This window comes from Colius striatus, chromosome 4 (assembly GCF_028858725.1).
Source record: "Colius striatus isolate bColStr4 chromosome 4, bColStr4.1.hap1, whole genome shotgun sequence".
NCBI classification, from domain to species: domain Eukaryota; kingdom Metazoa; phylum Chordata; class Aves; order Coliiformes; family Coliidae; genus Colius; species Colius striatus.
Genome location: NC_084762.1, coordinates 69,013,555 through 69,297,840, shown reverse-complemented (window position 1 = coordinate 69,297,840; position 284,286 = coordinate 69,013,555). Strand labels below are relative to the sequence as shown.

General features: G+C 37.3%; 1 protein-coding gene across 1 annotated transcript; it reads right to left on the bottom strand.

Moving 5' to 3' along the window:
* Nucleotides 1-45,093: 45,093 nt before the first annotated feature.
* Nucleotides 45,094-243,247, bottom strand: RALYL (RALY RNA binding protein like). Its single transcript, XM_061995236.1, has 9 exons — nt 242,992-243,247; nt 121,265-121,340; nt 102,722-102,754; nt 83,571-83,618; nt 78,810-78,973; nt 78,110-78,190; nt 70,457-70,570; nt 63,673-63,851; nt 45,094-45,121 (listed from the first exon to the last, which is right to left on the bottom strand). Exons 1-9 carry the CDS (start codon nt 243,245-243,247, stop codon nt 45,104-45,106), a joined length of 969 nt encoding a protein of 322 aa, XP_061851220.1. The 3' UTR covers nt 45,094-45,103.
* Nucleotides 243,248-284,286: the final 41,039 nt, after the last annotated feature.

The window sequence follows — 284,286 nt, the reverse complement described above, 5'->3', positions numbered from 1 at the left end:
GAAGGAAGGGTGGGAGGAAGTGTTTTAAGGTTTGGGTTTTTTTTCTTATTCTTCCTGTCCTGATGATTCATTAGTATATCAAACATTCTCTCTCCAAGTTGAGTCTGTTTTGCCTGTGATACTAATTGCTGAGCATCTCCCTGTCATTATCTGGACTTGCAAACCTCTTGTTATATTTCTCTCTCCCCTGTGCAGTTTAGAAGGGGGAGTGATATTACAACTTAATGGGCACTTGACACACAACCAGGGCTAAACTACCACAGCAGTGGATGACTAAAATTAGATGAACTACTGCCAATATTTCCCAGGTCACATGTACCTTCTATATGCAACTGTCTACAGGTGGTATTCATTTCACCTACCTTTTATATGGTAAATATCACTGGGCCAGTATGAGATATTTTCGTAGGCTCTTTCTGTAGCAGTGGAGAAAGCAGGGGACTAAGATCTGAGGGATAAATGAAATTCTGTCTCAGAGATGGACAAGGTATTGGACTTAGACCAGACACCTACCTTGCAGATAGCTGTTTATATCTGACTGTAAGTATCTGATGTGGAGAAGGAGGCATATGGTGATGAACACTTAGGGAGAACCCTAAGAGAGAACCGATCAAGGCTATGTCTTGGTTATATGACTGTAAACAGTAAGTTTACAGTAAGTTGTACCCATATCAAGGTCACATAAGCCTCAAATTTCTTTTCAATCTCTATATTCACACCCTGCCAGAGAAAGTTTTATCTCTGGAGTCATGACTAAAAGGACCCTGGAATGGTTTGCATCAACACAGTAGTAGTGCAGTAGTGGCTGGGGGCAAAATGCACTAAATAATAACTGGATTTTCTGTAATAGAAGTAACTCATAGATAGAAAAATCCATTTAAGCCATGCTCTACACTAAAAGGCAAATCCAGGCATGTATCCAGGCATATAGTTTACTTCTACAAATAGATATCACAGTTGTCAGTTATAATTTTGCACTGAAAAAGTGATCTTCAAGATGTGTAGTATATTCTTAGTGATCGAGTTTTTGCTGCCTTGGTATTCTGAACACAGAAACAAGGAAGGATCTGAAATGAGGAGTAATACCTTTAATCAAGCCAATAAAATAACAAGCTTTTGGATATAGAAACCATCTTCTAGGTATCTTTTTTGCCTTTGTGTTTTAGAAGGAGGATGGCTTACTTGTAAAAGTACAAAATCCTATTTTTCTGCTAAAAGTACAAAATGAGACACTTTCACTGAGAGATGGATCTAAAATTTGGTTTTGAGAGATAATTGTTTATTTGTCATTAGTATTTTGAGATTTCTCAGTGAAGGAGAAAACAGGAAACAGTTGACTGAAAAGCATATTGTTAACAGCTTTAATAAGCCTGGGTTTTGAATTTTTTTAAAAGTGTTGCTCTTTTAAATTACTTTTATTTTATCACTATATACTAGAGTTATTCACTCATATCCAGTCTCCTGAAGTCTTCCTTATAGATTCTACACACTACACTTGATCTTAGACAAAAGGCTGAGAAGCGATGCATCAAGAAGAGTGTGGCCAGCAGGTCAAGGGAGGTTCTTCTCGCTCTCTAATCTGCCCTGATCAGGCCTCATCTGGAGTACTGTGTCCAGTTGTGGACTCCTCAGCTCAAGAGGGACAGGGACTTGCTGGTGAGAGTCCAGCGCAGGGCCACCAAGATGATGAAGGGACTGGAACATCTTTCTTATGAGGAAAGGCTGCAGGAACTGGGGCTGTTTAGTCTGGAGAAGAGGCAGATCTTATTAACATTTATAAATATCTAAAGGGTGGGTGTCAGGAGGTTGGAACATCACTTTTTTCTATAGTAGCTAGCAACAGGACAAGGGGTAATGGGATGAATCTGGAACACAAAAAGTTCCACTTAAACATAAGAAAAAACTATTTCACTGTGAGGGTGAGGGGGCAGTGGCACAGGCTGCCCAGGGAGGGGTTGTGGAGTCTCCTTCCCTGGAGGTCTTCAAGACCCACCTGGACATGTTCCTATGTGACCTTATCTAGGTGAACCTGCTTCTGCAGAGCAGCTGGACTAGATGATCTCTAAAGGTCCCTTCCAACCCCTATGATTCTATGATTCTATATTTCACGATGTCCTCTTGCTCTATTGCTCAAAACTATGAAAAATGTCTGCCAAAAAACTTACCAGTTAAATAATTACCTCATGTAGAACACACAGAATAACTGTGTAGAGTAATTTCTCCCGATTCATGGAGTGTTCACTGAAGTGTATCCATGATATGGGTTAATGAACATGCAAAGAATGTATGCCTTCGTATTTTGTTTGTCAGTTTTCTTCTCCTCGTACCATAAGTGCTCTGCAATCTTGAATCCCATTCACCATGCTATTAATGAACACAGAGGAAAATTTCTGTTTCTTATCTCTGGCTAATTCTATTTAATAGCTTTCAAAGATCCTCTACATCATATCATTTTGCTGCATGGAAAGTCTGCATTACCAAGCTTGGATTCCATCTAGCCAGGCATTCACGGCTGAAAAGTATGCCCCATCACTTGATAAAAAAAGAGATAATGAAGTATAATCAGCTTTTGTAATGAACAGCAAATCTCCCAGTGACTGACAGGGTTTGTATTTAGTGCTGTTATATTTTTTCATAAGCTCAGTTTGCAAAAATGTCATGCAGGTTTCATTTCTAATCCTGCTCTGTATGCAGTGTTCACACAAGCTGAGCTCAACCTTCTGGGCACCACTGCTATCAGCCTTAGCTGTCCTTTTCAGGATTTTAACTTGTTATTCACTGGCAAAAGAACCTCATATCCACTCTACTTCTGTATATCTCCTTTTTTCCTGAAACTTCACTTGATATTTGATGTTTGAGGGCTCTTTCTTTCAAGAGTATTGATAAAGATGGAATAACATTTGGCTTTTTAAAGGAAAGAAAACTCTTTATAAGAAAGAACATGGAATTTTTCAGACTGTCCAGAAGAAATTGCAAATTTTCTTATCCCATGTTTGATCTCTAATGATCTCCATTTTATTGATTTAGGTAAGATATCTTTGTCTGCAGTCAGTGCTTTCAGCAAGTGGTGATAGCCCAGGAAGTGGTGTGTCAGGCACAAAGCCTGATCCTGGACAGCTCCTGGACAGATGTGTGGAAAGTGCCTTATCACAAGTACACCAGGTCCTTGGAATCTCCTTAGCTTACCTACAGAAGCTCTGGCTTCTGGTTGCTGGCATCTCCACTGACTGGCAATGGTTTCCACTGGTTACCCAGGCTCTTTGGTACTCTCAAGTCCACCATTGATGCCCTCACTTGTGTTGCCTGTGGAGTGACCAGGAATCAAGTGCTGTGTTGGAGCCCTTAGGCCTACTGCCAACATCAGAGTGGCCAATGCAAAGAGACCTAGCACCCTCCAAATGCAAATAGGTATATCTTTTCTCTCTGTTCATTATTGGTCTTTAGCCCTTGTGTACTATGTTATTTGCATCCAAGGGATATTCCTCCCACTCCCAGTCTTCACTAGGAGAGCTGCAACTGCCATCAGTCTTCTTTTTGAATGAATGGAAACCCTCTTCTAGAAATGGCATCCCTGTCCTTTCTGTCTTCTTGGTAGGCATGCTCATAAGGTCACACAGCCCACATCTTCCCCTGCCAATGACATGACTTGCAGCTATACAGATCATTCATCATTAGTTCTGTCCCTCAAAACCATCCAAGTGGACACCATGGGGAAAGTCTAGAAGAATGGAATCTGAAGTTGTGAGACAAACATACTCACTATGACCTTCACTTTTTGGAGCAGCAAAGGGTTACAGTCTAAAAACTTCTAGATGTTTTAATTTGGTAAAATTTGGGCAATTGTATTCACAGTAGGCTAGGTGAGTTAAAGTAGCTATGTAAAGAAGAAGTTAATAACAATCGAAATGTATTCACTGTTCCAAAATATTTGTACCACAGAACAGCTATAAATGAAAAATAAAAAAGCTGTACTACAAGTTCTCTTTTAATAAAATTAGAAAAAAAGTATGCTAAAATGTTCTTTTCAAAATTCTAAGACACTTATGGCACAGGTGTTACAGAAGATAAAAAAATTCATGTGATTGTATCGAATTTTTTTTTAGTAAAATTTATAAGTAAGTTAACATAACAAAGCAAAACTAGACCTCCATGGTGAATCTGCTCCCAAAGAGAGGAACACCCATGAGAAATCAGACATAACAGGAATAAGAGTGATAATGACAAGGATTGTTTAGATCCACGCACCTGCAAGCCATTAAGCATCTAAGAACAATGTTGGGAGTGATTGCTTCAGAGGAAGAAAAGAGTTTGTTATATTAACCATTGGGCTGTTCACTGTCCTGAACCCCCATAACATCCTGATAACATCCTGAGTGCCAGATAATTAGTACCATTCCAGTCCAGAACATCAAATAATCAATAGCTTAAATCCATTGGCCAAGTTGTTTTGGAATGTATATGAATGTGTATAACTTGCGTAATAAGGAACCAACCAGTAAGAGTGACATAATGTGTAAAAGTAACAACCAATCAAGGTAATTGCCTTTAATGAACAATTATAATCAGGCTTTATGTGCATAGTAAAAAAAGAATAAAAGTACATTGGGTATAAATATCTGTTAATTTTGATGTTTTCTTGGACATTCTTTGGGAACGATCCCATGTCCCTGGTGCATCGTGAAATAAAGGAGATCTCTGATTATCTAACTGTCTAGATAAGTTTTCTTCTCAGCTAATTTGCAACACATGTAGCTTTTGTCTTACTCAGAAATCAAGCCTATGCTTGGTTGCTTAATCAACTGGTTTTAGTTAAAGTTACCAAGGATTGTGATTCTCTGTTGACTTTTCATGGAATCATAGATGTATCGAATCACAGAATGTTAGGGGTTGGAAGGGACCTTTAGAGATCATCTAGTCCAACCTCCCTGCAGAAGCAGGTCCACCTAGATCAAGTCACATAGGAACGTGTCCACGCAGGTCCTTCCTGCCCTTTTTGAAGACTGGAGTAACACTGGCCTTTCTCCAGTCCTCAGGCACTTCGCCTGTCCTCCATGAATGTTCAAAAATGATGGAGAGTGGCTTCGCAATCACATCAGCCAGCTCCCTCAGCACTCTAGGATGCATCCCTTCCAGACTCATTGACTTATGAGTGTTAAGCTTGGCCAACAAGTCTTTAACCTCGACTTCTTCCACCCAGGGCAAGTCCTCTGCTGTCCAGGACATCCTACTATCCTTGCTGGACGGGGCTTCCTGAGGGCTGGCCTTGGCCATAAAGACTGAAGTGAGGAAGGCATTCAGTAGTTTATCCTTCTCTGTGTCCTTGGTCACCAGGGCACCCTCTGTGTTCAGCAGAGGGCCCACATTCCCCCTCGTCTTCCTTCTGCTGCTGATGTACTTCAAAAATGCCTTATTGCTGTCCTTGAGATTCCGGGCTAGATTTAATTCTAGAAGGGCTCTAGCCTTCCTAGTTGCACCTCTGCATGGTCTGACAGTGTTCCTATACTCTTCCCAAGATGTCAGCCCCTGTTTCCATCTCTTGACACTCAGTTTGAGGGATTGCCTCTCCCCCATCTCCAAAGGCTGGTTGAATACTTGCGTGGAATTCCAGAGACCATTCTCCTTAGTTCCCCACTCTGCAAGCAGGCAGAAACATCATGCTCTGCCTACTTATCTCTGCTTTTCTCTCAGAGGAAGGAATGCAGACCTTCTGCCTAACTCATCCTCTTCCACAAGACTACCCTCTCATGAAAATATTTTTGAAAACATATTGATTTTGACCAATGTCAAATGCTAACATCTTTATCTCACAGTAGCATCTTCCTCCATGGTTATCATAGAATCACAGAATGGTAGGGGTTGGAAGGGAACTTTAGAGATCATCTAGTCCAACCCTCCTGCAGAAGCAGGTCCACCTAGATCAGGTCGCATAGGAACATGTCCAGGTGGGTCTTGAAGACCTCCAGGGAAGGAGACTCCACATTCTCTCTGGGCAGCCTATGCCAGGGCTTCGTCACCCTCACAGTGAAAAAGTTTATTCTTCCGTTTAAACAGAACTTTTTGTGTTCCAGCTTCATCCCATTACCCCTTGTCCTGTTTCTAAATACAATAGAAAAAAGGGATGTCCCAACCTTCTGACACCTCCCATTTAGATATTTGTAAATATGAATGAGATTCCCCCTCAGTCTCTGCTTCTCTAGACTAAACAGCCCCAGTTCCCAGAGCCTTTCCTCATAAGGAAGATGTTCCAGTATTCTGATCATCTCGGTGACCCTGTGCTGGACTCTCACCAGCAGTTCTCTGTCTCTCTTGAGCTGAGGAGCCCAGAACTGGACACAGTACTCCAGATAAGGCCTGACCAGGGCAGAGTAGAGGGGGAGGAGAATCTCCCTTGACCTGCTGGCCACACTCTTCTTGATGCATCCCAGGATGCCATTGGCCTTCTCAGCCAGGAGGGCACATTGCTAGCTTATGTTCAGTTTATTATCAACCAGGACACCTAGGTCTCTCTCTGCAGAGCTGCTCTCCAGCTGGTCATTCCCCAGCCTGTACTTGTGCATGGGATTGTTCCTCCCCACATCAGCAGATTATCTTTTGTCTTCAGTAGTATCTTTTATGGAATAAGGTGCCACTCAGTTAAAAAAAGCCGTATTACACGTTAATCATGTTAATTCCAAACGTGTCACATTTTTGGAAACCTTTGGAGTGCTAGACACTGATTTTCTAATCATTGTAAGAATGATGGTGGCTGGAAGGTTCTGTCCCTTTTTTTTTTTCAGTCAAACAGGGCATTTGGTTAGCCATTTCCTTCTTGGCATTCTTTGTCTATGTCCCATAGGGCAGATTACAAAGGCATATGGAGGGTCTGTGTTGAAGTGCATATACTGTCCCAATCCTGACCCAGTTTCAAGGCCAGACCTTGGGTATGCATTAGGCCCTGCGCTGTCTCATGCCAGAGACTAGAAGCCTCAGTCTCAAGGATACACAGAATATGCACAGTAGCTGGTGCAGTATGGTTTTCACAAACTGTCTAGGCATCTGGATGAATGTAGTGGCCTATTTTAGGATACATGATAAGAGCCCTCACAGGTAGCAGATAAGACTTGTAAAATTACCTAATTACAATAACTGTTTTCGCATTCAGATTTTGATAAGGGCATTTATCTGTATCCAGCTCTAACGTTAGATACATTCACTACTTTATTGCCTTGGATACAGGAGGATTCTTCATTTGGATAATTGTCTTTCATCAATGAAGAATGTATACAATACAAAATTTGCTATGGCAGAAGTAGTTTTATCAACTTTTGGTTTCCTTTAGAAGCCTACAGGCTATTGAGTATTTTCTCTTAGCAGTAAACAAAGAATATGACTTCAAAGCAAAAGGATCAGCTTCCTTTCTCTTAACTTCCTAGGTATTCTTATTCTTACTGGGATTTATTGTTTATTTTTTAAGATCATTGAAAGCATCTGCTATTATTAGCTAGACATATGATAAACTATGTGATAATAAATGCTGTCTATTTTATTATAAATCAGTGTAGACACTCAATATTTTAAAAAAGTTGCACACTTCAAACAAAACATTGTAGGTTTGTAAATGCAGTAAATAATGAGGCAACACTGACTCAGTGTGTCCAGGATTTTACCCCACATATGCCTCATGTCTGTTCTATTTTATTGCTCAAACAAACTTGGATTAGATATGTTTTGTAGATAAAGCAGACTAGAATCTATGCCTGAGGCCTTATGTTACTAACTTTCAGCAAAATAAGACTTCTCCAGAAAGCTTTAGCTACTGCTGTGTGAAACAGGAATACAAAAACATCAGTATTTATTTTTAAAGAGGACATTTTAGGGTAAAATATTTGTATTCCTAGCTTGTCTTTCATAAGTTGGTTTTATTGTACTCTGTTTTTCATAACACAAGTGTTTCTTTGAACAATGGTTTCAAAAGTTTTCATTAAAATGCTTAGGAAAAAAAGCCCTACTTTATCCATAACTACATTATACATAGGAGAATAGCAATTAAACAAAATCACTTAGCAGCTGATAAGAACTTTTGAAACTAGTTACTAAAATAAAGTTCTATTAAAAAGAAAGGTTTGTAAGCACTATGAAACAATTTTTTTATGAAGAAAACCAGTTCATCCTTTTAGAGATTATTCTTGTAGGTTCTCTATTCCAAAAGACGGTTTAATCATTATGTCTACAACTGAATATTTCAATATCTGAAATATAAAATACTGAAATAAGACTGTTGTCAGTTTAATGCAGCTATTTTTATATTATTGCTTTCCCTCAGAAAGTGTCATGAAGGTTTTATTGAAACTATTACTTAATATTTTATGGAAAAGTTTCCAGAAAAAAGGAATCTTCCCTCTCCCCCTCTTCTCATCTCTCTTCTCTGTCCCCTCTTTTTTGACTTTGCTCACTTTTCCTCTCCTTTTTTAAGATCTGCCTTTGTCTGTCAAGATTATAGAGCAGTATCACTTGAAACTTGTGATCAGAGAGTACACATCAGAAATCTCTGAATAAGCCTGAACAGAAAACAAATGAAGTGTTCATGTGCATGTCCATATGTATTTATTTTTCATCAGTATAAAACAGGAGCTCTGCTTTTGAATATGTAAGGTTGATCTCTTCTTACATCCTATGCCACCTTCCTTCTCTTCGCATGTTGCAGTGGTTTTGCCTGGGCCAGGTTTTTGGTAGCGGGGGGAGCTACAGAGTGGGCTTCTTTAAACAAAGATCTTCCAGAAGCTTCCCCTGCAGCTGATAGGGCTAGGGACAGTCAGTTCTAAGATGGACCCTGCACCTGACTCAGGCCTGGCCAATTAGTGATGAAGGTAATGCCTCTGTGAATAACATACTTGAGAAGGAGAAAAAGTTGCTGTGCAGTTGCTAAACTGCAGCAGCAACAGGGAGGGAGGATGTGAAAACATCTCTGCAGACTCCAAGTTCAGTGGAGAAGGAGGAGGAAGAGGTGCTTAGGTCCTGAAAGAAAGACTCCCCTGTGACCTGTGGTGAAGACCATGGTGAGGCAGCTGTCCCCCTTGCAGTCCATGAAAGCCACCGGGGAGCAGAGATCCACTCGCAGCCCATGGAGGACCCCATACCAGAGTGCGTGGATGCCTGAAGGAGGCTCTGACTCTGTGGGAAGCTCACCTTGGAGCAAGTTCCTGGCAGGCCCTGGGAGTCTGTAGGGAGAGAAGAGCCCACACCAGAGCAGGTTTGCTGTCAGGACTTGTGATCCTGTGAGGCTGGAGCAGTTGGTACCTGAAGGACTGTTCTCCCTGTGGATGACCCACATTGGGGCAGGGTGTGAGGAACTGTAGCCCATGGGAAGGACCCATATGGAGAAGTTCATGAAGGACTATCTCCTGTGGGAGGGACCCCACACTGCAGCAATGGGAAGTGTGAGGAGGCCTTTCCCAAGAAGAAGCAGCGGCAAAGTCCATCTGCAATGAACTGGCTGCAACCCCCATCCCCTGCATCATGGGAGGGGAAAGAAGGAGAGTCCTGGGAAGAGGGAGGGGTAGGGGGAGGTGTTTTTCAAGATTCAATTTTATTTCTCATTCTCCCTGCTCATATTGTTCCTTTAATAAATCAAACCTTTTTCTCCCTAAGTTGAGTCTGTTTTGCCTGTGACACTAATTGCTGAGTGATCTCTCCATCCTTATCTCGAGTCACAAGCTGTTTGTTATATTTCTCTCTTTCTCCTGTCCAGTTTAGGAGGGGGAGTGATTTTATGACTTGGTGGACATCTGGCTAAATCGCCACACATTTCCATTCAAATGCAGACTATTTTATTTTTAACTGCTTGAAACAATATCTTCATCACCTTTCTGCTCTTGTGTCTTACTGCATCTTGTGACATCTCATATCACATGCACAGATAACTGAGACTTTTCTTTCTTGGTGCCTACCCAAAGTCTGTGAATTAAGTCTCATCAAAGGTGTCCCATCTCGTACTCTATGCTGCACATTTTACCCTGCATTGATTTTGTGTGCAGCCATTTCTGGAAAAAGGGGAGTGGCTGCAATGGTATCCCCTGTAAGAAATCGCTTGAAACATTCCGTGTCTCTAAGTCAGATTCACCTCTGGGGCTGAGCCAATTGAGTGCCTCTGCAGTAACTTTTTGGAGAGAAGAAGCCAGAAGAGGAGGGATTGGAGGTGGTGGAAGGAGTGGGACAAAAGTGAAGTGACTATGCAGACCCCAAGGTCAGTGAGGGAAGAGAGGAGGAGGTGTGCTGCAGCAGAGACTCCCCCCAGCATTCCATGGTGAGACAGCAGCTGGCCCCCTGCAACCTGTGGAAAGGAGTGGTGGAGCTGAGATGTCCCAGCAGCTCATGGAGGATCCCATGTCAGAGGGGCTGGCTGTGCCCAGAGAAGGCCATGAATTTGTGGCAAGGTGGTGTTGGAGCAGAATATGGCTGGAGTTCTGCTGCCACAGAGGAGTCTCACGCTGGAGTAGTTTGTGAGGAGCTTCAGCCCTTTAGAAGGACTCACATTCAGAGAGGTTTGTTAAGGACCATATTCCATGGGAGAGACCCTGCATTGAAGCAAAGGAAAAATTGTGAGTAGTCCTCTTCCTCTGAGAAGAAAGGAGCAGCAGAGACTATCTGTAAGGGACTGACTACATCCCCCATTCCCTGCCCCTCTGTACTGCTGAGCAGAGAGGAGGTAGAGGCATTAGTAGGGAGCTTAGTCCAGCAAGAGAGGAGGGGCGGGCAAAAGAGATCTTGAAGGACTGGTTGTATTTTTCTCATCATCCTGCTCTGGTGCCTTGTTGCAGGCTGGACTTAAACTGCAACACACACTAGGAGAAGACTGCTAAACAGAGAGCTGCTCACGTCATGGAGACTAGTGTGGTTAGGAGAAGTTTTATAAAGGGCAGAAGTTAGTTTTAGGATTTTCATACTGAGACCTCTGTACAGTTCCTTACACTGGGGTCCATAGTGGGCATGAGATTGAGCACTGATGATGCACAGACCCTGAAGAGAGCAGAGCTTACCCAACGCTTGACTGTGCTAGTTCCTCCAGCAATGTACCATCCTTGGCTGGGAATGTCTCTCTCTGGCCCTTTCATCCTTTCCCATAGGCAACAATTGACAACAGTTTCTGTAATATACAGTGTGGTGTCAACATAACTGAATAATTCACTATCTGCTAGTCACTGTGCCCATCTTCATCTTAGAGAAGTGTGTTCAGAACTGCAAAATCCATGAGAATATGTCTCAGAAATAGGCAACTATGACAACATTTGAGCAAACTGCAGAGACATTTTTCAAAGTCAAAATTAGGATACAGGGCATTTGAGTCAATAATAGAAATCTTTTGTCTTTAAAGGTCGATGACATTTTTTCTTCTATTTGGGCTTTTCTGTTATAGGGCAGACATTTTGATGGCTTTCAAGAATTTTATCTGGGGATAATTTTTTTTTTTACTGGTACGGAGAAAATCATGCTTTGTCGTTGCTAGATGAGATTATTGATGTGCATTTTTGTTGTCTGAGTAGTCTAATTCTTTACCACTTTATGAATCATTAAGACGTGATGTTCAAATTGAAAATAGAACTGATCTTTTAAAATGGATTCCAGTAGACTCAGATTTCTCACCAAGCCTCTGTGCTAACTAATTTTTAAAGAGTACCTGTAGAACTGAGAACCTAGAAAAACAAAGCAATAAGCTAAGAACCACGACAGTTTAACTATATTTAATCTCAGTGATGTAGCACACTCATCTTAAGGGAAAAATGAATCTGTCAAATTGCAAGTGCTTCATCTGTGTTCAGAACTTGAAAACATTTTACAACTTGTTTTTAAACTGTATTTCAAAATAATGCTTCCACTATCCTTAAAGAGGAAACAGCCTTGGCAAAAGTGTAAAGGAAACCTGTAGCACTGAGATATAGAAATGACAGATTAAATTATTTCAGTGAAGACTGGGAACATTGCAGTGTTGGGCCAGTTTTATAGGATTACAAGTGAAACTATGTTGCATTGTTGCCACCTGCCAGTCAGTTAGTTGGCCTGAACTAATTGTGTAATTTCTTTAAATTGGACATGGGAGACCTTCAAAATATTGTACCGAAATCTTTCCAAACTACCACAAGTTTTTTGGTGGTGTTGTTTTAACATTTCTATAAGACAAATGACATTTGATGACATAGTGATATGTAAAGCTAGTGCTTTTTGCTCAGTGTGCCTTGAAACATCCAAAGAAGAAGTGTTCCTTGCAGTTACAGGGCAAATGGAGATTTGTAACTGGTAATTGTTTTAAGAAAGAGCTCTCTGTATAGTTTTAGGCTATCTTTTGAAATTAAACCATTACACTTAGCAATTTTGCCATGCAGAAGTTTGCTATTAGAAAGTCAGAAGAGAAATTAATAAATTATGTCATATTTACTACCTTGTTGGACTTAGCTTATTGTTATTTAAAATGTTAATGTCAAGATTCTGCACTGAGTAGGGCAGTACGAGAAATGCTATGAGAAATGTGCACAGCAAAAAAAATTTGGTAGAATTTTGTTTTTTAATGCACAATACATACTTGAAAACATATTACATACTCAAGAGCAAGAAATAACACTTTTTTTTTTCATCAGTTAGAACATTTTTCAAAGTAGGAAGTACAAATAATATACTCTGGCTTAGGTGATCAATCACAGACATGCAGGACAAATAGATACCAACAGGTCAGTTTATCATTTATCCAAGGTATTTGGCAAATATTTTGGAATATCGGATATGTAGAAAGAAGCAAGATCTGCTTATTATTGGCATGTGAACAGAAAAGAGGATTTGCCAATATATTCATAATTAGACCTTTTGTATTCTGTAGTTACTTGTTCTATCATTTCCTGTAAACTGCAATCATGTGTAACATACAATTTGCTGAAAATACTGCTGACCACTGGATCTTGGAAGAATGTGTCACCCAGCCTAATGAAGCACAAAATAACTTTTTCTTCTATTGTTGTGTAGAGAAAAATGTTATCTAGAAAGATTAGGAAAAAAAAGAAACATGAAAATACAAACCCCAAGGAACAATTTTTTGTTCTATTATTGTGTAGGGAAAAGCATTGATAAACACAAGAACCCAAACTCTAACAGTCTTATGAACACAGTTATTATAAACTGTTGCAAAAACTGAAGGCAAGTTTCAGAGAAAGTAAAAAAAACTTTTGACAATATATTAAGTACAACAGAACAAAACACATCAGTAAGTGCATCTTTCCATTAACCCTGTGTTTACATATAGTTCTAAGTGCAAAGTACATTATTGAAATGTATTTTATGGGGAATCATGGCATGACTGTATTCCTTCAATAAATTCCAATCTCCTCCAACTTTTTCTAGTAAGCACAGAAAATATTCAGGACATTATAGATGCAGATCCTCAAACACAGTTTAGATTACAACTACATTATTGAACAAAGGAAGAACCCCTGTGGCATTTTCCCAGAGGAAGTGCAGCATGTCTATGAACACTTGCTGATTTAACAGCCACATTCCCTAATTCACAGTTATGCAACACACCATTAGTTTCCTTTTATCAATTACGTCAAAGACATCAAAGTAGTCTTATCCAGTGAAGAACACAATTTTTTAATACAGTGCAAGATGGTGTTGTGCAAAACTGCAGACAGCCATACAGCTTCAGTAAACTTGGCAAATAGGCTTCAACAGCATTCAAATAAAAATTCAGTTTGCCACCCTCTATCAGTTAATCTCATCTTCCTTGTCCTAATGATCTCTGTTGCACTGTGCAGTATTGACAATGTTCTACAGAAATTAAAGTGTCTACTGCGAGTCCATAAATGCAAGAAGAAATGTTTTCTCTAGTTCTTCTATTTGTATAAATGTGTGCCTTGTGGACATAATTAAGGCAATAAAACATGTCTTAATAAATATTCTGTAGTGGTTGTAAATGGTGTGATAAAATGCGTTTGTCATCAAAAGAAAGGAACTGACAGTCTTATTTGAAGAAGCAATATTATCTCTATAAATATGAATGTGTTTGTTTCCTGCTACATATGAAAAACTTAGTCTCTAAGTAGTTTAACTTTCCCGTTTTTGTGCTAAGAAATATAGCATCAGGAAGAATGCTAACCTACTATGAAGTGAAATTCGTGTTAATTTTATCATGGTTTAAAACAATCGTTTATCATCAGCTTTCTGGTATTACAGCTTGGAAGGATTTAGACACCCATGCATGTGGTTTTTTGTTTACTCTTTTCATGTCTAATCACTTTTTGCTCTAGCTGCTAACTTGGGAAAAACTGAATGCCTTTTTCAAATGAGAGAATCACAGAATCAAGATGGAAAAGACCTATGAGATCACCAAGCGCAACCATTAACCGATCATTGCCACGTTTATCACTTAACTATGACCTTAAGTGCCACATCTATATGTCTTTTGAATACCTCAGTCACCTCTCTGGGCAGTCTGTTGCAATGCTTGATAACCCTTTTGGCAAAAATATGTTTTCCTAACATGTAATTTAAACCTCCCTTTGTGTAATTTGAGGCCATTTTCTCTTGTTCTGTCAACAACCACCTCACCACAACCTCCTTTCAGATAGTTGTAGAGAGTGATCATCTCTCCTGTCAGCCTCCTTTTCTCCAGGCTGAACAATTCAAGTTCCCTCAACTACTCATGTAAGATTTGTTCACTAGACCCTTCATCAGCTTAGTTGCCTTCTCTGGACACACTCCATCACCTCAATGTCCTTCAGAGCCCAACACTGAACACAATATTTGAGTTGTGGTCTCATCAGTGCTGAGTACAGGGGAACAATCACTTCTCTGCTCCTGCTGGCCATACTACTTCTGATACAAGCCAGGATTGCCTTTGGCTTTCTTGCCCACCTGTGCATGCTGCTGGCTCATATTCAGACAGTCGTTGACTAACACTCGCAGATCTTTTTCCCTGGGGCAGCTTTCCAGCCACTCTGCCTCAAGCCTGTAGCATTGCATGGGGTTGTAACTCAAGTGCAGGACCTGGCACTTGGGCTTATTGAATTTCATACCATTGGCCTTGGCCTAACGATACAGCTTGTCCAGATCACTCTATAGAGCCTTCCTACCCTCATGCATATCAACACTCCTGCTCAACTTGGTGGCATCTGCAAGCTTACTGAAGGTGCACTTGATCTCCTCATCCAACTCATCGATAAATACATTCAGCAGAACAGGCCCCAGCACTGAGCCCTGGGGAACACCACTGGTGACTGACTGCCAACTGGATTTAATTCCATTCACTCACTCTCTCTGGGCCTGGCCATCCAGCCAGTTTTCCACCCATCACAGAGTAGGTCCGTTCAAGGCATGGACAGTTTCTCCAGGAGAGTGCTGTGGTAGACTGCGTCAAAGGCTTTGCTAAAGCCCAGGTAGACCGAATCTACAGCCTTGCCCTTATCCACTGAGTGGGTCAGCTTGTCATAGAAGGATATCAGGTTAGTCAAGCAGAATGTGCCTTTCCTAAACTCATGCTAACTGGGCCTGATCCCCTGGTTGTATGGACTAACACTGAAGATGATCTGCTCCATAACCTTCCCCAGCACTGAGGTCAGGCTGACAGGCCCTTTGTTCCCTTGATTCTCCTTTTGGCCTTTCTTGGACACTTGCTACTTTCCAGTCCACTGGGATCTCTCTGGTGAGCCAGGGCACCTGGTTGATAAGGGAGAGTGGCCTTGTGCCAGCTCACTCAGGTAGATCCTATCCGACTATGCAGGCTTGTGTATGTCTAAGTGCTTTAGCAGGCTACTAATGATTTCTCCTGTGATTATGGGAACTTCATTCTGCTCTGTCTTTGTTAATGTGTTCTAGGTAACAGGAGAACAATTGGTCTTACTGTTGAAGACTGAGGTGAAGGTGGCATTGAGTACCTCAGCCTTTTCCTCATCTGTTATCATGATGTTTTTCCTTCACATTCACTAGATGCACACAGCTTATAACAATCGGCAGACACAGGTATTGTAGCAGTAGCCCATGCTTCTTGGAAATAGGGCAACCAATGGCTTCATGGCTTTGGAAGGGGGCAAAAGGTGTCTACAGGTAAAATGATCTCTGAAAGCTCTGAAAAATGAGAAAACGTAAAGACATTCCCTGAATTATGAAGGTTGCTTCCAGAGACTGATGGGGAGAAGAATGCTTACAAAGAATGTATGATGTGGGGTGCTTGGCAGTCACATTGAGATAGTTCAGGTAAGTACTAGGTTTTCTATGTATAATACCCTTGTGCTAACTTTAAAAACATTATCCATAATGTAAATGGAAGACCTTAAAGTATAAATCAGAGGCTTATAGATGGACAGAGTTTCCATGATACTGAAATGGCAAGTGGTGAGGAGGATTCAAGTGAAAAGGAAAGCTATTGCTAATAAAAAGCAATAAAGACAGTTGGGACTGGAGACTAAATGCATTAGTAAGCACAGTTTCTTAAATGCAAACATTTGATAGTAAGTTGAGTCAGTTATTTTTCTTACTTTTGATGATTGATGATTGTCAGAAAATATCTATTTGGTGGGCTGAAGTTTTTCAAAGGAAGAAATCTGAAAAAATGAAACACAGCAAAAATTACACAGTCCCTGTATACTTAGTGGTCTGGTGGCTATGACACTCAGTGTGAGTGTGGCAGGCCCAGATTCAACTTACTGCTTTATCTAGTGCTTTCTTAAAATAGAGAAGAGCTCTAACACGTGAGGCTGAGAAAAGTACATCACCATTATTGTGCTGAGCAGAGAACTCCTCTGCTCACTTTTCCAAAGGGAATATATAAACCAAGGATAGCTGTTATCTCACCTACTTTCAGCCAACTAAAAGTCGAGAATGAAATATAAAATCTTAAATTAGACAACTACTTTACTAAACAGAGAAAGATGTTTCTTGATAACTTTCTTAGATGAATCATCTCCTGGATGTACCTGTTTATTTGCTATAGGAGAAGTCTGAACATGTGCTTTGCAGCGGGTTATATGTTTTGACATAGGAGCTAGTGCTGAAGCTCAGATCCCTTTTCTCTATCAAGACAGAGAAACAGACCTTAATGTCTAGTCAGACTAGATAATTTCTATTCTCAATGCAGTAATGCTTTGTTTATTCTCAGGGAAAAGAGATGAAGGAGCCTGCCACTCTCATGGTCTTCTTTAAAAAGCATTTCTTGATTTCATTTGAATGTGGAATGAAATCGCTTTTAACCCCTACAATACTTTTTTGTTTATACCACAAAATATTCAAGAAATTTGAAATGCAGCAAAAAGGGAACAACATGGAACAAAATCGAATGACTGCTCAGTTTACACAATACAAAATGCTGTAGACAGAAGGCTATCAACTGCCATTATAGATTTTGGCCCAAAAGTGATATTAACTTATAATATTATTCACTTAATCATTGTGAATTTTTGAAAGCATTTTCCTAAAAGATGTATTTAATAGTCTGATGAAATTTATGGGATTTTCTCTGTGCATGTGACATATATGACACAATGCAGAATTCAGTCACAGTAGCATGCCTAAATGAGGGCAAAGTTTAAGCGAAGGTGTGTAACTGCACTCAAAAGTTTCCCAAATAATTGAGTACATTCCTCAGAAATAAATATTCTGTGGTCTACAGCTGATTGAATAATGAAAAAAGTTATTCATGGGTAATTATTGTATGAGAAATGGCCAAATTTGCAAGAGGTTTTATTCACAATAGATTATTTGACCAGTTTCACTGGGGACTGCTGTGAATCAAATTTTCTATGCAGTCAGGCTGTCTCCTATATGAAATGCACATCTCAATGCTAATAAATGAAAATTAAGCATTTCTGCAATATTATTCATGATTCACTGTAGCCAAAGAAATAACTTATGCTCTGCTGCAGGTTTATGGTGATATAAAATACTTTGACTACCTTTAAAACTATCAGAGTGTTGTCTTGGGATTTGTCTGCAGTTAAATACATTCTTTCCTGCATCACAATTTCAGTACCATTTGAATATATGTATTTTATAATGCCTGTGTGATGGCAGTCAATACACTGGCTTCATGAATAAATCATTTATTTGCAGACCATTGTCTGGTTAAATACCTGTGAGATAAGAGGAGTTCATTATGCTTCACTTGTATATAGTATATGATATGATTATTTACTCAAATCTTCAAACATCTTTTAAAAGAAGAATACTGTGGTGATTAGTAACAGATTTCAGCTCATAAAATATGGTGTCATGGCTTGGCTGAACTGCAAAAAGCCACACTATGCCCTGGATAAGCTCATGAAGAAATCTGAGGAAAGGTGTGATAGCTGTAAACAGAGCTAGGAGCTGCATAGTTTTGTGGAAAATTGATTTGATTCATTTTAGCAATGTGGAGTTCCTTGAACTGCAGACAGATGAAAAAAAAAGTCTGTCTGATAGTCTTATCAAGTATGATACTCTACTGAAGTTTTCTTTGAATAGCGTGATTAAAATGCATGTATTTAAGAAGAGTGACATCAAAGGTTCAAGGCCATCATAGTCTGCATAAAAAAAAATATTTCCTTATGTTCAAAGGGGAAAGATCACACCTTAAATTTATTATTATAATATTGAAGGAAATGGAAGCCTTTGCATAATGTTTCCCAAACTACAGGAAAATAAACCATTTTTTACTATGCTACTATGACTACTATGACTTTACAGGTTTTTACCTGTTATCTATAGGGAAAAAGACATTAGAAAGGATTAATTAAAAAGTTTCCGTATATCAGCTAAGAGGAAAGTTAGTTACTCTAAGTGGGAAAGATTCTGTCATATAAAAGGAAACTCCCCAAACCCTGCTGTCTGTTCTTTCTTTTTAATTGCCTTTAATTTCCGGTTTCATAAACATAGTCTTTATCTAAATGAGAACATTGGCTTCATTTCTATAATTGAATGTATTTTGATTTTTGGCTTGGACTTTGCCACAGAACAGTTTTTACTGAAGTCTTTCTCAGTGCCATGTTTTAGTTCAAAGTTACATTTCTAATTTACTTTAAAAAAAAATTAAAATTCCTTATTTCCCTCTATCTTTGAAAAGGCCAAAGTAGTAAAATTTCTCAGACCACTAGTGCTTCCTAATTTGCCATTTACCTTCCATAACCAGCATAATTTCCTGCAGCATCAGAACTTTGAAAGTATAAAAGATAAATGTATATATACACACCTTTTCTTCTCATAGACCAAAGAAATACCTGATCTATTTATAATGAATGTGAGATAGATGATTTCTTAATGTAGCATCTTAAAATAGAGGCTTGGACATAATTTATTTCTTTTATTTTTACCAGAAATGTCTTTTCTGGCTCACTGCACTTACCAGGACTGTGATTCAGCAGAAACTCTTTGGAGCATTACAGCAAAGCCCTCTTATCTTATAGGCCAATAATTTATGCCCTTTTTGTGAGCTTTGGGAAAAATAGGCCAAATCCCTCCATCTGATACGTTAAAAATTTGTTCTCTGCATTCAGGGCAAGCTGAGCATGAACCCCATCTCCTAAAATCGTAGAGCTCAGGAACTAGGGCTATTTCTTGAGTATTGAGAACTTTGGCCTGTGTCTTCAAGAAGAAGAGCAGATCTCCTCCTGTTGAAAAGTAAAGTAAAAAAATCACCCCACTGTGTTTAGAGCACAAAGTTGCTTTGCTTTTATGACTTCTTTCTGGGAACTACTTGCCCGTGAATTCTCTCTTTATTTCTGCATCTTTGTTGTTTCTGTCAAACATTTCTGAAAACCTGAAATGAGAACTGCCGTGATCATGTCACATTTACTAACATGTGAGTTCAGAATGACTTTGACTAATAAACAGTATTCATCTTTCTCTTAATGTTGCTCCATATTTACCATAATAAATTTGTGATAATTTTGAAATGTTTTCTTGGATTTGCTGCAAAGTAAAAGAAAGAAATCACCTCACCATTTCTCAGATTTACCAATGCTTGAATGGTCTAATTTTACCTCAAAGCAAAACTAAACAGGTTAAAATCCAGTATCTAATTCCTCTCAACTTGTGAAGACTTACAGCTAAATGCAGCAGTGGTTTTATGGATACCCACTAATGAGAAAAATCAATGTGAAAACGTGGCTTAATCCAATTCCATTTTCGAATGTTCTCAAAGAAGACTGTCAGTCCAATTTCAGGGAAGAAGAAGAACATTTTTATTGTAGGAAATGAAAATTCTATGATATATGGACTGTTACTTTTTTGATTTAGATATTTATGAATATTTAGTTTGTTTGACTATACTACGCCAGTACTGATTAAAAATGTTTGAAAAAGCAGTTAGGTAGAGCTTTATAGGAAATTAAATGATTGCTGCTATTTGCCAAATCTAACTAGAGAGGCAAGGGTATAATAAGAAGGAACTGAATCAAATGCAGCTTGAAGTGCGTTCTTGCTGGCTCCACAAGATGTCTTGTAATATTTAACAAGTGGGCAGCAAAGGACAGTTGGATGTCACTGTTTCACCAGTGATCTGTGAAGCTCAGTTTGTCATGAACACTGACTTATTTCTCCTGCACCTCATTCCGAACATGATCTATAATCACTCTAGGGAAAACAGAGATATAAAAGATTCAGAAGAACTTGAGAGTTCAGCTTGTGGGTGTGCTTCTTACGGAACTCTGCTATTTTAAACTTTATTTACAAGACTATTCAGTGACAGTAAAAAGTAAGAATGTGAGTGGTGTCATGCATAGAAAGCTACTACAGTTCTCTGCTGTAAAGCTGGTTCTTGCACTTACCTTTACAATTTATGAATAAAAGGAGAGGCTGAAAAACCTTAGAGGATCACTTTAGGCCATGGAAATATGACTTTTAAAGAATGAGCAACCAATAGCATATAACAACTCGTCCACAGAGCATCACATAGGCTTACGTTTGATATTTTAATCCATTGACTGAAGAATGGCATATCAAACCCCCAGAATGAATCAGTAACCTATTTATAGCAGTTTTACTGAAGAGTTTAAGTTGTAGCTTGACTTTCTTGGTGTAATTTGCTGCCTCCCTGGAGTATTGGTGAAATAAGATGCTAGGGGTTTTGCTTTGTCATATGATGTATCTGGATGCAACTGACATGGTAATCATGCTTTCAAATAAACTTCTATTTAACCTGCGGTTTGAGAAGCTAAGGGGGAAAGTCTCAGAAAAATATCTTTTTCTCTGATTCATGACAAACGGGAGTGAGAGCAATCAAAGGATGGCAGAGGCATGAAGACTTTAAGCAATTGCCATGATTTGCAAAAGAGTAAATAAGAGTAAGGAACTATTCTCCTCTGCACCAGATTTCATTTTTGTAAGTAGTGTTTTGGCCTACAGTGTTTGGCACTTCACTGTCTCTCTTTCCTGTGTGTGCTGGCAGAAGAGAGAGAGGTCTTGGCTTTGCTGTATATTTGTCCATTTCCCACAGAGTGGGAAACTTAGGTAAACTGAAAAGTGTACATTGCAATTGATGTTAATTTGCTTCCTTCTGAGGGCATTTCCTAGAGAAATTACAGTAACTCAAACTACTTGTAGAGGAGTCAAAATGGTTGTAAACTTGCTTCAGTAGTGCTACACCGACGCTTGCCTGGAAGGTATCTGCAGAGTGGTCTTTTTGTGAAAATCTAGTAAAACACTTCGATGAAACTGGTAACACACTAAGGGTTCACATAAAAAACACGTTTTAAAATCAAACTCTTGAATCTTTTATGTGGAAATAAATATAGTACTGATAAATCATGGGACACTATCTGGGAATAAATTTTGAGTTATTCATCATGCATACTCTGTGTTGAAAGTGTCATAATGCCTATAATTTAAACAAAATTATAGATAATCATAATGAAGTTCTGGGGGTTTTAAGGCTTTCTTTCTCTGGTAATTGGAATTATTGTCAGGGGTTTCAGTTTTCAGCATAGTGTCTGGAGTGTTTAATATTGTATTAATTGTATTTCATATTGTATCTAGCAACAGGACAAGGGGTAATGGGATGAAGCTGGAACACAAAAAGTTCCATTTAAATAGAAGAAAAAACTTCTTCACTGTGAGGGTGAGGGAGCCCTGGCACAGGCTGCTCAGGGGGGTTATGAAGTCTCCTTCCTTGGAGGTCTTCAAGACCTGCCTGGACACATTCCTATGCGACCTGATCTAGGTGGACCTGCTTCTGCAGGAGGGTTGGACTAGATGATCTCTAAAGGTCCCTTCCAAGCCCTACCATTCTATGATTCTATGATTCTATTAGATTATTCATTTTGAGGTCCATGAGTTGAAAGCGAAATTCCTGGTAATTACACTTACTGGTAATTACACTTACTGAGATTAAAAAAGAGGTAGCAGTATTGGCACAGAAGGGATCGGTTTGGGTCTTAAAATAGTACTACAGGGAAAGAGAGAAATATTTAAATAAAATTGACTTCTTTTGAAGGTCAGGCTGAAAAAAAAAAGGAAAGAGTTACATTAAATTGATGTTCTAAAGACAAAAATTGCAAAATTTGGGAATATTAAATCACAGCATTTGAAAACTATTCTTTAAAGTAGATGCCCCAGTCTGCTGTGCCCATGGAGGTTTGTGAATAGACATGAACCTCATTAGAAAATATCTCACTGAGTTTCTTATTAATTGCTGGACATTCCACAAAGTAGTGAGAGACTACATGTGAATACTGTCAGCCTTGAAGGAGCACGAAGCAAGGCCTTAGTTTTGTAAAACTCTTGTGTATGTAGTCAGCCTGACATCCTTGGTGTCAAAGTGAGTAATCAGGATAATAGTTCTGAGCTAAGAAGTGAGCCCAGAAGAAGCATATATTGACGTCATAGGCCATTGTTCTGGGGTACAGCAGCCCAGGGGCATTTCGTAGAGAATACATAAAATTTAAGAATGTTAAGCAGTATAACATATAATTATGAATCTTTATTTGTTTAATAAATGTTCCTAATCTATTTTAAATTAATTGAGCTAGTGTAATATTTTCTATCAAAGCTGGTGTTGTGATTTCTAGCTTCATATTATGCTGAAGAAAATGAGATTATTGCATGATGATTGACACATAGACATTTGCAGAGCATATGTAATTATCATTTTCCCTGAAAGGTTGTAGCAGCTGTCAGAGACCCTCAAGTAAATCCCAAAAGAAGAAAATCCAGACAGATAATGTGATAATTATTTGTTATCTCTCTTGTAACGTTCCTTCTCTTCAAACACTGCTACAAATTTAACACTGGTAAAAGAGAAAATTACAAAAAAGTAGATTTCAGAATTATAGAGGCAGTGACATGTAGTATAAACTCAGAACATAAAAATCTGAGAAAAATAGGTGCATTCATTTCCTGTCTAAAGTAACCGCAACTACTTTCCTATCAGCTTTACTGGCCTAATGATCCATAAATTTTGCTGCTTCTCCTTGTAGAGTAAAAATATGAATATTGCCTTAAAAACTAATTGGAAGCCTTGCTGGATAAACCTGGTATAATCCTATTTTAAATCTCTCAGCCACAGTTAAGATTGGGGACAATTTGCAGAAAGAAGAATTATCATAGAGAGATTTTTCCTTTAAAGTACACTATCCAATAAACCTGTGTTCCTCTGTCTCTTTTTAGTTAGATGTTTAAGTCAGTGAGACTTGAAAAGACTGCTTTATGAATCGGGACCTTGGTTTCTTGATAAAGTAGACTATTTTACGTCAGGATAGGCAAAAATCCAAGCCACAGGCCATTTGCTTGCATACAACAGAATTATTATGGACTGCAACTTCAGCTAATGTAAAGCAACATACATCTTGATTCTAGTGATTCCAGGTCAACCTACATTTATTGGGGAAGGTCTGATTCTGTTCCTCACTCATGGGTCTACATACATATGTTAAAGAACAAAGGTAAACTTCACCTTTTTACCAAATTTGAAAGATTTACAGTTTGAATCACTCCGGAGGCTCCATAAAATTCAAGAATCTTTATCAGCATCATGTTTTCAATGTTACATGTACTTCGCATTTATAACAAACAGGAATAAGTCATCTCAGCGCGTAAGGCATATGCTGTGAATCTTTACTTTGTTCCAGAAAAGACTGATAATGCTTGAAGTATTCAGTCTATATAAGAGAAACAAATTAAAGAATTCAGTAACTTCATTTATTAACTTAATGTTATTCTGTAATAATTATTAACTCCAAGAATTCACATAATTGGGAAGTTAAGCAAAATCTCTCAAAAGAGGGACAGAGAACTTCTGGAGAGAGTCCAGCACAGGGCCACCAAGGTGATCAGGGGACTGGAACATCTTTCATACGAGGAAAGGCTGCGGGAATTGGGGCTGTTTAGTTTAGAGGAGAGGAGACTGAGGGGAGATCTTATTAACGTTTAAAAATATCTAAATGGGGGGTGTCAGGAGGTTGGGACATCCCTTTTTTCTATAGTAGCTAGCAACAGGACAAGCCGAAACACAGAAAGTTCCACTTAAACATAAGAAAAAACTATTTCACTGTGAGGGTGAGGGAGCAGTGGCACAGGCTGCCCAGGGAGGTTGTGGAGTCTCCTTCCTTGGAGGTCTTCAAGATCCACCTGGACATGTTCCTATGTGACCTCACCTAAGTGAACCTGCTTCTGCAGGGAAGTTGGACTAGATGATCTCTAAAGGTCCCTTTCAACCCTTCTATGATACCAGAGAAATTAGAAATATATTTCAAAACACAAACCAGCCATTGGCAGATGAGGCTCCTGACAGGTGTTCTTCATCAGGATTTTATTCTGGAACAATTTACCCTGAAACATCTTGTGGCTGCCTCAAAACACTGAATTGTGCCCAGTGGCAGACAGAGGTTCACTGAGACCGAGTGAGTTACTGGAATGTGCCTCTGCTCCTAAAAATACATGTCTGTTCTGGTGCCTTTGAGGAAGTTGTGTGTCAGTTTGTTAGAAGATTTATTTCTATTAGAGCAGAGAAACTATTTCACTGCACCAAATACACACAGCTTAGTTTCTCCACTGGAACACATTAAAAATTAGAAACATGCACTGTGAGGTATGGTTCATCCCAAAATAGAGAGAAAAAGTCTCTTCTCCTGTGCTAGACTTCAGAGATCCCCAGCACACACTACTGCAGTAGGACACCAGCTCATTAGCTTTTCCCCTCTCTGCAGGCACAGCTGGATAGCCTTTCAGCTCCAAAAAGCAGGCTCTACACATTTGGTGCTTTCTCTTTCTCTGCAAGGTTAGACTTACACTGGAGAATTTCAACTGCATTTCTTCCTACACATGTCCTTCTTCTGTGTTATTCACAGCTTGAAGAGGATTCTGCTTCACAAATAATGAAAGAGAATGAGAAACTATTGTAGACAATAGATTTTAAAGTACATAGGTAACTGTGAAGTCAGCTAGTCTGACTTTCCATCTGCACAAGCCAGGCAATTTTACCCACATTGCATATAGATCTTCCCGGGATCTGGATTTCAGACTGAAAAATGGAACAAGGGAACCTAAAGTCAGAGATCTGTTACACTGAAAATTCTTCAGTTCATTAAAACAAGAAAAACAACCCTAGCCCAGAAATGAGCAGCCCAGTTTGTATAAAGGATGACAGAAAAGACACCAATAGGATCTTTAAGAGATTGCTGAGGCAAGATCCACCTTGAACTAGTGAAGACAATACAGAAGCAGCAAGAGGACACTCATCCAGCAGGTGGAAGGAAGGCTCCAATTTGACCTGCAGCTATTTAGCCTAAAATATAGTTCCAATGCCCTGTCAACAGAGGGGAAACAAGTCCTGTTGTGGAAAGATCCTGGGACAGATGCCTCAGCTTTTACAATTAGGATGAGCACCATGAAGAGGTGAGTGCAACTGAATGAACAAATGGAGCACAGGAATGGATGAAATGGTCTGTTCAGCATGGTCAGGAGGGCAGGAAAAGATAATTGCACCCTCTGCTAAGGAGACTCTTTAATGTTGAAAAACTCCAGTAAGAAATTAGACATCAAGGTAAAATGGGACTAATTTTGGTAGGTTTTTGTGAAGGTCTGTAACAGATTACCTGGGACAGAGGATGTGGGCATTCTGCAAATCAGGAACCTGAAGTACTCAAAATGTTCTGTTCAGTCCTTACAGGCAACACTCTCTCCTGGGACCCCTGCTGCTATCGGTATGGTTGGGAAGGAGAGATGACTGTTGAGGAGCAAAAGGTTGTTGTGCAGCTGAATGTCATAAGATTCATGGAACTGAATGGGATACAGCTGGGAGTACTGAAGGAGTTGGCTGAACTGGTGGTGAGACTTATGTAAGAAAACTCATGTCTACCAGAAGAGGTTCCTGCTGACTGTAACAAAGCCAATACTGCATCCTCTTTTGAGACAGGCAAGGAGGAGAATGTGGAGAATCAGAGCATTCTCACTGTAAAGCTGATGAAGTCTGGGCTGGAGTAATTAGAAATTTTCAACCTAAATAGCAGTACAATGTGTTCTGTTGAAACAGGATATTGAGAAATGGGAGGGAGATGAAAGGAGGCCCTAGCACTGGCCAGACACATAGAGCACATCCACAAAGAGATAATGAAACATTGAGGTATATTTAGTCCGTCAAAGAGGAGCTAAGGGGCAGCAGGATAGCAGCCTACAACTACTTGAATGGAGATCAGAAAGAGATCCAGTACTGACAAGAAATATAGACTTAGTGACCAGATACTGCTTTTTTGCAAGTTTGGACTGGACATTAGGAAAAACCTTTTAAACAGAATAGTGCAGCACTGAACTTTACTGGAGAGGCTATTCAATCTCCTTTCCTGATTGTTTTCAAGACTCAAATATGGCTACAGCTAAACCGATGTATTTGTGAGAATAATGTTGACCAGAGGAGGATGATGAACTAGGTCCCATCTGCCAATATTTCTAAAGGCTTGTGACCACCACAACAGAAAGACAAAAATTGGTAGTGTAATCATGCATTTATTGGCAGAACAGCTTACACTTGTGGTTTACAAAGCTCATGTTTTCTAAAACCTACTACCATGTAGATTTGGTGCCTGACTATATATGGATCTGGATGTACTTTTTAATTAGAGAGACAGTATTCCCACCAAGGACATTAACTTCCAATAGCATTTAGAACTATCTCACTGTGAATGTTTTGGAATCAGTGGGATGAAACAAATAATATGGTGTTCTGTAATACAGTGGAAATTACCAGGTCCTAAGAAATGTTCATTTACATAACCAACTACACTGGAAAGCATTAGCTAGTATTATAATAAAATAAGTTATCCATCTATGATCATTCTGCTTGGTTTATGCAGTTTTTTGCACCTGGAAGACTGGAATTAAAGTTATCTTCAGACTGAAAAAAACATCTTACCTTTTGAGTGTTCATGTGGAACAGAACAACTTTAAAAAAGACCTTATTCAGTTCTATAACAATAGCTTTTTATTCTTGCAGATCTGAGTTACGGATGTACCTGTAGTCTATAAGAGTAAATTCAGTCAGCCTTTCAGATAATGGTGTTGACCACAGAGAGAAACATATAAATAACCCAAATAACCCCTCTATAAAAGGAAACCCTGCAGTAACAGCAACACAATTATTCTTACTAGAAAAGAAGGAGCAATAGGCTTTAAAAATAATTTGTTGTAAAAGTTCCTAGATTAGTTAAAGGAATAGACTTCATAGGAACAGAAGCATTCCTCTGACATGGAGAACTTTTATAATTTTTATATATATCTCCACACTTTAAAATGTCATTTTGGGAAATTGATCATGGAACAAATGACTGCTTCTACAAGACCAATCATTACAGTTGAATTGTGTTCCTAATTTTCTTCCATTTCTTTTATACTATATTTATTTTAGAAAAAAAAAATGTAAGGTTACCCAGCATCTAATGACATCACTGTAGCAATAGAACATTGGAACAGCATCAATATTTTCCTTCAAAGGTACCTTTCTGGGAATGAGCACTTTGTCCTGCAGCAGTGAAACAACTACTACGTGTGCTATATTATCTGCTTTCTCAGGTGGGTAATAAGAAATGGAATATAGGTTCTACAAAAGTGTGCATAGATAGCAATTTGCTATTGGTGGATAGAAAACACATATAATTAACCTTGCCAAGGGCAGAACAATTCCTTCCTCTCACTATCTCTGAGCCTCATAGTCTATCTCCAAAAGATCACAAGTCAAAGAAGAACAAGCCTTTCATTTCAAATGTATTTAAACATTTTTCTTTTTTTTTTCTTTCTTTTTTCAAAGTATATCTTTAGTGTGATGTGACACCCCACTCAAATCTCTCAAAGACAAAGTAAAACATTAGTGTTATAGTGGAGGTTTCTCTTCAATCACTGTCGTCTTCTTCCTGTGGGATCTGTAGGTATGGTGTAAAGCAATAGAAGAACCAATATATCTAAGGGCCTGGCTCAAAGCCAAGACTAAAAATGAGCTCAAAAAAAAATCTCGCTATGTAGCAGCTGAAGCAATGCCATGGATAAAAATGCATTCCTAGAGAAAATGTCTCTCTAGTTGTTTCAAATATGAGTCGGTCCAACCAGCATACCAAGCAAGATTTGGAGGTATTTTTCTTCACTGCACAGTGCACATCCAGCACTGACTGGAAGTGATTTTCTAATTGGCACAAGATCTGCATACACAAGTTTCATACGAAAGACTGCATTGTAGGACACAGTAGAGTGTAAATCACCCAAGGTAGCACTAACTATTGCATTTCTGCAGCTGTGTCAATTCTGCAACATTTCTGCCAACCCAGCACTTGGCCATTCTGTCACAGGAATGATAAACTCTCTAGAATGCCCTGGGTATATACTAAGACAAAAAAAAAAATCAATCAGATTTAATTTCCAAAATTTATTAAAGACCAGTAATTTACTCTTATCCACACTCACTCCCATTATCTTCTTACCTTTTTCCTTGTTTGAGTCATAAATTACTGTAAGGCTAAATGAGTTTCATTCTATGCTGTATCACTCAGAGAAATTTGGGGTTGATAGGTCTTAAGAAAAGATTGTTTTGGTGATGTTAACCTGTCGCAGAAAAAGCAAAGTATTATGACTAAATGATTAAAAATAATTAAATTAATATCTGTACTTCAATGTGTACTATAAATATCTCTACCATGTGAGAATGCATTTCTGTTGACTCAAGCTTCGTTGGTTTTTAAAGAAGCAAATTGCAGTGCAAATAAAGAGTGGATTTAGGTGAAAGTGAGTGTCTTCAGAAGGTCGAGAGTTGGGGTATTAATAATTAGAATTGTTCAACAAGATAGATAATTTTAAAATATGACTAAATGTTTATCATTTTTGGTAATAACATTTTCATTTTTGTCTTCCTGGAAAAATTTTTCAAAATTTTAATTATTATGGAGACTATTAAGTAATTTGAAAGGATGTGATTACTTTACACTTTGACGTGGTGTAATTTTGCTACAGAAAGATATCATCTGCATGTTGTTCAGAGTTTAAAATGCAGCTTCTTAAAGCAACATGAAAATATTCCTAGACCTATTTTACAGTTCTACGTGACACTGTCAGAAATTGGTAATGGTGCTGGTCATAGCTCGACGAGTGTGTATCAGTAGTAAATGTGTATATGTCTACCTATGACTGAAAAAATATCTTTTTACTGCTTCACTGCAGGGATTTAGGCAATGCTTTTTCCATGTGGGCCTAGGTGCACAATCAAGGGTCTCAATATTTTTTTCCTTCAGTGCACCAAGGGAAAAAAAAAAAAACAGTATTCTGCCTCTGCTTTTTGCTATAAATGACTTCAAAGACTCCTTCAGATTTTAAGTTGTAAACTGGACACCAAGTGGAAAGGATACTGCAGATACAAGACTGACTGAGACTGAAAGGAGAAATCCAAGTACTTTTGAAAATTACCACGCATAACTGCTCTCCCTATATAGTACTTCCTTTCAAATAGTTTTACTTTGGTCTAAACAGATTGTAATTCTCAAAGGCATGATATTGAACTTCCACTTGCTATAAGACTTTGCTTAGATTAAAAAAAATCTTTTTATGTTGGAAAGAAAGAATTTTTCTGCTTTCCCAGTTATAAACTCAACAGATCTTTCAATGACTTCTTTCCACATAAAGTGATGCTTATAAATGCCATTTAATAGTGTGTTTATATTTGGTGTATTCATAGACTGTCAATTTTACAGTAATGGAAAATATATAAACTTCAAGTAGAATTAAAAAGTGAGAGATATTGAAAAATCAAGCTGTTCATAAACAGCATTCCGTCCCCAGAAATCCAGAAATGCCTCACAGCTGCCAGAGTCAATATTAAGGCAATCATGGTGATTGCATCAGGTAATTTTTTTGTTTATTAAATGGAGAATGAGATTGAACTCCTTTTAGCAAGTAAATAGATGTCTGAGAGGAAAGTTTGGTGTTTTTTTTTTTTTTAAACAAAAAGAAAGAATAGCCCAAAGCTGCCTCAGGCCTGAGATTTTTCTAAAGGGAGCTACAAGAATTACATGCTCAGCCGCTCCCATATATCAGGAGGGATCAAGCTTCCCTGGGTTTCTCTGAAAATCCCATTCTGGAGCATTGCAGTAAGTGGTGGAAGATGCGTCTGATTTCCTTCATTTGAAGTGAATTTTTCTCTATGAAAACATCAGATTTTTCCTTATTAAATTATAAATTACAAGAAAGAAAAAAACTTGAGAGGATTCAGGATTAAAAACCAGGAGTATCTCCCTAACTGAAGGTCTCTCAGAGTCTTGTAATCAGAAGTCATCCAAAGTTCTTAAATACATGTTTATCTATGTTGTTTGGAACATTATGATTTTTTTAAAGTCAATACAGTGGGACAGCTGCTTTCATGTTCAAGTAGGAGAATACAGACCTATCTACACTTTTGGTATTACACTAAACAGAAGGGGCACATATGTAAAGCAAATAATTGAAATTGTAAATAAGGAATATGTATACAGCTTTTTTAAAAATTTGCCTGTCTGTTGGAGTACTAGTTCCCTGGTGGCATCACCTTAGTAGTAAGCAAAGGAGAATCTGGCACTTTGAACTCTGCTTCATGCGATGCTGCACCTATAACTGCTGAGGAGTACTTTGCATAGGATTAAGCTAATCTAATTGAATTAACCTTGGAAGGAGACAAAAAGCTCTGACAGATCATCTTCACCTGATGCAAGATCAGAAAACTTCCATAGGGATTTTCCTGCTCCTTTTCCCTTTCCTGGCCTCACATTCCCACTGCCTTCTTTGTGTCATCCGTTGTGACTGTGCAGTTGAGCTGGGAGCAGGCTGGAAGTCTGACCTTGCAAAAATACCCAAAACCCTCCCTCCTTCCCTCTTGCCTTTCCCCAATGAATTAGGAGTATATTTCCATGAGCTCAGACAGATTATTGAACTGCCTCCGGAAGATCACAGTGGTAGATGCAAGGTAGTGGGCAGCACTGACACTGCCTGTGGTGATCCTCATCTTGGGAGCTTTCCCTCACCTACAGATATCAGATTGATCTTGTTAAATTCGTTTTATTTTCCCCTAAAAAAAAGAAGAAAAAAAGAAAAGGAGGAAAGCTTTCAACTAACAGTCCTGTCTTCAAGTCAGTTCCAACTCTGCTGCCTTCCTACTAGCATGTCATAGAATCATAGAATGGTAGGGTTGGAAGGGACCTCCAGACATCATCTAGTCCAAATCCACCTGCAGAAGCAGGTTCACGTGTATCTGACACTGTCCTGACTTGGACAGCCCCAAAACCAGGAATCTCACAAAGCTGCTGCAAAGTTTCCCAGAAGGTGTCTGGCCTGCCTTGATAGCTTGTTTTTATGACACAATGTGAAGAGTGAAACATAAATGTCAAAGCAGCTGTCTACATTGTGTGTCTCGCCTTATATAATTACCTTTGGGTCTACTCTCAACAGCTTGCAGTTTCCGTCCTTGACTAAATTTGCAAATAATTAATTAAATATATCTCAAGTCATTTTTGCTCACAAATAAACTGGATTTTATGTAGTTTCTGATGTAATCTTGGTTTCTATCTGTCATAAAAAGCATCTTGCCAACACCTGAGTTTATAGCCCTTGACTCTAACCTTACAGTGGCAGATAAAACCTTTATACATAGCAATCACCCCCAATTGACATCTGTCATGATATATGAATTTCTTCTCTGACTTACCTCTGTAATGCAGCATAAGTTGGGTACTTCTTATACAGCGTAGGAAATATAGTAAAACATAATCTATAAGAAAATAAAAAAGAGCTACCATATAAATGGTAACTTCTATGGTCTAATGAATTACATGAAGGAAACATAATTTTAAATTGAACTGATCTGGAACAAGGTATTTTAGTTCAATAACTGGAAATTAATCCTGCTGATGTAGGAATGCCACTATTTTTTTCTTAAAATACTCAATGTTTTCTAATTTTCCCATTGTTTCATCTCATGAGAAGAACAAATACTCTCATTCTTGCTTTTATGATATAGAAGTATTAAAACTACCAATGAAAACCTCTGAAACATTAGCATAGAATAAAAAAAATAATATTTTTGTTAAACTGTCAGTAATAGCCAAGTTGAATAAGTAACCCCGGTGCTATCACTCATTAACATGCTCACTTCAGCAGCTCCTTTGCAGTAAACCTGTAAACTCGCAGTATGGATCCAGTTTCTGCACATCAAGGAGCCTGGCTGGACCATTGAAGATGATGACCTGAGAGCTGAGAGTGGGCACGGCATGGGCACAGCAGTGATGAAGTCTCAGCCCCACTGCATCAGAGCAGAGTGGTGGTGAGATGGACAGGGTCCACCAACAGTCCCAGGCAAGATGAGGTATTGAGCCAAGGCTGGGGTGAGCCCAGGGATCTCCTCAGGAGAAGCAAGAGCAATGGCTGGAGACAAGGCTACCTACAGCCTCAGGTGTAAGGTCTGTCCAAGGAATCTACAAACCAGATCAGCCTGTTTCTTCTTGTGCTCCTTGCTAGGTGATGGTCACCAGGTTAAGGCAACTGCCTTAAACAAGGACATCATATAGCCTTAGTTTTATGGTCCAAGAGATTGTTGCAAGCTTCTCTTCAAAATATAATTTTAAAGACTTCTGTTAAGAAAAACTTACAGTTATATTGAATAGATGGTATATACAGTCCTCAAATCCAACAATAAACAACAAAGAAATCTATGCAGACTTGCCAATACAAAGATCATTGTGGACAAAGAAAATGTCTGAGACTGATTACTAAATTAAAGGTCTCATCATTAAATAAATTTAACTCTTAAGGAAATGAACAGCTGCCCTTGAAAATTCTCAGAAAATTAGCTTTTTACTCAGTAATAACTGCAGTAATTTGAGTATGACTTAGTGCATTAATTTATACATAATAAATAGGATATATCACTGCAAAACTGAGTGTAAAAATATGCAGTTTCAACCAGAAAACTAGTTTTTATGATGACAATAAAAGCTGTATCACAGTATGCCTAATCACAGCAGGCCAGAAGACTCCTCTGTGCACAGCTTAATAGCAATACATAGAATAACTAGGAATTATCACTAGATTAATTGTATGTACAAGAAACCAGACAGTGGAGTGCAGCAGTATGGGCAACATGATCTTTCAGCTAAGCACATGAGCTACTCGTGTGTTCTTTGCTTTCTAAAGAAGCAGGAAATGCTGGATAGACAACCTTGCTTGTGACATAGCTTCACCTCCTGAGTTACCAGCAATGTATTTGTACTTCTCTGATGCATGAGAAGTGCAAAGTAAGATGAAACACGGTATATTCACTTCCTCATGTTGTGAAGGAGTCATTGCAGTACAATTTTGCTCATTAAATACTGGCAATATACAGTTATAATGTTTCAATCTTCGCTTTATATCTTTTAAAACTCACATTGCCTCCATCAAGTCCTGTTATATAGTCTCTGATCATGTTGCACTTCAAGGTTGCAGACACAGGTGCTAGAAATCTTCAGGTAAATAGTCATGGAATATCCTGTTTCATTGTTCCCTTTGTGCTGTCACTTACTATTTAATTTATGCATTGGAGGGGACCCTTCTTAAGAGAAGAAAAACTATTTCTGTTTAAATACTGTTGTGGAAGTTTTCATTATCCACAGAATAGCTAATTCCTTTTTGAATGCTATTGAAACTCTTGGCCTTTATTACCTCACAAAGAAACAAATGACTTTGTAATCGTAATTTAGGGAAGCTTGCTCAGGTACTGCAGTTCTATCAAGATCTTTAGTTCTTGTCAAGAAGGACACTGTGAAGACAGAGAGCTGACAAATGGTTTTTAAAGACATGCAAAGCCTCTACATTTTGAATTAATATTTTTGGTTTTTACTTAAATTGTAAAGCTGGACATGTTTCAAATTCTGTTGAATCCTTTTCAAGGCTGGTATTTCTAATGCTGTTTTAGCTGATGAGAGTCTTGACAGAAACTTTTGTAGTGGATATATGGGTATGTAAGCATGAATATACAGTGCAACAAAAGCTTAGAGCAATATACAAAGCAAGAACAGTAGTGGTAGTAGCAATATAAGAATATATCATTTTCTTCTTTGAAGAAACACCCAAAAAAGGCCAGTGTCTTGTAAAAAATCTTGCACTCTTTCCCATGGTTGTCCATGTGACAGAGAAATGTTCAGTTTTACTTTATAGCAGCAAGAGTGTGCAAGGTCTCTATAGTGAATTGAACTGCTGTTAAAAAAGAAAATAAACACATTTCATGCATAACAAGTTTATATGATGTTGTAGCTACCCCCTTTGCATTATTCTTCTCCTACTAAGACAGAAGGATAATGAAAAATGTCTCTAAGGTTCATAAAGCTCTGGGGGTTCGATCCCACAACTGTCATTGCAGGAATTGCTCCTGGGGCTCAGCTTTTCCTTCTCTGAAAATGGGTCTGTTGATCAGTGCAGATTGGTTTCCAGACATGTTTGCAGCTGTATTACAGGGTAGCTTTACTGAACAGAGTGTCTCTAAACCAGAGCTGAATCTGTAATTCAAAGGGAAAAAAGACGTTTACACCACTTTTACGTTCATTTCACAGTTCATGGTGAGAAGTCATTCTCATTTTTTGAACTCCTAGAGTGCCAAGCTGAGAAAATGGGACATCAGTAGTTTCCTTTTAATTGGGAGCCCAGCAGTACAAAGATGGCACAGGCTGGGGTATATTTTGAAATAGCCTGCTGCAGCTATCACTGTGGCAATAATTGAGTCTAAGTGTGACTAAAGTATAGTCTATCTAATGGCAATAATAGGTGCCAAAGTCTGATAGTTTTTTTCATAGGTGATAAAAAGATAATTTAACACATGCTATATCTAATTCCTTTTTCAGTGGGTAATGCCAGGTTAGGGTTTCAGTTCCTACTTTATTTAACTCACCAATAACTTTGAGTTTTATTGCTGCCAATTTACTTTTTCATAAGCTTTGTCACAAGAGATTAGGCTGAGATCTATTTGTTAAATTTCTGGACCCTTGTGATTTGGAGGTTTTTATTTGACTAAATGACAAGAGAAAATATACAGAAATTAATAGTTCATCAAGTTTTATATTTGTTTGAATAAAAAACATCTGCAAAGAATATGAAAGTAGAGATACTTTTTCAGAAGAGCAACATGCCAGAGTAGCATGATCCTTAATTATAGTATTTCATAGTAACTAAGCCCTATTCTATTCCAAGTAAAATGTTGTCTCAATTTTCTCAGCATTCCTAAAAAGCAAGCCATTGTGGGATGCATTTTTAATATTATGCATTTCTGTATTTGCTTCACAGCTTTCTAAATTTTCACCTGCATTGCTATGGAGACCAGTAAAATCCAATTATCATTGCTGAAGGAAATATACACCACCTTAGCTTGAGATTAAATCATTTTACTTTTGCACATGATTTGCTCCAAAACTTGCTTAACACAGTAAACATAGAACCATCCCTACTGGGGAATTTTGCTGGAAAGTCAAATGTGATTTGTGGTTTAAACTCCATTAATGTGCTGATTATTCATAGCAATAATAATCTATACCCAGCATGCTGTGAAATGTTTAGGTTTACAACTCTGCGCATAAGGAAACACAAAGACACAAGCTATTTCAACATCAAAGAGTCTTTCAATCTGTAGTGATTTTACCAGGACATGATCCTATGTAATCCTCTGAGATTCTTGCTGTTACCAAAAGGAAAAGTCTGAAAGCCAGCTAAATGGTCTCTCCATGCCTTGCCTTCACTGTCTATAACCAAGAAATGATTCAACCTTTGTCGTCTGTGACTGTTTGAGATCTGCAGATGAAAAGCAACCTCTAAATTTTTAAGAGGAGCTAATCAGCTCTGTGAGAGTTTTAGTCATTTAAACTCAGTCTTTTGCAACTTCTATGAAGAAAGTGAAGGTTCACACTCCTCGAGGTTTCCCTGAACAGTGGAGATGGAAAGCGATCACCTCCATTTGCAAGTCTGTGAGCCTGATGAGTGTGTGTGCATTTAGTCACTCACTCATGCTCTTAATTTTTAGGAGGAGACCACTTTGCTACATTTATCTTCTCTTTAACATTTTTCTTTAACAGATAAGCTGCACACAAAAGGATTATGAAGGTATGCTTGAGCTTGTCCCCTATAAAAGGACATCTTTGAAAAGCACTATCTGAGGAAGCTGCTGGAAATCTGCTCAGGTTCTTTGTTCCTTGAGCTTGCAGCAGCAGCAGATATGCTCTCTTTGTAGCTCTGCACTGCATGGGGTTTCACAGAACTTCTCTTGTACTTAAAGGCTACATCTAAAAGAGCAGCAACTTGTCTCCTTGGCTACCCATATGCAATTCCATGGGGAATGATTTTTGTCATTTTTCTTATTGCCATTACTGGTTGTCTGCTGCTATCATGCAGTCTTGTGGCATGTCTTGAATCCTCTAAAATAGGTAAGGAACAAATTGTTCAGAATGAGACATGTTTAAGGTGGTAACACTCCAGGATGTTCTTCCATCTTCTTGGTTTACCACAAAAACCACTCAGGACTTGCAATTCACTTACAAATGATTCTCACTTAAATGGAGGAGTATCCACATCTGAAAGGTCACTCATCCTTAAAATCAGCACAATTGATTTTAAAAAGCTTACTGTCAAAAAACAATTTTCTATTCCTTAGATGTGACCTGAGACACTTACTCTCTGAAGCTTGCTACCTTAAATAATAGTGCTCAGTGAACAGATGTGTAAAACAGCTTTTTATACATTGATTACAAGTAATGAAATCTCTCATCATAAACACAGTAAACCTCCTGACACATATCACTGAAAGTTATCCTGTATATAACTAAGAAAAGAAATATCTAGGCGTTTATTTGTTTGGTATCGCATATCGCATAAAACTTTGTCCTCCTGTGTTGAGTACTGATGGAGAACAGGTTATAAAAGACTGTCCGTTCGCAAAAAACAGAAAAGAAAAAAACAGAAAGGAAAAACAACTCAAATTCATCATTCAGACACTGAGTTATATGATTTATGCACAATGATTTGTATAACAATGAGATAAATCTGAATTTTGACTGACTATAAACATGAGTTGTGGCATAGCTCTATTGCTGATATGAACATATCTGATATCTGTTGCATTTCAATTTGCTATTTTTAACAGCAGTGTTTTTGTAGATAAGGCGATCAAGCTGTATAAGATTGTTCTAAGGGTAACAGAAAAAAAAATGCAGGTAGACTTGTACACCTGAAAGCTTTATCATTTTTATCAGTTCTTGTTGGTCTAAAAAGATCCCTTTCTACTAAACTTGGTTTCTATTTGTAAATCAAAATTTATCTTTTATTGCAATTTCTTTCTGAATATTTACTCAATGTTTAAACAATTCTGTCCATGTTAACGAGAGACAAACATGAGATTTTTAAAAGATTTTTAAAAGGGATGAAATTAAGAAAATGTGATTTAAAATCTCAAGAATATTCAGACAATAAATATTTGTGTATTTGACCTACTAGTCAGAGACAGTGAACCTACTTATCCTGCATGGGAATGATTTAAATAGCTTTATAGAACATTAAGCCAAATTCTTTGCTGGTTTAAGACAGTGCCAACTCATTTTACCTATTTTCATAATAAAAAATACCATAACATATAAAAACACTTACTTACAGTGGAAGACTATTACAAGGTAAAGTGTCCAGTTGCTACTTGAAACAATCAGCTGCTCAGTAGAAGTAGTTTGAGCATGGACTGATGTCTAAGTCAGTTTTTCTAGCCCAGCTGCCATTTTGTTATGAGTACACAGCCCTTTCCCTCACAGGACCAGTACACATTTTCTCAGTTTGCATTAGATCATATCAGAGGTGTATCTGTTTCATCTACAGTTTATTCATCAATGGAAGAATAGGTTTACAGTTAATGTAGCCACTTGAGTAAACACACATTTATTAAAACCCTCTCCCACATGGTGGATTAAACAACTAGGACAAAATTCTGACCAATAGTTAATTTTGCATGTGACTGGTCATACACTGGTAAGTGTTGAATTCTCAGGAAGTTCAATCAAAATCACCTGGAAATTTGGAGGCTTAGCTCTTAGAAGAACTCAGAATTATAGCAATGGGGATGTGAAAATAAATAAGCATTTGTAGAGGTTTGTTCAAAAGTGAAATAAATACAAGGGCATAACATTCTCTTTCAGTAATTTTCTCAATTACCCCCATTTGAGATCTTTTCAATGCTCATTCAAGTTTCAGTGCCCTGTTCCAAGTTTGCAGCCCTACCACATTCATAAAACTCACAAAATCACAGAATGGTAGGGGTTTAGAAGGAACCTCTAGAGATTATCCTGTCCAACCCCTGCTAAAGCTGGTTCATCTTGATCAGGTTGCACAGAAACGTGTCCAGGCAGGTTCTGAAAACCTCCAGAGAAGGAAACACCACACCTTCCCTCACTATCAGAGTAAAATATTTCCTTAAGTGGAACTTTTTGTGTTCTAGCTTATGTCCATTGCACCTAGTGCTGTCGCTGGACACTACAGAAAAAAAGTGTGTACATCCTCTGGTCCTCCACCACGTTTCACTGTGTTTCTGATGAATTAGCAATGCTAGCAACAGAATTATTTTTTAATTTAAACAACATGCTAAATGCTACTGTAACTGCTAATAGGTTGAGCACCGACCACAGCTCTTGCTTAAGAATCCAGCTGGAGTACAAAGATAATCATTTAATGACTGGTATAAGCAGAGAGTTACGCTAGGGATGAATTTGATTCTTATTTTCTGCAACATTAGTGGTCTCTAGTTGAGGAGGAAGACTTCTAATTATCTAAAGCACAATGCAATGGAAGAATATTGTTTTCCATATCTGCATAGCTACGTACCTTAGATATATTCACACATAGTAACTCAGAGTGGCTGTGCAAAGTTTCTTCTCTATTACCATAGACTGTTAAATTAGTGTAGCCAGGAGAGTATCAGAAAGTTTCAATCCCAGATTCACAGAATCTTAAGGGTTGGAAGGGACCTCAAAAGGTTATCTAGTTCAATGCCAAAGAAATATTTTTGCTTGATTAGTTGGATTTATATGGTAACTCTGTTAAAATGCAATGTGATAGTTGCAGGTTAGTTCTGTTCACACAAGTGAGGAACAGCAATCTTTCTCTTAGAGGTTAATTAAAGAAATACTATAGGAACACCAAATATGTAACATAGAAAACCTTCAAGCTCTTTTTGTCTTGAATGAGTTAATAACCCTACCATTGAAAGCACAACTGTTTATCACCAATAGCATTCATTGCTCTTCCTAAACAGTTTCTCAGAGAGTTTTCTTATCAGTTTTCTAGAACTGGTTGTTATAGTGACATGCACTGCCAGAGCAGGGCTGCAAATGAGTAGCCACAGTGCCTGTCACAGAAGCTGGACAAGTTGGACTCCTTGCAAATGAACTTTTAGTTTTTTCTCCCTGTCATCCTCATGGACACAACATTTCATCAGTGGTAAATGCTCAGAGCTATAGTACTAACTTGTCAAGATGTGCTGGTTTTACTTAGTGCACAGGACTTTTCGTGTATCTTTAGACATATCCTTGCTAGACCCTCCTTTGGGTCTGTCTTTAGCTGACCATTAAGATTGGCATCTGCTGGCCAAAACGAAAATGTTTCCTAGTTTAGAGTGCCCAACTGTCCTTAGCTTCACCAAACACAAGCTAACTTTTTTTGTGGGAGTCTAATCACATACAGAGGTGTTTTTTCTGATGTGACTGCTGAATCTGAATGGGTGACTTTGGTGAGTTCTTAACAACGGAGAAGTCCTACAAGTTTATTTCAGGAAGCCTGAAGTTATACAGACAAGGAATAAGGGTACTGTCTCAGAGTAAAGAACTTGTAAGAGAAGAATATGTTTTCTAGCCAGGTAAAATAACTATACACTGCCAATATCTGATGACTCGAGTGAACCTACCGATTACCGTTTTTTGTTCATTTTCTAAAGCAAAATGCTTTGCTCTAAAGCCATCCTTTAGGTCTCTTAAGGAAAAGAGACAGGATTCCATTACTTATGTGGAACACTCCTCCACTCTGAACAATTTTGCATTATTTTTATACATTTATTTTCCCAAGAGATACAAATTAAAAAAAAATTGCCTTTGTCCCTAATTGCAATAAATGAGGCTCAGAATGTATCTTCATATGAACAAATAAAAAAACCACTGGAATACAATTCTGACTGCAACTTAATTGCATAAATTATATTTTCTATAGTTTCTTGCTAACCATGCAAAGCACTAAATACATCTTTGTTCCAAAATGTTTGTAATGTATTGTTCTTTTGCCCATAAAGTGTTTAAAAGAGTAGGATGCTCTCCCTGCTTATTTTTGGCTGATTGATGCTTTAATTTCAGCAAGAACTGCCTTCATATCTAGTATGATCAAACATACAATTTAAGATTATCAAAGTGATTTTTTTAGATGATGTTTTATTACATAAGATCTTGACAGACAGGTATAGAAAGTGCAATTATATTGCTTTCTTATTATTTTTCCTCTCAAATCAGATATATTCCCTATTTAAATTTTCAAGACTATTGAATATTCTTCTGAACAAGGAAAATGAAGCTTTTGAAGTTTTCAAATTATCTTCTCTACTGAAAAGGAATTAGAGATTAATTAAGTCATCTACTGTTTAACCAGAGTGCTTTCCAAGTGAGGAATTGGGCCTGTATCATTAATAATAACAATAATTTGTTTATAAATGTCATAAGCTTGTGCAAAAAAAAAAGAATAAAGACAACACATTTAAAAGTGCCCAGATGTCAAAATAGTCTTCCTCTCCCAATAATGCCAACATAATTTAAAAGCATTCTTGTAGATTTTGTGAACCTATTTCCCTTGGTTTGTCTGTCTAGAAATACCTTGTCAATGGAAAATTAAACTATGAATAAAAAATGTATTTGAATACAGAAATTAACTATTTTGAACATGGTTTTGACAGCTCATTTTCATATTGCTTCAGTGATATGTGAAATTTATAATCTTCCAAGATTAAGAAAATGCGTACCTCAAATGAAATATCACCACGGGATTTCTGTCTTTCTCTCTTTCTCTCCCCACTGAAGAATTTCCTTGTTTCAGGAAGTTGGTCACATTTCTTCTTAGTCATATTTTTTAACATGGAACTGGTCCTTAAATGTCTCAAACTTTTAAAAGGATGTCAGGATTTACCACAATTTACTCGATCTTACTTACTTGAGGTAAGTACTTTATACTGCAGATGTCTGTTTCTGTTTTTTCTGCTTGGGAAGTTTGTGAAGCACAGTTGTGTTACAGTTCTTTAAATGGTATTTTTTCATGACATAAATATATTTTTCTTGGAAAATTTCCCAGAGTCATATTTTAAGACAATAAATTACAAAACCAAGTTAGTGCATAAATCAGAGAAAATATTTATTTACAGACATGTAAAAATTATGTTACAACATTTTAAAGAAAACTGTAATGAATCATCAATCTGCTCTACGTGATCAAAACCTGAATGCTGTAATTCTAACTTGCAGTGGCACCTATTAAAAATATGACTGCTTTCAAGATTGCAGCTATCTACATAGTTTAAGTACAACGATTTTTCAGAACTAAAAATGGATCTACAGAGAAAACTAATTAGAACAACAACAATGTGTAATATTAGAGTTTACAAAAGTAAAAACTTTTTTTTCTTAATCCAATCTTTAAAGCTTTTTAGTAAATATTTTCCATTCATGCAGCTGCGCAGATTTGAAACCAATATCTGAAATACACAGAGACTATTAGATCTGTGTAGAAAATAAATCTATTTAATTCAGGACTGTCCATAAAGGATTTCATAAGACTGTTGACTGTCCAAACCAACTGACAAGATCCTTTACGATTCCTCGTCTTCCATAATGCAAGGGAAGAGTGATGTTAAAAAAACTCAAAACCTGACAAAACCTTTGTAAAATAAGTAATGATGGAAAATAACACCAAGCATACCGCATACATGAAAAGTAGACAGATATCAAGCTCTGTTGAAGCTACCAGCGTCTTCTATAGTGATTCAAAGCAAACATGCCATTAAGAAACTTTGCTAGTAATCGATTGCATGGCACAACAAGCTTCTGACTTGCAAATGAAGTAGTGCCCCAATCAGAGGTGTCTTTTTGTGATCAAAATATATTCAGGACTTAAACTGTGGTGTGAAACAGTGTCGACATTACCATGGTGGAATAATTTCTGTGAATATATAATCTAAGGGTAATGACTGGAAAGAATATGTAAAAACCTAATAGAGTGCTTTCTGTGATTATTAGCTCATTTGGAATGGAGGTGGTGAAGAGATGATATACCTAGCTGTTTCTAATATGTGGTTTATTAAATACCAACATCAGAATTGATCTCCTTGGATGACATTCTGCATCTTCTAAGTCAGCCAAGAGTTTACATAAGTAAAATGGGCAAAATGCCCATTGAGCTGTTAAGATTTGGAACTCTTTTTTTACATATCAGATAAGTAGGTTTTCCAAAGATGGAAATCCCAAAATGACAATATACAGTAAAAAATTATGATAACCTATACTAATAGAAAGTGGAGAAATATGTCACCCTTTCATTTCACTTACTTACACAGAAATAATATTTTTTTGCTGCACTTTTCTGGGAGCATCATCCTTGGTGGATTCTGAAGCTGTGATTCTTTATGCTCAGGCATATATATAATTTCCTTAATTAAGTAGCTAGGTACTACTCAGAACTTAGGTAAACCATGTAACTCCACAGACAATAGACAAGCTAAATATAAGATACACAAACATAACCGAGAGTGCTATGTTACATCACCTCCCAGTGAAGAAAACTGCCACTCAGTAATAGATAATTAAATCCAAATGTATGCTTTCTTCCAAATGTTCAAAGAATATCAGTCCTTCTGATGACGGTCTCTATGTTGGAAACCTGACCAGAGATTTTGAGCTCCCTTCTTCTTAAAACCCCACAGTTTGAGGTGAACCTATCAGCTCAGAAACGGCTGTTTGTTTATAGAGGTTGAAAATTTCACCTGTTAAAGTATTTATCTCTTATTTTTTTCTCTTGCTTTCAGCCTACAGAGAATAATTGAAAGGGCAAGGCATGGTGCTGGGTGATACTAAAGATCCCTGACCACAGGTATTAGTGGACGTCAGGGCACCATACTACAGACTGATTCATGGTTGAGTCTGAGCTCCATTTCACAGAATCACAGAATCTGAAGAGTTGGAAGAGATCTCGAAAAATCATCTAGTCCAACCCCCCTGCCAGAGCAGGGCCTTCTAGAGTAGGTCACACAGGAACTCATCCAGATACGTTTTGAACGTCTCCAGAGAAGGAGACTCAACAATCCATCTGGGCAGCCCATTCCAGTGCTCCATCAACCTCACAGTGAAGAATTTTCTCCTTGTGTTTCTACTTCTTAAATTAACAACTCTCCTTCTTTGAAGCCTGTACCTATTAAAAAATTCTCTCCCCTCCCCACCTCTGCCCTGCAATCATCTTGAAGACATCTCTTTCCATAGGAGTTTATCTCACATAAGGATGCAGGTAAGTATGTTTTACTAAGTAATAAGTACTAAGGAGGTCTAGCTTTGGGATGGTGATCAAATTGGTACTTTTGTTAGAGAAGATGACCTTGTGCCCATGTGATATATGCTTTGATATACTTAGTATCTCAGTTACATGGAGAAATAATGCATCTCTTCTATTTGAAAGGAAATAGGAAATATTAAGAAATTCTGTACTGAGATTCTCCCTAAAAACTTTTCAATAATTAAATATTCCAACTATAATCTTTTAAAAGGGTATTAGGGGTTCAGGAGTGAAAAGACTACTGCCAGAAAATAAAAAATTGGTAGGCTCACTCAGGTTGTCAGATATTGGCAGTGTATAATTATTTTACCTGGCTAGACAGGAGACTGACTGTCATGTAAATTTTCCATATGGTGACAACAAACTGTCTTTAGAGATTTGTAGGAACAGTTGTAATGACTATGTACTGAATGGCATCACAGAGAGTGCTTATCTGAAAAAAGGGATTTACAGGAGGATCTAAATTACAGTTTACCAAGGACTGTTCTGTTATTTTGATATTTTCACTTTTTAGCAGCTATCCCTATTAATAAACATAATTATTTCCAATGATGAACATAATAAATAAAATAACTGAAAATATCATATAACGTTATTTAATTGTGATCTTGTTTGAATTAAGCTGTAAATGAAGAAGTGCAGTATCACTTGACTCTAAATATGGTAAAACAGTAAAACATGCTAATCATAAAAATAGCTTTTAGAAATATACATTTGTATACAGTGTTTCCCACATCTGTTAACTATGTCTTTCATTTTATTATGATACAGTACATTGGCCTTTAAGACATTAAAATTAAAAAAATAATACCAATAATTAGCCAGAGAAAAACACATTTACAATCTAAACCATAAAAATCTGACAACTGTTCAGCTTGGAACATGTAAGAAATGGAATTTCTAATATTTGAACAATAGTGTCCATTTTAATAAGTAAATTGAGTTTTCATACAAATTGAATCAAAGGTGTTGCTAGCCAGTAAGAAACTGCAGTTCACAATTTTCTGTGGGGAAGTCAGAGTTCCTCGTCTCAGCCTTCAGGAGGTTCACACACAACATTCCATCACTTGATCTGTAGAAACTGAGAAATTAAATGTTCACTTTAGTATGAAGGCACAGAATTCCCTCCAGAAGAAACTCAAAGCAAGCCAAGATAACTGGGGAAGGGGATTACATCTTGATTGTTTTATGAATCAATCAAATATTAGTATCTAGCAGACTTTCCCATCTTAAACCTTGGAGGGCTAGAAGAAAACTCATGAAGTTGCAGCAGTGGACAATCAGGGCTGTGCAACAGTCTTAAGTTAGACTACAACGCCCAAAATAACCACAGTTAGTCAAACAAAAGCTGTTATGGATGAATTATACACCCCTTAAAAAATTCAACAAAAACAAGTGCTGAATAATTGCTGTGAAAAAGGTCTAATCAGAAACATCAGAGTCCCTGCAAGACTGGTCCCCCTGCCCTTTGATGCAGTCATCTGTCAGATCTCCCCCTTGTTGCAAAGAGAGCACCGGATTTCTGGTTGTACTCTTCCCAGGTAACTGGAATTAGGGAGAAAAGCTCATGTGAGAGATCCTTTCAGTTAGAATATCCTGAAACTGTTATTCTCTACTTGCATAGAGAAAAATCTTCACCTCCCTTATTTTTAACTCGTGATCCTTGAACAGATTTAACTATTTAAAAAAGACTTTTAAATTTTCCCTTTAAGTCCAAGATAGGCCTAATGGTTGTTAAGTAGCTATTCATCTCACAAGAATTGAAGGAAAATCCCACTGTACATCCTATTAGCTCTGGAGAGAGTTCCTCTTTTCTATCCTTTTCTTCACCTACGCTTTGTTGTTCCATTATGCCATTATAAAAAGCAATAATTATGCAAGTAAGAAGGGAGGCAGATTTTCAAGTTATTTATTGAAGCTTTTTCCCTACCATAAACCTTTCAAGCATTTACCTGTCACCAGCACTAAAAAGCTTCATTAGGTTACTATTATGAAACATTACTGCTAACCATCTGGATCAAAATCATCAATGCTGCTTTGATGTCATTTAGAAACAATGATAAAAAATTACCAACACCACCAATTCAATATCTTGTGTTCTTCCTTCAGTACATGGGCTTTTTATTTGCCTCTAAAGGCAAATAATCTTAAAGGCTGAGAAGAAATCTGAAATAATCAAGCTTTTATTTTCCATAGAATGACAGTAACCCAGGGCTATGACGAATCTAGTGTAATGCAATACTAATTTTATTCTATTTCTTTCTTTTGAATAGTGTGCAATTTATCAGCTGGCTTTATCGTGGTGCTGATGATATTAAAAAAAACCTCATGATGACTAATTTTTTTTTTAATCTTCCTATTTCCTTCTTGTTATATATATTAAAAACATCCTGACACAACAAGAATGAACTGAATCACATTTAAGCCAGCAATATGGCTTTCACTTGATATAGTTCTAACAGAAAACTGCTTTAGAACATGTGATTTGAACAGAATACATTTTAAGAATTGAATAACCCAACTGAGAGTAAAGCCTTGGCAGCCATAGACAATATCAAAGAAACAATATATACTGTCCTAATTGCCATTATACTCTCTGAAAAAAAGAAGATGGAGATAGGTTATGGAATATTTATTGGTTCATTTTCCATCTGAAATTATTTCTGCTGCTTTTTTCCGTATCTGGGTGGCTTTTTGAGCATGAACTATTGGAAACCATCTTTTTAGACATAACACTGTATTTCAGCTTTCCAGAAATGCTTTCACTACTGTTATTAGAGTTCCAGTATGATCCTTCTAGCAGTTTTACCGGACTCAAATTATACTAGATTCAATTAATTTTAACTTTACACTATTACAATGTATATAACATGTGAAAGTCAATATTAAATATTAAACATCTCACTAAATGAAAATGCAGTTCTACTTAATGGACCCCACACTATAATCAATAAAAATGATGACGTAAATCAGATAAAATTCAGTAAAAATCTAGAGAGCTTTCCATCTTTTCTTTTAGAAATTTAACGGTTTTATTACTTACCTCCCCTCAAAGCCAAGATAATTCCTGTCTTTACATCTGCATATCTTTAAGAATGGCCAGCATGTAAAGGACCTTTTTTTGTGGGGAGCCTGGCCATCAGATCATCTGACAGGTGACCAGTACCTGAAGCTGTGTGCTTCCTGAGTCACCAAGCACAATGCAGTAGGAATAGTCTGCACTCTGTCTTTCTCCTAAAAGCCATTTTTGAGATGAGCTCAATATACAGTAAAAACCTGAAGGCACTACTCTTTTAGAATGAGATGGACAATTCCTTTTCTTCAGTCTCCCCAAGCAACTGAAAACTGTAATAGTGAGCATCACTTCTGTGTCGGGGTGGATGCTGCTGGCTTTTTTAGACTTGTTCAAGCAGACTTTATTTGTCTGTGGGAGCCATGAATTTTGATCTCTGCTAGATGGTTCCAAACAGAGCCAAGCCTCTTTCCTGCTCTGGTTTATTTCTTCTTCCTTACAGTTCTGCAAAAAGTTAAACAATGGGAATTGTTCTTTGTTCCTCATAAATACCTAGCTTCTTTCTCAGAGGATTTCTGGGAAAAAGTGTGTTGGACTTTCTTTACCATGCTCATCTCCCAGACCTAGATGTATAAGAATAAATCTTGCTATTTGAAAACCTAAATTCAGCATATGTCCTTGAGCGAGAGTCTAAGGAATGCACCATGACTAAATGACACAAAAGATGTACATGCTTAACATCTCCCCTTATAGTTTAGAGAAATGTCCCACAGAATATGGATGTTATAGAATTTACTGTATGGTTTACCCCACAGTGATTACATTCAACCAGAACATCCAGAAAATATATGCAAGATGGTAATCTGACAAAATGCATCTGTTTTTAAGCAATCAACTGTTCTGAATGGCTTTCATGACAACAATAATCTCAGAAATTCCCAGAAAATGCAGCTAGATTGTGGATGGACATACACACATGATGGATGTATACACATAAGCTTGAAACTCAAAGCCTCAAACACCTTTCTTCCTGCTTTCATGCCTTTTTTTTTCTTGCTAGACAAACTCATTCTCTAGACTGGACATCTTCATTTAATAGTGTGGTAGTTTGAGCCTGGTTGGATGCCAGGTGCCCACCACACCGCTTTATCCCCCACCTCCTCAGCAAGCCAGGGAAGGGGAGAAAATAAGATGGGAGTCTCATGGGTTGAGATAAAAGCAGTTTAATAAAGAAGCTGCAAAGCCGCGCGCGTGGGAAGCAAAGCAAAAGCAGATAAAGCTGTTACTCTCTACTTCCCATCAGCAGCGATGTCCGGCCACCTCCCGAGAAGCAGGGCTTCAGTACGCGTAGCGGTTGCTTTGGGAAGGCCAGAAATGAATCTCGCCTCCCCTTCCTGCTCCTCTCCCCCAGTTTATATTACTGAGCTTACGTCATATGGTATGGAATATCTCAGCCTGGGTCAGCCTGGGTCAGCTGTCCTGGCCATAGTCCCTCCCAAGATCATGCCCACCTACAGCTATTGGTGAAGGTGGGGGAAGGAATGCTGGAGGGACAGCCCTGATGCTGTGCGAGCAGTAGTCATAATATTGATATCAACAGTAAGCACAGCACTGCAGGAGCTGCTGTGGAAAATTACTACCATCCCAGACCCACTACAAATAGCTGCAAGGGAGACATCCAAAGCTAATTCACACTAATGCTTGGTTTCAGGTAAAATCACATTTTTGTCTCTGTCAGCCTTCTGTTGAGTAGGAGACTCGACGCCTGACGCCTTCCCAGGTTGCTACTGGTGTCTGGCTAGGCTTTGGCAGTAGGTTATGTGACTGCCATACATCACTTTTTACAAAACAACTGCGAGCCCCATTAAAATACAGCTGTTTCACTGTCCTTTCACTTTCAACACTTGCCCTCATAGTTTCATTACCTCAAATTGCAGTCATCACATGATTACTTTGATTGCATCTGATGCTCACTCTTATATTGTTATCTACAAAACTGAGAATACTGAATACAGGTTCACAGATGCCACTAATATGTCCTTTAGGATGGCATGCTCTGGTTTTATTTCTAATATTTGGTTCTGATTATGAAATATACCTTCTTGATAGCCAAGGAGGTTAAAAACTGAATTTATTTGCTGAACAGACTTTAAAGAAAACCACAAAACTAAACCCAGATTTTGGTTAGCCATTATGGATCAAATTATTTCCCTAAAATGAGAAAAATCAGGATGCGCTAAAGAAAGTAGTAGTGTAAATTGCCATTCTGTTTATCCGCTGCATCTTAACAAGACAATATCCTTCCTTTCTGTTAAACAGGCAGCTCACACAGAGTGTAAAACCCAGTAATTTATGTCTGTAAGGTACCATGGAGGTACACGCTTCTGTTGGCTTCTACACAGCATTCATCATCATGAATAGAAATCTGTAAGCGACAATCAGAGCTTACCAAAGAACTCTGCAGTTGTATTAGCTATCACATTGACTCCCGAACTGTGCTCATTTAAGACACATCTTGCACTTTGGGCCTTGATTTGAAGCATGAAACATCTGATTAAGAAATGCAGTTATATGGGTGATTTAGTACAGTGCCTCCATATGAAATGGAAACACTGTTCAGTAGGTGTTAGCTAGGGGAATGTGACTGTGTATTCCGGATTTGTCATTTGTAACACTGTGTAAAACATGACAAACAAAATTTATGGCACTAAATAAAAACTTTTTATAATGAGCTAGTGATAGAATATTCACTGCATACAACAAATAGGAGGAACTATATCGTTTGGTAAATATGAATAAAGAATAATTAGAGGAAGCTGTTGCTCCTTTTTAAAACCTTTTTTCAAATGATGAAACCTAATCATTATCTTTTGTACTTTGTCAATCATGCTTTAATTGCTGAAAACACTACAGAATCGTTTTTCTGTTCAGTGAACAGTTTAATTGCTTTGAAGTGTTACTACTTATGTGAGTATATCTGAAAATGGCTGTTTTACTCATCAGTGAAAACAAACTTCCATCTGCTTTGTATTCAAATGCTCTGTTTCATTTTCTTGCCCAGTAAAAATCAGCAGGAAGAGTGAGATAACCCTATCAAATACTGATTTTTGCTGTACACATTTTGCTGGGCACATTTGTGATGATTACTGTTGGGTCAAGTGGTAGAGACAGATTTGGAGAGTGACAGTGAGGCACATGAGGACATACTATGGTTAAGATGATGGTCAGCTGTGAGGCTGAAGGAACAACTTTGGGATTAGAATCATCATGGAAATTTGAGAGCTTTGTCAAGAGAGACTTATGAGAGCTGCAAGAAGATAGAAGGAAAAAAGTGGATCTGTACACCTCAGTTTACTCTGTGGGTTCTCCTCTTTGCTGCTTTTTATAGCAACATCTTGTTCTACAAGGACCTTTTTAACTGTAGGAGAACACACAAGGACTAGTACTGTAATTTCTGGTAATGACGGATGGGATCTGAAGCTGGAGGCACTGGACCTTCTGCATGTGTGGTGTATGCTGCAGGATGTCCGAGCAGATGAATGTGGAATAGGTGGGAAGGTAGTGCTTTTATCCAGAATACACTTGTAAAATTACTCCACGGTGAACTATGCTTCCACTACTAACACACCATTTCATCTTCTCTCATATAAGACAAATTTGGGAATAGCACAAAAACAAAATCAAACACAGTAAGACTTTACTGATGTTGTCTACAGAGTTGCTTCAGCTCACATCAGTGTGCCTTGAGAGCAACTCAGCAATTTCTTGGGATCTAGTGCCAAATAAAACAAAATGGAAAATGTTCCACTTTCCTTTAACCTTGAATATGAATAGATATTCATAGTGAATTCCCAGAGGTATGACTCTCACTGGAGATCATTAGGTGTTTTGTACTTCTTGGGATGGGGTCTGTTCTATGACAAGCACATCTGAGTCCTGGCAGGATCCATGCTAAGAAAAATCCTCAGTCACTCTGAATGTTATGAAGGAGATGGGTTTAGGATGCAACGTGATGTCAAAAAGTTATGGAATAAAATTCCTACTGATTTAACCTCTGCTCAATGTGGGGAGAAGGAATTATCCAGTGTGAGGTTGTGGTCCAATCAGTACGAATGTCAAAGGCAATAGTTTTGTCCTACTGATGACAAGGTTTCAGATTTGAACACACAGCTTAATGCATAAAAGAAACTTGTGTCCTGAGGCCACTGGCTATGTCTACACTTTAAGCAGTATCTTTTTAAAATATGTGAAAGGAGAAGCTTATGCATACTAACATAAGCTAGAACCACCTTAAACTAATTAGACACAAAACACCTGCCAAACTTTCCCACTATTGCCAAATTAGAGTTCAGGTAGGAATCTAAAAATAAAATGCAGCCATGCAAGGAAAAGTAATTGCATGCAATGATGGTAATGAGATCAAGAACATCCTATCCAAGCAACAGGAGATTTTTCAGTGAGTTGGAGGCAAAAGCTTTACTTAACATAAAGACCAGGTATAGCAAGGTGAAAAGCAAATTGAGAAGGAATGGGGAGGAGGGCTTGCTGTAAGAAGCAGTGGAAGCAGTAGTATGAGATGAGAGAGATACCAGGAAAGCTCAGAGTGTAATGTTGGAAGGAGGAAAGGGATGAGACGAGTAATGGTGCACAATGGATATGTAAATTGTAACAACAGTGCACTGAATTAAGACAGTCATTTAAACATACAGGATGTAGAGTTACCTGCAAAAGACTCTTATCTGTGAAAGACTTGGTTTGGACATGTGATCTAGATGCATATGACAATAAACGCTGATCATATTTTGAGCAGGTTTTGCTTGGTATTTGAGTAATGCTTATTTCAATGTAAAGTGCATAACATTTTTGGTTTATGAGGATTTAAAGAGACGTTCCTTTAAAAATAAAAACTACAAAGCAAAATTATGGACTTGGAGTTTTGTTATGGTCTGCAAATGGTGCAGAATCATCTAGTAGCTGAGAAGGTATTAATATAAACCTGCAAAGAGGAAGCAGAGAAGAATACAGCCTTTTGAGTCTCTGCTCATTTGGACTGGAATACAGTTTACTCTTTTTGAAAGACATTATAAAACTGTAATGTACTTACAGAAATCAATAACAACAACAATTTGGAAACTCCAGATACACATATCAGCATAACAGGTTGGCTAAGATGGCATGTGATTAACTTCCACATCTTCATTTTGGCAGACTGAGCTTGTTTTATTCCTCACTGATTGCTTTTTTGTTGAAATGGCAATTACAGTTCTATCACCTTCAAAATAACTTCCCTTTTCCAAGGTCTGTAAATGCCTGTGTACAGATAAATTCAATCTGCCTTTCATGTTTTGGCATTAATCATGCAGAAAATCTTCTTAGTAACACATTTATATTTTCTCAAAAAACTGAGACCTTTCAGAATAATTGGGTCACCAACTGCAGTGGCTCTGCCATTTGTGTTGAAAAAAACCCCATATATTTTAAATTTGTGTCTTTTTATATGGAAAAATAACAACCTTTTGGCTTTTCAGTGTTTACTCCTCTTTACTTGTGTGAAGACTTGTGACAGTGTACTTAAGCATACTGATAAAGCCTCTTAAATGAGCAGGCCCTGCTTATCTAAGCTTATCTCCTTCTATGACAAGGTGACCCACTCAATGGATGAGGGAAAGGCTGAAGATACTGTCTACCTGGACTTCAGTAAAGCCTTTGACACTGCTTCCCACAGCATCCTCCTGGACAAACTGACTGCCCATGGCTTGATGAGTGTACTCTTTGCTGGATAAAAATCTGGATGACTAGGCCCAGAGAGTGGTGGTGAATGAGTTTTATCCAGGTAATGGCTGGTCACTAGTGGTGTTCCCCAGGGCTTGATGCTGGGGCCTGTTCTGTTTAATATCTCTAGCAATGATCTGGATGAAGGGACTGAGTACATCCTCAGTAAGTTTGTAGATGATACGAAGCTGGGTGGGTGCATAGATCTACTTGAGGGCAGGAAGGCTCTTCAGAGGGATCTGGACAGGCTGGATAGATGGGAAAAGGTCATTTGTGTGAGGTTCAACAGTGCCAAGTACCAGGTCCTGCACTTAGGCCACAACAACCCCATGCAATGCTGCAGGCTTGGGGCAGAGTGGCTGGAAAGCTGCCCCAGGGCAAAGGACCCGGGGGTGTTGATCAACAACTGCCTAAACATGAGCCAGCAGCATGCACAGGTGGCCAAGAAGGCCAATAACATTCTGGCTTGTATCAGAAATAGTGTGACCATCAGGAACAAGGAAGAGATTATCTCCTTGTACCTGGTGCTGGTGATACCACACCTGGAATGCTATGATCAATTTTGGATTTCTCACTACAAGAAGGACACTGAGTTTCTGGAGGATGTCCAGAGATGGGCAGCAAAGCTGGTGAAGGGTCTGGAGAACAATTCTTATAATTGAGGGAACTGGTGGTATTTAGTCTGAAGAAAAGGAGACTCAGAGAACACCTTATCCCTCTCTACAACTACCAGAAAGGAGGTCGTATTGAGGTGGATGTTGGTCTCTTCTCCCAAGTTTAGCAAGTGATAGGACAGGAAGAAATTACCTCAATTTGTACCAGGAGAGGCCTGGGTTGTAGGGGATTTCAGTGTTCCAGTGAGAGTCTAGGAAAATACCAGTGTCTCATTTTCATTTTCTCACTGCTTTCATGTTGTACTCTGTATTTTGATATCTAAGATAGATTACTACTCTGATGACTGTTCTCCCTACACAGTACTAGGAAATGTTGGATACAAATAATGAATGAAGAAAATCCGATCCAGCACCTTTCACAAGACATCCAAAGTCTGCTCAAGTAAACCAAAATACAAGCATAGATTCCAGCAGAATTGGTGAAAGTTACATTGGCAAAAATATTCAGGACTGGAAACCAAAATTAATCTTTGCATTTAAAATTTTGCTTAAATTAAATCTAATAATTTATGGCAAAAAGCTTTTGATCTCTTTTATAAGCCATCATCGCCCCTCCCCCGAAAAGGGATCCAAGTTTGCTTCTGAGTATTAAGTGTTTGTCTGTCTTCCTCTGTACTACACTCAGAGGTTGAGTCTATATTCACAAATTTTAAGCTAGAAAAACCTGTGGAGCTTATTCTGATTTACTTATATACAATAAGCATAATGCCACTAATACTGAATATTAGGATCAATCACATTATATCAAAAAGGAATTAATCTCATTTAGGCAAGGTTTTTTTGACATGACTGAGAAAATTTTTGTCCTGATCTGACAGCTTTATTTGCCCCTGAATGAACTCACATGTTCGTTAGTATGGTGTTTTGTTTGTTTGGTTGTTTGTCTGTTCAGGTTCTTTTAAAAGTGTAGGAACCATAAGTTTTTTTGACAGATGTAGCTGTCAAAAATATTCATTGAAATGAATATTTTACTGTCTAAAACATTAAGTACCATGACTATCTTACTCTTAGTCTAGAAGCTTAAGATAAACACATAGTCCTGCCTAAATGGTAAGGCTATGGATACGGTCTTCCTGGACTTCAGTAAGGATTTTGACACAGTCTCCCACAGCATCCTCCTGGAAAAACTGTCTGTCTCATGTCTTGGATGAGCCCAGAGAGTCATGGCGAATGGAGCTAAATCCAGTTGGTGTCCAGTCACCAGTGGTGTTCTCCAGGGCTCAGTACTGTGGCCTGTTTTATTTCACATCTTTATCGATGCTCTGGATGGGGGGATCAAATGTATCTTCAGTAAATTTGCAGATGACATGAAGGGGGATGGGTGAGGATTGCTTGAGGGCAGTAAGGCACTTCAGAGAGATCTGGACAGGCTGGAGTGATGGACTGGGGCCAATCACATGAGGTTCAACAAGGCCAAGTGCTGGGTCATGCATTTGGGCCACAACAACCCCAGGCAATGCTACAGGCTTGAGGCAGAGTGCTTTGAGAGTTTTCTTTTGGAAAGGACGTTAATCGACAGCCAGCTGAACATGAGACAGCAGTATGTCCAGGTGGCCAAAGTGGTCAATGGCATCCTGGTCTGTATTAAAAATATCATGACCAGTAGGACCGAGGAAGTGATTGTCTCCTTGTACTTGGTGCTGGTGAGGCTGTACCTCGAATATTGTGTCCACTTCTGGGCCCCTCACTACAAGGACACTGAGGTGTTGGAGCATGTCCAGAGACGGGCAACAAAGTTGATGAAGGGTCTAGAGAACAGGTCTTGTGAAGAGTGGCTGAGGGACCTGGGGATGTTTAGCCTAGAGAAGAGGAGGCTGAGAGGAGATATGATCACTCTCTACAATGACCTGAAGGGGAATTGTAGTGAGTTGGGGGTCAATAGTGGGAGTCAATCTCTTCTCATCAGTAACAAATAATTGAACACAAATAAATGGATTTAAGTTGTACCCGGGGAGGTTTAGAACGAATATTAGGAAGAACTTCTTCCCTGAGAGAATTGTTAAGGATTGGAACAGGCTGCCCAGAGAGGTAGTGGAGTCATCGTCCCTAGAGATATTCAAAAGATGCATAGATGAAGTACTGAGGGGTATGATTTAGTGATGCACTTAGCAGAGTGAGGCAACTGGTTGAACTCAATGATCTTAAAGGTCTTTTCCAATCATAAAGATTTGACGATTCTAAAAAGAAAAAAAAAGGTAAAAAACCCAACCCCACACAAACCCAAAATGAAATTAGCACAGAAATGAATAATGAATACTAAATAATGAAAAATCTACTGACAATAGGTCAACAAACAGCAGTCCCCACTTTCCCTGAAACAGAGAAAGCACACAAGCTACCCTTTCAAAACACCAATCCGCAGAAAGGCAGTGCATGAGCTTGACACAAAGCACTTCAGCAATTTCTAAAAACCATTGAAACATACTAAGCAGTGGTCAGAAATTCTTCCATGTTATGAAATGTGCTGCTAAGATGCCACACATGCTAATATTTCCAAACAGACATTTTGCCAAACTTCCATGAGGCTATAAATCTCACTCGCAAGCCAGTATTGCTGAGAATTTACGTAATAGGTGTACTCAGATCTGGCCTTATGCAGTATTGGGCTATGACCAGCCATTGTTTCAGGTTATCTGGGATAGTGTAAATACCAGTTTTGTGACCGGTTCTTACAGTGCTTCTCAGGGAACAAAGCAATCAAAAAATCATTCCTCCATTTAATTTTTATACCCCTTTATTGTCTCTCTCATTTCAACCATATAAGTGGTTCTTCTATGCATGGTGAGATGGATGATGTGTAAGAGAAGACGCACAACCTTTCCTGTTCTTCCTGTATGTGCCTGGGCATTTTGCTAGAAGGTGCTGGAAGGTTTGTTAATGCTTGCCTTTCTGGGTCTGAAAGGGAGCTGTCCAGAATTGCCTTGCATACAGACAGATTGCAAAAAGAGAGACTATGCTAATAATTCTTAGCAGAAAATGTAGGACGACAAACCATGACTAAAACTTCAGGCAGGTCAAGACTGATGTCAGGGTGCAACAGAAAAGTAAATCAGATTCATTGAAGGGTATATTTGACATTGTTCAATGTGCAAAAATAAGATTTGTAATTTCACAGAATCTCAAGAGCTGGAAGGGATCTCGAAAGATTATCCAGTCCAATCCCCTTGCCAGAGTAGGACCACCCAGAGTAGGTCACACAGGACCAGGTGGGTTCTGAAAGTCTCCAGAGAAGGAGACTCCACAACTCATCCAGGCAGCCTGTTCCAATGCTCCATTACCCTCACAGCAAAGAAATTCCTCCTTGTATTTCTTTGGAAGCTCTTATGTTCCAGCTGATACCCACCACCCCATGTCCTATCATTGGACATGACTGAGAAAAGCCCAACTCCATCCAGGCTCCTGACACCCGCCCTTTATGTATTTGTCTGGGAAGCATATGATTTAAACCAAACTCCTTTCTGACATGTTGACTGTAGGGCCAAAGGCACCTGTTGGTCTGACCTCAGAAAGAGATACTATGTCTACATGCACATCCAATCTGAAAGACATTGTCTAACCACATTGGCTCAGTGGCAGAGCAGACAATGTAACCCAAACTTCCAGATTCTCCATGCTTTACTTAAAAAAGATATAATAAAATAACTTTTTTTCCAAGCTACTGTGCACCACCTCTGTAAGATTCTAATGACTGGAAATTGATTATAGTATTTACATTATAAATTTTTAAAAAGCTTTATGCTTTTCATGTTTTTTTTAATTTGTTTTGTTTCAACAGGAGACTAAATAATATAGTGCAAATTCAGAGGAACAGAAAGGTAAGAAAACTACTTTGCTCGTTCGCTTTAAAAATACCCGATTACAGACGGGAACCTAGTACAAAGAAACAAAGTGCATGACAACAGTGCTTTTATTTGCTGCAGATTCCTCTGTGATATGTAGAGGATGATATGACAGGATGTAAATAATAATTAGAAAAATGTTATCTAGTCATCAGGAGTAACCTGATTAATACCCTGAACACCACTTTGGAAGTCTTCCTCTGAGAAATCAGCTGTCAGGATGAATGGGAAAGAGCAGCTGGTAGCAAGGCCTTTCCAACAACTGATATAACAGTATTTGAACATCAAAGATGTCTAATGTACTATTGCACATATTAAATGTAATGAAAAGGTGTGTCAGGAAGTTTCTTACAAATTTTGATTTCATGATTTTATTACTTTCCCCATTTTTTCAGTCACGGGTTACTGGATTTACTTCAGCTTTGGAAGGTAAAACAAATTAGTATCTGTCAGGTACGCTGCCCCTAATGACTTTCTTTGCTTGCTCAAGTACAAACATCTTGCACTGATATTTATCAAGTGAACACAATTTTTTACCTATCCATTTGTCTTAGAAATGAAGAGCTTCCTGTTTCCCCTGATACTGAAAGCAAGATTTCAATGAAATTCAGAATGTTCACTGCATCAAAAAGACTAAATTTGTGTGGGATCAATGATATTTAAAGTAATCTAAATAAGATTTCTGGTAGAATTTTGCTTCAGCCACTACCATTAATAAGAAGTTTTATCTTTTTTTTTTCCTAAAATAGCACTCTATATTAAAGTGGATTCAGCAAGCTGCAAATTGTCACAGTAGCTATTGATCTTTTTGACTTGTCTAATTAGCATAAATCTGGTGATAACCGAAGAGCCTGTCTTCCCTGAGGCTATTGACAGAAAAAAAAAATCTAAAAGCACAATGAAAAATCTGGTTTGATTAAAATAATAAATTAAGCTCTATCACATTGTCACATATTTATCTAAAAATATAGCAAAGTTGGGCTCAAACTACATGAAATTCATCAGATAAAATTTTATTTCTTTTCTTTAGATCTTATTCTACTCTCTGCTAAGTATTGTCATTGTTGATTTCTCATGCAAAATAATGAAAGAAAAGAAAGTTTCACTGTTTCATACAGATTTGCTATTAAATTACATTAATTTCCCTGTACTAATAGGAGAGAGAACTGTTTTTTATGAGCTTTACCCAAAGTACTAGTTTGTGCTATTGATTTAAATTATATTTGTCTTAGTTCCCACAAGAAATATAGCTATTATTGTATCATAATGTTTCTACTTTTGCATAATGAATCTTGCTGCAGCAAGAGGATTATCCCTTTTTTGTCTGTGGCAGCTTGTGGTATTTATGTTTGAAACGTGATTCTTTATCAGACAGCAGAAATAGGTTTGATAGGCTGAAAACATGCAGTGCAGAGATGGGGAAAAGGACAGGAGTAACAAATGAAATACTCTTGAGAGGTAAATATAACTGAAAAACACAATAGAAAGGGAACTGTAATTGCTATTGAAATAACTGCAGTTAATCTACATTGCAACCAGAACTGGGCCTTGCACAGTTTCTATACCTTTTGTTTCTGATATAATTTAATAAAAATTCCTCTCAAGACATCTCAGTAAAGGTGGTTTATTATTGTGGAACTCCCACCTAATGTTTGTGTGTCTCCATTATATTTAGCATATCTATACCAGCATAAAATCAAAATGCTGTGACTGTGAATATATCCTTCCAATTTCAGCCAAGCACTAACCAGAGTCTGATCTGAGTTATGACACCATGAATCTATCATATTTGGAATCACTGGTATCACATGTCCTACCAACCAGAAAACACTGTTTGCTCTAGTGAACGCTTAACTACTGAATTGCCACTGTGTTATTATTATAGTCATTTATTATGAAAGACTGAGTTTGACAGAAACTATTCTTCTCAGACAATGTAATATAGACAAGACTGCTTGTGTATAACTCATTCCATTCAATTAGTTTGTTGGTAGTTTATTAAGCACTAACTGAAAGTGTTTTTTTTTTTCCCCCATATCTACAATACTTCAGGCTTTTGATTGATTAATTGGATGCCACTCTTGTTATTTACAAGGGGATTGTGATGATAAGTTACAGTTCATTTTGAGCCAGGGCTTCCATGATGATCAATTAGCACCATTTGAAACAGGTCCAGAGAAGTTACATGAAGTGCTCTGGGCTTACAGTGAGTTGTCCAGCTGCTAAATCAGCAGAGTAAAAAAAACACTGTGCACTAATTCCAAAATTCTTTTCTTACATGTTCTCAGTCATGACACACACTGTTAGTGCTATTTCTAGGAAGGAGAAGCTGCTGGTTTTAGAGATGATGAGGCCAAGCTGCTTCTCAAATATCAAAACATGTGTTGGACTGTGCTGCAAAGGTGACTTTTCTGCTCTCCATCATGCAGCCACAGGAATAGAAAGAGGCTATTGGATTTCATTCCCACTCCTTAAAATTTAAAGCCTTGGAAGGCACCTGAAAACTGTTTGATATCACTGGTGACGTGTTCTGATATTTTGTAGTCTATTTGTAGTTTGTATGTGACATGAATTTAGTAAATATGAAGATCTTTCTTCATAGGAGCTTGTTTTCTGTAAGGCAAGATGGGAAGCAGCATAAGTGTATTGCTGAGGAACAGTTTAGATTAAAATAAGAGTGGATGTGTTTGTACTAGGAAGGAACACAAAGTTTTTTAATTCACTTCAACTGGAAACTGTTCAATGCATGGAGTGAATAGAAAGCCTGACTCACAGGTCCAGTAAAATCCGGGATAATCGACTACTTGTTTTTTGTTTGGTTTTTTTTGTTTGTTTGTTTTATTTATTTTCTTTTTTAAATGTAAAAGGAGCAAAGGAAACAGTTCTGAAGTTTTCATCCACTCCAGCTACCTCTAATGACCAGCTAAGTTACAAGAATTTTACAGGAAGCTCAGGAGCTACATTCAAAGTTAGTGACTATTTCATATATGTATAGCCACAATATATTATTGCATGCCCTTGTACAAGTGTGAGTAGAAGGCCAATGTGTAAGAGCAGGTGGGTGAGAAGTATATGATGCTGAGCAAATTTAAGTCAACTGTTTGTCATATCCACACATAGCTAGATCATATATCTGAAATCATCATTTATGTCAATGCAGCAAAAGTCTTTAGAGAACTGTGTTGCTCTGGCAGCAGGTCTCTCCTTGAATACTCGCTTTACTGAATACTCGCTTTACTGACAGCCTCAGGGCAGGTAACAGGAGAAACAAAAGAGACAGTATTGTGTTCATTAGAAGAGCCCTGCAGCAGGTTATTGGCAAATGGCTTGGCAGGAAATTTACAGCTAAATATGAAGCACTGGCAAAAACCCCGTTAAGATCTAAATTTAAGTCATGCTCCTCTCTCCCTCTAATAATATTTTTCAGACTTGTGGACTCAATCAATTTTTGGTGCTGACACCAGAACATTAGCTATGCCCATTTAAACTATTTTTCTATTTACTCTGCTGCTCTTAGTGATGAAACAAAAGGGTTTTTTTTGGTCATAATTCTAAATCCCTCTAGCTTTATCTTTGGAAAATGTTATAAATTTCATTTTAAAAATACCTTGTAGAGGGATATTTCTTCTTTTGAGTCCAAGGTTAAGTTTTTACACATGGAAACTGTAGTAAGTATTTCACAACACTTCATGTCTAAAAAACTGTGTATTTTTCTTCAAATGGATTGTGTCCATTCCACAGTCACACATTTGCTATTAGCCAGCTCTTTTCTTAAAAAACTTATTTTTCATAAAACAGGAGAACAACATCTGCTGGGACTTTTTGCTTTATAACAAACTTATCTATCCATTTTACTTTTCACAAAACAGAGGGCAATGCCAGATAGCAGGGCACAAAATGGGTAGAAGCAGACTGAAATCCCAAGTATTTTTACTGGGGTATTCACTATATATTTGATAGTATTCTTATTGATTTTCCTGTTGTACATCAGTGATGAAAAGTATAACTTTTAGGAATTGGCTATTATATCTACATAAATATATATAAGTGAAAAACAGACTAAATTACAATGTGCATCATAAACTATCAACTTCATCTTACAACAGTACTGGCCAATACTGTCAAATGAAAATATGGAGTGAAAAATATGAGCAGTTCAATGTATATTTGCCTTTACATGGGAAACATCCATTGCCTGATATTTCTTTGAAATAATCCTTTGAAAAGCAATCCTTTATCCCATCCATAGCAATTTTCATTCACTGATTTCCTCAGGCTTTGCAAAAGAAAGGAAGAAATTGTTATTATCTCATTGTAGCAGAGAGGAAAACTAAGATGAAGTAGCCTCTTCCAAAGCTCAAGGAAATTCCAGGGAGGATAAAAACCACAAGGGCATCATTGGCAATTTTGATTCTGAGCTTTGTAGTCTACAATACTGCCAGTTTCTTGGCTAGAGGTTCCCAGTGTTTGGGAAGGTGAAAGGCACGAGGCTGACTGACTCCACTAGCCTGGCATTGGAATTGACTACAGCTGACAATGCACATAAGTGCCCTTCCTTGACCTTTCCTTGTCAGATCATGACATGGGATATGACTCATGAGCAGTAGGGCACAAGGCAGAGAACACTGTTCTGCATATGCTGTGAGCAACCTCCCCCTCTCACTGAAGGGGCTCAGTAATGGCACACAGAGAAATTGCAACTGGTTCCCCTCCACGCCTTAGATGCCTGATTCATCTGTGCTGTCTTTGGAACTGTGTCTGCAACACTCTGCACTCCATAACATAAATCCTGGAAAGGCTTTTTAACTTTGAAGCAGCAGTCTGCAAATGTGACTGTGTCAATTCCGGACTTTCACTGCTAATGAAGTCTTCCTATACTGCTGCCTTTTAGAAACTTTCCTGCTTAGGCCTCTGCTAGATGAAAAATTTCTTCTACATCGTGCTTCATTATGTTATGTAGATATATGCGAAATATGTCATACCCACAGAGTGAAATGGCAGCACTGAACAAGCAGAGGCTAATATACTGCATGTTAACTTTCCCGCTTACTTGTCTGCAGCAGGGAGTCTGACACCTAATTAGTGCAAAACCCACCAGTCTTGTTAAACTGTGGCCACCTCTATTGCTAATATCACTTCAGCTGATCAGGTGTTAGCTATGCTGAAATATTAACAATTGTTTATTCATTACAAAATTTCAGCTTCCGACAAATTCAGAGTGGCAACTTCATACCGAATTCTGTCATATCTACACAGAAGAAACTGTTCCTTTGAGAAGAAATGATAATATCATCTATTCTATCATATAAATCACACGATAAAAGGTGATGAGATTCAGGTTGTAGTAGCTTCTCTTGGGCATAATGCTATTTAGGAATTATAAACTCAAGAGGGCCTTGTGCTAGCTAAAAGAGACACAAACACTGACATTAGCAGTAGGTTGAAATTGCATTTGTAGTAAGCAGTACTGATTATTCACATGTCCTGTTACCCCAGACTTTTTGTTGGTTCAGTCGTGCCCATTGCTGACTGATTTCTGTTGGTTTAACTGAATGATTTTTACAGTGCACATGTGATTTTTAAATGTGTGTTGAAAAGTAAGCAGGGACAGTGACACTGAGCAAGAGAAGCGCTGCTCAGAGCAGGAACATATGAAAGCCAGGAAGAGAGGAAGAGTGTTATAGAATCTAAAACAATGTAACTGATTCAATCTTATTAGGAATAAAGTATAAAACTGACTTTCAAAATATTTAAAAATATTTCTCTAGAAGAATTTAAAAGTTTAACAACATGATGGGCATTTCATGAACGGTGCAGGCTCAGGCTAAAGACCCAAACATTTCTTAGCCAAACATTTCTTATGGAAAAATCCTTCCATAACAAATATCTGTACCTGCCAATGCAGCCTGCAGAAGATACACATGGAAAACAGGGACAGGTGATTATGAGGGAGCACGTGTTTACTAATGAGAAAACTCTCCATTCTAGGATCCTATTTTATTGTGAAATGATCCAGTTAAAAAAAAAAAAAAAAGCACACTACATTTTCCTTTCTCATCCACATTTCAGTAAATGTAAAATAATTTAAACCAATTTAAAGTACGTATTGTTTCCTTTCTAAAATCACCAGGCGTAGTAAAATATATTTTTCTTGTTTACTCTCAGAGCGCCCTATGCTTAATTGATACTGCAGTGTATGAGGAATGTAGGTCTAGGCACGAGTCACAGAACATCACTGTGCTGCTGTGAGCTGATTTTGTTAACTCAGATTGTTGTTTTTTCTGTGGTTACTCATGGCAAATGTATAGACAGACATGGCATGATTATTCCTTACCATCTCATTGCTGCCATCCTCATCAAAATCCTCCTCTATCCCATCAGTCATATCTTCTCCATCCCCATCTGCATCTGGCCCTCCTTCAATTGGCTCTTCTGTAGAGTTATCTGCATTCTCTGATATGCATTCCTCTTGAATCAAATCAGCATTATCTTCCATTTGTTTCTTTTGAGCTTCTGTAAGGAAAACATACTCTATAGAAATTCAGTAACCTTCCCTATTGGTGGCAAAGAAAAGCTCTCTGAGGAAGAGACCTAAGCCTCCCATCTAGTGCTAGCTTTGTAAAAAGCAGTGTGTTAATATCTACCATGTAAATATGATCCAACTCCTTGTTTCCAAAAAATAGTGCATAAATAAACTAACATGCTCAGCTATCCCATGCAGTAGATGAAGGCTTGATTTCCCAGCAGATCTGAATTTTTTATTTTCTGGACTTTGCTTTGCTCTGGGTATCCAAATGGCATGGTCACTGAATATTGACTTATCTGCAGCCAGTAAGTATATAAATTTCTGTACTCTGAGAAATGGAAGACTGTTGAATGTCAATAAGTGAACAAGTATTTGTATAAATTTGCTATGAATGTATCTCAACAACTATACAGATAATAAAAAAATCCTTCTAGACAATGCACCTTTTATGGAGTAAAGTAACAGTTTCTTTTCAATGGTATAAAATGCTGAGGTAACTGGAAAAAGCCCCCCTCTAATTACTCAAATATAGGCCTCCTACAATTTCTGCAAAGCAGTGAAAAGTAAGACCATATCCATGGAAGCTTAGAGGATCTGTTCTGGTTGGCTTAGTGTCTGTGGTCACATAGTGCGAGACTCTTGGATATGCTGAGCAATTTCATCCAGCCAGCAGAAATTCAGAGGAGTATTGAGAAAAGAATGACAGACTGGCCAGAAGAGTGGTTAGGGGGATCAAAATCTTATTCCTATGCACATAAGGAGTTCAGATGAGAAGCTTTATGGACTCAAAGTGAATATGGCCAGAGAATTGATTACATGTAGCTAGAATATCAATGTCTTTTTCAGTCTGAGGGTGACAATATCCATAAATGATCAAATTTCTAGGATAAAATTATTTATTTGTTAGATTGACTGTTCTGTAACACTAGTAGTGCATCACCTAGCTTGCTGGACAGGTTGCAACTCTGGAGGTTGCTTTTGAAGCTCTGTATTTTGCAGATCTATGAATATATATTTATTTTAATATAAATTATTACCAGCTGCCTGTAATATTCAAACCTGCTCATACTTTTTTGTCTTAAACCAAGACATTGGATTTTCTTTCTACCTCTGCACATTTGTTTTGCAACTTACTTTAATCTCTTCAGTCTTTATTAGTCTCTAGTCCTTCATTTTCAAATTTATTTACAAAGACATGGAACAATTATGGTTTTCTTCCTTAGTCACATAATTTCTTGGTAAAGATTCTTTGACTTAAAGAATAAAAACCCATCTTAGATAACTGTGTCAACAGTACTGTAGTGCTGCATATTAGTAGAAGATTCAGTCCCTGGAGCCTCATTATCTATTGATAAGGCACTCTATACCATACTAGTTATAACTTATAATATTACTTGCCTTATTGCACAAGGAAATGTGTCCTGACCCACTACCTTCCACCTCAAGCAACTTCTGAGATTAACCCAACTGAATCAATTTTAGTAAGGCTTTCAAACAGGATTCCTGAAATTATGGGCTTAATAAATTTAAATAAGAAAACTTTTACGGCACAGCTGCTAAAACGTTAGGTCACTTAATTGTCTGAATGAGAACAAAGACTCAGTTCTTCAGAGGAGTCTAAAATACCAACTGAACATCTAAATTCTTTGAGCTCTTCTGAGAAGCTAAACCTAAGATCCTGCTTTTCAGCACCCATCTCTGGTATTACAGGGAGAATACTCTAACATATTTTTCACATCAGAACAACTTCTTATCCCTGGCCTCCTGATTCAGATTTTCACAAACAAAGTTGTTATTCCTGCAGTTTTCTTCTGTACAGGAAATCCTCTTATCTACATTCTCCCTGTTGGTATGGCCGGGGGTTGATAATAGGACATCAACTGTTACTGCTACTATAAGTTTTCACACAGCTGTAATCAAAAAGCAGTAATCAATGTGTCCACTGAGCTTGTCTGGCTTTTCTGTTTTACAAATCACATTCCTCCAGATATATAACTTTTAAGATTAATACTTAAATGTTCTTCATTAGAGTGATGCAGTTTTAGAAAAAGGAAAGGATAAGATGATGGCTTGGTTTTTGTTTTCTGTAAATAGGACATAGATCCTCTCTCTGATTCCAGTCTTAGTGAGACCACATCTTCTGGCAAAGTACAACAATAATATTACCAAACTACAGAGAAGGAGCAAAATACCTGACATTGTAAATGAGATAGTTCAGCTACTGATGTAACTTTATTTTACACAAATCTTTTAGCTAAGGAGGCAATCATCTGCAGACTAACCACCCAGGCAATATAACCCTCTTCATCGGTTCAGGAGTCTTAAAAGGGAGTCCAGGCTTACTGGTATCTCTGAGGTGTTTTTTTCTCCTCATGCCCTCTCATGAAAAGCAAGGAATATGTGGGATGGGTTCTGCATCTAATGTTTTCAAACATCAACAATTTGAAATCAGTTTTTAATCTCTGAGGATATTATTCATTGCTTGTCTTCAAAAGGCATAACAGTATGATTCAATACAAATGAATACTTTCCTCTTTGAGCTGATTTCTATTTAAATGAGTTCACTAAACTCCTTTAGCAAAAGTAAAAATTGGATATGAAAGTACAATGACATGCAGGTTATTTTGCATAGTAATGGGTCTTATATAAAAGCTCCCTGAAGTAGAGATGCGCCATCTCTGAGCTCTTCAGTACAGAAGTGATTCAACGGAGTGCCTTGCAATTACATCTTCATTGATATAGCAACTTTTATCTAACTTGCATAAAGTATAAAATAGAATAGAATGAATACATACTACGTATGGTTTTTCTGAAGGAGATAATCGCATTCCATACTGATGGTTTACCTTAGACTTGAAAAAAAGCACTCAACTTATTTGTGGGGTAAACTGTAACAGCTAAAGGATAAATCCTTGTCTGTCATTGCAAATAAAAGGTAGGGTTTTTTAAGAGTTTTGTTTTGGTTTTTTTTTTACTTGTTAAGTACAAAATATTTTTTCTGTAGTATTCTGACCTCAGAAAAAATTTGTTGGAGTTATTTCTGGACAGGAAACTTCTGGGTTCAGGGAGATACCACCACAATAGATCAGGAAATAGGGCAGGCACTTGGCAAAAGGAGGGATCCAGATTTAAGTATCTGTTTTGCCCATGTCAGATTCATGAAACTCAACTGCATATTCCCACCAATGTTTTAGATAGTCTGGAACTCTCTTTATGTATCCTTTTGGGTCTTTTTAGCTTCATGTAACTGATTTGAGATGGGCAGATTCTTAGGTATAACTTCTTTCGCACATTTCACACAAAATACTTAAAAAGTTTTCATCAGAGAATGGATAGGGAAAAAAAGAAAAGGAACACTGATATTTTTCATGAAATTAAGCTTCCACTTCCCTGCTGGCTCTCATAAAAATCAGCTTACTAGCATACAACTCCTGCACAGAGATACACCAAGTGATTGATAAGAGCCAAAGAAATACCACAGAGAGTGCTAAGAATTGAGATTATTTTCTACATTTACCATGGTGAAAATATAACCTTATAAATCCCTCATAGCTGCTCAGCATGGCTTTAAAGTGCTGCCAGGTGAGATAATTCAGCTAATAAAATGATCACTGCAATGACAGAAATAACAAACTTGATTAAGTTGAAAAGTAGCATTCAAGCCAGAGAAAAGCTGAACTAGAGGTGCAGCCAGTTTTAGAGATTCCACAGCACAACAGCTTAGGTTGGAAGAGTCATCAGGGACGAGGGCTATTATCCCCTATTCCTCTTCCACATGGGGATGGATGATGTAATGACACATGATACTTCCAGAATCAAAAAGGATTTTAAAACCCTGGGGAAGGCAAGTGAAGGACAGGGGGCACAAATTGTTTCCTTTTCCATCCTGTCCACCAGAGGAAAAGGGAAATTCACTAATGCAAAAATAGCAGAAGTTAACTCCTGGCTAAGAGTCCAGTGTTGGCAAGAAAGTTTCAGTTTTTATGACAACAGAACCTTCTTTGGGGACTGTAATTTGATAGGGCAGGATGGAATACACATCTCTGACAAGGGCACTGGAATATTTGGGAATAGACTGGCCAACTTGATCAAGAGGGCTTTAAACTAAAGGACTTGGTGGATGGGGGGAGAAATGGCAAAGAACAAGCTATCCTGTCTAACAGAGAAACAGGGCAGGGCGGGGAATGCAAAGTTGAATGCTCCTCAGTCTCACACCATGTTGAGATACAGAAGGCTGACCACCCTGAGGAAGAGCCAAACTGGGGAGGATCCTCTTGCATGCATTCAGGGAAACCTCTGCATTTGAGTAAGCTCCTGCATTGCCTCTATACCAATGCACGCAGCCTGGGGAATAACCAGGAGGAACTGGAGATGTGGGCGTGGATGCGGGGCTACGATCTCATTGCGGTCACAGAGACGTGGTGGGACAGCTGCCATGATTGGGGCACAGCCATAGAGGGCTATGTATTGTTCAGGAATGATAGGCCAATAAGGTGAGGAGATGGAGTTACTCTCTATGTGAGGAAGTAATTAGAGTGCATTGAGCTCTGCCTGGGTGGGGATGAGGGGCAGGCTGAATGCTTGTGGGTGAAAATTAAGGGGCAGGGTAAGGTAGGTGATGCTGTTGTAGGAATTTGGACACCTATCAGGAGGAGGAAGTGGATGAGGCCTTCTATGAACAGCTGAGAGCTGGCTCACAGTCACAATCCCTGGTCCTCCCGGGGGACTTCAACTTCCCTGATATTTGTTGGCAAAGCCACTCAGCCAAGTGCATACAGTCCAGGAGGTTCCTACATATTATTGACGACAACTTCCTTGATCACAACAGGTGATTGAGGAACCAACGAGGAAGGGTGTGCTGCTGGACCTGGTGCTTATAAATAAGCGAGGGTCTGGTTGGGGATGTGAAGGTTGGAGGCAACCTTGGCTACAGAGACTATGAGATGGTAGAGTTCAAGATCCTGATTGGAAGAAGCAGGGAAACAAGCAGTATTACAACCCTGGATTTGAGGCAAGCTGACTTTGGCCTCTTCAGAGACTTTCTTGGAGAGATCTCATGGGATATGATCCTAGAAGGTGGAAATGCCCAAGAGAGCTAGTCAATCTTCAAGCACCACTTCCTCCAAGCCCAGGGTCAGCCCTACAAATAGAAAAGTAGGAAAAGGAGGCAGGAGGCCTCTATGGATGAACAAAGGTCTGCTGGGACAACTCAGGCAGAGAGCAGTCATCTATGAGAGGTGGAAAAAGGATCTGATTTCTTGGGAAGAGTATAGGAATATTGCCAGAGCAGGCAGGGGCTAAAGCCTCTTTAGAATTAAACCTGGCTAAGAAAGTAAAGGAAAACAAAAAGGGTTTTTCAGTTACATGAGCGGCAAAAGGAAGATTAGGAGGAATGTAGGCCTGCTGCTAAACACAGAGGGTATCCTGTGACAGAGGATGCAGAGAAGGCTGAACTACTGAATGCCTTCTTTGCTTTGGTCTTTATAGCCAAGGCCAGCCCTTGGGAAGCCCACTCCAGAAAGGGTAGTAGAGTAGTCTGGACAACTGAACATTTGCCGTTGGTGGATGAGAATGAAGTTAAAGGGACTGGAACATCTTTCATATGAGGAAAGGCTGCAGGAACTGGGGCTGTTTAGTCTAGAAAAGAGAAGGCTGAGGGGGGATTTTATTAATATTTACAAATATCTAAATGGTGGGTGTCAGGAGGTTGGAACATCACTTTTTTTTCTGTTAACAGGACAAGGGGTAATGGGATGAAGCTGGAACACAAAAAGTTCCATTTAGATATAAGAAAAAAACTATTTTACTCTGAGGGTGATGGAGCCATGGCACAGCCTGCCCAGAGAGGTTGTGAAGTCTCTTTCCTTGGAGGTCTTCAAGATCCGCCTGGACATGTTCCTATGCAACCTGATCTAGGTGGACCTGCTTCTGCAGGAGGGTTGGACTAGATGACCTCTAAAGGTCCCTTCTAACCTCTAACATTCTATGATTCTATTGTCCAGACCCTCCAAGTCCAAGTCCTCCTTAAAGCAGAGCCAGACAGAAAGACTGATCCAGGCCAATGAGACCTTGTTCCAATGAGTTTGGAACATCTCCAGGGATGGAGTTACTACGATCTCTCTGTGCAGCTATACTGCTTAGTTGCATTTATTTTCCTTAAATCAAATAAGAATTTCACTTGCTGCAACTTGTGACAATTGCCTGTTGCTCAGGCAACAGTTCCTGACACAGACCATCAAATAATTCTTAATATGTGTAGCACAGGTGTACCCAGTGTCATTAACATCTGACTTAATTCTGTCCAGACAATTTTTAAGTGACATTTTGTTTCCATAACATTTAATGAAAATTTTTTATTGTCTTTTTTTTTTCTACTACATCACAGAAAACAATTTTTGAAATGGTGTTGCATGCTCTATGAAGAATATTAATTTACCATCCCAATAGTTCTACCTAAGAGTTAATTTACCTTGCATCAGTCCTCCATTATATAGCAAAATTTCTGGAAGGCTTCCATTCTCTCTGCTCTGCCTGCTTGACTGATAAGTAGGCTCTAGCTTAATTCATTTGACTACAAATTGCTTTCACCTACCTGCTTCAGCTTTTTGCTGCTTTTCAATCTTTTCCAGTCTCCCTAGCAAGGAGTCAATTTTTGTTTTGATTTGGGTTAATTCCTTCTTGATTGTTTGCAACTCATCTGATTTCACTGTGGAAAAAAAGCAAAGATGCAAAGCATGAAATAAGCTGTATTTGCAGCCCCCCATGAGCAAAACATGTTATTTTTATTTTCCTCTGTAATATTAAGACTATTCTTTCATTTCTGACAGTATTTTTAGAGATTTAAAATTTAAAATGAACCTTGTTAGTTAAAAATGCTGATGTCACAGGATTCTAATGGCAAGAGGTTATGTGAGAGGTGTATTGTTCTGTAACAGGTATTTCAGGCAAAACATCTCAAGGGCACTCTTAGCAAATCCAAGTAAATTTTACTAACTACAGCCTACAGCGAAAGAATGATTCAAATATGACAAACAGTTCGCAGTCTTGCAATGCTATTTTTCTGGACTATTTTTTAATAACAGTGACAATAAGAAAAAGATCCCTCAAGGTAACAGTTGGTATTTTTCAACAGGAGTGAATAATAAATCCTAGAGTAACCAGGAATGACGTATTATTTTCCAGTTAACAACTTCATTGCAATAGGTGTTAAGTATTATTGCTTCAAAAGCTTTCACTTCTGGTAATTTCTTGTACTATTTCCAGCTACAGATAACATATGAAAATATTTCTTTTTATGATCACATTCAAGGACACGGAGGCCACATTTACAATTTAAGAGCTGAAGTTTCCTTATCGTTGTTGCATTGCATTACTCTTCATTTATGTTTGTTATTGCATTCTCATTGTCAAATGTAAGCAAGAGCAACTGATTTAGATGTGTTTTGTCTTCAGAAGAAACAGCACTACAGCACTCACGAATGGCCTCGTTATGATGGTATTATCCATACATGACCAGAAGTCCAAACAAACCCACTTCTTCTAAGAAGAAATGTACCATCACCTTAAACTGTGAGAGACTGGCAATGGAAGAGCATTAAGCAGTATTACTCCTCTGTCCTTACAGTTATTGAAGGAGGATGTGCATTGACTTTGGTGTGTGTATCCAGAGCAATGAGAGTATCCCTACTGAGACTGGCAAAACAAATCTTCTGCCATGGAGAAAGACACTCCCGTTCTGTCTGAAGGCTCTTCTGTCTGCATCTTGCCATATCATTCTCATTCACTGACTCTTGGGGATGTATCTTAGCATGATGTCTCATGGCTATGTTTTATTGGACAGTCAAAATTTGGTGATGAAATGTGCAGGCAAGGTACTGTCTGCTTCAGTGGTTCAAAAATCATCCTTATTGCAAGCTTGGAGCACATTCACTGAGGTTGAAATCAAGGTTTTTCATCTTAGAGCCTGGGTAATGTGTGGTATAGTTCTGACAAGTCAGCTGAAGGCAACAGGTTGCTATATGCAGTAATGGACTCTTTAATCACGTGCTTGTATGGAGAAATTGCGTATCTCACACTATCATAGACTGAAACCTGTGATCTCATGTTGAATGCATTGTATGACTTAGAGAACAAATCTTAAAAGTAACATTTGCGCTAGACTCTTATATGCTAGATGGAATTACTCTGTAGGTATTTATAGAGCAAGGCCTTAATATGATAGGAGAGAAATAACAGGTCACTGTCCAATCCCACAGATCTGTGACAAAATGTTAAGATTCTGACAACTGTATATTTACAGTATTACTGCTTCCCCAAGGACAGTGGCCGGTCCATGCTGGAGTAGCAAGGAGGTGCGTACTCCAGGGTGAAGTGATGCGGATCTCTCCAATGGGAAATGCTAAGTGTTTATACCAATCTGCAATGAAACTGGCTGGCAACACATCCTGTGTGGCCAAGCTGTTTTATCAGAGGCGCTCCCTTGACTAGCAAACATTAGGCTTGCCAAGGCTAGAAAGCCAAAATTCAGAAGTGATACCTCAAGGGCTTTATGGTATTTGTTCCCAGTCTAAAAAGCAAAGCAGAAAACATTTGCACTTCTGAGCTTGGAAACAGGTACAACTGTAGAGTTACCATTTAACTCAGGTCAAATCTTCTGCTTCACAGGGGTTTCCCTGTGGTATCTCAGTGAGAAACCAGTTTGGGAAGATGACTGTACCAGGGGGAACAGAAACACAACAGTGAAGATTCAATAACAAACAAAGATGCTATGAACAGCTAAGGAGCTTTATCGTTACCTTGCAAAGTTGCCCTGTGCCAAAACTGTTTCGTCAAGCTTTGGTCGCTGAATCTGCAAGTTATCATTCACATTTACCATCATACAGTCAATCACTTCAGGTTAAAACTAAAAAGGACTGAAAAAAAGGGGGGAAAAGACTTTCAACAAATCTGCACAAGTTCCAAATTTCCACTCTGTTTCCAAAATTATGATGGTGTAATTATTTGAGTTGCTTGTTGTCTTAATTTACAGGGAATTATAAGAATCTTCAAAATCACTGTCTTAGAGAAATTCCACTCTCAATTATATTGTAGTGGGTACTTCTGTAGTAAGCAGCAATTACTAAAGACCTGGTGGACTAATGTCCTAATGGACAACAAATCGGCTATGAGCCAGCAATGCACTCTCGTGACAAAGAAGACCATCAGTATCCTGGGTTGCAATAGGACGAATGTTGCCACTAGTTTGAGGGAGATGATGCTTCTCCTCTACTCAGCACTCGTGAAGCAACATCTGGAGTACTGTGTCCAGTTCTGGATTTCTCAGTACAAAAGGGAATGAAGACGACAAAGCCAAACTTGTCTTCTCAGTGGTGTCCACTAACACATCAAAGAACATTGCCACTGCAAAATTCCATCTACACATAAGAAAAAGCTTTTTTTTTTTTCCCTGTGACTATGGTTAAACACTTGCACAAGTGGACTAGGCAGATTATGGAATCTTTACCCTTGGAGATATTAAAAAGCCACCTGGAACAAATGAGCTGTAGAGATTCTTTCCAGTATCAGCCTTCCTGTGATTCTTGTATAGAGCTTGGGAAGAACTTGAGAATTTTTAAGCAATGTTATGACGACAAAAATTTAAAAACTGTAAATACTGTGCTTCAGGTGTCCTGCTTTGAGCATGAAAATTCTCCTTTAAAACTTTTTTTTTTTTTTAATTGGTCTTAGGTAAGAAATGAAACAGTTGATAAACATGAAACCAGGCCTGCTTATGTCCAAAATATCTGCACATCTGCTTATGAGTAATAGAATAGGAAAATAAAGTATCTGACTGCCATTTTAAAATCTTTTTTCTATTAGCAGATAAGCAAAGGTCAGGAGGTAACAGAAATGAAAGGGAAATAAATTATTAATGAAATTCCTCAAGCATTGGCACGAAAATGGCTGTCTCAAATGACTTTGATACAAAAAAGTAAACAGGTGAAATTTGTGGAAGACATGAAATTAGATAAGCTGGAACATAAGAGAACCGAAAGAAATACAAGGAAGAATTTCTTCACTGTGAAGATGACTGAGCACTGGAACAGGCTGCCCAGATGGGTTGTGGAGTCTTCTTCTCTGGGGACATTCAAAACCCACTTGGACAAGTTCCTGTGTGACCTCTCTAAGTGGCCTGCTCTGGCAGGGGGGTTGACCTAGATAATCTTTCGAGGTCCCTTCCAGTCCTTAAGATTCTGTGATCCTCTATTCTGAGTGCACTGGAATGGAAGGAGGAATCAGGTGATTTTAAGGAATACTATATTAGAAAAAAGATGAAATGTAATTGCACTGAGAAAAGTCCTATACTTGATTGTCTAGCAGCAGAACTCTTAACACTGAAGCTCATCAGCAAAAAAGGGTACTTGGGTATAACTATAACTTGGGTATAGTTATAATCTGTGGTTGACGATAGGCTGTCACTATAGCACAGCAATGAGAAAGCTGATGTAGTACCAGGATGTGTCAAATAATGTATAGAATGCCATTGTACAAGGACCTGGTGAGAAGTCATCTGGAATAATGTGTACAGGTTGAATCACTAAACTCTAGCAAGTGCATGCATAAAGATGACTGTAAGAATGAAAACCTGTGGTGTGACAGAAGACTTTTATTTGTTTTCCCAAGACAAAAGAAGGTAAAAGCAAAAAAATCTTTTAAGCTAAGACAGTATCCAACAAGTAGATATGAACAAATGAGAAACAAATTTAAGCTGAAAATTTAAAGAAACAGAAGAAGACATAATCCAAACTCTAACCACCTTTAAGATGGAGCTTAGATGATTAGATGATGTGGCTACTTGCAACCGTAAAGAATTAGATGCACTGACCCTTCCCAGCCCTCTGCCAGGAATACAAGAGCTTTCTAGAGTGCATCTTTCATCGAAGCATCTGTCACCAAAGAAGACAAACTGCATCTAGCTCAAAAAAGGAGATGTAAAGTTGATGTAAAGTCAATCAGTGTTTTAGAAATTAAAGTGCTACTATTGAATTACAGCTATATTTATGAAACAGTTTTTCCCATAACTACAAATTGAGTAATCCACAAGACATGAATCAGATCTCTCTGGAAAGAAATGCCATATATTTTTACCTAAACCCTTCATAGTCAATAGAAAATGCTTAATCATATTTTTTACTTTAGATTTTAGTGAAAAATGGGTTAGCTGATGAAGTTAAATATAAACTATACAAGTCAGAATGAATTAATTTAAGGGCATAATTCAGCACATATTGTAACATCTGAAGTGTCTACTCCTGAATCTTAAGAGCACAGGGTATAAAACATTTGATCAGTGTTTTTCTCTTGTTTTCAGACATGTAAAATGTAAGTGCATACCCCAAGAGCTTCAGTTTCTATACTGTAAGAGAATGTGACTTTTTTTTTTTTTCTCAGTTCTAAATAGCGACCTGCATCTGTTGCTTCATAGTGTTGACATTGAGAACTACTATCTGTAATTTCCACACCCAACATGTTTCATTTTGTAAGTTGCTTCAGATAATGCAGAAAGGCAGATTTTTTTCCTAGTCTTTAGAGTTAAAAAGAAAACAACATATTGTCAACCAATCCTTGAAAAGATATAGATTCAGGAAAGAAATCAAATCCTCCTAAGTTATTTTGTGTTTTGTGAGCAAATTTAGAACACATGCTTTTACTTTTTGGCATAACTAAAAATGAAAAGTACTGTACTGACAGACATTATTTTTGCAGATGAGTGAGGCATTTTTTTGTATTATGTTTTTATGACATCTTTGCTGTGTGGCACAACAAACTTCTGTCTTTGGACTGCTGGTTTTCAGAAACAGGTTCCTCTAATACAGCTAACTTCACTGAGGTGTTCACTTTGGGTTCATTTTCTGGATCAAGTGCGAGTGTGGAAAACAGCTATGAGAACAGTTATGCCAATGAGATTTCTACTTAAATTTGAAAAGTCAATTAGGAGATGTGATCTCACGAGAATTTCAATATTTGATAGTGAAAACTTTCAAGCATAGGCAATACCATTTTGACACAGTTAATTCTGAACCTGCAATTAAACTGTTTTATGGTCTTGAATTCCATTAAACGTCAAAATAACTTCCTTCCCAAAAACTATGTTTCTCCTTATTGAAGAGATCTTTTATTTAACTGGCAGTAAATTAAAGTTAGAATCAACAGGGTTCAGATTAGCAGTTTAGAGTAAGAGGTAACAAAATATTAAGTTGCTTCTTCCCACAATTCAGTAAAGGCATTTTTTCCCAGAAAATGTCAAAAGAAGCTGCAACACACACATTCTCTACTTTCCAACCTGAAGCCCTTAAGGGAATGGCTTGGTTATTTCTCTGATAAACGTCTTACAATAAGCTGATTACATTCCTGTCCAAGTCAACAAAATTATGTTTCTACCTTTATGATGTGTTGGTTGGACTTGACAAAAAAGGAAGTAATCCTATGGGGAACTCAAGCATGAAAGTCTGTATGCTGTGTATCTGACTCATGTTGAAGGTGTGCTGCATGCAGAAAGAGTATTTTCTGCTATTTGTTCCAGCACAATAAATAGTCCCTGTGGCTGTATTCCAGCTGCCATTGTAAAAAACTGGGGATGGAAATCCAACAGGAGTCAAAACATCAGCCCACATTTCTAGTGATGCATCTTGCAGCTCTCCTGTCAGTGTTAAAAGCGCTGAATCCAAGCATGAACATGTCACCTGGAACTTCAACCTGGAAGATTGACAGTTTTAGAATTCACGTCATACCTGAACATATTGAGGGATACTTTCATGGGGGCATACTGCTGCCTGTGTCTACACTCCTGGTTGTATTTCCATTAAGTATTTTACAGGTTCTGCAACATTCGTCATGTTATACGGTGTTTGGAGATCTTATAGCAAGTGTCTATGTGTACTCAGACTAGGGTTCAATCCTATAATCTACATTATGCATTACTCAAGTCCTGACATAGTACTACAAAACATTTTCTGAAATGCAGAATAAATATTAAAACAAAGTTGGTGATTACTCAGAGAAAAAGATATCTCTATCTTAATGTAATGTACTCTGATACATTCACTACAATGCAAATCCAGATTTCTGGATGAAAGTTTTCTTTGACATCTATTGGGATATACTAAAGTTCTCAGCCTCCTAGAAGAATTTTGGAACTATTCTTGTTCTGGACAATGAGATATATATATCACAAAAAAAAAAAAAAATCTGAAAATCATTTGTCTTCAAGGCAAAGTGAGTCCAAAACGACAACTCTTACTACATCATGCTTTAGGGTAGTTGGTGAATGCACTGATACTACTAACTTCCCATATGGATAAGACAATAGTAAATCTAATAGTGAATAGTAGATCTAACAATGAATCTGTAAAAGTATATACTTATTAAAGCTTTCATTCACTGTTTAAAAACCCAAAGACTGGAAAAGATTAACAAAATAATTTAAAATCTAAGTCTACCAAGTAAAGCTATTGAGCTGTATGTTTTGTTTTAAATTAATATACAAAATCATAATTGTTTACTTAAGCTATTGAGGAAAGACAAAAAAGCAGCTATGGACGAATGGATTAGTTTAAGATGTGTATGAAAATGTCTAGACTAATGTGCATCCTCCAGAGAAAGAAGGAAGTATAGCTACTCCTAGGCATCCTCCTGGAGTGTGAGTGAAGTCCATAATATATGACAACTAAACTTATATGTCTTCCTGTGTGCTAGGTATCAAAGCTCCCATTATTGATAATGCACATCTAGCCAATTCATTTCACTGGCAACTTGTGTGTGATTCAGCTGTATAGCCAATAATGCCTCTCTCTCACAACACTATCCTTTCCAAGTAATGGCTTGAACTCCTTGTCCTCAGTGTACGATATTGCCTTTAGCTCTGTTTATCACATTTCCATTCTTTCAGCCACATGCAAGTTTACGACACGTTTTCTTTCAAGGCCTCTGATACCATCAGTTCATACAGTATAATCAAGAATAGATCCTAGTATGCTCACTAGAGGTCCATCTTTGTTAGATGTTAGCATGTGAGATTTGGATAAAGGAGAGTGTATAATTGGCTCATGTTGGTACCAGAATTAATCACTCTTGCAGTAAGATGTATTGATAATGGATTCTCTTATTTCATGGATGTGCCTAAGACAGCATGATGCTTTGTTGGCCGTTCAGATACTACAATTGTCTTATTGAAGTCTCTTCATTCTTTCTAATACCTGATCCCTACCTGATCTTTCTCTTCCTCTTCCAGTGACGCTTCCAAGGACAGTATCACTCCACATAAGGGGCAGGGGAAGACAGGTGGGTGCTGAAAGATGCACGAAGAGGAAGATGAAGTTCCCAGGATATACTTTGGGGTGGAGAGCTTTGTGAGCATGGAGGAAGGGAATGCCTATAGTTCATCAGCTCTTCTAACCTCAAGTTGCCAGTCCTGTTTTGGACTCCCTTTAAAACAGGCAAAGACACTTTGCCTCTTTCTACTCTCAAAAGAATCTGGCAAAACCAGCACATGTAACCCAACATTCCCCAGCCCCACCAGCCCACCACCCATCAGCTCACATATAACTCTTGAGTCTCAACAGAAATCATCATGCCTCTAACAGGATTATTAGCTTTGCATTATTGTCAACTGTTCACAAGACCTCATGGTGCATGAACAATCAGAATGATAGGAGATTTTACATGGGCTTCTTCTGAGGCCAAGAGAGACAGGTCAACGCTGAAGGGATTTCCTTCAAAAGTTACATCAGTGTGCTCTTTGAATTGCAGGAAATGCATGGCAGCTTTGGTAAAGAAATTAAGTTTTCAAACTAGAGGCTAAGGGTAGGAAATGACTGCAAAAGATTCCTACATAGTGGAATCTGTCAGCTTGCAGAAATTACTAGGACCACAGCTTCAATAATATTCAACTAGTATGAGCAACTCACATTTGGATCCTGAGGAAGAAGCTCCACTTGAGGTGGATCGTGATGCTCCTTTCACAGAGAAAACCCCTTTGCCTCTGCGAGTTGTTGTCACAGCCACGCGAGGACGCTTCAGTGGAATCACTGCACGGGGTGGTGGGGGGACACGGCCGTGGTAATCAAACAACCTAGAAAAGAGTAAGTTGGTTGGACTTTGTAAAACCTTCTGCGATTTCATGTCATGGGAGCCCTGTCAATTAGATTTTCATGTTGCCTTTGAGAAAATTACCCTTTGAAACTGTAATCGCTTTATATCACAGTCAAATTAGATTTCAAGGACCTATGCACATTAAGTGCCATATTCAGTTTTGGTCGTAGATCAGTGCATAGCTTAGATTTTCTGTGTAATTTCTGTGAGAGATGTGTTATGGAAGTCTGTTATTTGCAGTATGGAAAAGCTATAACCCACTTTCCACAGGTCCACAAAATTTGGGGACATTTTGGCTCCTTTATCACAAGCATGACTCAAATTCCATTTCTCTATCTGTTATCCTTAAAGATAGAAATAGAAAGGAATTTTTCTAAGGCTGATCATCACTATAAAAAAACATCCTGCAGTTTGTAAACTAGCAAGAAGTGTCTATAGAGTGAGGGACTTGTATGTACTTCTGAATGCACAGAAAAGAGGTCCCAGCATTTGTTCTCATTATTGAAGAATGAGTTGATTTAAAATCACTAAAATATCCAAGTATGCTAAATTTTTAAAAAGTCTTGTTCAAACCAAAAGCTAACGAAGCAAGTAGATAAGCAGACAGTTACCATTACAGTCCATAAAATATACTCTGCAACCAGAATGAACTGGTGTTCCCAAACAGAATACTCCAATCCTAAAAACACAGATATCAACAGGAGCTAACTTGTCTAGAAGAAAATAAAGGCAATAGAAAAGGTAGCCAAAGCTACAGATGTATTTAGAACATAAAAGCTATGGACTCTGAGTACGATAGGGCAGAAGAAGAAAGTTCAGAAAATGAAGATTCTCAGTTGAGAGACTGAAGCAGAGGGATAAGCAACATTCTCACTAAATATTCTCAAGTTACTTTCAAATGATACTTGCAACTAGCAGTAATGGAAATTTAGAACTGCATATTATAACTGCATGTTTAATTGTAACAAATTTTACTACTAACATCCAGCTGGACAGTTCACTGTCACGTTTAAAAGCTGACATGAGAAACAGCTCACCACAATGTTTAACAGCATGCTAAAGAGGAATCAGAATCCACCTTAAGTCTTCTAACCCATTTTCTGGCAAGTAAACTTATAGTGCTTAAATCCCAAGATATTGCTGTCTGTACTGTACTCCTACGTACAATATAATCTGCTCCTTCCTTTTCCATAGCTGCCTACAAAATGTATCACAGAGATCCTGTCACCCCACTGAACTTTAACTCTATGGCCTTGAATATTCTTACTGAATAAACAGTTTCTAGCCATTGTGAGCATAACTAAACAATTGTGTATGAAGATGAGCACTGAAACATTTTGTGGACTTTAACAGGAATATTATTGTTTGTTGTCATCATTTACAATCTCTCGTTTGACATCATTGGAAAAAGATATTTCAGAAGAACTGTAAGCTATCATGCAAAAGATCATTATGCAATTATTCCTTCAAAGGTGATTTCTTTCTAGTTTCCAATAACTCATTATTTTATCATGTAGTTAAATGCCAAACTATGCTTGCTTTGTTTCTTTTTTTTTTTAAAAAAAAGCTAATATTACTATTCTTACTTTTATTTCTGAAATTATGCAAAGTTTTAGGGTTTGGTATTTTGGCATCAAGTTCTATGTACATTCACAGAATCACAGAATGGTCAGGGTTGAAAGGGACCTTTAGAATCCTCCAGTTCAATCCCTTTGCTAAAGCAGGTTCACCTTGATCAGTTTGCACAGGAATGCGTCCAGGTGGGTTTTGAAAATCTTCAGAGAAGAAGACTCCACAACCTCTCTGGGCAACCTCTTCCAGTGCTTCATCATCCTCAGTAAAGAAATTTCTCCTTATCTTCAAGTGGAACTTCTTGTGTTCCAGGTTGTGCCTGTTACCACTTGTCCTGTCACCAGGCACCAAAAAAAAAAAAGACTCTCCTCCTCCTCTCCAAATTCACCCTTTAGATATTTATGAGTGTTTCTACCATCCCCCCCTCAGTCTTCTCCAGGCTACCAGACCCAAGTCTCACAGCATTTCCTTGTGAGACAGATGCTCCAGTCCCCTGATCATCTTTATAGCCCTCTGCTGGACTCTTTCCAGAAGTTCTCTATCACTCTTAAGCTGAGGAGCCCAGAAATGGACACAAGACTCCAGATGAGGCCTCACCAGGGCAGAGTAGATGGGGAAGAGAATCTCCCTCAACCCGCTGGCCACACTCAATGCACACCAGGATGCTTTCTTGGCTACAAGGACACACTACTGGGTTGTGTTTAGTTTACTGTCACCAGGACTGCCAGGTCTGTCTCCACAGAGCTGCTCTCCAGCAGGTCAACTCGCAACCTGTACTGGTGCATGGGGTTGTTCTTTCCCAGATGCAGGACTCTGCACTTGTCCTTTTTGAATCTCATTAGGTTCCTCTCTGCCCAACTCTCAAGTTGGTTGAGAATGCTGCTGAATGGCAGCACAGCCTTCTGGGGAATCAGCCAGTCCTCCCAGTTTGGTGTCATCAGGGAACTTGTAATCACCAAGTCGTCGCAGTAATCAGCTAGTCCTCCAAGTCTTGTGACACACTTCAAGAATATATTTCCTCTTATCAATTTTGAAGTATCCTACATGTTCTCCTTGTACTTGTGATATGAAAAATGATAAAAACACTGAGTTCTAAAGCAATAATTTGTCTCTATAATCACTAACAGTATCTTTTCTTTCATTCACTCTTCTAAATTGTGCAATCCTGATCTTGTCATGCTGTGTTCATATAAATTTTATGTTATAGCACTAACCATGATTACCATCCTTTTCTGACTCCACCAGTGCTTTATTCAAGGTGCTATAGGTGTATTCTCCCATCAGGGAGGTTAGAAAATTAACGAATATTCAAGACCAGGCCTATAGTTTGAGATAAAACATAGAAAGTTTACAAATTCACAGAACTATAACTATATTCCTTAATTTATATTTCCTATTTTATATCTCCTATGGGCATGTTGATAGCACATCAAACTCTCCATGGGATTTTATTTTCCACATCTACCATATAGAGCTTTTCATCTTCTGCTTCCATTAACTTGGATCTAACAAAGACTCTTATCTGCTAAGGTATTTGCTGTCAACAGATCAGCATGTCCAGCCTTGTGAGGCCAATGTCATATTTGGATTTTCTACCACAAAAGTTCTGCTGTCTTACTCCTGAAAGATTTTTAAATCAGAAAAAATATACTATTGAAGAGATTTATGGATATATTTCATTGTCAGCAGTTTTCTATAAGACAAGATAGACACCAGACTCCAGAGAAATAACCTTTAATATCTCAAAAGTGTTTGCTTTGTTGTGGAAAACTAACCATTATAGTTGTTCATTTGTGCTACCCATACTATACAGAATTATGGGGAAAAAAATAAAGAGACAAAACTTTAATATTCATTCAGGCATAGACCAGAAACAGTACTCTGTTTAAAAATGTACAAATCCACTGTTGAAATTCAGAGCAGTAACCTTGGGAAAAGTAAACACAATTCCGTGGAATTTAACTTACAGAACATGACATGCTCGTGCTATCAAGGTGTGACTGATAAGGATTAAACTGCACGGATGGCTTTTACTGCATAGGTTCACGAAGGTTTTCATAGGTTTTACTGCATAGGCTCACTATTTCTAGTTCTGTCCAAAATTAGCATGGTCATCTGTATACAAACCCAAAACTAGTGACTCAAATTGGGTCAACCCCAGGAAAAAACAAAACCGAAATACATAGTTTCTACATTTTTCCTACAGTATTCCTATGCAGGAAGATATATATCACATGATAACTTCAGGGTGTAAACTACTCCCTTGCTATTGCCCATTGCTTTACATAAAAGATTAGAAGAAGTTGATGGAACAATACTTTGTTCTCCTCTGACTTATTTGGCCTACCCTAAACCAGGCCCTAATGCAGAGACAAAACACTGATGGATCAGTTGGTTATCTCTGATCATCCATGTTAACTTTGTGTTGTGGTGATTCTGCTACATCTGAGCGAATAAACTCCCATTGTGCTGAGCTAGGCTCTGTTCACGTACTCAAGGCATAAGTCTCAAATTGTTCAGATATCCACACTTCCTTTTGTCCTAGAGAAACACACATGCTGTTCAATTTGTGGTTTTGCTTCCTACAAGGTCCTTTTAGACTTCTACATGTTCTTGGAAGATGCATTTTCCAGGAAACATTCTACATCTTTTCGTACACAGGGATGAAAATTGTCATATTGAAGAATTTTACAGTTGCTTTATGTTCAAGTAAAAGTAAGCTTGAAAGAACTCTGTAGGAGAAAATACTAAGCAATTAAACTAGCATTAAACTATTCAGCACAGAAAAAGTTACAAAAGCTCTTATAGAAGGATAAGACCAAAAAGAGCTGTTTAATGAACATACATTTCTTTGTGTTATATTCAAATAATCTTCTTTCGGTAGACAATAGAAATAATGAAATGAATAATAAGTAAAATAAGAACAGATTTGTCAAACCAACTGATTACATTGTAAATAAACAGTAAAAATCATGTAGGATGCACAAAAATATAACCACACATACCGATTGTAGAAATCATCTCTGTAGTAATCATAATCAAAGACATAACCACTGTGGAAAAACAGAAAAAAAAAGACAATTAACTGGTTTATAGAAAAATACACATTGATTAAAACTTTCGTGGTAATACTGGCTTACTCTCACACTCCAAGCCCATCTTCAAAGTCCTTCCATTTCTTTTCTACAACTGTACACTGTATGTTTGTCAATACACATTATGTTTGTCAATGCTTTTGTCAGCCATTACTGTAGTATATTGGAAATATGAAGTCTGGGACACATAGAACAGTATAGACAGTTGAGAGCACATACAAAAAAAATTTAACACAGCACAACAGCTCTGTAATTAGAGGATCATTATAGCATAACTCTCTGAGTGATCAAATGAAATGAGCACTCTAATATGGAAGCTCTCTTTGGTGTGACAATATAGCATAATCAGTGAACTTGGAAGATTTAAATACACGAAAGATTGGTAAATGACTGAATAGATGAGAAGAGGTAAGACAATAAAATTTATGAGAAAAGGGTTGGACTGTTGGTCCTTGAGTTCAATATATCTTTCACCACAAAGAGAATAGGAAAAAGTGAAAGCAATAGTGTTACAGAGATGCCTTTCCTCTCAGATTTAGAAGGAAATATACATAGCAACAGGCACTTTCAAGGGAAACAAATACAGGCAGGAAAGTGCCAAGGTCCAGGGGAAAGCTATTTTTGAGCTGTCAATTGCAAAGTAAATCTTAGATTGATCTTCCCAGTTTTCCATTCCATTAGCAACTTTCTACCTTTACTGTGAAAAAACAGTCATGAAATGACTATTCTCACCCAAAATCAAATCCCCCTGAGGTACACATTGAACTTCCCCATCCTTCCACATCACCCACCAAGTGCATACAGCTCCTTGGGCAAAAACAATCCCTTGGATGGGTTCGCCTTTGCCCGAGTCGGGATTTACTCAAACTGTCTTTCCTAACATATTCTTCATACTACAGGGACTTTAAGCCCTTCCACAGTATTTAGAACGTCTGATTCAGCAGGGCCAGCTTAATTGACAGGTCCCCTTGTATTGATTATCCAGATGTTCTTTGCTACATGTGTCCCAATTTTTGAAGGTCCCAATCCCCCTTCACTGTCTACATAGTCTTTAACAGTCCATTATATCACTCAATTTTCCTGGAGGCTCATGCATGATAGGGGATGTAACAGACCCACTCAATACCATTCTCTTTTGCCCAGGTATCTATAAGGTTGTTTTTGAAATGCGCCCCATTGTCTGATTTAATTCTTTCTGGGGTGCCATGTCGCCATAGGACTTGCCTTTCAAGGCCCAGAATCGTGTTCCGGGTAATGGTTTGAGACATAGGGTCTGTTTGTAGTCATTCAATGGTTGCCTCCACCATGGTGAGGATGTAGCGCTTGCTTTGGCAAGTCAGTGGCAGTGTAACATAATCAATCTGCCAGGCCTCTCCGTATTTATATTTGAGCCATTGTCCTTCATACCACAGAGGCTTCAACTGCTTGGCCTGTTTGATGGCAGCACGTATCTCACATTCATGGAAAACTTGCGCAATAACATTCAAGGTCAAGTCAATCCCTTGATCACAAGCCATTCTATAGGTGGCATCTCTTCCTTGATGTCCTGAGACATCATGAGCCCACTGATGTGAAACATACTCAGGGAACATAAAAGTAAAAGTAGGATGACTGGAATGTCCCAAGAGTATCCAAAATTCTCAAACATTTTTGTCCTTAACCAGAAGGAGAAAGATGAGGTAAAAGGGTGAGAGAAAGTGTCCCTCCCTGCCCTACCCACAGGTTAAATGAGATTACGAATGAATTCTTAAAGGAAAAGCCTGAGCAATGTGAGTGATAACAATGCCATATACAAATACCAGCTGAGCACCATACCCAATGATATAATCATATCATAAGTTGAAAGAAACCAATACAACAAAATCATGGTCCTCATTAGTCTCCCAGAGATGATAAACACCACCACAGGGAACACACAGAGCAGGTAAGAGTTTGCATAACACCACCAAGTAAACAGCTGAATGAGCAATGTGATCAGCTGCCTCATTTAACTAATATAAGAAATCTGCATTAAAAATTCCAGCACACTCTTGTCAGATCTGTTCACATCTCAACCCTTCATGCTCCACAATGAGTGCCAAAAAGACCGTCATTGTTTAAACCAACGGATGATAACTCAACCACACAGTTATTCACTCCTCCCCACCTCAGCAAGATGGGGAGGAGAATCAAGAGAAAACTGTGTAGAGGTTTGTGGGGTGGGATAAGGACAACACAGAATAAGCAGTTATAATGACAGCCAAGGAATACAGAAAACAAGTGCTGCCCAGTGTCACTGCTCAGCACCTGCAGCCTGACAGAACAGCTGCAATGCCCCATACCTCACAGCTGCCCTGATCTACTGAACATGATGTCAGCATAGGATTGAGTGGCCTGGCCACAAGCCCTTGCTGCGTGTGGGGAGAGTCAACCCCATCCCCGTCAAACCCAGGACAGACAGGAAGAAAGTATCACAGAAAAGAAGAAACTTTAAATAAGTAATCAGAAAGGTTAGAGAGTTAGAAAGGACAAAGCATGGAAGAAAACATTCACTGAAAATAAAGGGAGAAGAACGATGGCAGCTACATGTTAATGAAGGTTATCTTCATAAGAAATGAACTTATGGGCAATTTATTCTCTGGAATGTTGAGTAAAATGTCTTCATTTTTAAGTGCATAATTTGAAGAATGGGTCAAGAATGCCAGAGTTATTTGGATTTGTTTTTCCTCATCTAATAATGCCTCTTTCCATTTTTCTTCCCTGTGCTATGTTTCAGAGGTTGACTACTTAAAAAGAGGGAAAAAATAGAGTTGGCAGGCTTAAATTATCTCAGTAATTATTTCATCCTAATGTTTTTATTTTGAAGGCTCACAATTTCCCCTGTCTGCCACTGGCAAAAGCCTCCATCAAAGGAGCAGGAGGTCAGGGGACAATTTCCACTTCTACCACATCTGCTTCAGACGCAAATGCACAAATACAAGTGATAGGATAAGTTGTATCATCTGCCCACATAATACTGGACTAGCAGTGAAGATCAGGAGACTCACAAGGTGAGAAAACTGACTGTAGTCGTGTTGGTAATTTATTTGAAAAAACAAAGACCTATATGCAATTTGTGTGAAATACTTATTAAATAAAACAACCCTGAGAGACTAGAATCCAGGAAGAGATAAGCTGTGTGTGGCAGAGGTTGCCAAACAACATTAATAGTTAGACCTTGTATAGTGATCATGTTTCTGTATCTTACCTTAACACAAAAGTAGCAAAATTTTCCCTAAACTATGTGAGTTATTATTTTGTCTTTCACTATTTATCCAGTCTACGTGGAACTCAGAGGTAGCAGTTAGTAAAGTTATTTTATTTACAGCTGTTCACAGTTTGGTAGCGGTTTTATTTAGCTGAAGGATTAATAGTTGCAGTAACCCCATACTCAATTTTGTGTTTTTAAGTAGAAGACAATTAGGTAGACAATTTAAAGAAAAAAGATTTAAAAGGCCTGAACCTGAAATCTTTCACCTGGAGTGACATTAATTTCATTTGCCTAAAGAACAGATAAATTCAGTTTTTCAAGGTTGAAGACCATGAAACCGATGATGAATAATTCACTTTGCACCAGCTAGGTGCAATAACATCATGTGAGCTAGGGCAAGGCTGAAGGGCAGCTCTGTTTTTCTTTGGCAACTCAACTCTAACCCATAGGACACAAGAAAGACTGCTGACCCTTCAATGGACTTTCAGAGTATGGAACTTACTTTTCATGTACCAAAGCCATGACAGAGATGGCTCAAACTCATCCACAAGAATGGTGGCACTGATCAGGCACAGGATGGGAGAGAGGCAGAGGTCTGAGTGCGCTAGTGAAAAAAGTCAGTAGGCTTGAGAGAAAGTTGAATGGTTGGGAAAGATTTACAGATTCCTCAGATAAGAGTAGTTGCAGCCAGTGAAGGTTTTAGGTAGGGAAAATGCAACACAGAGGCTTCTGGTGTGGCAACCTATTGTTTCTCTCCTTCTCTACCTTCTGCTCTTGCTCTGTCATTGTACAACTGAGATCCTGTAACATGACATACTTTATGCAGAATATATTTTTTGTTGTTGAAAAATGTGGCATCTTTTTTTCTTTTGTTTGTTTTTTTAGGAAAAAATAGGAACATATTTTGGAATCCAAATATCACATGACAGTGAAAGCTATGACTTCTTGTAAATTTTTATGGGTTGCTTATATTACCTTTCAAAAATATTTAATTGGTTCAGAAGCATCTGAAACTGTTATGCATTTAATTTTCAGAGAAACCTCAGCAATTTTCAGCTGCAGTGTTTTACAGCTGAAGCTATATAAACAGCTCTGTTACAGATGTTGCCTCTAACCTGAGAATTAAGGTGCTTTGCATTTTTGCATGGTTTAGTTGAGCAGCATCCATTGCTACCAAGGTAAGAGCTAACTGCAGGTATTCTGTATGTTGCATGTCAGTCAGCATTTTAACAGGGCATACACATGGCTTTAACTGCAGCAAACACTATCCATTTTGTCTTTCTTATCCATCTCTATACCAAAAGGTTACTGACCCTACGGCTGGGATGTGAGATGCAAACATATTTTGTTTTCTAGCAGTGCAACCCATTAGCAGAACTGACAAGTTAACACAAGTTGATTTGCTTATATTCCTAGTCTGAGTTTACAGCAAATGAAATTGTGACAATTCAAGGGCATCTCTGTTAATTAAATCCCTTGTCCCATGATATGGGTGGTGAAGATTCCATCAGGAGTTGATGAGGGAACATCTGCTTTCCCACAGACTATTTGGGATTTCCCTACATTGGCAAGTCATTTCTGTGTTGAAGTACCATTCATATAGAACAGGAAAAACTCAGTTCTGTGCATACAAGAACTCCTTAACTAGGATCAGTAGCAAAGATGTTATAACAGCTACTTGACTGGAATAGCACACAGAGGTACTAGAGGTGGATGGGCTGCCATGAGCTCTCAACAGAGCGAGAAGGTAAATTCCTTTTTTCCTTTCCTATTAGTCTCCTTGAAGAAAGCTGATGGAATTCAAATGTTGATCATGGAGGAAAAATGTTTATCCTTCCATGCTATCTACTAAAATAACAGAAGAGAAATAATAAGTGAGACCTGATCTGTCGGTGTTGATCCTTATGGAATAAGACAGGTAAAGGAGGGTGTGTTTAAAACTGAGAAACCTTCATGTGGGTGGATCTTTTTTTGTATCCATGATATGGATCTCTTTTTCCCTCTCTAAAATTCTACCTGCAGGTGTGTCAGCGTGATGTAGCTCTTGTGGTTAAGTGTCCTTCACTGTGACTGCTGAGTTAATAGTCTACAGACACAATGACATCATGTGAGACTCTTAGAGGTCTGGGGTCTTATAAATGCAGTTTCTAGTCCTCTTGTCTGTTGTTCTGCCTATATACTGAAAAGGTTATGAACCAATGACAGTGAAAAGGAAAAAAAAATCCTCTCGTCCATTTCTCCAGCTGATCCCACTTGGCTTTTTAATTTTAATTTTTTTTTTTTTTAAGATGACTGACTGTTTCATTTGCAATGATTCCTTGAAGAGATTATACTGTGAAAGCGATCAGTACTTCTCTCCATCTACAGCCATAATTGTTCACACTTTTGCTTGCTAAGGGACAGCATAAGCTTTGGTGAGTGCTGTGGTATAAAATGTGAGGTAGAAAATTAACATGAATAATCACTGGCACTGAGATCAAGGTGACTGCAGGACTTGTAACCTCTTGAGAGTTATCCCTTAGCAACCCAACGACCTGTGTTACAGAGGATGCAGGGAATCACTAGCAAGGTGTTGAATTCCAAATACTCAGCAAGTCGGAAGCAGAGAAAGGTTTAAATGAGCCTGTGAACTGGTGAAGTCAGCGGTTTCCTAATGTCACTGTAAACAGGTAGATTACTTACCCACAAACATATGTCATCTCTGCAGTAGTAACTACAGAATTGTGTGCAAAATGCTGCTATTAAAAAAGAATGACAGACATTATAATGCTCATACTGAGGCAAAGAAAATTCCTCAATAAAGTGGACTTCTGTTAAGCAAAATTCATGGTTCCTTTTACTGACAAAGTATCACGGAGACAATGTTGTGAACTCTCTCTTTTAGCTTCACTTAACACTATGCATGCATTCAATCATGTATGCTTGAAGAACAAAGGATTCCCTGAAGACTGTGCTTTCAGCATTAGGATGCTATCCAAATTTCCTATGCACATTGTGTGTCAATCAGCCAAACACAAAATTCTGCTTCTGGGTCTTGTTGTATGTTACTATGTCTTTATTTTATCTGATGATTTTATCTATAGAAAAATATAGTATTCCAGTGCAATCTTTGTTGTGTTGTGTGTTCTATGTTGACAAAAGATTTTCATAAACTATCAATCACATCTTGTTTTAATTTATTTAGCTTCAATCACCAGTGAGTGTAAGTGTTCTGACTTTTGAATAGTAATGTAGAGCAAAGTAGAAAAAGCTTTTTTATTTTCATGGTAAAAAGTATTTCTGTCTTGCATGTGAGTCACTCTTAGCTTATGCTTCTTTTTGTTTTCACAGGTACAAAGATGTATTTGTAAATCATAAATGTCAACAAACCAGACATAATGAAACTTAATTCAATTGACAGGGCTGTCACCGTTTATACTGTCAATTGCTTCTCTGTTGTCAGGGCTGGATAAAAAAATTAAATACAAAAGCAATATTCCTTCTATCAAACTCCTTTTAGGAGACACATATCAACATAACAGTTGGAACTAGCATTCCAGTCACTTGTAAAATTGTCCTCTTGTCATGTAAAAAGAGTGCTAGAAATTGTTCCTGTTGAGCACAAAAGAGAATCAGTCTAAGCTGCTACGGTGCTAAAAAAAGGAGTGGGTGAAGGTAACTACATGATTAAGAGAATTAGTATTAGGAGACACAAACTATCCCTGCTAGAAAGACAATCAGATGGCAATAACTTTCATGAGTTATTGAAGAAAAAAGGTGATTTCAGACCACTTTCGGACCTACATTCCCCAAAGACATGAATTAAACTGGTGGACTGAATCCCACCTTTACTTTAGAGATTATTCAATTTTATTTAAGGCTGAGAATATTGATAAAAGTGGAAGGACATGTCTGTTTTGCACTTCAGGCTGTATATTCAGCAGAGAACGAGTATATTCTCCAGAGTCTGCTTTTTGCTGACATAGTTACTGTCAAAAGACAAATTTTACCAGCGATTCCTTCAACTAATATATTCTTGCAGGTTTACAGCAATAAAAAGATGGAGCCATAAGAGAACAAGCAATTGCAGGAAAGTATTTTACGTCCATTCTGTAATGTGGTGATAAGGGCAAATAGGTATAATTAAAAATGAAATATAACCACCAAAAATCCATATCAACTTGTTCCAAAATGCCAAACAATTGAACATAATCTACTGTTTGTATATTTCAATTACAGATCAATTTTCACAATAATTTTTTAAACTTGATACAAGTTGTATTCTAATTCTACATGTTCATTCAGTTCACAAGTAGGAGACAGATTTTTTTCTTTCCTGAGATGGGGAGAAGTATGGAGTCAAGTTTTAAAAAGTACAAGGAATACAGTACCATAGGTGGAGAATTTTTTCTGCAAAACTAATAAGATTTTTTTTGCAAATCTAATCTGAAGACATATATTTGGTCAAAGCAAGACATGTAAACATAAAATAGCTGACATACAGTACTCCATTTTCCATTAAAGTATCTTCCTGCAGGCACTAGGCAGAATTTACTTGCAATATGATTAGACTGTATGTTTTTCTATCTTCAGATACATTCCTTCTTTGCCCTCATCCTCTCTTCCAAGAACTATTTTTTCCATTAAATGTATTTTGGGAAAACTGTTGAACTTACTCACCAAGCTGAATTTTAGATAAAATTTGACCAAATACTTAAAGCTGCATACACACAGTAAGGTAATTAAGTCACTTAGACACTTTTTTTTTGTGAAGCAGAGACATCAAGATTAATATTCAGACTCTGGGGATCACCTGGTCTGGGTTTATGGCAGCCAGATGGGCACAAGTGATACAGGGATTTCAGGGCAAAATCCCTACTTTTGTGGCTGCAAGGACAGTCTATGCTTAACACTGTTAGCCTTATGCTTTTCAGTATCAAAATAGTAGCTTTTGTATATAAAGAAACTTGAAAAAATCTACTTAATGTCTCCCAGACCTTTCTCCTCCTGTTAAACTTTTTTTCTGTCATCAAAAGCAATCTCCAATTACTTGTTTCCCATGGGGATAATTTATGTAAGGTAATGAAAAAGCTTTCCAGTGGCCTAGCCATTTCCTAAGGTATCCTTTAATTGTATAGAGTGACTGGACTTGATGTCCATACAGGTTTTTTTTTTTCATAGTACAAGAGCACTGTGTCCTGCCTCTTAAAAGTGTGGTTTAAATTCAATATATTCAGGGTACTACTGTCAACCCATACAGATGAGATTGATTACCCAGTTTTTAGTAATATTGTATACATTGCAGGAGTGTCATTTAACCTGGATTTGACAAGTACAGAAGACCATCACTGGCAGATACAGGAATAAATGATGGGTTTACGATTTCAAGTGTTTCTAGAGCATTTCACTGAACACCAGATTGATAAATTAAAATTACAGTGGTAGCGCTGGAGCTACCAAACACCTAAGATTAAAAAAACAGGTCTCTGAAAACTTTATGTCCCCTTCAGAGAAGCAGTCTTAGAAGCACTGAACGAAATAGAAAAGCACAGTTCACAGAAGAGTAACCATTTACAATGTGACAATGTCAGAGTTTATGTAAAGGAAAATAATATTTCTAGAAAACTCAACACATGCTTTCCTCTCCTTTCTTCAAAGTGTCAGAAAGCTTAACTTAAATCTATTTCTGTTCTCATTTACATCATTTACTGATGTAACACAATGCTTTTGTTTAAAGAAACTCAGGGTTTAGACTAGCAAAATGTACACATGGAAGAGATCATAACTGTCAGTGCCTTGAGTACAGCTTGTGAAGATGAGACCTATGACTCGCTTTTCCCACTAGTGCGCTAAGTGAAGTTACAATATAAATGGACATACTGTGAATGTAAGACAGCACTCATGCAGTAGTGACCCACTGTGTAATAGTTTGCATACAAAATGGATATGGGAAGTGCATCTGATACAAAGGAAATTATTCTATATCTGAGCACAGGACTAGATGCAGTTCCAATCTGGTCAGAGATGAGTGAAAATGGCAGTTGTGCATCACAGCCACTTGTGTACTCTCTAGACCAGTCCTAACTATGTTGACTACACTTTCCTTAGTTTCTGACGAGTCTGTGTCTCCAAATACTTTAGTACTCTGGAAAGAGCGGTCTCCGTTTGCTTTCTGTGCACACAGAGAAGAAAATATTTCTTTTCTGCAACACAATAAAACCACACAAGACAATGGAATTCTGAAATACCAATGGAAAGATGTTTTGATTTCCAGAAAGTTTTTCAAATGTTACCACCCTGATCTACCTCACTGTCAATCCAGAATAAAGCTGTTGAAATCAAGGGATCAGATATAACTATCTTAAATGCATGCCTGGATTTTTCTGTTACATTAATTCTCACAATGGAAAGAGGATTTTTGTCCCAGATGATTCACTTTAGTATGCAGCAGAACAGCCTGGTGGCTTGTCACGGTAGTGGTATCACAGTTTCCCTATGTGGTTTTTGGCCATATGGTAGAGCTACTGATTTATTGTCACGTTGGTCTGATGCAATTGTGAATCTTCTATCTGAAAACTTTCTGTATATCTGTTCTTATTTTAAAAGAAGTATTGTTTGACACATACCAAAAGACCTTCTTCCCCTTACGGAACACCCATAAGCATTTCTTTTGCTAACTAGTGTCTCAGCTGACTTACAAGGCTAGACCCTTGGCATCTGCAACTTGCCTTAGACACTGCATACCTTGGAGGGATCTTAGACACATTTTCCTATCTGCAACTGGCAAGAACTGAGGTTCTGTGTTGATCTTTTTTGTGAAAAGTCTTAAGGAGAAATATTTCCCAAGTTTCCTCATAGGTTTGTGCTCCTGCCTTCCTGGATATGCAGGGAAGATAGTGCAGTCTGAGTACTCTCGTTTAGTCTGCCTAGAGCATTCCTTTATGGTTACTTCTACAGTCTAAGGGCTTAGTCCACTCACTGGTTCATTGCCAGAGCACCCAACAATATGGAGTATTAATATTTCCATTCTTGCTCATTCAAATTTTTTTGATGAGGCTATCTAGTGACAAGTTTGATCAGTTTACAATTTTGGCTTCAGGTTTAATTTGTTTTTTCCAACTCTATGCTACAGTATTTTAACTATAGTCACCTTTTGTAAATCACATGTTGTAACCTCTTTCAAACATAACTGATGTTAGCTTAATGATTCACAGTCTCATAGTAATATTTTAAAAACACAAATAAACAAAACACAATAAATATGGGAAGTTCAGTATGAATTTTATGTCATCTTTTATTTTCTTCTGTTACACTCCCTGGACGTTACAGAACCTCTTCTGCAGACTCCCTCATGTCACTGTACTAAGCTCCAAGGAAACAATTGCATAGATTCATATTTTCACAGCTTGCTTGCAGCAGGTGGTCAAGTTTCATTAGCTTATTGTTATTGTCTATTGAGTACATAATACTAATATCTGTGCCTAAGAACCCATATTCAATGGCTAGAATTGGGAATATTTTTTATCCTGCTTGTAAAGAACATTTACAAATGTTTCTTTAGTTTTGTTGACTCTGGAAAAATGATTCTATCAAAATGAAGGCATTCAGACTCTCATTTAGAAAGAAATTCATCACTTTTAGCTAAGCTATAATAGCCATCATTGTTCTTAGATAATGATCTGTATATCCATCTTTTCTCTTCGATACAGATTAGTTTTAAAAATTTTAGATATTAAGAAAATGACTGCACAAAAGAGAGTTTGGGGAGAGCTTTATGATTCCATTATTACCATTTTCTGTAACATGTGTCTCTTGATCATGTGGTCACAGTCCCTGTCAGATTAGGGCTTCACTTCTACTGGTATGCATCAGGGCTAGTAAATATTTATAGAAAGTTTCATTTCAACTGTTTTATCACTGTGGGAAATGTACATTAAATGTTACAGACACATCTTAGACTAACTTTGGGCTTATATTGAATGATACTGAATTAAGGTACCATATTAATTTCATGCTGAGAATTACCTACAATAACTTTTCCCAAAACCACAGGACTCTGTAACGAAATAAAACTGTCAAGAGCTCTCTTTCCTCCTTTCCCCTCCCTTACCTTCTTCCTAAACTCCCCTCACACATATTTTCCTTCTCCCAGCAAAACTGCATTACCATTACTCACACTTATATGTCTTACGTGACTGGAATGTGATTTTTTTGTGAATGCTCTAATCGGCAAGACAGTTTTATAACCTATAAAGTACCATCCAGAACATGAAATACACCTAACTACTGATACATAGACAAGGTCAAATTGTATTTTACACCAAATTTAAAGTGTAATGATGATTAATAATCATGTATGTGTATGTGAATAAAATTATTATAAATTATACAAGGAAACAAAACCTTATTCAATATCTCTTAAGTTCATCCATCTCTACTAAAAAAATGTGAACACTTTGGCATAATGCTACTATATAAGCTACACTAACAACTTACAGTTTTGCTTCACTAACTTCACTGTCTCAGAAGATGCAGCTTCCATTTCCATCCCGTATCCTCTTTTACATCAAAAAAGAGAAGATCTGTGGGATTATATTACTTGAGAAATGTTTCACTTTTCCCCCTTGGAGTATTGATCCTAATTTCTATGAAGATGTTCGCTGTTTTCAGATAGTCAACAAATTGTTCACAGGAAAAATGTAGTCTGAAAGTTGTCAAGTTTTTATGTTGACCATTTTTTGTTTATAATATGTCTGGAAACCAACCTGTAGTTTCTGTACCTTGATTCAGATGGCAAAAGAATAAGCAAGGCCATACCTAGTAGATACTTTTTGGCAAAGAATTGCTTCTGATAAAATCCCTAATTTGCTGGGACTTACAAGTATTTTCTGGTGGCTATTTATTTGGTTATGAAAATGTTTGACAAAAGTAGTTAGCTACTAGAGCTAGCTGATTCCTACTCACATCCTCACCTCTGAGAGCAAGAGCTAGAGGACACAAATGTGAGAGAGTTCAGAAAGGCTGGTTAAAGACAACTGAAAGAAAAAAAAATCAGTAACTTTACACATGTTTTTAAATTAAACAAATGTTTAGTTTTAGCTACAATGTCCCTGCCATAGCAACATACGCTGTCAGTTGCTGGTCATGCATGACAGATCCACTCTAATATTTCTACTTCACATTTAAGGCCTAATCTCCAATTTTTAATTCTACTCTGACATTTGGTTGTGAAGGAACAAAACTGATCCTTACATTAGTTCAGAACAAAAGCTGAAGACTTTACAGACAAATGTAGTTGAAGCAAAGAAATTAAGCTGTTGGCAATAAAACTCTTGGCATACTATCATCAAGACTGAATGTGACCTAATTCCTATTTATTTCTATGTACATCATCAGCAAAATTGTTACAACCTGCCACCCCTGTGTTAACACCCACATGGGATTGTCTGTGAATGATGTTGACACACACACATTTCTCATCCTGATCTTCAGATAAAAGAAATCCTCAGACTCAATGGATAACTGCAGATTGCTTTTCAAGTGTAGTTCATAGTTAGAACTAAGGCAAAAACCACCACTAAACAAAAACTAAAATTGCCAAAATGAAGACTGTTCTTGAAATCACCATCAGCTTGGGTCAGAGGTTATTGAATATGAAGATAGACATCCACAACACAATCCTGTCATAAAATTGTAGGATCATAGAATGGTAGGGGTTGGAAGGGACCTTCAGAGAACTAGTCCAACCCCCCTGCAGAAGCAGGTCCACCTAGGACACAGGAATGCATCCAGGTGGATCTTGAAGACCTGCAAGGAAGGAGATTCCACACCCTCCCTGGGCAGCCTGTGCCAGGGACTTCCTCACTCTCACAGTGAAATAGTTCTTTCTTTCTTTCCTGCTTCACTTCAAATTAAGGTATGTATAGATATTATACCAATGTAATTTAAAAGTGGTTTGCAAATGAGATGAGATCTCCTATTAAGCTAAATTTAATTAAGCTAAATTTGTAGAAAATGACCTATGATGTGATTTATTTTACTACTTGAAAACTTGCCTAGTATCGGGACCTATTATTTTGAATAAAGTGTTTACTACAGCAAGATAATGCACAGCTGGATGAATCAATAAGGCAATATGTGAGTTGTTGTTCCTTAATATCACACACAAGGCTATCAACAGAGCAATAATAAAGACAGTGTCTCTGAGCCTGAAGCTTAACAGCTAATGTGACTTCTCTGTCTGCCTATTCATAAAGCTGGAAGGCACTTCCACAAGATATCTATTTTAGTCTCCTACCCAAAGGGCTAGACCAGGTCAGGCATGGCTTTACCTTGCTAAGGCTTGGAAACCCCAACAAACAGAGACTCTACAACCTCTCTCGAGGACACCTTCCATTTCTTACATGATCTTGACAATGTTGATGCAGCTGTCTGTGGGACACAATACTTCAGTAAAATTATCAAAGCTTAAAGCAGTATTGAATCCAGAAAAATTTCCTCACTCTTCCTACCACTATTCACATAGTAACCATCACTGTTAAGGTTGGACATTAGCCCTCAGCACAAAACCTAGGTCAGGGAAGAGAAAGGATGGTCCTATTTAAACTTAGGAAGGGTACTTATACACTGTAGTAAGAACGTACGAATAGAAGGGAAGACATGTCCTTTTTTGCATATTTCATAATTTCACACTGCAGAGAAAATATTTCTCATTAAAAAAACATGTATTGTTTTCCTAGAATTACTAATGAAAGAGTAATCTTTGATGATAGAAATAACAGAGAGTAAATAAAAGGGAAAGGCAAATAGAATATCCAGAAGAGAAAAACAAGTGATCTCATGCTCTACTGCCTTTCTCAATTATAAAGCACATTGTTCCTCTTAAGGTCAGAAAGAAGAAAAATAATTTATTAAGGTGCATATTTGTTGAGTTTTTTGCTAATAAAAGTTAATAGAATTAGGAAAACACTTTTCCTTTTTTTGCCAAATATCACCTGTTTTCTATGCAGTATATGTTTTTCCATGCGTGTGAAAGTTGAAGTGGTATAAAATGAAGAAGATCGTGGAAATAGAAGAACTGTAAGATACTTATTTAGTTTGCAGATGAGTAGAAACATACAGAATCCGGGATCTTTAAACACTGAGTAATGACACAAAAACACTGAAAAACGCAGTTGCAGCAATGGACAAACTATTATTATTGTGGCATTATAATACCTTCTTCAGAGATATTTTAAAGCACAAAAAATCTGACAAATTTATAAAAAAGTGATATTTATGCACTGTTTCAGAGTCTTTTAGTAATGAAAATCAGACAATTTAAGAAAGTTTAATCCTTATTTGTTTTGGCAAATTGTTGGAAGAGTAATGTAGAAGCAATACTGATTGAAATGAAACTGTATAGATTCTTAGTGTCTTCCACATGAAGATCTCCAGCTTTCCATATGAATATTGTGCCTCTCCTGTCTCTCTGGGGACTACATTGACAGCCTCACCACACACTGAGCCATTGCAGTCCACTGACTTCTGCTTCTCACTTCCAGGCTGACACATATAATTAAATAGTTGGTTGTTTTAAAGAGTATTCTCTGCAAATGTATAAGACCTGCTGCCGTCCAAGTGGTTTTAAGCATAACAAATTATTGCCTGTTTCTAAACAATAAGTTTACATAATTGTCAAGTATGTTCATCCTCCCATGCTTTTCATGAAAGCACGGCTCCTGAATACCTGGCCTGAATGAGACAGTTGCAAGACTATGTTCTGGTTAGTAGCATTATTTGTTTCATATTAACTGTGCAAAATGCATCCAGTATCTCCTTTTATTTTTGTATTTTTCCTCTGTTGAAGGAAAATAATTTTCTTAGTTATCTGTCTTCAAAAGCTGGATGGGAATAGCAGGATTATTGTCTGCTTCTTCCATTGGTGTTATCTGATCATCAGGATGAGGGACAGTGTAATAGGATTTGTTGTAAAGAAGATGACATGTGACTACATTCTGTTTGGTGCTCTATAATCTATTTTCTGAAAAAAAAACCAAACCAAAAAAAACCAAAGAAATTGATTGTGAACTGAAAGAATCTGCATTTTTAGGGAGGAAGTGGACTAAATATTATCTTAACAGAGCCTGCAAAGACTAGGCTTTTTTTTTAGACTATCTTGCTTCTTCAAAATGGGATCCCTCAAAACAGTGTTTGAATGCAGAATTTCTTATAGATCTTCTGCAAATTGTCATACAGGAAAGAAAACATCACTGAGAAACTTGTGTGAAAAATTCTAGCAGTTAGATGTTTTTTAGAACAATTCCGCCAGAAGAAGATGAAGGTATTTTGCTTTTTGTCTTTTGGACACATTTTCTAAAACCGAGTCCACAAAAATTACCCCATCTCATCTAGAAGTAAGTATCTGTGATTCAAGTGTTGTGATTTTGCTCAGCTAGCAATGAAGCACCATGACATTCTCTTGCTCACTGCCTCTCATCCACCTGCACCTTCCTTAGGATGGCAGAGGCCCCAGAGAAATGGGAGGAAAAAAACAAAACAAAACAAGGATGTTGTGGATTGAGAAAAGGGCAGCGAGGGCTCGCTGCCACTTACGGTTCTGGGCAAAAGACACTCCACTACTCAACTCAGAGATGAAAGTAAAGAAAGTTTATCCTACTACCTCTACAAGAAACAGAATAGAACAAAAAGCAAAAAGAGAGCAAGATGGTGAGCAAATTACAACCAGCACTTTGAGATCTCCCTCCCCCATTCCTCCTTTCTTCCCAGGCTCAGCTCACTGTTCCTGATATCTCTACCTCCTCCCCTCTCAACTTCTTGAGGGGGCAGGGAATGGGGGATGTGGTCAGTCTCTCACAGATGGGCTCTGCCACTTCTCTCTTTTCAGAGAAGGATGACCCCTGGCATTCTTCCCTTGCTCCGATATGGGATTCCTCTCATGGGACACAGTCCTTAACAAACTTCTCTGGTGTGGGTTTTTCCCAGCAGCTACGGCTTCTGCTGATACAGGATCCCTCACATGGGACACAGTCCTTAATGAGTATCTCTGGTGTGGGTTCTTCCCAACAGCTGCAGTTTCTGCAGATCCAGGGTCCCTCCCACGGGACACAGCCTCTTCTGGGCATAGTCTTAATAAACTTTGAAGTGAGCTCTTCCCCACAGTTACAGTTTCTGTGAATATGGGGTGCCTCATACAGGACATGGCCTCCTCTGGGCACAGTCACTACCCCTGATGCGGAGTCTTTACTGAAGTGTGTCATTATCCCTTATGTGGGATCTTTAACAAAGTGCAAAGAAATCTTTGTTTCACCAGTCCACTCCACAGGATGCAGGGGAGTCTCTGCTTCAGTACATCTCCACCCCTCTTCCCTCACTGACCTTGAAGTCTGCATGGTCGCTTAACTTTCTCTCCCAGCTCCTTGCACCACCACCAGCCACAAAAGAAGTAAAGACAGAACAAGAAGGAACAGGGAGAAGCCTCCTCTTCCAGCTTCTTAAAAAGTGATCATGGAGGCGTCTAATTTGCTCAGCCCCAGAAGTGGGTCTGGCTCAGATCTGGGAAGAGTTTCGAGTAACTTCTTACAGAAGCCATCTTTACAGATCCTTCCCCATTATCAGGAATGGCTGTTATGTCAAACCATGACAAAAAGATACTGTGATTAAGTTGTGATTTGGAAAAACATGGCTATGCAGCATTTTCTATTGTTATACTTTCTAGAAACAGGACCTTGGTGAGGAAAGTAGCAGTTCATAGAGATCACTAGTCTTTCCTTTACAAAGGGAGTACAGGAGTTCTCTCCCTGCATTTGAAATACAAGCTACTACAGGAAGTGTGCTCTGCTTCTCTGTAGCTCCTGCTTTTTGAGCAAGGGCAAACAATGTGCTGTTTTAAGAACTTTTCCTTTGTGGGATCTCTCAGGGGAAGGCTGCAGCCCTGCACATACATGCAGAGTTCAACAAACTGGCAGGCTTGAGATTTTAGGCTGACACACTTCATGTTCCCTTCCCCCAGCAAAACGATTTACCTTGGAAAACCACCAAGAATTCATTAGCTTAGGCATGGCAAAATGAGAAAGCACAATTAACCGCTACACTCAGTATAATGAAAATGTGGAAACAAATCTCTGTCACAAAAGGCAGACAGATGAATGATGATGTATAGGACCATTTCACCTAAAGAGGTTTAGATTGGTGTTTGGACCAGCTCTGGCTGCAAGAGCCATTAAAGGCTCATGTGTTAGTCTAATTGAATCAGAGTCAACATTTCTTTTGCAAACACTGTATTTTAAAACCCTGGTGATTTCAGCTGTCAGCATGGGTTAAAACCTTACATACAAGACTCAACACCAGAGCTCATTCTTTGAACAAATGAACCCGTCAATTAATGTGGGACTAGGAGGAGAATCTCTCTGACTTAGTACCAAGAAGGTGGATATTGGCTTGGGCTTCTCTTCAAAGCACAGGTCTCTAACCTCTATCTGAAGTCCTGTTTTGGGATGAAGGAACAAATCCAAACAAAACAACAAACGTAACGCTTCCTCCTAGGTTGACAATCCCAAATATCCTAAAATTGCCAGCAAAGTTCTTAAGGTCATCACAAGAACTAATGAAATAGGATTTATTATTTGGTGGCAATTTGTATTAATATAGTTGCTACCACTGACTTTTGTTTCCTGGATTTTTATACGTTTAAATTTGCTTATCAGCCATAATGGCATAAAACTTTTAATACTAAAGGACATTTCAAAGCACACAAACCAAAAGCACATACTTCCCCTCCACATTTGACCTCCATTTAACTAGTTTAACAGTCATTTTGAGTCGACAGAAAGTAGAAATGGCAAGCAATGAATTCAAAGCATACTCAAATGAACAAAGTTACTTCACGATATAGAAACAGAGACATATCTCAGTCCTGCTTATGCTGATTTGTTGAGTTTCTCTGTTCATAACTGACACACTTTGCTTGCTAACTTTAATTCACACTTCAGAACTTGAAGTACTTTTTTGATCTGAAGTTAGTACAACAATTTGGAAGGTACTTACATAATTACATGGTAGAATTAATGCTTAAATGGCTATTTTACATGAGAGCTTTTTTCTGTAGTTTATGTTCTTGGTAGCATGAAGCACGGTGCACAAAGAAATAATGAAAATACTATGACAAAAAGAATATACAGTTCTGTAGGAAATTAGGGAGTGAAAATATTAAGAAATATAGAAAAGCTTTTAAGAAAGAAGCTAAAAGGAAAATGACGCATCAAAAGTGAATGTCAGACTCACAAGTAAAACACAGTTACTTATCATTAACTTATATAATAATTTATATTTTAAAATTTTAAGTTTTTAAAAGATGAGTTGATAATTTCAATATATAGACCACGTAACTGTTTAAGCAGCTATGAGACTATGATGGCTATGGCTGTAATAGGCAAAACAGTGTAATGATCTATAATGAACATAAAAATATGATATTTTAACATTTGATGAATTGTACTTTATTTCTGTTGTTGAAGTATCACAAATTTTTGTTTTAAAATAAACTATCTATTATTTGCTAAGAGGGTATAGACAATATTTGAAATGGTTTTTGACTGAAAGATCAGTGCAAACAAAACAGTAAATCCATCTACCTTTCAATGCAACAATGCCTCTTAGTATAAATTTTGATCAGTCAATAGAGGCAAAGCATAATTCTTAGTACTTTTTGAGAAGGGAGATATCCACAACTGCTGGCTTTAATAATTGACTTTTACTAAGCTTAGTCAAAAAGCATAATGTTGTAACAGGATATTTATGCTCAACAGAGTAGTTGAATATATAAGTATTCATGGAAATATATATTCCTACTTACCCAACGGACAGGAAAGGCTCCTTTGATTCAAGTCTGTCAAGTGAATAACAGAAGTTTAAAATATGTATATAAACTTATGTTATTACAGAACTTTTATATGATGAATTTAAAACAGTTACTCTCAGTTGCAAATTTATTTGATGACCAATACATAATTTAACAGAAATAGAAAGGCCTAATCCATTATACTAGGAGCTTAAAAATACTATTTACCTAACTGAAAAAAAAATCCTATTTACCTAACTGAACTGTTAGAAATCAAACTAGTTTAGAAAGAAAATATTTACAAAGCAGCATACCTAGGCCCTTTAAATTCCACAGATTCAACTGACTTGTATAGATACTTACATAGAAAGTCTAGTACTTTGTTGTGGGGTTTTTTTTTCAATTTTTCATGTAATTTTTTTTCCTTGATGGCTATGATTTGGGGAAGATATTTAAAAAAAAAGAAAAAAACACGAAAAACTAATCTTTCTTATAGGTGTAAGAACTGTCATGATTTGAAGGCTTCCACACCCATTTTGCTTGGTTTCCAACATCCTCTATTCCTTTACACAGAATCATAGAAACACAGAAATGTAGGAGTTGCAAGGGACCTCTAGAAATCATCTAGTCCAACCCCCTTGCTCAAGCAGGTCCACCTAGATCAGGTCACAAAGGAACACATCCAGATGGGTTTTGAAAAATTCCAGAGAAGGAGACTCCACAGTCTTTCTGGGCAGCCTCTGCCAGTACTCCCTAACCCTTACACTAAAGTTTATCCTTAAGTTTAAGTCACTTCATCCTGGCATATTTGCCACAAGCAGCCTTCCACTGGGGATGCATGCCAGTGGTTTGGTACGGCCAGAATCATGTTCAGTTCTAATCTCAGTTGTTAAATGTGGTGTTCTCCAACTCCCTGCTGTTTCTACTGTCTCTGTGATGAGCTGCATCACTTCCTCACTGGCAGGAGCCTCTTCTACTAGGACTTTCTATTCAGCCAGAGTAGATTTAAAAATCCACATCTATGTAATGTACTTCTGTTCCAATATCTGGAACTAGTTGCCCTTAATATTATAGTGAGACCTGGCTGCAATTGTTTTACTAGTATTAGCTACTTATTAGGATCATTAGAACATGACTTTAGGGTCCTTTTTAAACATATTTAAAGCAAATTTATAACTCAGTTCTTTTGAGAGGTTACATGGCACACAAATTATGAAAACATTCTCTGTTGTGCTGATTTTCACTGGGAGTACTCTTAGGAAGAGTTAGGAAGAGAAAAACCCTTGGTACTTAATGTATCTTCAATGACTTTAAGAAAACTATTTCTAACAAAGCAGAGTATGTCATATCTGAAACAGAACATTTCATCTTTGATGACCCCTCCTATCTGAAATAGATTCAATCTCACAACAAAATACCTGAAATTAAATTGTAAATAGGATTATTTTTAAATCAAAATACTGTAAACAATTTGTCAACGTTTTAAGAACTTTCTGACAAGTGTTCTTTGTAGAAAAATCAAGTACATTTACAGTCACCATTTGTCAACCAAAAGTTTTTTCCAAAAAACTCACAATCCACTAGACCAATTTAGTTATTGTCATCTATCTAGAAGAGTATTTATAAAAGGTGAACTTGTCACTGTGATGTGAAAGGATTGTAAGATTTTATCTTTCAGTGAGAAATACTGCATGTCATCTTTTTGCAAAGCATTTACTTCTTTTCCAGAATCACTAGGGAAAATAACTTCGGAGCACATCTTCATCTACAATGTAAACTTCCAATGTACTTTAAACTGGATTTCCTGGGGTTAGGTGGCTAATCCTTAGTGCTAAAGGGCAACTTGCATAAGGCTTGAGGAAAGGCCAAAATGCATCCAAAACATGGTGACTTTTCTGTTGTCCTCATGACTATACCTCACCTTTCCATTTCTTTCTGGAGTTGTGATCCACGTGAAGGTCAAACAATAGAAGAGGAAATCACTGATGGCCTTGCAAGTACCTGGAAGCATGGTGAAAGCCCAAAGTCCGGTATCCCTGTGCTCAGGAGGATGGTTCATCATGGCAGTCCCAGTCTTGCCATGAATGATTTCCCTCTCAGATTGCCATGCCTCACACCAAAATCCTTATAGCCACAAGAAAATTCTTTGCTTGGCATCGTCTCTGCTCAGGCAGTACATTCAGGGAGAAATAAACTGATAGGGCCTTTCATATATGGAGTTCATGTCCAAAGTTTCATGGACCAGCTTTTCCTTCTGTGGATTACATCATTACAGAAAAATCTCTGTACCACCTTTACAGTTTCTCTCTGGTGTTATTAGGAAAAACTCACCTAGTTCTATGGCTTTGTTTCCTGTTTTTCTGCTTAATGAGATGAACCAGATCTGGGAAGTACCCAGTGTTTGGCTTGAGAGATTGACTATAAAGAAAATGATCAAAGAATTAAAGCCTCAGAACATATTTACATACTTCATAATAGAGAAATTTTGTAATGAAGGAAGATCTGGCACCATCCTGATGGAGGGCATTCTAGTAATTTTACTTGCAAACGAAAAGTGTGTGATAGAATGCCCTGTGGACAGAATACTGCAATTAAAAATCTATTTGAAATCCATTCCCAAGATGGAATTCAATTTTATTTAAATAGTGCTGCCCTAGGTTTGACCTCTCTGTAGTATATTTGACTAAATGGGTTTAGATAATTTGCTACATTAAATTAGTTCAAGTGTTCCTCTTAGTGAAAGAATGCAATTAGCTGTCAGCCTTTTATTTAAATTGGTAATTCAGTATATGGAAACTTGATGAAAAGTTTTTTAAACTACAGCACCCTATAAAATAACATCCCATAGCATCTTTACTGATGACATTTATCAATATATATTATAGATATTTTACCTTTTCTAGCCTGCAGTATACCGAATTCTCCAGAGTCAAAAAGGGTAAACCTGATAAGCTGAGAAAATGAGTGTCAAATATGTTCATGAAAAATGTTAAAACAGAAATTTTCTTTTTTGGTGAAAATGTGTTAAGCGTGCAAGAAATAGTAAGTTGGAGAGTAAAAAAAAAAAAGGAATAATGTTTTAATTATACAGGAATGTTAATGAAGTTGGAATGATCAGGGATTTTCTTTCCTGAAATGGTTTTCCCCTCAGAAAATTTCAGTTTGTCAAAATGTCAAGGCAATATGTCAGTTTGAATAGGCGAGAGGCAGGCTAATTGGTAGCATTACTGAGATATGGCAGTCTGAGGTTGTGTTTCCCTTTGATTCTGATCCAAAATTTTCTGAAAGTTCTGGCTTTCTTATCTGCCTATAATGGCTAAGATTTTGCATTAGGAAAAACGTTTTTTTACGCTATGTAAATCTCTCAATTAAAATCAGACACTGTAAACCCAACAGGCATAGGAAATCAATTTATACTCATTGATATGCTACAATACTGTCACATTCTGTGTTTAAAGTAAGCACTCCAGAAATTTCCCATTTAGTATTCTACCCTTTGCAATCTATCTTGAAGAGACATTTTAAAAAATTTGATTAACATAATTGTCTATTTAATGATTCTTCTTGCTGTGAGGTTTGCTTATATTAATGCTAATTACCTAAATCTCATCTTTGACATGGACTGAACATGTAGATGGACAAATTTTTCAAGGTTTGCAGACAAACATCTAAGCAAACATGACTAAAGTCCTGTGAATCACTCTTTGACTGGCAAACAGCTCTTTTAAGGACAGGAAAATCCCAAAGTAAACTTCATTTTCCTTGCATAAGTAGTCTATAAAGATTATAGGCAAGATAGCTTTTTTAATATGAGGCCTGAGCCAAGATCAATATATTGTCTTGTTAAAGAATCTTTGCCTCTCCTTCCTAAAATGTATTTACAGGACAAAGTGGATATTTCTAACAATATCAGTACTGTACTTAAGGAAATACATTTTCGCCAAGCATTCTCAAAGGTAACATTGTGAATCAATACATTCTTCGTTACGGTCATTGTGTAATTTAATCTCTAAGGAGTTAGTAAAAAAAAGGAATTTAAGGCATTTGCTACAATTCTTATTCTAACTTTTTAATATAATAAATCTCTCTACACCAAATAAAGGAAAAGGATGGTGAGGAACTAAGATTCTTTTAAATGAGTCATCATTTTGAGTTAAAACTTCTGCATATACAGAGGGGCTATTTGCCTGCAACAGCTTGCTGGAGTCACAGAATGTGTGAGGGACAAATACCAGAAGACATTGAAAGAAACAATTGCAAAGGCTACCAGTCTAAATAAGCATGCCTGTTAATGCTTCACTCTTAAACAACTTTTGCCAAGTAATCACTTACTTCCTGGGATGTTGCAGGTTGACTTCTTTTTCAGCCTATTTTAACTACTGATCTATCCCAGCATCTCACTGGAGTCACAGTTATTATATGAGGAATGCAATTCGATGTCATAACAGAAATATATTGTATGTTACAGCAAAAACTTATGTTCTAACTCACACATAAATACTTTAGGCTCTCCTCTGCTCTGCACTTCTGTTCTTTAGCCCCTCTGAATCATTACAGTGGAAATGAGCACTGTCCTTCCATCACACGTGCTTTATCTACTCTCAAGTCACAGTTCATCCAAATTTGATTAAAGTTCATAACTGGAATATTTAAGCTTACTAAAACTAACTTTTACTAATTACTGAAGAATTTGTTCAAATAAATAAGCTACTACACTAAAAAGCACTCTAAGGATAAACAGAGGTTTACTTAAGGAATTCCTTTGTCCTTTCCAAACTTCCTTTGGATACCAGAGTCTCTATATGCATATCTATATATAATCCTTAATATGTATATAATATATATTTAGCCCCTTATGAAAGTACTGCAATACATTATGCATTCTGACTAAAAAAAGAGGTTTTTTTCCTAATATTTTATGATTTCTGACAAGGTTAATTATTTAACATTAAGAATAACATAGATCACTTCTTGAAGCATAAGGTTTTCCTCAGACCCACGAGGAACAAATTACACCCTAAATAAGTTAACTTTCCAATAAATCTGTAGGTGCAGTGTATCTTAAACAACTTAAGCTTTCTATGAGAGCTTGTGCTTATCCATCATTTAATATCCTCCAAGATAAAGCTGTCTTTACCCTTTTCAGAGTTTTGAAATGAAAGGAATGTACTATTTTCCTCAGCATACAAACCATCTGATTTTTTAAGCCTTTGATAAGATCAGATAACAAAAATGTATTTGCAAAAAATACTTTAAAAAACGCCTCAAACCAAAAAACCCCTCTGCAAAGATCACTGCCTCTTGATGCAGTACATTTTATTTAGCTGTTTACTTGGCACCTAAGCCCATGACAGGTTAGTATCAGACCACTCTGTGCAGTTTTTCAGGGAACGCTTAGCATAGGATACTACCTACAATACCTGATATCAAACTGTCTAGCAGAGCGTGCTGGCACTGTGTACTTTAAACAAGATGTGATATTATTTCAAAGTCTACCCAAGACAAGGCAAGATTTGTCCCTTTTGATTTCTTCTGCCTTACTCTACAATACAGTTTTGTTACAGATATAGATAGCATATGGTCACATTTAGCTAGCTTCCTAGCAAGATTTGAATCGTGTTACATAACTCACAATCATCAAATTCTTGACACACTTAAAAGATTCAGCGGTCACTAGGACTAATTTCACATGAATTAACAAGACAGATACTCTGTAGCTATCAGTTAGTAGAGAGTGATTAAATAATCTGTCCAGAATTATTTCCAAAGTGTGACAGTTAAAAAAAAATGAATAAAAAGTAGCTTTCAATACGGGGGGGTGGGGGGAAGGGTGGGGGGGTGTGCTTTAAAGAGACTGGCTCTTTGCTATGCTAAATTGCAACACAAGAGGGTAGGATGAAACATATATCAGCATATGCAAAAGTTGGTTTTGATATACCCATTAAAATGTACCTTGTCATGCTGGATACTGGGTGAACTACTGTTATATCACATGACATGGAAGAGTTTTATGGTAGAAAAGGAAGGCATGGGGAAGAACAGTAAATGAAGTAGTTTCCAACAATCCTCATAAATGAGTGGCCTAAATTACAGGCAGCAAGAAGAGAGGAAAATAGAAAAATTCATAGAACAGCTCTAAGTCATTTGAAGGTTGTATAGAAATAAAATATTTTTAGAGAACTAACTTTAAAAAATAACATCATATCTATCTAATAAGAGTCTGGTGGGTTGCCCTAGGATGCCACCAAATCAGCTCTATCAATTCCCTCCTCAGCTGGACAGCGGAGAGAAAGTATAATAAAAGGCCAATCAAATCATAGCAGAATAATGAGAAATAAATCTTAAAAGCACCTTCTCTTCACTTCTCCCTTCTTCCTGGGTTTAACTTCACAGCTGATTTTCTCTACCACCTACCCTCAACTGAGTGGCACAGGGGAGTGGGAATGGGAGTTGTGGTCACTTCATCACAGGTTCTTTCTACCATTCCTTCCTCTAAATTGAGAGGACTGTTTACACTTCCCTTGCTCCATAGTGGGGTCCCTTCCATGGGAGATAGTACTTCATGAATTTCTCCAATGTAAATCCTTCCCATAGGTTAGAGTTCCTCATTAATTGCTCCAGCATGGGGGAAATAGTCCTTCAGGAACAGATTGTGAGACCAGTGTGAGTCCTTCATGGGGTCACAAGTCCTGACAGCAAACTTGCTCCAGCCTAGGCTCCTCTGTCCTTGGGTCCATAGGTTCTGCCAAGAGCTTGCTCCAGCATGGGCTTCTCATGGGATCACAGCCCACAGGTGGACTTCCGCTTCATCATGGCCTCCATGGCGTCAGGTGCAGGGCCTGCCTCACTATGGGCTGTACCATGGGCTACAGGAGAATCTCTGTTCTGGTGCCTGGAGCAACTCCTCTCAACCAACTTTGGTGTTTGCAAAGTTGTTTCTCTCACATATTGTCACTCCTCTCTCCAGCTGCTATTGTGAAGTTTTCCCCCTGTTTTAACGGAGTTATTTCAGAGACACTACCACTATCATGATGGGCTTGGCCTTGGCCAGCAGCAATTCCATCTTGGAGTCAGCTGGCATTGGCTCTGTTGGTCATAGTGAAAGCTTCTAGTAGCTTCTCATGGAAGGCACTCTTGTAGTCCCCAAGCTACCAAAACCCTTTTTGTGGCATCCAATACAACTAGTTATAGTTTGTAAATGACTACAGTATTTTTAACTATGAATCCATAAATTTCAAAGGCAATAAAACTAGTGACATGGATTCTCACAGCTGACATAAACATTAGTGTGTCTGAGAAAAAATAAGTTGTGACTTGGAGAGAAATTAATTCAGATTCTGAATATGAACACCTTCTTAGATAATTACGGACTACAGTTTCTTCCCATACCACCCAAGATAAGTCTTTTGAAGCCAAATGGAATGATGAGGAAGCTAAACTGAATATAATCTGACCAGCACATCTATATGGTGTTTCTGATAATAAAGAGATGAATGTTCAGATTCAAAGTACAATTCCTGCAAAATTCAAGAATAAGAATTCCTTTTCCTTCAGGTAAGAACACTCCTAACTCTAATCCCCTTTCCAAACTGAAAACATGCTCACTTGGGTACCTTTGTTGTAGTAAGTTATGGAAACAAGCTTTGGAGAATGATAGTAACTCCATAGTACTACTGCTAATTTTAATTTCCCTTCTTTATTACAATATGCAAAAAGTTGATAAATTTTGAAAAAAATCTATGATCTGAACAAAAGAAAGAATTTTGAAAAAAATATAGTAGTGTACTTAGCTTTCTACCTTAAAGTCCTCTTTCTGACAGCTTTAATCATTCTTTACATGAAGCCAATGTTATCTGACCCTCTTCTGCTCTACATCAGAGTAAGAACATTCAGGTCAATATGTACTGGTCTAAAAATGTCTAGAATGAGTTCATCAAGGTGGGCTGAACAAAACAGCGTTGACTGATCTAATGCACACAATCAATACTACTTTACTACATGGCTACTTGTAGTCACAAATAGATGAAGGTTAATGTAGGCATTGCTTTTGAGGATCCCAATGGTAGAGGCTTAATTTCCTTTTCCCTCAATGACACTACTAACACTTAAAAGTAGTTACAGGATGGATAGTGCTCTGACAATATATGCGTCAAATCTGTTATGCTGTTTCCCAGAATACTCTCATTCTTTCAGGACCTTCTGTGCTGCACACAGCATAGCCTTTTGTGCTATTTGCAATCTTACCTAACAATCCATTTTCTCTTAAACCAAGTATACTTTAAATCTCTTCTTCTGATATTATTCACAGGACTTTAAAATATGTAACAAGTTAAAGCTTCTCATTTATCCACTCTTCCTTATTTAGTCACAGAATATTAAATGTGTAACATCATATTTCTATTGCTGTTTGTAAGCCACCTAGACTGTGCCCTTGCAGTACATCAGCAGCTCCCAGGCTGAATTACAGCCTTCTACACAATTATGGGTGCTACATTACGTGAAAACCAATGCCTAATTACAAGTTCACAAAGTGATGCTCTGAAACACAGCCTTCTCTTGCATCTCTGATTACTTCTGCAATTATGGGTTTTCTAAATTCCTTAAAATGAAGAAATTTGCTGTTCATTTGTGATGTTAGGACAGGCCCATTTCTATTCTATATCATGAAACCCATGGCCTTGCGTTCAAGACCTCTATAAATTTAATGACAGTTACCAAAATGCAGTGATTGCATTTATATTTTCCTATTTCTATGATGCCTGCTTCATTAAAACTCAAGTGTGAAAAAATTATCATGGTGTCTATTTCTGATATTTTTAATGTGTTGTAGGTACTATTCTTTTTCTTTTTAACTTAACTAAAACACAACTGAGTACCTACAGAAGACATTGTCTTTCTTCTACAACACACAATACAAATTCTGATTATTTCTTAAATCAAATGAAAGAAACCACACAGTAATAAAGGGTGGAAATTTCACATGTAATAAGTGACAGGAACAGAATTCACACTGTCAACATTGAAACTGAATGAAATACTAAAAGTACTATTTCTGTTTGCCTGTAGGCAAAACTATCAATAACCTGGATCTTCTAGGAACTCATTTTTTTTAATTAAAAGCCACATTTTTTCATTCATATTAGTAGCAGAAATTCTTGGCTAAGAAAGGAGTCATAATAATTCCAATGCCATCAGAAGGTTGTGAATGTGTTTTCTGCTCAACTGTGGTATAAATGGTGTTAAAAAACATAGTAAGACAGTTTTACAGTTAGTTACTTTACCTATAGTGTTTTGCTACAACATTCATAGAAGAGGAGATAAATGAAGAAGAAAGAAGATTAAACACCAGGGGGAGAAAAAAAAAAAGCAATAATAAGAGAAAAGGCTGTTCTTCTCCAAACTTGCTAATCTCTGAGCATGAGTGTGATTATCATGTCTGGGATTTTATGGAAGAAAACAACATCAACCATATGATACCATATATCATCATCTTCAACAGGAAAAGTACTGAGCTAAGAAAAGGGGTGCAGATCCCCTGCAGATGTGTGTAAGTTGGTGTCAAACTCTTCCTCTTAACAAAGGAAAAAAAACTCCAAACCAAGCAAGACTGTGTAAATATAACAAATAACTTGAGGGGAGATGAAAACTGTCATGGGTTTGTTGGGAGCTGTTTTTTGCTTGGTAACTAGGGGAAGGAGGTGCAGTGCTGTCCCTATAAGCAGTTCTCGAAATATCTCCTGGCTCTGGGGTGAGCCCACTTCCAGCCCAGCTAAGCCAATCTGGTGCCTCTGCCAATACTATTTAAGGAGGGAAATCTGCAGCCTGCCGGCTGGAGGCAGAAAGGAACTGCAGCCCCTGGGATGAACACACGTCTGAGCAGCCTGTGCAGGGCTGCCCTATTCCCTGCCCCCCTGAGCCATTCAAGGGCAGGAGGAGGTCAAGATCAAGGCTTGAAACCTGGGAAGAGGGGAGGGATGGGGAGAATCACAGAATGGTAGGGGTTGGAAGGGATCTCTAGAAATCATCTAGTCTAACCTCCTAAACAAGGTGGTCTTAAAGGCCTGGTTGTGATCTTCATCATTGTAACACTGTTATGTTTCTGGGTTTTATGGTTTTGGCTACTGGTAAATTTAATTAATTTTTGATTCTTCCCAAGTTGAGTAGTCTTGTCTGCTTTGCCTGGGACCATAAGTGGCTCCCTGTCCTTAGGACATTCCAAAAGCCCTTGGTACTTATGGCTGATTGTGGTCCTTTGCTCCTAGATGAGCCTAAACCAGGAACAAAGGCAAATATTGTTCTTTATGTTGGATATATTTCAAGCAAATCTAAGAAAAGAAATTTTAAGAAAACTGAATCACTTCATCTGCTCTAGGTTTGTTATTGTGCCTTTTAGTATTTTTAATACAAGAGTGCTACTTAAGTTCTTGACACATGGAAAATTTACACTGTGTGTTGTGAAGCTTAAGTGAGAGTTTCAGTTGTGGTTTTTTTTTTTTTTTCTGTACAATGACTGCCACAAATGTGATCACTGAGAATGTTCTTTGAAATAAATGTGAATAATATCCTACTAGACTTAAAATTACCTCCCTTTAAACATGCCTGGAAATGTTGTTTTATGATCTTTTGTCAGGAGAAGAGCTGCAAACCAACATTCAGATTCACTCCATTGTGCTGAAATAAGTTATTTCATGAAGGAAGGTAATCAAAGGCATCAAGAGCATATATTTCTGTAAAAAGGAAGCACTTTGATTAAAAAAAAAATGCACTATGTAATCTTAACATGATGTATTAATGAAAATATAATGTTCCATAAACAAATTTTTATTCATTCAGTACATAGAATAAAGCAAGAAGCATAATCGAAATTTAATGCAAATGTAAAGTATCAGAAAATAATTTATTTGGTTTATCTTCTATGGTCTGAAATGTGTCTTTAGAGTCTTGTAGGCCAGTAATAAAAAAAAGGACATACAAATATATTAAGAGAAAGAAGGAATAAAGAAGCAAGTTATTGAAAATCTAGAACAATATTCAATCAAGAAAGATCTTTACACCTACAGTTATATTTTTATATGCCAGTAAGTTAAAGCATGTTGTTAATACACTGCCAGTGACACAGTACAGCAGCAATTATGCAAAATACTGCAGTATTCATATAGAATAGTAATGCTTGTTTGGCACTAAATTTTTTTTTAGTTTGTTACACTATCAAATGGGAGGAATGATCTCAAGAAGATTCCTACCCTAGAAGTGGTCACATTGCCTATCACTTTTATACTTTCTCCTGAAATGAAGAGTGACCTTCATTTCAAGTGCTCAGAAAATTGACTCAAAATAATGGATGTTTCTGTGAATTGAGAGGCAAACTAAACCACACTGAACTCTATAAACAGTATCTTAAAATGAATCTAAAAAGCAGGGAGCAAGTGGAGAAAGACTGCAAGCAAATCTTTAAGCCTCTGCTATAAAATAAAATTGCAAAATCAAATGAAATGCAAGATGTGTAACATAATCCAATCAGGTTTGTGACAGATTATAAAAGTAAAATGTACCGAGGAAACTGATAAAGTATTTTTACCAAATAAAAAAAAATAGGTTTTATATAAAGACACCCCGTAAATAAAGGAACATCTCTTTACAGTATATTGAGACATTTAAATAATTTCCTCTAGAGGTCATGACACTTAAGAAGTTGTAAAGTAAAGGCTATTTAATATGATTAATTAGGAGCATGTTAAATCAAACATATTGAATATACACTTCAGTTGCATTACACAGAGAAGTGGCTGGGAATGGAAAATGATTGTGGTATCTAATACTGCTCAGGAAGCATGAGACATAAGCCTTAGAATTCAGAGACGAGCCTGGAAAAAATCTTGCCTTCAAGGGATGCCTTTGCCAGAGCCTTCATGTTCTGTAGATGGGCAGTGCTGTGGTAACCACCACTCAGTGTACAGCCAAGACAGCACAGCGAGAGATGATTTCACTCAGTATTTCCTGATCTTGTTAATCTGTCCACTAAATCCATTCTGCTAATTGTCTCATTCCAGGACAAGTCTCAGCTGTATCGATTCCAGTCTAGCCAGCTTTATGGCCAGACTGCAGTGGGAATACTGGAAGGAGTGGGGCTTGAATAATTCCTTAAGGCACTGAGGCAAGGCTGTTTTTTGCTTATTGTGGCCGTATAAGGAAGCTTGAAGATTGGTGAAGATGAAAATAACCCATATGGAGAGGATTAGTCCTAGCTAAATGAGTCTTGGAAATGTTTATAGGTGAACTTGAATATTAAATTGTGTAGAGCAAAGAGAATCACCGGCAGTCCCAAGTAACTTGCCTTCACAGTTTTCTTCCAGATCCCCTACATTCCTACATAATACAAATGTTAATTCACTCCTGGGTGATTCTTATTGCCAGTTTTCAGAGAAAGCTGGCTCAATGGGATCTGGCACAGTTTTTCTCCCAACTCCCTCCCAGTTCTACCAGTATCATTGTAGTGGTTTTGGCCCTTTATGTCCCTTGCATGCAGGGTCCAGCAAGTTTCCACCACCACCTCACACAATGATGTCTGCAGTAGCTGCTCTCAGTTTCATGCTGCTAAAATCCCACCATTCCACTAGCCTGTAGTGCAGTGTTTTCATTTTTTCAAGAAACTAAAAAATAAGTTGTCGTCCCCTCTTCTCTCACATCATTTCTTCTCAAATCCCTCTATCTTTGTTACTGCTTTTAGCTGATCCTGATCCATACAGCCATACAGGGGGACATGGTGAGTTCGTGCTGAGGCAAGGCAAGTCATAGGCAGCATGTGCACATTGACTCTGCTCTTCCTGGCCTTGGGCTTGGGCCCACTCCTGGAGCAGCTGCAGATGGAGCCATTAGTAACCTCCAGAGTAAAGGCCTAGAAGAGACTTGTCCTGTTTAATAACCTTAGTGAAGACCTCTGAAATGGAGAAAAAGCTTTCAGATATGTATTTAATACCTGATATAACATGATGGTGGACTGAGATGAACAAGAAATAGTTAAAATATTCTTTTATTATGTAGAGAAAAGAATGCTGGTCCATCAGAGTATTTGTGGTGGATTCCACTTTGGAATAGTGAGGGATAATCCCTGAGGAATAAAACAGTAGACTTTCATAGGCTGACATAGAATTGTTATAGTGAAATATTGATCAAAACACCACTAAATTAAAAAGACAAAGCATGAGCCTTTTTTTATGACAATGCCCCCAAAAAGTGTTTTAACACATTTGTGTCAGTACCTTTAATCTTCACCTGGTGTTTTAAAGATATGAAGATTAAGTAAAATTAACTTCTGCTTGAGGCTAGACCCAGATAATAAGATGTAAAATAATTTTAAGATGCAGATTTGTCAGGCATTCGGTTTTCTGTAGAAGTGCTGTGCTAAATAAAGGAACTTCACAACAATTTTGAACCTTCTGGGATTTCAGTTGTCCCTCACGTACCAAACAGCAATGCAAATCAGGAGGAATGTTGCTGGAGCTAACAGCTATGTTAGATTTAAGTTGATTCTTGAACACTACCCTAAGCATATCTGTAGTTGTTCAATGAGTATGCTTAATAATGTGTTCAGCAGCTTTCTGAAGCAAAGCCTAAATCTTTAGTTCTCCAAGTATTTTTAAGGCCTAATTCAAAATGGAGGTTGCTTTATTATGGATTGAGTGGCTTTGCAACGACATTGATCTGCTCCTACAGCTATTGCTGCTTCCACCCTTTTATTCTGCTATTTTATGTTTGTGATGTTTTGTTTTCTTTTTTTTTTTAGGAGCTCTTTGATCATCTGTTCAGGTCATCTGCTACCTTTGCTTGATTTATTGTTCCTCAGGATAAACTGTTCTTGAATTTGATGGAGGCTATCCTTGGAAATCAGCCAGCTCTCCCAGCCCTATCTTTTCTCTGGGGGTTTGTCCCATGGGATTATTCCAGGCAGTGCAAGTCTGCTCTCCAGCAGTCAAGGGTTGTGATCAATGGGATATTCATCTGGTAGGAGATAGGGCATTAAATTATATTTAGGGGAGAAGAAGATGTGGAAGTAAATTCTAGTCCAGCAAATGGCAAAACTTTTTGATGACTCCATTAGGTCTGTCATACTGTCATGATTTGACATGGAGTCGTTTTTGGTAATGGGGAAGGGGATGTAAAGATAGCTTCTGTAAGAAGTTGCTCAAAACTCTCCCCAGCTCTGAGCCAGACCCACTTCTGGGGCTGAACCAATAAGATGCCTCCACAATCACTTTTTAAGAAGAAGTTGGAAGAGGAGAGTTCTTCCTGTTCTTTTCTGTTCCATCCTTCCTTTTCTGGCTGGTGGTGGTGCAAGGATTTGGGAGAGACAGAAGCGACCATAGGGACCCCAAGGTCAGCAAGGGAAGAGAGGAGATGTGCTGGAGCAGAAACTCCCCTGCGTCCTGTGGAGAGGAATGGTGAAGCTGAGATTTGTTTGCACTTCATCAAAGACCCCACATCAAGGGCAGTGACTATGCCCAGAGGAGGCTGTGTCCCATGGGAAGGGCCCTTGTATTTGCAGAAGCCGCAGCTGCTAGGAAGAACCCACACCAGAGAAGTTCATTAAAGACTGTGTGCCATGAGAGGGACCCTATATTGGAACAAGGGAAGAATGCAAGGAGTCGTCCTGTGAGGAGAAGCAGCAGAGCCCATCTGTGAGAGACTGACCACATCCCCCATTCCTTACCCCACAAGCCGTTGAGGGGGGAGGAGGTAGAGATATCAGGAGCAGTGAGCTGAGCCTGGGAAGAAAGGACGGATGGGGCAAGGAGATCTTAAAGTGCTGGTTGTATTTGTCTTATCATGCTGTTCTCTTTTTGCTTTTTGTTTTGTTCTGTTTCTTGTAGCTAGTAGAATAAAATTTCCTTACTTTCATCTTAGAAAATACGTTGAGTACTGGAGTCTGTTTTGCCTGGAACTGTAATTGGCAGTGAGCCCTCTCTGCCCGTTTCTCAATCCACAAGGTCCTTGGTTATCTTTTTTCCTCCCATCTCGCTGGATCCTCTGCCATCCTAAGGAGGATGAGGGAGGATATGGGGCAGTGAGCAAGAGACTGTCATGGTGATTCTTTGCTGGCTGTGCAAAACCATGACATGTGCCCTTAAAATTATCTGTATCACTTGCAATTGTGGCTTTTTTTTTTTGTTTGTTTTTTTATGAACTATACTAGGAATGCTAGTATAAAAAATATGTAAGAAGAAGAACAAGTGGAATAATACAGGAGAACAAAGGAGAGTCTGGATACATGAATGACTACATGTATAAATAACAATAACAATAATAATAATAAACAACATTATACCCATATCTGTCTTGAATCTTGGACACATAAGCAAATTATATAGGTATAATCCATCATACACATTGATTGCTCTTTATTAATTTCTCATGTACATATCCAGCTACAAAGGGGACACAGATTTCTCTTCAAAGATGCAGAGTACTTTGAACAAGCTTGAAGTACTTCAAACACTTTGCAATAAAATAAAATCATGCAGTCCTGTGAGGCACTCTTGCTTGTTTACCTTAAAATTGTTCTTAAATATGTCTCTAATATACAAAAATACTATTTAAAAAGCTGTAGCAAAAAAGACTGAGCAAACAATAGCTGTTATCCTTAATATTATGTTGTATGCAATCATTGTTTTTCCACTGGATCTCAACCTTACGACATTATTGTCAAGTTCCCTGAACATGCTTATGAAAACTCCACATGTGGTAAGTGTCAAAGTTTGTTTAAATGACCACATGGCATATTTACCATTTCCTCTTTATCCACTAGAATGACTATCTTCTCAGAGGAGGAAATTACTTACTTCAACATAATTTGCTCCAGATTTTTTTTTTCCATGTTATTATCTCCTAGGTGTTGATAAATTGATTGTTTAATAATTAGTTCTTGTACGTCTCTGGGAATTGAAGCTGATCTAATGCAATCATTTTTGGATTCTTCTCTTCTTAAAAATAAGTATAATGCCTGCCCATAACCTCTGTTTTTATACCTTATGTGACCTCCATAGGTTTTTTAATTCAATCATTAATATTTCATGCAAAGATTCAGCTAGTCCTTTAAACACTCTAGGGTGAATCTTACCATACCGTTTTCATTGAATTCACTTATTCAAATACTGGTTAGACATTTTTTTTTATTCTATACTCTCTGGTTAAAATTGATTTTCCTAAATAGCTGGTCAACTAACCTCTTTTGTTAAATCAAAAGCAGTCCTTTCTGTATCATTTGAGAGAGCTAATGTGGTTGCTAAGCCATTCTTCATCATTTTTGAGCAATCATGGAGGACAAGAGAGAAGCCTGAGGACTGGTGAAAAACCAGTGCCGTTCGAGTCTTTAAAAAGGGCAAGAAGGACAACCGGGGAAACTACAGGCTGGTCAGCCTCACCTCCATCTCCGGAAAGGTGATGGAACAACTCATCCTGAGTGTCATAACTAAACATATGAAGGAGAGCAGTGGATGTCATCTACCTTGACTTCAGCAAAGCTTTTGACACTGTCTCCCATAACATCCTCATCAGAAAGCTCAGGCAGTGTGGCTTGGATGAGTGGATAGTGAGATAGATCAAGAGTTGGCTGAATGACAGAGCCCAGAGGGTGGTGATCAATGGCACGGAGTTGAGTCGGAGGCCTGTGGCCAGTGGAGTTCCACGGGGATTGATTCTGGAGCCAGTCTTGTTCAACATCTTCATCAACGACCTGGATGAGGGGACAGAGTGTACCCTCAGCAAGTTCACTGATGACACCAGACTGGGAGGACTGGCTGATTCCTCAGAAGACTGTGCTGCCATTCAGTGGGATCTCGACCAGCTTGAGAGTTGGGCAGAGAGGAACCTCATGAGGTTCAACAAGGACAAGTGCAGAGTCCTGCATCTGGGAAGGAACAACCCCATGCACCAGTACAGGCTGCGGACTGACATACTGGAGAGCAGCTCTGCGTAGAATCATAGAATGGTAGGAGTTGGAAGGGACTTCTAGAGATCATCTAGTCCAACCTCCCTGCAGAAGCAGGTTCACCTAGATCAGGTCGCATAGGAACATGTCCAGGCGGGTCTTGAACACCTCCAAGGAAGGAGACTCCACAACCCCTCTGGGCAGCCTGTTCCACTGCTCTGTCACTCTCATGGTGAAATAGTTTTTTCTTATGTTTAAGTGGAACTTTTTGTGTTCCAGCTTCATCCCATTACCCCTTGTCCTGTTTGTTTCTATCTACTATAGAAAAGAGGGATGTCCCAACCTCCTGACATTCACCCTTTAGGTATTTATAAATGTTAATAAGATCACCCCTCAATCTCCTCTTCTCCAGACTAAACAGCCCCAGTTCCCACAGTCATTCCTCGTATGAAAGATGCTCTATACCCTTGATCATCTTGATGGCCCTGTGCTGGTCTCTCTCCAGCAGTTCTCTGTCCCTCTTGAACTGAGGAGCTCATAACTCGACACAGGACTCCAGATGAGGCCTCACCAGGGAAGAGTAGAGGGGGAGAAGAACCTCCTTCGACCTGCTGGCCACACTCTTCTTGATGCATCCCAGGATGTCATTGGCCTTCTTGGCCACGGGGGCACATTGCTGGCTCATATTTAGTTTATTATCAATCAGGACTCCCAGAGAGAGACATGGCAGTCCTGGTTGACAATAAACTGAATGCGAGCCAATAATGTGTGCCCTCGTGGCCATGAAGGGCAATAGTATCCTGGGATGCAACAAGAAGAGTATAGCCAGCAGGTCAAGGGAGATTCTCCTTGCCCTCTACTCTTTCCTGATGAGGCCTCATCTGGAGTCCTGTGTCTAATTCTGGGCTCCACAGTTAATACACATTTGAACTGAAAGTTTGAATTCCAGACTAAGCACTTGGGTAGGGTCTTAGAGTACTCAACAGTCACCAAGCACAGCCACAGTGGCTTTAGCTTCCATGAAACAAAACCTGTGCAAGCTGATTGTTTTCTTCTACTTCATCCTAAAGGAGTGTCACTGCCAAACAAATAGCTTTTTAGTATAACAAGACTCTATGTGTAATACCTCTTATAGTTTAAAGCTGCAGCCTGCTCGTTTTAATTGTTCTAGTTTTGGCAGATAACATCTATGGTGTCAATACTGAGAAGTCAGAGACAGCTTTTTGACCTCACTAAAACATAAGGTATTTTCACTAAGAAATAAAATTCTGGTCCAATTGGTTTAGTTTTATCTATTTTTCTCAATGCCTGAGTTATCATTTAAATATCCTCAGTATTTTATTTTTTTACAGCAATTGTATGGACAGTTTATCTCTGCAAGTTTGAACATTTTGCTCTGGAATGGGTCAAAAGATACACATAGTGTCAAACTCTATAATACTAGCTCTTTTACAGTCAAAACCTTTTTGTTTGTATGGAAGCATGATTATATTTCTTATGAACATCAAAGAGTGGATGGAAAAAAATTGTCTTATTTGTGAGCTACACAATGACATTGGCAGATACATTTCAGGTTATCATAGTTTTTCTAATAAAAACTGATTTGTAGTAAAATAAGATGAAATCTCACTAACCTGTAAAGTGCTGAAAGTGGTCGCTTGTTGCCAGGTTTTGGTCTGTATGGTTTTGGTTCTCCTGCCATATTGATATCTGAAAACAAACATTTGATATGTGTAAGCCAAAGGTCTGGAAATCAAAGTGAGTTTGCAAAGACATCTTCAAGACACTGAAAATGAGTAAGAGACAGTGAAAATGGTCAGCATGCCTAAAGCAACTATTCTAAACAACTAAAACAACAATTCACTACTGAACTGATACCATAAAACTTTATTAAAAAAATCTTTCTGTAATGCATGAGGATTCTAGACAAAATACCAGTTTTTGGTAGCAGAGTGAAATGAGATTTTTTAAACATACATGATTTTCTATTTATGAAGATGAAGCCAATAGTGTATGGAAGGAGAACTGAATGGGAATTTAGACATTGAGACAAACTATAATGTTGACTCATATTTTGTTGTGGGGAACTATAATGGTTCTGAAGAGTTCCCCTTTAGGATGTAGAGAAACGCACACTTATCTAATCACTTCACTATCCACTCAAAAAGAGGCTTTTTTTTTTTGGTTTTGGTTCTGAGTATAGAAATGGACTAACATTCAAAATTGTACAGAGAAAGAGAAAATCTGTTTTTGCACATGCTTTGTCTTAGACAGGCACTTATACGTCTCAACACCACCAGAAATCTTTTGCACACTTTTTTAGAGTTCACTTACATTATTCCTGTGTATACATCCTTGAAATTTAAAAATATATCAAGCTTACACAGACTTTAGTCATGCTGCTTCTTGAATTACTCTCCTCTTTTGAATCATACATGAAGATATACCAGGAAATACATGTCCGTCACTTTGTTTGTAATAGTTACCCATGGATAAAGAAGCTCAGACCCTTTTGTGGAGAATACCTTGTTTGATCTCAAGAAGCTACATACAGAAACACAAAAGTATATTAAAAAGCTCCTGGCCTCCAACTGACAGTTGAATAGTCAACATCACAAATCACATGGATAAAGAAAAACTTCTGATTAGGAAACAAATTCTGTGCCATATGTGTGATACTGGAGCTAAATCTGTCTTCAGTTTCAAGTGAACAAAAAGAGTAACATTCAACAAAATCATCAGCATTGCTTCAGTGTAAAGTTGCTGTGGGAGAACAACATATCCCTTTTACTGTGGAATCACCTGAGCATCAGTACTTAAAGGAAGAACAAGTTCTTGGTAAAGTCTATGTTTAACCTATAATTCAGTGTGGTGGTGGGAAAAGACAAGCTGAAAGCTGAGGTGAGAATGAAGAAGCATTACTGACCAGCGCAGTGACGCTGAAAAAGCAGACATTCTTATTTAAGTGATTCTTGACCTCAAAAGCTGCAGTAAAAGCCTAAGACCTTTTGGATACTTTTATTTTGTACAAAGTGGAAAAGATATTCCATCAGACTTCTTTAACTGTCAGAAACACTGAAAATGTGTCCCTCAGATTTTCTGACAGAAAAGATTTTTCCATTTGAAATTTCATGCTTCAAACATTGAAAATTTTAAACATATTTTCCATTTAAATGTAGTACTTTGAGTTAAGAGACCATTTATTTAAAATTATAGATGGCACTGAAAGGAAAAGGTTTTGTGTAGAACTATTTCAAAGCATTTTTAGATTCCATCTCATTGTAGTTCCTTTTGTAGGAGCTGTACTACTCTTAAATCATAGTCTTCCCTAGAATACCACAATCTTTTTTACTTATCTCTATGAAATTGGATAAATATTTGAGAGTTTTCATACCTCCTTGAAATGCTTTCCTGCTCTTGATTTTAAGAAAGTGGTTTATTAAATAACTATTAATATTCCTCTTCCTTGGTTGTTAAAAATGCAGCTATGATTTCCTTATTTGAGGATATAAATTCTACTAATGTTGATCCCACAAAGCAAACGTCAAGTATTTATGAAAGCCATTGAACAATTTCTATAGCTGTGCTTCATTTTCATTGACTTCTGGAAATAACAGAATTAGAACAAATTTTCTATCCTGTGACCTTTATGATAATTAGACCTTTCCACACCATTTTAATATGTCAGCTTTAAGGTCATTGACTATATTGACTTTCACCAACTACAGCTAGGTCAGATTTTAGGGAAAAAAAAAAGTAGAATTATAATCTGTTCTTTGGAAATACCTGAGCCTGTGGGATTCATCTTCACATATTTTCATGTTTCTCATCTACTTCTCTTTCAGGTCACTGAAAGAGACCAGGTCACTGTTCTTAGGCATATGAACACTAAAGGACTTAAATTTTTTTTTTTTCACATCCTTCCAGGACAGAAAAATGCTATCTTGGTAATTATTCCTGTAGCTCTAGATTTTCAGCCCTACAATACAATTTTTAATCAAAACGATGTCATGGTTTAGACCCTGCTGGCAACAAAGTACCATGCAGATGCTCACTCACTTCTCCCCACCAAGGCTGAATGGAGAAGAGAAAAATATAGTAAAAGGCTTTGCAGATTGAGATACAGGCAAGGAGAGATCACTCACAAATTATGGTCTTGGACAAAATAGACTTGAGGAAAAAACTCCATTAGTTTCATCTGTTGCCTATAAAAGAACAGAGCAGGATGATGAGAAATACAACCCTTACCCTGCTCCAGCATGGTGTCCCTCAGAGTTCCTTGTCCTCAGAGAAGCAACGAGGGTAGCCAGCAGAACTGCTACCTTAGATTTCTGGAAGGCAGACTTTGACCTGTTTAGGAACTTAGATGCCAGAGACTCTTGGGAGACAGTCCTGAAGGGCAAAGGAGTCCAGGAAGGCTGGTCATTCTTCAATAGGAAATCTTAAATATGTAAGATCAAGCTGTCCCCATGTACAAGAAGATGAGCCGCCAGGCCAGAAGACCACTCTGGCTGAACAGGGAGCTTCTGCTGGAGCTCAGGAGGAAAAAGAAAATGTATGATTTTTGGAAGAAAGATCAGGCAGCCCAAGAGGACTACAAGGAAGTTGTGAGGTCATGTAGGGAGAGAATTAGAAGGGCCAAGGCCCAATTAGAACTTAAGCTGGCCACTGCTGTAAAGGACAAAAAGAAAAGTTTCTATATCAGCAACAAGAGGAGGGCTAAAGGGAATTGTCATCCTTTAATGAATGTAGAGAGAAGCTTAGTGACAAAGGATGAGGAAAAGGATGAGTTACTTAATGCTTTCTTTGTCTCAATTTTCAGTAGTAAAACCAACTATTCTCTGAGTACCCAGCCCCTTGAGCTGAAAGACAGGGACTGGGACAGAATGAAGTCCCCTTGGTCCATGGAGAAATGGTGTGTAATCTGCTGCTTCATCTTGACTCACACAAGTCCATGAGGCCAGATGGGATCCACACAAGGGAGCTGGTGGAAGCACTTGCTGAGCCACTCTCCATTACGTGCCAGCAGTCTTGACTCACCGGCGAGGTCCCAGTGGACTGGAGGATGACAAATGTGAGACCCATCTACAAGAAGGGCCAGAAGGAAGATCCTGCAAACTAAGGGTCTGTCAGCCTGACCTTGGTGCTGGGGAAGGTTATGGAGCAGAGTCATCCTGACTGCATTGTGAGGCACATACAGGCCAACCAAGGGTTCCGTCTCAGTCAGCATGGCTTTATAAAAAGCAAGTCCTGTTTGACCAGCCTGATCTTCTTCTATGACAAAGTGACTCCGTGGATTGAGAAAAGGCTGTGGATGCGATCTTCCCAAACTTTAGTAAGGCCTTTGACACAGTCTCTGATAGCATCCTCCTGGAAAAACTGTCTGCCCATGACTTGGATGGACCTATGTGAGATGGGTGGAAAACAGGCTGGATAGTTGGGCCCAAAGAGTGGTGAGGAGCAGAGCTAAACTGCGTTGGTGACCAGTCACCAGTGGTGTTCCCCAGGGCTCAGTGTTGGGGCCTGTTCTGTTTAAAATCTTTATCAATGATCTGAATGAGGGGATTGAGTGCACCCTCAGTAAGTTTGCTGACAACACCAAGCTGGGCAGGTGTGTAGACTTGCTTGAGGACAGGCAGGCTCTTCAGAGGGACCTGGACAGGCTGACATGATGGGCTCAGGTCAGTTGAGTGAGGCTCAAGAAGACCAAGTGCTAGGTTCTTCACTTGGGTCACAAAAACCCCATGCAGTACTACAGGCTTGGAGCAGAGTGTCTGGTAAGTTGTCCAGTAAAAAAGACCTGCAGGTGTTATCAACAGCCAACTGAACATGAGCCAGGAGCATGCCCAGGTGGCCAAGAAGGCCAATGGTATCTGTGGCTTGTACCAGAAACAGTGTGAACAGAAGGACCAGGGAAGTGATTGTGCCCCTGTACTTGGTGCTGGTGAGGCCGCACCTTGAATACTGTGACCAGTTCTGGGCCCCTCACTACAAGAATGACGTTGAGGTGCTGGAGGGTGCCCAGAGATGGGCAACAAAGCTGGAAAACTGTCTGGAGAACAAGTCTTATGAAGAGTGGCTGAGGGAGCTGGGGTTATTTAACTTTGAGAAGAGACTAAGAGGAGACATGATCACTCTACAATTACCTGAAAGGAGGATATAGTGAGATGGAAACTGGTCTCTTCTTTCTAGCAAGGAATGATTGGATAAGAGGAAATGGGCTCAAGTTGCACCAGGAGAGGTTTAGATTGGGATGTGGTGGAGTCACTATCCCTGGACACATAGGTGAGGTGCTGAGGGATATGGTTTAGTGATGGGCTTGGCAGTGTCAGATTAGTGATTGGACTTAAAGGTCTTTTCCAACCAAAATGATTCTATGATTCTATGGAAGACAATCCTCAACAAATCTCTCCAACCCGAGTCCTTCCAGCATGGGTCCCTTCCACAGACTGCAGTCTTTCAGAGGCAGAATTTAACATGGTTTTGCTACAGAGCCACAGTCTTCTTTTGGCACCACTACATGCTCTGACTTGCGATCCTCCACAGGCTGAAGGTGAATCTTGGTTCCACCCTTATCTTTTAAGGGCTGCAGAGGCACAGCCTGCCATCTCACCTCCTTCTTCACTGACATAGGTTTCTGCATGGTTGTTTCTCTCTCACCTGACCTCTTATCCCACTTCCTCTTTCTGCTGCAGATTTTCCCATAGCTATGTTATCACAGAGGCTCAGCCTTTGGCCAGAAGCAGGTCTAACTTGGAGCTGAGGGAAGTTTCTCACAGAGACCAACACTGCAGTCCCTCCCCTGCTACCAAAAAATCTCACCACACAAACCCAATACAGACAAGTAGCATGGGAGACATTGCTAAGCATTCCCTTTATTTTAGCCAATTACTATCAGAAAGGTACTGCTGTAAGAAACCACAGCGGTAAAGCTGTTCCGAATCATTTAAGAGTCCCTCACACTTAAATAAATCTCTAAATGTAGTAACACAAAACAGTGAACTATGTTATAGAGACAGTATAAGCCAGATTTTCTCTTTAACACATGAAATAATTAATGGAAAAGCTGTGCACATGGGGCTTTTCTGTTAATATGAAAGTGACTGAATAGCTCTGCAACTTCCTAAGCACCTTGCAGTAAGTTAAGAACAGATGTAGGAAATGGTTTAAAAAGTTAGAAAAGATTTTCATCCCATTATTTTTCAGCACTATCTACTCTAACCTCAATTTCCTAACCAAGATTAGAAGTGAACTTGTCAACATTTCACAGGATAGATTATTTCTATCCCAACTAGAAATCTTGTGGGATAACCTGTTCTCTTGCTTCATTCATTGTTAGTTTCACAGCAGACATATACATCTACTAGGTCATAAACTGTGTGTCAAATAAATTTGTTGGCTGCAGCACAGAGGTTTACCTATGTTAATGATTCAGCTCCAAGGAGTGCAGAGAGATATCATTCCTTATGCTGTAAAATTAGTTACTGCACTTGTACATGAATATGAAGCAGATAACTTGACAAAGGACACAGACATTTACACCGCTTCTGTGTGGGAATGGAATAGCTCAGAGCCTTTCATATTATTTTCTCTGCTTATATACTATAAATGTTCACTTAGACATCAACTTTCAGATGAATTCAACACTGAAATTTGAAAATCAAATGAGATGACTTTATTAAAAGAAATATATCTTAAGTTTTACCTATTCCTTTTAATTAAGATGTGAGATCTATATTTAGTTCAAGGTTGTGTGTCATCAGCAGGATATATCTGATTTCAAATGACAGTAAAAACTATTTGGCAATTAATGAAAAAATGACAATATGCAAATCATCTTGTGAAAGCAGTGATTGTACTCAATGGTATGTTGGTTTTGTCTGAGGTAAAGTTAATTTTTTTCACAGTAGCTAGTACTGGGCTATGTTTTGGATATGTGTTCTGAAAACAGTGTTGATAATACAGAGATGTTTTTGCTATTGTGGAGGTGTGCTTACACAGAGTCAAGGCCTTTTCTGTTTCTCACATGAACCCACCAGCAAGTAAACTGAGGTTGTACAAGAATTTGGGAGGGGACACAGTCAGGAGAGTTGACCCCAAGTGACCAATTGGGTATCTCACATCATATATGCTCAGCATATAAACCTGGTGGAAAAAGCAGTATGTGGGGGATGCTTTGAGGGATGATATTTGTCTTCCCAAGTCACCATTATGGAGAAAAGCCCTACTTTCCTGGAGATGGCTGAACACCTGCCTGCCCATTGGAAGCAGAAAATGAATTTCATGTTTTGCTTTGCTTCCAAATGTGGCTTTTGCTTTACCTATTAAAATATCTTTATCTCAGCCTATGAGTTTTCTCAGTTTTCACAGAATAACAGATAAGGACTCCCTCATCCTTACAGTAAAGAAGTTTTTTCCTTAAGTGGAGCTTTTTGTCTTCCAGTTTTTGTTCATTCCCCATTGTCCTATCATTGGACATTACACAAAAAAGTGTAACCCCGTGACATAAACCTTTTAAATACTTGTAAGAATTAATGAGGTCTGCTCTCTGTCTCCACTTCTCTAGGCTGATCAGTCCCAGATCCCACAGCCTTTCCTCATAAGAAAGATGTTCCAGTTCCCTGATTGGTGGCCCTGTACTAGACTCTCTCCAGAAGCCTTCTGTCCCTCTTGAGCTGGGGAGCCCAGAACTGAACACAGGACTCCAGATGAGGCCTCATCAGGGCTGAGTAGAGAGGGAACAGAACCTCCCTCGACCTGCTGGCCACACTCTTCTTAATGCATCCCAGGATGCCATTGGCCTTCTTGGCCATGAGGGCACATTGCTGGCTCATGTTTAGCTCATTATCAATCAGGACACTCAGGTCTCTCTCCGCAGAGCTGCTCTCCAGTGGGTCAACCCCCAACCTGTTCTGTTGCATGGGGTGATTCATTGCGAACTGCAAGACTCTAGACTCTTCTCTAATTCTCTCCTGCATCTCACCAAGGGGTAGCGTGAGAGGTTGTGTGAGGCTTAGTTGCCAGCTGGCATAAAACCATGTCAAGTAGCTACAATATATTTGTCTGAAAGAACAACTCAACACTGTAAGATTTACATTTGTCCTATCACCATTTTCTCCCACTGCCTGCCTACCTTATCCAGCTAGTAGAGTAATGACCAAAGAGACTCTAGTGCATGAACCTCCTATTTTTGGAGAGCTAGCTTTAAGGCTCAGACTTTTACTGCCAATATAATCTGAGAAATTGGTCCTGAAGACAACAGTTGCCTTTAAACAGGCTCTATAAGTGTAAGCAACGAGTATCTGTACTCTGGAAGTATTTCAGTACTTGTCAGTATACCTACCCTTTAGGGTCTTAAAAAGTTTTATTAAAGAATACCCAAAAGACAAAATCAAACAAAATCAAACAATCAACCATTTTGGTTCACAAAACCAAATGGTAGAAACTACAATCTTCAATAGGCAGTAGCTCAACACAGGAAAACTTGAACTTTGAAGCTTTCTGCTGCAAATGCAGGACCTGTTTTACTCAGTTACCTCTTGTATTAAATTGTTAAGAGTGGTTTCTGGCATGACTTTTAGCCACAGTTACCAAGTACTCTCCCATGTGTTTTCTAGAACTACAAAGAGAATAGACATGAACTAAGCAACTGTTGATTGGCTTTTTACTTGTGGGCACCGTGCTTTGCACCAGTAAGTTGCAGTGAAGAACAGTTTTAAGCATCTACACTTATTACTCGTGTGGCTTCTAAGTAGAGGCTTCAAGTGGTAACCAAGATCAGGAGCTGAAAAGCCTCGAAGGGCCTCTGTAGCTCAACAGATAGTTTTCTAAGGGATGTTTCGACAAATGCTTTTCCGCCTATTTTTGTGAATGGTTGCAGAAACAGAGACATTCCTTGAAAAATCACACAGTTGCTTGACTTAGAATTTAGGATGAAAAAGGATGTCATTGTGCACTTCCAAACCAGTTCTGCTTCAGAGCAGGTTAACTTTTAATGGAAGAAATGGTAATTAAAATTAACATACAAAGAAAGAATTCACACCATGAATGCACAATCTATATGCAGACAGGTATGGATATTGGGAGAGCAGCATGCCTTTTCTCCTTTTTGAAATGACCCAAGTACGTGGGATCAAGAAGTAGAAGCAATTTAGAGAAAGTCTTTAGTCACATGATTTATAGCATAAGTGAACATCAGTAAAGCTAAAGCAAATTTAGTTTTCTTCTATACACTTCCATTTACCATTGCTATAAATCTCCCTGCTATGTACTAAAGGAATTTTAATGAAGTTACATGACATCTTTTATATCATAGATTTCCTTTTTTTCTTTATATTTTCCATTAATTGTACGATATCTCTTTCTTTTTCCCTGTCTTTACCAGGTAAAAAAAAGTGAAGAGTAAAAGGAGAGGTCATTTCTATACCCAAATTGCACAACTATATAGAAGAAAATTCCCAGAAAACTAAACACAATCTCAAATTAACTTTCAAGGCTAGTAAAACATTAAATGAAGGTATGGGTCACACATTTTACATTTCCATAATGGTATTAAAAATAACTTGCCTGTGGAGCTCTCAGCTGCATTTGGATTTTCTCTTAGCACTGGAGTAATGGGAATCTTTTTTTTTTTACAAAGATGATAGCTATTATTAATGCCTCATATGGAAAGAGCTGCTTGTTGAATAGTATTTGAAATTGCTTTGTTCAACCATCTCTGCTTTCATTAAATACCACTAAAATGAAATGAAGCTATAGGATTATATAAGTTATCATTCTTAACACCATTCAGTAACAGAAGTGTCAGGCGTTGTCTTGCTGGAAAGTCTTTTTTCTGTTCCCTAGGGAACTGGGTTGCTGTGAGGACAGATGACAACTAAAAGGGGAAATCCTGTTCTGTCTATACACTCATCACAAACTGTTCCTTCAGCATCCTGGAGACAGCGATCTGTCCCTTTTCTGCTTAAGAGATGCTGACGTGTTTCACAACTGACATCGAGCATTAGCCTGCCTTGTTTTTTGTCTGCCCCCTGTCATCCCTGCACCTCCTGCCCAAATAACAAGAGTCACTGGAGCAGACTTTCCTGGCCCTTCTGGGTGTGACACCAGCAGTGATCCATGTCATGCTCACGGAGAGATATCACTTCTTCCTGGGGAAGGGGAAAATACTAATTTATGGCCTCTTGAAGACTGCCTAGGTGATTATACTGTGACTGCAAAGTCTGTGGCCAAGACCTCACAACCTCACTGCTGGTGCTTGAATCTCTATAGATCAATTACTGTGATGCAGCAAGGGTCATGCTGCAGGGAGGTCTGGGCTGCAGGGGAAGGAACGCCAGAGAAGAAAGGGTATATCTTGTTAAGGGCTTCTCTCCCATGGATGCCCTGTTGCTAGCAATCCCTCCCACTCCTCCTCAGAACCAGGCTTGAGGGTTCCTCTACAGGAAGATCCATGCTGTTGTTTTTCAGGTGCAAGAGATTCAGGCTCAGCTAGAAGGCATTATGTGGCCATAGATACTTATCTACTAATCAGCTGTAAGCACTGTGGGACTTTGGGTGTTAACTGTGTATAAAGCTGTCTGTCATACAATCACCTCACCTCACCAGTGCCAAATCATAGATGCACGCAAGCATAGTCTTCCTATAAGAAGACTGTTTTAATTTAATAAAATTTCAGCTGCCTTGTTTCCCACCCAAAGGACAAGATTTCTACATGTCAAGTACTTGTTTAACACATGGACTGTCCAATTCTCCACATACAGAAGATTAATATTGCCATGAGGATATAGGAATGCAATGGAAGAGTACATTAGGAACTTTCTGCTACCCTCAGGAAAAAAAAGACAACTGCTTTAATGTAAGTTTAGTCAGATTAAAAAAAATAAAATTCAAGCAGAGACTCTCAAATAATCCCAATTCCTGCTTGCAGTTTACCTTCTCACTGCTGCTATTAACGGGAGGTGTGCAAGGACCGCCTTCCTTTGCTTTCCCTTGATCACAATAAAGAGCCTGTTTCCGAACAGAAAATAAAGAACCTGTCTTTTTTCACTTCAAGCACAGTCACTACAGGGCAGCAGTCAACGAACTCTCTGAAGTTTTTCTTTGGTTACAAAAGATAGTTATTATCATGAGACTCAGACAAAGCTTAATACTGACTAGATGTCTGAGTTTCTCAGCATTGAAATTAGCCTCAAGCAGCAACATTAAACAGTGTAGTGCGGTAGAGTATGAAAGTCCCTCATCCAGCTCTTTCAGATTTCAGTATGATTTATTCTAGAGAACATGCCCCAAACCTCAGTAATATTCAACTCTTCCTCAAAATGTATTTTTGTCTCTCCCAATACTTGGCTACTTTCTCTGCCCTATAGCCTCTTGTTTTAATTCTCCTACTGTTAGCTTGTTGCTCCAAGCAATAGATTTTCATGACAGTCAAAATCCGTAGTATACAAAAGAGTTCACTGTCCCCAAAATCTTTTGTATTTCTCACTATTTTTACTGCAAATAGTCAACTTTATTAGTACAAATATGAACAGAAAGTATTTTTCCTGAAATAACCATCACAGTAACATTACTTTGACAAGAAATATCAGCAATCTTTTGTCTTCATTTGTTAGTAATATTTCTTGGACATTCTAACAAAATTTGCTTACATTTGAAGTGCATTTCCTAATTTTTTTAAAAAAGTAAACATTTGCAAAGTTTTCTGTGTGACACAAGCAGAATGGCTTCCAGAGAAACAATACACAACTCAATCTGCACACTGTAGAAGCCCTGAAATCTGTTCTGGTTTAGGCAGGAGGACCCAGTAGCCCCAGGGGCATGTGGCAGGCGTAGCAGGTGACAATGTAGAGCAGAGAATGTGGATGGGTACCTTCAAGGTGCTGTTAGATGTGAGGCAAAGTGTATTTCTCTGAAAGGCTGGTTACTATACCTGCTTCTGCCACTGAGGTTTGTTGGCAGAACTGTCATCACTGAGGGGTAAATACCTTTATAGATAGCCTGAACTTTGCTATCAAAACCTTTAAGGATAGTTCTGACTTTAAGAATATTCCCATAAACTAGAGGTTTTCATCCAGGCCAACAACAGATCAGGAAGAAATCATGCTATGGATTTCACCGAGTCCTGAAAACATGATGTCCACAGATCACGGGAAGCTGGCAGGGGAGACAGTAATGGACCTCTGCAGCCTCAGGTGCACTTCCAACATGCTCTCCTACCATTCCTTTTCCAATTTGATTATATCCTTATTCTTTGTCTTGAATTCATTCCTCTGTTCCTCACTGTTCTTCTCTGCACAGTGATCTAAGCTTTCATCTTGGCCCAACCTCACTGAGGCCCTCTGCCCCAAAAAACTAGACAACTACTTCCAGCTGTTTGATTCTCCTTCCTCTATACCTTTTCTACCTATGATCCTCATGTTCCAGGTTTATCTGGATTAGAGGATCTATAGAAAAATGTTATTTTTAAGTTCTGAATACACTTTAAAATTGCAAAACACAAGTCTTACAGCATTTCTGACTGAATGACAGAGCCCAGAGAGTGATGAGTGGAGGTTTGCGGTCAGTGAGGTTCCACAGGGACAAGTCTTATTCAATATCTTCATTAGCGACCTGGATGAGGGGACAGAGTGTACCCTCAGCAAGTTCCCTGATGACATCAAACCATGAGGACTGGCTGATTCCCCAGAAGGCTGTGCTGCCATTCAGCAGGATCTTGACTGGCTGGAGAGTTTGGCAGAGAGGAACCTCATGAGGTTCAAAAAGGACGAATGCAGAGTCCTGTACCTGGGGAGGAACAACCCCATGCAGGCTGGGGACTGACCTGCTGGAGAGCAGCTCTGCAGAGAGAGACCTGGCAGTTCTGGTGACAGTAAACTAAACACAACCCAGTAGTGTGTCCTTGTAGCCAAGAAGGAATCCTGGTGTGCATTAAGAAGAATGTGGCCAGCAGATCGAGGGAGGTTCTCTTCCCCCTCGACTCTGCCCTGGTGAGGCCTCATCTGGAGTCCTGTGTCCATTTCTGGGCTCCTCAGCTCAAGAGTGATAGAGAACTTCTGGAGGGAGTCCAGCAGAGGGCTATCAAGATGATCAGGGAACTGGAGCATCTGTCTCACAAGGAAAGGCTGTGAGACCTGGGTCTAATAGCCTGGAGAAGACTGGGGGGGGGGGGGGGGGGAGGGGGGGGGGTGGTGGTGGTAGAAACACTCATAAATATCTAAAGGGTGGATTTGGAAAGGAGGAGAAGAGTATTTTTTTCTCGGTGCCCAGTGATAGGACAAGGGGTAACAGGCACAACCTGGAACACAAGAAGTTCCACTTGAAGATGAGGAGAAATTTCTTTACTGAGGATAATGAGTCTCCTTCTCTGACGGTTTTCACAACCTGCCTGGATGTGTTCCTGTGCAAACTGATCGAGGTGAACCTGCTTTAGCAAAGGGATTGAACTGGAGGATTCTAAAGGTCCCTTTCAACCCCTACCATTCTGTGATTTCCTTTGAGATATAGTAATTTTTTCACTGCCAACTTTATGAAAAATTGCATCCCAAACTGTAGATTCATATTACCATAGAATTGTTTGTGTCAGAAATAATCTTAAAAAATCATGTAGTCCAACCTCCCTGCCATGTGCAGGGACATCTTTCACTAGATCAGGTTACTTAAAGTCGTGTCCAGCCTGACTGTGAACACTTCCAATGATGAGGCATACACTAGTTCTATGGGCAATCTGTGCCAGTGTCTCATAAACCTCATTTTAAATTTTTTTTTCCTTATATTCTCTGTATCATATATTATGATTCTGAAAAGTTTTGTCTGTGTAACACAATCTGTGTAAAACTAATGATGGACAGCCATAGAATTAGTTCATATGTTTTCATATAAAAACTTTAAATACACCCCTTAAGACTACTTCAGTTTTATTACTATAAAATAATACAGTGTTGATATAAACGACAATGCTCTGTGACACTCACTAACCTAAAGTCTACCATTTTTATTAACAAGTCAGGTTTAATTGAATAAAATGACAGCAGAAGTGGAGATAATTTCACTGAAATTTGGCACAGAGGAGGAAACACAATTGTGGAAGTGATTTACAAACAAACGATATGCCAAATCCAATATTTTTGTATTGGCCATGCTTAGGTTCTAGACATGTACTGACTCTTTCTTTGCCAGTACATGAAGTTCCCCAGTGGATTCAATTTGACAACTAAACTACAATGGCATAGAAATCTATTGCAAAAGCAAGACATATAATAATTGGACATACTGACAGACTCAAAAAAACAATGTTGTTTTATTCAGATCTCTTTGGCATTTCTGCAAGGAAAATACAAAAGTATTTGAGAGAAACAGAGAAAATGCAGTATCTTGTTAGACTTCACGGTTCATATGCTGTAGTTTTCTGCCTCCAGCTGCCCCAGATGCTTTGGAAGGAGATGCAAAAACCTCAAATTAGTTAGAAACAAGATTATTTTCTCTCCATTCTCTTATAATCTCAGCATGATTCTCCTCCTAAAATACTAAGTAGTTTAGGATCACTTTTAAGTCCTGAAGTATGATGTTTTATCTTGCCTCCTATACTGATTTGGTTGGTACCTAACTGTGCTAACTAGAACTGGAAATCACTTTAACTCCAAATAGTCTTGCTGACTACATAGATGTCCAACTACTCCATTATTGTCACTATCACATTGGCTTATTTTAACAAATAAATGTGTTTCTCAACAACAAATGAGCTCTGTTTTGGCTTTCCAATCCCCTCCTCCCCATCCTCTCAAATCCATTTTCAATCACTATTCATTTTATCTATCAGTAAATCATAAAAGTCACATCAGAAACCCTTTCTTTAAACAGAAACCAATATTCTTCTCCATGCAATTTATTAGACTTTTGTTGTTTACTCTGCAGATTTACATTTTGTCTTGCATGCCAATATACTTTAATGCTTCTTCAGGGGTTCTCTCACAAGTGGTTTAAGGTGTACTACATATTATTAATGACATGAATTTGTGTATATCATGACTAAGAGGAAACTTTGTAATAGGTTACTAAAATCATAGTAGGAAATAAACTATTTATTTTGAAACTCATTGAGTCTGAATATCAAAAGTACTATGTGATATACCATATGACATATTCTGGTTTAATTCAAAAGAAGTAAAAATATAAATTATCGTGCAGATTAGTACACAGTGCTAGTGAAACCTACAAACTGGTCACTCACCACCATCTTATGTTAACTGAATACACATTCTTCTATACTTCCCAGTAATAATTTCTGTCCACATTAGCTTTACCATACAAAGAAATAGATCTTTATTACCCATAATGAAAGTATCTAATTTTAGCTCAGAGATCATATGAACAAAGAACTCTTCTATTCTGACTGAATTCTTTTGCCCATAAATCTCTAGGATCATGAGATTTACAATATATTTTTTCAGAATGTGATTATTTTGAGCAAAGCACACAAACACACAGCACAAGTGTTTGTAAAATGGCTCCAGAAACTAATGTCTACATTTCTGTTGCAGCTGGCATAAGGAATATATAGAGTTGTATGAGACGGTAAACATTGCCTTCCTTTGGGCTTATATGAGATTCCTGTAAAGAGTCCAGAATCCTTGTTTTTGCATTGAGTTTCATTGAAAGCTATGGTGATTCTACTGCAACTTGGTCATGAAGTTAAAACAGACACAACTCTCCCCACACTTGTTGAATATTAAATTTTATGTCAGGCTGCTAACTCTTACTCAAGGTTCTTTCATTTTCCTCTTCCCTCATATATTTGTACATGTATACTTGTGTGTGAAAATATTCACAATAGAAGCATGTGTTTTCAATGAGAACAATTTTTGTTAAGTTTTGTAATTCATCTTTATTACATGATTTCTGAAAAAAGCAGATTTCAAAGGAATATTGAAGAACATTGAATTCCTGAATCTGGAGTTAAATTATTGCTACTATAGTGGATATTGGAGTCAATTGTTTTAATGCAGCAAACAAAACATTACTTAATCTCAGAAATGTCATATCTGAAATTGTTATCTATCATTATTGCTAAGACTGGTGCCACAGACTTATCTTAAACCTCAGTATCTGCAGTGTTTAGAACTGTAGAGTCTTTTTTTTTATTTATTTATTTATTTCCCTCCTGGTGCAATGAGAAATTCCAATGGTTTATCAAATGACAAAGTGCTCTAAGCTCACCTGGAAACATTAATCTTCTGGACATACTGCATCATCCACTCCTCTTGTCATTTAAAATGAGGAAGGAAGTGCAAGGAAAGATCCAGGCAAATTTTTTAACGCTGTAGCATTGTTACATCAATGCAATTTAATTCTAAGAGAATATGCCTAGATCTTGCATTGCAACAAACAAATATGGCCAGAGAAAAACACTGGGCTGAATGATCCCTCTGAGTAGACATTACTGTGATTCAACACATTTTTTCAGTGCATGGTCTTCTAATCTTTCACTTCCTGATGTTCAGCTCCTTATCAGAAACTGGTGTTCACATCATTACATTTTTTTTTTGCTTGAAAACACAGCCAAAGACACAAATAAATCCTAAAAATATTTATACTGACGTGATATATGTTGGCACAACAATCTATGGCTAGCTGTGCTGTATCCTCAAGCTTACAGTCCTTTCCCATAATGCCTGATATGACTTGTCAATCTCACAAACATTTTTAATTCTATACTAAAAATATGTCTACCTCTTTTCCAAGTAATTAAGCCAGAATGGAAAAGCAGTGCTCAGGTAAGAAAGGATGAGAGGTTCAAAAAGCTCTGAGTGTTACTGTAATCTTCCATTTAAATCTGCAGTAAATTAACAGGTAGGTGGTATTACTTTTCACTCCTCAATCTACTGAGGTAGAGTCTAGTAAAATCCAGTAAGAAGGAAGACTATTGTGTACTTCTACATTTGCTTCTCGCTTGTTCACATCGTCACTCACTGTCAACCTGGTCTGCTTTATTTCATGCAAAAAGAAAAAGTACATACATCAATAAAGCCTCCCAACCTCTAATAGAGATCTTTCAAAACTGACAGTGGGAAATTCCATCTGCTTGTGTGGTGTTTGCAGCTGTATTTATGGAGAAGGTGTTGTACAGACAATGGCTCTGTGCTTGAGCGTATGGCATTGTGTTACTTGTATTGACCAGTCAGTATGCTCCTTATAGGATTGCATTGCTGTCTTAGTAACAACTGCCCCCCATCCTCAGCTCATTTTCCTTCTACATAGTAATTCACAAAGAAATAAAAATAACATTAGGAAACAATAAATTGCAATAAATAATGCATTAATTTCTCCATTTGATGCTATTCACTAGAATACTGAGTCACCACAATGGTTTCAGGATCAATAATTACAATGAATCCTTTTTGTGTGCATATTTTAGTGTTATCGCCCAGAAGCTCTTTTTTTACATTTTAAAAAGTTCTAAATGCTGAGATTAATAGCAAAAGTTATGAACCAGAACATAGAAATGCTTCTCAGCTTCAATTCATACAAGTGGATGTCAGCCAAGAACATCAGTTATCCAGCAGAAACCCAGTGCTCACTTCAAGATATTCCCAATTGCTAATGTGGGAGGGATGCATCACTGTTTGGAGTGGATTCATGTTTTCTTTCAGCACAGTTCTTTGTTTAGGTTTGTCTAGAAATAGAGACTGTTCTAACTGTTGTTCTGTTGTAATAGTCCATCTTTGGTTTACTTACTTTCAAATAATTATTTTAGTATTTGACACATCTCCTAAATGCCCTTATGGGGTCACAACTCACCCAATCTTGCTCAGATATTGAAAGTCTATAAGTCTCTAAGATGTGCAAAATAAACACAATCACAATTTGTTACACACAATAATCAATGTTTGGCTGTATTCTCTCATTTTGTTTATCTGGTACACGTTGCAGTTTTGGGAAGGTGGGTAATACAGTTGAGTTTGAAGAACAATCCTCACAGGAAATCCAAAACCACTTTCAGACAATAGTGGCTCAGTTTTGCGTTTAACAGGTTCTTTGGGATACATGCTAACCCTGGTGACACATGCTGACAAGGATGGTTGTGATGGATGGTACACAGCACATTTTTTTTTTTTCTGATAGGATGTGAGTCAAAACTGAAATGGTAGTACTGTCATGGCAGAAAAAGAAGCTAGGGCATATGTGGTAGGAATTAGTACTGCCATTGACACAGACTACAGCTGTCAGACATACAGTCTGTTGTATAGCAGACTGGGAAAAGGAGGGTAAGTGAATCAAGAACAGTCCATTAAGAATATAAATATTCCACTCAAGTCTCATAATGTTTATAAACTGGGTACATCCTGCATTTCTCTGCTTTTTCTTTTAATAATTTCACAGGCAGCTCATATCCAAATCTGTGAGTTGCCTATGAAAAACTTTCTGGCATGTCAAACAGGGTATTAGAGCAGAGTGGATGCAGAAATTATCTACATGGCACAGACATCTCCTAGGACTCTAAAGACAAAATGGAAGTTTTGATTTTCACAGAGGAGTACAATGAAGTTTTACGATGTATACATGCAATCTTTCATTTGCAATTACCTGTATTTTTCATGCATTATCAAGCAATCTAACTGATGAAGCATTTTCCTATGAAAAGGCTCCATCATACATAGACTACCAGATTCCAAGTTTCCTCCAATCTAGGAAAGGCTCTAGCTATCACATTTTTAGTTGAATTTAATTTTATTTAAATTTTTTAAACTGAGAAAAAATTTAAAAAGCAATCAGTGCACAAAAACCATAAAGGATGGGAAAAGTTACTGTGTTAGAGGTGTAATTACACTAAATACAACAATATTTCTTAAATGTTATTGTTTAAAATCTGTATTTAGCAAAGTTTTTCAGTTTTACAGAATGAAATACCTGCAGAATAGTATGGGAGCTTTAACTAGTCTGGTTCTACAAAAAGTTAGGTATGAACCTATATTCTCATCCAGGACAATATTGAGAGAGAATTGAATCCCAAGCCTTTTGCTCATATAGTCACTGAAATGGATCTATCAAAAGGTCAAGTAAAAAACACATTTAGCATCCCAGAAAATATACTTTGGCATCAATTTTTAAAGTTTAATCTAAATTAAATATAGAGTATTGGTTTTTAATAAAATAACAATATATTTTATTCTGAAGTTTACTAGATATATCTATGTTTACTCACCTAATAAATTATTTCAATGGATACTACTTTATCCATCAATAGAAACTGTACAAGAAACAGACAGAGACTCTTTTTTTCAGCACTAAGAGAAAATGGATTACTGCTGCTACTTCAATTTTTTTTTGGAATGTGTTTGAACACAGAATTTCAGGGAAAAAAAAGTCAAATCTGTAAACACTTTAGAAGGAAAATGTCAGCTGGGATTAGGATTCCAAGAAATGACAATGAGGATTCTATCTTTTTAACACCCTGTTAAAATTTCCCATGTAGATATAGTTTACTGAAACAGCATTTTGTGCTCTCTGACATTTTAACTGGGACTCAAAGTAAAAGTTTTCTTCTGGGAAGGTACTGAAGAAAAGCTCACTGCAGTTAAAACCTAGTCTTTATTTGGATATCAAGGCTTTTAATAAATGACATATACAATTCTTCCTGTCATTTAAAAGAAAAAAAAATAAACATAGTAATAAGCAGAGTCTTTGTGAACAGGAGATTAAAAAGGAAAAGTAGGCAACTGCTCGCTCAGTCTTTCCTTTGTAATCATGCACAGCCTGGTGCTGACTAATTGTTTCTCTCATCTGAACACTACTAGTCTTTAAATTCCAACCTAACTTACTTTTACTTTATCTTTAACCTTGGATAATAATTGTTAGAATGGTGACCAAAGAAAAGGACAAGGTCTTCCCAAATGGCACACTGAAAGTAACAAAAATCTCAAATTATAGGTTGTGCATTTGAGAAATCACAGATATTAATGCTGTAACAGCTGGAGTGAAAATCTATTTGGCACAGGAAATGTGAGCAGTGGAGTGTGTCATTTAGTTATACTAGAAATAGAATTAGTTCAAAAGAAGAGAACTGGTTCTTTGTTTACTCCCAATATCTGAAATACTTGTACCCGTGAAATTGAAATTTAGCTAATACAGTTTTGTGTTGCTTGATTTTATCAAGTTGAGGCATTTATGCTTGTGTTAATGCTTTTGCTTAAAGAAATAATAATCAACGAAAAAGTTGTAGAAATGACATAGAAGTAAAAATATTACTTTAACTACCAAGAAAGAGGAAAAATATCTGCCATATTGGTAACAAGATCTGAAAGCTGTAAAGGTGATGGGAGAAGACAGAAGTTGTTAAGAGACAGAGACAGTTCAAGTGCAAACTCATTCACTCTACCATATGCATAAGATAAAAAATATGACAAAAATTATTGTATAAACTTTGCTAAAAAGCCTACGTTTAACTAGTCTTACCTGATTAAAAAGACCATGCTTTGTGAACATATGTGATGTCATACACACTCTCAAAACTCCATAAAATTGAACATAAATGGCAACAAGCAATCATTGAAGAGAATTACCACAAGAACAAATAAAGGAATAATATATAAATACTTTTGTTATTGAGCTATATGTGACTGCTCAGGTAGATGCACTATCAATAGCTGACAGAACCTCATGCTGTGATAAACTGCCATTTCCTGCAAACCCTCTGTAAAACAATTCTCAACATATCTACAAAACACATTTTAATTTGTCATTAAGTGTCAGTGTGGATTTTACAGCTCTGAGCTTAGAGATCAGTAATAAAGTGCACTTGACCACTGTCACTTTTTTGTAAATGTTGCTTTTTCACACAGTGACACTGCACTCAGTCCTGTCAGTCCCATTTACATCATGCTGAGGCTGAGCTCTGGGGGCATGTTCTGCCTGATTGCATGAATGCTCCTTGTGGTATGACTTAGCACATTCACTAGTTGATCTTCTGCAAGATAAAGTCACTGGCATGCAAAATCCAAACATTACTTGTGTTCTCACAAGAGAATCATCACAGATTATATACTGCTCTGTAATTTTCTGACATTAAATTAATTACTTCTTAGTGTAATCTTGAATACATTGCTGCTGAAAATACTACTGAAGTTTCAAAAGAGTTGCATAAATACATCCAATAATTGCTTATGTTACTTTGAACGTAACAATTATAATGCTTAAATTGTTATCTGGACCTGGTTTACCTTTTCCCAATTTTGCCTGGAAAAAATCTTTACATGTTAATTTTCTGATGTTTCTTAGTTGTCTTTGTGTGTATTTCACTAGCTACAAATGTAGCATAATTCTCTCCATCTCTAATTCCTATTCAAGATAAAGAAAAATAAAGATGTAGGAAAATCATATCTCTTGTCTTTCTAAAAATAGGACAGCTTCCACTAGATAGGGTTGCTCAAAGTCCCATCCAGTCCGGCCTTGAACACTTCCAGGGATTGGGAATCCATAACATCTGTGGACAACCAGTTCCAGTGTCTCATCACCCTCTCAATGAAGAACTTCTTCCTAATACCTAATCTAAATCCACCCTTCATCAGTGTAAAGCTATTACTCCTTGTCCTATCACTACATGCCCTTGCAAAAAGCCCCTTTCCAGCTTTCTTGTAGGTCCCTTTTAGGTACTGAAGGCTGCTATAACATCTCCCTGAAGCCTTCTCTTCTCTAGGCTCAATAATCCTAACTCTCTCAGGCTGTCTCCGTGGGAGAGATGCTCCAACCCTCTGATGACCTTCATGATCCTCCTCTGTTCTTCTTACCTGGAATCCCCAGAGCTGGATGCAGTGCTCCAGGTGTGGTCTCACTGCAGAGAAGCAGAGAAGAGAAGGAGAATTCCCTCTGTCAACTTGCTGGCCATGCTGCTTTTTGTGCAGCCCAGGGTACAATTGTTTTTTTGAGCTACAAGTGCACATTGGCAGGTCATGTTGAGCTTCTGGTCAACTGTCATCCTTCTCCACAGACCTGTTCTAAATCCACTCATCAGCCAGCCAGTATTTATCCTTGGGATTACCCTGACCCATATTTAGGACCTTGCACTTGGCCTTATTGAACTTCATGAGGTTCACACATGCCCATCTCTCAAGCCTGTCAAGGTCTCTCTGGAGGCTTAAGATACAAATAAAATCACAGAACACAGGTTTTGGAAAGGAAACAAAGGAAGGTCTGAGTCTTCAGACCATTAAGCATGGAGATGTGTAATGAAGGAGAGGACAACTGATCTTCTACAGAGGACAGAGAGTACTCTGATACACTTAAGGTACTTTAAATTGGCTGTAACATGATTGCAATGTTTATATGACCTTGGCTGTGATGATAATTATTTTGTTTGTTTAACCATACAAAGTGGTGTTGAGTGATAATGAAAGTAGACAGAGAAAAATGAAACAAAAAGGAGAGCAATAGAACATGCAGACTCATAGGTGGTGGCAACTGTAACAACTGTAAAAGAAAAGAGGATGTGATCCTGCTTAGCAAGTGGATTATTTACTTTTAAAAAAAAATGTAAATGGACTCAACCAAACTTATCAATAAAAATTTTAAACCAGGCTTCTTACTTATACTGTTTAATTTTAACCTGTTTTTCAATCTCTACCTCTCTGAATTCCTGTCCTTATCTACAGAATCAGGCAACTTTATGCACATAGCTAAAAAAAAGTATCTCTCAGTAAAGACAGAGGCGAGCCAACAGACTTGGACTGTTAAGATTGTCCATATAAAAGGCTTTGACCAATGAGTTCTCTTCTCTAATATTTAATACTTACATGTTCAAGTCCTCTTCATTTACAGCAGCAATTAATTGCAGAGAATAAAGTTTAAAGGATTCAAACTGTCATTCATTGCTATAGCTTTAGAACACAAAGTGCCCAGGTATTCAGGTTAGTCCAAAATTAACTATAATGATGGCAGAAATAATGTAGGCAGAACTCAGCCGTTTATCCACTGTATTATAGAAAGCTCTTGCTTTTACTACTACTATTGAGCAGCTTTAGTTTCCATAAGGCAAATACAGAAAGAAATTTGTTATCAATAAGCTTGTTAAATCTACATATTAAAATATACAGCATTTTCAACCCCCTTAAGACTCATTTAGAATGCTACTTCTCCAGTATCTTTTTTCAGTACTACCATTTGCAAAGAACACTATAGAAGTAAATATCTGTAATTTTTATTTTTTAACTTATTCTAATATAATTTTAAAATAAGAAAAATGCTAAAGAAGTAGTAAGAATTCATCATAGGTGCAAATTTATGATCCTGAGAAAAGGTCAAAAACAATCAACTGTATGAAGTGCTGGCTAGAAGAAATTCAAAACCATGTGAAAATATACTATCGATATATTCAGGCCTCAGAAAAACTTGGTTTGGTAAAGTCACTGTAACTGGAGAGGATGATAAACAATTTGTAATATACCAGCAATCTACCCTTCTAATGCAAATAACCTGAAGAAAGCCACATCACAGTTAATTTCTTAGTCAAAATCAGTTACATCTAATTTGAAATTTCTAGCATGGTAATTGATTAAAAATGTTGCACTTTTACATCTCAATGCAAGTTGATATGCCAAGCAAGATATCTGCCTTCTGATTACAGAAATAACAACTGTATTGTAAAGACAGGAAAAAGCTTTCGGATAGTTTGGCTCCCATGCTGGTGTCAAATTGAATGACTAATTTAATGAGCTTGTTATTTCTATGCAGTTTGTATCTCTGCTGGCAGGATTAAGCAAACCATAAGGAGCTTCTGAGACCAACAGCACAATATTAAATAAAGGCAGATCTCAAGGCAAAAGAAGAAATGTGATCTGTGAGATAGAAGGGAGCTGCTGTCAACTCTGACCCATGAATGGAGAGCACTTCCTCCTCTCCCACTTGAGTTCTGAAGTGATGCATACATCTTTCTCATTCTTTTCCTTCCTCTTCCAAATCTCCATCCCTATAGTTCAATGAAGTTTTCAAAAGAGAAATCAAATGGTCTTCCAAATCCATATCCAAATTCCTTGGATCTGCTACTGCACCATCTCTGATTAAATTCACTGCTGATGCACAGCACACAACTGTTGAAACACTGGTGAACTGGTAAACATTTTACTGTCAAAATGAAGGCTCAAATGGAGCCCTGTCCTCAGAACTTCTCTGGAACCCCAGAGAGACAATTTATTTTTAAAGAGCATCTGCGTGTATCCACTTGGAGATCTGATAGATGATTTTGTCTCCTTCATGGAATGTGTTTATGATAGGTGGCTATGTTCAAACGTGAAAAATTGCATTACACTGGAAGCACATGGTCCATGATAAAGACCTTGTACAGGGATTCTGATAATAAATAGTGTTAGCACATATCTGCTACAAAGGGGATAACTTCCTAAGCCCCAGCTAGCAACCAGCTTAGTTCTGATGCAGAGAGATAAATATACTCACAGAATTTTGTACCAGTCAGCGTAAATAGAAATAGCACAAACTGAATAATAAATCAGCCCCAAAACATGGATGTATATATCTACATATAGCTTCATTCATCTGAAGATATATCTAAAAATTAACAGTTCTGATGGTATTTTGTATTGGTATAAAAAGTGTGTGGGTTTTTTAAATAAAATTCTACAATTTTGTGTGCATTTTTGGAAGTTTGTAACCATTTTTTTTAGTTATCTGTAGTAGTTTTTCTCAAACTTTATTTGCATCTAACTTCTGAAGTGTCAGTTTATGGAACAGCCTAGTTTGGTGCACTAACTGCTGTACACAGATTACAGGGTATCTCTCCAATAAGCTGCAGTGATTTAATACTTAACGATTTTAAAAGATTAAGAATATTACCTGTGAACATTTTTACAAGCAGGGAAGGATTTATATATGTGTTTATATGCAGTTTTTATCGCCTTGAATAGCCTTATGCTTCTTTGCTTAATGCCAAAAGGTTTAGCACGTGAGCTTCATTGACACTCATGGATTTCACCATAGATATCCAGTGCAAAACGGTTTTAAGACCTGTCACAGAGACTTCTGTTCCTAAATCCAGGGGACTCACAGTTATATTTTAGTGAGAAACTTGATAGTGGCGCTTGTAAGGATCATAGTAAACACCAAAATTACATTCTTTAAAGGACTTTGAAATAGGAATTTTTGAAGAAACATACTTCTTTTGTGCTTGAGCATAAGTAATATTTGGCAAAGGCCACATGCATTCGCTTCTGATTAAAACATGCATCAAGCTAATTACTCTTTCACACAGGCACATCTCAAGCTTATCAATGTCTTTGTTTAATATGCTCTACTTTTCTGACTAGACTGATTCAGTGATCAAAATAATTAACCAGTATTGTGGCAAGTCAAATTTCTACAGTTGTGGAAAAGAAACAGGTGTGACCTGAATGTATTCTTCATTGGTTGTCATGGGCTGCAGTCTCAATTTTTCATTTAAGGACCTTGTCAGTAGTTATACATCACAGAATAATGCTATGATTTGTATATCAAAGGAAAAAAAAATAAAGCTTGTTATGTACCACATCTGAACAATATCATTTCACTGATAGTGAAAGAAAGGTTCCAGAAGGAGTAACTCACGTGTGCAGATGAAATCGAGGAGCATTAATTAGACACACACTATTCAAGACTATGTAGCAGCCTAACATGCCATAAAATTAAGGACATGATAAATAGCAGGTTGATTGCACATCAGGAAAAAAAAATGATGAAGTTATGCTCTACAATTAATGAATCCCTTCAGAGTACAACTTTCTTAGGCCTTATAAAAATCACCTGAATTACTGAAGTAGCTTTGAAATTGTTCCACTGGGGAAATGAATTGAAATTAATGAAAGAAATATAGGAGATATAGCTATCTTTATTATTTCTGAGTTCATTGGAACCTGCTGAATTTCCAGCTGAGATACATTTTAGATAAAGAATTTCTAGACCTGTGAGCTGAAAAGGAACATAGCAGAAGTAATGTAGATTCATAATCTTTCATTAAAGCAGTTTGTGTTACTCTAATTTTGAAAACTTTTTTGCTATGTAAAGAGAAAAAAAAGAGGACACTGTGCAAATTACCCTCAAATCCTCTCAGTGAGGACAGTGGTATAGCTGAAAGTGTGTGATCTCCTTCCAAGGAAAAAACAAGGATGCTGATTCCTTTTCCAAGACTGGATTCAGTTTTGTTTTCATGGACTTAAGGGGAGAACTACTACTTTTCCAAAATGCAAGTTTCTGACCACAAAAGGATAATACTTTCACTACAGAATGGATTGTGCTCCATTTCCTGGCTTCCCCATATTTTTTTCCTACACCTGTCTTATTGTAAGACAGATTACAAGATATACAAAATAATTCATAAAAGATCAAACAGCATTTAATTATACAGAATAGTTTTGAAGAAATAAGTGATAAATAGTTGCTTTGTTACAGTATAAATAGAAACATTATTACTACAATAGTAAAATAAAAGCACTTTTGAGGTATGCACCCCTGACTTTCTGGAGTAGTAAAAAAAGTTGTGGATGACACAATTCAATGGGAGGATTCTGGGACAAGGTTTCCTCTGGTTTGGAGGCTGATCTTTAATCATGTTGTTCTACCGTTACCTTTGATCATTAAAGAGTTTAGATTCAAGCCCAGAGATCAAAGCCAATGTTCTACTTATATAGCTTACAACTATGAGTCTCTTTCTAGAACATTTTGAGGAACATTATTATTATTACTGGTGTTATTTTTAACAAGTTAGTAAGGAAAGCACAAGAATTTCTCTAAGTTCTAGAACTTTCATCATTGGTCAAATCCTTCAGTATATCACATGGACTCTGCCAGAACAGCATTAAATTGAAAGAAAGATCACTAGTACCATTTGACTCCTGCATCTCCATAAAAGGCCACTAAATATTCTTTTAAAAAGTCTTCACCTTGGTAGGATGGTATTAAAACTTTTGAATTTCAGTACAAACATAAAGCTGTCATAAAGCTTCTTGTTCTAGCCCATATTTTCTGGAGCCCATGCACTGTCACACAAAGCGTTAAATTATATTAATATCCTAATGATTCTGTATAATTTGTTTAGAAAATTTATAATATAACAGTAAGCAGTAGGAGTGTATTCCAACGGGTTATATTTTCCCTCGAAATCATGCTTTTGACAAGGTTTATAAATTGTCTGCTTAATTTGCATTTGCAATAAAAACAACAAACCAAACATTTCTTTTTCCTTTACTAAATGTATTATAAACTGATTTGAATGGTTCTTTTTCAGAACATGCTTTTCTCATATTTTCAGTGTCCATCTGGCAGAAGACATAAAAAGTTTCTTTTACATCTATTAGGTGATGAGAGAACAAACTGGGGGATACATCCTTAAAGATTCAGTTAATGCCCAACAACAATATATGCCTCCCTAAAAGAATCAATCTCTTGAACAGTACATTCCTAGAGTTTGACTACATAATTTCCAGAGAAGGATTCCCTAAAATATAATATAATAAACTTATTTCCATAATTATTTTTTTTTCTCTGCCAATGATGTAAATACAAATTGATTTCTGCTGCTGTCCATGACAAGATATTTACATAGCTCAAATTAAAGGATCCAGGTGTGCTTTTGAGCACAGATGCAGTTGCTTTCTTGCCAATATCCCAATTTCCTGCTGGCGATAGCTCCAACAATCTCCTCACTTTTGCCTACAGAGGAACACATAAGTATGGAGTTGGGACAATCATGTGCTTACCTAACCTAGATTCCTGGAAAGAAATTACTCCAGAATTCAGTTTAAATGCTGGCTTAGTGTGTATTAATATCTACCTTTATAAATAATAATATCATCTGGAAGATTATTTACATACAGAATAGATCCTGGACTTTGTAAAATGTCACAGGTAGGGTAATCATTTTGATGGTGAAACATTCGTCTCTATTAACTTCAAAATATTAATGCTTAGTGGCTGTATGGTAGCTTGTATGTAACAACAGTAGCTGTTTGTATAACTTTTTCCCAGCAAACTGCTACCACAAATGGTAGTAAACTGGACACGTTTATGGCAGGTTCACTAGTGCTCCAACCAAGTGGCGGAAGAAACAGAATAAATGGGTATCACTGCATAATTGTAACTCTTTTCTAAGCAATAAAACCTTGATTGAACACTATTTCAGTCAATGTGAAATTTGTCATCGATTTCAGTATTCTAATGACCAAAACTTTAGTAATCGATAAAATAAAAAAACACCTGGGGGTGATGTTCAAAGGAACAAAGTGCTGCTAAAAACATCTTGCCAGAATTCACTTTCATTAGAGATTAATTGGCAAACTGTTACTGGATATTTTTCCCTTGTACGTGGTTGTAAATTGTGCAGACAGCCATGGATAGTGTATAGCACTTACATGTAATCTAAGTATGCACAGAATATCTTTGTTTTTAAGTCCATTAGATAAGTCAGAAATAAGTTATAAAGGGGAATGATATCAGCCACTTCCATTTAATTTTAAATTCCCAAGATACAGCACTTGTTCATAATGTTCCTGGGTTATAAATTCCCAACAGAAAAAATGTTACATAAAGGAAGAGTAAACCTCTGCAAAATTTGTAAGCTGGTTATATGCATAAGGGTTTGGGGTTTTTTTCCCATATGGCTGTATTTCTGTTTATATACCTATAACTTCTTTTGAAAGTAAAATTTTTTGTAGTTTACATGCTTCAAGTTGTCTATTTCAGGTAATGGGATCTGTAGCTGATCATATAGTAAACTACAGATAATTCTAGAAGGATCTCTTTTGTTTGAATATGTACTGTACATTCTGTGGAAGCAAGTATAAAATTAAATTAAAAGGTAAACAGGTTTTGCAATATTTTTGGTAGTATTTTTGGCCAAAAAAATACGTTAAAATCTGAATTCTAGTAAGCATTCTGAGCTAATATAAAGATGGACATAGGTGAAAAAAATATGTAAATATGAAAGTTAATATTTATCAAAGGAAAAAACAAATCCTATTTCACTGTGACTGCACAAACATTTGCAGTGTGGAATTTCATGCAGCATTCATGGTTACGTTCATCCAATAAAAGTTGCATTTCATGAGAAACTCATCCTCATTTTTTAAAAAGGCCCTGGCCAAAATATAAATTCAACTTATTATAGGAGAGGAATATAAAAAATTGTGTGTTTGCTTTGGAAATATCATTTTTTCAATTAATCACTGAATGGTTTGCTTTCATATAAAGGAGATATTTTGTAAAAACATACATACAAGGAAAGGCTGCAGGAACTGGGGCTGTTTAGTCTGGACGAGATTGAGGGGAGATCTTATTAACATTTACAAATATCTAAAGGGTGGATATCAGGTGGTCAGGACATCCCATTTTTCTTTAGTAGCTACCAACAGGACAAGGGGTAATGGGATGAAACTGGTACACAAAAAGTTCCAGTTAAATATAAGAAAAAACTATTTGACTGTGAGGATGACGAAGCCCTGGCACAGGCTGCCCAGAAGGGTTGTGGAGTCTCCTTCCTCTTCAAGACCTACCTGGACATGTTCCTATGCGACCTGATCTCGGTGAACCTGCTTCTGCAGAAGGGTTAGACTAGATGATCTCTAAAGGTCCCTTCCAGCCCCTACCATTCTGTGATTCTATGATATTATTATTAATATCTCTATAGACAGCAATATGTCTATAGACATATTTGGACAAAAATGTCCAAGCATTTTTGGGTCAAGTATAAACCATATGTATGTGATTAGTAGAAAAATATTTTGGTTTTGACAGACATGAAAAAGAACCCAAATAGGCTCATATTGAACATGAGTATTTACAACAGCTTGCCTGTGACAATCAAGATTTACTAAAAATTTACTAAAAATACACATACATTAATTTCTGTAAACATGCTCAGAAAGCTTTTTAATCTCAGAGTTTTTTTTAAATATACAAATCACTGCATGTGCTTGATTACTGTCAAGCTATTGTACAAGACACTGGAGGCTGTATGTTATCTACCCATGACATACTTTTAGCTATTCACTGATGGACTGACTTTAAAAAAAAACATTTTATACTTGTGGCATCTGTATTGGATGTTCATTAGCAAGTGCAATGCAGTATGTGTAGTACATCACAGGTTACTTAGATATCAAAATGCGCATAACTGGGGACTATGATATTGTAGAATGTTCTTCCTAGAAGACTGATCACAGAGCATCAAGAATGGAAAGCAATAACAAAAAGCTAGACAAATTTTCTGTAGACAAACACATCTTAATGCTTGAAAGCTATTTACATTTTAGGGAATACTGAAGTGAGGAAAAAGTACTAGAGCTGTGTGCATATTGGCATGAGTCTATCTTTATAAGACTTCATCCTGATAATATGTTAAACAGAAGATATAACATGATATCCAGCAGGAAGGCCAATCAAAACAATTCTTAGTGGATACGAAATGCAAACATAATATATATGCTTCTGTTTCTCAGGACGGTCATCCAATTTTACAAATGATCAGTACTAAATCACTGAGATTAACCTTTAGTTCAGCCCATGAGGGCAGGTAGGAAAGTACCCCTCTTACCTCACGACGCTCTCCTTGCATTATTATTATTATTTTTAAATGATAGATTTTAAGTTTTAAAATGTCTTCCCTTCAAAAAAGCTCATAAAATGGAAAGACTACTGTCAGGATAATAAATAATTCTGCTGAGTTGCTGAGACTTTCTGCATTAGATTTTGGTCCTGTGCTGATACCACATGTTGCCCTCCAGTAATACTATAAAAGTATAGCAAAACCAAAGTGTTGCATATAGCTGTGCAAAACCTTCAGTGAGTTCCAGGGAAATAATATTTGAATGCAAACAGTAAAGCCAGGCCAGAAGGTCACACCTAGGCCCTGCTTTCTGACAAACCTAGAGGTGAACCAAATCAGTAATAGAATTGCCTTTGGAAACTATTAACAAGACAAATACCAGCAATTTGTAGAACAATGGCTGTTCTATTTAAAGAATGGCAGTTGGATGATTTTCCAAGGCAATTTCTAGCTCACCAGGGTCACAGTGTGATTTATTTGTTTTTTTGTTTATTTATGGAGAAAAACACAGACTTCATTTTGTAGAAAGTTAAAGAAAAAAAAAAAAGAAGAGTTTGTGGAGATCACCCCAGGCTTCTGTAAAGGACAATAGGATGAGATGCTGTCTTAAAGATGGGGCAGAAAAATCTATAACCATAATCCATAACATAAACAGATACTGCTGCCTAGTATTGAGAATGTTTAACACATTATTAACTACAGCCTCCAAAACCAGAATAAATGAGGCACAACAGAAGAAAACAGAAATTTTAGCAAAAAATGTAAGCTCGTCAAAACTAGAAATATGACACTGAATACATCATAGGTACAAGATGGAGTCTTCATATTGATCATAAGTGCTCACAGTCTTAATCATAATGTCAGTCTAATGTACCCGAGATCTGTGTCTCCTGGGGATTCTGTATGGAGAGAGGAAGGGGGATGTTTGGAAAGAAACATTCAAAAATGTTTTTTGATTTTGCTCTTGAAGAATCTCAAAGATAAAACTGCTGAAAAAAAAGGGTCTGGGCTGATGCTTCAGAAGGAGTAAGTATCTCTTTAATGGTTTATCAGATTTTGGATAACAATTTGAGATACTTGAAAGATATTTTTAAAAATGTATTATTTTTTCCTTATGAAGGTGTCAGTATGCACATACTGTCCACAGTCTGTGGTGGTGTAACCCTGGCTGGATGCCAGGTGTCCACCAAGTTGTAGTATCACTCCCCCTCCTAAACTAGACAGAGGAGAGACAAGATTGTGAGTCAAGATAAGGACAGGGAGATCACTTAGCAATTAGTATCATGGGCAAAACACACTCTACTTGGGGAGAAAAATATTTGATTTATTAATGAACCATAAGAACAGGGAGATGAGAAATACAACTGAATCTTAAAATACCTCCCTCTACCCCTTCCTCTTTCCAGGACTCCCTTCCTTCCCTCCCAGAGGTGATGGGGATGGGGGATGGGGATGGGGATTGTGGTCAGTTCATTACAGATGGACTTTGCAGCTGCTGCTTCTCAGGTGGAGGCCTCCTAACATTTCCCACTGCTACAGTGTGTGGTCCCTCCCCACAGGAGACAGTCCTTCATGAACTTCTCCGTGTGGGTCCTTCCCATGGGTTACAGTTCTTTGTGAACTGCTCCAGCATGGGGCTTCCCACAGGGGTACCTCCTCACACCCTGCCCCAATGTGGGTCATCCACCAGGAGAACACTCCTTCAGATACTGACTGCTCCAGCCAGAGTCCCTCACAGGATCACAAGTCCTGACAGCAAACCTGCTCTCTGGCATGGGATCCTCTCTCCCCACAGGTCCTACCAAGAACTTGCTCCAGCATGGCCTTCCCACAGAGTCACAGCCTCCTTCAGGCATCCACCCACTCCGGCATGGGGTCCTCCATGGGCTGCGAGTGGATCTCTGCTGCCCAGTGGCCTCCATGGACTGCAGGGGCACAGTTGCCTCACCATTGTCTTCACCACAGGTCACAGCGAAGTGACCTTTCTTTCAGGACCTAAGCATCCTCCTCCTTCTCCACTGACCTTTGTGTATGCAGAGATGTTTTCACAGTCTCATTCCCTGTTGCTGCTGCAGTTTAGCAGCTGGTTAGCAACATCTTCTACTTCTCAAATAAGTTATTCACAGAAGTGTTGCCTCAGTTGTTAATTGGCCTGACCTTGGTCAGCTGTGGGTCCATCTTAGAACTGACTGGCATTTGGCCCTGTCAGCTACAAGGGAAGCTTCTGGCAGACTTTTGTTTAAAAACAACGCTCCTATAAGCTCGCCCCCCACTACCAAAAACCTGGCCCAGACAAAACCACTAAACAATTTTATTACTGGTTAAAGCTGGAGGTATGTCACTGGTACATTTGTTAAAAGTTGTCTGCTTTTTTCATTTCTTATGTTTAATTTTCTACTAAAAAAAATCTCAGTGCTTTATCGAGAAAAGATTTCACCAGAAAGACTGAGATTTCAGCCTGTCAGTAGTTTTCATTTTGGAAAAAGGCAGACACACAGACTTTGACTGATGTTCAGGCCTTTACTGAAAACAGATGTTATTTCTTGCTCTGTTCCCACAGAAACAGGAAAACTGGGTAGAAAAAAGGCTGGATGACCAGGCCTAGAGAACGATGTGAATGGAGTTAAATCCAGTTGGTAGACGGTCACCAGTGGTGTTCCCCAGGGCTCAGTGTTAGGGATCTGTTTTAACATCTTTATCAATGATCTAGATGACGGGATCAATTGCACTCTCAGTTTGCAGATGATACGAAGCTGAGTGGGGAGTATACGTAAGTTTGAGTGCAATCTTCTCTTCAGAGGGATTTGGACAAGTTGGAGAGATGGGCTGAGATAAATTGTATGAGGTTCAACAAGGCCAAGTGCTGAGTTCTGAATTTGGGCCACAACAACTCCATGCAACGCTACAGGCTTGGGGCAGAGTGGCTGGAAAGCTGCCCAAAGGAAAAGGACCTGGAGGTGTTGATTAACAGCTGAACATGAGCCAGCAGTGTGCTCAGGTGGCCAAGAAGGCCAATAGCATCCCATCTTGTATCAGAAATAAGGTGACCAGCAGGAATCCTCTGTACAGATCCCCTTGTACTCAGTGCTGCTGCGTCTGCATCTGAAGTACTACGTTCAGATCTGGGCCTTTCACTACAAGAGGGATATTGAGGTGCTGAAGACAGGCAATGAAGCTGGTAAAGGGTCTGGAACACAAGACTGATAAGGAGCAGCTGAGGGAATTGGGGTTATTTAACCTGGAGAAGAGGAGGCTGAGAGGAGATCTTATCACTCTCTATAACTACTTGAAAGGAGGTTGTTTTAGTGAGGTGAGTGTCAATCTGTTCTCCCAATGAGTAACAGGACAAGAGGAAACGGTCTGAAGTTGCACCAGGGGAAATTTAGAACTTTTTCTCTGAAAGGCTTGTTAAACACTGGAACAGGACGCCCAGGGAAGTGCAAGAGTCACCATCCCTGGAGATATTTAAAAGCTGTGTTGATGAAGTGATTAGGGACATTGTTTATCATTGGCTTGATAATATTAGGCTACTGGTTGGACTTGAGGATCTTAAAGGTCTTTTCAGACCACAATCATTCTATGATGCTATACAGAGAAGGCACATTTAAAGCAGCGGAAAATAATCAGATTGTCTATAAAAAAAAAGTTTGTGTAGTAATGCTTAAACATGCAGTCATGCAATTTTTTTGTTTTTTTAAGTGCAAAAGTTGGTTAATTATATGAAATAAACAACAACAGATTCTCCCTTGAGTGAAGAGATCTCATGTTATGAACCTTTGGAGGTTTTTCTGCCTTTTTTTCTGGGTAGATTGAAGAAGACTGGAGTCCATTCAATATTTTCAGAATTTTATGGGTTTTGTGATAATAATACTTTTCAACTTGCATGTATACCATAGGGTTTGAATAGATAGTTTGTAATGAAACTCATAGTATCTGTTTAGAGGAGATTTTTTAAAAAGATGAGCAATCTAGATTAAAAGTCTAAGTGACAGGACAAATTGCAAATGTTTTAGTAAATTATCTCTATGACTGTTTACACTCAGAAAATGTGTATCTTAGCTTGCAGTCATCTAACTTAAGGTTCTGACCACTGGACTTCTGTTTACTAAATTTAGGAAATAAAATTATTTTTATATATAGATTGCTGTAAGCTATGACTATCTTGAACCTGATGATTGTTACTTTAATAAACTTTAGTTTTAAAAACTATTATTGGTTTTCCAAAACTTCTAAGTTTTGATTTCTTGTAGAATAATAAACAACATACCATAAATGCTGTTTCACTAATGATAAATTGTGTAATTGATGAACATAACAGCATTTGCTTTCAGCCTTAGCAGGGCTGAGAACCAGAGTTCTATCTGTATGTCAAATCAGTATTATACATTTCTATTTCTGATACCTTCTTACTTTTCAATGGCCTTTCAAATACAAATTTGCAATTGCTAATTCCCCTAACAGACTTCAAATCACATAATCCAAATTTCTTCTTTTTTTTTAATAATTCCCTTTTTTAAAAAAAATTCTTTACAGTGGTGGGTTTCATGTATTTTACCTTTGCTATTATTCTTTGTTGGATCATTGTTTGTTGTTCCCTATTCTACTAACTTTTGCAAAATAAAGAAAACCCTCCCAACAGTAAAACCAAAACTTTTTAAATGAAGCTAAAGCTATTATCAAGGGGGTTTTTTTCTGCCTTAAATTTATTATTCCTGAAAATAAAATCTGGATGTTTTCCTCTGCTTGCATTTCAGATGTTTTAACTCGTATTCTCAGACAATGTTTTTAGAAGTCACTTCTGAATCTGTACTTGCACTGTTTATTCGTTTCCCCCACCTTTTCAAGATAGATTGTGAAGTCTTGATTCCCTAAACTTTCCTCTTCAATTTTAATACTTCCTCCCAGCATTTGCTCCACAGGGATAAAAATTCTACTTTTCTTCCTGAGACAGAGTCGCACTGAGCAGTGGGGAGCATCATGTAAGCTCTGCATCTAGGTGCTTTTTGAAACAGTTGCCTTTCAATACTTTTGATTCACCTGTAGAGTCTAGAAGCAGAAAAACCACATCTACTTTAGAAGTCTTCACAGACATTTAAAAAAGTGTCAAAGAAAAAATTCTGCCTTATTTATCCTGCCTGCTTCATGGATGGACATATATCTTAAGTTTTCCCATTTAATAATATTGGGAATTGAATAATTTCAAACTAGCCAACTTTCCCAGGTCACAATGAATTCCCTTCAAAGCTATGTGTGTGATTCTATTCTTAAACCCCCTGACTTTGAATAGCAGTTATATTTTTGTAGTATATTTTGATGGAGCAGTGGCACAGGCTGCCCAGAGGGGTTGCAGAGTCTCCTTCCTTGGAGGTGTTCAAGACCCACCTGGACATGTTCCTATGTGACCTGATCTAGGTGAACCTGCTTCTGCAGGGGGGTTGGACTAGATGATCTCTAAAGACCCCTTCCAATTCCTACCATTCTGTGTTTCTGTGATACTATCCATGTGATGTAAACACACATTCTGTGATTCTGTGATATTATCCATGTGATGTTGACATTTGTACTCCTGCAGATCATGAATGTCTTCTTGCTCATCTCTATTACTGATACACTTAATTGTGCTGAACTCTGCTTCTATTAAAAGTATGGAGCAATAAGAATATCTTGGGGCTATTCTGGGATCATTTTACATGAAGCAAGCTGTCTCCATATCATGCTGAAGGGACCCTTGTTGTCTGGGTGTCTGATTTTTTTCCAGGAAAGACACAGAATTTTCTTATATGTATCTGGATTGCTAACTACACCTGTTTTTCCCAATGAAAATTGGTTTTCCAGTCACTTTAATTCCTAGCAGATATTGTATTAAAAGCTGTTATTTTCTTTGAGTAGCAGCATCCTCAGTACTAGGGGATCTTTATTGCTCTAAGAGGCAAAATGAGGTGGAAGTAATCATTGACTTTAACATGGCTCAACAGATGCCAACTCTATTTTTAAGGCTGAAAGTGATTATACTATCAATAAAAGTGGACAAAGAAAATGAGAACAGCAAGTGAGACCTTATCAATGAAAGAAAATATATAGCAAGCAATGCAATACATGAAAGAATGCTGATAACACAAAATACTGCTACCAACTGGAATTTCACTGAATTTCTCATCAGATGTTATCAGTATACACAAAATTCTTTCGCCAGCAAGGCAAGGATACTTGAAAAACACACATCAGGTGACATTGTGGACAGCAAATCTTTAAATACAGTACTAGTTTAAGTAAAAAATATTGTAACTTGTGACAGCCACACACAATCTACACTGCAGCAGCTAACTGCATAACTTTTGAATATCATTTATTTTACATTAATTTACATTAATTTTACAATCACTTATCCAAACCTTTAATAAATGTACGTTACTTTCTACAGTACTCCACATGCAGGGAAACCTAGTGCTAAGCAAATTATATTGGGAACTGAAGGCAAAGAATCAAAATCCATTTGGCAATTAAAGGTAAAGTTGTGACAGGTCTCCTATGAGGAAAGAGAAATCACCAGAATCAAAGGAAGTACGATGTCTTCTCTCTCATTACTCTTAAAAAACCCCAATCTCAAATATAACTAATCATCTGATGGTTTTAAAGGACGCAGAATCTTCACAAGATTTGGATGATTCTTTAAAATAAAAATGTACAGAACATGTCAGCATAAAAAATGGCAGACTATTTCAGTTAAGCACACAGTAATATGCAACGGAAACATATTTCACATCGAGATGGTAGCCAAGTCATGGCAAAAAGGCCATTTGATGTTAACAAGATTCTCCATACTGTCATGAACAAATTTGTGATCATGCCTTGGAATTAACCAACCTCTGCATTCCACACAGTGGTTTGTCACCTCCTCCTGGGTGCTGCCACACACCTTCCTCAAAACACAGTTGGCTGCCACACTGGCCATTACTGTCTCTCTTATCTTGCATTTTTCTGAGTCAAATTTACAGTCTTAGACTGAGGCATCATTAAGAATCTGTAAGAATGTTTTCATTCTTATAACACACAGCCCTCCACAAGGACATGACAAGTTCTGAAGCTAGACTAACCATGAACAAACAATAAAAATAATATTTATTTCTTAATGTTGGTTTATAGATGAATTAGTTTTTTTTCTCAATGTCGTTGTAGTAGCATGCCTTCATTCCTCTAATAATGAAGTCTACAATAAAGACTCCAGTGAAAACTGGATATTAGCCACTCACTTCATGAGAGGAAGCTTGGAGGCATGGCATCTCCAGAAGACATGAATGACTGCCTCTCCATGAAGAAGACCCACATGTGCACTGCAGCTTACTGCAAGGCTTACCCTGACCATCTTCCTCAACAGCTGCAGTCCCAAAGGAAGTCAGTCTAAGATTCAAACCTTTTATTTCAGAAAAGCCTTACCACATATGTATACCAGTTTTTCAGTGTTTATAAGACTGCATTTATTATGATGTTTTCCCTTCACTCAGTCCTTGGGTCCATATAGTGAAATGAGAATCCACTCTATCAGCTAGATAACGTCCCAAGTTAAGGATTAAGCATGCTATAAGTCTGTGTATGTAGACAACTGTATGCACAGACACTGTGTTTTTATGTGTAGGTAGGTACACACAAAGACTCATACAGAAATAGCCCGAATTTGATCTTTGTTTATTTAGTGATGCAAGTTTCAAAATTTACTGTGATATTTCTTTTTAATTCTCATTAGTTAGAACCATGTATGGAAGAAGTAAAAAATGTTAATTATTTAATATGAGTACCACTTTAATTAGATTCAAAACTGTGAAAGCTAAATATTAGCTTTGAACTTAGAAGAACTAAGTATGATTCTGCAGCTGAAAAACACTTATTGGAAAGCTATAACCCATTCATACAGACAGGTAAATAGACCAATTTGTTTTTCATCTACTTCTCTAGGAAGAGTTTTGTACCTGGGACAGAAAACAAAAATGGAAATTCCTTCTATTTTATGTTAGAAAAAAGTCATTGTGTCTGTTTTTTCAGTCTTTCTCTCTTATCTGATGTGCTTTTTAAAGTAAGTACAAAATGCCTTTAAACCCTTCTTCAAACATTAGAGGAAATAAATGGGTTAGGAGAGCAATGCTTGTACCACCGTTCAGTGTACAACAAATCCAGAAGCAGAACTCCAATGAATAAGAAAAAGCTACAAATCTCACTTTGGTTTTATGCCACATATTGAAGTGTTTTAATAAAATGTAGTCTACTTTACACTTACAGGAAATGATACACCAAGTATTACTTATTATTGTTTATTAAGAGGCACCAAAATGTGTTAAGAGTTTGAAATAGAAGATGTGTTATATGTAATAGCCTTGACTGCTGTTTGATCCAACTACTACCATTATCCCTTATATTTCAGATTAGCAAATGCTTGGATGAAATCTATCCTTCAAAAAGCCTTTGAGTGATATGAATAGGAGCAATGTCAAAATTACTCAAATTGTTTGGCTTGCTGTTAAGACTTTTGCCGTTGCTAATTAGCTAAGAGGTATTAATGAAGCATCCATGGGTACAGTCTTGGTATGTAATGTAGCTCAGACAGTTTTATCGAAATATTTTGTTGATTTGGATCTTAAAATTAGAGACAGATTTCAAACCAATAAACTTTACAACAGCTATTCTCATAATTACAAATTTGATTCTAGTTATGTTTCACCCATTTTGTTTTTTCTCTTAACAAATCACAGATATTCCTTAGGGTCAACAGAAGTGGAGGGGAAAGGGGAAGAAGGCAGGTTCCCTTCATAAACACATTCCTAAAAACATCCCGTGCAGTGTTAATGAATTACAATAAAAAAAACCTAACAGCTACCGAGTCAAAAATTTTCTTATTGTACACCATAACCAGGCTTAACAGGAGAGAATGCAAGAATGCAGCTGGCTATAGAAAGAGCTCCTGGTTTACATAATAATGCTAAGAGTAATTAGTATGTTAAAATGAACTAGATTCATTTTAATCTGCCTGTATATAAATAATTTTCTTTCACTGCTGCTATGGGAACAAAATTTATGATAATACATTTTATTGAAGATTAAGCAGATGATTGATATCTGTTGAAGAGATTTTAGCAGAGATCTGTTCCACAAACTTTCTACATTCAGCACATCCATTTGTTTTGGGCAAGAAAAACTGAAGGAAACCTGTGCAGATTAAGTTCTAAGACCAGCTATAGAGCTGTATGTATCCCTTCAACTCTGAACAGCAACAGTGCTCTTGTTTATATAGAGTTAAAACTTATCTTCTTTGGAATTGATATTCCTCCTCTCCTGCTCTGTCCCTGAAGTCACACAGACCCTACATGTCATACTTCTTAGAGGACTGTCTTTTTTTCTCAGCCTCTGACATGCTCTCTGTTTATAACTTGGCCTCTTGCTAGATTTCCGCAGAATAACACACTCTCCATGACCTGGCTCACAGTACTTCATTTTCCCTTGTCTCAGTTACCCTTCCGTAATGTTCTGGAGGAGACTGTGTTGATATTAAAATTCCCCTGGCTGATGCCACAGCAATTTAAGAAGTCAAACAGGTGCTTGACTGGAAACTCATGCATTTAGAAGACAGTGAATTTTCAGGGTTTAAACACACAACAGACACATGCATGTTTTCCTCCACACCAGTTTCTGTTTCTGTGATTTAAGCAAACTAGGTAATTTTTCTGAGAGTTGTGGTAGAGGAAAACAAAACAACTGTCCTTAAAGTTCTGGTATCATTGACTCCCTAAAGTGAATCACATAAAGAAGTCCACCAAGTGAAAGCATGTCAACCTTATCAAAGATAGAGATAGCCAGTCATTAAGTCCTGAATAAAGGTTGCTGCTCTGAACTAAACTTCTATTTGATCTCTGTTTCTTTATTGATGTTATAAAGCAATCACTTGCTGACGGTTTCCATAGTAACAAGTGAATTTCTTTTTAATTATTTTAAAACTCTTTCATACACTTAACATACAGATACAGTGGGATAATTGGCAGGGAATATTGTTCCTGCTCTCCTGGTATTATTTAACCAGAGCAAGGTAAAGTAAAGCATGGTTTTCAATGAAACTGGAGATTTATTTTCCCTCATCTGAAAGAGCACTAAAAAAACTTTACAGTTTACTTACATCTTTGGTTTCTGCGTTTGCTCTTGTACATAGTCATTCTGAAGAAATTCCACTTTCTAAGAAGTAATCACCTTGAAAACGGACAAAAGAGATGAGATCGTGCCTCTGCTTTGCAGTGAGACAGTTGCTCACTGACAGAAGGTAACCAGCAATCTCTCAGAGAAAGGCAGGGTAATACCATTCTCCTAAAATCCAGGGGAGATGCTACTGGATCTAACTATTTTCTCTGCTACAAAGCTCTAGAGACAAAATGCATTTATTTTCATATTTTTTCAGATGTTTGATACATAGCTAGTAAAATCCAGAAAATGTAGAGAACCATGTAATCAGATAAATTGGGGTAATGTGCTATTTGATTGTCTGACATCAAAATTCCTTGAGAAAGACCCAATAACCAAGACTGCATAAATGAACTCATAAACTAGTAAATACTACCTAATCACTAAAAGGTCTTAGAATTATGCATATGAGGACTAAATTATTTTGGGCTAAATTTTCAAACAAGATTGCTATTAAAAAAAAAATCAGCACATATTGATCAATGAAATCCTGATTGCATGTCTGAGCTCATGAATAGGCTATTCAGGAAATAACATGAAATACAATTATTATCTTTTCATGCCTGTGTTTACTTCTGAATCCCCTTTCAATTATTTATTTTGTCATTTTATCACTTTAATATAAATGTAATTAATTTTTATTAACAAGTTATTTAAGCAACATTCTGGTGATTGCTCATTTCTATGTCTACTCATTGTCTACTCGTCTGTTGAATCACAAGGTCATGGGAAAAATAAGTGGCAGCATTGTATGATCATAGAAATACATGTATGTCACACTTTCAAAGAATCCAGGCATCTTCCTAAAGGGAGCAGGAGAAAGAAATTCTTGCCTTGTCAGAGAGATGAGAGCTGTGATGATGTTCAGGAAAGGAGATGCCAGTGACAGCTATGGAGCTGGAAAGAGTTGGAAATTCCAGTCCATTCAGTAGTAAATCTGCCTGCACTAAAAATACATGAAAATATTTCTTAACGTTCTAAGAAACTCGTGTTTTAAGATATCCTTCATGTTTTGAGATAAAACATGTTTTGCATAAAAATAATTATCATCTGGCACCTATGGATCATTCATGTTTCAGAAAGTAAAATTTTCATCATCCATCTAAAAACAGTGACCTACAGTTATTTTCTTCATGAAAAAAGTGGAAGAAATTAAAAAGAAATACGTCTTTCCAACTACCCACTCTAAAATTATATTTTCCATCCTCTTTTTTCTCCTCCCTATCTTTTTTTTTTTTTTTTTTAGTTATACTTCTGGTATAAACATTTTTAGCTTTGTGCATTATGAAGTTAATTTTTCAGTTGTTCAGTATTCATGTATCCTCACATTGGCCCACCCCTAGCCATTGAAGTGAAATCTTAACTTTATGTTGGCTATATTCACCAGCTTTTCTTCTCTCTGTCAAAACTTGACCACATATCTTTTAATTTTATTTGGACTTGTATCAGCATAGCTGAGGATAAAGTGGAGCCTGAAGAAATTGAAAGCAATGGTTGTATTTTTTTAAGATTTATTTAGCATTTCAACTACAATCTTCTCAAAATGCCACAGTTGAAATAACGCCATCTCTATTATGGAGGTCAGTAGAAAGATAAGAAATTGCAAAGCACAGCAACAGTGACAGCAAAGAAAAATTTTGGCTAAGTCATTGCTTAACATAGTGGCAGATAAAATATCTGTACCATATAGAAAAACCTTGTACAGCATGTACTAAAACGACATTGAAGAGTTTATATCCATAGAATTCAGTATTTTTGCAGTAATTTATATGCATGGAGGAAAATTCCCTTATTTTCCTGCTTTATTTTTTTCCTCTGAGTTAATTTCCTGCTGAATCAGATCTGTGATCTGTGATCTGATTCAGACTACAGGGATCTATGATCTCCCTGTAGAATTGCTGCTTCATGTAGTAATCTTTGTTCCTTTTTCTTGCTCTTTTTCTACTTCTACCTGAAGGCTCTGATCCATATTATTTGGTTCAAATTTTCACTCTTTCATTGATTTTGTAAGATTTCCTCCATCTTTTTCCTCAGCCCACATTAGATCTTAACTATATAACTCATTATTTTCGCTTATCATTAATGATTAATTTTAAGTATTTTTTATTGTATGTTTAACCTAGACATTTGTTACTAGCTCTCCATATTATATTACACATAGCACAAGTAATTTTTCCATTGTTCTTTTGTGCATTTTTCTATTACAACTATGTATTTGTATGCAAATATCTTGGTATAATATAAAAATATAAACAAATGGAAATTTCATTGGTTAAGAATTAACGTATTTTAAATCAATGGCCCTTGAAAATACAGTCTTTATTGTCTTTATTTTGTGTTAATTGCAACTCTGATTACTTCAATATAGTGAAATGTATTTGCTAAAAATAATGTAAATACACTGGTTGATATACATGTATGTATATTTGTTAGGTCTAGCCATAAAAAAATTTGCAGAAAAGCACTTGAATGTGCTGGCTAGCTTTGAGTGGGCACAGCAGCCTCCTGTTTCTCTGTTACTGTTCTCTGTTAGGGGAGTTCAAAATTCACAGTTACAGCTTAAAAAAAAAAAAAAGCCAGAATCTTGCATATGGTTGGTTAAATGCAGCAAGCTTAGTGAGGTGGGAAGAAATGAATGGAACTTCTCAGGAACAAAAAACACCTAGTCACATTAAGCTTGCTACTTTTCTGCAAAGATGCAGCTTCTTAAATGATTACAAAAGCTCAAACCATTCTGAAAACAGTCTGTTGGAATGAATTTTATTAGTTCATTACTGCTAGCAGTAAAAGAAAAAATAATATATACACCTGCACATCCCATTTCACCCTATCTTGCCTTTCTCTCCTCCCCACACTATAGGTCCCAATGAGGAGTTTGAATACTGCAACAAATTTCTCAAACTGTTTCCTAGGCAGAAGAAAACAAAAAATCCCAGAGATCTTAGAAGTATGAATACTGACTTAAATGTCACATATTACTCATCAATAGACACTTCATCTCAGCTGTATCCTCAATTTTATTTTTAATGAGCAGATCTTAGACAAAAAAGGAAGGTGGAGGTGGCTTAAAGTATGTTCTGTCTTTCAGTGTTTAATTCAAGGCACCCAAAGTCTCTTAGATAATATCCTTCTAAGGCTTCCACTGTGGTTATTTTTATAATGTCAAGTAAGAAAATATTACATCTATGAATATGATTTGTTGTTATTATTGTTAAATAAATGTTACAGTTAAGGATGAACATTTAACACCTTTCAAGTAATAAACACTCTGTGATACAATAATTGTTGTGTTAATATTATGTACATGTATGCACCTTTTACTGGTAAAAATTTGGGCAATCGTCTGACAATAATACTTTTTAACATGGTTTTAGATAAATTCACTTTACCAAGAAATATCATTTAGCTGTTAAGATAGTTTTATCATAACGTATTCTCTTTGTGATATAATGAGAACAGAACTTAAATTATTGGCCAAACTGTATTGATAGCTAACATCAATACAATTCTAAATAAAACGTGGCAAACAGAATAACAAAGAACAAAATTTGTACTTCTCATTCTTACAACTATGTTAGAATCAAGGAGTTTGATGAAGTCTTTCAAGAGACAGAGAAGAAAAAAGTTTATTCAATGATTAATAATATTTATTATAAGTTGAAAAGCTCAATTCAGCCACCTAAACATTCATGTCTAGCACGACTTTGCTGATTTATGGCATCTGAGACATTCACATGGTGCCAGAGAATATGGCACAGGACCTGTGGGAAACTTACAATCTTCTGGAGAACTCTGCTGAAGTGAAGGCCACATTAAATGGCGCTAGGCAAATATTTAGGCAACTGAATCCAGCCCGAAGGGTTTACATTCTGCCCTCTCTGATAACTGTCATTCTCTAGCTTTTTTATACTTAAGATCAATGTTTCAAATTGGGCCCAATCTGAACTCTCAGACCTTGACTCCGCGCAACTCTGTTGATCCAATGAAATCCAGGTGGGGATCAGGAAAAACTCCTGCCTGTCACAGGCCTTTGATTGCTTGCAGTATGAATCATATAGAAAGTGAAAATGATAAGATGTATGACTGAGGTTTTTTAAATATCCTCAAAGAGGCCGCTATTTGTTAGTACACAATCTGTAGCTGATTGTGTGGATTAAAAATTTTTATGGATAAAATAAAACTAATGTAGCATAATACTTTCTAACCAGCAGCTCTTCCTTTTACTAAACCCTGAAAGACTGTTCAAATGTTTAAACAGTCTTCCTTTGCTTCAGCCAGTTTTTACTCTGCCCAAGCATTCATACTCAAAAGAATACACAGTTTGCAAGATTTAATGAAAACCTCGAGTGTTCATTACAGGCTGTATTAGAAAGAAATTTGTTACATTCACAGCATTTTCATCACCTACTAATTTAGAAAAAAGATCAGAAGATTTTTTTTCTTCTGGAGCTGTTTGAATTTCCAAAACCCATTTTTCTGTTTCATATGTCTATTATCTTCTATGTTTCTGCTGACCTGTTTTAATTTACTTCAGCACTAGCAGACAGTAATGTCACTTCACCATAAAAAAAATCTTTTTTAGATAACAGGAGAAAACCTCCAAGGTACTGGTCCTGTTTTCACCATAAGCAATTTTCTCTTTTTCAATAAAGCTTCTTCAATAGAATATTATTTGTCTCATTGTTATACTAGCATTTATCTTTAATCTTTAAAGAATTCACTCTCAAGCCTCGTCATTAGTCTAAGCTTTTTTTATCAAATGTCACTATCACCATTTAGCATTACAATCACAGATATGAAACAAAGCATGCCACCTTTATTTTAAGGTAAGAGTCCATCCTGTCTCTTGCTCATGTCCCTTGTCCTGTTTACAGGGCATTGTCATTTCTCCAATAAGAGCATTAAAAAAGCATTTGAATATTCTTCTGTGACTAACAATTTCCAGTTTACTGTGTCATTTCTTACAAGGGTAAGAGTAGAATCAACATCTGGATGTCTGGAAGTCTTATCTATTAGTAAAGGCAGGAATTTCAAAGAATCACAAAAGATGAGGAATCAGAATCTCATCTAAGTATAAGTACTTCATAATGGACTTAAAATACATAAAAGGCTCACACACACACAAAAAGAAAAAGGAAAGATTTGCTTTGCTGTGTCTTGATGTTGAAACAGTCAGGGACATAGACTGTAGCAAGAGAGATCTAAATTAGTTCTTTGGAAACTAACTTTTTTATTGATCAGAGTAGCTTCAGAATAAGTTAGATATCTCAGAGGAGCTTGCTTAGGAGATGGGTAGGATAACATCTTGTAGTATCTTCTGAGCCTTACTTGAGATTCCATATGTCCAAGTAATACAGAAATCATCGTAAAGTCCAGCACTAGTCAAGATTTGGTCTATATTTTTTCTTCAGTCTACCTAATATTTATGGAGCGTGTTAGGGGAGAATTTACACCAAACAGTATAAAGCATCTGATGGCCAGTACCTACTTTTAGGGAATCCCAGAACACCAACCTTTGTTTTTGACACTGGATCAGCTTCTCAAACTGGGAATGAATGACATCACCTGTGGTTGAACCCTCTTCTAAATCTTTCAGATACAGACACTAGTCTACTAACTTAGGCATCCATGGACTCACTTTATGAATACACTTCAGAATTGCACAATGTCCTCAATTACAGTTGAGTAGTTTCCACAAGATTCAGAGGACTTACAATACATGGATATGTTGGAAGCCTCAGCCTTTTATTTTATAATTCAGAACAATGATATTACACAAAGAGCCACTCCATAGCTTTATCCCCAGTCACAAAGATTGTCAGGGGCTCTAGAGAGGGTTGATACTTTCCCAGCTCTAACTCCCTCCTTGTTATTCACACTGTCTTATATAACTCGTGAGTGAAACTTGACCAGTTCTATTCTGTTTCTAGTTCCAAAAACGAATAATGGAATGGTGAATGCTTTCTTGTTTCAAAAGTTTGTCCTCCATCTGAGGAACATTTATCTATTATTTTAAATCAGGTATAAGATATTCTTCTCCAAAATGTCTGAAAAAAATGGTTAAACTTCAGGCTCAGTGTCAGATATTCTATATGATAGATTCTACAATGGAATAACACATCTTCCATGCAAGTGGAAAAATGGTAAATCAATCTCAGATGAATGTCATTCTGAGTCCTTTCATTTGCTTTACACTCTCTGTAAGATATAAGTTTGTTTCTCCTAACTTAGTTTCTTTCCTAGTTCATCTCAGTTCTCGAACAGTTTTGTTCTTGGGTAGTTTCCTTTTAGTTTGAGAAATTTCAATGCTTTGTTTTGTTTTTCCTAAGTCGTAGTTTCTTTTCATCTCATTTTTAATGTGATTTTAACCAGATTTTATCTAGTCCTAGCAGGTTTTTATTTGTTCTGCTCCATGTTTTATTTGTTAGTTTGACTGGGAGTTTTCATCATCTTTTATTTCCTTTAGGTTAGGTTGTCACTAACCAGCAACAATATTTCTTAGTAATTTTCCTGCTATTTCTAAATACTTGTTTAACAATTGAGACAGTCTTAAGAGACGTTCCACTTCAAAATTCTCTGATTATGAAACTAAACCATATTTTCTTTCCATTAAAAGGAGGTAGAAGTTTTGTCATTTACAAATGTAAATCAAGGTTCCACTCAAAAACGTCTTCAGTATTTGCATTAATATAATTCAGATGCAAACGATGTATAAAGAGGCGGTCTGCATTTTTCTGATCACAGAATGGTAGAGTTTGGAAGAGACCTTTAGAGATTGTTAGGATCACCATCCTAACAAGAGTGGAGGTGAATGGTGGACACTGAGCATGAGACTGTTGTGGTGCTTCATTGCTGGTTGGGCAAAACCACAACAGTTGGACTCTGTCCAAAAGTTCCCTGTTCATCTTGAGCTGGGGAGCCCAGACTGGACACAATACTCCAGATGAAGCGTCATCAGGGCAAAGTAGAAGGTAGATCATTAAACTATTTCTTAGTAATTGAATTTATAAACCACATTACTAGAAAACCTTCCCTGTATTTCACCTTACTGTAATCCTTTCAATGATTGTTAATGTTTTGCACAACATACTTAAGTTAAGGTTCACAAATTTGGCTAAATGAATCACAAACACAATTTTGTACTTGGAAACATATTAATTTAATATAAAATTGTAGGAAAATGCCTACTAGTTTTATGGTAACTATTTTTATTTCTGCTAGTTAGTATCATATTAAGAATTTCATTAGCTGAATTGTCATTAAAACAATCCCAATGAGCCTAGAATTAATATTTCAAAATGTAATAGTTTTTATCCAGTTGATAAATTTTTAGTCCTACAGGAAAACTCTCAGAAAGTCATTAGGTAATAGATTTTTTTTCTTCCTTATTATTATATCTGAAATAAATTGTGATGCCTGTAACAAGCACCAGTTTCCACCATCTCAGACCTGGCAGATCATATAGGACATTCCAAATATAAAAGAGAAGACAAGTACCAGATGTGGAACAAAAGCTGCTCTGCACTTAAAATGTCAATTTAGGGCTCACAGCAATGCAAACTGATGATGTTTTATGATACAGTCAATGAACAGTTGGTTCTTAAACCTCTCATTTCAGACAAATGCTGTTATACAACAGTCAAGTGAAAGTTGAAAATGTTCCATTTTCTTTTCTCATTGTATGGGATCTTTCTTTCTCAGTGTTTAGGACTTAAGACAATTTTAGTCATAATCAATCCGTGTAATGGCTGGCTTAAGAGAGAGAATAAGACCTTTAACAGAGAAAAAGATTGATTTTTGGAGTGATGAAAAAAGCTGTGTTATAACAATTCACCACCTGACCATGCTAAAGGATGTGACAGTATTAGCACACATCAAACAACATCCTTTGAATTACAGGGTTCTGCTTACTCTCTATGAACTACCAGTTTAACTCCAGCTTTACAACTGCTCTTACTTCTTTTTTTAAAAATGTTTAAAATTTTTTTATTCCTTTTTTTTTCAGGGCTAGTGTCTATGAGGTGACACAGTGGGGAAAGTGCATACAAGAAGTTATTAAAGGAAAATCATTACTGTATCTGATTTAATGTCTTAATTAGACTGATGAATGGCTGAGGAAGAAGCACCTTTTCGACTCTAAATGAGTCTGCATGCATATGAGGTAAGATTACATACATTTTGAATCAACTGAATTCATAGGTTCAGTTTTTAGAAAGTGCCAGCTATACAGCAACTGCTCTAAACATTGTAACTAAATCAAAGACAACTTCTGAGTCAATGGTATTCTATATAGAAATAGGTTATTTTCACTATGACTATAACAAACCAAATTCATTGACTTTGTTTTAAGATCAAATAGGTTTTTTTAATCAAAACTGGTATTACAGCACAATAGTGCTATGTGACACACAACGTCCACTTGCTTTTTTGCTGGAAATCTTTATGTTGTTTACACATTTGAGAAAAAGGATATCAAACATTTGAAACACAATTTGCATGTTAAAAATTCTGGCTAATGGCTAGAAACACAACATTTTAAATAAATAAAATAATCATTGTTGGTAATAAAGGGCATCAGAATGTGCTTTTGCATGATAAAGTACTTCAAAATCATACACATAATTTATTTAGAGATGTTTCAAAACACAGGAAGTAAGAGAAACTTGGAAAGACTAGTAATTCTCACCTTGAGGTTTCACTGCTACGTATGAGATCATACTGTGAATTAACTGCTAAAAATGAACACAGCAACTCTGTTCAATGTGATATTGAAACTCAGAAAAATGGAAGTGTGTTCTCAACTACTTAAAAGAAAAGAAAAATAAAAGATACGTCAGTGCAATAGAGGAGATAAAGAACATTTTTGTCCCTTTGTGGACTTAAAGTAAATGGTTAAGAGAGTATATGCAAATGTGAAACAAAGGTATGCAAATGCTTTACTAAACTCTATCCTAAAATCACAGGCATCTGTTCTGTGGCACCTTGGAAGGATCAAACCATTTCAGAAAACATGAGGATAGCAGCTTCTAGAGCTAGTTTGTTCAGACAACATACAAAAACCACAGCGATATCCAAATTAGTTTTTGAAGAATCTGTCCTCGGTTCAATTGCATTCTTGAAAAATTCTGTTCTTGGTTCAGCTACAGCAAACAAAACGTTGTATTTTTTTAATGAAGTTTGGCTTTACAGGTAAGAAAACCCCATCTATGATGCTGCAGGAAAATAATAATAATTTAGGAAAGGTGCTATCAGTCCTCATTTATCTCTAGACTGAAATTACAGTTTATATCTTAGAGTCTAAAAGATGTATCAAATTATTTTTACACTAATATTGATTCAGTTAACTAATGTTGAAGAGAACATGTAGTTCCCTCCTGCCACTACTGAAAGAGTATGGTAACTTCAGAACATTGCACAAGTTTGGTTGTAAATGTTGACTACATTGACTTCTAAGATAAGGAAAGTTCAAAGTCCTCTCATAAAGGGTTTTTTCCTTCCCTCAGAACAATGATTTACAGAAACGAAGCTTATAATTAGAATATACTAAATTGATAGCCTCTGCTCTGCAGTAGGACAGAAACATTTTTTGGGAAACTAATTAAAATCTGACAGAACCTTAATTTTTTTGTTTTGTTTTGTTTTGTTTCACTAAATAAAAAAATGCTATGAATCATCTAAATTTTACAGAGTCCAAATCTTTAATTTAAGACCACTTACATGTTATGGGACAGAGTGTACCCTCAGCAAGTTCACTGATGACACCAAACTGGGAGGACTGGCTGATTCACCAGAAGGTTGTGCTACCATTCAAAGTACACAGTCCTGCATCAGGGAAGGAACAACCCCATGCACCAGTACAGGCTGGGGGTCAAACTGCTGGAGAGCAAGTCTGCAGAGAGAGACCTGGGAGTCCTGATTGATAATAGAATGAACATGAGACAACAATGTGCCCTCGTGGCCAAGAAGGCCAATGGCATCCTGGGATGTGTCAAGAGTGTGGCCAGCAGGTTGAGGGAGGTTCTGCTCCCCCTCTACTCTGCCCTTGTGAGGCCTCATCTGGAGTCCCGTGTCCAGTTGTGGGCTTCTAAGCTCAAGAGGGACAGAGAACTTCTGGAGAGAGTCCAGCACAGGGCTGTTTAGTCTAGAAACGGGAAGACAGAGGGGGGACTATTCCATTGGCAAAACAAAGAGATGATCTCTGAGCATTATTTATTTTGGAGAAATGCAGTACTTCTGACCTAGATATTTAAGAAAATGAAGTTTCAGGAATAAAGATCCCGTTGAACTTGGAATCAAATGCTAGAAAAAATAAGCATGAGATTTTGTTTTACTGTTCTGATTTACATTGAGCTTAATCTCAGTCAGCTTTACTGTGTTTTGACATTTCCATTGTGGTTTTAAGGGCTTCATCTGAGTAGTGAACTTGGCAGTGTTAGGTTTATGACTGGCTTGATTGATCTTAATGGTCTTTTCCAACCTAAATGACTCTATGCTTCTATGATCCTATGATAAATATTCCTGGGAACAGGCAAAGCAGAAGAAAGCAAAACTATGTCAAACATATGAAATCAAGTTCGTCGACCTTTAATCTAAACCACACACAATGGAAACTGTAATTGACATTTTCAGCAACTACCAGTAAATGCAAAAACAAGTATATAAAAATATTTAAAAATTATTGCAGAAAAAAAATCATACTTTCTCTGAACCGTACTGTGGACCAGAAAACCAAAACACACTGAAATAGGGTTTTTTTTTGAGTTTCTTATGGCTTTTGTCAACACTGTACAGCTGGATGCTTTGAAGTGCAGTCAAAATATAGTTGATGTAACAAAATGGGAAGAGGAGGCGTTGCAAATAAATAGCTTGGAAGAAAGTGTCCTGTATAGAAATATAGTCTTTTCAAATGGATTTTTGTTAAATTTCCTTAGTCGTATCCCCTTCTGCCATACAGTGCCAGAAACTTCACACTGTTCTGACAGCAGAAGAATATTTCACAATTATTTCTAAAGAGATTAAGGCTTTTAGGGGCTAGCAAGACACAGGACTAGTGAGCAGTCCTCATTCAGACTAAGAAATGTGAACAAATTTATTTTTCAAATGTTGATAGAATAATTGCTTCTGAATTACATCAAATTAATAAAACACTTGGCTTTGAGGAAGGCAGAAGAGAGTTATATTACTTACAAGTTATCAGACAGAAAACAGAGAATGGAGTTCAAGAATGTGGTAGTTTTTATCAATGGGTTCAAGATGAAGAAAATAGTAAAATTCTCAGCTGTTGTAATTAGAGGTTATTATATGATTTAATTACCTGCATCCATGGATGACTGAGTTTCATGATGTGGGAGGTTCTACGTTGTGCAGCATAAATCCAGGAAAACCATCAAAATTATTTTAATTTAAATTAACTGAACATTTGGCTCACAATTCTCAATTTTCCAATTGAGTGAACTTAATAGCCTAATCTTTCAAACATAAGGATAAATTTGGTCTGTTAATGGTATTTCTGGCTAAACATATGACTAGTCATACTGTTTCACTGCCCAATCTTTTTTTTTTTTTTTTTTTGGTAAAAGCTTCTTATTGGGAGTAGTCTTAAAATTTTCAGTGAGGTCAGTATTCCCAAAAATAACTGTACTAGAATGCTATAATGTGCTGTCTTTCAGAAATCTCCTGAAAAAAGCTGTCTAAATATAAGTGAAGATTTTAAGTGTTTCCTCAGTAATTGAAGCTAAGAAATAATGTACTCTTAAAATATGGTCTAGGATCTGTCTTGAGATACTCACAAATATGGAGCATTACATGTTAAGCAAAATAAAATCCTATACAGGAAAGTAGAATTAAATTGTCACAATGGCAAATACAGCTTTAAATTTCCTTTCATAGTTACAGATTATTAAAAAAGAATTGCTTGCATTTTAAAGAAATTACACCTATTGAAATATTATCACCACAAATTATTATTGAGATTGCTTCATTGTAGCTAAACAAAAATGTCACTGCATTTTAATATCTCACCTCACTAGAAGTCTTGGCAGCATTTCATAGCAGTCCAATTAAAAAATATAGCAATTCAAAATAAATATATTCATTTGTCTACAAAGGCACTATTAGAAATTCAAAAAATGTCAACCATCTGAACAAATAAAGTATTCAACATCTCCCAGCAACAAAGTAATTTAAATTAATGGATACCTTACTTATTAAGAATTATCTTTAGTTTTGTATGCAATGTTACTTGTATTGGACAAGCAGCAGAACCAGATGCTATATGAAAAAATAGACTTCTTCCAAGCTCCAAACACCATTCTAAACTTGATTCTACATGTCGGTTGGGCCTAATCTGTAAAAAAATGGAAGACACAACGAGGTTACCTATGTTAAATTTGGATCATCCTGCTCTTTGTGTAAGTGATCTGTACAGAAATATAGAATTGTTTTGGTTGGAAAAGACCTTTAAGGTCATCAAGTGCAACCACTGACTTAGCACTGCCAAGCCTGCAACTAAACCATGTCCCTAAGCACCTCATCTACGTGTCTTTTAAATATCTCCAGAGATGGTGACTCTTCCATCTCCATGGACAGCTTGTTTTAGTGTTCAACAACCCTCTCAGTGAAAAAGTTCTTCCAGTCTAAACTTACCTTCGTTCGACCTGAGGCTGATTCCTCTTATCCTATCACTTATTACTTTGGAGAACAGACCAACCACCACCTGGCTGCAATCTCCTTTCAGGTAGTTGTTGACAGCAATAAGGTCTCCCCTTGATCTCCTCTTCTGCAGGCTAAATAATCCCATTTCCCTCAGCTGATCCTCATCAGACTTGTGCTCTAGACCCTTCATCAGCTTTGTTGCCTATCTCTGGACATGCTCCAGCACCTCAATGTCTTATAGCTAGAGGCCTGAATCTGAGCACAGTATTTGATGTGTGGCCTCACTGGAGTCAAATACAGGGCCACTTCTCCGGTCTTGCTGGTCACCATATTCCTGATACAAGCCAGAATGCCATTGGCCTTCTTGGCCACCTAGGCACACTGCTGGCTCATGTTCAGCTGGCTGTCAATCAACAACTGCTGTTTACAATCAATAGGTCCTTTTCTACTGCACAACTTTCACAAATAAACTAATAGAACATAGGTAGAGTAGGCCCATCTGATCTTTTAAATTGATTCAGGTAGTTTTTGAAAACCTCCAGAGAAGGAGAATCCACACCCTCCTGGGCATCCCGTTCCAGGGCTTCATCACCCCCACAGAAGTTTTTTCCTCATGTTCAAGTGGAACTTCCCGTGTTGCAGCTTGTGCTCCTTACCCCTTGTCCTGTCACTGGCCTCAAATGGCCCAGAGGACCTAGCCATTTCATGAAATGCAGGCTAAGACCCAAGCTTGAAGGTGCTCAAAAAAATATCACTCATCATAGGCAAATATCTTCACAAAAATCGACCCAGCTTTCAGCTGATTATGCAGGCTCCTCAGTCAGACTCTCTAAATCTCTCCCTCTGACACTTGTGTGGCTTTGTTAAGTAATAATCAGTCTATTAGCATTTGTTGCTGATTCCTCTTCCTTCCTTCTCCTCAGACACCTTTTTTTTTTTTTTTTTTAAAGAAAAAGGAAATGCCTTTGTTTCCCAAAAAGCACACTTCAACAAATCAAAATGTGGCAAAACAGTTTGCTTTTGCAAAGAGATCGTGAAACTGCATCAGTGACAGTTCCATGAGTGACAAGACAGACCTTGTATCACAAGGGTTTTGAATATAAGGCAGAGTGACCTTCAGCTATGACAACTCTATACAAAAATTTAGTCTCCGGATCATTGCTCTGAGTACCATGGTAGCCTCACAGCTAAGCCTCCAGTGCCATCTGCTGACTTGGGCTTCCACTGCAACTCCCACAGCAAAAAGTTCCAGAAGCACGTTCCTCGGAGCTTTGCACGCGTGGTAGTGGATATAATCAGAAATTTCTTATAACTCCACTTGCCTTTTAAAATGTTGTGTTGTTCTTTGCAGGCATGCAGGGATTTTCAGTAGAGCTGTTTTAAGTATTTTATTATTGACATCATATCTTACAAATGAAGATGTTTAGAGGATTCTGATTCTTAGTGTGTTCAAATTAGAAAAAAAAGGGCTGTTATATGACAATTTCGATAAACTGAATTAAGCATTTAGTTTATAGCAAAGGAAAAATCATTCTCTATATGAGCCATCTGTGGATTTAATATGACAACATTGTTTAAATTCTAATAAACACGCCTAAATTATGCCCTGGGATTATAATTTGACATTACATTACATCTGAAAACCCTTTACATGCAAGGAACATCTTGGCTTTTAATAACACTACAGTTGAGGAGGTCTGTCATCTTAAGGTGGCACCTCAAAGTGGGAAGTAAAAAAATGCAAACATTGCACTTTCCAGTATGAAGAAAAATGGACAACGCATACTGGAAAAAGTAGACACAGAGAGCAGTTGTCGTACAAGCGTTAGGAAAGAAACAGCAAAGGGACTTTTTGTTGTTTAAACTCTCAGGCAGTTCACCATAATTTTTAAACAAATATGGAAAAGTCAGATTCATTTCAGGATCCCTTCAAAACAATTCCAAGAAATAAAGAACTCTTTCTCTTCTTCCTGTCTCATACAGAGTACAGGCAAAATTTGCATTACTGATACTTTTTGTGTGCCTCTTTTTCTTTAGAAGTGTTAGATGAAAAAAGTACTAGAAGCAGTGAAATAAGGACTTGTGACAAAAACAACTAAATGTGAAGAAAAAGTAATTGATTATTGGAGCAGAGAAATTCAGAAAACTGTGAGCCTAGTAATAGCAATAGAAGATACTTAAATGTGCTCAAATTTACAGCTTATATGAGACATTTAGCAAAATGTCTGATGATTCTGATGATAATGGTAACTTTTCTTCATGGGAGGAACAACTATGGTGGTATGCCAGAGCACTGTGCTTCAGGGGACAAAAAGCATTTGGGGAGTTAAAAAATTGCAATATTCTGGTGATGATAGGGGGAATAGATAACTAAGCTAAATTTTGAACTGAAAACTTAAGTGTGTCCACAAAGACACTTGAATGAGACTGAAATATAACAACTATACTGAGAAGTATACTTTGCTGAAATGGAAGATAAAGTCTGTCAGGAAACAATGGACAGTTTGTGACAAATGCAGTCATTTTAAAGCATGTTTTAACTACAAAGTGAAATTCTTTCTGTCTTTGCATAGTAGCTCTGCATCTTCTGACAGTGAGATATATTCTTGATCTGTGGTTACCTGGTTGTGAACAAGAACATCCAAGAGGTGTCTTTCCAATGGTTTGTACCAGGCATTTTTGTGAAAAGAACTATGGCAGAAGTGGGAAAAGTTAAAAAAAAGTTCACAAGCTGAAACAGAGGAAGAGGGAGAGATCAGTACAGAAGTTACCTTCTTAGAAGTCAGAAAATCAGATCAGTCAAGGATGAAGACCAGATTTAGACTCTACCTCCTCTATGTCACATACTGATTTAAATGGAAACATGAATGATTGAAATCAGAGCCCATTAGTCTGAATTCAGCCAATCTTGTTTACAGCAGGTGCTTTGCAGAATAATGATAGTAGAACAGGAAAAAAAAGCCTCATTTGAGGAAACATTTTTTGTCAAATATACAGGCATTAGACATTAGGCAAACACATTACCAAATTAAAAGCCAACTTGTTTACTGAAAGTTTTCTTCAAAATACTGAAGAAATCAGGCACACTTATCTGAACAAGCTGGGAAAATTTAAATATTCTTTAGTTCTACTTTCACAGGAATTTTAACCTTTGGTACTTTTTGGATAGCATCAGTTCTAAAAACCAGTTAATAACTTAACACTCTCTAGCTTATATTAGCCACACAATGTAACAGAATGAAGACACACTAGAAATGTGGAACAGGCTGCAAGACACGTACAGAAAAATTAAAAAAAAAGGAAAAAGAGGAAAGTTATTTTCCCATTACAAGGAATTTTAATAATTTTCATATTTTTACTTTTTCTGCTGCGCTCCCATTGCCTTCTAGGCTTTCTATGTTAGTGCTGTGCACTGGGTTAGCTGAACTGAAAAAGAATCTTCTCCCTTCTTCCTAAATGCTTGAATGAAATTGGCAAACACCTATATTAATGCAGTTAGAGCATGCAGCACTAAGAGGAACCTCCTGAGGTTCCACAAGAGTAAGTACAGAGTCCTGCACCTGAGGAGGAGCAATGCCATGTAACAGCACAGGCTGGGATTTGACTAGCTGGAGAACAGCTGTATGGTGACAGACTTGGGAGTTCTGGTGGACAGCAAACTAAACATGAGCCATCAATGTGCCCTTGTAGCCAAGAAGCAAATAGCATTCTGGGATGCATTAAGAAGAATATGCCCACAGGTCAAGGGAGGACCTCCTCCTCATCTGCCCTACCCTGGCAAGACCTCATCTGGAGTCCTGTGTCCAGTTCTGGGCTCCCCAGTTCAAGAGGGACAGGGAACGTCTGGACAGTGTCCAACAGAGAGATACCAAGATGATGAGAGTACTGGAACATCTCTCTTACAAGGAAAAACTGACATACCTTTGGCTGTTTAACCTGGAGAAGGGAAGACAGAGAGAGACCCTTATAAATACCTAAAGAGATGTTGAGAGAATGGGATTAGTCTTTTTGTTTGTGGTACTCAGTGATAGGATTAGGGGTAATAGGCACAAGCTGGAACATTGGAAGTTCCACTTGAATATGAGGGGAAACTTCTTTCCTGTGAGGATGTGGGAGCACTGGAACAGGCTGCCCAGGGAGGCTGTGGAGTCTCCTTCTGTGGAGGTTTTAAAAACCTGCCTGGATGCGTACCTGTACAACCTGATCTAGGTGAACCTGCTTTAGTACAGGGATTGGATTAGATTATCTCTAGAGGTCCCTTCCAACCCCTACCATTCTGTTACTCTATGAGCATGGATCGGAATGTGTGAAGAGAGAGGCATTGAACAAAACTCCCTGGCCTCTAGTGCTACCTATGCAGAAGTTGAGAAACATTGTGTCAGTTGCTACTCAAATAAAAAAATCTTGTCATAGAAATGATTTGTGTTCCTCAGTGTTCTCATCCTTTTGTAATGCCTTTCTTTATGGTCTTCATTTGTAGACAATAACATTCTAGATCCAAAATTTATATAATTTAATATTCCTAAAAATTAGATATGTAACAGTAAAATAGAAAAAAAAGGGGGGGGAGTCATGTCCCCCCTCACATTATAAGGTAAATATAATAAAAAAGGAGTATTCTTTCAAAATCACAGACCAACAAAACTTCTGTCATTCTCTCATCGATCAATAACTTACCTGTTTCTGTGCAAAGCAAAGGAACTCTGGTGGCTAAATACAATATACTTAGGGCAGAATCTTAGAAGCCTGTAGCTTCAAAGAGTCCATTATTATTGGTTTGGCATTTCTATTCTAACAACTGATGGAAAATTTAGCATGTTAAGTGCAATAAACGTGTACTTTTTTTTGTGATGTTCAAAAATTCTTATCAGCAAATGTCATCACATAATAAACCTGGCACATTTCCTTGCTTACTCACGAGACTGTAAATACAGATGTAACAAGAGGAACCAGAGTCCTTATTCATATTTCCTCCTTTGAACCTCTTTCCACTTTGTTGCATGCCTTTCCCTTTCTTTTTCCTGAAACAGGGTTTCTGCACCCAGAAAAGTGAAGAAACCTTGCCATCTTGTGGTGAGTGGTAGTTATGCTATCAAACAAAACCACACCGGCTGCAAATACTCTAGTGGTTGTCACGTGGGGAGTTGCAACTTCAGAGAATGGAAGGAGAAAAACAGAACAAAACACAGTTTTTAAGGATAAAGAATGCATCATACACTTTTAACAGTGCTGCAGACATGACAAGATAGAAATGACTCAGAGCAAGGAAGAATGAAACTGTACTCTTTGTTTGTTTGTTTGTTTGTTTTATTCAACTGACAAACTGCTTATCGCTGGAAATGCAGGGAATATTTTCTTTTGGCAAATAGTTGATATTGCTAAGTAACTCTGTCATCGAATTTACAAGCAGTTATCAAAAATTTAGACTTAAGTGAGCTGGGAAGACCTCTTAAGGTTGCTACAGGTCAGCAAAATAGCTGCTTTTCGTATTGCCAAAAACGTAAAAAATACTTAAGAGTTACAAATCTCAAGAACAGAGAAGAGAAAGGCAGCAGATTTTTCTGCTTCTCTCAAGATATGAACAAGTTGTAGTGGCCACATTCCTACCTGGAGGGTGGTCCTCGAGGAGAGAAAATCCCCAAGTGGTATACAGTTGACAAAGTAGCTCCTGTGTCTGTCTTTTTCATTTGTCATGGTGGACAGATAAAAAAGGCCATATCTATGCTCTGGTGATTTGCGACTGTTAAGACATTTCACACTCTTTTTTTTATCTTCTTTTTAATTTATGTAGGCAGCCAGTCTTATTTGCCCATGGACACCTGACCAACTCTCACAATACGAGAGACTAAAATTCAGAGTCATTCAGCTTACACAAAGAATTGACTGGCTGATGTTGTATGAAGGGACAATTAGTTCTTCTTTTGCATAAGAAATTTCAAATTGTTTCCACTGCTATGATCTTATAATTTTTTCCTCAAGTCCATCCCATGCAGTTAATGGTACTGTTCTGTTCAGGAAGAAAAAGTCTCTCTCTCAAAAAAAACCCCAAAAGTCTTTTTGTGCATTTCAAATAACAAACTCTCATATAAGCCCCTGAAGTAATGATGCTTACTAGCTGTGGTACGTGTTCAAGAATTCCTGGATCTTGAAAATTCCTTAACAACACACAGAGGGTACTTGAAAATGAAACCCACTTAGGATTTTTGTCTTGCACCAAAGACTAACTGTTATGGAATTGCCCATGTCTGTGCAATTAGACACTTATACTCCATGACAAGGTGGCTGCATGCAGAGTGCCCGTAAAAATGGTCCTTGACTCAAACTGCTTTTTGAACCATGCCTTGATGTTCCTAAGTAAGTGATATCAGACTCAAGCTACAATTGTCCCAGGGACCATTCTGAGAACTTACGCTGTAGATTGTTGTGGTCTTGAGCATAGGAACATTTGTTGGTTCAGTTTAATGATTATTAGGTGCAGTCAAATATTTTTACCTCCAGATTATGGCAGTGGATTTGGCTTTGAATCCTGAAGGTAAGCACTGAGATATTCATAAAAAGGGCCTTTTGCCCATTAATGGCAATGAAGTTCCTGTCTCAAAAAGATGATTTTTCACCTTATTCTGTTATACATTTGAAGAAGAGAAAAAAAGACTGAGGGAATTCTGCTGAATGAGCAAAAGTAACATATATGTGGCATGACTCAAATAGTGCTGAAAATATTTTGTTGTTTTCTGCTATTGCTTTAATATTTATCATAGTACTGCAACTAAAATTAGGATATGAATGTCTGCAGATCATGTGTTGCATTTGTGTTCTGCTCAGACAAATTAGAAAAAACCAATAAACTGCATATTTGTTAATGACAGGGAACTTCTACATTGGTAACAAAATAAAAGGTATGTTGCTTTTATGAAATACTTCACAATGAAAACAAGATCCACTCTACCAGGAAACAATGGTACATGACATAAAAAAAATTGCATGATTCATGAAATTTCTATTACAAAATTAAGAGAACTGTGTTGAAGCTGAAGTAGTGGCAATTTATTTGCAATCAAAGGCAGCAATCATTACAATGAAGGAAGTCACACATAAGGATGATATGAATTATCTTAGAAGTGAAGATTCAATTTAATATCTACCCTGATAATTATCTTGTTTGCACGAATATTAAGGATTGGTTAGTCTGAACCTAGACAGCAATATTTGAGCCTCAAAATCTGTTGCAGGCTGGGATTCCACAAGTAACATATGTAAAGAATTCATCTGAAAGCTATGAAACTTCATTCTAAAGAAAGAAATGAAGATACTAACTGCCATAAACAGATGTACATTTAGTTTTGATCCATTTTTAACCATTGCTGGCTGCATATAAAAAACAGTCCAAGGTGTACAGACAATCTCTACCAGCAATGTTCCCATGCTCTTGGCTACACACATTTTCTTCATGGGCAGTATTGAGCAAGAAGATGGCAGATTCTGCCAGTCTACCACTTCTGCTTGCCTGGAGCAAGGCTTGGAAGACACAGTAGAAGAGAACAGGGTATGGTTTTAGGACAGTGCGGACCTCCTCTGTGTTACCTCACTGGAGCCCAAGCAATTCTCAAGAGCATCTGGCATGTATCAAATTGAATTTATTCTGTCCCTAGGGAACAGCTCAGTGCTTGTTTATTGTGGAAACTAAAGGATTTAGAGTGGTTTATGCCAGAAGCATGAATCCAAAATCTCAGTTCAAGGCATGTGTTGTGACAAGATCCTAATAATAGGCAAGTTTAGGTCCTCAAGTTTTCATCTGAAAAGATTCTAATTGTGGGATGGAAATGAATCCTGGTTTATTTCATCGATTTTGCTTATTTGGACAAATAGGATCACTGTGGAATTATGAGCCAGCTCTGGAGTTTGCCTAGACTGTGGGCCCAATATAGATTCACAGTCTAAACTGAGGATGTGTTTGGATTCCATGCTTTTACAAAAATACTTTTGCCAAGAAATTAAACAAAATTTTCTGTTCACTCTAGATCTCCAAAGTGCTCTTCAAGTGCCTTGCAATGTTACAGATTGATTTTCTTCTATAGCAATTATCATTTTATATGGTATTGCACAAAAGTAGACCAAACACATAGAATTGTAAGTTTCTGTAAAAAATAACTGCATTTGTGGCTGGCAAGAGAATAAAACTGCATGAGAATAAAATCAGCTGCCAGACATTCAAGAAACAAGACAGTTGAAATGCTTCTGAGATTTTCATATTTCTGCCCATTCCATTCTCTGTAAACCAATAACTCCGCGTCAGCAAGAGTAGCCACAAAACCAACAAAAAAGGCTGAAATATTTGAGTTCTAAGGCACTAAGAATGAGATACTTTCCTCTTGGCATTTATGGCAGTTGAGCTATGATTCTAAGTTTCTTCCCAATGAAATGCCCTTTGCTAACAGCCTCCACTACTCTGAAAGATGTAAAAATTCAGAACAGAAGGAAATGCCTGTTTGTTTTATTATGTTTTGAGGATGGAGTTGGGGTATTACATATGAGCAGATGTCAAAGATATAAATTCTGCTGAACTTAAGGAAATTAAGTCATCTGTTCTACCTTGTAGGAGATAGATATGTTTTACATACTGTTGTTAAGAACTAGAGAAAAGAAAGCAAAGGTCTCTTAGTATAGCTGCTGATGTCACTGTGCCTCAGCAAACCTGTTGCACCCAGAACAATCAGGAGAAAAGGTGGTTTAAAAGAGAAGATCCCAAATAACTGATGACTAGAGAGGGTTGTCAGCAGTGCATAAAAGGTCTCTAATCAGGAACAAGAACAACAACAACAACAGAAACAACAAAAAGAGAAGTATTTTTTCTCTCCTCTTTGTTTTGTAAATGTCATAATTAAAACCTCGTACATGCTGTGGCTGAATTCACTATTGAATTCACCCCGTCATAGAAAAGTGCTCTGGAATACCAAGTCTATTTTTGAAAAGAAGTTGTCTGGCTCATCTAACTGTAAAGGGCTAACTAATAACACTCAGCTGACTTTTCAGAGAGCTTGAAACAATGGCTCCGATCAAGGCTAATTGCCTCGATCACCACACTCAGAGCTCTCTGAACCCGCTGCTCTACAAGTTAATTATTTTTCAGCGTAAGAAAAATACAGAATTCAATGTGGAGAGAGTTCATTTCACTGTGGCCAGATGCCAAACATCTGTTTTGCTGCCTCACTTCATCTTTTAATTTTCTGTGGGGTTTTTTTTTTGACAAAAAAATACTGCTTGAATTATATTTCCTCTTTTACTTTTCACCGTTACAACAACAACAACAACAACAAAACAGGGTTCAAAAAAGAACAAGGACAAATGTCTATTTAGCAACCAGTGAATATGGAGATCCAGAAGTTCAGATTTGATCACTACACAGCAAAAGGAGACAGAGGAACTGCCAGAATAGAGCTGATTGAGATGCCAAGCCACTGAAGATCAATATAAACTTGCTGTTTTATATCACGTACAGCATAAGGAAAGGAAGTGCCACTTAAAGTACTTTGGCCTGTATGTGTAGGACTAAGTCAAAACTACAAAGGAAATTATTCACATTTGGAACTTAAAAAGCAAACTCTGTTGTGGAATGTATGATCTTTCCTTGAGTGTTATGTTTCAGTGCAGCAGATTTAACTCAGATCATAACTGTTTCCTACCATGGAACATCTTTGATGTCCAATATACCTGATAAACAGATCATTTCTTTGCATAACTAGACAATACTACAAGTGCTTACTTTTAAGTTCCAGTTTTAAAGATCACAGACTATATTAAAAGACATGACTAAAACACATGATGAAGTATTTGAAGCTTATCCCTAAAGCTTTAACCCAAATTATGTAAATAATCTTAACCATTGCAATGAAATCCTTGATGCAATTTGGCCCATCAGTTCCTCATTCTTTCCTGACAGCTTCAGTAGGAAAAGTCTTGTCTGCAGGTTGTCCCAGACTTGTCTGACATTTGGTGAAGGAGAAGGCGTATTTTTGAAGATTCTCAGCTGAGGAGGGAACTGATCCACATGTCCTGTCTTCTGGTGAATTTCTAGCTTCCTCTAACCATTTATTTCAGAGAAACCTTGAGGTGTTTGCTTGCGCACAAAGGCAGACTTCAGTTCAGAATCCATTGCAGGATCTGAAGCCATTGCTCTGAGTGACATTTCAGATGGAAATTGGGATCCTCCCTCAAGTGTCTTTTCTTTCTCAGTCTCCATACTACCTCTTTGGCTACTGAGGGTGTGTAACTCCTTTTGTAACAAACCAGGCTATTCACTGTAAAGGGAAATATGTTATCATTCATTTATTTTTTTTTCATTGCACTTCCAGATACCCTTATAATAATGGGTTGTCCATAGATCACTTTATAGATCTGGACTTAATCGTTTAAATTCTCAATTCTAGGTAATATATGTAATTGAAGATTTTTATCAGATGGTGGCAGCAAAGGGCCTTCCAATACTTGGACTTCAGCAGTCTGCATCCAGTATTCTTACTGCTAAGCCGGTGTTTTATTTTCAAGTAAGACCGATGATTAGGAGTAAACATTACACTGCATTTGTTTCAGCAAGAGGAAGAATAGTAAACACATAGTTTACTATTTGTTTCTAAAAAAAAAAACCCCTGTTGAAATTGAATGTAACATAGTACACAGTCAAATAAAAATAGAAGAAGCCAAGTGGGTAAATAAAAGCAAACAAAACACATAAGTAAATAAAAGAATGATGGCATAACTGCAATCCCTCAAATGGTGAAAAATTCCTTGGATTTTTTTTTTATATACTAGAAGAAATTCTAACATAGACTAATCTATTAAGTATTACTTTCGTAACTGACATTATTCTTGATATCATTGACATAAAGATGATTACACTGACAAAACAATCAGGTCTCTTTTTGTGCACTTGTTTCTCATCTACAAGTAAAGAATCAAATCTGAATCGAGAACCTGTAGGGCATAGAATATATTCATTATTTGTAGAAGAGATTTCATAATTTAAGAGGCTGAAGATGGATGAGCCTGCTCAGTACTATTGCTCTGGATCATGCTCCAGCTCCATTAGTACAACTGAGGGCAAATAATTAACAGCAAGGTCAGATATTGCCTAGAAGAGACAATGAAAACTGACTACAGTTATTTTCATACCATATTAACTTGCACCAAACCAGGTTTCTGTGCTTCTTTGCAATTATGACCCAGATCACTGGCTTATCGTTAGCTGAATTTTGTTGAATCTCTACTGGTTTTAAGAGTGAAGTTTAGATTTTAAGCTTCAGGTAAAAGGTTTCCTATGGCTGAACATATGCGTTGGCACAGAACTTTAGGGACTTTGGTGGAATGTAAGGGACTTCGGTTGGTCATACAGGAGAAGCTGGGTGACTGAGACTATATCCTAAGCAATATCCTTTCTCAATTACACCATATTTTGTTACCTGTACTCTGTAAATGCCACACAGTTACCCATAAATGGTCAAAAGACATTGTCACCTTCATAGACTGAACTCATTGGCTTCATCAGGGGATACCTGTATTCATTCGTTGTTGGCTAATATTTCACCCTAAGCACACACATTACCTTCTACCTGCCTCTCATCTTGGCATTTTCCACACATGCTAACACTCTCCACACATGCTGTTGATGAAGGTTTGGTGCTGTCTTGTTCCCAAGACTTCTGGTGCTACAATACTACCAGAATCCTTTTCTAGGATCACCATTTACCTCACCTCCCTTTCTTTACCTCATGCATATTTCTACCAGTCCATCCCTTACTTAATACTGCTGCTGTCTCCTCCATCATCCTGCATCTCAGTCCATAGCAAGACTTTAGTGAGTTTCTGCCATTCCTACAAGATTTCAGCACATGTACCTGTTCTGAAAGCACTGAGATGATGGACAGTGTTAATTATCTTTATCTTGGACATGCGAAAGTGGCACCAATTCATGCCTTGGTGTATGAGCAATGACACCAAAACAGCTAATTACAGCAGTTGCAGGCTCCAGTAAGCTAATTTAAGAAAAGATGTGTAGTGATTTTGCCCAGGGCCGGGTTTTTGGTCGTAGGGGTGGCTGTAGAGGTGGCTTCTTTAAACAAAGAGCTGCCAGAAGCTTCCCTTGGAGCTGACAGGGCTAATGCCCATCAATTCTAAGATGGACCCATAGCTGACCCAGGCCTGGCCAATTAGTGACTGAGATAATGCCTCCTCAGGTTGTCCCCCTGCAGCCCATGGACGCCACTGGGGAGAGGAGATCCACTCGCAGCCCATGGAGGACCACACCCCGGAGTGGGTGGATGCTTAAAGGAGGTTGTGACTCTGGGAAGTCCATGTTGGAGCAAGCTCCTGGCCGGACCTGGGAGTCTGTGGTGTGAGAGGATCCCATGGTAGAGAGCAGGTTTGCTGTCAGGACTTGTGATCCTGTGAGAGACTCAGGCTGGAGCAGTCAGTACCTGGAGTGTTCTCCTGGTAGATAACCCAAGTTGGGACAGTGTGTGAGGAGCTGCCCCCAAAGCAGGCCCCATGCTGGAGCAGTTCATGAGGAACTGTCTCCCATGGGAGAGACCCCACAGTGTAGCAGTGGGAAGTGTGAGAAGGCCTCCCCCTGAGAAGAAGAAGCAGCAGCAAAGTCCATCTGTAACGAACTGTCTACAAGCCCCATGCTACATCGCCCGCACTGCTAGGGGGCAGGGAAGGAGAGTCCTGGGAAGGGGGAGGGATGAAGGGAGATATTTTAAGATTCTGTTTTATTTCTCATCTCCCTGTTCTAATGATTCATTAATAAATCAAATCTTTTTCTTCCCAAGTAGAGTCTGTTTTGCCCATGACGCTAACTGCCGAGTGATCTCCCTGTCCTGATCTCGATTCACAAACATCTTGTTGTATTTTCTCTCTCCTCTGTGCAGTTTAGGAGGGGGAGTGATCTTGTGACTTGATGGGCATCTGGCACCCACACAGGACTACACCACCACAAGATGATACTCCACAGTCTTCACTTCTGTATTTAAGATTTTTTTTTTTTTTGGATTAGCAAGGTCCTTTCAACTGTAGCTCTGTTCACTCCCATACCTTGGAGTTGCTGAAATCTACAAATATTCATAAATGGCATCTAAAGACAGCCATGCATTCAAATTACCCAAAACTGACTGGTTGTCTAGCAATGCAATCATTCCATGTCTGAAAGCCTCCTACAAACAAAAAGAACCAAGTATTATCTTTCTGCAGCTTATATCTGACAACTTGAAACTGCCACTGTGTAGTATCTTCCATAAAAAGTATCTTCTGATTCAGACATTGTACTGCCTTTGAGCTGTAAGCAGTCCAACCAGATCTCTTTCATTTTTCCCTTTAAGCTGGTGCAACTTTATTAACTCCTGAACTGTGACTTCAAATAGAGAATATGTTTAGAGGAAATATCCCTATCCTCCATCTTGATTTCCCAACTGCTTCCTCATCTGTACAGGGAGCAGCCATGCTCTGTACACAGACTCCTATGGTATGCTAAGGCATATGAGTTAAACTCCACTTACACTTAGTATAAGGCAGCTCTACTGAAAATCAAGAATCCTGTGAGGAAAATAGCTATTATGAACACGAATACCAAGTTTAAAATAGTGGCACAAGACATTTCAGGGGATTTTATGAAGATAACACACAGTGTCAACTAGCATGATATTTCATCCAGACTTGTTGAAAGTCAACAAACATTAAGAAGAGTGTTTTAGATCTTAATGTTTCTAATTTCAACAGCTTATCTGCTTTTACTTTGCATGCGCTTTTTCTTACATTCTAAATCAAGGTTATGTGTATGTAGTAGTTCATATCATGAAAAAACAAGGTTAAAATAAATTGCAAAAACACTGTGAGGAAATGATAATGGCACTAAACATAAAATATGCATATATTTTTAGATATCATGGGCAGAACATTATACTAAAATATAATAAACAAAAACCAGAAATGGAAGTTAGTAGCACACTCAGTATCTGGAACAACTCAAACCAAAATGTTTCCGATAGCTGCAGTTAAAACACTTCAGATATGCTGGAGAAATCCCCAGAATGCAGCCACAAGTAATGGAGCCCAACGATGCAATTTTACAGGGTTCATCAAAATGTTACATTTGGGGATCTCTGAGGTGTTGCACCTGGATGATACAATGTAATACATTATTGTATTGGATGCTTTATGTAATAGTTCGGGGAGAGAAAGCTTAGATTCTGAAATATAACAGACTTTAGAACTGATCTAGAGTCCCTAAATTAGTTCATATGGTTTTAGAAATAATTAGGTTAAATACTGTCATAAAACATGACACAAAACGCACAAGTCTGCATGTCCCAAAGAATTATCAATAGCATTTGGCAAAGATTTGTGAAATAATAATTAAATTAAAACCTGAGAATGACCCAAGAGCCTACAGCAATAAGCACTGCTGACAGCCTTTGCAGATAGTGACTAACAGGAATAAAAAAGCCTTTGCAATAATCTATGATGTTTTTGAGCTGCCCTCAACAGGAAAGACAGACAGGAAAGAAGAGAATAACATCTTTTTTTTCTTGTTGAAAGCTGCTGTGCTCTCAGTAAAAAGCCTTTTCCCCCCTTTCGTTTGTGCTGCATGTTCTGTCTTTCTTAACTTAGTGTCATTGCAGAGACAATGCAAGAGCAGAAAACATTTTCTGCACAAGAAAATTTGTTTTCTGTGGGCAAAGGCAGACAGCTCATTATAAACATTCTATTTTTGCAGATTTCAAGGAAATTTCAGATATTTCTTATTTAACAGATAGAATCTGCAATAGGACTGTGAGAAATTTCCCACATGTGTAATGAGAAAAAAAACACCATAGCTCTTTGTATTAGACAAACTCTCATGCATGATTTCAAGGTCATATTTTCCGAACAAGACTTTTCTTTTGTCTTTTATACATTTATGTATATGTATATGCATATGTACAAAGTAAGGGGTATCTAAGCTGCATCACCTCAGTGGGAAATTTATATAAAACATTTTAAATCTATAAACTTTAAAACTGTTAAAGGAGGGATTATTAAGATTATTAGAGTAGCAAGAAACTTACATGTTGTCTTCTGACAAGACATTAGAATGTCTAATTTAAACTTTACCATTAACTCTTACCAATAATGTCATCTCAAGACTACCTTTATTACCAAAATCTTAACTCTCATAACTTGAAGTTCAAATGACAAAATTATTTATGTCTTTAACTATCTATTTTTTAAACCACAGCTTCAGCAGACATGTGACTGTAGGCAAGGTAAACTTAAAAAAAAAAAAAATACTAAGGAAGGTGTGGCAGTGGAAATTCTGAAGACCCTAAAACCTACATGGCAAAGAAAAAGATACATGACTGTTCATTATCTTCAAACCAAAGTGGCAACTTATGATTCAGAGAGCAGTATTAATGATATTTATTCCTCTGTGACTGAAGATCTTTTTACTTCTCTGCCTACTCCATAAGAGATTACCAAGTATTGACCTGATGACTATGAATAGGAAAGACATGAGGCATTATTGTCAGCATGGAGTGCAAATAACACTGCATTTAATAGCATCCTTCCATGCTTTGCATAAACTCATTTTTTGTCATCTACAAGATACACAGTTAAGTCTATTACAGTTTTATAAATTCAGAAAGGTTTCTGCAGAAGTGGTAACGATTTTAAACTCAATTCAGTTTTGTATAGGGAAACAATGAGCACTCTATTAATTGGAATAGCAAATAGCCCATGGTGGCACTGGAAATGAGTCTCCCCTACACAGCATGGCTACTGTAACCTTGGTATTGTGGATAAAGTGTGAAGGAAGGACAGAATCACAGAATGATAGGGATTGGAAGGAACCTCTAAAGATCGTCTAGTCCAACCCCCTCCCGCCAAAGCAGATATGCCTAGATCAGGTCACACAGGAATGTGTCCAAGTGGGTTTTGAAAATCTCCAGAGAAGGAGACTGCACACCCTCCCTTGGCAGCCTGTGCCAGGGCTCCATCACCCTCACAGTAAAGTTTTTCCTTAAGTGTAGATGTAACTTTTTGTGTTCCAGCTTTTGTCCATTACCTCTAGTCCTACCACTGGACACTACAGAAAAAAGTATTGCCCCATCTCCTTGACATACACTTTTCAAATACTTGTGTTATAAGTATTAATGAAGTCCCCAAGGAGGAAGGGACATTCCTTTTTCCAACAATGCTCTAAGAAAGACGTTGACCTTTAGCTGGTTCACATAGAAATAACCAGGGTGCTGAAGAGCAAAGTTCTTGCTGGAGGAGGTTCCTTTGGTAACTCTGAATGAAGTACCAAATCTCCTGGGAGGGGCAGATTTAAGATCTGTCATTGTCCTTGATATTAACAATGGGTTAACTCAGACACTCCCAGCACAAGATGTCAGCTGCTGTAAATTCATTTGCAATGCTCTTAACTTTATCTCTAAGTTGTAGAGGAATATTAGGTGTCCAAGACAACACTAGAGAGTCCCCATGGATGTCAACTGAAATGCAGGTATTGTAAACTTTCCTTGTCCCCACTATCTTTGTGAAACAAGATCCTATGTTATCTATGCCAGATTCATCTATTTTTTAAGGTAGCTACATTCCTGTTTACTCAAAAAAGAAACTAAATATACTAAAGACTGCAGAATATTTGAATGACAGAGTAATATTGGGTCATATAAATGTTTTGGCTGAAGGCAAGAAAAGACAGGGGAAAGCAGCCAGCTCCTGATGGAAACAGTACCCATCAAATAAATGGGTAGTACTTTATGCTAAACAATTAAACAGGAGAAAGTGTGGGGCAAGAAACCATGAGGATAGTCTACTAATTAGTGAGTAATTATTTCAGAATGTAATCTGCTCCCACTATGAACAATGTACTTGTCTCAGTAGGACTTTTAGAAAAAATAGGAAATAATAGACTCTTATAATTGCAATAGGTAGGTATACACCTTGGTGTTCAAGTGCTTAATTATTTTCCTGCTTTCCTGGTATTAAATCTATACTTAAGCAGCTCAGGAACTTCCTCCAGTCTGAAGCTATCACAGCAGCTGTCGGTACTCAGAAGGCAGTTCAGAAGCAGGAGATCTCTGTACACCTGAGATCTGCATTGCATTATGAATGGGGCTATCCCTTGAGCCAAAAATTTGGTTTTCATGGGAAGAGAGCAGCTTGGAAAGATTTCTGTCATTGAGAGGGAGTAAGAGAAGCCAACAGAGGCAGTAGGAATTGGTACTGCTCTGCCTGCCTGTTTTTTCAGAAAAACGTGGAGATTGTAGGGAAGGATGGCTGTTCAGAGATGGATGGAAAATGAATAGTGCCTGGGAAATATACATTCATATTTGGGGCATTTTTTGGACAAAAAGGGTTTGGAAATAGGAATTCACCAGTAAGACAATTGTTGCAAGTGGACTCACACATGAACACATTGAAATAATATTATCAATAAGCTTCAGACAATTAATCTGCAGATTTCTAATGCCATCATATCAGTATATACCTAGATCTGAAACTTGTCAGTTTAGTTCCTTCCAGAACTTAAACATTCTCAGGAAAGTCTCACATCACCTCCAAGTTTGGAGGAATGATGGTACAGCTATGGACTGTAATATGAAAAACATCACACTTTTCCTGTAAAAATAGAAAATGATGAAATCATACATTTGATGGTCATGTGTTATGTGGCATGACAGAACTACATGTAAGCTACCTGAGAGCTTTCCCACCTTGTACTTAATTTCTCCCCATGAATATGGTGCAGTAGTGGTACTGCAATATTTTCACAATAACACAGATTACATCTGGAATTATTACACATTACACATTATATGAGCCTATATTTAGTAAGATCATGTAGTGACCTTCTCACTGTATGGTAGACTTCTCATATAACTGCTACATGGGGGCCCTCAGAATAGCAGTGTGAAGAAAAAGAATCTCCTTGGAAACACAAGTGTATGCACACAATGCTGTGCAAAACACATTTTCTGACATTAAGGATATGAACAACTAGGAAAAGTCATGGCATTTTTTGGGGGGAAAGACAGCTGGTTAAAAGGTAACCTAGTTTGTTCACTCTTCTGAAGGAGTCTACAGTATCTATGTGCCTCACATTGATGCATCAGAAGCATTTAACTGGACTTCTACTGAGACGTGGCTTCAAAAAATCCCAAATACAAAAGCTTTTTATGAGTCACAGAAAATACCTTCATAAGAAAGGAGGTCAGACTGAGACAACCTAGGAAAAGATTTCATCAGACTTAGCTCAAGCATGTTATTGCACATTTAACAGGCCATGTTTCATTTCTGCCCTTCTGGTTTAGGTTAAGTGTAAATGTTTCTCTAATAAAGTCAGTAAAGGTCATCTTGGAGTTATCATCCTCATGGGAAAAGTACAAGCAGTGAAAATGTGTCTGAGCTTACTAACCCACTTTTGGTGAATCTTGATATCTGAGCCTATGCAATATTTCTGATTACAAATCCATAGATATCTTGTGGGAGACCATTTTAGACCATTCAAAATTGATTTTCCCTTGTTATTTTGATGCTTGTCAGCTTGAAATTGGCACAAATGAAGCTCTTTGACATTTATTCCCTAAGAATAACATTGCAGAAGGAATTGTAAGGAATGTGATATTTTCTGTTGTAAGTGACTAATGTTACACTCATAGCACTGATCATGGGGGATTTGCACATGAGGAGGAAAACTAGGTAAAAATAAGCTTGAGGGATTAAGAAACGTGTTTAAAAAATTCTAACTACATTTAATATAGTTTCTTTAAATTTCATGTATGAAGATAAAATATTGGAGCATGTTTGTAAAAATTATTCCTTCATAGTAGTCAGCAGTGAGGCATCCATTAGGATAGCATCCACTTTAAGGATATTGTAAGAAAACAATACAGGGAAGAATGTGAAAATGATCTAAAGTGTAGAAAACATGATGTACTGAGAAATACTGAAAGATTTAATGTATTTAGTTTAGAAAAAGAAGGAGAAAGAAGGGGACATTGAAAATGCCAAATACTAAACATAAAAATTAACAATTATTCTGTAAGTCTAAATAGAATATAAAATGAAGTAATTTTTTTAATGTACATAACGCAATTTTTTTTTTTGATTGCATATTTTGGCTTGTTTGTTGTTAAATGCATTTCCTAGGGAAATTATGGAATTCCCACTCTTTTGAGTCATGAAACAGATGATTGCCAAGAATGAACCAAAAGTAGTGATTCAGACTCGGAGTAGGAATTTGGACCCCCTTCCATGCTCAGATTTGTGATCACAGTAGTTAGGAGAAGCCATTCAAACTGGGACACTTCTTTTCCTGTGTTCTTGGATTCCCTCTGAGACCCACTTGTCTGTAACACATTACTGCTCTGTTTCAGCCTTTTTGTTGGGAAAGTGGCTATCAGCCATTAATAGAAAAAAAAAGAAGGGTGCATAGACAGTTTTCATCCCATCAGTCTCATCTGCTAGAGAAACTGGACAGAAACGTGGTGGAATCAGAAGAATATTACTGTAATTAGGCAGTATATCCTTTCTCAGCCAAATTACTCATGTGCCATTTCATCATGCCCATTTCTGAATTCTCTTTTGTTTTTAATGGATATACCAGGCCTAATCTGATAACCTTTGAATTTAATGTGATATGATACACGTTATGTAGAAGCACTGAAATCAAAGATGTAATTGGTATTGGCTCTTCCTTTTGGAATCAGGGAGGGTCACTCTCATGTTCAAGACATCTAATGGCTTGGAAATAGAGCAGCTCAATGATTGTGTATTATACCAATGTAGGGGCTTGGAGTTTTAGATGAATTTTTGATTTTGGAAACTGAAACTTTTCATGATAAATAGAAGATTGATTTTCGTAAAACATGGATTTTTGAAAACTCATTCTTCTGCCATGGAAAACTTCCATAATAACTCAGGATAATCAGAAATCTCACACACCTCCATTCCAAGTACAAAAGTTCTTGTTTTCAGTAGCAGCAAACTATAGCAGTTTGTTTATAAAGAAACTACCGTCTCTCCAAGCATGGTAGCCTGCTTGCATGTTCAATTTTCCTTTAAGAAAGGAAGATTAGAAAGAAAAGACTACATAAAACAAAAATTAGCCACACTACTTACTGCTGTACTAGAAGGTGCTTTAACAGTACAGTGATATGCTGTTAAATGTGAGCGCTAAAACTGAATTATTCACACCGAGTCCAAACTTTGAAGTGACAGGTACTGATGATTTAATAGTTATTGATTTCAGTTGGAATTATTGGACTAAGGCCCTAGTAGAAAAGGTTGACTTTTGTGAAGTGGGAAAGCATAGATTAAAACAAGGTCCTAGTTTTAACAGAAATTACCTTTTCTATTAAGAACTACAACCTCATAGTCAAGTCAATGAAGAAATAATGAAATCCTTGGACCACTGTACACTGAAGTGTACAAGAACTTAGGAAAAAATGTAATGAAAGGTTGTGAGGTCTCTTTCACATATTCATTAACACAGCCTCATCATTAGGATTTTATTGCCTTGAGCGCAGAAGAACTGAATTTGCCTGATTTTGACCCTGAAAGTAAATGTAGTGGTTTTTTTTATTATCACGTCCTTCAGCTCGTCACGGAACTGAAGTGAATGTTGTTTCAATTACTTTGTTTTTCCCAAGCAGGGACTATTTTTTTCCTTGTAAATAATTTAGTTTTATTTAAACACAGAGAGACTGATAAAATTTATACTCTCACTGATATGTATGTTAACATATAGGAATCAGGTAGCATAATGATTATTGCTCAGTCTTCCAGCTATAAGTGTTGTCTACTTGTTAAAACACAGGTCATGTTCCAAACAAAGATATTTAATCCTGTTTAGAATGCTAGTTTTAATGGTTTACTTCTGTGTGAATGAAATACAGTGGTTACAGTCTGTAATTTTGAATCTGGAGTCAAGTAGACTGAAAACTTGCATAAAAAGGGTTATAGGAGCAACCAATAAAGCCATCTGGCTAATTCTTTAGTGTGACCTGGAAGTCCTATCTTTGCCACATTCTCTTGATCAAATTGATATCTGTGACAGGCCTAGAGGTGTGTGGTTTTGGTCACAGTGTTTTTATTGCTTTGACTTTCAAACTCTATTCCATTTCACCAATTGATTTCTGCTGCTAATGTATATTGCCACGTGATAAACAGGCATAAAAAAAACATCTTGAAAGCATTAAGTAATTAAATATTAAGTACAAATTGCTGCTCTGAAAAGCAAAGTTTTCACATACAGATTAATTTTAATGTGAAACTTCAACTGTTCAGCTACGGTTCAGCTAAAACATCTATCAATCTCTTGACTACATACAAATATATATGTTATGCAAGGCCAAATCTATGAAGTACAGAACAGAATACTAAATGATGCATTTGTTTTGGATAACCTTGGATAGATGTATACTGAAGGTAATATAATTGGAGATTTAAAGACTGTGTCAGAGGTTAGTTAAGTTTACACATTTTTTCTTAATGTCCATGTAGGCAGGTTTAAGTATTCATTGCATTGTAATATTACAGTGCCATAGCTGATCTATTGTTCCTATTTTATAACCAACAGTTGTCAGACATGGCCAAACCACTGAAATTAAATTGTTCCCTGCCTTTTTCTTTTGTATTTTTCTTTTTTTCCTTTTGAAGAAAACATCTGTTTTTGTTGTACTGACCAATTCAGTAGAGAGCATTACAGGCTTAAATAACACACATTTTATGCAAGCAGTATTAAAAAGTTTAAAACATTAAGTTAAAAGGTTTTGGAACTTATTCTGAATTTGCAACTCATGATTACATTAAAACACTTCTAACTTCTAACCATATTTCTTATAATTTACAGTTTCATGTTTCATGCCTAGGAGCACTTGTATATATACTTAGAGAAACTTGTTCCCTGAAAAGATCCCTTGCTATACTTTGTGATGACATTCTTTAATCCCTTTTGTAAACTAATCAAATTCCTGTTCAGAGGCTTATTGGGTAACTGTAGAAATAGATTAAGTACAAGAGGTCAGTGTAAGTTATGACTGATTGTAAAAACATGGGATAAGTCCTGGATAAAGAAACCTCAATACTGAAGCTTCTATTTGAATGGAGAGTAACAGATTTACAAAATGGCATCCTTTGTGACTTGTGTTGCTTGTGGTTGTGTTTTTTTTAAATTTCATTTTAAGTTTCATATTCTCTTCATGGGAAATCCTATGTGAATCCTCTGTAAGCTAAAAATACTTAAGGCCAGGGCAAATTTTTTTTTTCTCCTTAGACAGGATGCATTATTGTATACCTGGCCTCCTCATTAGAATCAGATGAATCAAAAAAGGGTTTCTGCTCTGAAGAGTAGTACGGCAAATCTGCTTTTTAGCACTAGGGAGCTAATTTTATGATCCTTTTTTTAATCAGAAGGATTCATCACAAGCACTGATATTTCTGTAACGAAAAAAACAAACGTGTATGGTTTTTTTAATCTGGTGGGGTAGCAAGTCTTCCCCAACAGACAACTCCCATGTCAGAAAACACTATTTTAAAATAAACTCTATAGCATATTTATTCACTAACTGTGAAGTTTTATATGTCTTTATTCTATTATGTGACACTTGAACAATAACCTCATGCTTTAGTGAGGACTGAACCAAAAACCCTCTCAAGTATAGCAGATAAAACTGTATTTGGGACTACAAGAAACAGAAGTGTTTCTGCACGTACTCTGAACTGAATATTGCTGAACGTTGCAGTAGAAAAAGAAATACTGTAGATACATTGCAACATCTCATATTTTGAAAGTAACACATCAGCAAAGCATCAGTATGCTAATGAATGTTTCACAGCTGCAGTATTATAACTGAAGAGGCAAGAAATATATTAGAAAGACACATGGCTCAATAAGGATGTATCTGTAAGGAGACATTTAGCTATATGAGGATCCAGATCTATACCTAATCTATGCAGTTTTTGAGGAAGCTGTGACAGAAATTAGGGGATATGCAAATTCTATTTATTATTTATAGTCTAAATATCTTTTAAACCATACATATATGGACAAATGTGTAAAAAAGTATTTACCCCAAATTTAAAGGTTAAGCTATAATAGTGGCCAGATAACAGATGCTTATTTGATACAAGTATCTTTTAATTTCCTCTCTCATTTATTTTTTGCAGGTTGGGGTCTAAAATGTCAGAAGACTTGAAACAATATTGAATGGGATTTAGGAGATGGGAGTGGAAAAAGGAAAGTGATGGCACTGTTATGATGTAATGTAATAAATGCTATGAGTTCTGACAGGTTTCGATCAATAACGAGTTCCTGTGTGAAGATAAGAGCATATGAGGCTTAGAAGATTCTCCAAGACCCAGAATAATAGAATCATAGAATGGTAGGGGTTGGAAGGGACCTTTAGAGATCATCTAGTCCAAGCAGATCCACCTTGATCACATCACACAGGAACACATCCAGGTGGATTTTGAAAACCTCCAGGGAAGAAGACTCCACACCCTCCCTAGGCAGCCTGTGCCAGGGCTCTGTCACCCGCACAGTAAAGAAGTTTTTTCTTATGTTTAAATGGAACTTTTTGTGTTCCAGTTTCATCCTATTACCCCTTGTCCTGTCACTATATACAATAGAAAAAAAAAGGATGCCCTAACCTCCTGACATCCACCATTTAGATATTTGTAAATAAAATCTCCCCTCAGTCTCCTCTTTTCTAGACTAAACACTCCCAGTTCCTGCAGCCTTTCCTCATATGAAAGATGTTCCAATCCCCTGATCATTTTGGTGGCTGTGCGCTGGACTCTCTCCAGCACTTCCCTGTCCTTCTTGAGCTGAGGAGCCCAGAACTGGACACAGGACTCCAGATGAGGCCTCACCAGGGCAGAGTAGAGGCGGGGAAGAATCTCCTTTGTCCTGCTGGCCACACTCTTCTTGATGCATCCCAGGATGCCATTGGCCTTCTTGGTTTCACGGGCACATTGCTGGCTCATGTTCAGTTTGTAATCAACAAGCAAAAAAACAGAATATATCTTGCCCATGTGCTTAGGCCTAGGTTCTTGCTTAGTTGTATTCTTACCCTGAATCAAAGTGGGACTAACACACATTAAATATTTTCTTTTACTCCTCCTTCTCTGGAAAAACTGGTGAGCTTGGAGAGGAAAAATCACTGGAATCCATCTTAAATAGTAGTTCACTGGTTTGCCCCAGAGGTACTATGATAGTGTATAAACATAACAGCAATGTGTCCAATATGTCATCTATAACTGAAAAAACTGTCCTAGAAGCATACTTCTGGAGTTTCATCCCATGTCCAGCTGTGCTGATTCATGCTAAAAAACTGATCTACTCACTTCAGAACATGAGTGACATCTTCCTATCCAGTGTGCACAGCTACATCCCTCACCTGACACAAAGGTACCAAATAGCCACTCAGGAATGGTATCATATATGAATTTTCATGACAGACCACACCTAAGTGCCATAGGCTGATCAAAACCACCCGTTGTTACTTACAAGTAGTCATTCCGTTGGCTTCTACCTCTTCTCCCACACTCACACCAATTCCACAGAAAGAATTAATCTATAGTAGAAAAGCAGGCTCCAATCTAGTCTGTATTCTTTAAGCTTTTCACATCTTAGAGAAAACACTTATAGCAGGTCATTTAGTATGGTCTTATTATTAAGATTATTTACTTGAGTATTTTCTAATTTCTGAACTAAGTGTACCACTAAATACATTGAGGAAAGTTGTAAAGTCACACACTAATTCTGAAAGAAATATATATCTAGAAATAAAATAATTTTGTAAAGTACACATTTGGTTTTTTCTTGATTGCTCACTCATGCAGTCATCCACTGAGCAAACAGTTGTATCTCTGTTACTCTGCCTTCTTCCTCTTCATTCTCACACAAAAGCCTCTACTGATAACATCCCATTATAGAATTAGTCTTTCACATGGTACTGTGTGATCTTACCACCCAAGTGGAGATCTTACCACCTAAGTGGACTGTAAGAGTCAGAATCCTAAACATATTAATTGTCATTACTTTTAATGACAATAGTTATCTCAATATAACTACTGACATATGAAAAAGTTTCTACTTTGTTTAATTTTTGGAAGAAGCTCACTTTCTCATTTATCAGGCCATTAATATGATGCATAGACATTGGCTATAGAGCTATCTTAGATGGATCATGAAAATATCTAAATAAGAGGCTTCTAGCTTCCTAATTTTAATCTTTTTTTTTTTTTTTTCTACTGACATGTTATTAGGAATGAAAAAATAAATGTTTTGTCCTGGGTAATTCAGATAAATTCACATAACCTAATTCCAAGTGGCTTAATATTTTTTAACTTTTCTGCTTTTCTGGTGTCATTTTATTAAGAAAAAAAAATAATGACCCGACCTTTTCTCAAAGTCAGGAATGTAGAAAGGCACATGTACAAATGAAGAACTGAAGTTTCCAAATCAGAAAGAAATGTATAATATTAATAATAATCGATAGTCTTTGGAGCCAAAGCTTTTATGCTGCACGCCCTCTTCATTTCTCCATGTGATTAGATTCTCTCATTAGAATGAAAACCATTTATCATTCTCAATGTACAGATAATACGATGATTGATGGCTTTGCAACCAGCTGTATAATATGCAAATATGTGTCTTTTTAATATTTTATAAAACATGGCATGCATGCACAGTTGTTTTAATCCCTTTAACACTCATGCTATAAGCAGGCTGTGTAACATTATCACAGCAGGGCCACTGGACCCTCTCTTATCAAAACAGACACGATTTCAATAACAATACGGCATAAAGCTTTTTCTTTTCTGTTGGCATTTTTGTAGTACATTGGATAACAGTTTTATAAATGCAATTATTTTGTATCCAGCAAAGATGCAGAACACTATATTTACTGTGAGTAGATTCATTAAAATATTCCAAGTTAATAAAGCCCTACATATTTACATTTAATAAAGACAAGGAAATTGTGCCATTAGCTAGAGAAAGTATTATATTTCCTCATCACCTTCTTTTTGCTGATGATTTTTATCACTTATAGCAATGTGATAAAACATTACCATAAACAAGGACTGTATGGAGTTAAAACTCAGTTGCACTTCACATGCACAGTCAGAGTGTTGTTGTGGAAATAAAAGCTCTACAGATCAATTTTACTGAGATTTACTGTAGACCTTCCTCTGAGCCTTCAAGGTTCTCTGTACTTTTAAGGTTTTTAGACTCCTCTTTTCTCAAAGACTTCATAGAACCATAGAATGGTAGGGTTGGAAGGGACTTTCAGAGATCATCTGGTCCAATATCCCCCCTGCAGAAGCAGGTTCACCTAGATCAGGTTACATAGGAACATGTCCAGGAGGGTCTTGAAGACCTCCAAGGAAGGAGCCTCCACAACCCCCCTGGGCAGCCTGTGCCACTGCTCCCTCACCCTCACAGTGAAATAGTTTTTTCTTATATTGAAGTGCAACTTTTTGTGTTCCAGCTTCATCCCATTATCCCTTGTCCTGTTGCTAGCTACTATAGAAAAAAGGGATGCTCCAATCTCCTGACACCCACCATTTAGATATTTGTAAATGTTAATAAGATCCCCTCTCAGTCTCCTCTTTTCTAGACTGAACAGCCCCAGCTCCTGCAGCCTTTCCTCATATGAAAGATGTTCCAGTCCCCTGATCATTTTGGTGGCCAGAATAGAATGGTCAGGGTTGGAAGGGACCTTTAGAGATCATCTCGTCCAACCTCCCTGCTCAAGCAGGTCCACCTAGACAAAGTCACACAATAATGTATCCAATGTTTTGAAAACCTCCAGTGAAGGAGACTGCACACTCTTCCTGGGCAGCCTGTGCCAGGGCTCCTTCACCTCACAGTTAATTAGTTTCTCCTTATGTTTAAACGGAACTTTTAATGTTCCAGCTTCTTTCCATTACCCCAAAATCTACTTGAAAGGAAATTTTAACACAAATATATCCCCAAACAAGTATGTTGTATAAGAACACCTTCTAATTATTTCATTTCACTGTGAATATGCCTTTCAAAATTGTCAGTTGCATCCTCAAAAAAATCTGTCCTGTATCTACGATAGAGAACACACTAGGGGAACAGTATGCTTAAGACCATTTTACCCCTGGAGGTGGTGGCCCAACCACCCTGTTTTTCTGTCCAATGGCAATACAGGTACATTCAAACAAATATTTTAAAAGCTATTATCCAGAGTCCTCCAGATGGGATCTGGCTGGAGCCTTGTCTCAAAACTAAACTAAGCAGGGAGCTGCCTATCACCAGAGGTTTGGTTGAAGTGGTTCTTGCCACCTCCAGACACAGAAAAATTCTTAGTCCATTCATGCAAGTGATGAATAGCTAGCTTTGATATCAAAGGATTATTCACTAGCACTACATACTTTGTGAAGATTGTGGTGTCTAAAATGGTCAGCTGGCTCTGCATCTTGCAGCTCAGATTAGAGTGTGCACACCTGGGCCTGTGACTCTGAACACTTACTTCTTACTTGTCTCCAGCACTGTCTTTATCTTCTGCTTTGTAAAGATAATGAAAAAAGTGAAGAGGAAAGAAAGAAGGAATGTGAGGATCCACTATTTTAAATTTTTTTTCCAAGGGAAATGTTTGTATGTCACTACTGGGACAGAGGTATCGCAGGGCTGCCCATTTTTTCCCTGTTATTTTTTTCTGCAATTAGTGTACTTATAGCTTTCCTATAATGCTTTGTAGGGTCTTTTGCTGAGGTTTATATATGATTTGCCCTCTAGGTAGAGAAGATCTAATATTTAATACTACATATTTTTCTTAAAAGGCTAACCTGGTTGTCCTGAAGACAAAAAAAGAGGAAGAAGAAAAAGCAAGTCTTATGAGAAGGCAAAAAAACTTAGGGTTGAACATTTTAACTAATCATTACTTCTCATAGAAAATATTCAACAAACCCGACTTGTCTGTGTTGCAAGGAAAAGCTGCTCTACATATTCCCTTCATTTTCAATATTAGTATGTACTCTGTATACTACACGTCTTATAGTCTGAGAATGGCATTATCCAAACCCTTCTTCTACACTGATTTTGTAGTAGATCATGTCATTGTGAAAACTAGAATGATAATATAATATCTTTATACATTTCTTGTCCTTCTCATTGTTCCTATGATAGCAGTGGTCAATTTGTATAATTTTGCAATATTTTATATTTTATTTATCACTACCACCTATAGCCTTAGAAAGCTATCAGTATTTAACTTTTTATTCTCCCTTTTCCTTATAAGAACAAATGATTATATATATGCTTATTTTAAAAAAAATCAACCAAGAAAGCAAGCAAGCAATCAAATAATAAATATGAAAAAAACCCCACCAAACCAAACCAAACCAAACCAAACCAAACCAAACCAAACCAAACCAAACCAAACCAAACCAAACATAAAACCCAAAACCAACGAAATGCCAGCCCTGTCATGATTTTTTAACTGGAACATTTGTGAATAAGCATGCTATTGTACCCTTATGTTTTAGAGGGTTCAACAGAGGCCCTTCATCCTTTAAATCAAGGCTTAAGATGTGAAACAACTGAATAATACTTCAGTAAGTGCTGCCTAAAAGATGGCATGCTAAAATAATGCTGATGAAACACTCCCTGCTAAGCAGACTGACTTACTGGACACAAACAAATGGTCCCATGTTTTTCTCTCTTTTTAACATGCAGGTTTTGTTTTAAAATACACTGTATCCTAAGGCAAAGCATTGTATAAAAACTAGATTTTATAGAGACATCACTACTAATTAATCTAATTTCAAGATGTTGTTTTTTGGTAAAAAAATTTCACTAGTTTATGATACAAAATCACAAACAGCATTTGCTCCCATTGCATCAGCTTTATGCTGACTGGAAGATAATTGCTTCCCTTCTGCAAGAAATATGCTTATAATACACATATGTAAATGGTGTTTTCCTAGAATAAACTTTTAAAATACTTAGCATTAATTGGCATACCTTTTACTAACTGCCAGTTCTAGACATATCAAAATAGTTATAGTGAAGGTGGCACCGTGATGTGAGGTAATGAAACGATATAACTTTCCATTAAGAGAGTACAATCCTGAGAAAGGTGAGGAAAGGCTGGACTTCAATTTCACAGTCTTGCAGCTGGGGCACAGCTGTTTTGTTTGGTCTCAGTACACAGGAGAGGCAAGACAGTAGCAGCACCAAGGTACTGAAAGCAAGGGGGAAACAGTTTTAAGGGAAACAAGACTGGGCAGAGGAGAGCACACTAGCTCATGTTCTGCAAGTGCCACAACCTATCTGGACGTCTTACCAAAATAAAAAACTCTCATATGGAAGATGTCTAAAATTTTTTATTACAAACATTTATTAAAAAACCCCCCACAAACCATACAATGACTTATAGTACTACTGATTGCTATAGGTGAAAGCACAAATTATCTTGTTTTTTGCCAAATTAAAGATACCATTAATTAATGATACATAAACAACAAATTTGTAATGCCATCATCATTTAAAGTCTTCTAAAAGATCTGAACCTCAGAGAAGGATGAGTTTGCCTTTCTAAGTCGTTAACATTACATAATCCTGTCACTGTATTCTGATGTCTTCTCTGCATATTTAATCTTCCTGATTTTCATTATAAACTAAAAGTAAACTCTACTCTGACCAAACTAAAAAGAGAAGGTAAAATATGAAGAAATATATAAAAAATCATATTTTTATAGACAGCACTTTTTCTGTGAACTTCAGGTCACAAAATTGAAAAATGTTTGAACATTATGTCTTGAATAAAGACTTTATTTATTAATATTAATATGATAAAAAAAAGCGGTCCTACTTGACCTGAGGTGACAATTACAACAAATGCATTTCACCTTTGACTGTGCTTTGAGATTGTTCATTAATCTATACACACTATCCACCCTCAGCTGAGATTAGGTTTTAAATTCAGTACTGTTTTAATACATATAACATTTAAATTTCTTTTAGAATTCTGTTATTTAATAACTAATAAAACAAGATTTTAATCTGTTTGAGCCTTAGAATACTCAGCTTCATAATTCAGTATTACTTCTAATTGACTTTTAAGTTAGTAACTGATGAGCTTTCTTAATTTCTTTCTGTCTTCTGCACATTTTTTCTTATGAGTAGTGTTGTTAAAAAGAACTTGGGACAGTGTGATGGGTTTGTTTGGAGCCACTTGTGCTTAGTAACAGGTGGAGAGGGCTGCAGTGCTGGTTCTGTAAATAGTTCCTGAAACTTCCTCTGGCTCTGAATTTTGGACCCACCTCTGGCCAAGTTGGGCCAATTTGGCATGTCTGGCATCATTATTTAAAAATGAAAATTTGTAGTTGGTAGGAGGAGGTGGAAGGGTAGAGCAAGATGCAGGTAGGCCCACAGCCTCTACAGTCCAAGGAAAAAGGGAGAAGAAGCATTGGACCAGAGACCCCACCCTGTGCCTTATGCTGAGAATGCAGTCTGTCACCCTGCAACCCATGAAGGACAATGGCAGTACTAATTGTTGTCAGCAGCTCTGAGAAGACCCCATGCCAGAGCGGGTAATAGTTACTGACCCCAAGACAAGTGGAGAGGACCTGCAGCCCTTGGGATGAATGCACATTGGAGTGACCTGTGCAGGACTACTCAGCATGTGAGGGATCCCCTACTGAAGCAGGAAGGACTAATGATTAATCCTTCTCCTCAGAGGTAAGACAAGTAGCAGGAGCCATAAAGAAAGACTGGCTTCAACCCCCATTCCCTGTCCCCCTGCACTGCCCAGGGGGAGAGAAGATAAAACCACTGGGATCAGATGCCTGAGCCCAGGAAGAGGAAGAGGATCTTAAAGGGGTTGATCAAACTTACCCTGTATTATTTTTGATTAGATATTTATGTTTGTTTTGTTTTAGGTTGTTGGTGGATGAAATTAATTTATTTTCTTCCCCAAGTTGAGTAGTCTTGTCTGTTTTGCCTGGGACCACAATTGGCAATTGAACCATCCCTGTCCTTAGGGCATTCCAAAGGCCTTTGATAGTTATGGTCATGGTCCTTTTTTCCTGAATGGGCCTAAACCAGTACAGACAGATCTGGAAACATTCAAAATTTTAGGCTAAACTGAGTCCTGAACTTCAGATACACAATGCTTACTTTTTAAGCAGCTCCTACTCTTCCTCTAGTTTCCTGAAGTGAACAAAGGACAAATTCACTTTCAGCATCATATGATGTGAAATATTAGTGATCAAAATATCTGTATGCAGAATAGGGAGAGACTTTCAGGAATCATTTTCAGCATGCTGATGTTTGGAGCTCATCAAACCTCCTTTTGAAATTCTTACCTTTTCCTTTAAATATATATTATTCTATTAGATGTGGCTCTGTATATATATACTTGCATTAGTCCATATCAGTATGAAAACTGGCCTGTAATGGACCTTATTCAGATAGAATTAGACTACTTCTAATATACAAGTTAGAGACAAGCCAATAATTCAGACCATTCTATCCTTAGTTAGATGCAACCATGATTAGTATCTACCACAATAATAATCCTCCATTTTCTGTATAAGGAATTTAAATGCTGTGGGAGTTTAAAGAGTTTAGTTAATCCATAATAAACTAATGACATAACTAAAAACAAAGCTACATTTCTATAAAAATACATCTTACAAAATCTAATTAACAGATAACCCTGTGACTGGTAAGAAAAATAATATTAAATTCCAACTGCAAATGCAAATTCTTTGGGGGAATGATAACCAGCAGACTTCTTCACAGTTGTCTAAAAGCTTGAGACGTGTAACATAGTCACACTGTATTAATTGAAGTATTTCTGTTCTCCATCCCAGAAGCCAGTTTGAATTTTTTCAAGTTGTCTTATCTCAAATTGTATAATTATACCTCTTTTCAAGATTTAATACTACCATCTCCTACTATTAGCTAAAGTCATTGAAGTTCATGGGATTGTTATAATAAGTAAGGTTTACTCCTTTAAGAGTCAAATCTCTAAATTATTAATCATATAGGTGTGAATTTCTTATTTAAATTTTTACTCCTTTTCTTATTCTGATACTTAGCATAAGCACTCTTTCAACTTGAAGAAAAGCTTGATAAATTATATGAAAAAGTTAAATTATATGAAAAAGGAAGGAAGGAAGGACAGACCAAACATGATTATTTCAGGGTAAATTAAAAATATCTATGATGCTATTATCCTTCTCCAGGTAATATGGAGCCAATATCCAGAGATTTACCTCCCTCCTTCTCCCTCCAGACACTGAATACAGGCAGTAGGAAAGCAAAAGGCTTGTCCTGGGGCAAATTCCTAGGTATCTGCTGTGCAGTGATGAACTTTTTTAGAGTATGTCCTTCACTGAGGAGCAATCAGCATATCTTCCCTCATTTTCCCTAACACTACCCTAAGGAAACTAACTAAGGGAAGTATTAGTAGAACTCTAAACTCTGATTTTGTCTAACTGTACTTGCACCTTAGACTAAGGATTTTTTTTTTTTGTTACAGTGATGACGTCCTGGTTTTCTGTGTGTATGTTTTAACTGTAAATATCCTCATGGAAGCAGAAGCTGTCCTTTACTGCACTGGAAATAAGTGAAAGTTCTGAAAGATTTTTTTTTTTTCTTTTGAGACTGACAAAACAACAAGTGCCCTTTATTAGGCACTCTCTGGTACGTCAAAATCTTTCTTGTACCAGAGACCTGAAAACTCGACTCAAACAGTACTCCAGGTGCCATCTCATAGAAAGGAAAAAACACTTCTTTCTGTTTGTTGCCTACACTTTCTGTAATGTGGCCCAGTGTTACAGTGTGTCACCAGCTTTCTTTGCCACAGAGGCCTAACTTTGTCATGATGATCTCCAGATTGTTTCTCAGGAAGCTCCTGTCTAAACAGTTGGCCTGTACTGCTGTATGGACATATACAGATACAGAATAGAGGATTTCACTGCTCCTTTTCTTGAACTTCATTATGTTCCTGCCAGGTCATTTCACTGTACTGTCCAGGTCCATCAGAATACAGTCCTGGCTTCCCATATATCATCCCAGATCATCAATTTAGTGCCATCTGTAAGCTTGCTGAGAGGGCATTTTGCTTCATCACCTGGGTCAAAAATAAAAGCAATAACACTATAGGTTCCTGAGATACAACACTAGTAACCAAGCAGCAGTTGGATTTTATATCAATGTTCACAATTGTTACACTCACTTTATTCTTCATTTATGCAGATTTGGATATACAAGTACACTGTGAGAGATTGTGCTGTAAGACTTGTGAATATATTCTATCCCTTGTGCATATTACTGTAAAATGTGGCCCACTCATGCAGTCAATTCTCTTCTATCACTGAACTGCTGTTGAAATCACCTTTCCTTAGTTTAAAAAGGCTGAAAAAGCTTCAGTAGGAGAGAACCAGATGTATAGGTCCTATTCTTTAACAGTCCCAGAAATTCTCTATGTTTTTAATAAAAGTCTGCAATCTTAATAAATAGCAGTTAATTTAATGTCTAATTTTAAAAGCAGAACAGATTAAAGGTAGTACTTTTTTTTTTCAAATAACCCTTTGTATGATTTCTGCTATCCTGCTTTCTGCCACTTGTCACTCTCCTGTCATTCGGCATTCCAGACTTCACTTCATCTGCCAGACTGTTACAGAGCTGCTGTGAAGTCTGACATTTAGCCTCTTCTGCTTAGCTTTTGTCAGTCAATCCTATTCCTTGTCTGAACTCTCTGAATGCACTTTGCAAATAGTTGGGTAGCGTCAGGCAGACTACAATTGTGAGATTGACTGTTTCTTTCCCTCCAGAAAGCCTGCAATTGTGCCAAGTGTAACTGTTTGCCTACTTGTCTTGTAGCCCATCTATCACTTCCTTGGTATGGAGTGACCTGAAAACTGTCAGATAACAGCTGATCCAGGGCATTTATATCACCTCTGGGAAAACACTTGTCAGCTCTTACGTACAGCCCAAAATTCAGTAAGCAAGAAGACAAGGTAGGCAATAGAAGCAAAGAAAGAAAGCTAGTGGCTGTCAGGAAACAGTTTGGGCAGAAATCACTGTTAGCTATGCCAATAATTGTCTCAGTTGCCAGTGGGTTAGTGTTTGAACTGTTCAGATGCATCACGCTGGTACACCAAGGAATGATCTACAAGTTGAGTGATTTCAATCACTTTTTTCTGCTATACTGTCATTTGTAGTAATACTGTTTCCAAGAATGGATGGGTGAGAAATGACAAAGCATTACTGGGCAGTTTGGAATAGCAGATGGCTATTTCACTACCTGTATAACTGAGTAGTGTAAGTGCTTTATTAAAAAAAAAAAAAAGAGGAAAAAGGAAAAAAAGGTTAATGAGAACAAAAGACAGGTTAAATTATAGTAAATAGAAATAAGAAAGGATTCATAATCATAGAACTCAGTAATTAGAGTACTCTTCCTGGGATGAAATAAAATGCTCAAAACAATGCTTTTCTCTCTTTTAAATATAAACAAAAATCTTTGATATGTAATTGACATCTAGAAGTTCCTGAGAAGTTTTTTTACTGGAACTTATCTTTAGGCATGGTCTTAATTTTTGCAGGAGATTTTCTATAGGAGAAAGTTATTTGCTAACCATGGCATGCATGAAGAACACACACTGATGAATAAAACCTTTCCAGTTCATTACAAGATCATCTGAGGCACTGCAAAACCACTTACATGCAGACAATAGTTCAGAAAGGGACAAGTATATCGCTAAGTAATTCTTAGAAGAATTAATTTTCTTCTGAGGTTGACTACCCACTTGACTACAGAAACAAATAAAATGGTGGTCCTTACCCAGAGTAGTTCAAGGACTATTAAGGGCATAGAAAAGGTAGAAGAAGGACAGCAGCTTCCCCCAAATCTCCCTGCTAATAAGAGGCAGAGGGAGGATTATAAGCATGACTTAAACACCCTTTTCAAGTTGCTAGAACTGCTTCCCAGAACAGCCACAATCTGGAGTAAAACACTTAGCCAGATGTTGTGGAAGCATGCATAATGACCGTAAAAATGGGCTGCTAATAAGCTGAGCATGAGGTTTTCTGACAAATGAGCTGTTAGGAAGCACTAAGCTTGCAGCAGGTGAAGCTGTCTTGAAATGAATGTTTAGGTAGCCTAGGTGCTCTATACCAGTACAGGATACTGCTTGGGGAGCTTCAGACAGCGTCACCCTCCTCTTCCCTCTACCTTTACAAAAAAAACCCAAAAAACATTTAGTGATCAGACATTAGGACGATGGAAAAAACACATTTGTTTCTGCTTTAAAATTTAAGCCTTTTTGTTTGTTTATGTCCTATAGTGCAGAGAATTTCTGGCTGCAGCAACAGTCACTAGAGCTATATCATTTCAGAGTGAAACCCTTGATTGTCCCGACCTACTGTGTGCTGGCTCAGTTCACAGACCACTTTTTTGTTCATTATAACCAGGACTCTTTTGGAAAAAAGCTAAAATGGGAACTCTACTCCAAGCATGCATCAAATGTTCTCCTGAACCTAATGAGGACAGAGATTGAACCAAAGAGAGGTACTTCAGAGGATTTCAATCACGTGTTGTTAATGCCAAACTAAATCTTGGCTGGAGTAAATCCTCAAATCACATTCAAGGACAATTTAGGAATTACAGTGCCAACTACTTTGATTTCTGGTCCATTTCTGTTTTGCTAAATTGCTTCCTAATACAAACAAAACTTCAAGAAAGAAAAACTCCTCTTCTAAAGTCTTCTAAATTTTGAGGTAGGGGTAAGAGACAGTGGGGTACAGTAGCATGCTATGGGAAACTTTCAGAAATCTGGAAAAGTTTTTTCTCCTGTCTATCAAAATAATACCTCCTCGCAAATGCCACTAACAAAATTATATCAACGGATATTTCCTTAAACATTACGTTACAGATTAAAAAATACACAACTTGTTTATGTTTTACACTTTCCTTCCATTAGTAGGCCAAGAAGTTGTGCATGTGAGATTTCTCTGCATGGCTTAGATTCATTTTTGCACTTGTCCAGGGGCAATATACACAAACCACCATGCAAAAAGAGTGTAGTTTCCATGCTGTGGTGGTTTAACTCTGGCTATATGTCAGATGCCCACCAAGTCATTCTATTACTCTCCTCAATTGGATATGGGAGAGAAAATGTAACGAAAATCTCATGAATCAAAAATAAGGACAGGGAGATCACTCAGCATTTACCTTCATGGGCAAAACAGACTCAGGGTGGGGAGAATTGTTTTGATTTATTAACAATCAAAACACGTAGGGAAATGAGAAATAGAAACCGAACTTTAAAACACTTCCTCTCTACCCCTCCCTTCCTCCTGGGTTTCTACCTCCTTCTCTCCATCAGAGCAGGTGGATGGGGAATGAGTATTACAGTCAGTTCATCACAGATGGTCTCTGCCTCTGCTTCTTCTCAGGGAGAGGATACCTCACAGTTTCCACTACTACAGTGTGAGGGAAGCAGTCCTCTGTGAGCTTCTCCAGTGTGGGTCCTTACCACAAACTATAGTTCTTCATGAGCTCCACCAGTATGAATCATTTCTATGGGGGAAAGAGTTCTTTGGGAATGAACTGCTGCAGCATGGGTCCCCCATGGGATCACAAGTGCTGACAGAAAACCTACTCTGGCTTGGGCTCCTCTCTCCATGGATTTACAAGTCCTGTCAGTAACTTACTGCAGTGTGGGCTTCCAACAAGGGCAAAGTCTCCTTTGGGCATCTATCCCTCCGGAGTGGGGTCCTCCTCAGGCTGCAGGTGGATCTCTGTTCCTTCATGGCCTCCATGGCTGCAGGGACAGGGTCTGCTTCACTATAAACTGCATCACAAACTGAAGAGGAACTTCTGCTCCAGTGCTCAAAATACCTTCTCTCTTCACTACCTTGGTGTCTGTGGAGATGTTCTCACGTTCTCATTCCCTTCTTTTGCTACAGATTGACCATATGCTAGCCCCTTTTCACAGAGGCGTTACCTCCATTGGCTTGGCTTTGATCAGTGATGAGTCCGTCTCAGAGCTGATTGACACTGACACTATCAGATAGGGGAAGCTTCTAGCGGCTTTTCACATAAGCCACCTCTGTAGCCCTCTTGCTACTAAAGCTAGCTACATAAAAAACCATTCAACACATCTAGCCTTCCTGCTCTCAAACCTATCTATGCTCCTGCTCAGCTTCATATTGTCTGCAAACTTATTGAGTGTACACCTGATCCCCTTGTCCAGATCACTGATAAAGAAATAGGAATGCTATGCTGAAGAGAAATCAGAAAACTTCAAATCAAATACTGCCACACCTGCATTTAACAGTGAATAAAGAGCAGCAAATTACACAATGCCTGCCACAGACTAATCCTTTATTTACATCTCCTATAACACTGGAAAAGAAACATGAGTACCCTTTCCCCAGAAGTCACTTTGGATGAGCAGTTTCCACCTGAAAATAACATAATCACGTACGATCCTCTGCATGTCCAAATATGCCTACAGACAATTGCACAAAGAAAGGAAACCCATGGTAGCCAAAGCTTTACTGTATGAGGACTTGTAGGAGTTAATACTGCACCATACTTCCCTTTAAAGTACATCAAATAAACATGTCATACACAATGCACTATATAAATATATAATTTCCTTGGCAAGCAAGGAAATTCAAACAGGAATGACTGAGGACTCCACATTATAAAATGGTAGGTAGAGTTTCAGACCTTTGCTCACTAGAAGACATTGGTATTTTCCTTGGGTAAGAGTCTTTTACCCAAACAGAGCTATTAGAAGTTGCTAAAAACCTTGAAACCAAAATACTTGAAGATACTCCTGTCTTTTCTTCTCCAGCAGCTATTAAACAAAGAATTTGGTGTATTTTTCTCTCTCTCTCTAGCTGAAACAGAGGTCAGCATATTTCAGGCTGCAAAATTCACTTTCACCTTCCTTCAACCATCCACTTACATGGGCCTGTCACAAATTTTCCTATCAGGCCCCCTGACTGATTAATGAGAAGGAGCAGATGTCCAAGTCTATTATCTATCATGGCAGAGAGATCTCTCTGTTATTTACCTGCATCGCATTCGTTGCTCTCCTTGTGCTGGAGAATCCAGCACTAGAAGGAAGAGCCTGGTATTGACTGAGTTGTCCGCCTACGTCTGTGTACTGAAAATGCACATCCACTGCTGCAGCTGCAGCTGCAAGGAAGTAACTAATTATAGAGCCAGGCTAGTGCCTGGAACAGAGCAGAAAAACTGTCACTGGTATAAAGCATAATGGGCTCTTGTGGAAATAAATTCAAGTTTACCTTCCTTTTCTGAAATATTCTGTATCTTGTATAGATATTTACATGTGTTTCAATCTAAATTGTGCAGGAAATCTCATGTATGTAGTTTCTACAGACCTTTAAACATTCCAAAGTGAAAGTTTACTGTAAATTGGTGAGGACAGATAAAATCTATGGGGAAAAATAGGCAGTAACAACTGTTTACAGACTGGGAAGAGGAAAGTAAAAAAAAAAAAAAAAACATATGATCAAAACAAAAATGTTGGATTATGCTTCCATAAGCTCTAATGATTAACTTGCAATAGCTGTTGGCAGAAATCAGTTTTTGCCCTTTGCTTTTGTGGCTGCTCAGGGTCAACAGAGCACAGGAAATGTTGAAAAAGAGGTATTAATCTAGTTCTAATTGGCACAAGTCCTCTTGCTCAGTGTCTGGAAAATATTTTTACCTAACAACAAAAATATCTGGAGACCTTGTTTTTAAGATTTTGTTTTTATCAAGCAAATAAGGGCAACTCCTATTAGTATGAAAACCAGTGATCCAGGTAACTGCTGCACTCAAATAGAATAAATACTCCTGTATAAATTCTTACTTAATTCAAACACCTTTGTGATTGAAATTATTTTTTGTGATTTATTTGAAAGGAGTTTTTAGTCACACACTTTCAGAGAAAGTGCATCTGTAGAGCTGAAAAGTTCAAGGACTGGTCTACAGTTTTCTCTGAGCCTCATTTAGACAAATTAAAGATCAAAACTTAAAAGTCTGCTCTTTGACCCAGCAGAGGCAGAGATTTGAACTAGGATCTACCAGTAATTTTTTATACAGAAAGTGATAAATATTTTGTCCTGAATAAAACTATAATTTTTAAATGTGACATCAGAAGTGTAATTTTTTTCTGATGAATTCTAGTCTGTTTTAAGGCTGTTGAAGCAATGTGTACATCTATGCTTCCAAACACATGTTAAATAAACAGAATCATAGACCTTTAGAGATCATCTAGTCCAACCTCCCTGCTAAAACAAGTCCACTTTGATCATGTCACATAGGAAGTGTCCAGGTAGGTTTTGAAGACCTCCAAGGAGGGAGACTCCACAACCTTGCTGGGCAGCCTGTGCCAGTACTCCATCACCCTTACAGTAAAGAAGTTTTTCCTCATGTTTAAAGGGAACGGTTGTGTTCCAGCTTTGGTCCATTAGCCTGGGTCCTGTCACTAGAGACTACAGAAGAAAGTGCCACACCATCCTCTTTACATACACCTTTCAAATACTTGTGTTAATAAAGTCCTCTCTGAGTCTTCTCCTCTCTAGGCTAAACAGCCCCAAGTCCTGCAGCCTTTCATCATGAGAAAGATGCTCCAATTCTCTGATCATCTGCACAGGACTCTTGCCAGCTTTTCCTGATTTTATACTTGTGAGAATACACTGATACACACTTGGTGGAAGCGGAACTTGAAGATTGGCCAGTTTTCCTGGTCACTCCTACCATCTAGAATCCTATCCCATGTGATTCCTCCAAGTAGTTCTTTGAGAGACCAAAGTTAACTTTTCTGAAGTCCAGGGTTGCAATCCTGATTGGTGTCCTGCTCATTCCATGCAGGATCTTGAACTTCACCATCTCATAGTCACTGCAGCCAAGGTTGTCTCCAATCCTCACATCCCCAATCAGAACTTCTTTATTTGTCAGCACAAGGTCCAGTAGCACACCTCTCCTCATTGGCTCCTCAACCACCCATGAGAGGAAGTTGTCATCAACATTCTGCAGGAACCTCCTGGGCTGCATGTGCTTGGCTGAGTGCCTTTGTCAGCAAATAGATGGTTGAAGTCTACTATGAGGACCAAGAATTGTGATTGTGAGGCAGCTCTCAGCTGTTTGTAGAAGGCCTCATCGCTTACTCTTCCTGATCAGGTGGCCTATAATAAACTCCCACAGCAGTATCACCCACGTTACCCTTCCCAGAAATATTCAACCCACTCCTCATTGCCTCCTGAGCAGAGCTCATTACAATCCAGTTACTGTCTCACATAGAGAGCAAACCAAGCAAATTGAACTAGCAAACTGAATGTTAGTTCAATGTATTTTTGCAATATTTTTAAAAATATATTTAAGACTTTTGAGCATCCTCTTAAGTTATGTGCCCAGAACTGGTAAACCTGAATGCTGGATATAACACACATATCCTTGGGCTCAGATTAGAGGCAACAGGTCAAGGTCATCAGCAAGTTGTTATAGCAATGGTCTTCTGGCTACAGCAACATAATCAGCATGACTGAAGTTTGTAAACTGTTAATTTGTGAACCTTTTGCAGTTCAGATCTATATGTGAAAATGAACAGATTGAGTACAATTTTCATCTAAAGGGCAAGAACGGACTCAGACTCCAAGTAGCTGAAGTGGGAGATGGTAGGGTGCATCATTAAAAGAATATCTTCACTTCCATAACAAGGACAGTATTAGTTGTTTGATAGGCTAGAATAAAGAAGTTTCATACATGAAACACGAACTGATGGTAATTTTCAAAGGACAAAGTCTTCCAAAGCTGTTGGCAGACCAAGGAAATCATAAGTCTATCTCATCACACCTCATCCAGCCACAAGTTCATAGGATGTTGCCTTAAGACATCATGGGGATTTTTTTTCAGAATCTGTTAACTAGAGAGAGATTTTGAATCTGTAACTGTTTTTTCTTCATGTTGTAGACACTTTACACTTTACAAGAATGAAGCTGTACTCTGGGGACATGATCATGCATAGGAAAGGTAATTCATACTTAAATCAACTTTTGCTGAGAAAATATGGCTGCAGTAATTTTCTAAAGAGACAATTAAGAAAAGGATAATATCTGTCATCAAATAGCGAAGGGCTGTGGCAGGGAAAGCTATTTTTTTTTCTGTGCCCATGGTAGACCAGAAAACAACTCAGAAGTTCAAATCATAAAGAAGATTGAGAGTCACTATTAAAGATAGCTCTTTAATGCTAAACTTAACAAAACACCACAACAGATAATTTAGGAAGGTTTTGAAGACCATTTGCTGCCCACTCTGAATTCTGAAATAACCAAAGATGTTTAAAACCTGCATAGAATGGCCAAAAAGTAACTCTCACAAATAACTCAGTATTGCAAATCTTGCCTTAGAACTGAAAGGGTAACTAGACAAGCTCTTGTGATGCTTTCCAATCTTATGATATACCTAGGTTAATAAAAATTGTCACTTCAGATTCTCCATTTTACTAATAACTATAAGAAAGTAACTGTTGGCACAATCCAATGGTTCAGATGTATCATGCTATGTGACTTAAGAAGAAAGAATGTGACATGTGGAAAAACATCTAAAAATTCACTAATTAAATAATTTCTCAATTCTTAGCCACTGTAGGTGAATCTGTTGTGTTACAGAAAATGTACTTCTAAATGTATGACTCATTCTACAAGTTAAAAAAACACTGATTTGCTGCTTTGTTTATTTGTTTATTCTAAACCAGAAAATATAGTAGACTGTGTTATCCTAATTTGTGTTATAATGTGTTTAGGGCAGAGTTTCAGCTAACCAGAGGAGTTGGATGAGGCTTCTCTTGCTAACTGTTGACCCAAACAATGGGCCATTGCAGCTTGTGTAAAAGTCCATACTATAAGGTGTCAGTCTGAGTGAGAACACTGCTTTGTACTACATGCTGAACATCTGTGTTATCATGTACAGATAATTTGCCCAGATTATGCACAGATGTGTCTGTGGAGTCTCCTTTTCTGGAGATTTCTAAAACCTGCCTGAAGGTGTTCCTGTGGGACCTGATTGGAGCTAATATGCTTTAACAGGAAGAGTGGACTAGACAACCTCTACAGATCCCTTCCAACCCTGAGCATTCTGTCATTCAGAAAGCACTGTTACAATATCTTCAAGAGAAGATCCAGTGATGTCATAGTCAAGAAGTTCCCTTGGAGCAGTGAGATGACCTAAGCAGCAGATTCTCATCAGGAAAGGAAAGGAAAGCACTCATCCGTATCTAGTGCAGGAGTTTCCTCCACGTGAAATATTTAATGCAACAGTTTAGCAGGAAATCTATGATAAATATGTTGTTTATAAGGCCTAAAAGCAGTGACCTTTCTCAAAAATTGATTTCCTGCTCATTTGGCCAGATATCTAATATGTAATTCATTTGTCTTTCAGTCACTTATTAATGAACCTAATCTTCTATAGAAATTACAGGGTAATTCAGAATTATTTAATAGGCACAATGATATTACCTTAGTTTGGAAACATTCTAAAGTAGGAGGCCAGTCATCATTAATTCATGTGCTTTGCACTGTAATGTTAATTATGATAAATTAATTCACTTTACAGTTATATGTGGTATGTAACTGAATTTACAAGAGTTGCTCAGAAATTTTGCAATTAAAATGCCATTGTCTTAAAATGATCAAAAGCATTTCTGTGTAAACATGTAATGATGCACAAATACATAAAGTAGGTCTCTTCCATCTTATTTTTTAAATCCATGTTTAAAAATATAGATTAAAAAGTAGCACCTCAGATAAACATAATTTTTGCCTTTGACGATCTCCCCCTTCTACCCCTCAAGCATATAAAGAAGTTGTCTGCTAAAATATTTCATCATTTCCAAATCACCTACTATAGTAAAACCAACTTGTAAGTAACTTGATTGGCAATCCTTTTTCCTACTTCCCAGGAAATAGCTCTTTAGCACCTTTTAAATAGATGCCCTGCAGAGTTATAGCTTTTAGAACAGAAGAAACATATTGAGCAAAGGTCAATTTTCAGACCAAATGAAATATAAAGGTCATGAAAAATGAAAGAAGCCTAAAGCTGCTTTTATCTAAATAAAGATCTGACTCAAGTTCAGACAAATGACACAGCTGGCAGTAAGATATTAAGATATTTCACCATGAATTACTAAAATATTCATTTTAGCTCTTTAAATTAAGATTCTCTGATTACATTTATTTTGGACTACTTATATGAGACTACCTTTTGAAAGTTAATTTTTTTAACTTAACTGCAGTTGCATCCTGCAAAACTGCCTCAAGCCAATGGTGGCATCATTTCACATATGAGCAGAAAAAAGGCAGGGTTCCTGGATCCAGATATTGTTTGGGAAAGTTTCAAGGAGAATGTCTTTAGGGGTATTTTTTGTGTGCCTGTTCTTACTGCAGTCTTAAAGAAGCAGATTGTATAATAAAAGTGTGCAAAAGGGATTATAGCTCCAGTGTGATTTAAAATACATTATTTTTTCATTTGTGTGTTAAAGTGACACAATACCTGAGTGCATTCAGCATAATTAGGTTTATTCTTGAACTCCTTGAAATCAAATGTGATTTTGCTAAGGAGATTGACTTGATAATGGTAAACCAGATGCACAAATTCTGCAGACATTAAAGGAAGATTGATCCTCAAGTGAATGAGTTTTGTAATTCAGACATGTTTTCTCTTACAAAATCTTTTTTTAAGTAATCACATGTACTAAAATGTAGAAAATAAATGTTAGTAATCACCAGATGTAATTATACTTGAAAACAAAAAATAATCTAGAACAAGCAGCAGATTTTATTGAAACAATTTATATTAGTTGAAACAATTCACTGGTCAAATAACAGAACATACCTCTTTGCATTGATTTCTGTATCATAGAATCATAGAATGGTAGGAGTTGGAAGGGACCTTTAGAGATCATCTAGTCCCACCCCCCTGCAGAAGCAGGTCCACCTAGATCAGGTAACATAGGACAATGTCCAGGCGGGTCTTGAAGACCTCCAAGGAAGGAGACTCCACAACCCCTCTGGGCAGCCTGTGCCACTGCTCCATCACTCTCATGGTGAAATAGTTTTTTCTTATGTTTAAGTGGAACTTTTTGTGTTCCAGCTTCATCCCATTACCCCTTATCCTGTTACTATCTGCTATAGAAAAGAGGGATGTCCCAACCTCCTGACATTCACCCTTTAGATATTTATAAAAGTTAATAAGATCTCCCCTCAATCTCCTTTTCTCCAGACTAAAGAGCCCCAGTTTCCGCAGTCTTTCCTCGTATGAAAGATGCTCCAGTCCCCTGATCATCTTGGTGGCCCTGTGCTGGACTCTCTCCAGCAATTCCCTTTCCCTCTTGAGCTGAAGAGTCCAGAACTGGACACAGTACTTCAGATGAGGCCTTAGCAGGGCAGAGTAGAGGGGGAGCAGAACCTCCCTTTACCTACTGGCCACACTCTTCTTGATGCATCCCAGGATGCCATTTGCCTTCTTGGCCACGAGGGCACATTGATGGCTCATATTTAGTTTATTATCAATCAGGACTCCCAGGTCTCTCTCTGCAGAGCTGCTCTTCAGCAGTTCAACCCCCAGCCTATACTGGTGCATTCCTGTAGTGTTTTAAATAAGAACTGGATTTGATTAATTTTAATAGAAACTTTGAATTATTCTTAACACAGTGGCTGAGATTTTTTTTTTCCAACATTAAAAGGATAGACAAAAAGATTAAATTACCTGTATTATAGTACATACAAGCAACTAATAGGACTTTTTAAGTGTCAGGCAATACTTTTAAAGACAGTACTAAAAATTTCAAGCACCAGAAAAATCAGTTTGCAACCTCCCAACACTTTTTTTTTTTTAATGTGTTATGAACAAAAGTGCCTTTCTTACTGATAAGAACAGTATAAATCCCACTCTTTGTTGCTAAAACATATGTCCTGGATAAGGGAATGAAGTTTTTATTAATTTTATTTGACAGTAGATTTATCAATATAATTGTTTATAGGTAATAAATCTCATCAATAAACCAGGAATGTAGCACCTGCCATAAAACAAAAAATAAATTGATACATGAAGACAAATTACGTTTTGTATGATAGGCTTAAGAATAAAAAAATCCAGAACATTATTTGAAAATATTTGCTGTGGCCAGTAGTTACAACAAAATATTTTTATGAAATCTGTACAATCTTATGCTCATTAAATGGGAAATCCTTTCAGTAATTTAAAGTTATACGAGATCAAGATTTATATGTAGTCAGATGTCTGCAAGTTTAGGTGAGTCATATTTATTCCTAGAGAGAACATGTGTAATGAGTCTGATATATGTGAGATGTATGAGCCCACCTTTATTTGTGTTTCACAGATGGTTCTATAATAAAACCAAATGATTTAGTTCTTTAACCATTTGGACAGAATGTTCCTTGCAGTGCATGTCCATAAATATGAGTGTTCCCAGATTTCTTGTACTTTGTGCACACATGTTCTCAAATTTCCTTCTGTCACTTAATTGGCAGTGCTTTGAGCTTTAAGCATATAGATAAACCAGTGCAACAACCACCATGACCAGAGTAAGTGCCAGTGAGGCAATAACTTGTAGTAAAATAAGCACATAACATTCATCATAAAAATAGAAAGATAAATATAATATTATCAGGTTAGGGTACTTGGCCAGAACATAATGATGACATACTGGGCAGCTGGTCAAATTTAACAACCCAAGTAGATGGTTTTGCTTTACCTTATTTATTTATTTCTGTTTACTAACATCTTCCAGCATTGTCTAAACTTTTTTTCAAGTAACCCTAAGTTCCTATCTCCTCCTCTTTAAAAAGCAACTGTTTTGACAGCATACTTGATAACGGAGTTGGACTAGGTGATATCAGAAAAAAAATGTGATTCTGGGATTTCATGGTGTCATGGTTTTGTGAGGAGCTGTTTTTGCTTGGTAACAGAGGGAGGGGTCTGCAATGCAGGCCCAATAAAGAGTTCTTGGACTTTCTTCTGACTCTGAGGTTTGGACCCACCTTCGCCCCGGCTGGGCCAATCTTGTGCCTCTATCACTGTTTAAGGATAGGAATTTGAAGTGCTTGAGAGGAGAGGGAAGGGAAGGGCAAGATGGAGGAGACCATGTGGACCCTGCAGCCAGGAAATAATAGAAGGAGCGATGTTGGACCAGAGATATCCTTGTGACCCATGATGAGAAATAGAGACCCTATGACAGAGGAGGTGAGAATTGGAGACACCAGATCAGAGGGATTAAGTAGTTTAGACTCCAACCTGGAGAAGATGAACTGGGATTGCAGCGCCCTGTCAGAGTGGCCCATGCAGGGCTGCCCGGTGTGGGGGAGACCCTGAGTTGGAGCAAGAGAGGATTGGTGAGGAACGTTTCTCAGAACTGTGATAAGTAGCAAGAGACATTAGAAAAGGACTGACTGCACCCTCCATTCCCTGTCCCTGGTACTGCATATGGGAGGAGGAGGTAATGACACTAGGCTCAGGGCTCTGAGCCCAGGAAGATAGAAGGGGTGGGGGAAAGGTGATCTTAAAGAGCTGGTGACACTTCCACCGTTTGCCCTATTCTGTATTATTTTTCTGTTGGATATTTCTGTTTATGTTTTAGTTCGAGGCAGATTAAATTAAGTTTTGTTTTCTTCCCCAAGCTGAATAACCTGGTCTGTTTTGTCCAGGACCATAAGTGACAATTAAGCCCTCCCTGTCCTTCAGGAGTTCCGAAGTCTGTGGTACTTAAGTGTAATTGTGGTCTTTTGTCCATAGATGGGCCTAAGCCATGACACGTGGGATACCCTGACTAAGATGCAATATATGCATTCTGCTTCATCAGAGAATCACTGCCATGCAGATCTCCTTTCGAACTAGGCTTCTCAGCCAATATTTGAAACACCTAAAAATATGCATGTCTTGAACCAGTCATCTTGTTGCTTCAGATGAGCTCTAACATTTTCAGGAGGATCCAATTACTTTAAGAATATGATGCTAAAGAAGGCCCTGACAAGGATAAAGCTTTATCTGTTTGTAAGAAGCATGCACAGAGAGCAGAGCCACACTGCAAAATGCTCTTTGTGAATTCTGAATTAACTAGAACGCTTATTTTTGTATGGTGATTTCATTCATAGGTACAGCATGCAATCATACCTGCAGGTCACAGAGATGTGCATTGTAGTGGACATTTAAATCTAATGTGACAGGATAGAGCATCCTTCCAAGCATAGTGGGAAAGTAGTGGTTTTTGAATCACTGCCTATTTCAGTGTCCAAAAACAACAGTAACTCAAAGCAACAGAAGTTCACTAAAATAGCAAGTCAGCCAACTGTCTCTATCATCTAAGGCAGATGACTTTAGCGGAGAATAAAACCTCAAGGTTATGAATTTTTAAAGTCTTTCCTTTTTGTCCACATCACCCTTCTCTTCACTGTTAAAAAGTTCTTTTTCATTCACTTGTCGATCTTTCGTAAGACTTTAAACTGAGGATATAGATTATTTAGTATAATTTGAGAGCCATAATGAATGCAGTAATACTAGACATTTGCCATATATTTCTGGTAGACCTCTGATTCAGCAATATTGATCGACTTCATAAGGAATAGAGGAGAACAGATTCAGTAGAGAATTTTGTGGAAAATGTTACAATGTTTTAATACAACACAAATGAGTTTTAGCAACCTTGTAAATCCTTAATATCTCTCTGAGGGAAAAGTATCCCTACACTGAATGGGGTTAAAGTGTTACCTATCATTATTCAGCTTTATGTTGCTCTGTATCCCCATGATGGCCTGAAACAGTGAGGAAGGGCAAAGAACAGCACTATTCAGCTGTACTGTCTTCCAGTCCTTCAATTAGCTTTTCTAAAGCATACCATTTCCAAATTATTTCCTCTTCATTTTTATAACAGATTTAATATTTGCTATTTCATGCCCTGCTTTTAGCAATATCCTCTTGCAGCTACTTCCCAGTGATCCTTGCAATCCAGTGGATTCCTTGAGGACAGCCTTGCTTTTCTTAATTTCCCATTCTCAAAAGAAACCAAGATTTGACTGTATCCACATCTCTTTCTCAGTAACCCAGGGTCCAAGTTTCTCCAGTTTCTTTTTGTTCCACTCTGCTCCAAGCAAAACTGCACATCCTGCACAGTTCAGCTGCTTCACATCTCTATTATTCAGACACCTCTAACCTTTTCCTCACCTCCCTGTGTGAGATTTTGCATCTCTGTTAGCTTCCCTCCAGTTTCTCCAAGATACCACCACAGGAAGGAAAGGACCAATTTTCAGGTATGATCTGCCAGGAAATCCTTAGATTGTTTCTAGTCTTCTATTACTTTGCTTGGAAGACATGTCTTGTTTCCCACACAAAGCATGAGTCTTAAGGTATCCTCCAGCAGCCAGCAAGGTTTCCTTTGCTTTTAACTTAAAAGATAAGCAATAGGATGGATGTACTGAATCTGATCCAGAAGCCACATAAACAAGCCAGATTTTAAATATTGGTAATAGGGAAACAAGTACTTTACAGAAATCTCCTAGACTCAAGTGAAATATATTCCTGTATGGGAATCTAGGAGAAATGAATCTGTTTATGTTGATGAGATTCAGGGATAGCTATGACTTAAATTGTTTTTCTCTCTTAATATAAGAAGGACCACAACTGATACTGGAGTGGACCACATAGAGAAGAAAAAGGGAAATAGATTGTCAACACATTTCTTAGTACATTCAATTTAGTAACAAAATCTTGAAACAGTACATCATTAATCAGAAAAAAAGTGTAATTTTTTCTCAAATTGAAACCATGCAAACAATTTTCTCTGAAAAGTGCAGATTTAGCAAAATTAGTTACTGCACTGAATGTTATTAAGGAATCTAAACACCCTAATTTTCATTAACAAATTTCAGATCTCTGTTTTTATGACAGTATGTAAGAAAAAGCAGAACATCAAGCTAAGGCAGAAAAATGTCTGTTCTCCCCCACTCCTAGAATTTTTTTTCCCCTATAGTTTATAGTTCCACTGCTCTTTAAAAAAAACCACTGCAAGTCATGGCCAAACACTGTACTATTCTTGCTGTGCTGCATTAGGATAGATGGAAGAAATAGGCACCTCTCAGTGAGGGAGAGGAATGCTTTGAAGGTGCTGATTCAGCCCTAGGGGCATAAGGACAATACAACAGTGATAGGTAGTAGTTAATAAAAATCTTAGCTAAGCTACTTTTTTTAAAGCTTGGGTTTATAGTCACAAGGGGACCCTTGATAGACCTACTCTTCTTATGTCAGAACAAACACAAATGGATATAAATATTCAACATACTGAAAACTGTTGCAGGGAAAAAGTAGGTATATTCCCCTTGCAAACTTAAAATCCATAACTAGTTTATTGCAAGCACATTTTAAATTTAATGAGCAGAACTGAAAGATGACGTACAGTGCATCTAAAGGGGCTTAGAGATGCTACACAAGTAATGGATGCCATATAGGAGGATTTAAAGTTGTTCTAGAAGCTAAGTAAAGAGGACAGTCAGAAGAAAAACGTGAAATATTTCAGTCACGTCAGTGTGGTGCTCTTTGGTGTATTGTCCTTAATCAGCCAAGGGATGACTTGGGAAAGAAGCCGTAGTTTGAGTTTCCTCCCACACTTTTCCAGCAACCTTGAGCTTTACCTTTGTACTGACAGTAAAGGAAAATAGTTGGAAAGCCTCATCTTCCCTGTGAACCTCATTGAATAAGATTGATTGCCAGCTGAAATTTTTAATCTATTTCAAGAACAGTCTGTTGAACATGTGACACGAACTTCTATTTTCCCCCAATGCAAAGGATGTAGTTTCATATAGACATAAATAATGACAAACGACTAAACAAACTAATAAGGTCATTCTGTGACAATATTGATGCAAAATAGTCAGGAATTCCTCATCCATCATTTTTAAGATTCTCTCACCTTTTTTGAGTGAAGTCAATGGACTACTCTCAGAACACCTTCAGTACAAAGCATGGTGAAGGCCCATATCTTTGGACTAGAAACAGGAGCAAAATAACAGCAAAATCAAATTACTATATGTTAATATCAACAATATCCAAGCATTTTTATTTAGTTCAGAAGGAGGTGTGGCAGAAAAGGAAAGAGGACAAAAATGTATTGCATTACTTTGCCACTCCTTGGACAGACAGCAGTATGGCTGCTGAGGTTTCACTCTACCATTCTTGAAACTTCAGACCTTCATGAGCTACAGTAAGAGCAGAGAGCACTAGGAGCTCTAGAAGTTCCCTGCTGACTGGCAAAATTGCTGAGACGCCTCTTCAGCTATGGAAAAAGAAGAGGATGTATTTTCACGGAGATGTGGGGCTGGGAGAGGTGTGAAGATGTCTGGAGGGCACAAAATGATTGATGTGGGGCTGGGAAGCATATAATTAATTGATGTTGCTATACTAAGAGTGCATAATAAATTGCTGTAAGTCTGGAGGGACTCAGATTAATTAATTGGGGCTTAGGGAAAACTGGTGCTCTTAGTACCACTGGGCAATATTTTATGCAAATATGTGTAATGTTATGCAAATTAAAAATCTACTGGGGTTTTAGTGCCATAAGATATTGGCAGAGATGTGCCTGCATTGTAAAAAAAAAAAAAAAATCCCTCTGCAGCTACAGCCTGACTAGAATTGGGTGTAGGTAAAAATTATATCTTTTCATATATTATACTATTTGTAAAATTACATATTAGAGATATTTTTTTACTGAGATGCCTACAAAAGTACATTGTTTCCCACATATGCTTTTATAAACACGTGTTGGGCTAAATAAATAACTGAAAAAAAGCAGTAATGAAACTTTCCATATTATTCTAAGGTCTCTTTGTGGCTGAGCTCTCATCCAGCAAGATGTGCTGCTTGGGAAGAGAAATTACAGGATGCTTATGAGGGGAACAGCATTTTCAGGGTAATGTGAGAGGATTGCAATTACTACAGTCTGATATAAGGACTGGTTGCAGCTACTAAGGATCTGAAATATGAGGGTAGTAAAACTCTAATCTTCTGACCCAGTGTCTGCACAGACACATAGTAAAGAACCATCAGGGATTAATCTTTTGAGAAAAGAACTTGAGAAGAGTTATCATATGCTCTGCTAAATTTTGCAAGACTTCTCTAAAGAGAAAACATTCAGGAATGTGGTGGATGTGTGACCATCATTTGACATACTACAGTAATTTAAAGTAGAATGTAGCTATAGAAGAAGAATGAGAGCACTAATGGAAGTTTCATGAAGCAGTGATTCTAACAAGAACAGTGAGCTTTCTCTAAATGTATTTGATTGTAACCCTTTGCACTGGGTTTAATTTTATTTTAAGAAAAAAACACTTAAGACATTGAGATGGTGTTAAGCTAATGGCATTATTATGTTGTCTGTCTTTTTTTTTTTTACTAAAGACAAATAACTTTATGGCTATGATGGTCAGAAAGTTCAGTGCAAATTTGTCTCTACTTGTCTCAAACGAAAAAGAAGATTGCAATAAAATACAAGTTATAAGCCTGATGGGGAAATATTTTGTTTCTGTAGAAGAGTAAGCTAAGATGGATTTTTAAAATTTTCTTAGAGATTATTATCAATCGTGTTAATATCTGCCTAGATGTACTTAAGACCTTGTAATAGATATATTTTTTAAAAAGACATTTAGTGGTGTAGAAAGCTCAGTTTTCTTAATCCCATTCAGTCCCTCATTTATGTAATTGTAAGTGTCACAGGGAAAAAGCCACTTATTTCAACTGACTAAAATAAGCCAAGCTTGTTTATAGGTGGATATTGCTACTCTTATTTTCACAAGTGCTGACACAAGACACTTTGCATAATTTCTAAATTTTTTATTAATATCAGTCATAAGTCGGTAAGGACATTAAAATTATAAGCGTTTTTTTCTTGATTTATTTTATTTATCTGAATGGACTGCTGAATCTCTGCCAATAGAGGTTTCCATGGCTGGTTCAGATAAAAAAAATCCAATCTGGTTTGGTATAACAGACCACAGAATATCTTTAATTTAGTTTTGGGATGAGCTAGGACAGTTCCTTTAGCAATTTTGATTGAAAATTTTGGTAAACTGTTTCTAGTAGTCTTACTGTTAAAATTGTGCTCTATTTTGAAGTTTGCCTTTTCTAACTTCAGCTTCCAGCTTTCTGATTTTGTTAAACCTTTCTTTTCCACATCAATGACCTCATCATCAATGTGTTTCATATTACATTTAGAGCAGTCACTCTTTTCCTCTGACTCTTATTTTGTTACTTTTTTTCCACTTCTGGTAGCAATGTCTTGTTTTCTTCATCATTCATGAGGCTGAACATCTTTGTGCCTTCTAGAGCATATATCAGTGATTTTTATTGTCTTTCCAACTGGGTAAAAGAATGATTAAAATACTGATTCTAACATGAACTATACAAAAGACACACACCTGCTATACAATTACTTTCCATTTATTAGTCTTTTGAGACTAGTTCCTAATCTATTTGGCCTGCACCATACCTATGTCATAAGACAGTTTCTTAATCAAATTTCCACTTGGAATGAATCAAATGTCTTGTGAAAACATATTACCTTAGTTCAATTTTACTATATGGTGGTAAAATGTAAAAACTGAATACACATTTAATTTCCCAAGCCTTGTTTTCAGGAAGGTCCTGCTGACAATAGTAACATTATACCCATGTTCATTTTTGAGCAGTCAAGTCCCACACCAGCAATTTCACTGTTTTTCCCTATAATGTAAAACAATTATGACAAGGCTGTTGTTACGCAGCCTGGCCCTCTTTACCATCTTAAATTATTTAGATAATGCTAATTTGCTTCTTGTAGGTGTGCTTTCAGGGCCCATCCTTGGCAAACAGGCCAAGATGACAGCAGCCAACAGGACAGGAGTGAGTATAAGGATGGGATTGTGTGAGATAACCAAACTGCCTGAGATGGCATAGCTTCATGGCCCAGAGGCTCTACCTGGGCCTGGCAGCACGGTCTCCCCATGGGCACCCCCAGCTACTGCTTCCAACTTTCCCATAGCCAGCATGGGGACATCCTGAGGTCTGTGCTATGAGGGCTCACGATCACTTTCCAAGGACTGCTTCCCACTCCTGAGCAGTAAGGAAGGGGAAGCTGCAGCACGAATCTCCCACAGTAGAGGTGTGCTTTATTTGGATTAATTCTAGAGAGGGAGGTAGAAATTTTGAAAGTATTTCTTAAAATTTTGCAAGCCTAGCATTGAGGTTGATCTCATTATCTATATGGTTCATGAGTTCTGTGGAATTTTGTGTTGTTAATAGATCAATAAACTGCTTCAATCCTAAATTTATTTAAACTATGTGAACTGAACAATTTCTCCCTGTGAAAATTCTACACTTCTGAAACTCTTTAGTTTGAGACTTATTGGAGCCACAAAGATGATTAAGGGAGTGGAGCGTCTCCCTTATGGTGAAAGGCTGAGGGAGCTGAGGCTCTTTAACTTGGAAAAGAGGAGACTGAGAGGTGATCTCATTAATGTTTACAAACATGTAAAGGAAATGTGTCAGGAGGATGGAGCCAGGCTCTTCTCAGTGATGTCCAGTGATAGGACAAAGGGCAATGAGTATAAGCTGAAACATAAGAGATTCCAGAGTATAAGCTGGAACATAAGAGATTCCAAAAAAACACAAGGAAGAATTTCTTCACTGCAAGGGTGATGGAGCATTGGAACAGGTTGTCCGGATGGGTTGTTGAGTCTCCTCTGGAGACATTAAAAACCCACCTGGAGGAGTTCCTGTGTGACCTACTCTAAGTGGTACTGTTCTGGTAGGGGGGTTGGACTAGATGATCTTTCGAGATCCCTTTCAACCCTTAAGATTAGACCCAGGAAACTACAGGCCAGTCAACCTCACCTCCATCCCTGGAAAGGTGATAGAACAACTCATCCTGAATGTTATCACTAAGCATATGAAGGAAAAGATGATTATCAGGGGGAGTCAACATGGATTCACCAGTGGAGAAATCCTGTTTGACCAACCTGATAGCCTTCTATGAGTGCATAACCGACTGGCAAGATGAGGGGAGAGCAGTGGATGTCATCTACCTTGACTTAAGCAAGGCTTTTGACACTGTCTCCCATAACATCCTCAGCAGAGAGCTTAGAAATTGTGACTTTTATGAGTGGTCAGTGAGGTGGATCAAGAGCTGGCTGAATGACAGAGCCCAAAGTGGAGATCAATGGCACAGAATCAAGTTGGAGGCCTGTGGCCAGTGGAATTCCACAGGGATTGGTTCTGAGGCCAGTCTTGTTCAACATCTTCATCAACGACCTGGATGAGGGGACAGAGTGACACCAAACTGGGAGGAGTGGCTGATTCCCCAGAAGGCTGTGCTGCCATTAAGTGGGATCTTGACCAGATGAGAGGTGAGCAGAGAGGAACCTCATGAGGTTCAACAAGGACAAGTGCAGAGTCCTGTATCTGGGAAGGAACAACCCCATGCACCAGTACAGGATGGGGGTCGAACTGCTGAAGAGCAGCTCTGCAGAGAGAGACCTGGGAGTCCTGATTGATAATAAACTAACCATGAGCCAGCAATGTGCCCTCGTGGCCAAGAAGGCCAATGGCATCCTGGGATGCATCAAGAAGAGTGTGGCCAGCAGGTCAAGGGAGGTTGTGCTCCCAATCTACTCTGTGCTGGTGAGGCCTCATCTGGAATCCTGTGTCCAGTTCTGGGCTCCGCAGCTCAAGAGGGACAGAGAACTTCTGGAGAGAGTCCAGCACAGGACCATCAAGATGATCAGGGGACTGGAACATCTTTCATACAAGGAAAGGCTGTGGGAACTGGGGCTGTTTAGTCTAGAAAAGAGTGTGTGTCAGGAGGTTGGGACATCCCTCTTTTCTATAATGGCTAGCAACAGGACAAGGGGTTATTGGATGAAGCTGGAGCACAAAAAGTTCCACTTAAATATAAGACCTATTTTGCTGTGAGGTGACAGAGCAGTTGAACAAACTGCCCGGAGGAGTTGGGGAGTCTCCTTCCTTGGAGGTCTTTGAGACCCACCTGGACATGTTCCTATGTTACCTGATCTAGGTGGACCTGCTTCTTCAGGGGGATTGAACTAGATGATCTCTAAAAGTCCCTTCCATCCCCACCATTCTATGATTCTATGAATTCTGCAATCAAAATCATGTTATCCTCATTCCATGATCTGAATGCATTTGGAAATTTGCAAATAGAAGACAAAAAATTCTTACAGATACTTCCGTATTGAATCTGAGTCAATAAAAAATTTCAAATTATCTTTATTCTTTCTACATAAAATACTCATAAATTTAATCTAATTTCATTTTTCTACATATTCTGTTGTTTCAGTTCCCTACCACTTTCTCAGACTATGAGTTTTCTATGGCATGTTTTTAAGCAGATCAGCACTTTTTTTGTCATTATTATTTATCTTTTGACAACAATTAAAATGTTTGAATTATTCATGATCATATTCATATTTACCCATTTAATCTCTTTCTCGAAATGAATTTTGCAAATATATACTTTCAAGTTTTATAAAATTTGCTTTTATGAGCAACAGGTACACTAAATAAGAGCAGCTTGACACAATTTTACCTAGGCAAGTATTTTTGTTCCATAATTTGTTCTTCCCTTTGTATCAATCTTGACTTCTTCTGAAACAAACTTTGGAGTTAGTAAATTGCAATTTGTGATAGACATTTGATTTAAGTTCAGATTAAATACAGGAAGCCTTAATTAAGTGTCTATTTTTGACTTTTTACAGCCATTTGGTACCCTTCTCTCTTTTCCATTATACTTTGTTTTAAAAAATAAAAATCCAAATTAAATTTCTAGATTCTTGAAGATGTTCTCTTCTTACCAAGATATCAAGAGCATAATGGCAGGGAGTCTGAAGGAAGCTTTATTGAAGTAAATATACTGGGACCTGAATGCGATACTATGGAACTCATCGTTCTCATTCAAGATACATTAGGATGAGTGCCAATCATTAGTAAGCACTTTTCATGTCTTTGTATTTCAGAAAATGCTGACTCGATGAAAGTTAAGGTGAGTAGCCTTTATTTCTGTAGGCATAAAGAAATCATGCCAAATATGAGTACAAAATAGAGTAGCCATCATTTCTTTGGTATTTTCATTGTCTTGGCTCATGAATGTTATACTTTCTTGTAAATTCTAAGAACATTTTGACATTTTCTGCTACTATCATAGAGCCAGAGAATCTCTGTGAGTACTAATGAACTTTTACTGGAATAAATGTGTTGTGTACAGTGTTGATGCAGTTCACTGTCTAAGTATCTCGCTATAGATATAATGCATACAATCAAAATTTAAAACAAATGGCTTGAAAGACTACTGGTAATTTTGTGTGCTTCAGTCATATTGTTTGAACACGAATTACATTTTTGATTTTGTAAAGCAATAGAACTTGCAACACTGCTACTCCAAGAAAAATGCATTTAATGTATTTTTTGTCATGTTTTGGATAAGCAAGTCATCGAGCAACTGCCAATCTTTTTTTCATCTTTCATCAAAAATGCCATGGGAAACTGCATCAGGGCTTTTGCCATACCTGTTATGACCATGCAGTCCTGCACCTCCATCCTTACTGAGATACTGATCCCTCAGTGGGAACTGAGAGTACACAGAATAGCCAAAGCTACCCATTAGAAGCTGGAGGAAACAACTCTGAGGAACAAGGCAAATAGTCAAGGACTAAAAGTTTTTGATACTTAGATAGTTGCTAGGGTAAGAAAAAGAAAAAAGTAGATTTTTCTGGAAGAGGTAAAAAAAAACCTGGAAATGGAAGAATTTTATAGAAAGGCTTAAAATATGTTTTTGGACACGTGAATGTATGAAGAGATGCTATCAGTGAAATAAAAAAACTATGCTTAAGTATGTCAGGAAGAAAAGCAAAGGAAAAGAGAGTTAGCTTTGTTACTATTAATGCATTCCTATTCTACTTCTGGTAGTAAAAAAAACCCAAAAACCCAACATTTTGTGGTGAAACTGGAATACTTACTATCCACTGTTAAGCTCACTATGTTCCTTATGGAAATAATGTGTTTTTTTCTTTTGTCTTCCATCTGGGATCCAAATAGTTTTAAAATTCCATTAGATTATATTGAAATATCTACCTTATTTTGCACAACACTAGACCAAATATAAAAAAATCGTAACCACACTGATTCTTTACATCTAAAAATTACATTTTTTTCTGTCTTTCCTTCCTTTTCTGCCTGTAGATTTAAATACATCAAACCCAAAATTTAAAACTAGGAAGCAAATAAAGCAGCAGTTAAGTGCCAATTAACAGCAAATAAAGACCTCTAAAGTCAGGCTGTAAAAATTCACAACTGCTTTTCCAGCTGCTGCAACATTAGCATGACTGTTGATTCTATCTTAATGTAATTTGATTGTTTGCATTTAACTTTTCTCCAATAAGTTTTAATAAAACCTTGCCAAGAAACAAAATGAATCCTCAAAAAACAAAACAAAAAAATAAAACAACCACCATCCTCTTACCCACAAAAATAGCCTGTCTTCCACAAAAGAGGTGACATGGAAGTGTCTCCATAAACACAGTTTTCATGCTCTTAAAAATATTATTAACGTTCTATTTTAACTGCCATCAGAAGCACAGTTTATTTTGGGAGTCTTTATGCAAAGTTGCTTGATATGCAAACTTTGGGACATAAAGTTATGTGGCATAAAGTCGTGCATATCATTTAGGTAGGAAACCCACATTCAGTTACACCATTGAGATTTTCCTAACATAATTTTAAAAATAATAATTCTCAGAAAAATGGCATTGTAACTTGCAAAAATACATTTGAAAGGCATTTGCATTTGCGTTGGTTTGGTTTGGTTTGGTTTTTTTTTTTTTTAAGTTGAAAATATCCCAAACCAAAATAACTTAATGCACTCTATCATGTTAATGGTTCATAGAATCATAGAATCATAGAATCGTAGGGGTTGAAAGGGATCTTTAGAGACCATCTAGATACACTCTGTCCCCTCATCCAGGTCGCTGATGAAGATGTTGAACAAGACTGGCCCCAGAACCAATCCCTGTGGAACTCCACTCCCCACAGGCCTCCAACTCGACTCCGTGCCATTGATCACCACCCTCTGTGCTCTGTCATTCAGCCAGCTCTCAATCCACCTCACTGTCCACTCATCCAAGCCACACTGCTTGAGCTTTCTGCTGAGGATGTTGTGGGAGACAGTGTCAAAAGCCATGTTGAAGTCAAGGTAGATGACATCCGCTGCTCTCCCCTCATCTAGCCAGCCAGTTGTGTACTCATAGAAGGATATCAGGTTAGTCAAACAGGATTTCTCCATTGGTGAATCCATTGTTGACTCCCCCTGATAACCATCTTATCCTTCATATGTTCAGTGATAACATTCAGGATGAGTTGTTCTATCACCTTTCCAGGGATGGAAGTGAGGCTGACCGGCCTGGAGTTTCCCGGGTCATCCTTCCTGCCCTTTTGAAGACTGGAGTGACATTGGCCTTTCTCCAGTCCTCAGGCACCTCACCTGTCCTCCATGAATGTTCAAAAATGATGGAGAGAGGTGTAGCAATCACATCAGCCAGCTCTCTCAGCACTCTAGGATACATCCCATCAGGACCCATTGACTTATGAGCCTTAAGCTTGGCCAACAAGTCTTTAACCTCTTCCTCTTCCACCCAGGGCAAGGCCTCTGCTGTCCTGGCCATCATGTTATCCTTGCCGGACTGGGCTCCCGAGGGTCAGCCTTGGCCATAAAGACTGAAGCAAAGAAGGCGTTCAGTACTTCACCTTCTCTGCATCCTCAGACACCAGGGCACCCTCAGCATTTAGCAGCGGGCCCACATTACCCCTCATCATCCTTCTGCTGCTGATGTACTTGAAGAATGCCTTATTACTGTCCTTAACATCCCTGGCTAAATTTAATTCTAGAAGGGCTCTAGTCTTTCTAGTTGCACCCCTGCATGCCCTGGCAATGTTCCTATACTCTTCCCAAGAAGCCAGCCCCTGTTTCCACCTCTCATAGATGGCTGCTTTCTGCCTGAGTTGTCCCAGCAGATCCTTGCTCATCCATGGAGGCCTCCTACTTCCTTTTCCTACTTTCTTGCACATTGGGACACACTGATCCTGGGTGTGGAGGAAGTGCTACTTGAAGATTGACCAGCTCTCATTGGCACTTCTACCATCTAGAATCATATCCCATGAGATTCATCCAAGTAGATCTTTGAAGAGGCCAAAGTCGGCTCGCCTGAAATCCAGGGTCACGGTCTTGCTTTGTGTTCTGCCCCTTCCACACAGGATCTTGAACTCTACCATCTCATGGTCACTGCCACCAAGGTTGCTATGAGGAGAAGCAAATCATGTCCTCAAGTTTTTTGGTAAGTCTCTATTCAAGAGACGTGTGACTGAGCTATGGAGCTCAGAGCAGTATAATAAATATTTTGTTACTCCAATGTAAATGTCAGGCCTACTTCTTTGGTCAGGATGGAGTTTAGTGTTGAAGAGGGACCAACCAGATAAGACAAACTGGAGAAGTACGAGGAAATAATCCTGAAAGCTATATCCAGACTCATGAAGGACAAGATGTCTAGGAGTAGCCAGTACATTTGCTGAGGCAAATTATGTTTGACTAGATTAATGAGCTTTCTATGATCGGATGCATTGCTTAGTTGATGGAGGAAGAAGAAATGCAAGTGTTCTTCACCTTGAATTTCACAAGGTCTTGGACACACAAAAAAATCAAAATAGCATACTTGCAGTGAAGACCGGGAGTTGTGAACCTCACAGGTGGATTATAAAGTGGCTTAAAAACAACCTGGACTGTCAGGAAGTTGGACTAGATGACCTTCAGAGGTCTCTAATTCAAAAATTCTATGAAAGTATGAAATAAGGCATAAAGTTTAACTGAAGAAATAATAAAAAAGAGGTCTTTTAAGTATCTCTTTAAGATTTTGAATTATCACATAGTGTACAGCCAAGTAGTGAATCGCATCCTGAAGTGGCTTCAGATTTGCCAAGTACAACTTTTCCTGTCCTTTAGTATCTACTTGTTTATTATCTACCGTTTGTTTCATATTTGGTATTTTAAATCAAATGTTGTGTTCCTCACCCAAAAGACTAATTAAACAGACAGATTTTATGAAGTGAGGAATGAAAACATTATGTACGTCTCAAATTTGTTTCCAGACTTGAAAGTTACCATCATACTTCAAATTCAACTGTTGTTCATGTTTTTATGAAGCATCAAGAACAGACTGAAAGAAATCACAAGAAACCTAAAATTTGCTAGTTAACTGAAAACAATAGGAGAAATAGGACAGATGTCTACAACAAACTACCACAGCAGTTGATTGCAAATGTTCTCTTTCAATGAGATTTTAACAATATGTAGGAATGATGTCGACAATTATGAAAGTGTTTGGATATCAGATCAGCCAAGACTTAAATACAAGAGAAGACTAGGTAAATGAGCAATAGAACTAGACTGAAAAAAACCCCTTAAAATACTAAAATACATCACACAACTCAAAAAAAAAGAAAGAAAAAGTAAAGATGTCTTACTTATGGTAGAAAAGACATTCAAGCAGGTTCTGCCCAGCTTTCATAGACATAGAAAATTAAATGTGGTTTTTTTTTTTTTTCTTTTTACAGTCTGATGAAAGACGTGTCTGTACTGTGCAGCAAAGTGGGGCATAAGAAAGCTAATTGTCATCAAACTATTCGTCAGTATCTGGGAGACAAGTTTGAGCTATGTCACAGAATGGTAGGGGTTGGAAGGGCTCTTCAGAGGTCATCTAGTCCAAACCCCTGCCAAAGCAGGTCCACCTAGATCAGCTCACACAGGAATGCATTCAGGAGGGTTTTGAAAACCTCCAGAGAGAGAACCTCCACAATTTCCCTAGGCAATCTGTTCCAGTGCTCCAAAATGACTGGAATATTCTTTCTGGAATAAGCTAGTATATATTCTCAGAAGAGCATCTCAGAAGAGAAAAGTCAAGACTCATAAATCTAAACTTATATATATCAAATTAGGAATTCCAGGCTGGTTTTGAACATGAGCAGTGTCTTCTTGTAAATGCATTATCATTTTGTAAACAGTATGAGGTATCCTGTAAGCTATAGAGGAACAACTTAAAACAGATGTGACAAATATCCAGCTTTATACTAAACCGAAGACTAATTCCTTTTCAATTGGCCTTTTGAATATTCCAGGTTTCGTCCTGGAAAAAAGTCTGATTCAGCTTCCATTAATTTTCTAGAAGAGACTAAAGTCACTTAAACAGCTGTAATAATAAAAAACATGAAGAATATTAGCTTCTGAGGCACTACAATATCTAGAAAATGAGTTTCTCTCAAAACTTTGTAAGCATAAAATGGAGCTCAGTAATACTAAAACTGATTCTGAGTTTGAGAGGACTAGTAGTATCAAATTTGAGGACCTCATTTGTTAAATTTCCCTTTTGTTTTGCCTGTGAATTTCACTTTTCCAGTATGACGCAATGAAAAAATAATTGAGTTATTAAGAAAATGTTAGTATTTTTTTTCCCCACAATATACATGATTTACATAATTTGGATGATGAAGTTATCTATCACTGAAGGAATTGTAGGATTAGGTGTAAAATCTGAAACAGACCCTTGATGAGAAAGAAACAGGTTTCCTCTGCTGTTTTTTTCCTGAGGTGTGAAATGAAAGTTGGTTTAAAACATGAAATGAGAGTCTGAGACAGCAAATATGCTTTCACAAGCATTTCTTGTCTCACTTAAGCTAAATGGAAGAAGGACATTTGCATTTTAGCTGACCTTGCTGTTAAGAAGGGAATAGTAATCCTAAAAGTTCATATTGCTAAAAAGCAGTCTCCATGAACTGAGACTATGATCAGGTGAAGGATTTCTATCTGCTACATAAGATTTCTGGTGGGAGGAGTATTGGCTAGACTTTCTCCTCCAAACAGCTGAGTATTGTCTTGGGAGGCAAAGCTATTTCACGGGTTTAACAGTCATAGTCCAAAAGACAAATAACAGGGTTGAGATTTGCCTGGATCCACAGTATACTAAAGTAGCATTACTCAGTGCTGAATACCTGTTAAAAAATCCCTCACCCTGTGCTTCCAATTGCAGATTAAAAAGATAAATATTGGCAAGTCAGATTTAGATGAGAATTCATCTGACTTATGCCCTTTCAATGTACCCTGGAGCAGATACAAATTTCTTGATATGCCTTTTAGGATAAGATCAGCAACTAAAACATTTTAAAAAAAGAATGAGAAAATACGGGGAAATGTCAGGTACACATATAAAACAAGGTGACATGTCATTAGCAGTACTAATTCAATCTGTACGTGATAGAATAGTGAACAATGTACTGCCAAATGATCAAGAAGAAAATATCAGACTCTGTCCAGATGAGATTCTCTTCAAAGTGAAAGAAGCCAAATGCATAGAAGATGCTTTATCATTTAGTCTATCATAGAAGATAGTTTATCGAACCAAGCTAGAGTAAGTAGAGAGGCTGCAGACAAGACGTCTCCCAGAAAAATATTAAAAATTGCAGAGCATCCTAGAGATAATTCTTTTTATACAGTACATCCCACATGAGCCACTGAGACAAATGTTATGAGAGAACTTATCATGAGTGTTTTTATCACTGCATGATGCTATGATGGTTCAGAATGAAAGATAAAATAAATATACAAATTTTTGTGATCACAGCAGTCACTAATCAAAACAAGTACAGGTAAGAAAAGGTACAGGATTTTGTCTGCCACAAAGAAAAACAATTTCTGTAACTTCTGATAGAACTGCAATAAAAATGAAACAGAGTTATATTCAACTCAAAAAGGAACTACTGCTTACTTTAAAAAAAAAAAATACTCTCATCAAGTTATTCATGGAGTAAGGACTGAAGTACTGGGAAATTAGAGGTAACATTGTCTCAAAGTTTTGAAAAGCACAAAATTACAACGAATATATCAGACGTATGAAAAGTTAAATATTTGTTACATGCTGATTTGAGGGATTTAAACCCTATGAAATGATGGTTATGAAACCCAAGGACGAAAGGGTGAAAAAAGTAGTATTTAATGCAGATAAGACCCTAGGCTATGTACAGACATTCAAGTAGCAGAGAGGGACTCAGGAACATTAAGTCAGATGTTATCTACCTTGACTTCAACATGGCTTTTGACACTGTCTCCCACAATATTCTCATCAGAAATTCTCAGGCAGCATGGTTTGGATGAGTGGACAGTGAGGTGGATCTCTCTCTGCAGAGAGAGACCTGGGAGTCCTGATTGATAATAAACAATATGAGCCAGCAATGTGCCCTCGTGGCCAAGAAGGCCAATGGCATCCCGGGATGCATCAAGAAGAGTGTGGTCAGCAGGTCAAGAGAGGGTCTCTTCCACCTCTACCCTGGTGAGGCCTCATCTGGAGTCCTGTGTCCAGTTCTGGGCTCCTCAGCTCAAGAGGGACAGAGAACTTCTGGAGAGAGTCGAGTGCAGGGCCACCAAGATGATCAGGGGATTGGAGCATTTTCATACGAAGAAAGGCTGAGGGAACTGGGGCTGTTTAGATAAGAGAAGATTGAGGGGTGAGCTTGTTAATATTTACAATTATCTAAATGATGGACATCAGGAGATTGGGGTATCACTTTTTCTATTGTATCCAGTGATAAAACCGGGAGTAATGGAAAAAAGCTGGAACACAAAAAGTTCCACTTAAATATACAAAAAATTATTTCACTGTGAGAGTGATAAAGCACTGGAACAAGTTGCCCAGGGAGGATGTGGTTTTCAAAATCCACCTGAATGTGTTCATGTTCGACCTGATCTAGGTGAACCTGCTTGACCAGGGGAGTTCAACTAGATGATCTCTAAAGGCTGCCCTTGCAGCCCTTACCATTCTGTGATTTTGTGATTCTTTGAAAGATTACATAACAGCACCTTGATCATGATTTTAAAGATGATTTGGCCATGTAGAAGACTAAGTGAATTCAAATATGGATCCATATGATATTTGAAATATAGTTTGAACACATCATTAATTATTTTATGTGAAGTAGGACATACAGACTTACCAGAAGCAAAATAAGAAACTTGTCCAGTTGCTTCTCAACCATACACTTTAAAACAACATAGTATTGCTTTCCTGTTATTCTGAACACGTATATCCTGCCATTACAGTAGTTGGAAGTAGGTGAGTAAGAGTAACAAGGTTGTTTCATTAAGTCCAGACTTAGTGAACTGTTGATTTAAAGAAAGCTTAGTGACTAAGAAAATTTGATAAATGTGTAATTTTTCAAGACAAAGTGCATTTTTCACAAGTGAATTCACTAAAGCAGCTTAAACATTTATTTCTTTTTAAACACAAACATTTCTGACATAATCAATGTCTGGATTTCAGAATGAGGTGAAATATTGATTCACGTTGGATAGTTCTAGTTTTACATTTATATAGTTAAGTCTCTCCATGTTGCTAGAGATTACAAATATAAAAGAGAAAAGGTTTTTTTTTTTTTGTAAAGGTGAAGGAAACAAAAGGAAAAACAGTCCTGTTGTCGCATCCATTCAATTTATAAGAAAGTATTTGCTGAGTCTCTCTTAAAAGCTCTCTTTATTACCTGCTTTTCTCGGATGTTTTCTACCGGGTAGCTGTCATTTAGAAAGCCCCTGCAGGGCTTCCATCCTTCCCAAAAGGATGTGCAATAGAGTATGTCACCCAAAATAATTATCTGCAACCACCATCTTACCTTAGGCTGCATGTCAATATGCACTCACTTGGTACTCAGAGACTGCATCTAATTTAGACCTGAAGGCAGACATACGTGAATCATACTTACAGTAACAAAACAGGATTGAAGCTACAGTGGAACTAATTTATTAGTTAAATAGGCATCAACTGAAGAACTACAATGTCTTTCATACTCTTGGTAGTGTAACCTTTTTCCTTCCTCTCAGCATCCAAGAATGAAATCCCATGGTGTCTTAAAGAAAGCAACAGAAGGAACTAAAAATACTAGCCTTGAAGCATTTAACTGGTTTTCTCCAGTTGTCTGTGAGATGACTTGGGTCTTATTTTGTTGCAAATCAAAACATAGTCTGACACTAAAGGAATTGGACTGGTTTAACAACATGTGTAAAAGAGAAAACAGATTAGATTATATAACTGTAAAATATAAGGACATGAACTATAAACCAAGGACATCAAAGGGACATTATAATATGGAAGTTGCTGTGACAGTTATACCAAAATTGAAAACTGCTACATATATTTGCAAATGTGTAAGGTAAACAGGAACACATAATACAAAGTTAAGGAACATTAATTGCATTTTGGGTGGTATTTGGCTTCAAATATAGATACGGAATGAAATGGATAAAAAAGTTAGATACTATTGGTGTGATCCTTGTGAAGAGCTAGAAAGGCAGGAGAAAACATCAGGTGAAGAACTGCACTCTCCATCATGTACCCAGAAGCTTAATTCTTTCTGCAACTCACTCAGCCCACAGCTGCAACGATATATTTGCACCATTTGCTTTGGAGCAAGCAGGTGTCTAGTCCTCCTCTCACCACAGAGTAGGGAAATCATCCTCAGTAAAGCTCATGGCTGAATTTACCATTTCCTCAGAATAATCTCTGTTCACCCTGTCTATTTGCCCTATGTGGCATGAAGGAGAATATGGGTAATTTTTCTCTAACTCATAGATATGTTTAAACAACAAGGATGAAGAAATTTTGAAGAAAGGCAGCAGAGTGGATTATATGGATGTGTTCCCAGAACTGGGAAGGTAACTTGTAGTTTTGTTCCTGACCAACATTTTCTTGGCTACATACTGAAACAATTCACAAACTAATCCTTGCAAAGTAAACTTCTGTGCCCAGTACTGACCTGTAACTGCCCTGTGGGCAGGAAAACGTGGTATTCTACTCTCATGAAGATACACTATCGGTTCAAGAAACTACACTGAACTTAATAATAATACCAATAAATTTCTTAAGCATTGTTTTGTTGTTCCTTTATGATCTCTTCCCAACAGCTTTGCAGAGCACATTGCACTTCATGGAACAGAAAACTTGGAAACAATTACACAGCTCATGAAATCTACTTCCCTCAAGTTACAATATCCACAGCATAGCCATTATGCTTCACTGGCCACCAAACACATAGATAGGAACTTGAAAGTTGTCTGAGACCAGCAGGCCAAATACAATGACCCAATAGAAACTGGCAAGACTGAGGGCATTGTCAAATGCTTTGGATTTGTACTTCTGGGGAATTTGTTAAACAAAATGCTATGTTGTGTACTCAAGAAGCTTAACACTTTGGAACTCCACTTCAGAAGGAACACTTAGACAAGATCTTGAGTAAATTGTACAGCATAGTATATAGCCATAGAAATTTACAGGTTTAATTTTTAATTTCAGTTACATACATGCATGGAGTTTCTGACTCAGAGGTAATGTTGATGTAGAGGATATCATAATTTTGAATAGCGGGATTCCGTTGAAGACAGGAGCTAACATAAATTGTCCAAAATCCTGAAAGAACTAATGTAAATGAATAATGAAGCCTAAATTAAATTATTTCTTCTTTTGTGAGATACTGAGTACTAGAGTGTATAGTAGTAACAGGCATGTACTATGGGATAATAGTTTTAAAATATTGATTTGTCCAAACAGATTTCCATACCTGACTAGCAATCAGTGCTCATTATATTACTAATATGTGATAATTCCATTTAAAAGTCAGTCATGCTAATCAAGTTTATTTTAACATCCGTAAAAGCTTTTCTTGTGCCTTTTCTATACCTTGACTACTGATATAGTCATGTATTTTGTTTATTTCAGTATGCAAGGCTCTCAGAACAGAGATCTAAGTAATTTTTTGGGTAGTTTCAAAGCAGTAAGTCTTTCAGTTTTTTCCTTCCATTCAAATACACAATTGTCATGTAAGTTATTCTTCTTGGTCTTAATGCCAAGAAATCTATCAGCTTCTCATTATTTTGATGTAACTGTTAATGTGTACTGCTAATGAATTCATAGCAACCGTTTGCCTAAGGAGAAGTAATACTTTTATAAAGTCATTTCCTTTGTCAAACAATGCTGATTACAACTGTGTTTCATACATAGAAATGAGGGTTTGAACAGCTAAAAGAGCATGTCACCTTGCTTATTCTTTACATTCTTTGATACATCAGAAACCATGGCATGAAATACGCCATTAGAAGACTTTGCAGAATAATCAAAGTATTTTTAGAGTATACAATTGAAGCTTAGTACTGAATAAATTCTGCTGTTATTAAAAGATTTGAACAATTCAATTAATTTTTGATCCCTTAATTTCTTTTACAATAACTTCATTTAGCTTTTATTCAAAGCACAAAAGTACTCTGAGTAGAGTAAGGGCATCTCCTTGTACAAAGCATATTATAGATACCACAAGAAATACTAAAAGAGACTAGCAACAGTAGTCAGAGTAATAACAGATCTATTGCCTTAGGAAAACACAGTTTAAAAAATCTGGTCAGACCAGTGTGCAAGGAGCTGTAAATAATGCACTGATGGCATTACATGGCCTATTGCTTGGAGACCACTGCTCCAGGAAACATCTTGTAATAATGCCATCCCACAGACTGACTTTGCTGCCTTGCTTTTATCAATCGAGTTCTTTTATTTCACTCATATATATATATATATAAAAAAAACCCTTTTCCTAAAAAACTTTAATTTCCCTTAAAATGTAATTGGATTTCTTTAATCTGTTTTTCTCTTGAAGCTAAAATACAGGGGTTATGAAACTTAAAACTGTGACGCAACTGTGACAAAACAGCAATGCATCTGACACAAATGTCTCAATTTCTACAAATAATCAGAAGAGTACATTTTCACAGTCTGAGAAACTGAAAATGAATAAGCCATATCCATTCTTTATGACTTGTCGCAGCCAAAGCACTAGTTACATTTCACCTTTTCCTGAGACAGCCATTATACATGTGGATTTGGATCTGAGCAATATAGTTTGGAGGTCTAGTGAAAGAGCTCTGGCTTCTACCAAACATCTTGCTATATTGCCCATCATTACTATATATATGACACATGGAGTTAGTACTGTACTCTAGGTTGTTATTGATAGCCTCCATAGCTAATTACAGCTTTCAGAGTTATTTTGCAATAAGAAACAATCAGATCTTTCAGAATCATTCATAACAAAGCACTAGAAAACAAAAATTCTGCTCTGTTGGTTTTTTTCTTTTAATATGAAGTTCAGATGAGCAGTGTCCACAAAATTATGTGGGAATAACTCCAATCTAAATTTTTAATAATAAACTTCATGAAATGAATAACAGCATTACATTTGGTATAATTTCAAGGAATAAGAAAATATGACTTTGTTTCTGTGTAAAATCTGACACACCACTGGGCTGGATATTATTTTACGTTCATTAAATGCAAGATAACCATATGTATTAAATGGATTTTGTTATATTACATTAAACTCACTAACTGGAGCCTAAGGGAAATTATATTTTACTCACATTAGTAATCATCTTTACTACAACAGGATTAGATAGAGAAGTATAAAGTCGTCAGAAGTGATTTATTTAATAAATTAGCTATTTATAGTACTAAACATTTTCTGATATCTAGATAACATCTAATACTTTGTCAGTTTTGCCAGATTCAACATCTTGTAAATACGCTTAGATGGAAAAATGGAAAAAAATTCAGTGGTCCACAAGGCAGCAGCAGCAATGGATATTTCAGATAGAAAGAAGAGGAAAAACAATATTTCAATGATATAAACAAGTCCTTACCTAGTGGCTGCCCTGCAATGATCCTGGCGTTCTCTCCTGCCACTGCAGCCCTTGCGTGCCTCTCACTCATGTACTGTACAAATGCATAACCTTTGTGCACTGAGCAGCCAACTATTTTCCCATATTTTGCAAAGATTGCTTCAATGTCACCTTTTTTGACAATGGCTGTGTTCAGATTGCCAATGAAGACTCTGGAGTTGATGGACTTTGGATCATTCTTATTGGTGACGTTGCTGGTCTGTGTTTTGCCAGTCATGGTTGGATCACTTGTCTTTAACCCTTAAATAAAGAACAAAAAGAATTATGTTTCAAAGCATACAGTTACCTCGACTTTGGATGATTTTTTCCATCAAGAATTTACTTTTCATTTTTCACCTAGGATAAATTTAGACTCAGAAGAGTCAGACTTTCTAAAAGTTATTATCAATAAAAACAGCTTAGCAGATTTTAAAATACTGTTCATAAGTCAAACTAAAATTTCTTATTTTTATAGACATAAAACATATAATAAATCTCTTAATACAATGCTGTAATAGTGGAGCTTTACTGTAATCATATATGAATTTCTGCTTTGAAATTCAGTATTGACTTTTTAAGTACCTAGCTGTCTAGAAATTGCAAAGCAAGAGAATGAAACATTATCCTATGTCAAAGAAATGAACATTCAGGGCCATGTAGAGAACAAACTCTAAAAATCGAAAGACAACTCTGCTTTTGTTTGATAAGTGTCAGCCAGAGCACACTTCTCACCAGTTAAATATCATTGACCGTTGTGAGGAGAGCAGGACAGGTAACACACAGTTCTTTACTATAATCAATATGTTTCCATCAGAACAATTTTCCCTAATAATTCAATATGAAATAGGAAAGAGAAAAGAGAGGGGAAGCATAAGTGGTTTATGTTACTAGAATTAAAAATGATGACAATAAACTTCCTTAATTATAAGACCACAGATTTATTGCTGATTTGTTCTTTCTTCTGAGGTCACAAGTCTAAATGCATTCTGCCATATTTCAAATGGAAATATCCACATTATTCTTGGTGATGATTTGGCAAAAGATAAAACCCCGACACTTTTTGTGTTCGCCCTAGCCTCACACTTCTGAAGTGCACCTGATTCTTTTAATATGTATGTAAATTTCACTTTCTAGCAGTTCTCTCCATTTATATCAATTTACTTGGATGGAGGTGAAATGAAAGCAGTTGTCCCATGTCACTGCTGGGCTTTTTTTAGCTATATGAGACAACAGAAATGTCAAAAACATGCATAGCTGTAAATAGTGAACATTTATTTTCTAAGGAGATTGTTTAAACAGCAGTCAAATATAGGCCATGTCTTACAGCTAAGAATTGTGTTACTATTTTTTAACTTGTTCTTATTTTTGATCATTTTACAATAACAGCTCAAACAAGAAGAGAATCCAGTTAAATACTGCTCACAGTTAAAGCTCAGTTCATTTCTCAATATGAAAAGGAACAATGACCTCTATTCTGGACACCTAAAACTTGACACTAGCTAGCAAAAGTTTTGTATTTTAAGTTAATAGCTAACATTTATTTAGCTAGATAAAAAAAGAAACCATTGTTACTGAGCTCCATATTATTCCAATGAACAAAATGGTCACAGATGCAGTCATGAGCATTTTGACCATCTCCATCACACAAGATCCAAACCCCACCCTTCAAGTAAGAGCGCATAGGGGAGACATGTAGACACTTCTCCCGAGTCCTAGCAAACAGTCTGCTTTATTAAATGAACACATGCACTGGAGTGATCAGTCAAAGAGCTTTCACTTGCTTAGCAGCCTAATATTACTGGTTCATATTACAATGTTTAGAGAAAACACCACAGAAAGCAAGAAAAAAAAGTTTTCTTGTAAGTTCAATTTTGGAAATACTCAATCAATTTCACATACGTTCTGGAAACACATGATACTGTATACATGCACAAATTGCATCATGGAAAGCCAGGAAAACTGCCATGACCGAGAGCCTCTGAGCTTTATCCTGTAACAGACTCAATACTATATATTTCTAGATTGCTGTGCAGATTACGCATGTTGAAGTCACATATGTATATAGTTAATTTAAATATTGTGAACACTCATAATAGTGCTCTTGGTACCATAATAGCTTGAAGACAAACTATCTACAAAATATAAATGTAATGCACATTGACGTCCGTGTTGGCATAAAATAGACTGTGGATATTACCTGAAAATTAGCAGGTTTAAACCCATCTTAGATATATCTGTATTGACACAGTAGTCAAAGTGAAAACAGCATAGTCATTTTAACTTAAAGAACTCTACTGACCCAAAGTCAAGAAGTAACATAGCAGAGTGGCTAGACATAAAGATAAATGTTAATACAGTCAAGTAGCTGGTGAACACAGAATCACTCTATCCTCTACAAGTACACAGGTATACACTATAGGTATCCTCTGTAGTGCCAAGATGCACAGCAGTGGAGTTTATAAATATCTTCTGTTATCATGTACAGTATTGTGTTCATCTTTGTGAAGATCCAGCAAAAAAAATTATATCTGTCTTGATGTAATTCTTACTGTCTTGTAAATATTGTCTGTTTATGTTTATTAGCTGTGTAGCTGAACTGATTTTACTGAACTCACAGAGATACTGTGTCACAATTAAGACCACTTGATTAGAAAGTGGCAGACTTAGCTGGCAGACCTGTCTGTTCCACTAGTCTGCTGTATGACTTTCAGTAAGACACGTTTTTGTGTCTCTGTTGACACTTTTTAGGTATCAGACTTTTTTTTTTTAAAAAAAAAAAAGGCTTATCTCTCAATGTATTTTATAAAGCTTCTAACACAATAATGTGACCTCAGCTGGTACATTGGAGCAAAAATAATACACTAATAATAAAAAATGGCAAGGAGACAACATCTACAAAAAATCTTCTGCCTGAAAAGATTTGCTTGAAAATCACACATAATAAAACTCTTTAATTATTACCATCATAACTGTTTTCAAAACACGAGAGAACTGCTCTCTGTATTTCTTCTATTGTTTAGCCATTTAACGTGTGATTTAGTGAACAATTCTTTTTTTATTTAAAAATCCTCATTTTATTTTTTGCTCAGTTTTGCAACTCATTTAAATAGACTTTGCATAGGGCATTGGATGTTTCTCTCTTGTAGTTCTTCTTTGCAATGCAAATTTACAATATTTTTATAACACAAAGAAAAGCAGTTGTCTTGTGGGCTCTCATATTCAAATGACTAGTCATGAAAACATGGTACAGAAATTCAAAGGGTGAGAATGACATTAACGTGAATAATTGCTTTTTTTTTTTTTTTTTTTGCTTTGCTGGTAGATGTACAATACTATTGTGAATATTTCATGAAAATCAAAGATACATGGGATCTTCATTACAATGAGAAACAACCTATTGTCAAGTTTTACATGTCGCTTACAATATACTTCATTTCATACAGCCTCGTTTTACACTGTAGCTGATTTAATTATTTTCCCAGAACTAACTAGTTTAAGTCTTGATGTGCTTGAACCTAAAAGTAACAAATGAGACCATTTCTGTTGCTACACGGATTTCTCACTCAAAGAGTAAAGTTTGAAAAATTGATTCAAACATAGAATTTTCTAACATGTTAAACAGGAAGGAAAATAGAAATTACTAAAATGAGATTGCTGTTGTCCAACATACACGTGGAACAAATCTGTGTCAGACAATTTGAAGTGCTAAAGAGAGGGTCAGATTTTAAGCTCTTGCCTTCCTTTATTTTTCCAGCATTTTCTGATGAAGTTTTGATAAACACCAACGTGATAAACTATTTCTTTGTGGCTAAGAATCCCATCTTCAGTCTATAACATGAACATTTCAAACCACACCTCCTATTTCACAGATATTCCTCCTACAATGCCATGCCTAACCCCAGAATAGTGAATACAATGATCCCTTTTACAGTTATGTTGCATTCCAGTGCAAGGAAGAGCACAAAAATTGAAGTAAAGGAAAAGGGTGCAAATTGTTAAATTCTACATGCTAGACACTCACAGACAGGGGTGGGGAGGGGCAACAAGGGACTGTGATAGTATTATTGGAGCTCTGCTCTCTATTCTGCTTATACATTTTATCAATGACTCTTCACAGTAAAATACAACATTTGTCTTTGAAGAGGCAGGACTTTGGTTAAATTGCAAAATAATGCGAGACATATGGAGAATTGAGGACCTAAGCTGTTTAAAGGGATTTAATGAGTGATTCACTTCAACATCTTCCTAATTGTACAACTGTTTCTCATCCTAAAAGACTGATTGGAGCTTAAGAATCCAGTTAAATATCTATTGAATATTGAAAATTTGTCTTTGAAACTATGGTTATACATTTTCCTATGCTGAACAGACCAGTACGGCCAATCTGTAATTAAAATCCCAGCTAAAGCTCTTTGGAAGAGGTTAGGATAGATCTACATTGATGGTTTGGCTATTCTTTTCTTTTTTTGTATTTCTCAAAATTTATACTTATCTTAACTTTCAAAAAATTTTCCTTCAACAAGTTTAGTAATACTTTCAGAAGCTTCTACATAGAATCATAGAAAGGTAGGGATTGGAAGGGACCTTTAGAGATCATCTAGTCCCACCCCCCTGCAGAAGCAGGTTCACCTAGATCAGGTCACATAGGACAATGTCCAGGCGGGTCTTGAAGACCTCCAAGGAAGGAGACTCCACAATGCTCCTGGGCAGTCTGTTCTACTGCTCCATCACTCTCATGGTGAAATAGCTTTTTCTTATGTTTAAGTGGAACTTTTTGTGTTCCAGCTTCATCCCATTACCCCTTATCCTGTTACTATCTACTATAGAAAAGAGGGATGTCCCAACCTTCTGACACCCACCCTTTAGATATTTATAAATGTTAATAAGATCTCCCCTCAATCTCCTCTGCTCCAGACTAAAAAGCCCCAGTTCCCGCAGTCTTTCCTCTTATGAAAGATGTTCCATACCCTTGATCATCTTGGTGGCCCTGTGCTGGACTGTATCCAGCACTTTCCTGTCCCTCTTGAGCTGAGGAGCCTAGAACTGGACACAGGACTCCAGATGAGGCCTCACCAGCGCAGAGTGGAGGGAGAGAAGAACCTCCCTCATAATTATGTGCTTTTAATTTGAAGCTATTTTCATTTCTATTGTAAATAAAGTCTATACATTTAAATGAACTAAATATTACTTGTAGTGACTTTAAGAAAAATTAGGGTCTGCTGGAAAACCTGAAAGGAAAAATTGAAAATATTGAAAGAAAATTTGAATTATTTCTGAAAATAGATTAGAACAACTTTTATGTACTTATAAAATTTACAAAGAAAATGTTAGGAGAAATATAAAGTGCTTTTAGTCCTTATCCTGTAAAACTAAAAATAAAATAATTGTTTGTGTTCATGTATATAGCTGAGCCAGGAAATAATCAACAATATTACATCTCTGTGGCAACTGAAGACTAATTCTATGGAGAAAGATCATCATCATAGAATGCATATTTTAAGCACTATTAAATTCCAAATTTTAACTTTGATTATTTACATTTATAAAGTGAGGACAGTAAGATACATTGTACAAATCTGATAACTACAAATTCTTCCAAAAAAGAGAAAGACCTATATAGACACGTGGTTGGACAGTGACATCTGTCTCCACAATGAAATCCACAAAATTCATAAAAGTACAGGCTTTTAAAATTTAAATGCTGAGATTTTTAGGGATTGAATACAACATAAACATCCTGGCAAATATCAAATATCACTGTTTTGGTCCTTAGAGAGACAAAATGCAGCACCATAACACATGGCCGGGCTCTGACCCAAAGCACATGGTGCTCTCTTCATCATTCCCAAGCAATTTATCTCTGCCCTTTTGTTATCTAGCCTAAGTTAATAGCCAAACTTTTGTAAATATCAAGATTCAGTCCTTGCTCTAATAGTTGAGCTTTTCTGTGATTTAGTATTTTTAAGGTTTAAGAATCAATAAATATCAAATGTTTATTGAGAAAAAACCCTAAGACTATAATATATTTTATGTCCTTTTGAATCGCTTTTTGACAACAGTGAAAACAATACTTTCATAGTATGGCAGACAAATTTAAGATGTTTAAACACTGGAAGTATCCCTCTGTGGGTGAAATATCCTTATTAAAGTCAAAGAATATGCTTCGTTTCCATCCCCCCAGGATATCCTGCCTTTTAATTTTAGTTTTATTTTTTATGATTTAGCTGTAATTTTTCCTTTCAATTACTTTTAAGAAGGGGTAGACACATGTCTGTAACACAGACAATGCTCCCTTCAAGCTGGTATTTTTGGAGCCATACAAAGACAAAATGCATCAATACTTGCTATGTCACATTTTTTAGAAAATGAAGGACTGAAAAATAAAATGATCTAGCAGATTGCTTTTCATCTGCTGTTGCTACTCTTCTCAAAAAGACAAATAATCTATCTTTGGGAAAGATGAATTAAATATATCTACTTAAAAAACCCCAATGCAAACCACTACCACCAAAACTAGATATTGATAGCATCATACAGATAAATATAATAAAACACTTTCAGGACTACACTATTTTATGTTGGTTGTTTAAACGTTTGAAAGAGTAAGGGAGACATATGCACTCTGTCTCAGGAGCAGCACCACCTTCAAAAAGGGAGAAGAATGAGGAAAAGGGCTGAAGTCTGTACCTAGTTGGACATGTCTTTGTTGTGACCTATGCATTGGATATGTGTGCCCAGGAAACTACTAATGGAAACTTTTCATCTTGGGATGTGCAGCTCTTTTGTATTCTCAGTCAGATTCTTGAAAATAGAACTGAAAAAGATTTTTTTTTTTTTTTTTTTAAAAAAAAAAAGGCAAACAGAGATTGGTGACTTTTCCCTTCACTTCCAATATTTTGACCAGATCTATTTGTAGCCAGCTATCTCATCTCCTCTGAGTCATCATTTATCATTTATACAGCAAGCTATTTTAATCTTCTTTCATCAGTCATCTCTGCTGGCTTAATAATTTTTAATGCATTTCTGACTTTCTACAATTTTGGTGGCCTAAATCTGTTTTGAGTCTTCAGTTTTAAGTATAGTGACAGTAAAAGGTACAGGACTTTCTCTTTGCTTGCTGACTTGTTGATATTATGTTTTGCCTAAAAACAATCTTAGCTATATTTGCTGTCATAGACATTTCAAGCTAATCCTATGTTCACTCATTTGGCAGTGTTGCTTCCTCTGTGTTTCTACCTCCTCTTCAGCTTCATAGCACTGTGAGGATTAAATGAGCCTTGGCAAGCAAGACAGTCTCCTAATTTTTTTTTCTTTTATTTTTTTTTGGTATTTCTAACCTTCCTAATAGTCTTCAGCAGCTTTCTCTGCTCTCAAGGGAGTTTACAGTCCAAAAATACAATATCGTCTGAAATTTTAACCAGGAAATTGATTAATACATTAAAAATTTAAAGCCATTATTTGAAACCAAGTCTAATAAAGATACCCATGGTGTGGTTAGACATTTCCCCTACCACACAATTCTCATTCCAAATCTTCTCTGTTACGTACTAAGCTGATTTTTGAGACTCATGGCATTAAACATAGCTAAGACAATATAAATTCAATTTCCAAATGATTCTTAAGGAATAAGATTCTTTTGGCAAATTTTTGTCATGCTGTTTAAAAGCAGTATTCAATCTTCATTGCTTGTAGAACTGCTACAAAGTGGACTATAGGTGGACTATTCTGACAATTTTATTCTACCGAAGCCTCTGAGAAAACTTTCAGTAACATTGTTTTGAGTAGAATTTTGCTCTCTTATGTTTCCTCTCTTATTTTATAAGGATTTAAAATTGGATTGGAGGAATGTCAGAGTCCAAACTGCAGAATAACAAATAAGAAGTCAAGATCTTCCAAACTGTAATCCTAGCTCTGGCGAAGACTTGATAAGAAACCTTATGCAAGTCACTTAATATCTCCACCGTGTCTTCTTTCTTCAGAAACTGGCAATAGCACTAATGGTATTCCAGCTCAGTAGGTTGTTGCATGAATGAAATGAAAGAATGCAAAACACCACAAAAATGCTTTGGTACTAGGAAGTTTAATAGAAGATATACACTTTCATTGAAAACATCGGGCTTCATTTTGAGGATTACTGCTATCTTTCATTGTCCTGTCCATAACATTTACACCTGTAAATTTAATTTCTGTATTTTCCATTCATGGATATTTTTTTGCAATTTATTTCCCACAGTAGTTGATCAAAATAATTATTTGACTTCTCATAGTAGAGGTATTTAAGAGTAGTTTCATAATCAGAGGCAAATTAGACTAATTGCATTTGCTATTATATTCACTCTATATCGTATTTCTCTGAAGTCTGTCTTGAGATTTAATTCCAGGTGACCATATTGTGCATCTGACTTGGAAGAAGAAAAGATGATTCTGACAATCAAATAATTCCAATATTTGACACTACATCTAAAGTAACTTTCTTAAAATGCTGTAGTAATTCTATGGCATATTGTGCTTTTGTTTTATCCATCCTATTCTTTAATGTCATTTATTCATCCTGGTTAGATTTTTGTATTGGTCATATGCGATCTGCATCTTTACAACCCAAGCATGTCTGTAGGCAAAATATGTTAGCCTGACAAATCCCTGCAGAGTCTTCATTTTATTCCTCAGCTTTTACAGTAGATGCTGAGTCAGAAACCCAAAGTAATGGGCTATCATTCACCATAAAACATCTGAAGGCCTTTCTAGTCTATCTAGAAAGTTCAGTGTATCTTTTCACACACTGAATCTTATGTGCATATGTCAAAGTCTAAGATTACACAGGTAGTCAAGAAACAAGAGATACTCTCACTCTGCAAAAAGACATCTGAAATTCCTTTCCTTTTTGTTTGTGTCTACAATGTGGCAATGGAGTTTTCTGCTTTGGATAATGAAGTTCTCCACTGTCTATATATAGAGTATGTGGACATCTGATGAAGAAAAATCCAATGAAAGTGACTATAGATCAAATGACATTGTTAGAGTCTTAAAGTCAGCCTTGAATCTATCTTGAGTTTCTTTTTCCCAACACAATCATGCAACAATGAAGAAAGTCTAGAACCAGTTCTAGTCAACCAGAACCAGAGACTCTGGGCTCATAAACTTGAAGCCATCTGTGGAACTTTGGTCTCCTGCGTATGTTATTGGCTCTCTTAGCAAGCACTGTAGCATGTCTGTTTTGGGGTCTCACTCAGACATCTCCATTCCTAGACCATTTTAAAAGCCTTTGACATTTATTTTGTAGCTAAATCTATGGGACATTTTATGTTAAATCCTTACTAGGCACTTATCTGTTAATGCAGATATACTTGAAATATCTCTCTGTTTTTCATTTATATTATGAAGTAACATAATAATATTTTCATTGTTAGTGAGAGATCACAAAGCCTGCAGTTCTTACACTCTGCTACATGTCAAATAAAAAAGTCTGCTAGACAGTTTAAGATACATGTGAAAAGCAGGGCGTTCAAATACCCCGTATATCATGGAGAACTCTTGAAATCATACTGTATTAATTTTTCTTTAAAATGCATATGTACACACAAAAGTCCTACCTCTTTTCTCTTTACTATTTTAGGCAAAACCAAACAAAAATTAGATGAGAAACCTTTTTTTCAACATTTTTCAGTCTTTGTAGTCTCAGCAGTAACTTTTTGCTGCAGCAAGTAGATATAAGTAAATTTTAAATTTAGTTTGGGATAATAGTGTGGCTTACTGAAGCTGTGATTTTGCTCTAGGAGACATCTGATGCCCAAACACAATGATAATAATCCTTACTTAGATAATTGTTTTGTTTATTCAATGCTCTTTTAGAGACTCATTTAAGCAAACACAATGAAATAATAATGTGCTATTTTCATGAAACCATTATCTGAACATTAATCAATCATATTAATATAGGCTTTTTTGATGCAAGCCATAATAAACCTGTTGTCAATGTATCTTTTCTGGCAGTATGTTATTTGAGCAAATGATGATTTTCCAGGAAAGCATCTAATAATTTAATGCCAGTAGGTAACAGTCTCCAGGATCCAAATGTGTGTACATTTGAATGCACTAGCATTTGGTGCTGGTTCCATATTCCTTGTTTCATTTAACCCTTTGCAAAGAAATAGCTTAGAAAAAAATCCATTTAAATTCAGATATAATTCTAAAATGTAATTCATTTTTCTCATTCTGACTTCTTGAATGCCATTGCCTTACTCCTGTATCACCTGTCTCATATATTCTCTGCTTCTTCCCTTGTCTACCTTACTCTGCTTGAGTTGATTCACACTATTTCTTTCTTGAGTCCACTTTGCTTCTTCCATTCTACTGAGTCCTTCCTAAAGATTTTGCTCCTCTTCAACCTTAGAAGAGCAACACTGGTATGAAGTTTGTCACACTACTTTTGTTTTCACTTCCTGTTGGCTTTTGGGGTGACAGGCTAATTTATTTGTATCAGAAGGGTTTTTTTCCTTATTATTGCTATATTATTCTATATTCTAGCTAAGACCATGGTGCTGCACTGGGACGAGCAACACCCGAAGTGAACTTAATCTGTCCTTTTTGATCAGGATCTGACCGTATCAGTAATCAGTGAAACTATGACCCGGACAAAGTCAGTGGAAAAATAGTAAGATTTTAATATAAAATAAAATTATTTTGTCTCTTAATGCTTCAGAAGGAACAGAACCAGATCTTTGAGCTGCATATTATTTTTAAAGACTATAAAGGAATAATTTGAGTAACACTATGTACACAGTAGTTTGCTTTTTCTTTCCACACTGAAAATATGGGAGAGGACAATAATTATTAAAAAAAAAAAAACCAAAGTAGATCATGATTTGGTTTTGAGCTAAAAAATATAAGTCTACAAAGAAAATTCTTAAAAACCTCAGCACACATGATTAAAATGTAGATTGTTTACATAAATATACTTCATATTATCATATTATACTTCATAGTATCACAGGAAATGCACAAATCTGAGTGCAAATAATCCTTGTTGTGAATTTTATATTTAAATAACTTATTCTATTGATTACACTCAATCTCTGACATCATGTTGTAGAGCTGTTAGGATTCTGATAGGAGTGCGGTAAAACCATTTAGAGGAAATAATTTACAATGAATAATTTATCCCTCAAATTTTCTACCCTGTAAAGATTTCTCTATAGCTCTGTCATCATAGTATCTAACCTCTGGTCTATTGGACAATATTATTAGAAAGAATCATTATTAAAGTAACTCTGCTTTAGACCACAATGTAGCTTTCATTGACTTAACTAGGATAGGAAAATGTATAAGTTGAAAGAAGAAGGGTTTTGTTGTTTTTATGTTATTCACCCAAATGAATCTGAACAGATGCACTTAAAGTTTTGTTTTTCATAAATTTGTAATAAGATTTTTTTCTCTTGTAAATATAGACCAGCAACAGACAATACTTGAACTTCAATATCAACTATTCTAAATATTCTTTAATCTTATCTAGTTTACCTAGACTTGATCTAGCATGTCTAACATTATTGTTTGCTTCCAACTGACTTTCAGTGTGTTTCTTCCACCAAGTTTGCTTAGGAAGCTCTCAAATAAATTATCAAAAACATTCACACCAATGAAACTTAGTTAAAGCTGAAATATAAAAAGTGCACAAAAGCAAGCAAAGTTAATTATGTGTGTATGAAAACTAAGGAAGAAAGTTGTTTTCTCACTTGTCTTAAGTGATTAGCTTTGGCAGCTCAAATTGATTATTTTCAGTCCACATTATCTTATCATCCCAACTAATTAAAACACATGTGATACTACATGCACTTAACTTGGTCTTGTCAACACATATTAATTATTTGTCATAGCTAATTATTTTGAAACTAAAACATAGTCAGCAGAGGCCAGACTGGTCTTTAAACACGCAAGCCTCGTTTCTCCAACCACATTAAGCACAATATATAGTTTTTGATTTCTATTAGTGTTGGTAATTATTCTCCAATTATTATTATATATTCTTATATTTCTTTTGGAAAAAAAATACTAGCAGAGAGCATCTAATCCCTTTTCAAAGTGTATAGCTGTTTTGTTAGTAGTAGAACACCAATTCCTACATATCTAATTTGTGCAAGTGTAAGTGTAAGGAAGGAACTGCTTGTCAATTCTTAGATGTAATATCAGTCCCTTTGAAGAAAAATAACACTGGAATTATTTTAAATTCCAAGAGTAAATTGAATCTGAACAACATCACTAACATTAACACTAAATTGTGCCACTTCTTAAAATAACCTTATTTATTTTTGTCCTTACCATGTTTTCTCTAAAACTGATTACATATTGATTACAGATGTTCTGGCAAATTATTAAACTCTTGATTATTGGGAAAGTTTACCAGATGTTGTGGAGTAAGCCACCAAAATGGCAGAATAATAGGTACAGGTAACATTTGGGCAAGAAATTTGAATGCATCTGCCTCTATAAATTAAATCTCTTAAGCAAAGCCACGTTCAATTTATGTAAGAATTTCCTTTTAAAATTATTGGTATACTTATAGCAATAAGGTACTGATTTAATGTTTTTTACCATTCTATTTTAATATTTTTGATTTGTTGCAGAAAGAGCTAGGACACTTAAGATATCTGAGGAAATTGTTTCTAGTCTCTTATTCCTTTCACTTTAATCAATATGTGACTTCCACTCTAGTATTTACGTAAAGAAAAATTGTTATCAGCATCTGAAAAAGGAAAAGTACTTTCACAACAAAAATATTTTTCATGGCTCAGAGAAGAATGTCGACAAAATTTCATCACATAAGAATTTGGCAAAAGTGATTTTTGTAGATGTTGCCAGTAGTTCTTTTTATTGAGTTATTTCTTTTTCTGTCTTTCAACTCCTCTAAAGGGTATAATAAAGAGTATAAAGAAAAACATTTAAGAAAGAGTAGAAAATTGCAGCCATCTCTGGTTTTTATATATTGGTAATCTAAAAATAACAACTCACTATCTTGCTATATTTTCCTGTCTTTTGAATATTTGGAAAGTGCTCTGAACAAGCCACTCATTCTGAAATGCTGACGTTCTTTTGGAAATGGGTGTTCTTACTACCAGTTTGAGATGAATTAGGAGTTCTGTGTTTATATATATCTTCAGAACAGCAACTAATTATGTAGATTTGTACTAATTCTTATCCTTTTTTTGTTGCAGCAGTATACCAGAGACCTGTGAAATACTGTGACTGATACTAAGGGACAAGTGTAGCCTGTAAGATCTAAGGTCAGTAAAGATGTCTGATAGAGTAAAAAACCTTATTCTCCTTTTGTTTTTTGCTGTCTGACCTATAAATCCTCAGGTGTGTAACTTAACACATTGTCAAGAACGTGAAGGGTTACATTCTTCTACATGAAACTATACAGACAGTCTAGTTACAACAGCTAAAGCAGAGATTTTAAACAATCTTGTCCAGAAGAACTGCACTACAAAGCATAAGCATTTTAGAAGACTTTCTGTTTAGTTTCTGGCTGTCAAGAGAATCCCTCAAAAAAGTTCCACAGAAAAATGGAAAAACATTAAATGCAACATTGACAATCTGTTTGGATGTTGGATAGCTAAAATTATCTTCTACTCGCAGATCTTGTCTTGGAAAGAGAATCACAACATAAAATCTTCAGATAAGTCCTATTCTTTGCAGGAGGCACAACATGGCAGTTCTCAAGTGGAAAAAATATTATCCTCTTGCTCTAAGACTAGCCTGCTAAATTTTGGTTTAATTTTCAATGCCATGCAAAATAGCTTAAAAATATAGTGTCCTGAATATCATATAATTAAATATATTCTCTGACCATTAAAGCTCTGTAAAAGTGTATCACATGTTCTTTCTCTGATTTTGTTACATCTCTATAAGTTCGTTGCCCTCATTCCCTCTTTTCATTCTCCTTGATCATCCTGATGGAGAGGTTTGGAGCAGGAACTCATTGTAACCTCAAGAGCAGTGTTAGACATGGGCATCCACAGGAAAGCAGTTCTTTAAAAACATTGTGTGGCAACCTCCTTATAACAAAGCTTGTGTTGATTTCTGAGTGTTTGGGATGTTGCCTGGTAAGTCTAAGAAAATTGAAATAAACACAGAGAAACATAAGCATCTTTGAAAAACACAAAAAGGTTTAACAGGATTTCTGGAAGTGAAATAAGGTTAAACTTTTTGATTTCCCATTGCCACTTCCTGTCTTCCTTGCTCATGTATTTAATAGATGTAGTAGCTTTGTTTTCTAATTTTCCTCTATGACCTCTGTTCTCTCACTAAAAAAAAAAGGCAGAACTGCTTTACCTAAAGATGCTTTCCTCCTGAGTTGAATGCTGCCCTGACACCCAAGAAAATGAGGTAGTTAGCAAGCAAGGGAATTTGTGGTAGCCCAGCAACTGCTCTTACTAAGTAGTAGAAAGATGTCATTATGTCATTCTTCAGATTATAAAAACAGTTTAAGAATCAGCAGGCCTCGTCAGAACTTTTCTGGTTTCCGTTGTGTAATTTCACCATCAAAAGCTCTGGACTTCAACCAAGTAACTGAAAAACTTCATATAGTGAATTCAAGCACTGAAATGCTAGGGGTCTAACAGTGAAAGGAAACAGAATGCTCAGTGCAGGAAGTATCAAAACGGTCATAAAGCACATTAAAAAAAGAAAGTTAGATTCAAGGAAAAACATTTATAGATGGAGTAACTTTTCTCTCAGGAGTGTGAAAACAAGGAATCCCTCTCACAAAAAGATTCTTAGGTGTTCTCTCCCTGCCCAAGAAAAAGATATCTTAACAGATTTGAAAGCTTCACTTTACACCTCTGTCTCTTAGAACATATAAAATTATGGATAATATTACATACTTTGAATAATTTAATCCTACGTGCCTCAAAATTTGACTAAAATCGGCAAATGGTTCTGATATCATTTCTGCAACTCTATTTCCCTAATAAAATAGACTAAAATCTTGCTCCAGTAATATTGCATGAGAATGCTGTTAACACGTTGGTCAATTCCACAGGAAAACTACTGAGGAAATGAAAAATTCTATATACAAAAGACACTTTGAATGCGAAAGAGGCATTTTTGGAACAAATTAGAAAAATCTATTGACTACTGATGATTAAGTGAAAGCTGTCATCTGTCCTAGGAACTGGATGAAGCAGTGATCCTGTGGAAAAAAAGACTGTATGTAATAATTTAGTCCCGTCTGCCTGGTGAAACAGAGTCCAAAGCAGAGTAATTTAGAATTTAAGGTGCAAAGGAAAAAAAATTGCCATTTCCCAGCTTCTGAGGTTGACTTTTCATTCTAACAAAACAAAAACAAAAATTAAAAAAACCCAAAAACAAAACCCAAAAAAACCCCAAACCAAATCAGCCCAAACTTTTGTTTGACAAAGCAACACTAATGAAACAAATCAATCCATGCACACCCTACATCGCCCTCCCACTTAAAATAGAGTGCTTTTCATCACACAGTCACTGCCACCCATGTATGACATGCCATATTCTCTGGTAGACCTCTGAAAACACAATTACTCAAGCAATAGCGCTGATGCACTGATACTATTTGTCTACAAATGAGAAAACTTCTTAGAGCTATCCAATGGCAACTGTACTTAATTTATTCTAGGTATTTTCTGTAGTCACGTATGATTTGTAAATAAATACAAACATTTTTTAAGTTTTCTTCAGACTGAAGTTGGGAAGACTTTTTAAAAATTGAACCCATTTAAACCTTTACCTAGGTACCTCTATCTTGGGTACCCAAAGATGGGTAATATAAACAAGTTTTGCATACACAGATCCTGACAATGCAACATCTTTGCAAGAAACATGCAGTAGTTCTGAAATTAATTTTTTTGTTTGTTTGCTTATATTAATAGTTTTGGATGAAACTGCTTATTCCAACAGGGTTTAAAAAGTATGTTAACTGCAAGAAACTAAGTTTTCTGAGCTGCTCATTAAAAATGTCTTTAAATGTTTTGGAATACCAAAATCCACAATCCACAAAATACCAAGATCCACAATCTACAATTTAAATTTTAGTTAGTTTTGGTGAGTTTTTTGTTTTTGTTTGCTTCTGTTATTTTCCCTATAATACGTAGGACTAAAAACTTATAAGAAGAAGAAAAGTAAGAAGAAAATAAATATTTTCATAAAATCTTATACTGTAAAATGAAGTACAAGGAACATATTATTAAACTTTTCATAAAGTTTATTTTTCTCAACAATAAGAGACAAGGATAGAAAGATTCACAGTAACTAAATCTTCTATATCATGGCTTGGGTATGCTAACAAGGATCAAAGTAAACCTTGTTAGTTTGAAAAAGCTCTGTAACTGCACTTTGACCTTTCTCTGGTAATTAATAAAAGTTAAGTAAATTTAGTGTTCATGATAGATGTCAAACAATATCTCCAAATTTTACAATATTTTCACAGAAGAGATACATTGTGGCAAGTTGAAGATTTGAGGGATCAAGTTTCATAGTAAAAGAATTCTTTTAAATCTTCACATACCCACCTAAACCTCCTTGACACTTCTTTCAGAACCTCAGTCTAAAAACCCTTACATTTTTCCACCTCTCCTACCTCTTGTTCAACACAGAAATAAAACAAAACATGTACTAGAAATTTGACCAGAACTTTCAAAGTAATGTCCCTGAAATACTTTTAGTTTATATTTATATTTTTAATTTAATCACTGTAAAATGAGACTGATATGGAAAAGATGAAATCTTTTCATCAAAGATGGATGCTTTACAAACACCTGGGTGTCATTTTTGAATATAGGTCCTAAATAAATTCCTTCAAATCTTGTTATTACCTCAAAATTCCTTTCTCCTAAAAAAAAGCATCATTGATTTGTGCTCTAGACTCTAGCTTCTGTCCTATTACTTCTATTATATTGCATCCTTGAAAGAGCAGGAAACTACAGAGATAACAGTTTAAGACTATACAAAAGTCATATCTAGCTCTAGAGTTTATTCTGAGAATGGCCAAGAGTCAAAGCACAATCAGAGAATAATTTGCAATATGCCTTTAAAATCTGTTGCCTTTGTAAGACATCAGAAAGCTTAGTACAAATTTTTCCCCAGATCCATTGTTCTATCAGAAAAATTTGGGAAAGAGGAAAAAGTTTACTTTTGCAGTGTTAAAAAAATGAGCACACACACACACAAACACACACACACATATGTATGTAATTAAACAGTATGGTACTGCAAATCTGGAGAAGAGCTATTACATTGTTTTTACAAAAAAAAAATAATTGAGAGAAGTTACAGAAACACAGCTCTGCATTCACAAAAAAATAATCTACTCCTGCTAGTAGTGCTTTTTCTGGAGAGATGAGTACCTATCTCCTACTGTGATTACAGGGTGGCTGCAATGGGCCAGTGACTGAAAACAGCTGACATGATATTTCTGGTGCCACCACTCATTTGAGCATCAGAGCTTGGTTTTAAAACTCTCTTCTGAGATACCAAGTTTCTAGTCTCTCTTCAGCCTGTGGGCCACAATGACAGAACAGTTACACAGTGCCTGAATCACTTATCCTGGGTGACAGCAATACCACACTCCCCTACTTTAAATGCTCAGTCCCAGGTTAAAGGTTCCAAATGGATGTTGCAAGTACCAACTTCTACCTCCAAGTAGCAAGAGATAATAATAACTTCTATAGGCTATCACTAAATCCATCCATAGATGAGTTTGCCTTTCCCCAAAAAACTAAGAATCAGTTCTATTGCCTTCAGTCAAGCTGAATCAAAGCTTACAGCTGTATTAGTATTACACTATTACACTGTATTATTACTAACAATAATTAGTATTATTATAATATTAATACAGATGTATTAGTATTTTACTTATTGAAAACTAGACAAAAATAATTTTTCTTTTTGTGATCATTGCTCACTAAAAAAATCTTCATAAATATATGTATGAATGTGCAGTTGTCTGAGGATCTGTGCTGTCAGTGTACAGCTCCCTGCTCAGAAATTGCTCAGGGATCTGGGGGAGAGTCAGCAGCAAACACATGTGACTAGAGTGACCAATTCAATAAGAAAACAGTCAGTTACAAATGGCAAGCTTCAAGTTGCACAGGGAGGACTTCCATAGTAATTAATAAACCGCAATAATTATTTGGACATGTCTGTATCATATGTGAACACAGAGAAAACAGCAAAAAAAACAAAATTATACTTTTTAGATTGATAATTTGTAAAGATAAAGGCAGAGACTAAATAGTTACATTTATTCTACTACCATTATTCAACTAATGTTATTGGATACATAAATATAAAAAACAGAAAATTCAAACTGAAAGCAAATATGTCATTTGTAGCAAATGGGATAGCTAGCCAGGACATATAGTTTATGCATGGTTCTGAAAAGAACTGGCAATTTGATATAACATTCTGTTCTGCACTGCTTTTATTAGAAGATTACCTCTTGTAGGAACCTTCTGTTGCTTACTTTTAAACAGCTGTTTAAATCACATTTATTCGTAAATATTCAACCAGCAGTACTAATTATTTGGGTTAATGCATTTTAACATTTTGTAACATAAGTAGTTCAATTCTTTGGTTCGTGGCACCCACAAAGATTGCAGAATAATAGCCTGCTGACTCCCATACAGAGCAGAAAAATCAAAGTTTCTGGGCAGAATTAAAACTTACTTCAGACATGTCTAGCTGGAAATTTACAAAAATTGTTACCAGGATAGAAATATTTTTTTAAGAATAATCTCAGAGTTGATGACCTGGCTAGTTTACTGAATTAGTGTATTTTAGACTTCTTATAGTTTCAGTTAAAATGTTGTTTGATTACTGCATTAAATTAGAATGTGGACAGATAATCCGATACAATTTATAAATTGTGATCTGCTACATATGAAAGTAAAATAATGCCAAATATCACAGTTTTGAATCTCAAGGTTTAGCACCACACTGGACTTTAGGGTTTGTTACTTTTTTCTACAGTAAAGACTGTGAGATAGTGAGAAGGTTGGCACAGTCATGCAATCAAAAAGTCAGGAGATATGGTGTGGCCTGTACAATTGTCTTATGTTTGCTTTTTTTCTCACCAAACTCTTAATAGACAATGTAGAAGACATTTCATGTAGTATTCCTGTTATCCGATTTGTTATCTTAAACACAACACTATTCTAATGTTTATTGGTAAGCCCTACTCAACCCAAAACTTTGTTTTCATCTCCATTTTTACTATCCAGTGATGTAAGTCATAACTCCATTCCCAGAAAAACTAACACACTCTTCTTTACACTATAATTTAATTCATTTTTTTCCTATTATTAAAATACATTAACAGAATTTTTCTTTTAAATATATTTTTAATAACCCAGGAAATATTTATAATGAAAAAGCTACTGATGCAGTTTGCTGCACTGATCTCTAACCTGCGTTCCAGCATCATCTTAACATGAAAATGTCCTTGAAACATCAGAATCTAAAAAATTTTATTTCTTCCAAAACTGCAACACAAAAGCACATTAAAAAAAATTAGACATAATGTTTTTTATCACTCTGACACATTCTCTAACACCATACAGTTTTTCTTTTTATGCTTCAGTAATCCTGGGTTTGTGCATGATCAAACCAAGGAATCCGTGGGTCTTTCCTGCAGGCTGTCCTCTCACTGAGATCTATTTCTGCTTCCTAATTATGTCATCATTAGAATATAACCAGTAGCGTGTCTTCCAGAGGGATAATCATTCATTAATTCTTATAGATAAGACTGTGGTCCATTGAATAAAATGAAGTGGAAACATCTACATTAGTTCTAAAGCCCTTGAGACCATGCCCGTGATATCCTCTGTAGTCAACAAAACAGTCAGGTACCTTCTATTGCAACAGTGCAAGTGAAACAATTGCCCACATAGTCTGTGGCTCTAGAGTTTGCAAGGTCAGAAGGAAAATGTCAGGCTGCCAGCTTTGTACCGCCTAGCTCAATTTTCTTTATGTCTCCTAACAAGCTTTTTTTTTTTTTAAAAAAAAAAAAACCCAACCAACCAAAAAACATAATAGGGTTTTATTTGATATTCATAGTTAATTCACAATGAAATGAAGACCACGGTGTAGGGAGATGATTGGAGTTCAAGTATATAAAAGGTTTCTGCTAAAAAACAATGTACTCTCCACATCCATTATAGTGTAACTCCAGACAGCAACTCAGTACTACAAAGCTGCTCACTCATTCCTCCTCCCTCCAATGGGATAGGGAGGAGAATCAGATAAAGAAGTAAAACCCCAAGGAAAAAATTATTGATATACAATACAATTGTTCATCACTTGATGACTGATTCTTGAGCTGTGATCTGCTTCATCCCACCAGCTCCCCCTAGTTTATACACTGAGCATGATGGTCTATGGTATGAGATATCCCTGTGGCTAGTACAGCTCAGCTGTCCTGGCTGTGTCCCCTCTCAGCTTCTTGTTCACCTCCTTACTGGCTGAATATGGGACACCAAAAAATCCTTGGCCTAGGTTAAGCACTACTTAACAACTAAAACATCAACTTCTTATCTGTATTACTCTGTTCTGGGCTGAGTATTATTCTGTATTATTATTATTATTATTATTATTATTATTTCTGGGCTCCTCAGCTCAAGAGGGACAGGGAAGTGATGGAGAGAGTTCAGTGCAGGGCCACCAAGATGATCAGGTAAATGGAGCATCTTTCATACAAGGAAAGACTGTGGGAACTGGGGCTGTTTACTTGGAGGAGACTGAGGGGAGATCTTATTAACATTTATAAATATCTAAAGGGTGGGTGTCAGGAGGTTGGGACATCCCTTTTTTCTATAGGAGCTAGCAACAGGACAAGGGGTAATGGGATGAAGATGGAACACAAAAAGTTCTACTTAAACATAAGAAAAAACTATTTCACTGTGAGGGTAAGGGAGCAGTGGCACAGGCTGCCCAGAGGGGTTGTGGAGTCTCCTTCCTTGGAGGTCTTCAAGACCCTCCTGGACATGTTCCTATGCAACCTGATCTAGGTGACCCTGCTTCTGCAGGGGGTTTGGACTAGATGATCTCTAAAGGTCCCTTCCAACCCCTACCATTCTATGATTCTATGATTCTATGATGATTATTCTCACATTAAATCTAAGTCATCACAATGTATGAGGTACTAAGGAAAATCAACTCTACCCTGACTTAAACCAGAGCAATATCCTTGATAGAAAGGGTGAAAAATATTGATGAAATAACAGAGAGGACTGTAGGTAAAACCAATATAAAAATGTGTATAGTAAAGACAATTTTCCATTAAATCCCCTGAATACAGCTTTTGAGGTTCTGGGATCTCCATTACTGGAGGTCTTCAAAACTGGACACATATCAATATATATTGACAGATATATTTATAATCATAATGCCATCCACCTAGACTTGTGCAAAGCACGTAACATTGTCCTGTACAACATTCTTGTCTCTAAATTGGAAAGATGTGGATTTGACAAATGGAAGACTTGGCAAATAAGGAAATGACTGGAGGATTGCATTGAAAGTGTTGCCATCAACGGCTTGATGACCAAGTGGAGACTGGTGACAAGTGGCTTTCCTCAGGGGTTGGTACTGGGACCAATGCCGATTAACATTGTTGCAGATACACAATTGTTTTAGTTTACAACTTATCATCACAATAAGTAGTCAAGCACTTGTTAATCACCTAGTAATAGTTCAATCAATTAGCTAAGCACTTGCAAATAACTCAAACACCTATTGATTGAATCACATAAGGATCAAACTGCATGAGTTACATACCACACCTGATGGAGACCTGTTACCTTGGCTGCAGGACCCTGGTGAATGTATTTGTTAGGTTACCTTAGCTGTTACCTTAACTACAAGACCCTGGTAAATGTATTCGTTAGGTTACCTTGGCTGTTACCTTAGTTGTTACTAAAACAAAGGGACTGACATCTTTTTTTGACCAATCACTGTGATTTTGGAAAGTTTGTGTTGGTTGGGAACCAATCAAGGTGAAGGGCTAAATTGATAGATGGATATTTTATGCATGCTTGTGTTGGCAAATGTGATTCTTTTGTTTGAGCTGTATAAAAACCCTGAAAATGGAAACTAACAACGAAGCACGTATGGAGGAGCTATCCCCCATGTTTTCCCAGCGCTGCATAATAAAGAAGTGCCTGCTTATCTGCATTCCTGTGTAGATAAATATTTTCGCGATTGCGGATCCGTCAACATCATCTTGGTTAGTGTCATGGACAGTGGGATGGAGTGCACCCTCAGAAAGTTTGCTGAGACACCAAGTTGTGTGGTGTGGTTGACATGCTAGAGAGAAGGAATCTTGACAGTCTTCAGAGGTGGGCCTGTGTGAACATCATGAAGTTCAACGAGGTCAAGTACAAAGTGCTGCACATAGATCAGGGCAAAGTCAAGCACAAATAAATACAGACTGGGAGATGAGTGGACTGAAGATAGTCCTACAAAGAATTGGGATTGTTCATTTGTTTGCATGCTAGAAAGCCAACTATACCTTGGGCTGCATTAAAAGAAGCAAACAGCAGATCAAGTGAGTTGATTTTGCCTCTCTATTCCACACTTGTTAGACCCCACATGCAGTACTGCATCCATCTCTGGGGCCCCCATTGTAAGAAGGACATCAACTTGTTGGAGTGCGTCCAAGGGAGGGCCAAGAAGGTGATCAGAGGGCTGGAGCACCTCAGCAGACAGACTGAGAGAGTTGGGGTTGTTTAGCCTGGAGAAGAGAAGGGTCTGGGAGGCCTTATAACAGCTTTCCAATACCTAAAGGGGCCCACAAGAAAGCCACAAAGTGACTTTTTACAAGGGCATACAGCGATAAGGCAAAGAGTAATAGTCTTAAACTGATCAAGAGTAGATTTAGATTAGATATTAGGAAGTTCTTAACTGTGAGGGTGGAGGCATTAGCACAGGTTGCTTAGAGAGGTTTTGGATGCCTCAATCCTGGAAGTGTTCAAGGCCAATCTGGACTGGAATTTGAGCAACCTGCTCTAGCAGAAGGTGTCCCTGCCTGTGGTTGGAACTGGATGATCTTTAAGGTCCCTTCCAACCCAAACCATTCCATGTTTTAGTTATTTTAACTTTGTCTCAAAATCAGATCTATTTTCCACACTTCAGTGATTATTTGCTATGTTACAGCAAGATCAGAAAACTCCACTGAAATTCAGTACCCTAAAGTGCTAATCGCTGTACAAGTGTTATTTTAATAGTTAAATCCTTCCTTGAAGAGTTTGTGATTTCATTTCAGATAAGATACAAGGAGATTATAACGATTCAAGAATGGTGGATGGCACAACACTGACAGACAATAACTTTACATTTTGTTATTTTCAAAGTGCAATTTGTGCTTCAATCATTTAAAAGCTCTTGAAAAAAAAGAGGTTTTCATGTAATAGACAGTCATTGATCTGCCAACCATACAACTCTGAATGATGTGTTACTCTGGCAAAATCCATGCAAGTAGCATCTCTTCTGACAAATATGCCCGTTAGCTTGAGGAGTGTGAAGCACCAGGAGGGAGTAATTTCCATTCAGGCTCTTCTGTAATGTAATAGGTAGAAATGTGGCTGCTCTTCCTTCTCACACATTGCACATACCTGCACCTTACTCATCTCCTGGAGCTCCTTGCCCAGTCCTGAGGGCAGCTCAGATCAGAAGCTCAATTCTAATGCTCCTAATTGCTCTCTGGAAGTGGCTCTCCCTCTCCATAAGGAAGTCAGGTGGACTAAACAAATAAATAAAAGAGAATGACAAGTTTTTCAGTAGTTATTCAAGTTCTAGTTCAAGAAAGTTGCTCTTTCCCAGGTTGTAATAAAAGCCACGTGAACTATGCATTTTGTTAAAAAGCATATTTTTGCTTCATAAAGGTCTGTTCTTTTGCAGTTTCCGTCTACTGAAGAAGATTTGCCACCATGACTGCAGGATTCTGCAGCAAGTAATGTACAAAAAAGAAGCCTGATTCCAGAAAGCTGCCCAAAACACTTTCTATCACCTAAACTTCTGCATAGAAACTTGTAATTTTGGAACAGTTTATTTACTTCTGATAGGCTTGTGAGTTTTGTTTTTATAAAGCTAAAACTAATAATTTTATCTGGTACAAAAAGCTTTTTAAAAAGCTGTCTTAAGACTAAAAGAGCCTTTCATATGTTTATAGACAGTGATTTTGAACAATTTGCTACAGACAATATAAGTGAATATTTACTTTCTGAAATCTGAAATAAAGAATGCTGGGAAATCAGACTCTAATCAGACTTTAAGAGAAAAAAATACATGTCTCTCCAATCATGTGTTTAAAGAGGCTAAATTTCACTCCAGGATTGCAATCCTGCTTACTGCCCTGCTCCTTCCACTGAGGATCCTGAACCATCTCTTGGTCTCTGCAGCCAAGGCTGGTCCCTACCTTCACATCCCTGGCCAGATCTTCTTTATTTGTTAGTACAAAGTCCAATAGCACATCCCTCCTTGTTGGCTTCTCAACTACCCATGTCAACAAGTTGTTATCTGTTCACTGTAGGAAACTCCTGGACTGTGCATGCTTAGCTGTGTGACTTAGCTGGCAAATATGAGAATGATTTCCCCATGAGAACCAGGGTCTGCAATCGTCAGGCTGCTTTCAGCTGTCTGTATAAGACTTCATCAATTGTCAAATCCATTTTCTAAATTTCCAATTGTTTTAGTCATCTTTGTGGTTACACTGGTGGAATGGCAATAATCCAATTAGCCAGAAAGCAAATAGAGTAATCCTTCACGCTGCTAAGAACACTCTCAGTGAAACAATTCTATGATGTAACCTGTAATGTCAGAACCTTTAATTTCCAAAACCAGGTTAGAAACCTGCAATGACAGTAACAAGAATTTCTTGTGACAAGGTCCAATTCTTTTCTTATGTTGTTTTACAACAAGGATTTGCATTAATTTATTTTCTTAATATAAAAAGTCTGAAAACTTCCCTGGGAAAAAGACTGGTTTGCATAATATGCAGATTATTTCAGTTGCTTGATCACTGTAATAAATGCCAGAGAAGATAAACAAGCTCTCCTTGCAAATGAAACATTACATGCAAATTTCATTTTTATTGGAGTGACACGGAGTGACCTATTTTGGATCCTTAAACTGATGAGATTTTCCTAAGCAGGCATGGTTTCTAACATCCAGTTAAAGAATATAAAAAAAAAAAAAGTCCATGATTTTTATTTAAAAATACATACATAAGAAAGCTCATTAAATCTTGGGATGGAGAATCTCATTGAAAATGGTTGAATAGACAGGTTATTACAAAGCGCACAAGAGTAACATTTCATGAATAAATCAAAAGTATTAAGATCAAACAAACATGTAAATTTTGGTAATTAAAGGAGGTCAACTAATGAAAGCAATAAATTAATTCAATTTTCACTCTAACACTTGACATTAAACTTGCTGCCGTGAAAAAAAAAAAAAAAATCCAATTTCAAGGTGTTTGGTGCAAAAACATATGTTGCAGGAAGGTAAGAATTTATCTCAAAACTTCAAATTCCTGATTGCTGAGATAAGACATGCCATACCTTTGTCTTGAGTGCTATGAGGATATTGGATTAAAATCACATTATATTCAAATCATCCCTCATTTCAGATCAAAGAAATCAAAGTAAACATTGAGCACAACAAAGAATCGATATTCTATTGCAAGTGGAAAGACAGCTATATATGGCATGGAGTATATTCTTTGTAGATGACTATGTGGATATTATACCTTATTTGAAAATAAACGAAAGCGAACTTCTGATGCTCTTTATGCTTCTGATGCTTAAAGAATAATTTAAAATATGTCAGCTCTGGAAAACAGAAAAATGATGTTTTATGTGCATTTTACTCTGTCACTGTATTGAGCCAAATATCCTGGAACTGTGTATATAACATGGCTGAAATGTGGATTCCATCAGTAAGATCTTTATGACAACCTTTTAACGTAGTCCACTGCCACTGAAGACTCATACAATACAGAACCAGGAATCACAGCCTCTCAGTTAATGTGACTTTTTGCTTCATATGTAGCACTCCAGAACAAGAACAGAACAAGTTTTAGTGTCTCTGTAGGAGACCAGAATAACTACACAATTGAAGAACTGACAAGCACTTCTTTCAGTGCTTCTTTCAGTGCTTGTCCACATGCACCTCTAAACTCTTAACTTGGTACATAGTGATGAAGAGTCATGGACAGTTAGTTCGAGTTCAATAATAAATTACTCATTCAGCAACTGTGTTTTTTTCTGTTCCTCAGAGTTTATCTAAAACAACAGAATTTTTTAAAAACTACAACTAAATTCCAAAAGATATCTTCTGAATAAGGAATTATTAATCTTTTTTTTACTTTTAGGAAAGATTTTGAAAGGAGACAGCGCAATAGACAAATATGTACTCAGTCTGTGCATTAGCAAATATCCTAGTTTGTTCACATCCCTGTATCCTGGCCTTTAAAGGAATAATTTTCTACAGTGTAAGAATTCAGCTTTTCTGCAAGTACTTGTTTTAAACTTGTTTTTAAAGACATACAGGATTTTATAAAGTGAATTGTCATATTGTATCAAGCATTGAATCCTTCTTATAAAAAATCCTTGCTTAGGGGCTTGGCACTAATGTTATGATCTGTTCTACTCTTTGATATATAGTTTTTATTTAGGTCAGTAGCACTCGCAAAAATAGCTATCTATTTATTTGACAGCTTGTTGAAAAATCACAAGACCTTAGGACTCTCAGCCAGCAAACATGAGACCTTTTAAAATTATCAGTATTGACCAAGCTTACCAAAGTTTTCTAAGTATGCACACATTTTAACTTACTTACCAGCTTTAATCAAGAAAGCTTCCTTGTTTCTTCTTTTTTTTCTTTCATAGACTATCTATTTTTTTGTATTCATTCTTGGTACTATGGTTAAATTCTTCATTTCAGTGGGAAAAAAAAAAATATGCATTTTTATTTACATGAGCTGCTACAGCTGTACAGCATTTATGTGTTCATCCTAAGTGTCTGAAAGGGTATCAAACACAGCAGATACTGTTCAGCATTACAGAAGAGAAGTGGTATTGAAAGTCATAACAAAGTCTTCTCTGGGATACATCAACAATGTCTGAGATGGGTAGCTTGAAATGCTAACAACATGCCATCTGTGTTTTAGTGAGGGTTAGCTACTGCTTAAATGATTGTGATTAACAGCCAGAGCTTTATACACTAACAAGCCAAGTTTGATTGTAATTCTTTGGAGAGTAATCATCACTCTACTCTGCAATTATACACGATGTGTGTTGAATTAGAAGCAAAGGAAAAGAACATGAAATAACTTTCAGACTTGGAAAAGCAGGCTATTGAACACAAGCCAAAGGTGAGATGACTGGTGAGAGCAGAGATTCATTGCAATATTGCTGATACACCAGAAAAAGATCAAAAGAAATGACAATTTTAAGAGTTACTGGGAAAAAATTAAGAACATGTCAGGAACATAACTTACATTAAATAGGCAGACAAGCTGCATATAATTTCAGAAAAAAAACCCCAGATATATTTGATTTTAAAATGGAATTACGAACTATGGAAAGATTTTGTCTTTACATCTTGCCTTATTTCTTTTGCTGATAGCTAAGTGTTCAATGACTACTTTCACTTGTGCCCACTCAGAACAGATGTGCTCTTGTCTTCACTTTCAACTTGATCTAAAGCTGTAATAAGTAAGACTTAAAAAACTATGTAAAGCTCCATTGAAATTTTTAAGCCCAAGTTGATTTTGTTGAGAAAAGAGGAAGAAATATACTAATGGTCAAAAAGCAGGGGGTTTGGCAGAAAATTAGTCTTGTTTATAATGAGGTTTTTTAAAAGAAATGAGACAGAAAAATATTAGTTATTAAATTTACACGTTTACTTCATCTGTTTAAAGAATGTTTAAGCAACAGATGACAGCTAGTAATTTCTATTCCTTTGTGACAAATAACTTGTAACTGAAGTCTCACTCCACACAAACTAGAAACTATACATGTAACTCCTGGAGGTGAAGTCGAATCAAAAGGACTAGTAAAATGTTTAGCAATTTCCTTCTATGCTTTCAAAGCAAATAGTGCAGTCAAACTTGCATTTGAAGGATTTAAGGAAAAGAGTGGAATATTTAGCCTAGAAAGTGAAAATATGCCCTCTGAAGTGTATATATCTTCTCAATCCCAAAGTAGAGCTATTGCTCATTTGACAGTGATTCTATTTCCAATCTTACAGCTCTCTTTTTAACCCTTTCCTATTCTATATCTTGCACCAAAATTGCTTTTCCCTTCTTCCTTTCACTCTGCAAGACCCTGATCAAAGCAATGTCAAATTTTACTGCCTCGGGGATAGATTTTGTGTTGCTCTCCTCAGAAACAGAAGAGAAGGAGGTTGCAGCAAGGCAGAAATGTATGGTGAGAGACATGGAGTCTGCTTTGTCACACTTGCTGCTACCAGAGTAGGTGGGACAAGGAGGAATCTCTCTCCCAGATTTGCAACCTCCTTCATAATTTTTGCCTCTCAGAGAGAAAGTGTCATCAGGCTGCCTTTGCATGGCTTTGCTACAGGCAACACAGGCAGCTCGATCAGAGCTACTGCTTTTTTCAGACTGCTACTCAAAGCAGCTGCCCATTCCACCGAGGCCTGCAGCATCCTTCACCTCCACTCCTTCCAGCAGCACTCAGCTCCCTTCACTCCTATAACTATTTCACACTCATGCCATCATGACTTTCTTTCCTATCCAGTGGACCTACAGCCTTGCTACTTTGTGAGAAACAAGAGGGTTAAAGAAGTGGCCATTTATAGGCCACATCTGCTCTCTAGTCTCCTTCTCCAGCAACATAAGCAGCTTTTGCCTAGGTCCCTAATCATCCATAATCTTCTCCTTCCTGGCTGATTAGCTTCTATTCTGCCAATTTGATGCTTTTCTTGAACACCCACTCCATCATTCCCTGCTTCTCTAACAGTCTGTAGAGAAAGAAGTACTTTTCCATTTCTTTTGCTTTCAACCTCTCTTGCTAGCTCAACCTCCTCTCCTTATATTCCTCACTCAAAATAGACATTCTTATTTAGAATTTTATTAAAGTCAGGAAAGGGAGTTAAACCTCTGAACATCTTTTTGATTGATTTTTTTTTTTAAGTTGCAAAAATAGTAACCCTAAAAAGGAAGAATTTCCTAGTACCATCACATATACACACATACTAAAAGGAAAAACAATCCAGAGTCATCTGAAACAAATATATTAGATCATCACCTATGTCCCTTATCTTGCAATTATTACCTATTCAATTCTTTTCTTTAGTAGTAAGACAGACATTTTGCATAAGTCTTGTCTTGGGAACACATAGTGTTAACAAAAAATTAAATGTGGCAACTGTTTTGAAATGGACTTTGAAACACAAAGTAAACAAAATCAACTAACTTTACATGTCTATTAGCTACCTCATTTTTTAAAATCCAAAGCTTTGTTCAATTAATGTCTCATTTATTTATGAAATGAGTGCATTGGAACTGGAAGGTTATTTTTAGCTCTTCTCAGTCATTGGTATGACTAAGTATTTTTTCTTACCAGATGAAAATATTTGCTTTGTAACTGCCTTTTTCACAATCTCTGTGGTATCTGGCATGATAATATCTCAGCAACTCTGATCCCCATAGAGGCCCTGAGATTTCCAAGATGCACTGTTCATTTTCAATAAGCTTCATTATACATTCTTCTTTGTATTTAGGATTAATCTTTTCAGGAATCATATGGTATACTCCAGAACCACCATCATACTTCAAAATGTAACAGTAAAAATACATCAAGAAAACAGGGAGTTTAAATAATGTTTCAAAAAGGGAGATTAAAACTAATTTTTATGAACATTTTCTCTGGTCAGGCTCACTTATATTGCAAGGCCACAGAAGATCTGATTCTGAACCACAGACCAAGCTCCCATTAAGCTCTACTAATTTCGCAGGAGAAATAAGGAGTACCAGCGAGCTATGAGATGTTGCTCAGTACTCTAGACAGCCCTGTCAGAGACCTTCTGTCATAGTAGTATTACCCTTGTCATAAGCTGGACATAGAAATGGCTTCCAAAGAGCTCATATGTTGATGTACATACTCGAAAAATGCCCAGGTAAGAATCAAAACATATGTGGAGTAACTCAGATTGTCTCTGATGACAGGCAAACTCATAAGGAAAATGCTTTTCTTTGAGCATAACAGTGGCTTCATGGAGTGGAGCAGAAAACTGACTTTGTTTACTTGAATTGCTAAGAGAAATCACAGAAAAGCTGACAGAGAACTATGTGACAGAGAAGGAAAAGCATTTTTTCTTTTTAACAACTTGTTTCCTCTTGAGTGCAGCTATATAATAGAGCTTCACCTAGGTCACTAGACCAGATGTGTAGACAGAGGCATGTCATCCTATTTCCATAAAAATGAGAGAGATACGATTTGCATTTCATTGTGGAGTTCTGGCATTATGAAATCGTTAGAGTTGTCCTGCCTAAATACTAGCCTTTTTCAAAGATATTTTCCAAAGTAAAGACACTTTCCTAAATTACTGCAACTAAAAAACTATAACTAACAAAGCTTGGTTATAAAGATATATTTTTATACACATACATTAAACATACATATTAAAGATATTAATTCATGTTATATATATATATACAGACACATACTAAAACACTACAACCAACAAAGTTTTTGCAACCTAAATTTGTCAAATATTTTGAGTATTAGTTTTTCTTCTATATAAAAGTTGGTCTCTCTCAAGCTTAAAATGGTGTTTTTATAAAGTGTTATCATCTTCTCAGATAACGGCTTTCAGGTTGACAAGTATCAACTAATATCATTATTATAAAATCACATAATCAAAGAACCACAGAATCTTAAGGGATTGAAGAGACCTTGAAAGATCATCTAGTCCAACCCCCCTTCCACAGCAGGACCATCTAGAGTAGGTCACACGGGAACTCATCCAGGTGGGTTTTGAGTGCCTCCAGAGGAGACTCCACAACCCATCTGGGCAGCCTGTTCCAGTGCTCTGTGACCCTTACAGTGAAGAAATTTCTCTTTGTGTTTCTTTGCAACCTCTTATGTTCCAGCTTATATCCATTGCCCCTTGTCCTGTCATTGGACATCATGGAGAACAGCCTGGCTCCATCCTCCTGACACCTGTCCTTTATGTATTTGTAACTATTAACGCAGTCACTCCTCAATCTCCTCTTCTCTAAGCTGAAGAACCTCAGCTCCCTCAGCCTTTCATCATAAAGGAGATGCTCCGCTCCCTTCATCATCTTTGTGGCCCTGTGCTGAACTCTCTCCATCAGCTCCCTGTCCTTGAACTGAGGGGCCCAGAACTGGACACAATATTCCAGATGCAGTCTCATGAGGGCAGAATAGAGGGGGAATTGAATCTCCCTCAACCTACTGTCCATATGTCTTCTAGTACACTCCAGGATACCACTGGTCTTCTTGGCCATGAGAGCATATTGATGGCTCATGGCCATCTTGCTGTCCACCAAGATCCCCAGGTCCCTTTCCCTTACTCTACTCTCTAACAGTACATTCCCCAACTTGTACTGGTACCTGGGGTTATTCTTTCCCAGATGCAAGACTCTACACTTGCCCTTGTTGAATTCCATTAGATTTCTTCCCACCTAATTCTCCAGCCTGTCCAGATCTCGTTGAATGGCAGCACAGCCTTCTGGTGTGTCAGCCACTTCTCCCAGTTTAGTATCATCAACTAATTTGATCCTTCATCGAGGTCATTAATGAATAGATTGAACAGTACTGGTCCCAGCACTGACCTCTGAGGGACTCCACTAGATGCAGGCCTTCAACTAGACCCTGCCCCATTGATTACCACTCTCTGCCTTCTTCCCTTCAACCAGTTCATGATCCACCTCACTACCTGATTATTCAGCCCACACTTTCTCAGTTTTGCCACGAGGATGCTGTGGGAGACGATGTCAAATCGCTTGACTGAAATCAAGAACAACCACATTCACTGTATTACCACCATCTATCCAGCTGGTTACATTTTCATAAGAGGCTATCAGTTTGGCCAAACATGACTTCCCTTTGGTAAAACCATGTTGACTGCTCCTAATGACTCTCTTGTCCTTCAAATGCCTGGAGACAATACCCAGGGTAAGTTGTTCCATCACCTTTCCAGGGATAGAGGTGAGGCTGACTGGTCTGTAGATACCCAGCTTCTCCTTCTTGTCCCTTTTGAAGACTGGAGTGACATTTGCTTTCCTCCTGTCCTGTTCTCTATGACTTACTAAAGATAATGGTCTAGCAATGACTTCTGCCAGCTCCCTCAGCACCTGCGGGTGCATCCCATTGGGTCCCGTGGATTTATGTACATCCAGATTGCTCAAATGATCCTTAACTCAGTCCTCACCAACCAAAAAAAACTCCTTCTTTAACCTGACTTCTTCTGGAGTCTGGAGCTCCTGAGGGCAGTCTCCAGCAGTACAGACAGAGGCAAAGAAGGCGTTCAGTAACTCTCTGTATCCTCTGTCACCAGGGCATCCACCTCATTCAACAATCACACTACATTACCTCTAGTGTTAGTTTTGACTGCAATGTATACATATCATACACATACATATATAAACATATAACATATACATATATACACACACACACACACACATATATATATATATGTATCTGTATCTCTGGAGTTCCTAAAACCTACGCTAGGTTCTATTTGAAAGATTGCTATATATTCATATCTTTGACAAGTTAGATACCTTACAGAAAGTTTCATTAGAATAAAATAAGGAAAGTTCTGTAAAAACTGTTGCATTTTGTTTTTAAGCATACTCATTACTACATATTTGAGACTCCAGGGAAAAGAAAACAGAGAGAAAATTGCATTTGTGAGTTGCAGTTAATATTTAATGTGTTTGTTTTGGGTTTTTTTAATGATAAAGGTGACCCCTTTCTTGCCAGGTCTTGCTAAGAAAAACTGAAATATAAAGAAAATTACTCCACTCAGGAAGACTCAGCTTTATAAACTTGAATGGAACAAGATGAAATCTCAAGTCCTAAGCTGACATTTTGTGCAATGGATCTGTACAGGTAGGAGGATGACATGTTGTCCAACCTCTGTGATAGACACAGTAATTGTAAAGCAGGACTATTTCTGCAGCCGCTATGCAGTATTAACCAGGATGAAACCTTCAACTATCTAGATAAAGTTTGCTTAAGTACGACAGTGGAGGAAAATATTCTGTTTCATTACTAATATACATGCATTTACTGCTAATTAATGTATATTTTAAAATTAGGTTCAAAGAAATCTTTGTTTTAACCTGGAAGTAATAGTAATCTTCAAAGATACTAATTCAAACTTCTAACCATTTTTTTTGCCAGAACTCTCTCTCAATATGATAATGTTACAATAGCAAACTCACCACAAAACACTCCAAAAATCAGAAATCAAACAACAGAAATGATAAATTGTTTTAAAAGCTCTAGGACTATTTTAGAACATATTTATTTCATTTACTTTCTTCATTGGGTCACAAGGTTGTACATTCAGGATTGGTTTTCTTGCACATGGAGTAAAAGTAGTTATGTTTTTATTTTCCTGTTGGCTTATTTTAAATAGATGGTTAAATTTTAGTGTAGTAAGCTGTGTGCACATGTGTTTTTTTGAATATATATGTATAGATCTATACAACAATCAATCACATGGAGTACTAAAAAATTTGAAATACTTGCAATTAGAAAATGAGAAAAGTTTTCAACTTTAGAAGTATTCACTGACAAAGTCTGAAAAACCTATCATTTAACATCCAAAGAGTTGTACCCAGAAGCCATAAGCAGAGCAAATTCTGACTGAAATTCTGCATTAAACTAAAACCACAGACTTAGATCTATCACTTAAATCTGTCTTATGGGGGGAGATGATATAATTGAACACTTCTCAAACAGCAGCTATAACTCTACTAGAAAGAATTGATTCAAATTTGATTCCATCTATCTATTTTGTACAGTGCTCATCTTAAAGCCATCAGTTAAACTACAGACTGACTTGTTTAAGTTTACATTTTAAATGTCCCATTGTTATTGGCTTGGAAACTGGCAGTTAATGTGAAGTAATCAATGTCCAAAATAGAGCCTTGCTACAAATAATGTTATGCCTACATTTTTCAGATACTTTTATATCAGTATTTTGAGATGAATTCAAGTGTGTGGATTTTTCCAATAAGAAAGCTGTCTTCATGCATTTGCTTTGGGAAAATATCTGCAGAAATGAAACTCTGCTCTTTTGGGAGCTTCAGAAATAAAAGATGCATAAAATTAAATGCGCTTACACAGGCAAAATTCTGCACTCTTTTAGAGATACATTTGATAATTGAATCCATTTTCTGTATGTCACCTTTGAAGAGGATAGCATGTAAAAACTTTCCCAGGCACAGATTTCACCATCCTACTCCACATTCGTTAATTGGATATTAGTGGAAAGAAGCAGTCATTCAGACTACTTTCCTGAAGGCTGTGGAGAGATATCAGCATCTAAAATCCAGTCACAATCCAGAGCAATCCTCAGTTCTGTTTCAGAACCTTATGCCAATGGAAATTGGATGGCAGAGACTCTGACCATCAATCAGATCAGATGAAAAAAAATCTCCCTTCACAGGAGTCTTCAGACATAAAATTAATTTGCTGATGATTAAATGGAAAACCTCTAACAACAAGCTTCTAATGGGTTTCAGAATGGATATCCTCTAGACTTGAAGTTGGCAACAGCTCTGCCCTGCTTGTCTGAGCTTAGATGAAGTTCAGCAGATTGATTTCTTCTGTCTGGGTTAGAAAGTCACAGATAGAGAATCATTTACAACATAAAATAGTTGAAATGGTTCCACGTTGGGTCATTAAACACACTCAGAATGACAGAATGGACACTGCAATTAGTGTATAAACTTGAAACGGGGATGATACAGACCTCTGCTTTTAAGAATCACCACATTTAGAGTTCTAACCATAGGTAGAATTAAGTTGAGTGTCCAGGACGTAAGGTCACATCAAGCAGAGACATACACACAGCACAGGACACAAAACCTGTACCTGAGGTGCTCCAAGTACTTGATAGGAGTACAAGTACACTTGACTGCAACTGGGAGCACACCTGCCACCTGGGCTTCAGGGAACAAGAATTTTAAATTTAGTGTAAACTCCTTAGCTTTAGTCCAATTTTGCTCCATGTGACTGGCACACTTTCTGCAGACTAGGTGATCTTTAATTTGAAGTTGCTTTATACTAGCACTGGCTTACAGAACCTTGAGCATGAAATAAAACTAATGGTGACTTTTTCCTTATTTATTACATTATATTCCAATTTTTTGCAAGCTCTCTCTTTGTGCTCCTTTCCATGGTGTAGATGAAGAGGGGAGAAATAGTTCTAATTCCAAAAATCAAATGTCAGAACAAAATATGCTTCCAGCTAACTTCACTTTAATTCTTAATAATTTAAAAAAATATCAGTTTATTTATATTCCAAACCATTTCTTCCTTTTTGTATTTTAAAAACTGCTTTCACCAAAATGTCACTGCACAGTAGGTTCTTTTTATCTCTTACACATACACACACAAATATCACTGTCGATAAACTGAGTGTAATAAAGATGTAATAAAGATAAATGTAGATTCTCTTTCCACTGAACCTTTCATTCTTCCAAAAGATTGGTCTGCTGACAAATTGACTTACTAAGAGATTTTATTTTAAATCATAAATAACTCACATTCACTGATTTACATTAAATTAATATTGTAGAGATAGTGCTACAAGTAAAAATGTAATAAAGAATAACGTAGATTGAACAAAAGAGAGTTTGAAATATTCACCATAAAAAGGAATTATCATTCCATTTTACATTCTTAGACTAATTGACATTGAAAAACAAATGCCCTTAAGAGTCGTGCTTATAAAACAAAATATTTGTATCAATGTTAAAATCATCTTAGTAAACACTCAGAAATCACATGATATGCAGAAAGAATATTCTGTTATGGATATAACAAGAACATCAATTAATTTCACATTTCTTTTCATTGTTTTCACACAATCCTGAAACACTCATTAAACCAGATCTGTCTGATTCCCAGGAAGAGCTGAGACATCATGAAAGGCTAGATGAGTCCTTTACCACTGGTGAACCCAAAAATGCCTCGGTAGCCCTGATCTCAGATGCTTTTCCTGTTAGCAACTTTTTCCAACTATTTTCAGCATATTACGGAACAAAGGTATTGAAAATACAAATAGTCTTTTGAGAAGAGAACATTTAGCTTAACAAAGAGGCTATATACATTAATTCCATTTTGAAGAGGTGTAACTGGTCATCTTAGGCTTCTGCAGTTGAGGCATTCCTTTTCTGCAGGATTACACAGAACAATGCTATTTTTCCTCAAACCTGTCTTTATCTCTGACACAATTCCTTCTCAGGTCCTGATCCTTCGGCCTAATTGGTTTTCCCTGCTCCCTGATTAGCCACTGGAGTAAGAAGCTTTCCATGTGCAGAGTAGGATCACAAAGATGTTCTAGTGCCACTGCTGCATGACGATGGGCACTCACACCAGCAAGGGAAGCAGCAGAGCTCAGAGTTGTAATCCTTTGAGAACCCTCTTCTCGGGGCTTTTTTATTACCCAGAAGCAACAGCAAGTCAACCACAAAACATGTGGCAATGGTCCCCAGAGGCTTTCCAAGCTCCAGTCAATCAGGACAGAGGGTCATACTCTCCCCTGTGATTACAGTCTTGTTTTTCCCTCGTGCTCCAGCAGCCATATGACCAACCAGGATCATTTTAGTGTGTTACTGGCTGTATTTATCTTTCATTGCAATGTTTGCATCTAAAATTCGCAGGAGGAAATAAAAATTCAGTGGAATTTCTCATTGTGAAAAAAACTTCTCAGCATTAAAGGGTCATGACAAATGTTTTAATGGCCACAAGACTGGTGATTTTGTTCCCACAGAAAAAGGCAATAGAATATCAATACAAAGGTTTTTCCCAAGACAATAACTGAAAATGTTTTTAATCCACATATTCTGTATGCCAGTTGACTTATTAGGATACTTTACACAATCCCTGTGAGTGTTTACCTGATTGGGCCACTTCCGAAAAATAAAACAATTTGGAATTCAGCACAGGTTACTCAGAACCACTTGGTTTGCTATCTACTGCTATGTAACTTCCCACTATAAACATGGCCAAAAAAAAAATCAAACCCCAACAAAAACCAAAGACAATTTTGAAGTTTATCTCTATCACGTTGGGGTTTTTTTTACCCTAATTTGCATTTTTCTTTAGAAGCAGTCATCAATATAAGACCTCACTTTAGATCTTGCCTAGAGTGACATGACTCAGAAAACAGGATTTACAAATGATTCCATAGAAACTGCAGTAGAAAAAAAACCCATCTCACATTCTAAAAAGTTTTTATCTTCAGCTTGAAAGGCTATGTCTATATTATTTCAGCAACACAGTCTGGAGAAAGATTTCTTACTTCAGTCTACTGTAGAATAATATAAGCAGAAAAATTAAAAAAAACCCAATTTCTTAGTGTTGCAGTAGTATAGTTCCCTGTCAGAAGACACTTAGAGCATGCAAGAAAGAGAGTGCTTAGCTTAAATGTAAGTGTAGGTGGTGCTTATTTCTACACTAACCTGGTTCCACAAAACTTGCACTGAGACAAAACCACACTCAGAGGTGTATGCAAGGCAATGATAACAGTACAGATACAGTCAATCATGCATCCAAATTATGATCAAGTCTCAAGGGCAGCATACTAAACTGTACAACCATATAACTTGGAGGCTACAGAAGTATCTTGCAGAGTAATAATTAATTCTTACATCTGTGCAAGTACAGACAAGTCAAAGACTTGTTATTAGTTCATTTAACAGTGACTTCTAATCTAATCATTGCAGCATAGTCCTCATAATGACAGAATTGAGGTTTACATGCACAAAGCTATCAATTTCTCTGGTGTTATTCTCTGGCTTGCTATACGTTGGTATAGTGAGTCACCAGTACTTAAGTCGCTTTGTGATTCAAAGTATGGTGGTTGTCTATGAAGTTTTGCCTTTGGAGCATGTCCAGAACTGCCAAATCACATGCATCTAAGTTGCTCACCTCCAGCAGATTAATATGCAGTACACATTAATTGAAGGGCCAGTAGACTCACACTATCAGTCTATAGTTCAGTTTAGAGCAAAACATGGCTTTTAATAATTACATTAAAGCACCTCTGAAGACAAGCTTAATCACCAGATTATGTAGCCACTATTCAAGTGGAGGTAATCTCCAGCCTAGAATTATGAGTGCAAGAGACATTATAATGATCAGTCTTCAAATATGAAATATAAAGGACATTGTTTTTTATCTGAGATACCAACAAACAAAACACTTTCTCATAATGATGATTACCAAGTGTGTAGACATGACCCAAAATGAAAGCTGTAATCCTAGAGATCACAGTTCACTAGTTTTTATGTTTTCATTTTGAGAAATAAAACATTTCTGTTACATTTTTGCAGGAGTAAATCAACAATATGTCAGAAGTTTGGAAGCATCTTCAAATGTTTTGACATTTTACCATCTCAGATTTGCTGTGCACCAGCTTGACTTTACCTTTATGGATACTCTAAATTTCATTGCCCATCAAAGGTTTCTAAGGTGCTACTACACGCTACAGGAAGGAACATTCATAGGTGGAACAATCCAGTCGTAGAGTCCTAGAATGCTTTGAGCTGGAAGGGACTTTTAAAAGTCATCAAGACCAAACCACCCTGCCAAGGGCAGGATCATTTGCACTCTATCAAGTTGCTCAAAGCCTTGTCCAACCTGACCTTGAGCTACTCCAGTGATGTGGCTTCTACCACCTCTCTGGGCAACCGGTTCCAGTGTCTCACCACCCTTGTCATAAAAAGTGTCTTCCTTATGTCTAACCTAAGTCTACTTCTATTATATGTCCTAATCTAAATCTACCCATATTACGTGGGCAAGCTGTTTTTGCCCACAGCATCTCAGAACATATTGCTCGCCCTAGTTGCTGTTCCTTCTTCCTCTTCATCACAGAAAAAACACAGTGGATGTAGTTTTGGACAAGCTATTTGGGTGCTTTCATCTGTCAAAGTGACACCAACATGGAAAATTCCATTGGACAATTTATGTACACATTTATTGTCATGCAATATTCATGGCTAGCAGAATATAGCTAGCAGAAGAATCCTTTTATCACCCTGGAGGTGGAAATCTCTGTCAGGTAGAAAGAACATAAACTGTTACTCCAAAGTTGCAAAGATCAAGTTGATGCGGAGACAGCTTACCTTGCAGGGAACAGCCACTTCTTTGTATGACTAGTAATGGAGAAGTGTCATTACATTCAGTCTGTAGGGAACCACTTAATAAATGGGTCAGAGAATACATATTTCAAAAGTTAGATTGTTGGCTTTAAAGGGTGTAGTTTCATTCTATAATAAATACAAGCTTGATGTTCATAGAAATAACACTATCAGAGTTGCCCTTTAGAACATTGATCCGATGCTGTTAAACATCAGGAAGAGGACAGAAAGCTTGCTGCAAGTACAGGCCATGGATATTATGTTATCAAATTGCAGTGAAAACAAAACAAAATGAATAAAGTAAGCTTGATAAACTTATAATTACAAATATTTTTCTCAGTAATATAGTACCTGCAATCTGCACTGCTGCCCATAAGGAAAAACTCATTTTGATAATCTAAATATTTGCCTGCTAGTAGCAGCTGATTGTCAGTAACTGTTAATGTTCTAGGAATGGTAATGTAATGATTTTGAACACACTTTTATGCTTCCTTTGATATTGCAAGCATCTCAGTTTCTGTCCCTGAACAAGAAAATCACATAATTACTTCTGCAAGAAGGCTTGTCATAATCCAATGTTTAGTACTGACCTCTTCTTTCTTTAGAATATGAATTCTGAAATGCTAAACTTGATAGGAAATAGCCAACAAACACATGTATTTTTCAATTAAAATAGTCTTGTGCTGACAAAATCATAGCCTGCTCACGCATCTCTTAGATTGTTAAAAGTAAATGTGAAAACTGAACAATGTGAATTTCCTATAGAGTTTTTCATTTGCATAGTTACTGCAATGTCTACATTCAAATTCTATGAAATCAACAAATATGAATTACTTCATTTCTCAGCACCAATTTCCCTTTGTTTCACTACTTTCTCCTTCCAAGATCTTCACCTCTTAAAAAGCTCTGACCCTCGTGAGATCAAAATGTGATACAGCAAGTGAACTTTCCTGTTTTATTATAAAGGTGAAGAAAGGAATTCTCACAACAGATAAAAAGCAGACAACAAACAGCCTGAGATAAGATTAATTTGTTTATAATAATGTTTTTTTGTTCATGATTCAAAAGCTAGCAGTAATTAAAAACAAGACACAGAATAGCATAACTACATGGGACACACAGGCTGTGGTAAAGCAGGGGTGAGAACCAGATCTTGAATGGAACAAGTATCCCTAAGTATCAAAAATACACTCTGTGCAAAAATCCCCACCAAACAAAACCAAATCAACAAAACAAAACAATGAAGAATTAATTGACAAATTCTATGAGGGCACAAGTTTTTGCCAGCTTTACCTCCTGCTTGAAGAATTGCTGATTAGGGCTATATTAAAAAAACAGCTTGCCAAACCTTACCTTCTGAGTTTGAAGGTGAGGCTTTTCTCCTTTCTTCCTTCCCTTCCCTTCCCTTCCCTTCCCTTCCCTTCCCTTCCCTTCCCTTCCCTTCCCTTCCCTTCCCTTCCCTTCCCTTCCCTTCCCTTCCCTTCCCTTCCCTTCCCTTCCCTTCCCTTCCCTTCCCAAAATGAGGCAACTATGTTCAAACCATCCCTGCCTTGTGCTGCTTGCAACCTGCACCCAGTGACGAGATACTGGTTGATGCATAGTGGGGCACATGCCATTGACTAAGCAGCCCTGACCCTTTTGTGACTGTACTTGAGACTCTGTCATGGCCCTGTGTTTGGTTCCTTGGGCATTAGGAGGAGAAAACTCAAAGAGCAGGGTTCTGTTTGTGAAGTAGGACCTTACAGGTCAACTTCAAGTGTGTCTTTCCTGAATTGTCTCTGAAGGTTGCCCTTTGAAGGAGGCTATTCGTCAAAGGAAGAGAACTGTCCCTGAAATCCACATGTAAAGGATAACAAAACACCATTGGAATATAACAT

Excerpts from the sequence above, each read along its gene's own strand:
- RALYL (XM_061995236.1), bottom strand. The coding sequence starts at position 243,247 with ATGACTGGCAAAACACAGACCAGCAACGTCACCAATAAGAATGATCCA. Across the intron at positions 78,974-83,570 it reads AGAGATGATTTCTACAATCG|GTTGTTTGATTACCACGGCC; the intron begins GTATGTGTGGTT and ends ACTCTTTTCTAG. Across the intron at positions 63,852-70,456 it reads GCAGCAAAAAGCTGAAGCAG|AAGCTCAAAAGAAACAAATG; the intron begins GTAGGTGAAAGC and ends TTTTCCTTACAG.